The 214395-nt window shown below is 36.6% G+C and overlaps 3 protein-coding genes and 1 long non-coding RNA gene across 9 annotated transcripts; 2 read left to right on the top strand and 2 right to left on the bottom strand.

Moving 5' to 3' along the window:
• Positions 1-872: 872 nt before the first annotated feature.
• Positions 873-120727, bottom strand: ak5 (adenylate kinase 5). Of its 2 annotated transcripts, none has more exons than XM_058798909.1 (14): positions 120324-120727; positions 119019-119172; positions 118423-118590; positions 115401-115573; positions 107178-107291; positions 75496-75687; positions 44564-44654; positions 30885-30961; positions 13405-13447; positions 12566-12610; positions 7385-7548; positions 4972-5088; positions 2648-2842; positions 873-1567 (listed from the first exon to the last, which is right to left on the bottom strand). In XM_058798909.1, the coding sequence occupies exons 1-14, from the start codon at positions 120381-120383 to the stop codon at positions 1502-1504; spliced, it is 1659 nt and encodes a 552-aa protein (XP_058654892.1). In that variant the 5' UTR covers positions 120384-120727; the 3' UTR covers positions 873-1501. The 2 variants fall into 2 exon arrangements, with proteins under 2 accessions (XP_058654892.1, XP_058654889.1); XM_058798906.1 differs by having other exon boundaries at positions 118986-119172; positions 120324-120726.
• A 1446-nt stretch (positions 120728-122173) lies between these two features.
• pigk (phosphatidylinositol glycan anchor biosynthesis, class K) lies at positions 122174-162049 on the top strand. Of its 4 annotated transcripts, none has more exons than XR_009274296.1 (12): positions 122174-122313; positions 123808-123861; positions 127303-127394; positions 127726-127861; positions 128159-128270; positions 128348-128444; positions 130300-130417; positions 131669-131779; positions 134723-134895; positions 148273-148348; positions 159295-161400; positions 161725-161741. XR_009274296.1 is itself a non-coding variant. In XM_058798937.1 (12 exons), coding segments are annotated over exons 1-12 (1152 nt in total). In that variant the 5' UTR covers positions 122174-122229; the 3' UTR covers positions 161949-161963. The 4 variants fall into 4 exon arrangements, 3 of the variants coding, with proteins under 3 accessions (XP_058654920.1, XP_058654914.1, XP_058654905.1); XM_058798937.1 differs by lacking the exon at positions 159295-161400 and adding an exon at positions 161948-161963 and having other exon boundaries at positions 161725-161822; XM_058798931.1 differs by lacking the exon at positions 159295-161400 and having other exon boundaries at positions 161725-162049.
• Positions 162050-163127: 1078 nt separating this feature from the next.
• On the bottom strand, positions 163128-209611 carry st6galnac5a (ST6 (alpha-N-acetyl-neuraminyl-2,3-beta-galactosyl-1,3)-N-acetylgalactosaminide alpha-2,6-sialyltransferase 5a). 2 transcript variants are annotated; one of them, XM_058760968.1, is made up of 5 exons: positions 209463-209611; positions 208642-208833; positions 173507-173919; positions 166964-167071; positions 163129-164922 (listed from the first exon to the last, which is right to left on the bottom strand). In XM_058760968.1, exons 1-5 carry the CDS (start codon positions 209475-209477, stop codon positions 164670-164672), a joined length of 981 nt encoding a protein of 326 aa, XP_058616951.1. In that variant the 5' UTR covers positions 209478-209611; the 3' UTR covers positions 163129-164669. The 2 variants fall into 2 exon arrangements, with proteins under 2 accessions (XP_058616958.1, XP_058616951.1); XM_058760975.1 differs by lacking the exons at positions 208642-208833; positions 209463-209611 and adding an exon at positions 186296-187968 and having other exon boundaries at positions 163128-164922.
• Positions 185330-191589, top strand: LOC131530617 (uncharacterized). Its single transcript, XR_009268444.1, has 4 exons — positions 185330-185383; positions 185510-185601; positions 185695-185775; positions 190725-191589. It is a non-coding gene; the product is annotated as an uncharacterized LOC131530617 (long non-coding RNA).
• Positions 209612-214395: the final 4784 nt, after the last annotated feature.

Here is a 214395-nt window from a genome sequence, read left to right as displayed (position 1 = left end):
ATTTTGGTGCTGCTAGAGAAAACTGCTTGCAACACTTCCAGTTTCTTTCTTTTTCTTTTCACCTTCAATGATTTGCACATTGACCTTCATACACACTCATACTGTTCAAGGAGCAGTTCACCCAAAAATGAAATTTCCTGAGAATGTAGTCACCCCCAGGCCATCCAAGATATAGTTTATTTCTTCAGAACAGATTTGGAGAAGTGTAGCATTACATCTATTGTTTGTCAATGCATCCTCCGCAGAGAATGGGTGCAATCAGAATGAGAGTCCAAATAGATCATAAAAACATCACAATAATCCACAGCATGAAGCAAGAAAACATGAAAAGCTACATGTTTGTTTGTAATTAAAGTTAAAACACCTTGATGGATTTGTTTAAGCATTACTCCTGGTCAAAATATGAGTCCATAATGTTTCCTCCACTAAAAAAAAAGTTCCTGTTGTCCTCTCAAATCAAAATCCGCTGATAAGTTCATAATCGTTTTGGATTGTTTTTGCTTGTAAACGGTGCTTGATCTTTGCATATTTCCCCTCTGATTCAGACAATACAACTTTTTCACTAAAGAAAAGAATATCATGGATAGAGGACTCTTCACTTTTTCCCGCTTTTTCACTTCACTAATTTATGAACGAGTTGTGTGGATTATTGTGATGTTTTTATCAGCTTTTTGGACTCTCATTCTGACGGCACCCATTCACTGCAGAGGATTTATTGTTGAGCAAGTGATGTAATGTTAAATTTCTCTAAATCTGGCCTGAGGGTGAGTACATATTCAGCACTTTTTTTTTCGGGTGAACTATTCCTTTAACCGCAACAAAAACATTATTATTTCTCATAGTTACTGCTTTTAAAGAACAAAATAAAACCATTAAACATATGAAATGTCTTTATTTCACTCTGGTTGATAAGGAAGAATACAGTTATCAGACCTCATTGTGAAATTCATCCATTCATTGTACCAGTGAAAGCCAGACTGTGAAATTCAAAACATTTCCCTCTCCAGCTCATTAATTTCTGCTTCAACTTTACAGTAAATCACTATTCTGGCATGCTTAGCACTATATAAAGCATGAAGTTAAAATATAAAAGGCTCTCAAGCGGCTGGTCTGTCATGCTTATCAGTTTTGCTGATTTCAGTGCTCAAGGATACTGACTGAACGACAGTCCAAAAGCACCAAACGGCACCAGACTGTCGTAAATAACCCTCTGTCTGTGTTTTATGGAGCTGAAAGCGAGCTTAAGCATAAGCATACAGATTCAATACCAAGAGATAAACACTGTTGATTTATTGCGCTGGTATTTACAGTGAATGACGATGGTGCAAAATGAATGGGTGCCAGTTGGTAGTTTACCAAGTGAATGTGCCATACAGAAGCTGTAATCACAGGTGTGTGTGTGTGTGCGTGTGATGAACTGTGGTGTGTAATGTGAGTCAATCTGCGGTGGAGCTGTTGGTGATGGTTTTGTCCTCCAGGGGGCAGTGCGAGTCCAAGCTCTCTAGCAGGAGTCCAAGACGAGGCAGATCTGCTCAAAGACATCTTCTGGGGGCTGCTCGGCATCAATCTACATACACACGCACATAACACGGCAGTTAGAAATCATAAGCTGAAAAGTAGGGCATCAACCCCCAAGAGAACTGTCATACAGCGCTAATAAACCCTACAAACACACAACTGCTCTGAACGTATTTATCTCAACATATATAGAGACAGGTTAATCTGTATGCTTGTTGTCATTGGCATCACTCGATCATCAGATATGAATATAGAGAAATGATTCCATTCTGTTCTAATAAAGTGTTTTCCACCAGGATACAATCAATAAATAGGTTACAATCGCAAATGCTCTAAGATTAAATGCATGAATAAAAACAGAGCTTTCCAGCTTTTGAGCTATAAATATCTTTTTTTTGTAGATATTGTTGGGGTGGATTTGCATTTGTGTGTCTGTTATTCATCCGTTGAATAAATAGATTTAAATGATTATTATCTTTAAATGACTTAGTGGGTGAACTGCTGGGTGAACTGCTCGTAGAGCAATATCTACGAAATGAAACAAATTAGAGCATAAATAGAAAAATGTCTATTTAATAACAGAAATCTTGTATGGCTGTAATATTTCCACAAGTTTTCCAGGTTTGCAAATCACTATAAAAATTCACATACTAAATTGTACCGTTGTAACACCGTGTACCACAGCAGTACCAATGTATTCTTTGAAGCACCTTTGTTAACCATGGTAATGCTTTAGTGAAAATCCAAATTCTGTCATTTATCCACCATCATGTCATTACAAACCTGTAATACTGTCTTTTTTCTGCAGCACAAGATATTTTGGTGAATGTTGGTAACCAAATATTTTAGGTGAGCATTGACCGCTTGAATGGATGGACAAAAAAATTAAACCATGAAAACATCTTGACATGACAAACCCCAATCTGGTTAATATGGATGCCCTTTGTGTAGTCAAAATAACTAATATTTGACGGATTTATTTTAAGGATGGTTGTTACTCTGTGCTTATCTTACGATGTTCTTTTTAGCTTGAGGACAATGTAACCAGTTAAAATGTTCCACTCAGTGGCCAAATTACACAGAAACATCACTGCTATGACTAATTGTAGCTTGGCATTTCCATACCCACCTTGTGCAAAACTTCTCTGTGTTCGTAGTGATTGACCACGGGATTGACCAGGCTGCAGAATCCGTCCACTCTACGGCGAGTGTCTCTGTCTCGGGCCTCTTTAGTGTGCAGGCTGCAGGTGGCCCTCTGCTGCAGCCGTCGACTCATGATGTCTGCAGAACATTCCAGGAACAGAACTATGTCGGGCTGCCCCATCTGAAACACAGTATTATAAGTAAGAAAAGGAACAAGCACTGAGTGCCAGCCAATTTCTTTGAGATGCAGGAAGTGACATCTATCATGAGCACTGCAAAATATGTTGTGCTGGTGTTTCGAGTATATTTAGTGGTTTAATTACATCATTGCATGTTATTATTAGGATTTCAAACACTGTTTGAATGGTTTCATTGCGTTTTCTTGTGGTTTCATCTGTTTCATTGTCGTCTTGTTGGTTCAAAGGGTTAGTTCGCCGAAAAATGAAACTTATCCTCACCCTGTCGATCTAGACCCTTCATACAATTGAAAAAATAAAAATAAATCAAGATATTTTTACTGAAACCTGAGAGATTTCTGTCCCTCCATTAAAAGTACATTCCACCACAACTTTAAAGCTTCAAAAAGTTCATAAAGACATTGTAATAATATGAATCAAGCAGTTTAATCCAAGTCAATAGGCAGCTTTTCACAAACAGCAAGCATTCTTATTAATAATTCCAACATTGTTAGCGATATTTAGCACAGAGTCGCGAACAATAAACAAGTAAATGGATCCCCTGTTCTATTTCTGACATACTTTATGTGTGCTTCTTCCAACAACGGGACAAATGGATTTGAAAAATTTGCTTTGATGTGTACCATTAGAATGTTGCTAACCTTATTCTTTTACAAGTTGCACCCCAAATGAGAAAATATGGTTTAATATGATCAATTTAATTTAGTCTTTTATTCACATATACACTATCTTGCCATCTAGCCATAAGCAAATACATAAGATTTTAAGAATTATTATTATTATAAAAGTTATTTCTATGTTTCTTGCATGATGTAAGTTTGGCAACAATTGTTTCACCACTCATGAAGTGCATAGCTTTTTATTTCTCAAACAACCATGTCAGAAGACATGTCCATATTCCAGGATGACAATACCAAGATTCACCAGGCTCAATTTGTGAAAGACTGGCCACCACAGAGTCCTGACCTTAAACCCATTGAAAGTCTTTGGAATGTGCTGGAGTTGATTTTACACTGCCTGTCCAAAAAAAAGTTGCATAACCTAATATTTTGTTAGACTGAATTTTGCTTTGATTATAGTGTGAATTTGTTGTGGTATTGTTTCGATAAGGTCATGCAACATCAAAGCATATTTCCATTAAGAGCTGAATAAACTTTTGGCTGAGATTTTATATTGACTATGGGAGAGTTGAACCGCTCTGTAAAGTCGACTCCAGCACATCCTCAAGATATTCAATAGGATTAAAGGGATAGTTCACCCAAAAATGAAAATTCTGTCATTAATTACTCACCCTCATGTCGTTCCTAACCTGCAAGACCCTCGTTCATCTTTGGAACACAAATTGAAGATATTTTTGATGGAATCTGAGAGCTCTCTGACCCTCAAAATCCATCAAAAATACCTTAATTTGTGTTCTGAAGATGAACGAAGGTCTTGCGGGTTTGGAACGACATGAGGGTGAGTAATTAATGACAGAATTTACATTTTGAGGTGAACTAACCCTTTAAGCTCAGGACTCTGCAATAGATAATTCCTATAAAATAATATCTGAAAATGATTCTTAATGCTCACAGAACTATTATTTCACAAATTAAGCTTGGTGAATCTTATCATCATCATCCTGGAATTTATACATGGGTACAACTTCCAACATGGTTGTTTAAGAAATGAAAAGTTACACATTGCATCAGTTAAAAGAATATGGCAGTAACATGTTAATCACTGCAATAATTATCCAATCTAAAGCATTTGCTTATTAGAAATCTAGTGAAAAAGATTTGAATAAAAACATAAAAAATACTATAATTAAATATACCCACATGCAAATGACATTTGAGAGCTGCAGTGGAGGGAAGATTTTCAAAAAATACTACATATTTTCCATATTTTTTTTAATGTGTCCTTTTGTGTTTTTCACAAAACAGAAATTCATATGCCTTTGAAACAACACGAGGGTGAGTAAACAATGTCAGTTTTCCTTTTTGAGAGACCTTATTCCGTATACTTATGTCTATAACGTTCCAACATATTTCAGCAACTGTGTTACAGTGTTTGTCAGAGGGGACAGCAGTCTCACTCCCTATGATTTCATCTATTCCTGAAAATCACTGACCTTGGCTTCATACTCTTGTGCCTGCTTCACATTCTTTGGGAAGCCAGTGACCAGGAAGCCATTCCCCTGACGCACAGTGGACGCCATGGCCTCACACAACAGATCCAGCAGTGTGTCCTTAAACACACACACGAGAAAACCAGATGAACACTCACATACAGATTCTGGATGCATTAGAACACACATACAGACACACACATTAGATTAGAAGTGAGAAGTCTGATGTCTGGGACAACTAAAAGTAGCTCACAGCAAATGTTAATGACAGTCATGTTGCTAGGCAACACCACTGTAACATAAATCATCCGATTAAGTCTGAATCTCTCTGAGCCACATGCCAAATCTTAGCAAATAAAAACAACAACAACAGCCTAAGTTTGTGGCTGGAGGGCCTGTCTGCCTATTTGAGCTCCATTCCTAATCAAACACACCTGCTTGAAATTATTACAGTAAACCTATCTTTTTTAACGAGTTTGATTGTGTTTTATCCTTATTCCACCCCTTATAGTTCACTATATCACTTCTTGTCTGTTGTTAAATACTTTCATACATGCATAGTTTCAGTCATGAAACTCTTCTGAGTAGCTGATGTCGGTTTGATTCTTTTAAAGTGGCAGCATAGCCAATTGATCTCTCTTTCCTATTTATTTCGGTCCTGACCTGGTAGAGCTAAGTACAACACACCGTGAGAATTTTCATAAGCACCTCCACTTCCCCAGCACCACCTATCTAGTTCCTTACTTTACCTTGTGGCAGTAGCAGCACTGACACTGTCTACACTGGATGTTCACTTTCTGGCATACTTGACATTTGAGTCTGCTGACAACAGGACAAATGGAAGAGTGAAACTTTGTTCACTTTGATGCATCTGGATTAAACAGCTTGTTTGTGTTGCTGACTTCAGAAAGATCCCTGCATCAGGAACAAGTGGATTTATTTTTAATGGTGTTCCGGATCATGTTGGAGAATTGTATGTTTTTTTCAGAGCATTTTACAGCAGATTGTTTTGTAAACGAGGCACAGTGTAATGGAGACTTTGCAAATAATCTTTTGTTGAAAGATGATGCAGTCTGCTGAATTGCAAACCATAAGTAAACAATTTCACAAAGCTTTGTCTGTAAATTACGGTTTTATATGGATAATGTTGTCAACACACTTACTTTCTTTACTGATAAGCCTTAAAGGACCCACTCCTTAAAATTGTATAATTTCAGAAAGAGGGTCAGAATGAAGGTTGAAAATAATATATTTTTTTCCCGCATATTTAGTTTTTTTGTTGTTGTTGTTGTGGGAAAAGAAAAAGTACTTAACATTAGTGAATTTCAAGTTACACTTAATAAAATAATCCATGTATCTGTAATAATGGGAAAAAAAAAATGTAATTAATTTAAAAAAATAAAATATATATAAATAAAATATTGCAAATTAAGGAATGCTTATGGAAAATTCAAGCATCAGATTTGTTCATTGCTCACTGGTTCACAATCCTGCTTCCACAACTCAGCTATCTGACTGAATATTATTATTGTTATTATTATTGTTGTTATTAATATTTTCTCTTTTAATGTGGACAGACAGTCATCGTCCTTTGGGAAATTAACCAAAAATTTGAATCTTGTTTGCAGGGGCATATACAAATTTTGTTCAATGCTCTCTAGATTAAACTGTCTGCTTTCCCTAAATTATAATTTATCTGCTGATTGGCTTCATCACTCTGTCTCCTCTCCACCAATAAGCTGGTGTGTGGTGGGCGTTCTGGCGCACTATGGCTGGTGGATGCTACACACTGGTGGTGGATGAGAAGACCCCCCCCCCCCCACACACACACACACACACACACAATGTAAAGCGCTTTGAGTGCCTAGAAAAGCGCTATATAAATGTAAGGAATTCTTATTATTATTATAATTTCCACCTACCTCTAACTAGCACCAGGGAGTTGAAAATTGGGGTTTGTCTGTGTGTTTTCAGTTGTGCTCTACTTCTGCTGCCTTTGGTTGTGCTCATACTTTATTTATTTTGCAAAAGCCTATTGTTTGTGAAATACAAGTCTGGAATTTATTATTTTTGTGTCTTCATGGTAAAAACTGACATGTGGTTTTGCTAAATGACTTTTTTTTTTTTAAAAGGAAGATCTTAGATGTCCCAGCACAACTTCCTGTTTCAAAAGGAAATGTGTCAATCTGAAAACTGTAAGTGAAAATGAATTTACATAGCCTATCTAATAATTCACACAGCCTTTTTTGTACACATCCAGCCCTTTAAAGGTTAAACTATTACATAACACTTCTCATCAAAATGTTAATGTTAGAAATAGTGTGTCTTCCTGTGTTTGTTTCACAAGCGTTAAATCCAGTGAAGGTGAAGCTGATCATTGTAATTTTCTGTAATGGACTTTAACAAGATTGTGCACCTCGGGAAGCTGCTCTCCTCTTTCCAAAAGGTCTCGGAGAAATCGTCCTCTCTCACTGTGAGACTGCAACTCGCTGCACAGGATGTCCCCAGGACACAGGCGCTTCAAACTGTACCGCTCCTCTATCTTCTCCGATTGGAGAGCTTTCCCTGATCCCGGCCCACCTGGTCAGAAAGAGAAAGCTGAGTATAAATCTATAATGAAAAACTGTAAATAAAATGGATGGGAAAGATTGTTCTAAATAGTGGGGAACAAGGGCCAGACCCTCAGTAATTGACTGTCTTGGGAAATGTGGGATGGATTATCAGCAGATATCTTATGGTCTGTACCTCACACTATGCGCTGGCCCACCCCGACCTTGCCATCTGACTGAAGTCCCACAGGCTTTCATTAAGATTCTGCACACAGATCAGGGCAGCCCTTTTCTATCCAAACAGTCCACAGGCGGACTTCCCCAGGGTTAACGTCTCCTACACAGCCAACAGCTGTTATCTATAAAAACTGATGACGTGGATGTGGTAAGCATATTTCAAACTTGTACGAATGTTTCTGAAAAATCAAAGCATCAAAGCAAAAATCAAAGGGGGTTTTGTCCTAACCAAAACAGTGAGTGGAAGGACACTTTGTTGATTGCTTGGACTCTATTTACTAGATAGCCCCACCCACCGATAAATCTTATTGGTTCAAAATCAATGCTTTATAATTATATTGCTATCTGATTGAAAGTTACAGTTGTTGCTATTTTAACTTTTAGTGAGGGGTGACAAATGACTTCAAAAGCCAATATTGCTGTTTTTTTTTCTCTCCATCGTCTAGGGATAAAATAAATATATTTAGCCATTCATCGTTATATTTAAAAGCCATTTTTAAAATAATTTAATAGGCCTAAACTCTTTTAATTTATTTCATGTTTCATATTTCAATTTTTTTTTTAATGATTTTAAAAGAAGCCTCTTATGCTCACCAAGAGTGCATTTATTTGATCATACACACAGTAAAACACTAATATTGTGAAATATTATCCAAATATATATATATATTAGGGGTGTCAATGTTAATTTTAATTGGGGTGTCAATTTTAACGCGTTAATTTTTTTTTTTTTTACGCAAATTAATCGCTTGATAAGGTTTGACCCCAACTTCTTCCCGTCATCGCAGCGCGGAAGGTTATCTATCATTGTGTGACGAGCACAAGTGGGCTATTTTGAAAATACAGTCGCGAGAAAAATTACAGAGCCGTTTTGGGCTACTTTTTTAATGTACTGCGGCCGCCCAAAGTGTATATAGACAAATAAAAATTAAATAGATCCTTTTACTAATGTGTATTATACTTGAAATGTATCCCTGGCAACTTAAGAATGGAGAGGCGGTAACATCACAAACAACGTGAGTTTCAGCCAGAGCAGCAGAAATAAACGTGACAACAGCCACTATAGATTATATAAGATAATAAACACACGATTACGATAGATATGGTCTGTATGTGATTTTTTTTTTAGATTTATGTGTACATCTGAAATGCTAATTTGTGCAGCGATATAAAAGGCTATAAATAGCATATTTTAACAGCAGTAAACGACCAAATTCCACATGTGATCGTAAAAGGAAGTTATTACAAACACTCGATGGTGGTTTGAAGTGAGTTCTGAGTAAAAGTGCACTATTAATCTCATAAATTGTTATATGAAGCATGATGCTAATGTTAGCTCTAATGCAGCTGCAGAACAGGTCCAATTCTTCTTCATAATGCATTTTGTCATAATACTTCATGTAAGGTCGCAAGAAATGTTTTGTTGTATTTATTTAGAAACACTTTTGATAATAGTTGGGTAAATGTATACTGGGATTGAAGCGATGTGGCTTGGTAAACATTTTATTGCCAGTTTAAAGGCTGATAATGGCTGAATAAAAACAAAAGAATAATGATAAAAGAATAATAAGGATTATGTCTCATACCTGGCGGATGTGTGAAAGGTTCTGTTTCCTTAAACTAGTTTGTCATGCATTTCTTTATTTCAACACATTTACAGGTAAATCCTAGTATTTTAAATTTGTGATTAATCATGATTAATCACAGTCCATGACTGTGATTAACGTTAACGCGATAAAAAAAATTTAATCGATTTTAATCGATTGACAGCATTAATAATATATATATATATATATATATATATATATATATATATACACATACATACATACATACAGTGGGGCAAAAAGTATTTAGTCAGCCACCAATTGTGCAAGTTCTCCCACTTAAAAAGATGAGAGAGGCCTGTAATTTTCATCATAGGTATACCTCAACTATGAGAGACAAAATGAGAAAAAAAAATCCAGAAAATCACATTGTAGGATTTTTAAAGAATTTATTTGCAAATTATGGTGGAAAATAAGTATTTTATAGTAATTATATATTTTTAAAATGTAATTTATTACTGTTACAACAACAAGGCTGAATTTTTAGCATCATTACTCCAATCTTCAGTGTCACGTGATCTTTCAGAAACCATTCTCATGGTTCTTTCGATTTAGTGTTCAAGGAACATTTCTTATACTTAATCTTAATATACTTAATACTTAATATCTTTGTACAAAGTTTTTCACTGTCACTTTTGATCACTTTAGTGCATCCTTACTCAAGTAAAGTATTAATTACCCTTAAATTAATATTTAAGGGTATCTGAATTGTCCTCTGCACACAAATATAGCATAACCATACAGCACTAGGTAAAAATGATGGTGTACTAACTGTTAATTATTTTTAATTATCTTGTTAAACAGTCCATATTAAAGGGTTACTCCACCCCAAAATGAAAATTGTGTCATTAATCACTTACCCCCATGTTGTTCCAAACCGGTAAAAGCTTAGTTTGTCTTCAGAAGACAATTTAAGATATTTTGGATGAAAACCGGGAGGCTTGTGACTGTTCCATTGACTGCTAAGTAAATAACACTGTCAAGGCCCAGAAAAGTATGAAAGACATCGTCAGAATACTCCATCTGCCATCAGTGGTTCAATCTGAATTTTATAAAGCGACGAGAATACTTTTTGTACGCAACGAAAACAAAAATAACAACTTTAGGCCCCAATCACACTGAACACGTTTTTTGCAGTGAGAGGCGCCTTTTTTTAAATTGTTTTCTGTTGGCAGTGAGGGTTCTGCACACTGTTTATGCGCCCCAGGTGCCTCTCGTTTTCGCCGCCTGCTGTGCCTTGCGTTTTTGTAGAAAAAAAAGCAACTCTGAGCAGAAAAGCACCCCACGTCATCGCATTTTTTTCCCATTTTTCCAGTGGTTGCCTAGCAACATAAAAAAAGGCAGCACACTGCTCTTTTTTTTTTTTACAAGTCACCAAAAAAAGGCAGTGCGGTGCACCTTGCGTTTTCAGAACTAAAAAACGCGTTCGGTGTGATCGGGGCCTTATTCAACAATTTGTCTCAGCGTCACCGTAGCGCCATTTTGGAGAGTATGTTCTGGACGTAAACAGTGTATGCTGTTCTGTGTCAGCTACACCACACGGATACACTGTTTTCGTTTGAAACAAACCGTAAATAAACGTAGAAAACGTATCCGTGTGGTGCGGCTGACACAGAACAGCATACACTGTTTACGTCCAGAACATACTCTCCAAAATGGTGCTACGGTGACGCGGAGGAGATGAATTGTTGAATAAAGTCGTTATTTTTGTTTTCTTTGCATACAAAAAGTATTGTCGTCGCTTCATAAAATTCACATTGAAGCACTGATGGCAGATGGAGTATTCTGACGGTGTCTTTCATACTTTTCTGGGCCTTGACAATGTTATTTACTTGGCAGTCAATGGGACAGTCACAAGCCTCCCGGTTTTCATCCAAAATATCTTAAATTGCATTCCGAAGACGAACAAAGCTTTTACAGGTTTGGAACAACATGGGGGTAAGTGATTAATGACAAAATTTTCATTTTGGGGTGGAGTAACCCTTTAACTCAAAGAAATTAACAAAAAAAACTTCCATATTTTTTTTAACATATTGTTTCTTCTAAACAGCACTGAGATATAATGGAGAACAAATAGAGACATTTGTTCAGGTGTTCTGCCTCTCAGATTTCAAAATGAATGATCAAATTAATTTTGATCATTACAGATCACAATGCAATCCTTAAAACATTCATTCAGCAATCCTACCCAGTCGCTGTTTGTTTCTCAATCCTTCACATGTGAACACTCTTGGATTTATCTTATTCTTCATGTCCCTCCATTGTGGACACTTTGTTTTATATGCCAGTGAGCTCCAAAATCAGAAAATTGTGCTTTTGTCCTGTTAAGCTACTCTGAATCTCTCTATTCTATTCTAGACATCTGGGTAAAAAAGAAAAAGAAAAAAAAAACTAACAAACTTTCAAAGGCGTCCCGAGTCTGTCTATTAAGTCTAATCTAATTCTTTTTCTTGACAGGTACTACAGTGCAGATACAGCACTGATAAATCTTTCAGCAAGTCTTTAACGTGTCAGTTAGGGTGGTCAAGTGCACTCAAGTGTGTAATTCACTCAAGCTATCAATCTCAGATCTGAGATTATCTGACAGCCATATCCAAACCAAATATTACAAGCCTAACTGTTGTACCAAACTGCTGAAGCGACAAGAGGACAGGACCATATCCACCAGGTTCCTTTCCACACAGGTATCCACACAGACTGTATCCACCAGGTTCCTTTCAAAGGACTGCCAAATTTATTTCTTCACATCTTTTCACCACAAAGAGATGTAAAGCTTGGCTTTTAGTTCACTACATCCCTTACAGCTTTAGAACAAACATGAGGGGAGGAAAGCCCCTAGCACACAAAGACTCGTACCATCTTGACCGTCTGCTTTCCATTTATCCAGTCATTTTCAGATGAAGACTGACAACAGTTTCAATTAAAAACCTTATTAGGAGACTTCAGAAGCTTTCACCTGCCCCCAATTTCACAGTTCATTATTCTGCTTGTGCGTCTGTGTTGCAAATAGTGCGTGTGATTATATCTGATATAGTTTCAATGTTGTGATGTATGTACTTTACATCACAACACTGCTTCCTGACCTGTTCTTCTGGGGAAAATGTAAGCACAATAAAATATTGCTTGCATATTTGTCTATAATGAAAACAATGTGCTATGAAATTATAGTATAATGTGATAATGCCATTCTGTCAGCTAACATACCAATCACAAAGATGACCTTTGATTTCTTGGTCTCCACAGGAAAACCTGGTGGCATATTGAAAAAGAAATTACAATCAGATAATCAACTTTAGCATGTTAAAATATATCTTTGTAATGCCATGCGGTACAATTAATGGTGGAAAATAATGACAATAATGGAACAAATAAAATGCAGCATTACAAATAACAAATAAATAAAAATAAAATATGACCTTTGTTAGTTTTTATCAGTACCAAGAGAAATTTCCATGAGTGGTTATGCATCAGAATGGTTACACACAGCTTTGAGTTTATGGTTTTGGAGTTTATGGTTTTGAGTTTATGGTGTGTATTTAGTGTAATGTGGTGTCACTAAAAATCAAAAATCTCAAAAGTCTTAAAAATTGCTCAAATTTTGTGCAAACTATCCTATATTTTGAAATTTGGAACTTAAGTTTTTAGTGGCAAATTGAAACTCTTGTCATGTTTGTTTGTTCTTAAGCACATTTTTCAGCCTAAATTTTGCCACCTAAACACTAAGACCCAAATTTACTCGAATTTCACAAATGAATATTAAGATTGAGTTTCAAAGGTGATTTCACACAAAATACTTACTAATATGTACGTTTCATGGCTAAAATCTTCAGTAACATCTTTTTTCCCCCAAGACCAAGAATTTAAGTCTGGTGAGACACTATTTATATTTCCTTTTGTGTATTTCCCAATTTTTTTTTCAGAACTGCATCATTATTAAACTGCATCAACAAGCATATTTTTATTCTTCTATCAACAGTATAATAATAAATAAGCCCATACACAAATACAGTACACAAAGATCAGTTGAGTGATACTGCGCTCACTTTCTCCAGTCGCCTCTGCATATCCAGCCACCTCTTCATAAGTCTGCCATAGAGAAAGAGACACATAAGCAAAGAAATTAAATTACTTTTAAAAAGCTCACAGATCTGTACCGGAAGGGTGAACGTGATTTCACCAAGTGCAACATGTTCCTGGATCAACATCCATGTTGATCCTGGAACAACATTCCAATCAACCAATCAGAACTGTAAGAAATGTAGAAATGTAAATTTTAGCCTTACAACCGGTGCTTCTACATCCTTGTTATTAAACTATAATTTCTCTCTGATTTTAGGGATAAATTATGGGTAGGGTTAGCTTTAGGGGTAGAGACAGGGTTAGGTCTATATTTTTGGACAATAATGTTTATCCAGGAACATGTCTTACTTGGCAAAATCACGGTGACCGCTTCCTTCCAAGCAGGCAAGGGAGGCAGTGTCTCCTCAAAAAATTGAGAATATAATCAATATTACAAAAATAAAACAAACCAAATATTATTAAATATGGGATTAAAAGTATAAAAGTCACTTGTTTTTATAAAGTAACACTGTCCAACAGTGACACCCACAGGTAAAGTTACAGTGGAGGCTTGCCTACCCTCAGCCCATAGACTTTCAAAAGAGACCCCATAGCATGCCGTGGGTTTAGTGGGGGGTAATTGAGAATGAACAGGGGAAAGTCACGCAAGAAGAGGCAATGCCTCCATTGCGCTATAATTGGATATGATCGTTATGATTGGATGTCATTGGTTCCTGCGATAAATCCTGCCTCTTGTTTTCATGCAAACTCTCGGCCTGAATGAAGAAAATGATGGCGTTATTGACTAACTATGAAGCAAGTATAGAACCCACCCGCTTAAACATCACTGCTTTGTGTCACGTCAAAATTAAACTTGAAATGGTCTGAAAACGTGATGATTAGTTAAAGTTAGCATTTTCCAAGATCTCCTAATGCACCTTAAATGTTAACAAACACAACTTTTGATTTTAACACAGTATATATAAACTGTCTCTTCATTTTAACCACCACTTTAAATCTATACTGTGTGTGCCAAAAAGCCATTCTATTTAGTTTCATCTGACCAGAGGCCAGTCCATTTGAAGTTCCAGTAGTGCCTGGCAAATGAAAATGCTGCAGTTTGTTTTTGGATGAGAGCAAAATATTTTTTCTTGAAATCCTCCCGAACAACTTGTGATATACTGTAGGTGCTGTTTGATTTTTTCATTTATTTTTTTTGAGGTTTTCTTACCCTTAAAAGGTTAGTTCACCCCAAAATTAAAATTCTGTCATTAATTACTCACCCTCATGTCGTTCCAAACCCGTGAGACCCTCGGTCATATTCAGAACACAAATTAAGATGTTTTGATGAAATCGGAGAGCTCTCTGACTCCCCATAGACAGCAATTCAACTGAAATGTTCCCAGGTCCAGAAACATAGTAAATACATCGGTAAAACAGTCCATGTGACATCAGTGGCTCAACCTTAGTTTTGCGACACTACGAGAATACTTTTGTTTTACTTTAGCAAAACAAAAATAACAATTTACTCAACCATTCTTCTCCCCTGAGTTACGTCGTCTGCCATTTTAGAGAGTTTCAAAATGCATACGCAGTACACACGCTTTCCCCTAAGCGTAAACAATGCTTAATACGCAATTGCGTTCATGTGCGAGCTTTCCCCCCCGAACGTAAACAAAGCTGATATTCTCCAAAGGTACTCTCCAAAATTGTGGAAGACGTAACTCGGGGGAGAAGAATGGTTGAGTAAATTGTTATTTTTGTTTTCTTTGTGCAAAAAAAAAAAAAAGTATTCTCGTAGCGTCGCAAAACTGAAGTTGAGCTGATGTCACATGGACTGTTTTACCGATGTATTTACTACGTTTCTGGAGCTGGAAACATTTCAGTTGTGTTGCTGTCTATGGAGGGTCAGATAGCTCTCCGATTTCATCAAAAACATCTTAATTTGTGTTCCGAAGATGAACGAAGGTCTTACGGGTTTTGAACGACATGAGGGTGAGTAATTAATGACAGAATTTTCATTTTGGGGTGAACTAACCCTTTAAGACTTAGCTAATTTCTGCAATTCTCCAGCTGTGATCCCTGGAGAGTCTTTGGCCACTCTATCAGGCAGATTTCTAATATCTCCAGTTTATTGAAATGTCTCAATTATTGCCCTGATGGTGGAAATGGGAATTTTTAATACTTTAGCTGTTTTCTTACATCTACTTTCTATTTTGTGAACTCAAAAATCGTTTGCTGCACATCAGAACTGCATTCTTTAGTTTTACTCATTGTGATGGATGATTAAAGAAATTACATGTACTGTATACAGCTCTCTCATATATATGCACATGATATACATGTTACATGTACAGTCATGGCCAAAAATATCGACACTCTTGGTAAATATGATCAAAGGCGGCTGTGAAAATTAATCAGCATTGTTAATCCTTTTGATCTTTTATTTCAAAATTCACAAAAATCTAACCTTTCATTGGATAAGAATTTAAAATGGGGGGAAATATCATTATGAAATAAATGTTTTTCTCTAATACACATTGGCCACAATTAACGGCACCCTTTTATTCAATAATTTTTGAAACCTCCATTTGCCAGTTTAATAGCTCTAAATTTTCTCCTATAATGCCTGATGAGGTTAGAGAACACCTGACAAAATATCAGCAAAATATCATCCAGAATCACCCCAGAACCTTTAGATTCCCAGCTCCATGTTGGTGGTGCTTCTCTTCAGTTCACCCACTCATTTTCTATAGGGTTCAGGTCAGAGGACTGGAATGGCCAGCAGAAGCTTGGATTTGTGCTCAGTAACCCATTTTTGTGTTGTTTTTGAGGTTTGTGTTTGGATTATTGTATGGTTGGAAGATCCAAACATGGCCCATTATAAGATTTCTAACAGAGTCAGTCACTTATTGATTTTTTATCTGTTGGTATCTGATAGAATCTATGATGCCATGTGTCTAAACAAGATGTCCAGGACCTCCAGCAGAAATATAAGCCCACATCATCAAAAATACAGCAGTATATTTCATTGTACACAAGGGATACTTTTTATCCCTGTGTTCACCAAACCCATCTTGAGCGTTTGCTGCTAAAAAGCTCATTTTTTTAGTTTCATCTGACCATAGAAGCCAGTCCCATTTGAAGTTCCAGTCGTGTCTGATAACTGAATATGCTGGAGTTTGTTTTTGGATGAGCTAGGATAATTTTTCTTGAATCCCTCCCAAACAACATGCGGTGATGTGGGTGCTGTTTGACTTTTTTTTTTTAAGGTTTTCTGACTCTGTGGTCCTTGGAAAGTCTTTAGCCACTCAAACTCTCCTTCTCACCGTGCATTAGGACGATATAGACATGTCGTCTTCCAGGCAGTTTCGTAACATTTTATGTTGATTGGAAATTCTTAATTATTGCCCTGATGGTGGAAATGGGAATTTTCATTGCTCTAGCCCTTTTCTTAAAGCCACTTCACTAATTTGTGAAGCTCAATTATCTTTTGCTGCACATTGTTTTTCTCATTGTGATGGATGATTAAGGGAATTTGGGCTTTGTTTTCCCTCCTATTTATATTTCTGTGAATCAGGAAGCCATGGCTGGATAATTTCATGTTCATAATCACCCTGGAGTGCTCAAAATTGTGAATATGAATGGGAATATACTTCAGAGATATTTTACTCATAAGAATTTCTAGGGGTGCCAATAATTGTGTCCAACGTGTATTTCAGAAAAGCATTTATTTCCTAATGATATTTTCCCCCATTTTAAATTCTTATTATCCAATGAAAGGTTAGATTTTTGTGATTTTTTAAAATAAAAGATCAAAAGGATTAACAATGCAGATTATTTTTCACAGCCTTCTTTGATCATATTTACCAAGGGTGCCGATATTTTTGGCCATGACTGTATATCATGTGTACTGTATATACACACGAGAGAGCTGAGTCACCACTTTAGAAGAAAATTAACTCTATTTTTAGAGTTTTTGCATTGTGTCATTTTCAAAATAAAGCACCTCCTCAACCAACTTCTCATTACTGCAATGCCTTTTTATCGCTGAATTCAGCACAAAGTAAATAAATACAACGATGTTGTACATTTATGATTGTACATAACAAATATACTTAATTTAAATATGTTTTTTCTGATTTATTTTGAGTAAGTTGCTGATATATGAAGGGCCATTAAAAGCATTGTGCGAGTGATGTCACAATGCACAAACTTTTAATGGTCCTGAAAATAGACTCCATGTTTTTTTTTTTTACAAAATTTTTTTCTTTAGACTTTAGGGTGAAAATATGACACTTCTCCATAGTCATGTTATGAGCTAATTAAAACAAAATCTGTGAGGTTCCTCATGTTTGAACAAACACACCGCAGAAAACTGGGAACTTTTTTTTTTTGTCGTTTGTGTCGTGATTACTGTGATTAAAAGAGTTTTGGGCTGTTTAACAGAAAAACCTTAGGCGGTAACTTTCCACTTTTTGCAGCATTAGAGAAGATGAGATGAAAAAGAGAGTGTGTGGGAGGAGTGCAGGGTGCCGCTGATGAGCGTGTTTGTGATGTGGGCAGGCCAGCCGGTCCGATGACTCACTGGCAGAAAGAGAGAGAAGCGATACACAGATCCACAAGCCTGCATACAAGCTCTAACTTTGACCACTTAGGCCACAAAGCCTAGCCATAGACACTGAGTACACGACCACCCCAATATTACCAGTAGTGCTTGATCAATATGGGTGTTTTCAATGATTCTTACATTTTTTATAATTGGACTCCTCAGTCTTAAATATTTGAATACATCCATGGCCTACATGCAAATCACATCAAAAGAGAGCTTTTAATGTTGGTTTCTTTTCAGGATCTATTTTTATATTGCTTGAAGCATGACTATAACAATATTTCATAAAGATTGTGCTTAAAACAAGAAAGATAACTTTAACTTTATGGTTTACTCCATATACTATGGTAAAATGGTATTGCCATGGTAGGCTATATAAAAATATCCAAAAATGTATTGCCACAGAAATTTCCAAAAAAACAAACAAACAAACAAAAAAAAAAACCTACCACTGTACAGTATATCCAAATAAAAAAAACATGACACTATGATTGTGTCAAAAAAATTATGAGGATCAAAGAGTTGTACTCGTATATAATAGCCAGGTTTATCAAATTGATCTTAAACAATTTTAGATAGGTTTTATCTAAAAACGCATACTGATTATTTTGCAGTGAAAACCTTTGAGTGCAATCTCTTCCGTCACATGTTTTTGCTCTTACTCCTTTACTTGTTTTCTCTCTCTAACCGTGGAGGATGTTTTCTCATGAATATCAGTCTGCCTCTCATTCATTAGCTGTGCAGACTGTACAGCCGCGAAGGTCGGCCTGATGCGCTGTGGACATTTGCCTTGTTTTTGTGCGGAGGAGCCGTGGGCACAGGAAGTGCTGGATGCATGATTTCAGCAGACACCCCTGTCTCATAACACAGCACAAGCTGCTGGATGAGACACTTGTCCTCTTGTGCTGCATCTCATCTACATTGCCTTCTGTAACTGATGGTAAAATAATATCAGCAAAAATAAACCCATTAAAAAAAACTACTGTGAGGGAACTTTGGTAAAATGATTGTAACAGATCCCATATGCCTAAATATATAGTATGCTGCTGAATGAATACCGTATATGGAATATAATACCATATACCAGCGTTTCCCAACCTTTTTTAAGATTTTTAAATTGCTAAAATGTTCAAAAAGCATCTATTATATAAAATCCATTTCTGATGTCGCCAATAATTAGAGATGCATGAAATTCCGGCTGCTGAAAATTAGTTCACTGCTCAGGTTATTGTTATTTATTTGTGTTATCATTAGTAATTTGTTTATTTGTTCTCATTTTATTACTGACTGCTTACTTGTCATTTTTTATTCAATTCAAAGTTTAAAATCAAGCTATCTTGTGTTACTGCAACAAAATTACCCCACTGTAAAAATCAAAAATACACGGAGTGAGCAAAAATTTGTGAGATAGCTAGTTATAATGGTAATTAAACAGTGTTTACATGTGAATATAAGCCTACATTAAAATCTGTCATATAAATTGGTCTCTTCATTAGAAATTAGCCTACTGATTGCCACCATTGATGGACAAAAAAATGTAATAATATTAAAAATATATGTATAACAGTATATTCTGCAGTTCTTCCCTGCTGCACCGAATATCTATACTTTTCAAGGTATCATATGGAAGTTATAAATTCAAGTATTGTGACAAAATAAATTTTGTAGGGTGCCACAAATTTGTCAAAATTTCCAAAAGGTGCTGCGACTAAAAAAAGGTTGGGAAACACTACCATATAGGCTACTATAGCATTTTCATGGTACTCAAATGCAAAGAATTTGAAAGAATACCATGGTGCAGGCAAAACAAATAAAACAAAACAAAATTGCACTACTATTGTACATATTCAAAAACAAGATACTATCACTGTGAATGTCCAGAATGTCCAAAAAATGGCATTAACATGTATAAATAATCACAGTAATAATATTACCATGGATCATGACCAACTGTGGTACTACCTCTAAAAAACAAACTTGGTACATGTCCAAAAACATGGTTACAAGTCCACATACAAGGAATTAGTATGCTACGTGTCTAAAAATATGGAATTAGAATGCGGTATGGCCAGAAACATGGAACTAGCATGTTACACAGTTACTAATTGACAACAAATGTAAACAGTGCAAAACATCCATAACACAAACCTTTACAATTATTATGTAAATAAGTGTAACCACTGATATAACAGATGGGAGTAGATTAAAGGAAAATCCGGTGGCTCTTGAGGCTTTTTGCTGGCATAGTTTCCTTCTCATCCCTTTTTTGAGGGAAGAGTCACTGCAAATTAATACTAAGCTGTTCTGACTGATCGCTCTTATCCTATGATGAAACATTTCTATCCTGATGAAAGTGCCCATTTGAAAAAGAAGTGCTTGTATTTAATGTGCACTTGTAGTGTACTTCAAATGTTCAAAAAAGCTTTACTTTAGGATAATATATTAATGAAATAAAAGGCCACTTAAGTGAGTGCACTTAATGAGAGTACACGTTCATGATTTAAATACACTTAAGTACACTTTTAAAATGTGTCATTTGCAATGATGTCAAATTCAAAGTATGTGTAATTACAAATATTTTTAAAAACATGACGTATTTGTCAGAACATTCTGAACTTTGGCCTCATTTAAAAGGAAATAGGATTGTGAAATTACATACAAAAATTCATTTAAGTCCTACTTAAGTGGATCAACGTGTTAGCCTTTGGCAAAAAAAGCTTCCCCAGAAATAATTATCTACTTAATGCATTTTTTCCTTAGAAATTGTATTATCAGCGTAACAATGAGTAAATGTGTAAAAGGTAGGGGATGCTGCCATCAGTCTAGAACAACGTGCATTTATGTTAAAACTGTAACAAATTATCATGTTTATTCTCATTTCTTTATCACAAAACACTAAAACTGGCACCGTTTTGGAGAAAAATTTGAGAAAAACTGTAAAATTGGTGTTTATATACTTTGCATTGTTCTAAGCATTCATATTTTGTGCAACAACACGCTCTGTCTCAGTGGCCTTAAACTTGATTTTAAGTCCATTTTATTTATTTTTTTCAAACATAATGATTTAAATGGTGATGATTGTATTGAGAATAACTTTCAGCTTTTCATCACTTTAAGAGTTTTTCTGTGTTGTTTTGATGTATTTTAAAGAGTAAAAAGATAATGCGAATTACAGTATGTACAATGTTTTCTAAATGGCAGTGTACAGAGTTTATTATAAGGGGGTAGAAGTCACAGCTCAGTACTCACTACTCAATACTCACGAGTACTTTTAAAGAAGCTACTCTTTTAGTAGTTTTTTGGATAAGTAATTTTTACTCTATGCACACTACATTTTTTGGAAGGTAATGGTATTTTACTTGAGTATATTTTTTCCACCATTGCGCAAAAGTAACTGCATTATTTCTCATAAAGAGTAACTAAGTAACACAATTAGTTGCTTTTTATGGAGTAATGCAATAATGTAATGCATTATTTTTCAAAGTAGTTTTCCCCGACACCAGATATCGCTGTCCATCAAAATCATCCCTGTACAGTTCCAGAGACGTGTAGAATCAATGGGCACATGGTGACCCAAGAACTCACTTGCCAAGACGCTTTATTTTCCTTTAATTTATCCTCCGTCTGTATGTCAGTATAATGTCATGGGTTGCTAAAAACATGAAGGTATTGAACAAAAATGAGGGCATAAATATTTTGATTTGTACTGAAGCTTTTCTGCACTGTAGATATACGTCTTAATCCAAGTGGCTGGCAAACAGACACAGTACAGAACCAAGCCAGCGTGGCCAGAGCCAAGAACCTGCTGAACAAGTCGCACACTGAGCTGAAGACTGCTCTGAGATCTACAGAAGTGTTTTTCCCTGTGTGATGCCGACGGCATGGAGAGTTTGCTGTCAGCAGCGCCGCTGATGGACACAGATGAAAGGGTCACGGTGGGAATGTGGGTTGATCCACATCCATAAACGCTCTTCACACCATTCTCCACTTAGGAGCCTTAACGACTGCTTTTGTCTCACGCAGACACGATTTTAACCAAACATAACGGAGAAAGCATGACAGCCTCTCCATGGAAATCCACAGAGAAGCAACAGTTTCAGGAATTTAGTCTGACAGACATGTAGCAACAGGGAGGGTCTAATTGGTTGGCCGCTTTCATGTAGCCCTGCCATATCTGTTGGTAGATAGTGAGAACCCTCTGAATAGAAGATAACATGTCTCTATATTTTGTGTGTGTGTGTGTGTGTGTGTACTGGTATATATGGTTTACGAGGACACAAATATGTATAATGACATGGGTACTACAACATAAACATGGTTTATGAGGACATTTCCTGTGTCCCCGTAAAACAAAAGGCTTAAAAAAAAAAACATACAAAACAGTGTTTTATGAAATTCAAAAATTGCCAGTAGTTTCCTGTAAGGGGTAGGTTTAGGTGTAAGGTTGGTGTAGGGCAATAGCACATACAGTTTGTACAGTATAAAAACCATTACGCCTATGGAGAGTCCCCGTAAACCACGAATTCAAGTGTGTGTGTGCGTGTGCGTGTGCGTGTGCGTGGTATGTGCGTGTCTGTGTTTGGAGACGAGGTGAAAGGAAAAAGCAAGTGAAGAGAACAAGATGCTCCCAAAATGATAGCAAAAGCAATCCAAACAATCCATGGCAGGAGCACTGATGGTTCCTGATAGTTTTGAGTTTATTTTGAATTGTGCATCAATCTATGAAGCTGAATAGTGTTCTGATCTTCTATATATATTGAGAATGTAAAAAAAAAAGTAATGCTCAGCTTGTATAAAATAACATTGATGATAGATCCAAACTATAAAATTTAGTTCACCCAACATATGCATGCCTGAGATAAATGGAAAAAAAAAAAAAAAAAAATTACTCATAAAATTCTAGCTATGAAATTATCCATAACAAGAATTTTTTTTTTTTAATTTCAGACAAAAAGGCCATTGCTTGGAGGGTGACAGAATTCTCTTGTGAAACATCTATATGTGGACCACACACACACACACACAAAAAAAAAAATAAATAAAGACGTTTTGAAAAGAGCTGGTAACAAACATGTTTGGTTACCTTTTACTTTATTTTATGGACATTAAAAAACAATGAGGGTGAATTTTTGGGTGAATTATCCATTTAAGAGTTTATTTTCTATAATAAGAAAATATTATATTATAAGGTAAAAATGAAGCCAAATGTACATAGTTCCAGAAACTCCCATAAAGTATAATTTTATATGATGTGGCAAGGAGCAGTCTGGACCTTCATATGCAACTGTAAATTGCTTAAATTTGCTAATGAACTTGACATGTATGTATGTGTTTTATGTGCGATACTTGTAAGTGCAGTTGAGCTTCTCGCCCAGAATTTTGACTCCTTTTACATTTCCTGTCTAGAGTTTATCAGTGTTATTTCTGAGATTATTCATTTAATTATATATATATATATATATATATATATATATATATATATATATATATATATATACACACACACACACACACACACATACAGTGATGGGCAGTAGCGTCGCTACAAGTAGTGACACTACTAGTTTAACTACATTTCTCAGTAGCGTGGCGGTAGCGTCACTGCTTTCTGAATCAAATAGCTTTTCGGTAGTTAAGCTCTTTTTTTGATCAAGTAGCGCTGTAGCGTCAACAAAAGCTAACGTTACATTTTCCAAAGAAAGCATTCTGAAACTCAAGCTCAAATCAGAAATATAACAGCTACGGATCACTGATCCTGGATCAGTAAGTGACGCCACAGACACTAAACCTCGTAACGCCATTGGCTCCTCAAACTGTCAGTCAAACCTCATTATTCCTCCCGCCTCTCTCATCAATGAAGTGCGGCGCACATTTTGGAGCTTCTCAGCTTGTTTGCAGTCTGAAGGTAAATAAAGAACTGTTGATTGAATAAGTACAGCGGTTTCTTTACTCAAAAAACACTATTTATAAAGGCTAATGCTTTTTTTTTTTTTTTTTTGAGGAGCGGAGATGAGTTTCTCTAGCATTTGTTGTCAAGTCACAGCCAAATAGCTTGTGCGAAGCGCTGAATCTTTCATAATATGATACTTTGGCGAAATAACAGAAAAAAAACTGAACGCCCACATAATGACAGAAAACTGGGGAAAATGGGGCACGAGTCAGGAAATAAACAAAAAACAAAAAAAAAAACATTCGCTGGTCAAAAGCTTCGTATTTGAACTTGATTTTGGTGAAATGTTTATATTAATATCTAATGACACATGCAACGATGCAAATAAACAGCCTATCTGTAGGCCTAAACATCTACTGTATATGGTAACACTATACAATACGATTTCATTAAAATACATTTGTTACAGTATTTATTAATCTTTGTTAATGTTAGTTAATGAAAATACAGTCGTTCATTGGTAGTTCATGTTAGTTCACAGTGCATTAATGTTAACAAACAACTTTTGATTTTAATAATGCGTTAGTAAATGTTGAAATTAACATTAAGATAAATGCTGCAGAAGTATTGTTCATTCTTAGTTCATGTTAACACTAGTTAACTAATCTTAACAACTGAACCTTATTGTGAAGTGTTGCCATTTATATAAATGTATCTGTATACAATAAAGCCACAATACCAACTACCAATAGGAAGTTTCCGAAATTTATTTTGCCTATGTCACAATATGAGGTAAATCCGGCCCTGTATTTGATACTGATTATGTTGCCAAATTGGTTTGGAGCAGCTGTTGAATAAACAATTAAATGGAACATGTCTGTCTATCTGCTTGACTGACAGTTTTATTGATCACTGAGAGAACATTGACTTGGTATGATGTTGGTTCAATAGAAATGTTTAAATTTTTTAAAAATAGCTTGGATGTAGTAAACTATTTTTGCCATAGCTTAGCTTGCTACATTTCCCAGGGCTGTAGCTTTAGTGTAGTTAAGCTTCATTTACAGAAGAGTAACTGTTAGCTTAGCTCACTACATTTTCCAAGTAGCTTGCCCAACACTGTATATATACAGTGAGGAAAATAAGTATTTGAACACCCTGCTATTTTGCAAGTTCTCCCACTTAAAAATCACGGAGGGGTCTGAAATTGTCATCGTAGGTGCATGTCCACTGTGAGAGACAATCTAAAAAAAAAAAATCCAGAAATCACAATGTATGATTTTTTAACTATTTATTTGTATGATACAGCTGCAAATAAGTATTTGAACACCTGAGAAAATCAAATGTTAATATTTGGTACAGTAGCCTTTGTTTGCAATTACAGAGGTCAAACGTTTCCTGTAGTTTTTCACCAGGTTTGCACACACTGCAGGAGGGATTTTGGCCCACTCCTCCACACAGATCTTCTCTAGATCAGTCAGGTTTCTGGCCTGTCGCTGAGAAACACGGAGTTTGAGCTCCCTCCAAAGATTCTCTATTGGGTTTAGGTCTGGAGACTGGCTAGGCCACGCCAGAACCTTGATATGCTTCTTACAGAGCCACTCCTTGGTTATCCTGGCTGTGTGCTTCGGGTCATTGTCATGTTGGAAGACCCAGCCTCGACCCATCTTCAATGCTCTAACTGAGGGAAGGAGGTTGTTCCCCAAAATCTCGCAATACATGGCCCTACATCCTCTCCTTAATACAGTGCAGTTGCCCTGTCCCATGTGCAGAAAAACACCCCCATGCTTCACAGTAGGGATGGTGTTCTTGGGATGGTACTCATCATTCTTCTTCCTCCAAACACGTTTAGTGGAATTATGACCAAAAAGTTCTATTTTGGTCTCATCTGACCACATGACTTTCTCCCATGACTCCTCTGGATCATCCAAATGGTCATTGGCAAACTTAAGTCGGGCCTGGACATGTGCTGGTTTAAGCAGGGGAACCTTCCGTGCCATGCATGATTTCAAACCATGACGTCTTAGTGTATTACCAACAGTAACCTTGGAAACGGTGGTCCCAGCTCTTTTCAGGTCATTGACCAGCTCCTCCTGTGTAGATCTGGGCTGATTTCTCACCTTTCTTAGGATCATTGAGACCCCACGAGGTGAGATCTTGCATGGAGCCCCAGTCCGAGGGAGATTGACAGTCATGTTTAGCTTCTTCCATTTTCTAATGATTGCTCCAACAGTGGACCTTTTTTCACCAAGCTGCTTGGCAATTTCCCCGTAGCCCTTTCCAGCCTTGTGGAGGTGTACAATTTTGTCTCTAGTGTCTTTGGACAGCTCTTTGGTCTTGGCCATGTTAGTAGTTGGATTCTTACTGATTGTATGGGGTGGACAGGTGTCTTTATGCAGCTAACGACCTCAAACAGGTGCTTCTAATTTAGGATAATAAATGGAGTGGAGGTGGACATTTTAAAGGCAGACTAACAGGTCTTTGAGGGTCAGAATTCTAGCTGATAGACAGGTGTTCAAATACTTATTTGCAGCTGTATCATACAAATAAATAGTTGCCAAAATCCCTCCTGCAGTGTGTGCAAACCTGGTGAAAAACTACAGGAAACGTTTGACCTCTGTAATTGCAAACAAAGGCTACTGTACCAAATATTAACATTGATTTTCTCAGGTGTTCAAATACTTATTTGCAGCTGTATCATACAAATAAATAGTTAAAAAATCATACATTGTGATTTCTGGATTATTTTTTTTTTGATTATGTCTCTCACAGTGGACATGCACCTACGATGACAATTTCAGACCCCTCCATGATTTCTAAGTAGGAGAACTTGCAAAATAGCAGGGTGTTCAAATACTTATTTTCCTCACTGTATATATATATATATAAATTAAATTAAAATGAAGTTGATAACAAGCTTTATTATACTTGTATTTATTTCATTTATTTAATTAGATTTTCTTCAATGGTTTTAGTTAACTATAGTAACCCTGGAGTCTATTAGGTACTGCATGCGTTACATCACATAAGATCAAAGAGCATGCATGTATTAACCTCTATATGGGATAATGCAATACTAAAATAATCTCTCTTTACAAGCTTTTTCAGAGACAGTATCCAAGTGGGATTACATAAAATTACACTATAGCACATTCTGCCTGACCTTGAGAAAAGAGATGGTCTGAAACAATCCCTAAATATTCACATCCAGCTATACAGCCATCTCATTATCATACACACTCAATGACTCAGAAACATTGATTACATTTCCATATTGAAGGTCAGCGACTATGTACCAGTTATTAATGCGATAATTAGTTTGAGCTATTGAAATACCTAACAAATATACAGGCTATTCTACTGTGGCTTTTCTTTAAAAGAATATTCTGAAAATAGTTCAAATAGCATGCTAATAATGAAAGTCAAGGACTTTGGCTTAAGATTCATCCAGAAGCTAATGCAGGAGATAGAGTCATTCATAGTGGCTATCCGCTAATGCAGGACTGTCACTCAGCAAGCATTTCCATTAAATACAGCACTTTGCACTTGCTCAGTCTACCTATAATAGCCCTTCAGCAGTTTCATCTGAGCCTAATCTGAGATTCCAATAACTTCATAATGAAATAAAGAGACGAGACAGATGGGACATTTTCTGACATGCTAATGATGCTCTAAATGCTATTGTGATTTCACAATAACAGCCGAATTAGATAGCCGAGATCCTATCAATCCATTGTGTTTTACTGGATTAAGAATTTGTAGGACATTGTAAAAAATATTTCTGTTTTTCTATTTCAAGTTTAATTCAATGTGCTACTTGCCATTTCTTTGTATTTATGACATTTACAAGCAATTTCTGAGTGAAAATTGTAAATCCTGCAATGAAAAAAAAAACTAAAATTACTCCATTACTTACTCATTATTATTTAATTATTAATCCTCAAGCCATTTTAGGTGTATATGATTTTCATCTTTCTATACAATCGGAGTTATATTAAAAAATGTCCTGGCTCTTCCATGCATTATAGTACTCGCGTTCATGAGAAAGTGACATTCCAGCAGATGATGTAGGATGTAGGGACTTGCAACAGCGATTGAGAACTTGAGTACTCGGCCGTGACAGCGATGATCGAATCGATCATGAAAACGATGATCATTGATCGTGATTGGTTATAGCAGCACTTTGAGCAGCACCCTGAGCTCTGATTGTTTAGCTTGCCACAGCATGCAGTCCAAAATATAGACGTGAGAAGATAGAAGCATGGGGTCGAAGTCATGCAGCGATGTCTGGGTTAGCTACATACATATCTGATTAATCTAATATAGAATGCGTTGGAATATTAACATTTATTAACATGCTGAATGCACTGCATATTACCAGTGTTTAGTTTCATGCTCAAATGCAATGCCCGATATTTATTTTTTAAAAATACTGATGTTATAATAATGCAGCAGTGCTTTTTTTCGTCATATTTGTTCAACAGTTGGCATATTTCAATATCAATTGGTTTTGTACTTTGTATGGCTTAGATAATGTAGATTATCAGAAATCTGCCATAAACAGCATTATAATGAGAACTTTATAGAATATGAAATCTATAGTAAATTATGTTCATGTTTTCATTTCATATTTTTATTTTAAAAACATTTGTTTTCATAACAGTCTTCAGATATTTTCATTAACTCCATTCCGGCCATGTCCCGCCCCCCATGTACTCAAGCACTCGTTTTTGAAACCTATCGATGGTCGAAATGAGAAATTGCCAAAAATGTAGCGTAACCTTCGGTGAGAATAAGATACTCTCCAGAACCAAGTTTTGTTTACAGTAAAGGAAACCAGTCTCCTCTTGCCTAATAGTCTCAGCCTCAGACGTCACACCCACGGACCGTTTTCTGAACGTCTGATGCATATGGCACACAAAAGTGGAAACACTTCAGGAGTTTCGAAGTCATCATCGTATTGGTGGAATTATACAGGATTTCCGGGAGACATGTGTGTCGCGTTCTTTAACGTTGCGCCTGTAAACAAAGATGCCGTGACGCCAAACCCCCTCATGAAAGAAGAAAGCCGTCGTGTTTACAACTGTGATGAATCAACTAAACGCTGGATTTTCAAAGGTATGTGAAATATTTAAAGTTTGCGGCGCAGAATCTTTAAAATACATCCGAAAGTTTTGCACACCGGTCTGTTATTGTGGCGACATTTCCACACCGAAACGTGACGCCGAACGAAACGAACCGTGATTGGTTGTTTGACATGTCGGTCACACGGCCTCATGGGCAGGCCTTGGCCAATGAAAGCTGCCATGGATTCCAGACCTTCAGCTGTCAGTCTGAAGGTCTGGCTACGCGAGACTACTTGCCTAATATCGAAATCATCTGACATTTTCAAATCCTCATTTTGTACTTCTAATTTCTGACCAATGTTTTGTTTTGCTCTCTCCTCTGCGCTTACACATTCATCACTTCTCAGCAGAGCTTACGCTACACTTTCATCATCTGCCGAAATGCCACTCTCGTGAATGCACATACAACAGTTAACAGAAGCTACAGATTACCGTTTCTAAGTTTTGAATATGGATATTTTTCTTACACAAATGCATCGCTTTGCTTCAGAAGACCTTATTTAACCCCCCGGAGCCATGTGCAGTACTTTTTTGGGCTTCAAAATCTTGACCAAAATTCACTGCCATTATAAAGCTTGGAAGAGCCAGGACATTTTTAAATATAACTCCAATTAAATTCGTCTGAAAGGAGAAAGTCATATAGGCTACACCTAGGATGGCTTGAGGGTGAGTAAATCATGGGGTAATTTTCAGTTTTGGATGAACTATCCCTTTAACAAACATTAACTAACAATAACAAGACATTTGTTAAAATATTTATTAATGTTAGTTAAGAAAATACACCTGTTCATTGTAGCTCATATCCATTAAAGGCGTCATCGGATGCTAAATTCACTTTTACATGTTGTTTGAACATAAATTTGTGTTGGCAGTGTATGTACACATTTACCCTATAATGATAAAAAATCCACCCAGTGGTTTTTATTTAATCCCTAAAAATAATATCCCTTTCTCAAATCAGGCCATTCTCAGCTTCTTTTCTGTGTGACGTTACACGGACGAAGGGCGCTCCCACGATAGTTGATTGATACAGCCGTATTACCTTAGACCCGCCCTGAGTGAGCTGTAACTGTCCGACCGCCATTGTTTCGTCGCTGGAACAGGGATGTAGACAAGAATGTCTCTATAGCAATTGAGGTGTTTTGTTGATGGATATAATGAACATCGTCATTTACTCCCAACATCTGAGCCGCTGAAGACGCAGTGGATTACTTTTGTTTGTGAAGCAAATGCGCCTCCCGATCTGCCTAAATGCGTTTATGCTCGTGCAAATCATTCGTGATTCAGCTTCACTTACAGCAGAAGTGGGTATAAGTAGTTTTTTATGAATCTTTTCAATCGCTAGTCCTAATAACGTGCTAGTTAGTAAGTTTCGTGGCTAAATGCGACTAAAGTAAACAGTCTTTCAGAGCAGGGCTCGTCACCCCACAGAAGAGAGGGGCGGGGTGAGCAGAGCTCATTAGCATTTAAAGCAACATGCAAAAAAACGGGTTGATTTCTGCAGAGCTGATTTTGACAAGGTAAAAAGGTTGTTTTACACTACCATTGAGAAATTTTAACCAAACCTATTTTTAGTTCATTTTAACTACTGCAGTTAACTAATGTTAAAGTTATACCTCACTTTTCACTCAGAAATTGCTAGCAAGTTCATAATTAATAGTAACACATTAATTAAATGGTAAATTTTCAAGTAGAAAGACCCATTTTTTCTTGTATTTTCTTGTAAAATATACTCCAATAACTGCAATAAATGCAGCCAACAAAGAAAAGCAAAGAAAGAAGTGCTCAACCAAAGGCCAGTGTTTAGATTTAGAAAAGAAAATGGAAACATTTTCATACCTGTTCATCAAATTTGGTGGGAACATCTGCCAGGCTGCTGCTGTCTGCTAGCAGACTAAGGTCAAGCTCACTGGGTCCTACAGAGAAAAAAGTAGCAAAAGAAAGCAAAAGATACAATCAAGCTGTAAGAAAATACATAGAAAAAGATTCAAAGAGGAAAAATACAGCAATTACAGCAAAGCCTTGTGTGAAAATAAAGACACTCTTGCTCCTCCAAACTACTGTCCGTCATTGAAATGAAGTGCTGCTGTACACTGACGGTTCTTTATTGTTCTGTACCAGTAATTGCAAAAGGAACCCTGGAGTCCTTTCAGTAGCGTAGGCAACAATCACAAAGGTTTCTGTGTCACAAAGGTTTCCCATGTGTTCATTAGTCATTCATCTGTGGCATGAGTAGATATTTCACCAGAGCAAAGGAATAGATATTGAAACTGCTATGAACTGGCTGCTGAATGTCTACACAGTTTCTTAGATATTTTCAAAGTTGAGACCTCATTCTTGACATGATTTTTTTTAAATTTTGATTCATTGGCAACCTTTTTTGTTGCAGTACTTAGTAAAGAAAAGCCTAGCTTAGAAAATCACACCAAAACACATGTTTAGCTTTACATAGCAGTATTTGGACACAAAATGTACTGTAAAATTGTTTTTTGAAGTTGTAAATAAAATTTCTATTTCAGTTTCAGTTAAACTACTACTTCAAAATTTCACATTTAAATCAATGTTTTACTTTTTTTTTTCTTTTTTCTTCATAATTCTGAAATTAGGGTGGGTGGTGTCCCCTCTCTGAAGAAATTGCGTTCTGTGTGTCTAGATCAAGCATTAGTGAATCATGCTCATATTGTTATTAAGTAGCTACTCTGGTAGAAAACCTGTGTGAAAAGGAAGAAATCTGACTTTAAACACCCACCAAAAATCACCTTGAAATTAACTGGAAAAATGGCTCAGAAAAGTGACTATAATCACTATAACGCACAACCTTCAGTGACTTGCTGGTTTTACACAACAGAACTGAGAGCATTATGATCAAACACACCCAGGTTCAATAAAGTTTATATATATATATATATATATATATATATATATATATATATATATATATATTTATTGTGATGCGTGTCCCAAGCTCTCGTCAGCGTCGCCCTGGAAACGAAGGAGGAACACCTGCACGCCATCAGCACGGGCTGGCCGGTCACAGCGGAGCCTAATCAACGCCAGCTATATAAGCCGCCGAGTCACACACACTGGTGAGACATGTCTCCAATAGACAACCTGATAACGATCCTCTCGTCTTTCTCACAGAGAGCAGTGTGTGACCGGCCAGCCAGATTCACCCGCACAGCACTGGACCCATTGCACCCGAGCACTCAGACCGACGGAGGAAGCAGGTTTCAGAGCACAGTTCGGTACACCCAGGACACACGGATTCACCAATCTTGCACAATAAACGCAACCTTCGGGGCCTTTATCGAGCCAATCTTGTCGTGTGATTCTTCCCCCCGTTACAATATATATATATATATCAATCAAATAATCCTCCACGTGATATAGCTCATCAGCTGAAATGTAGGCTGTATGCAGTTGCTAAGCAATACAGTGATTCCTATAGATTTGGGATCAGTTAACATAACATCTGAATTGGAACGAACAACTGGGAGACTATAAAATGAAGGGGGAAAAAAACATCATTCAGCAGTCATTGATAATTTCAAATAAAACAGCATATTCCAAGATAAATGTTTTTCAGTATGTTGTTATTAGTCCTGTTACTTGGAAATATAGCCTGTAAGGTATTTTGCAAATATCTTAAAATACAAATACATTAAAATACATCATAATATCTTAAAATACATACAGGTGCTGGTCATATAATTAGAATATCATCAAAAAGTTGATTTTATTTCACTAATTCCATTCAAAAAGTGAAACTTGTATATTATATTCATTCATTACACACAGACTGATATTTCAAAATGTTTATTTCTTTTAATTTTGATGATTAGAGCTTACAGCTCATGAAAGTCAAAAATCAGTATCTCAAAATATTAGAATATTTACATTTGAGTTTGAATAAATTATCATCCCTACAGTATAAATTCTGGGTATCTCTTGTTCTTTGAAACCACAATAATGGGGAAGACTGCTGACTTGGCAATGATCCAGAAGACGAACATTGACACCCTCCACAAAGAGGGTAAGTCACAGAAGGTCATTACTGAAAGGGGTGGCTGTTCAAGGAGTGCTGTATCAAAGCATATTAAATGCAAAGTTGACTGGAAGGAAGAATTTGGGTAGGAAAAGGTGCACAAGCAACAGGGATGACCGCAAGCTTGAGAATACAGTCAAGCAAAGCCGATTCAAACACTTGGGAGAGCTTCACAAGGAGAGAACTGAAGCTGGAGTCAGTGCATCAAGACTCACCACGCTCAGACGTCTTCAGGAAAATGGCTACCAAGCCACTTCTGAACCAGAGACAATGTCAGAAGCGTCTTACCTGGGCTGTGGAGAAAAAGAACTGGACTGTTGCTCAGTGGTCCAAAGTCCTCTTTTCAGATGAAAGTAAATTTTACATTTCATTTGAAAATCAAGGTCCCAGAGTCTGAAGGAAGAGTGGAGAGGCACAGAATCCATGTTGCTTGAAGTCCAGTGTGAAGTTTCAGTGATGATTTGGGCTGCCATGTCATCTGCTGGTGTTGGTCCACTGTGTTTTCTGAAGTCCACAGTCAACGCAGCCATCTACCAGGAAATTTTAGAGCACTTCATGCTTCCTTCTGTTGACAAGCTTTATGGAGATGCTGATTTCATTTTCCAGCAGGACTTGGCACCTGCCCACACTGCCAAAGGTACCAAAAGCTGGTTCAATGACCATAGTGTTACTGTGCTTGATTGGCCAGCAAACTCGCCTGACCTGAACCCCATAGAGAATCTATGGGGTATTGTCAAGAGGAAGATGAGAGACACCAGACCCAACAATGCAGATGAGCTGAAGGTCACTATCAGAGCAACCTGGGCTCTCATAACACCTGAGCAGTGCCACAGACTGATCGACTCCATGCCACGCCACATTGCTGCAGTAATTCAGGCAAAAGGAGCCCCAACTAAGTATTGAGTGCTGTACATGCTCATACTTTTCATGTTCATACTTTTCAGTTGGCCAAGATTTCTAAAAATCCTTTCTTTGTATTGGTCTTAAGTAATATTCTAATATTTTGAGATACTGATTTTTGATTTTCATGAGCTGAAAGCTCTAATCATCAAAATTAAAAGAAATAAACATTTGAAATATATCAGTCTGTGTGTAATGAATGAATATAATATACAAGTTTCACTTTTTGAATGGAATTAGTGAAATAAATCAACTTTTTGATGCTATTCTAATTATATGACCAGCACCTGTATACTTGAAAAGACGCTTTTACTGATGGTGTGATGAATCACAAAATGATGATTATTTATTCAAGGGCATAAAATAGGTTTTTAGGAAGGTTAAAAATGGAAATAGAATTTGCTATCCCTGTTGGCTTCATTTATTTCTAAAACTGATTCTGCCTAAGTGTTTGTACATTTTTGAATAACGTAACATCTTGACAACAAAATTTCTGAAGTTTACTGAAATAGCAGCTGTCCAGAGGAAAATAGGTCTCAACTGCAAGAAATATTTCATAGAAATTCTGACAGATCAGTGATTTTCACAGGGGTCTGGCCTCAGTCATGTGGTACAAAATTTCCCATGAAAGCATCTGTTGTGAGTTGTGATTCAGCTCAGCGCTGCACTACCACAGGCTGGAAGAGGCTGATGCCTTTTGACACCGGTCGCCTCTGTAATAGACGCTGCACTGTAGCATCCCCTGACACCTCCATTCCCTGTCCTCCAGCACTAAACCAAAAGTGACAGCATCCTCTCTTACAGAAAGAACAGTCTGTTTCAGCCGATCCTTTTTCATACTGTTTTGCTCTCCGTGAAGTCATCTGAATGAGTCTTATGGGAAGAGCAGCTGTCTGACGAACTGTTCCTCGCACTATGAAAGAGATGTGACGGGATTATGTATTAAGGCAAAGACTTTGCACCTGAGACCACAGGAAGTAAATGGAACATTTCTTGCCCCAGTAGGATTTTGAGTCACAGAAATCTATTTGTTGATGCAGACATGGTGTTGTTAAGGGAGCCTTTGAGGGGTCGTGCGAGTGGGCGGTAGGGTCAGTCCTGTGATGCAGTACCTTTTGAACTCTGCCACTGCTAATAAATGAACATGCCTGAATTATTCCTATAAAAGGGCAACAGACTTACAGAAATATGCTCTAGCCTAGCTCAGCCACCATTATGGCAATAATAAAACTTGATGACAAGAAAGACATCTCAGTGAGGGACTGGGAGTTAGTTTACATGAGAGGGTGAACTATATGATTAAGGATAATCACTTATTTTGCAAGAAATGTTGCTGATGTCATTTCCTGCAGAATTATGGCTCAACAGAACTGTCTGTTTTTATTGGTTATAGGACTGTTAAAAAAGATTGACAGAATGGAAAGTTATATTGATGACATAGGAGAAAAAAAAATAATGATTATGATTAATATCGAAAACATTAGAAATATTTGGATTGTAAAAAGGTAAAGTCCTCAAATATTCAAATATTTCTAATATCTGTGTTAGTGTTACTTAAATGCTATCATTGTATTTATTAATACAACCCGAATTCTGGAAATGTTGGGACATTTCTTAAATTTGAATAAAATGAAAACTAAAAGACTTTCAAATCACATAAAAGCCAATATTGTATTCACAATAGAACATAGAGAAAATAACAAATGTTTAAAAGGATAAATTTTACACTTTTATTTACTAAATGAGCTCATTTCAAATTTGATGCCTGAAAAAGCAAGAAATTGGCTACAACATGGCTTCATAGTAGAAGAGTCCGGATGCTGAATTGGCCTGCCTGCAGTCCAGATCAGAGAACATTTGGCGCATCATTAAACGAAAAATACGTCAAAGACGACCACAAACTCAGAAGCTGGAAACCTATATCAGGCAAGAATGGGAGCAAATTCCAAAACCAAAACTACAGAAAGTCATAACCTCGATGCCCAGACGTATTCAAACTGTTTTGAAAAGAAGAGGAGATGCTACACCATGGTAAACATGCCCCCTTCCCAACTATTTTGAGACCTGCAGCAGGCATCAAATTTGAAATGAGCTCATTTTGTGCATAAAATTGTAAAATTTCTCAGTTTAAACATTTATGTTATGTTATCTATGTTCTATTGTGAGTAAAATATTGGCTCATCTGAAATTCTTTTAGTTTTCTTTTTATTCAAACAATAAAAAAAAAAACTTCCCAATATTACCAGAATTCAGGTTGTATTTTAAATTAGATTTTATTTTTATATTTTCAGTTTTTATTTTAATTATAGCTTACGATTTAGCAATTTTGTTAAGTAATTTTGTCATGCTATTATTTTATTTTTTATATTTCTAATTATTTCTGTTATAGTTTAAGTTTAGTTTTCTATTTCATTTCTATTTTTACTAAAACCTGAAGTTTTTATCTATCTATCTATCTATCTATCTATCTATCTATCTATCTATCTATCTATCTATCTATCCATAAATGATTTTCACTAGTTTTAATCTAAGATAATGATAGCAACGCTGGTAGGTTGTTGTTTTTTTTTTAACAGAAATTGATACTTTTATTCAGATTTTATTCAAAATGTCAGTAAAGACATTTGTAAATTTTTTTATTCAAATAAATGCTGTTCAGACCTTCTGTTCTCTTCACACTTCATTAAGTGGCACAACTATTTAATAAGCCTCGGTGAAACATGAAGACTCTTGTCTTTTTCAAAAACATAACATCTAAACTCAAACTTTCGAATGGAAGTGCATATATGTTTATATCCAATCCTCTATATTAAGTGAACAATTCTACACCAGAAAGCTTGAGTTATAGAGCAATAACGGACAAATGCACACTGTGACATATCTGAGAGACGGTTTGAATTGAAGCATTCAAATGGATTACCAGTGGACTTCTTTTATTAATATCACAGTTCGATGACAATCCATAGAACAGTGTGTTTTCAAATCACTGTCCAGTGACTTTTAAAAAGAAGGCCTCAGATCAGTCAGCATGAAATGGATAATGACACTAGAATCATTAGCAGCAGGGTTAACATGGCAGGGGGTGGAGGTGTAATTAACCTCTGCTCGATTTGATTGGCAAACACCACAGACCCGGTCCGTAAAACCAATGGCTAAAGCTTGACCGAGCCTCATCAGCCTCTGATGCAATAAAATTAGCAGTTGCCCTGGTTTCCTACTGAATCCCACAAGTGCGATGGCATGTAATTAACACTGCCACTGTAATTATGCACTGTCATTGTAATGTGTTAAATATATTGCAAATTGTTCCCTTCACCAAAATGGACAGTATTCATGAAAAATAGTCTTTTTGATGTGTATCAAAACATATTGGACATACAGTACTGTTCAAAATATTTTTTGAAGAAATTAATATTTTTATTCAGCAAGAACACATTAAATTGATTAAAAGTGAAAGTAAAGTCATACATTTATTTAGTAAAGTCAAATTTCAAATAAATGCTGTTTGTTTGTTTCTTTATTTAAGAAAGGGGGGAAAAAATCATTAACGCATCTATTTCTCTACATTTTGGGCTTTAAATTAAAAGAGTATAAATTTGAAAACACGTTTTGTGCTGTAGTGTGGACTGTGGAAACTAATGCCAAGTTCACACAACATGATTTTTACAGGATATTTTTGATCAAATAAATGTAGCCTTGGAGGCAATAAAGGTATTTAAATCACATTAAAATTACTTCAAAGTTAAAATTTTAATATAAATCGTATTCTTTGCATAAAGGGTTTAGCGTGTGCATCCTGCAAGTTACCAGGAAATGCTTCTGCTCAACATCTCACAGCTCATCTAACACAGACCTTCACTGTTGGCAAGCACATGCTGGTACACATACTGTAGTTGATAGAACAGTAAATCTCCCAGAAGGTGGTAGGACAGGTAAGATCATGACTGGTTCAGAGGTGTTCAGGCATTGTTATCTCTGGCTGTACTGTCAAATGCTTTGACTCAGGTTTGACAAGCTTTGCATGTGTTTGATCAGCTGGGTTGTGTAAGCAATGAACTTATAAGTAGAGAGTATACGAATCTGATCAAATTTGATTGGGACGATCACACATTGCAGGTTTTTGCATCCCATCTGTGCCATTATTTTTTGTTGTTCTACAATCCGAATTCCAGAAATGTTGGGACGTTTTTTTTCAATTTGAATAAAATGAAAACTAAAAGACTTTCAAATCACATGAGCCACTATTTTATTCACAATAGAACATAACAAATGTTTAAACGGATAAATTTTACGCTTTTATCCACTAAATGAGCTCATTTCAGCCTTTCTACAGGTCTCAAAAAAGTTGGCATGGGGCAACAAAGGGCTGAAAAAGCAGGAAATTGTGAAAAGATTCAGCTGGGAGAACATCTAGCCACTAAAGTTAATTGACATCAGGTCTGTAACATGATTAGCTATAAAATGGTTGTCTTAGAGAGGCAGAGTCTCACAGAAGTAAAGATGGGCAGAGGCTCTCCAATCTGTGAAAGAGTGTGTAAAAAGATTGTGGAATACTTTAAAAACAATGTTCCTCAACGTCAAATTGCAAAGGCTTTGCAAATCTCATCATCCACAGTGCATAACATCATCAAAAGATTCAGAAACTGGAGAAATCTCTGTGCGTAAGGGACAAGGCTGATGCCCTTTGTTGGATGCCTGTGGTCTTGGGGCTGCATCACTCATCGGCATGATTCTGTCATTGACATTACTAAATGGGCCCAGGTATACTTCCAGAAACCACTGTCGGTAAACATAATCTGCCGTGCCATCTGCAGATTCCAACTAAAGCTCTATCATGCAAAAAGGAAGCCATATGTGAACATGGTCCAGAAGCGCCGTCGTGTCCTGTGGGCCCAGGCTCATTTAACTCCTTAGCATTCCTAAGGTCTGTTTCTGAATGAGATTTGTACCTCAGGAGGGTTTGTACCCAAGAGGTTAAAATGGACTGTTTCAAAGTGGAAAAGTGTTCTATGGTCAGACGAGTCCAAATTTGACATTCTTGTTGAAAATCACAGACGCCGTGTCCTCCGGGCTACAGAGGAGGGAGACCTTCCAGCGTGTTATCACAGTTCAGTTCAAAAGCCAGCATCTCTGATGGTATGGGGGTGCATAAGAGCATACGGTATGGGCAGCTTGCATGTTCTGGATGACACTATGAATGCTGAAAGGTATATAAAGGTTTTAGAGCAACATATGCTCCCCTCCAGACGACATCTATTTCAGGGAATGCCTTATGTATTTCAGCAAGACAATGCAAAACCACATACTGCAGCTATTACAGCAGCATGACTTCGTAGTAGAAGAGTCCGGGTGCTGAATTGGCCTGCCTGCAGTCCAGATCTTTCACCTATAGAGAACATTTGGCACATCATTAAACGAAAAATACTGTACGACAAAGACGACCACAAACTCTTCAGCCACTGGAAACCTATATCAGGCAAGAATGGGACCAAATACCAATACCAATACCAAAACTCCAGAAACTCATAACCTTGATGTCCAGACATCTTCAAACTGTTTTGAAAAGAAGAGGAGATGCTACACCATGGTAAACATGCCCCCGTCCCAACTATTTTGAGACCTGTAGCAGGCATCAAATTTGAAATGAGCTCATTTTGTGCATAAAATTGTAAAAACATTTCCGGAATTCGGGTTGTATTTACACATGCAGTCTGTTGTTTTTCAGCATCTCACGTCATGAATGCGACATTTTTAAAATGCAAAGCTAAAAGTTGTTCAACTTTGAACAAAAAGTATCTTGAGTCCCCTGCATTCTATTCCATTCGGTTGTGCTCAACTATCAAAACAAGGCATTTTTCCATAACACTAGCAGAGATCATTACCCAACAAACACTTGAAACAATCACCTAAAAAACACTAACAACAGGTAGTGTCACAACAGGTTTTCTTTTGCAAAATGTATTTACAAAAAAAGCATAACAGCTTTCTACTGTTTGAATTCACTGCTGTATGTCACATGGTCCATGTTCATAGTACAGTCCAAAAATATTCCCAAGTTGTACCTTTTTTAAAGATAGTAATTAATTTGAAAGTGTAGGATCAGAACGAGTTAGACAAATTTAAGATTTGATCAGAACATCGAAACATGAGGAGCCGAAATTCCAGAGAGGCCCCAAGAAAACAGGACGTCATAAATCAAATTCCTAGCTACAACCTCTGAAGGAAGCCTAACCAACAAGCCTCTTCCAGAACAGCTTGCAACATTAAAACAAAAAGAACACTAATTGATAAGTCCAACACAGGAAGGAGATCGTCAAATTTGGGGCAAATAATCAAGATTAATGGTCAAAGAGATGGCCATCACATGTGTTCCACGAGAGAAATCAGGAGCTTCTTTAGATTGACTTTTCCCCCACACATAGAAGACAAAGAACCAGACTGAAATTCCTTTGTCCAAAGAACATGTCTTTTGGTCTCCACAGAACTACACAGAGACTTTCTTTTTCATATGCACATAAAATCATCCTAAAAGGACATTTCTATGCATAACCTCATATTATGTATGTAACCCACACATTAGACTATCATGTTTTAAGCACATATTATGCATGTCTTTTTAATAACTATTGAATGACTTTAAGGTTTATTCGTGTTTGGTATGAGTTTGACAATTCTAGCTTGAAACGTTTCTTCCAATTGATTCTGTCAAATGTATCATATTCTGGTTATAGAAATCACATCCAAAAATATACTTTGCAAAAGTGTGTAAAATTCGGACCATGTGACTGATAACATGCTGATTTATGATGGAAGGAACAACCTTAGCTAAGATAATAGCCTATCTAATTGGTCAAGACACCAGATGGGATGTGTCCAGAAGCAGAGTTTAAAAACTCAGGACACCATCAAATCTTCCCTTCTCTCTTCCCTCTTCTCTTCTTCTTTTGCCACCGCGTTTTGACGCTGCTTTTTAGTGCTACAGGCCAGTTGCTACTTAACACCAAAATGAAAAGAAAAACCACCTAGTCTCGTTATATCCCTTCTTTCTTTTATTTTAGTTTCTTTTCCATTGCGTGTTTCGTGTTCTCAGTTTAAGTCTTGCCGCCACGCCTTGTCTCTGAGTTCAACTCGAGCCTGTGACCGCCTCAAAACTTCAACCAGACCAACTCCGCATCTCCAGCCAATGCCCAAGACATCACTTCAACGACTACTGAACTTCCAGCCAATTGGCAACTTGGGAAAACCCTTTTCCTGCAACAACGACTACTAAAAAAGGGAATCCCTTAACACAGAGGCAACGCAACGCAAGTAACCTCCAGATTCTAACTGAGCTGGTGCATTTAATATAAATTTTAGCCTCATTGAGAAACTCAATGCAAGGGTTAAATAAGTGATTGATGGTTGTTCAGGTCCATGCAATAGCCCATATTGCTGTAAACTTGGGATATCACATTTTCATTCTCAAACTCATCCTGTCCTCACTTTCTCGCTTTCTGCAATTTGTGTGAATGTGTGAATGCGTGTGTTCATGTGTTAGACTAGTTTATGCCTTAGGTTTATATAAATAAAGTCTTATTTATATTGAAAAGAGAAGTATCTTGTGTTTTGTGCTTACAAGTTAATGTCTTAATCTGCCGATCTTGTTACTGTGCTTATTAATAGTGTTTTCACTATATTTTGGATTTGAATATCCAGTGCAGAATTAATGTTATACGACTCGTTCAGTGAATCGCTGCCGACTCAGTGATCAGCCGTGAAACAGTGATTCTGTGCAAATTCCCTATAAAATCATTAATGATTCCCTCTGAGCTAAATTTAATTATTTACATATTAACCCCTACAAAAGACTACATCTGAGTTTTGATAATATTAATTTTTGTTTTAGATTTCAAAATGGTATTACTGTAGAAATTTAGCAAATTGCGGTCTTATTCAGTTTTGTATTGTTTTTTTTTTCAGTTTTGTATTAGAGTTTGAACTTAACTTTTTTCAAAACTGTTAAACTGTTATGTAAACGTGCAAATTGGCCTACAGTTTTGGTGGTGGCTCTGTCTAAGTGAGAAAAGACTGTAGTCATTGAATGTATTTTGTGCCAAAGCAAAGAAAATTATCCACAGTTTCACCCACATAGACTGCTGTTGTGCTCACTGTGTGAAGAGTTTTGAAAATGTGGCCTTTGTATTGAGAAATCGTTCCTAACAACTGTTAAAAAATGTGACATAACATATGACAGTTTTTAAAACAACTGAAAGCTCCATAAAAATGCTCTCCAATTTGACATTTTTATTCATTAATAATGCAAAAAATATCAATAAATCAAGCAACTAACCAATTAAAAAAACAAACAAACAAGCATGCCATTTAGACCCAATTTAATAATCATTTACAATGTGTGTTTACAGTTTGTTAATAAATTATAATTTCTTTATTCTTTTCTATGTTGTTCAAAGTATAATGTTAAGAAAGAGATTTTACAAAAATGTTTCATTTAAATGTTTCATTATTGTTTTGGTTTTGTAATAAATGTGTTTTATGTGTTATTACTGTATGATTTCAAATGGACTGTGTTATCTAAGCTCCAGTAGATACATAATGTATAATATCAACTGCTGTTTCCAGTGTGCGACTGCAGGGCCCTGACACTCACATGAATAAATCAGTAGCAAGTGAAGGACAAAAGTTTAATAAAACACTCACAAACTGGCTTTCTCTGATACCCCAACTCCATTCGGTCCAGTTCATTCAAGCCCTCTGTGTCCTTTGGGCGATCTCAGCCACACCAGGCAGCACCAGGGAACACTTCACCTCGATGTGGCAGTCTGCCACTTCCTCAAGGTTACAGAGCCCAGAGAGACTGACACCAGCATTAATGCCTGCACTATCACGCAGACCTTTCTCATCCACCAACTTCCTTATTCATCCTCTAATCTCTCGCTCCGCAGCGCAACCAGCGCTTGTAAATAATCGACAGGGGTAACTGACGCATGGAAACCCACGGATGTCTACTTTCAGCTGATATGGGAAACTTTCTTGTAGTGACTTTGCAAAAACATTTGTATGAAGTTTAAATTCACGCTGGATGCTTTGGTGTTGCTCGATGGCACGAGATCAAGAGTTCTGTAATGTGTGCTTCCTGTCAGCCTGAAGAAATTCTGACAGGATGATTAATTAATTCCAGGGTCTGGGAAACTTTAATTTGTGGGAAGTCTAAATTATTTTCACTACTATTTTATTTTCACTTCATCAAAAAAAAAAAAAAAAAAAACTTGCTGTACAGACAATTCGTTGAGCTATGCTACTCTGAATATAAGAAGAAGAAAAAAAAAAGAAAAAAAAGGAAAAAAAACAGCTTTTAAAGTACATTTATAGATTTTGATGGCAGACTTCTTAAGTTTCCCTCTGAATCTTTATAAAAAGCAGGAGACTACTTTTTTATTCAATCAATTACACTTTTCTTCAGCCAATTTATTCTGACTACCTCAGCTGAAGCCATGGCCGTAGTGTGAAATGGTTTAATAAACACAAATTTCCTTTTGAAACAGAAAGTTGGGGCTGGACATTTTTGTTTAAATAGTTATTTCAAAGACGGATCCTCTCAAATACAATACTACAAGATAGGTCAGCTTTAGGATTTTACACACTATTTATACCCACCATCTCCCTAAATATCTTGACACTGATGATGTCTAGTTTCTAACTTTGACCACTTTAAATATTAATCATATTTTGTGAAAATTTATTTTAATTATATATTATGTCAACAAGGGTACTGGGTTTATTATTATTATTACTATTATTATTATTAGTAGTAGTAGAAGTAGTAGTAGTATATAAAATCTCATATATAGGCCTAATTTAAAAAAAAATTGCGAACACATTTTTTTTTTCTTATTTGCACTAGATTTTTAGAAACTTTTTTTTCAAATAAATTGGTAGCACTTATTTTACAGTCTTGTTTTTATCAGTCCTGAAATTACATACTATATATTTATTATAGTAATTACAATAACTGTATAATACCTAGGTACTAACCCTGAAAAACCTCTAAATCTAACCTTAACCTATGTTATTATATTATATATTACATTACTATACGTAACTGCACTGTAAGAGCAAATACTGTAAAATAAAATACAACCATGATATAATTGCTTGCATTTTAATAAGTAAATCCTAGCAAATGTTTTTCCTAGTATTATAAATTTCCATGCAAAGGCTGGGCGATATTTGATTCAATAACAGATATAAAATAAAAGCCATAACACTATTATTATTTTTTATTTCATTCAGATCTTCAAGTACGCAAGAGGCAAAATTAATTAGCCCTGTCTTATAATAAAGGTTTTTGCGCTTTGATTGCTATGTGAGTGCCTAGATGTGGATTTTTTGTTTTGCAGTGGAATCCACTTTTTGTTTTTGACATTTTGTTCCCGCTCTGGAGCACCCATAGTCTCGCTTGTGATCACCTGATGCGCCCCTGGTCTAGATTTTTTTCTTTGACTATTAGGCAAAATTAATGTTGATTCATAATGGCTCTTTTAAAAGTAATGAAGTAGTAATTCTATATCTTTACCTGCCACAGGTTCTTTGGTGGGGAACAGTTTGTTGTCGACTGTCATGCTGATGTCGTAGAAGACTTCTTCTTCATCTCGATCTGCATCAAGCTGTATAAACAAGAAAGCACTTTTGTCAGGCATTGAGTGTACATGGGAAAAAAAAGGTTTGGCCATAAATACATTTTACTATCAAATATTGTTCCGTTCTGATTCATTTTAAATGTGCTTTTGATTTCACTAAGTAATAATAAGGTTGTTTTGTAATGTTCAGCAAGGTCCTGTCAGTCATGCTCGCTTGAGTATTTAATCAAGGAATACGGCTTTATGAGGACTGTTGGTAATGAATTAGAGTTGCAATTGTATGTACATGTCTGTTTAGTGTTATCTGTTCTGTTATGTTCCTTCTAACTAAGCATTGCTCATACTCAATATTTCCCCCATACTGAACAACCGGGAAAGAAATTCAATAAAGGATCCCCATTCTAATGAAAATGTATATATATTAAACATGGAAAAATCTGGTTAAAGACTGCATTGGAAAACATTCATCTAATGAATCTAAAATGTATACAAATCAATTTTGTGAAACTACTCAAACAGATTTTATTTTTTATTTTTTGGTGCCTTTACAAAAATATATATAATGATATATCCACATATTTTGTTTCAGTATAATGTTTAGGTGGCCCAACACAGTCACGTAAACAAGATTACAGACAGCAGGAGCAAATCGATTTAAGGCTTGGGCAGAAGCTCATTCATTTGGAACCATGGTGTGATTCATCAATGAGAGCAGGCTTCATCACAGTCTCATTATTCCTATACCCCTCACTTCCTAAACATTGCAAAAGGATACAAATAGAACATATTCCTACACGCCTCAGGACCTCAGATCTCCTGAAATGCAGAGAACCAAAATACTTTTATAAGACACTTCACAGGAACCTTGCCTAAGTAATGTGCTGTGACAAAACAAAACCAAAAATTAAAAATCTTAAGAAATGGGGAGGCAAAGTGACAACCCCCTCCAACCTGTCTGAATGTTTCCATGACAACAGACAATAACGGGCCACGGCGTAGCAGGTAGTGCGTGGGAGTGTCCCTCGAGCTTCAGAAGACTCTGTACCTGTCATATTATTATTGGATACATAGAAAGGTGTTGATTATTGTAATTGTGTTTAGTGGGTGGGTGGGGGTGGGGGAGTTGGGGGCGTGGTATCTTTCCTGCTTCAAAGACTGCACGCCAAAATTTATCTATGTAGGCAAAGTACCAGTATATCTATTTTTATCTATCTCATTCTATATTTAGATGAATCGAGTTTTAGCATCATTTAGTTTTTTCTTTTTTTAAGTTATATTTATGGGCTTTTTGTGCCTTTTTATTTTGAGAGGACAGTGGAGAGACGATAGGAAAGTACTGGGCGGAGAGAGGGGAGCGGGATCAGCAAAGGACCTCGAGGCCGGAATCGAACTCGGGTCGCTGTGAGCGCAGTGGTCGACTAACCACGAGGCTATCGGCACCGACATCATTTAGTTTTTCTGCCATAAAAAAGTGCTGTGGCTGTTCTACCATGTTATTGATTACTACCATATTCATATACCATGGTATTTATCTGGTACTTCAAGTTAACAAATAGTATTTGGCCATGGTTCATGTTAAGAAAACATGGCATGGTACTTTTTCATACGTAAGCATTAGATCAAGCATAGCACTTTTTTCTTTATTCCTATGCATGAACTAGAAGTTAGAATAATGGATTGGAACAATTCAACTTGATTTGATTCAAATTACACATCATGAAATCTAAAATGGGGACACAGTTCTATTTAATCTGATATGATTTATAATTATCTATAAGGGGAGGGAGGTTATGCAATCAGTCCCATGTATAACCAGAGACAGCCTCTGTAGCACATTGGCCGTTACTATAGTCATTAGAATTTATTATTACATTCTATTATTAATGCATTGAATTTTCATTATCATTTGTGCATTTTATATATTGCAACAGTGTCAGAATAAACTTTCATTGAAGCTGTGCTTAGGTTTCTGCCACACTCTCCAGGTATTCACTATTCTTCTAGAATGGGTTTTGCATTCAGCCCTGCCAGTGTGCAGCTCACCAAAACAGTCTTTGATATAGGTCAGCCTTTTGGTAATTGTGGCCATTCTTTTGTTTGGTTTCTTAGTAAAAAAAAAAAAGTCATAAATAGCCAAATGCAACTGAAACACGTGTCAACACAGCTTAGTGAGCGAGAAATCCCATTTCAGAGTGCTAAAGCTATGCCCTGCATTCATTTTCTAAGATCTGCCTTAGAAAATATGCACGGGGTTCCTTGCAACAGTGTCAAATACATCTCTGAGGTCTGAGTTTAATACTTAAGATGAAGTGGTTGATCATGCAGTTTGACTACACTATTCCAGACTGGTAAAACTGATGTTCACTTTACTCTTTTGACCATCTAGTTGTAGACTTATAAAATATACACTGCACTCTTTGCAAGCATTACTGTTTCCCAAAGTAGATCTGCAATGTCAGTTGTATTTGTGTAACTTCTTCCTAGATTTTATGCTGGGGTTTGAAGCCATGTTATGCACTTATATTTTGACGTCACCAGTAAAAATACTATGCAAAAGCAACCTGGGCTCACTGGAAATATGTGACTCTGCCTACATTTATGTGAAACCTAAAAGTTGGTCTTTAAGGGTATATTTCGCTCCACTTTTCAGGTAACATGTTCACAAGACGTGCTATAAGTCAGTTTTTTTCTCCATTGCAGATGCAGGTTTATTTAACAGCACAGTGTCATGACAAAACACGTATGTGGATTAAAAAAAATTAAAATCCTTGCAAAATGATACGTTACTTGTAGAATGTTTCATGGCATTCCTGGTGTGCCTGGTGCGTTTAATTTTCTCTGGAACAGTTAAATGTGACTGTGGCAGCGTTTTATGTCATTTGTGTTGTCGAATCACAACAGTTGAAATGCCACTAAAAAGTTGATGCTCTTTTGTATTTGAAATTAACATACCACTTACACTAAACCTTACCTTAAACCTAACCGAAACAAAAGCAAACATGAACTAAAAATGAATTTGCTGAAGCAAGCATGCCTTGCCATGCAATAATCTGCCTCTGTAATCATAATGTGTGTGAAAAAGGTGTAACTGCCACTACTGTTAATTTCAACTAGAAACTGCAGTGAATTGTAAGTGTACAGATGTTTTTGCATAAATGTAGGCAGTCACGCATTTCCAAAAAGCCTGGATTGAGCAAAACGTCTAAATAAATTTCATTACTTATTGAAATGTACATGAACTGAACATGAGCATTTGTATATATATACGTAGTGTAAATATTGCATTGTGGTCCCAAATTCAGTTCAAGTTAATTCAATGCAATTTTGAATTAATGAATGAAAATTACATCAATGAGACTAAATTAATCTAAAATCAATGCAATTCAAAATAAGGTCATGTGATTCAATTCTAATCAATGCAATACAGTGCAAAACAATTTGATTCGGTTCCGTTTCAGTCCATTCACACAGCCAATCATTGATTACAAATGAACCTCATTTGAGAGTGAAGGGGTCTTCGTGTTTCATTCACTTAAATCCATACCACAAACACAGGAGAATGGGTACTCAAAATAAGCATAATAATGCTGGCCTTTTCACATCAGTTGTGTTTTATAAATAATTTTATAATTAAAAGAATACAAAATTACAAAGAAAAACTACATGGCTTGCAGAGTTTAAGGTAACTGGAGTACACAGTTATTATGATTTGTAATATATTTATAGTTTTATAATTTTATATAACTTATAATAATTCTAATTTATATAAAAAATAATGTGTAATAATTTACATACAATTTATTATATATTCAAAACAGAAGCCATGGAGCATGATATCCTGTTGCCCACATTCATTGCAGAAGTACTTCAAGATGTAACGTGCCCCTTTAGACAAATTAGTCTGAAAATAGCTGTTTAGATAACAAAAGTTACATTGCTTATAAATTCAGAAAAGAAAAACATCCCTCTGGAGACTTTCTAGGGCAAATGTTATGCTCCACCATTAATCTTGCAAACACTCAAGCATCAACATATGTAGGTATATCATATTATATTTGCCTTACAATTACAGCATGATGAGAACAAAATTCAGTGTATCAAAATCATTTGTAAATTAACTTCTGAGACCTGAACGTCAGCACACACAGCTTTCATTCAGTGGTCATTTCAGAGCAGGGTTAAAAGGCTCTGACTTTTAAGAAATGACATCCAAACCCCATGTGGCGACACCAAAGAGACTCGCCACCAAAGCATTATAGATGGCTAATTAAATGGGTCTATTTTTTACTATGAAGGGATGAACTTCAGTCAAAGCTCCACAATCAATTATCACTCTCTCGCTTTGCAGTTACACTTAAAAAGGTTAGAGCAGAGCCCATCATCAAAGCGTTCTGCTGGAATTGCTCATATATGAGATCCAAGGCAAAGGAAACAAACAATATTATGGCAGTTTGATTCTAAATTTGTGTGTTGTGTGTGTTTGATACTTATTTTTATCTCTAATGCGTGTACATCAGGGCTGTGTAATTATTGTCCTCAAATGACATCAATCAAAATCTGTTGCAGCACAAAGGCCAGATACTGAGCAAGATATTGAGGTTTGTTTGTCAGGTCCAGTTATTGATTTTTGGCAGAATTGAAAGGAAACTGGCTATAAATTATTTCAAAAATGTTTCATGACTCATTTGAGATGCTTCACGAGTTTCTCCGTTTTACATTGTGTAAACATCTAATATACATTTGATGTAACTGACACTTTGTCTTAGTCGACTCTAGATGGAACTACTATTCAACAGTTCAGTAAGAGATATTTAAATTGATCAAAAGTGTCAGTAAAGATGCTTATAAATGTCACATTTATTTATTATTTCAAATGCTTTCATTTCCATTCATATTAAAATAGAATATATTCATTTTAAATTATAAGAATATTGCACAATATTATGCATTTTTTGATCAGATAAATGATCAGTAATCGCTTTGGGGAGCATTGGGACTTTTTTCAAAAACATAAAATCAATAGATATAATGGTAACACTTTACAATAAGGTTCATTAATTAACTACATTAGTTTCCCTTCAGGAACTCGAGCTGTGCCGAACGCTTTGGGAACTCCCCCGGCGAGACACCATACTGAAGCGTGTGTGAAATCAGTCCAATAGCGAAGCGAGACGTCACGAGCAGGGTGACGTGAGCAACAAGGAAGCATAAAGGCACATCCGGCAAGCACACGTTAGCTTCTGCTCTTCAGCAAGCGTGTCTGTGGTGTGTGTGTGAATGTATGCAAAGCAGTCAGACAGTCAGTGAAACTCTATATACAATTTTGTGCCTCGTCTGTTTGGGAGCGGAGCATGCACAGGCAGCTCTCGAGGGGACTGCCTGTCATGACTGTGAGCTTCTCCCGCTCCGTGTGCTCCGCTCCTGCCTGGCTGTCTTCGATGAAAGCGGCCAGATTCGCGATCCTGCTGGGTCTGGCCCCGCTGTTATCGTGGGGATCGCAAGTGGATTTACTGGAGGGATGCTTCATCTATCTTCCTCTGAGGAGGTTGATGTGATGAGCGTCGACACTGAGGAGACTGCGGACTCGCCACCGCAGTCCCTAGCATATGAGGAACTCGTGGAGGTTGTGACTCGTGCTGTAGCCAAACTGAACATTAAATGGCCAGCCGAGAAACAGGACGCTCGTCCCAAGAGCAAATTGGATGAGCGCTTCCTTAAAGCCAGATCACAGCCTTTATAACGGGGCCTTCCATTTTGCTCTGATCTCCATAATGAGGTTACGAGATCGTGGGAGAAGCCATACTCGTCCCGACTCTTCAGCCCCACAGTATCTAATTACTCTAACATCACGGGGTTGAAAGAGAAGGGATATGGGGCGATGCCGGCTATCTCTCCTCGTCCTCAGCATCGTCCTTGAAGGCCCCGAAGCTTCCCACCAGACCAGTAAATCTGACATCCGGCTTGATTGGGAAAGCTTATACGGCGGCAGGTCAGCCCGGTGTGTGTCTGCACACTATGGCAGGCATACCAGGCCGACCTGCTAAAAGACCTGGATGATAGGACGGAAGAGGAACCCGACTTAGTCGCTGAACTGTGTCAAGCCACAGACCTGTTGCTTCGGGCCACCAAGGAAACAGCCAGAGCCATCGGCCGTTCCATGGCAGCTCTCGTGGCCACGGAGCGACACCTGTGGTTGAATCTGTCCGAGTTACAAGATAAGGACAGATTCTTTCTGCTGGATGCCCCGCTATCACCCTCTGGCGGCGCAGTAAATACTGTCGTCAAGAGGTTTCAGGAGGCCCTCAGGGTGCTGCACTGATACCCCTGCCACCCCCGGTGCTTCAGGGCTCAGTGAGCTCTGACATGTGAATTTCTCAGCTGCTGCCCGGCTATGGTACGGCACGAGAAAGCTCGTCCTCTCAGATGAGGGTGCTAGAGCAGTCAGGTTGGTCGTTCCCTGCCGGTCAATCGTTTCAGGGCATCGAAGTGGCTCCTCTAGTAACACCAGAGGCCAGTCTTGAGAGACTGTTGTGCTCGCCCATATGAGAGAGCTGGGGTTATGGCTGAACGCCAAGAAGAGTGTGCTTTCTCCACTACAGAGAACGTCTCGGTTACGTATGTAACCCTTGTTCCCTGAAGGAGGGAACTGAGACGTCACGTCGGGTGACCAACGAATTGGGATCTCGCTTAGAGAGACCAATCCACTTCGAGTGTAACTAAACGAGCCAATGCACATTGGCATGCGATTATTGCATCCAGCTGCCGCTGATCACAGCGTGAGTATAAGTAGGCAGCAGGTGCAGCGCATATTCAGCTTTTCGCTGAGGAGCCGAGACAGTGACCCGGCCGCTCAGCGGTGGTACAGCAGCCGTGGCGACGGGACGAGGGTTACATACGTAACCGAGACGTTCCCTTTCAGTCGGTCACTCCGAGTCACGTCGGGTGACCGACGAATTGGGATCCCTACCAAAGGGCCACGGATACTGCCCCTTCCAGTGTCTTGTGGAAGCCTCCTGCGCCCCTACTTTTTGGAGTAGGTTAGGGCTCACCACAAGAAGACCAGCTACTGTTGCTATGGCACTACCCACTCAGTAAGACTGGATAACACTGGGAAAACGTACCCGTTCCACTTGGAACAGGAACGCTGCGGAAGCCCAACCTTCCCGAAGGAGGTTCAGAAGCACTTACACATATAACATCCGTTTAGGTGAATATGGAAGATTAGAGGTGTACTGTAGCCTCTTGGGTAATGGCAGGAAGTCTGCCGGGGAAACACGGGCTCTGAGGCTATACCGTGGACTTACACATATGGGATCCAATTAGGTCTCTACATATGGAACCCAGCCCTCTACCGGTTCTCACGGATTCATCGAGTGAGGGCCTGGCGCCAGACGTTACAGAGGGGACGGAGGAGCTCGACAGGGTCTACCAACGGACTCTCTGGAGCAGTTTTAGCAAGCCGACCCGAAACCGGGGCCTCTCAGTGCTTCTACCCGTTTGAGGTGAGAACAGAGGAGGAAACCGGTTCCACACGGAGGCCATAGAATCTAGCGAACGTGTTAGGGGTCGCCCAGCCCGCAGCTCTACAAATGTCTTCCAGCGAGGCGCCACGAGCCAGCGCCCAGGAGAATGCAACACTTCCAGTAGAGTGAGCCTGATAAGCCAGGGTGAAGGCGTCCACTATCCAGTGGGCCATCCTCTGCTTAGAGACGGCATTCCCCTTCTGCCGGCTCTATGTGACAAACAAAGAGCTGGCAGGACGGGACAAAGCAAAGCTAGGGCTGGGTCTGCCTCCTCCGAGGGCAGCGCTTGCAGGCTCACCACCTGGTCCCTGAAGGGAGTAGTGGGAACCTTGGGCACATAGCCAGGCCGGGGCCTCAGGGTTACCTGGGCGTCCGCTGGCCCAAACTCTAGGCACGAATCGTCGACCGAAAATGCGTGCAGGTCCCCTACCCCTACCCTACCCTCTTGATGGAGGCCAATGCAAGCAGGAGCAGAGTCTTCATTGAAAGAAACTTCAGCTCGACTGTCTGCAAAGGCTCGAATGGGCCCTGCTGTAGTGCTCTGAGCACTAGAGACAGGTCCCAAGAGGGTATAGAGGCCGTGGGGGATTTAACCTTCTCGCCCCCCTAAGGAACCAGATGACCAAGTCATGCTTCCCCACCGACTTCCCTTCCACGGGGTCGTGGTTGGCAGCATTCGCAGCCACATAGACTTTAAGGGTGGAGGGAGACAGCCTTCGCTCCAACACTTGCTGCAAGAAGGACAGCACGACTCTGATCGGGCACTTCCGGGGGTCTTCTTGGTGAGAAGAATACCATTCGCCGAACAGGTTCCACTTCAAGGCGTAAGCATGTCTTGTAGACGGCGCTCTCGCCGAAGTGATGGTGTCAACTACCTCCTGAGGTAGGTCACCTAGAGCCTCCACGTCCCGTCCAGGGACCAGACATGAAGTTTCCAGAGGTCTGGACGCGGGTGCCATAAGGTGCCCCGTCTCTGAGTCAGTAGATCCTTCCTCAGAGGAATCTGCCAAGGAGGGGCTGTCACGAGGAGCATCAGTTCCGGGAACCAAGTCCGAGTGGGCCAGTATGGCGCCACGAGCAGGACCTGCTCCTCGTCCTCCCTGATCTTGCACAGTGTCTGTGCGAGAAGGCTCACTGGGGGAAACGCATACTTGCGAAGGCCCCGCGGCCAGCTGTGTGCCAGTGTGTCCGTGCCGAGTGTTCCCTCGGTCAGGGAGTAAAACAACTGGCAATGAGAGGCCTCTAGAGAAGCAAACAGGTCTACCCGAGCGAGTCCGAAACGTCTCCAAATCAGCTGGACTGTCTGGGGATGGAGTCTCCACTCTCCGGGGAGCGCAGCTCGTGACAGCTCGTCGGCTGCCCGGTTGAGCAAGCCCGGAATGTGAATGGCCCAAAGCGACCTCAGATGCTTCTGACTCCAGAGGAGGAGGTTGCGGGCGAGTTGTGACATGCGACGGGAGCGCAGACCACCTTGTCGGTTGATGTACACAATGGTCACAGTGTTGTCCATGCGGACGAGCACGTGCTTGCCTCATAAGCGCCTCTTGAGACGATTCAAGGCCAGGCGTACTGCCAGCAACTCTAGGCAATTGATGTGCCAGTGCAGTTGGGGGCCCGACCAAACCCTCGACACTGCATGCCCATCTAACGTGGCCCCCCAGCCGGTGGTGGAGGCATCCGTGTAAACCACAGCATGCCTGGAGACCTGTTCCAGGGGCACTCCTGCCCGGAGAAACGAGAGGTCTGACCAGAGGGTGAAGGTTTGGCGGCAGGCCGGTGTGACTCGGACCCGGTGAGTGCCGCGTTGCCACGCCCACCTCGGCACTCGGCCAAGGAGCCAGTGTTGAAGCGGTCTCATATGAAGCAGCCCCAGCGGTGTGACTGCCGCTGCAGCTGCCATATGCCCCAGGAGCCTCTGAAATTGTTTCAGTGGGACCGCCGTCCTGCTCTTGAACGTATTCAAGCAGTTCAACACCGACCAGAGGTGGACAGTAACGAAGTAAATTTACTTGAGTATTGTACTTAAGTACACTTTTTGAGTATCTGTACTTTACTCAAGTATTATTTTTTCTGGAAACTTGCGACTTTAACTTCACTACATTTGAAAGACAAATATCGTACTTTTTACTCAACTACATTTATATCAAGGTCCCCAAGTAGAAAGTCGTTATATGTAGCAGTTTTTACAATGAGTGCATTTTCAGATTCACTGAACCCTTTTTTTCTGCGAAAATCCGGACCTTCCTGTGTTGCCAAGTCTTACAGTATTTCTAAGCCTGCAGTTTTCCGCCTAGCTTTGAATGGATATTTGGCTGATTTTTTTACGCAAATCTGGCAACCTCGGGATCTTCCCCGCTAAACTAATGTAAACGTCCGTGCTACTGCACAGCTAAAAGCGCTCTAAAAAGGCATGTGTTAACTCACTAAAGCCCTTTGGAAAATTAACCATGTTTTTACTATAGTAACCATAACTATGGTATTTGCAGTAAAATCACAGTATCCACAAATTTACTATTATCTCACTATAGTAACCTATAGTTTGTTTTCTTTTCAATGTTTGCTTTGTTTGCCTAAAATGAACCATATCATAGACTATCATAGACATAGATATCTCTTTGAAAAAGAATTCAATGTAGCTGTAGGAGTGTTAGATAAAAATAAAGATGATTATCTTCATTCAGTTGTTCCCTTTTAATATGTTTTGTAACATAAAAGCTCTTAATTCCAAAGATAATACAAGCTAATCAGTGTATTCAGTAGGTTGCATTAGTAGCATATGGTATTCATGATGTTTGTGCTGCGGCGGGCTGGTCCTCTCCGCACACATTCATCCGGTTTTACAGTCTGGACCTGACATCTACCCCAGGGTCCCAAGTCCTCTCGTCTTGATGTGCTCGCTAGATACACACCAGACAGGGACTTGTCCGTATGGCGCAGTGGGTATTCTCGTTCCCAAAGCGTTCGACGCAGCTTAAGTTCTTGAAGGGGAACGTCTGAGGTTACGTATGTAACCATGGTTCCCCAAACCATATTGGACTGATTTCACACATGTTTCAGTATGGTGTCTCGCCGGGGACGTTCCCAAAGCATTCGACACAGCGTCTCGTTCCCTTCGGGGAACCATGGTTACATACGTAATTTAAACACCCCAATCGTATGTTACTGTAAATATAAAATAAACTTTAGCCTGTCTTTCCTTATGTTGAGATTCTTCAGAAGGACACGCACATTTTAGTCTAATATTTAGTCTCACAGCAAAAAATTTAGTCTCACAGCAAAATGTAGGAATAATAGAATCTATCATTCTTCCTGCTTATTGCCTCACTGCAACTGGATGTTGCTGATATGCAAACTGACATTTTTGATGTGCAAAAGTAAGTGGTTAATGCAGTCAAGTTCCTGAGATATGAAATCAAAGGGATTTTTGGGGGGGCGGGGGGGTAATTTTTGTAGTCTAAGTTTCATAATGTGGTATTGTTGTACTTGGGAGAAAATGTCATGCTTTGGAAAATCAGAGTAGATTTTTCATAAATCATAATTGTGACAAAGTCAAAATTATGAGATATTAAATCATAATTATGACATTAAAATGGGAAATTATGAGATACTAAGTCATAATTACAAAAACAATAAAACAAAACAAAATGTCATCAAAAAGATCAAAAAGTCATAATCATATAAAAAGTCCAAAACTTAGAAATAAGGGTAACACTTTACAATAAGGTGTCATTAATGTATTAACTAACATGCACAAACAATGAACAATGCATTTATTTCACTATTTATTAATCTTTGTTAATGTTAATGAAAATACAGTTGTTCATTGTTTATTCATGTTAGTTCACAGTGCATTAACTAATGTTAACAAACACAACTTGTGATTTTAATAATGCATTAGTAAATGCTGAAATTAACATTAACTAAGATTAATAAATGTTGTAGAAGTATTGTTCATTCTTAGTTCATGTTCACTAATGTTGCTAACTAATGCTAACTAATGAACCTTATTGTAAAGTGTTACCGAAGTAAGATATAAAAGTCACAATTATGACATTAAAAGTTATACATAAATTCAGAATTGTGAGAGTAAAAATTGGAATTGTGCCATAGTATGTCATAATTATCAGATAAAAAGCAACAATTATGACGTCAAACAATTGTTTATGTTTTGTCAAAACAGGAAATAGGCTTCCACAGATATGCATTTGAAAGTGGGCAGATATATTCTAATTAGTAAGGATGTAAGGCCAAAGGTATTTTGAAAGCACGAATGCCAGTTCCAAATGCTTAAATGTTGATGTGAAATCAAACCTCCCTTCACCTTCCCCTCGATCTGACCGAAGGCTACAGACACGATGTATCATGTTTTTTTAAAACTTATATCTTCCTGTCACAGGGTAATGAGCTAGTTAACAGCTCTAATAATAACATTCTGTGTTCATCAGAGATGCTACTTTCTTCTCTCTTCAAACAGCCTAATGAAGGTCGCTTCACCATAGCAACAAGTGGAAGAAATCACTGAAGATACAAGAGGATCCCAAATTGCATTTCCTGAGTCATTCTTCACACTGCTGTCATTTCTTGCACCTTTAAAATGAACTTCACTGAGGGTTACCCACAGTCAGAGCTTACTTTAAACTCCAACAACCAAGTAATTACAAGCTTCCAGCAGAAATTTCCCCTCGTTACATTTGTACCTGCAACTTCCTTCTTCTTCGCAGTGCTTTAGTGTTTAACACTTCTCTAAAAAATGAGGGATCTGAATTTCAAGCCAGCCTAACAGGTTGGACTCAGACTGACATTGAGTCATACTCTGCCACATACACATCCACTATCAGCGCATATGGCGCCCTGCTGTTCAGCACAAAACTCAACGTGCTAAACTGCTGTTCTCACTTGGGAGGCAAATTTACCTCCCTTGAAAGAAAGAAAGAAAGAAAGAAAGAAAGAAAGAAAGAAAGAAAGAAAGAAAGAAAGAAAGAAAGAAAGAAAGAAAGAAAGAAAGAAAGAAAGAAAGAAAGAAAGAAAGAAAGAAAGAAGACTGTAAAATATTTACAGAGACTTGGAAACACAATGTCATCCTGCAGTGCAGATTAAATGCTGACAGAGTGAGTCACATCAAAATCATTTTGGAATTTGGAATAAGTTTGGAATTTATCATTTCAATAAAAAACTATTCTGGTAAATTATGGTATACTTCAGTGTATCTATTATATTAACTATTAATTTAAGTAATAATATTGAAGTAAATTTTTAATAGCATTTACATTTCCCTTTTACTTTTTTTTAAATTTTTTTGTGAAATAAAAGTATTCATATTGTATTCATACTAAAACAATTATATGTTTATATTAAAGCAAACATATAATATAATAATATCTGATCTAAGATAATATGATATTTTAATCGCCGATATTAATACATCAGAATCCTGAAAACATATATATTTTGAATAGAATATATTTATGCGATTATAAACATTTAAACATTTTAAGTCAGTAAGAATAAGAATTATCAAAAGAAAGAAACAGTAAAGACATTGATATTGTTAGAAAATATGACATTCTTATTAATTTTTTTTTTTTTTTACGGTTTCCACAAATATTTGGCAGCAAAACTATTATCAATAGGAAATGTTAATAAGCAGCAAATCAGCATATTAGAATGATTTCTGAAGGATCATGTGACACTGAATACTGAAATAATGATGTTGAAAATTCAGCTTTGCCATCATAATTTACATTTAAAAATATATTACAATAACAAACAGTTATATTAAATTGTAATAATGTCACATTATTACTGTATTTTTAGATTAAATAAATGCAGCCTTGCTGAAAATAAGGTTTCAAAAACAATAAAAAGTAGGGGTGTCAACGTTAACGCATGCAAAATTTTAACGCGTTAATAATTTAACGCAAATTAATCGTTTGATAAGGTTTGACCCCAACTTCTTCCCGTCATCGTAGCACGGAAGGTTATCTATCATTGTGTGATGAGGGTACAGCAACAGTGTTGCCAGGGTAACGGCACAAGTGGGCTATTTTGAAAATACAGTCGCGGGAAAAATTACAGAGCCGTGGGTTGCATTTTTTTGGGCTACTTTTATAATGTACCACGGCCGCCCAAGGTGTATATAGACAAATAAAAATTAAAATAGATCATTTTACTAATGTGTATCCCTGGCAACTTAAGAATGGAGAGGCGGTTGTAACATCACAAACAACGTGAGTTTCAGCAGAGCACAAGTTAAGGCTATTACACAGCAGAAATAAACATGACAATAGCCGCTATAGATTATATAAGATAATAAACACACGATTACGATATAATATTTGTATGTGCTTTTCTTGAGAAGGATGTGTACATCTGAAATGCTAATTTGTGCAGCGATATAAAAGGCTATAAATAGCATATTTTAACAACAGTAAACGACCAAATTCCACATGTGATCGCAAAAGGAAGTTATTACAAACACTCGATGGTGGTTTGAAGTGAGTTCTGAGTAAAAGTGCACTATTAATCTCATAAATTGTCTTATGAAGCATGATGCTAATATTAGCTCTAACGCAGCTGCAGAACAGGTCCAATTCTTCTTCATAAAGCATTTTGTCATAATAATTCATGTAAGGTCGCAAGAAAATGTTTTGTTGTATTTATTTAGAAATACTTTTGATAATAGTTGGGTAAATGTATACTGAGATTGAAGCGATGTGGCTTGGTAAACATTTTATTGCCAGTGAAAAGGCTGATAATGGCTGAATAAAAACAAAAGAATAATGATAAAAGAATAATAAGGATTATGTCTCATACCTGTGGAAGTGTGAAAGGTTCTGTTTCCTTAAACGAGTTTGTCATGCATTTCTTTATTTCAACACATTTACAGGTAAATCCTAGTATTTTAAATTTGTGATTAATCATGATTAATCACAGTCCATGACTGAGATTAACGCTTTTAAATTTTTTAATCGATTGACAGCACTAATAAGTTTTACAGACCTAATAAAAAGTTTTAAATGATAGTGCATAACAATAAAATGTAATGAAATCATATAAGTTCAGTCATCTCTATTAGTAGTAAGTCCTGTACTGTGGACATAAATAGTATGCAAAAAGTGTAATTTTCTGAAAATGACCAATATAACACACAAAGCACTGTGCGTCTAAACCTTCAATGTACTGAATAAAAAGATGCAAACTGTCTGCCAGGAATGGGATTGGGCTTATCACTATGTTGCACATACCAGTCATCCTACATCCCAATGTAGAGATTGCCCTTAATTAAATGCAAAAACAAAAAAAGTGAAAAATATCAAGATGATATTTAAGTTTGAGGCAACTATCTGTGACATTAAAAGTTCCTCCCTATGTCTTTATTATAATCAAATATGATAATATAAACAAAAAGTATCATATTTGACTGACAGATACACGCTATTTCCATAAGTAGAGAAATAAACAGAGGCAACGTGTGAAATAATAATTATACAAAATAATAATAATAATTTGGTTCTTCCTGACAGCTCATGTGAAGACCATCAACACAATCTAACTGATGAAGAAGTAAAGTCATTTATGTTTAATTATCAGTTCATGAGTCCATCAAACGTAACTAACAAGTACCATTCATACCCTAGGAATCATTTGGAGCAAATGTAATTAAGAGACATTATTAGGAACATCATTTTAAAATCACTCAGAGGTGAAAGCAGCAGAAGGCAAATGTTTAATTCTTGTAGAGGAAATGCAAGGCATATCGAAACCATTCAGTTTAAGTACAGTATTTCATAATACTGTTGAACAATTTGTGTCATTGCTCAAACCCCCTATTGTGGCCAACATCGCTCTTATATATTATATGAACATGAGAGTCATAAGATCCATTTATAACTTAAAGGCGGGTGAGATTCTGAGAAACTGCATTAGTTCAGCGCTGGCTGTGAAGATCTATAATAACAACTCCTCGTCTTGCTTCCTGCTATCTTCTGCATGCAGAAAAAGTTTATTATTTAGAAAAACACACAAGCTGATTTTTTGAGAAAATCAAGCAATGCTCTCAGCAAAGAGTTGTGTATTTGTGAAGAGAAGTTTGGTTATGAACTGTGGGGCTGATTTACATATGGTGTGAGATGGAAATAGATAAGGAAAGCGTAGTTCTGCATTACTGAAGAAAAGTTGACTTAAAAATAACTGTCATTATTTACTCTCTCTCATGTTGCTCCAAACCTGTAAGCTGCTGATTATCAGTGGAGCGCACATTTTATTCACTGGTAATCTTCCCTGAAGTGATTCAGATTCAGAGTCATATTCAAAAATTACACAAAGGTTACATCATAAACAAATGGAGTGTGTCAGTGACTTAAATTTCAGTCCATCTGATTTCAGAACAATTAAAATATAGCACATAAGGCATATGCACTACTTTTCTGGTATTTTATGCTGCTGTTCTGTTATTTTTGGAATAGCCTCTGTAACCTTTTCTTAACAATAGTAATTTCCATCTAAATATTGTGCTTATATTTGACCTTTTTTATAGAGGGTCTCAAAACCTACAGGTTAATGAGCTGGTGCCATAATCACAATCAGACATTCTAATCAATTCAATTAATGTGAGTTTCCCTACAAGACAAACACAGACTTTTCCAGTATCAACTTATGCTTTTTATGAAAATATAGCCTGTCCTGAATCAACAGGGATTTCTGATGACTGAAAATAGCTGACTATGCTGACGAAGCAAGAAAACATCCCAGCTTTTAACATTTTGGACTTCTCAAATCCATGGCAGATATTGTGGAAATGGAAAAATGTGACTCCTGTTAACGGAAAACTGAAATTATTAATTTCAAAACAGACTTTTTTTAATTCTCCTAGTGTTTTCCACAGAAGACGCCAAACAGGTTTTGAACAACATGAAGGACAGTAAAACATGACATAATGTCCCCCTATGTTTTGGGGTGAACTATCCCTGTAAAAGAAGAAGGTCCAATATTTCAGTCAGTTTTAAATTTAAAAAAAAAGTGACAGTAAGAGACTTAGGGGCAAGGATGGTCAGTCTTGGGTTCAGAAAAGTGCTTTCATGTGCTGTATGTGGTGCTTGTTCAAATCAGTTTTATCAACATGACTCAGGCTCTCAGTTCAGAAGAAATAAACGTGGCTTTGTATAGTTCCATTCTAGGGTCATTTTAGGTATATAAAAAAAAGTTTTGCAGTTAGCAATTTCAGCCCTGAAGTTGCTTATACAATGCCTGCAGGCAGAATGAAATGTACAGCAGCAAACTAGCGAAGTTTAGAGCAGAACTGACAAACTGAAGATGACAATCTGACAGCCAGTGCACAAACTCTACTGCATGCGCTTGACATTGAGCAGTTAAATGGCACACTTCATTCATCTCAAGATAACCTGATATTTCCTATATATGACAATGATCTCTCCTGAATCTCTAAAAACGTTACATCACCAGTATTTGCAACATCCAGTGTCAAGAAGATGGCTGCTAAACCAATTCATTGCAAACTAATTCAGCAGATGGAGGTCTTCCATACTTGCTGTACCAGCAGAATGTGTCAGTTTCATGCATGCATTAAGATTTGGTTCAAATTTCCCATTTTTAATGAATAATGAGTCAGATGTATGTTTCTAAACCTGTTGCACATATAGGAATCACCAAAGAAACTAAAAGAGGCCACATTATTTATATCAGTTTCACCTGAAACCCACAGAGACCCCGTCACCATGGGAACTGTGGAGGTGATTGGGAAAAGATTTCACATCTTAGGCTTATCCAACCTGAAACGCAGGCAGTTGTGTTCCGTGGGATGCCAGCCTCAGCCCAGTATCACTGAAATGCAAACATATCTTCTCAGAAGAGAGCGTGGCATGAATTCCCTTTGCGCCACATCAGCAGCAGTCAACCCACAGTACAAGACAGTCCCACACCAAACAAGAGAAGAAACCTCACCCATCCGTTTCTTTCTTATTTAGGGTTTATGTTTAGGGTAACCACTAAATGATTATTTTTTAGGCTAATACAAAGAGATATATTTTAAATATTTTCCAATTGTTTTAAGGAAATAATAATAATTAAAAACATCAAAACAATTTGTTGCAGCAGATATCCAGTGGTCTTCACAATAATGGTGTTTTGTTTGTTGGTTATGTTTCAGATATGCTGACCTTTGATGTCAGCTAAATTAGATTTTTTAATTATTATTAGCTGTTATAAAGATGTTTACCTGCTATTTGCTGAAATCTAATTAAAATCAAAGGATGAAATAAATTCTGAAATAACCTGCTATTATTTATAAGATTTATATATGTATATATATACACACACATACATACATATATGAGAGAGAGAGAGAGCTCGGTAATTCATGGATGACATCATAGAGAATGTTTATGAGAATAATGTGAATGATCTACAGTGCAGGGCTCGCAAAATAACTAGCCCGACGTCCCGGGGCTATTGTGTTTTCCAGTCGGGCTACCAAAATGTATCACCGCCTGCCCGACGGGCTCCTTAAATACAGATCTCCCGCGGGTCCTTAAAAACTCTGAAAGTGAGTTGTATCAAACTTAAGGCCGTAAAAAGTTTTAAATCCGTTAAATGGTATAAGAAATGTCTTAATTATAATTTCAAGAGGTCTTACAGTTGGGGACGGAAAGACATGAGTCACGATAGGGCAGGATTAAACTTCAAAAGGCAATGATGTCATTGAATAAATATGAGCGCTGCACGTTTCAAGTCAAAACGCGGCACGGATGTCTTTATGTGAATGTATCTGAAGGGAACCGACTGTCCTCAGAAACGTGTCGCTGGCATTTTAACTATAATTCCTGATAAAGCAGCGTTTATGAGCGCGGAGCTGCTTTGTGTACAGCATTACTTCGTGGCAGAGAATGAATTTGCATTTCGAATAAGCCTTTCTTGTTGTTTATGGTCAGATCAATGCAAATATCAACTCATGTTTTTACGCAGCAAAAGTTAATGTGCCTTCTAAAAATCTAAACAATAAAGACAGTAATATTTATACGTTTTAAATTAACATCATTTATATGCTTGATTTATCCCTTTTCATAATAATGGTCTATAGCCTGAAAAGCTGTTGTATAAGATTTTTGTTTTTGTGAAAACCTGTATCTGAACTGTAAATCATGTAATTTTATGGCTCAATACTGTATGTTACCATAGACATTGTCCAACACCGCTCATTCTGTGTTCATTTTTCTTGTGCAGCTCTTAAAATGGGTCATATATTTCCTTAAATTATTATTTTTTTAATTCTGCAGAAATACCCTGTAAATAGTGAAATAAAATTCCTTCCCTCATATTTGTTGATATTTGTGTATTGAAAATATTTTTGATTGACATTTAAATTCCTATCTGATTTTCAGGTAATTTTTTAATTTGGGCTAGTTAAATTAATTTTCGGGCTACTAAAATCTGAAGATTACCTACCCGAAGGGCTTCCAGGGATTTTAAAATTTTGCAAGCCCTGCAGTGACATATGTGACCCTAGACCACAAAACCAGTCATAAGTGTCAATTTTTCAAAATTGACATTTATACATCATCTGAAAGCTGAATAAATAAGCTTTGTTAGGATAGAACAATATTTGGCCGAGATACAACTATTTGAAAACCTGGAATCTGAGGGTGCAAAAAAATCTAAATACTGAGAAAATCGCCTTTAAAGTTGTCCAAATTAAATTCTTAGCAACGCATATTACTAATAAAAAATTAAGTTTAAATATATTTACGGTAGGAAATTTACAAAATATCTTCTTGGAACATGATCTTTACTTAAAATTCTAATGATTTTTGGCATAAAAGAAAAATTTATAATTTTGACCCATACAATGTATTTTTGGCTATTACCCCAGCTACTTAAGACTGGTTTTGTGGTCCAGGGTCACATATTAACTCGTCAGAGTCTGAAGCCAAAGCAAGCTGAAAATGTGATTTAAATGACTCATCTGAATTTAAAGAAGAGTTTAACAAAAAATGAAAATTCTGTCATCATTTACTCATCCTCACATCATTCCAAACTAGTATGAAATACCAGTGAAATACAAAAGACAAACAAACACTGAGACATTATTAAAAAAATATCTTCTTGTTTTGCCCCCCAAAAGGGCAATACGGGTTTGGAACAACATGAGGGTGAATATTTTGTTTTTGGGTGAACCATGTCATTTCTCATCTCAGACTCTAGACAGATGTTTGAATTGCCTGCACTTGGAGTTGAGAATGACAGTCTGGCAGCTAACACACTCCATTAGCCTCAGGAGAACCCACATTTCCTTTATAGTTTTTATCTTCTTCTTCCCTGTGTTCCTGCCCTGGTGTGATTACTTCTTGTCCTCCACTGCTATGTAATTTGGCTCAGCTTTGAGGGTACAGTTCTCTGACAGCTGCGATTGACGTGAGGTTAATGGTCTGACACACCAATGACCTGGTAAGTCATTTTCTTACTTTTCACTTTCTTTAAATGTGATTTACTATCTCACAGTATGCGAAAACAGCTCCCTGTGGCACATTCACACAGAGGGAAGAATGTCACCATGAATATCAAGATTGTGCTTAACTTTTATATTCCAGTCTTTAGATGGCAGTATTTAAAAAGGCACAAAGCTTTTTCACTGAAAATGTCATTTTCAGCCATACAAATGTACTTGCTAAAAGGAAGAAAAATCACAAAGCACAAATCACATTTCACAAAATGAAAATTCTGTAATTAATTACTCACCCTCATGTCGTTCCAAACCAGTTTACTTTTGGAACACAATTATAAATTAAGATTGTTTTATGAAATCTGAGAGCTTTCTGACCCTCCATATAGAGCAATGCAACTACCATAAACAAGGTCCAGAAAGGTAGTAAGGACATCGTTAAAAAAAGTCCATGTGACATCAGTGATTCAACTGTAATTTTATAAAACTATGAGAATACTTTTTGTGCGTAAAGAAAACAGAAATAACGACTTTATTCAACAAGTCTTCTCCTCCGTGTCATTCTGCTGCGCGTTCACGGGAGTACCACAATGCAGTGGAGACTGACCCGTAATAGAAGAAATCTACATTTCAGTTGCATTTCTGTCTATGTAGGGTCAGAAAGCTCTTGGATTTCATTAAAAATATCTTAATTTGTGTTCCGAAGATGAACGAAGGTCTTACTGGTAAGGTCTTACTTAATGACAGAGCTTTCATTTTTGCGTAAACTATCCCTTTAAGAGTACAGAGTACAGAGAGTACATTTTCATGACTAATGCCTTGTCCTAATACCCACACTTGCGGTCTTGGCCACTTGAGAGCCTGTGTGCAAAGATGAGCAGTGGTGATATTTATTTTGTAAAATTTGCAACTGCTTTTATCACTTAATTAGAAGCACCACAAATTAAATTGTGTCATGTTATAGGGACTACTGAACAGACATTTAGAAGTTTATTTAAAAATGGTATTTAAAATAAAAATAATGTTACGTAAACACTATAAGTGTGTCCCATCAGGTAATGAAAAGTTTTACACACACTTATGGTCTGTGGACAGTAATGAAGCCAATCAGTATATGGGGATGAGGCTATGATGATGGGCAGAGGCCAATGGGTGAATTTTGCCAGGATAACGGGTTAACCACCCCTACTCTTTTTCAAATGACATCCAGGGATTTTTAATGACCACAATGAGTCAGGACCTCGGTTTAACGTCTCATGCGAAGGACAGTGCTTTTGTTTTTTGACAGTATAGTGCTCCCGTCAATATATTGGGACATTAGGACCCTTCTCTCTGCTCTCTGATTGGCTTTTGGCTGTAGGAGGAAATTAAACCCATTCAGCGCAGTGGAAATCAACACATCCTCATTTACACTCATGCATAAACTGAAGAGAAGACCATTCCTCATCTTATAAAAAATAAAAACGGCTATACATCACATCACAGAAACAAAGCCACTGCAAATGTACATCTTTCAGTTTGAAACATTAAAAAATGCAAATGGCAGGTGCAGTGAAGCTGTGACAGAGAGAATGAGTAAAGGAGGAAGCCATATTTGATATTTGCGGTTTATATGTTGCTTGTAGAAATATATTTTGTCAGAATAAAAGCTTATGAATGAACATCAGTGAAGCCTCATAATGGTGTAGTAATGGCAAAGCGTCAGTGCCCGTTCATATTCAAAACTTGGGTTTGAATATGAAAAAAAAAAAATCTAAAGCCTCATGGGGGTTTAATAAAAAAGCCAAACAAACCATACTGTTCGAATATTAATTGTTATGCTTTCCTTGGATGATGAGGAAATGAATTCACATTAATAAGAAATGGCGTGCAGCTTATTCCACCTGATTACTGCAGTATGCTTGTGGTGCCACAGATGGGAGAGATTAATTAAATCATCTCACCTGAGCCATGTCTGAATCACATCCAGCCATCTGAAATGCCAGCAGATTTAACACAAGCCTCTTCACTTTATACCAGATCAACACATTTTATTAAAAAAGTACCTCATGACAGCCTCCATCTACAGTATTATGAAATGTATACGCTAATTAAAAGTTTATTTTATTAAGTATACTTAAGTAAAGTTCAAGGACATTTTTAAGTATACTTTATGTAGTAAGTATACAAATATCAGTGTACTAGTAGTATACTCACAAGTGTACTATTTCAATACTCCTTAGGAGTAAATTGGCCCACTTTCTAGTATATAAAAGTATACTTTTAAGTAGAGCACTTGTAAACTTTGAGTACACAACTACTTTACATCAAAGTTTTTAGCTTGTACTGCAGCTATACTAAAAGTGAACATAGGTATACTGATAGTTTACTAATTAAATACTTGTAGTAGCATTTTTAGTATACTTTGAAGTATAGTCTCAGTAAACTACTAGTTTAGTAGTTTCATACTGCAAGTATACTCGTAAGTTTTCTTTAAGTGAACTACATCATACTTTAAGTATACTACTATGTCCCTCTTTTGGTATTAATTTGTATACATTTTGTTATATGACTTTCTGAACATACAAAACATCAAAAGAAAGAACAGAGTATCTGCTTGTAAACAAAAACATTTTATTCTAGCTCCATGCATTATTTTTTTAAACACCTGGGGACCGTTCTTCGTATGTCGCTAACTTAGTTAGCTGGATTTGATTGTTGACGATTTGGCATGATCTTGGCTTGTTTGGTTCTTTGAAACTCATCCCGGAGTTGCTGTCATAGTAACAGGTCCATCAGCTTAAACCTGCTCGGGAGCAGGCTTATTTCATGTAAAGAGGATTAGATTGCATCTTTTTAAGCAGAATTGATATTTAAAATCTTTCCCAGCCACCGATACTTTATTACAAGAGTATCCTACTGATTCAGGGACAATAATTTTAAATAATCATTTAAAAATGTATTTAAATATAATATAATAATGCTATATAATGCTAATAATACTATAGACACAGCCAAAAAGATGAAAAGAGACAATGAATTGGATTCAGAATGATCATCAAAACGTAGATGGAATTGATCAACACACCAAAGCTTGACAGTCATTATTACCTCTTCATTGATCGACATTTTATTCCATTACGTTACACAGTTTTGATGCTGTTTTGTGTCAGGTGATCGTGTTAGATGTGGAAGCATCTGTTGTTTCAATAACAATAAAAACACGGATTGTGGGAGCACAAGTATAGCTCAAATATATTAAGACTTTTTATTTAAGTATACTTAAATGTACTTAAAAGTATATTTCTGAGAAGTACATAAAGCCTATTTCTGAGAAGTACATAAAAAGTAGACAAAGTATACTTTCCAGTTTTTAGTTTAAAAAGTATACTAATAGCACACTTGAATAAACTTCTTTTTCGTAAGGGTTATCACATATTATGTTTTTAGGTAAGCCTTAACTTGTAACCTATAATTATTTAAAAAACATATTTAAAAAGGATATAAGGATTTTAATTTTCATGATGATCTTAGATAAACAAAATGTGCCATGAATGTTCTGAACTCCCCAATGAAATAAGACCAGTAATAGAAACTAAGCAGTAAAATATAGATATGAAATCATGAAACATTATTAACACATACCTGGTCATACAACAGCAATTTGCAACACCTGTTTTATATCAAAATTTGATTTGAAAAGAGGTTTTCATAAGAGGTTGTTATTGAAGGATAAGGCAGTTAAAAAGTAAACTGGACTCGACAGCAATCCCACAACTTGGTAGTAAAAATTTGGCACTGTTACTCCAAGGAGGAAGTCATTCTACAAGTGCCAAGCAGCAAAAAATAACCCATTTCATCCTCAGAGTCAGAGAAAGGTGCAGTGAAAACGGAATGACGACTGTTAGAAAAAAAAAAAAAAAATCTAAATAAGTGAATAAATAAATGCTGACATTCTAAGTGGAATAAAGAATAAAATATTTTTATTAAAATGTATGATATTTTATTATCTTAGAATAAGAAAATTAATTTAAAAGGATGGGAATAAAATAACTGACAAAATGCCTGTAATTAATAATGAAAAAAAAAATGTTTTTAAATAAATACTGACATTCCAAGTGGACCTTTTAAAATGTCAGGCGTGTTGTGTTTTGTCTTGTGTTTCCCTCCCTCTTGTGCCCATATTTGGAGTTTCCTGTTTCCTGTTCTCATTTAGTTTCATTATTGGTTCATTTGTGTCCAGATATGTTTGGTTATCATCTCATTTAGTTTGATTATTTAAGCCCTGTGTGTCCCTGAATCTAATGTCTGGTATTGTACGTCAATGAGTGCTACGTGTGTTCCTGCCTGTCTTTTATCCCTGTGTAAGAAGATTAAAGTCTGTTTATCGCAATTCTCCTGCGTGCTCCTTGCTCCAGCACAGTAGCATAACCGTGACAGAATACTGGACCCAAACTGAGAGTAAGCGGTGCACCTTCTGCCAGTTTTGTTTTCCCTTTTTTTTTAACCCAGTGTTTTCTTTTGATTTTGCTAATGGATCCCCTCGAGCGGTTATGTGATATTTATCAAGACGGCCATCCCCTGGAGGAGTACATCAACGAATTCCTCACCTGCGCGCGGCAGACTTCTCTTGACCAGTGGGCTCTTGTGGGCTGTTTCTGGAGTGCTCTGGATGAGGGGATCGCTCAACGAATGCCACTGGCCGGGTCCTGGTGGACCCTGCCCAATTACATCAACCTGGCTCTGTCCCTCAGTGGATCCCGTCTCCTTGCCGCCTGCCCAGAAGCATCACCCATTCGTTCCATCCAGCATAAATCATGTCCACCGGCCGTTCGTCAAGTTCGCTGGCCGCTCTTCAGTCATGTCCCCCGGCTGTTCATCGGTCAAGTTCAAAGGCCTCCACTCACTCAAGCCCACCAGCTGCAGCTTCCCTAAGCCCGCCAGCTGCTCCAAAGTCAAGTCTGTCAGCTGTTCGTCAGTCATGTCCTCCGTGCTCTGCTGTCAAGCCCGCCACCGGCTGCGGCTCCTCTAAGCCTGCCAGCTGATCCGAAACCAGTGGCCGCTCCTCGAAAGCACGCTCCAGTGTCTGCGCTAGCCCCTGACTAGAGTCGAGAGATGGCTCTAGCTCCTGACCAGAGTCGAAATGGCTCTAGCCCCAGACCGGAATCAAGTCATGTCCCCAGAAGTACTGTCCACAGAAACTATTCTTGTCGGTCTTGTCCTGTCTGTTGGGGTTCCTGAGAAGCGGACTGCTTCTCTTGTCGTGGCCACAGAGGCCATTCCCAAGCCGCCTGCTTCTCCGGTTGCCTCGATGGAAGCAGTTCCTGAGTGCACCCCTGAAAAGGTCCCTGTGAATAACCCTGAGAGGGCTCCTGTTCCTGATTTTAGCCCACGTAGGGCTCCTGATCCGAGTTAAGCCCAAGGAGGGCTCCAGTCCCTGAGTTCAGCCCTATATTCAGGCCTCCTGAGCTCCCTGCACCGCCATGGCCTCCTGAACTGCCTGCTCCACCATGACTTCCTGAACTGCCTGATCCGCCATGGGTCCTGGAATGGGCGCCCACCGCCCCATTGGATGTTGTATAGCGCGAGGACGCGCCTTCCAGAGGGGGGCGTCATGTCAGGTGTGTTGTTTCCCTCCTTCTTGTGCCCATATTTGGAGTTTCCGGTTTCCTGTTCTTGTTTAGTTTCATATTGGTTCATTTGTGTCCAGATGTGTTTGGTTATCTCGTTTAGTTTGATTATTTAAGCCCTGTGTGTCTGAGTCTAATGTCCGGTATTGTACGTCAATGAGTGCTATGTGTGTTCCTGCCTGTCTTGTATCCCTGTGTAAGAAGATTAAAGTCTGTTTATCGCAATTCTCCTGCATGTTCAGCTCCTTGTTCCAGCACAGTAGCATAACCATGACAAAATACAAATATTTTACAAAAATGTATGACATTTTGACATCTTAGTATTAGAAATTAATTTAAAGTGATGAGGAGGGAATAATGCAAATTAACTTTTGTTTTAAATACTATCATGTTTGAAAAATGTAATGCCTGCTTGCTTATAGGTGATAATAAATCCAATGGCTCCAGGCCATATTTGTTAAGCTCATGTATCTGAAATGTTTTTGATCTGATGGTATACAGTACACAAGTTTCTCTGCATCTGCACCAGTGACGGTAGTGCAGTTGGCAGCCACTCTGTCTCTTTATTTATCTTTGCCTTGCAAAGCGGGAGTCCACACAACACTAGAGCTGTCAATCAACCGTCAGTTAATTAAATCTACTCAACCCGTGGCTGTAGACAGGAAGTGAATGCACAATTGATGTGAAGGAAAAAATGATTTATCTTCCCAAGGCCAGTTTGATTTTGATGAGTAACGTTTGTGTGTCATCTCCCGCGTAAACGCTTCATTTGAGAGTGAAGTGGATCAATGCAGGCTGCACGCTGTGAATGAGAAACATGCTCCAGTCTGAGCGGTGAGAAGTGTGTGAGTGTGATCACTCACCTGCATCCCCAAACACCTGCTCATACTGGCATATCATCTCACATGAGTATGAAGAGCCTCAACTCTGTTTAAATGAGTATGGATGCTTTGCTCTCTTGGTTTTCACTATTTCAAGATTAAACATCCATTTTTCCCCAGTTGCTGCTGTGGCATGCCAGTCTCTGCTGGCACACGAGCGGCTGAAATGTGGGCTAGTAGAGGTGCTGAAGAACGCATTGGTAGAGAGATTCAGCTTATCACAAGCTCATACCATTAAAGAGATAGTTCACTCAAAAATTAAATCTCTGTCATTTACTCACCCTCATGTTGTGACAAACCTCTTTTATTTTTCTTTCTTAAATGACACCATTTTCTAATAAAAATAGAAAACTTTTCATGTGTTTTGGGGGCCTGAAAATGGAAACATTTGAAAACGGGTTTAAAAGTGCACATTATTATACCGTTATTATCTCCATGTAAACTATAAAAAAACAAATTTGTGAAAACATTTGTCATGCACTGCAGAACATTCCTGTGGGTCAGTGGTAGAGCACTGCGTTAGCAGCGCAAAAGGTCTTGAGTTCAATTCCCAGGGAACACACATACTGATTAAAAAAAATAAAAATAAAAAATGTATAGCCTGAATGCACTGTAAGTCACTTTGGATAAAAGCGTCTGCTAAATGCACAAATGTAAATGCACAAGTTTCTTTACAAAGTGATATCGCCAACTACTGGCCTGGCAAACATAATACAGCATTTTAAGACCTTTTTGTGGATCCGTATGAACTGGATCGTTTTGACCATGTTGCTATCTGCATACAAAGCTTTTTAAAAAATGCAAAGGAAAACTTTTCCATTTTGTAGCACATCGTTGTTGCATAAACAGGGATTTGATCTTGTGTTTAATTCAAACATGGAACCTTTAGATACCTCCCAACAGGTTTGATTTTGAGGTTTGGGGTCTGTTACAAAGTTCTCGTATGACTTTAAAAAGATTTGAAATAAAGTCATATATACCACATTTAAGGTACTTCTGTGCGCTTTTTGTAGGGTTGTGTTGACACCGATTTCACTAATCTATTTGATTTTGATTCACAACATTCGATTCCATTCTGATCTCGATTCAATATTGATTTGTTTTGATATACTGTCTGTATATCAGGTACAGTACATGTCAATTTTTCTTCAGGAAATCTCTCTCAATTAATACTGTAAACTATGCAGGGAGCCTTGTCTGTTGGTAAATTACTATTAAAGGTTAAAATGAACAATTAATGAGAATTATGTTTCTACTTAAATTGATTGTTGAAATAGAAATATTTAAATCTTTCAAAAAACCGTAGCTTTCATAAAAACATTTTTTTCATGACAGATTAATTCAATGAGCCATGTGACATGTAATCCAGTGCATATATTTACCAAAATGCTCTTCTTTAGAGCTATTGTTTTAGCCAATTATCAAGTTGTGGACATTAATGAGGTAAAAGCAACTTTACGTGACACATTTTTTACAGCTTGTTTTATTGACATCCTTCCACAGTTGTAGTTCTCATTGAACGATTACATAAGACAAGAAATATTTTAGTAAATTGTATGGTTCATTCACATTTATTTTGTGCTATAACTAGTAATAAAGAGGAAGAGATGATCAGTTCAATGTGCTTCATGTTGCCGCTTAAACTGAGGCAACTACAGCTGTTACGCCACATTAAAGTGCCCCTATTATGGGTAATGAAAGGTTCATATTTTTGTTTTGGGAGTCCACAACAACAGGTTGACATGAATGCAAGGTCAAAAAACACTTTCATTGTCTTATAATATTCATTTATTTTTACTTTATTTGCACATCGACTCCCAAACAATTAGTTTAACGATTAATTTTTCCAAACCCCTTCTTTGCGTGACGCTAATCTGCGGTGATTGGTCCGATTGGTCTCATTTCCATTTCATCTCTGCCTGCAATGCCTGATAAAGCAGCGTTTGCGAGCACAGTGCTGCTTTGTGTACAGCGTTACCCGGGAAAGCGCTATTTTACTACTCCAAAAGCGGCATCTAGTGGCAAAGAATGAATTTGCATTTTCATTTAGACCAACAAGTGGGTGGGCAATACGCTAATGTTTCATGTTGATGTTGACATGAAACGGCTTGGGATTCATTTTAAAAATGACTAATTTCAATGACTAAATTCAGAGTCGACTCTTGCTTTTGAGAAACAATAACTTTATAAACGGTACACTTTCAGCTTTAAAACTTTGCAGGATGTTTTCATTCACTTAGAGCTAAGTTATGCACTGCATGAAAGGTCATTTTCAAAAATCCGTAATAGGGGCACTTTAAAGAATGACTTTTATTGTTTGAATTTGATGATAAAATTGACTGAATCTGAAAACTGAGATTGCTACAAGTACATTGTGTTAGTGTATCTACAGAAAACATCATAGACTAAAAGTTTTATCTTGGAATTTAGGATCAATATTGGTTCATGATCATCAAAATGAAGATCGATTGAAATTGATGAATTGAAATTGTGAAGCCAGCCCTACTTTTTTGTCATTTTTGGACCTTGGCGGCCCACGTCCCTATCCACTTATATTTTTGAGAAAAATGCAGTGAAAAGTTTCTTCTTTTGTATTTTACAGAATAGGTTTGGAACTAAATGAGAACGAGGAAATGATGACAAGACTTCAAGTGAATTACCCCTTTAAACACAAGGAAAGTAATTCTGCATTCAATATTTCTTAAAAAGTTGCGTGCCTTTCAAAATGGCAAACTTCTAAATGTCTGTTAAAGATAAAACAATTCCATCTAGTGTAAAAGTAGTTTGGTTTCCATGTTTAGTTTTGGGGTTTTTTTTTTAGCAAGAACTTTACCCTGTAGCCATTGTAAGAAAGAAAAGAATGAAGTATGAAGTGCCATTCTTAGTATTTGCCAAAAGAACATTTGGATCAGAAACTTTGATTTGACATTTATTGCTTTTTACTTTCTGATTTCCCTTGCTCCTTGTATTTCTATAAATCTTATATGTTTCCTTTCATTTCCAGATTTAACTTCTTTCTAATAACACATCCCCTTTGCATGAAAAGAGTTCCCCAGCTTGTGGCTCCACTGGGATCCTGACACATGCTGGATCTAACTGCTTTTAATTTCCGGCCTGTCCCAGATCACCCTATATGTCTGTATTAATTACTCAGAGTGATAAAGAGCATGTCTTAGTGAAACTGACAGCGTTGGGATTATGTGGTGGATGTGCACCTGGTCAGTGCACAGCCCAACACTTGTATATGCAGCTGGGATTTACAGAAATGAATCTTGAAATGAGCGCAGGTGTATTATGCAGCCACTTTTAATCACAAATGTGTCAAAATGATACCAGTTTAATATGCAAGATAAAATCACCTGATCCACAAAATGCATGCCATTTTCTACACATATGCAAGATCAATGAATATGATCCACATGATGCATGCAATTACCTACACCATGATATAATGCACTTTTAATGAACATGTTTATTAGGTGACCATTTATGAGTGATAATGTATGGCTCTATTTACTACTGCTTTGTTCACCCTTCACTGACAAATTCGCTAAATGGTATGCTACAAGTTACAAATGGTTAAAAACGGGTTTAGATGTTGAGCTCCAATCTAAACCTAACCTATCTTATCCTATCATATTCTTTCATCAATTACTCAACCCTCCTGTCATTCCAAACCCATAAGACTGATCAGTGTTTATAAGTGAATTAAAGCTTAAATGAAATCTGTTCATCAGATGTGACCGTCTCTCTTCAGAAGACTTGGATTGAACCCCTCAATTCATGTGGATAATTTTTTACGAGTGAAGTTTTGTACTTTCAATGGAGGGACTAAAATCTCTCAGGTTTTATTAACAAATATCTTCATTTGTGTTTCAAAGATGACCTGATGTCTTATGGGTTTGGATGGAATGATGTGAGGACGAGAAAATGTTCAGTTTTGCAAAATTTTCAGTTTTGGGTAAACTGTCCCTTTGATTTCAGTCTTTTAGTGTTGACATTTTTACTAATGGTGAAAAGATTGAAATGATCTTTGGTTTTATTGGTGCAATAAAGAATTAAAATCTTAATTTTAAGAAACATCATCTTTTGAGCTTTGATTTTATTTTTAGATAAATGTATCTATTAAATATATATTTTAATTTGCCCCTTCCTGTATTTCATAATTTTGGTCATTTTCATTCTAAATACTCTGTAAAATCCTCTAGATTATCTTCCATAAGAGATTGTGTTGTACATTGCATTAAATGTAAAAATTTGTTTAATATTGTACATGGTCATCTTCCAAATAAATAAAAAATTCTATCAGTTGCTTCTATCAGAGTGTTATCCAGTTTTCCATTTGACATTTCCATTTGAAGTCTCTGACTTATGAGCAATATACTCAAAAATGTTCCTTACTGTGACGATGAGGCCTTTTTCTTGGAAGTACTTGACCAGGGGGATGGCGTTCTGTTTGAAATTAGTCAAGCGTCGATCGATAGCTTTAGGGTTGTCATCTGGGCGACCCTGCTGCTCCGCACGCTTCTCCAAACGCTCCTTCAGACGCTGGTTAGAGCAGGCCAGAAACACCACCAGGTCTGGAGTACAAATCTACAGAGAAAAAAAAGAAGGTGAGTGTCTCCTAACTAGTAATGTCTCAATTCAAGTCGATATTGTTGGGTATAGTCACCTTCTGGTAGTCAAGATCAAAGCAACTTGTGGCTCAGTGATCTGTGAAGATGTAGCTATTAAGAACCACTCTAAGGTCACACGTCTAACTCAAGATTGCCTGGCCCCTCATATTATACTGAATGAGATTTGATGTGGACCACAGGACCACACGTCAGGTGTCTTAGCTATAACATTCACATGTGAAACCACAGGAAATGCACAGCATTTTGTAATATTGAGGATCTAGAGAAATGTCACAGTCTTATTTGATCTATTATTTTAGTTTGTAGGCTTTATTGTGTGCAACAATATTGTTCAGCTGCAAAGAAATCTGCGAGAGAAAGCAAATAATAGAGTGGGTTTCTATGGTTACGGACACAGTTAAACAATTATCAAAGACTAACAAAAAAATCTAAGATGTGTAATAACACAGCTCGTTGCGTTGGTGTTCAATATACACATATTGGTTGTTTCAACAATGCTAATGATTTTTTTTTATATGTATAAAGCTTTTTCAATTTCATTTACAGCCTCCTTTAACATGTTTAACATGTCAAAGGTCTTAATTGTATCTGCTCAAATAGCATGTCAGCTGTGCTGTTACTTCTTTGCTTGTTGTTTAACTAACTGAAAACTATGAAAAGTAAATACAATACACCAAATGTGGACTTTATCTTTTGTCTATTTGCCAAACTGGCAGCAGACCTACACTGGCATACGTGCATTAAGTGTTAACAAAATGACGACCTCAAAGAACAGGTATTTGATCTGAAATGCTCTGTCATCCTCTTAACCAGTTGCCTGCTGGAAAGCCTTTTGGGAATGTGCACTTAATTAGTCACTGGAGAGGAAAAAAAGACTACAAATGTCAGTTCATAAAAGCCTGAAAGCCTGTCACAAAACAGAAAAGCGGGCTGATTATCTCAACAGAGGCATGGCAGGCAAAATGTCATTGAAAGCTAAAACACTGAAATGATTTTTTTGCCATTTAAACTAGACTCTGTTCCTGCCATTCAATCCAAACTTATCTGAAAAAAGGATCTGGATTTACCGAAGGTCACGTGATTAGTAAAAGTCAACCAATAACTAGGGTGGAAAAACTGGCCAATAGTTTTTGAAATCAATAACAGGAACGAAAACTTTCGACTTAATCTAATATATATGGTTTCCACTAAAATATAAAGCAGTACAACTGTTTTCATTATATATAATAATACAAAACATTTTTACTAAAGTAGCATATTACACATCTGATATTAAACATTGGAGTAATGGCTGTTGAAATTTCAGCTTTGATATCACAAGAATAAGTTACATTTCAAAATATATTCATTTAGAAAACAGTTAATTTGAATTGTAATAATATTTCACAATGTTATTGGTTTACTGTATTTTTATCAAATAAATTAAGCCTTGGTGAACTAATGGACTTCTTTAAAAAAAAATACCTGTCACGATCACCAACTGAGCTTCATGAGCTCCACCTGTGGGCACTCCATCCCTGTACTTTTACCATTCACCCAGGGCTCCATTTTCCATAATCCTTTGCCCGGACTCATCTGCACTCATCATCAATTGCTATCACCTGTCTCTCATTACATTATCTCACATTAGTCTCACTATAAGAATGGCACATACACACACACACACACACTTTCACATCACTGTTGATTGTTAGTCTGTAACGTTTCCTGGTCTTCCGTGTTTCCTTGCTGTGCCTTTGTGTTTTGATCTTGGACTGTTCCTTGTTTCATGACTGTTTGCTGCCTGCCCTGACCTTTGCCTGCTCTGTGGATAACTCTTTTGGAGTACCTTGGATTACACTGTTTGCTGATACTGACCCAGCCTGTCTGACTACGTTTTATTAAATAAAGCTGCATTTGGATCCACACCTCCGTTGTCATGCCCCTTACGTTACAATACCAGTTTTGTGAACAAATCAATTTCAGAGTCAAAGAGTTAATTATAATGTAATTATGTAATTATCAAATAGAATAAATTATAATAAATTAAAAAATACTATGCTATATCAAAGCTATGTGTTCATTTTTCAGGTAAACTCGGTTTACTTTCATGGAACTTGGTAGCAGAATATCTAAGGGTGCTTTCACACCTGCCTCATTTAGTTCAGTTGAATCACACTAGAGTGTGTTGTCCCTCTTGGTACGGTTCGTTTGGGCAGGTGTGAATGCAGCAATCACACTGGGGTGCGCACCAAAAGTGGACCAAACAAGCGTACCGAGACCTCCTAGAAGAGGAGGAGCGGTTCGCTCGTGGTGAGAAAGCAATCCGACCCAACGGACCAACGAACCAAGCAGTATCATAATTCATAACGGGAAATATATTATATAAAACACAGCAGTCAGTGTCTTTTGTGAATGCGAGGGAGAATTTGTGAGAAACTGTGATTTTGTTCGTGAGAATATTTGTTATTGCAGTTGAAAACCAAAGAGCATCTCTTCATATTAAAACGTTGTGTAATTAATTGCTCTTCTCCATGCATTACAAGAATGCTGTCCGGGCGAAGCCTTGATTCCCGCTGGCTGTAACTGCATTTTATATATACATATATATAGAGCAACTTACATATATAAAACATTTTGCGTTTGCCAGGACAGCTATAAAGCCACAATAAGCCCACGGAGCGAATTTGTAAATCCATCTTACGTAGACAGGTGAACTCTGACCAATAAGAGGACAGCTTTACTCACATGTGACTTGCATAAACACAGTTTGGTATAAACTAGAGGTCGACCGATTCATCGGTTTTGGTTGATTAATCGGCACCGATAGTTGAACTATTGGTCATCGGCAAAAAGCCATGCCGATAGTTTTCCAGTTTGCAACCGTTGCTGGAGTGGCTGAGAAGGGCCCGCTGACATTATACAGTACGAGAGCGGCCTCTAGGAGGCGGAAATCACTGACAGCACGTGTTGTTTATTTTGACACGTGACACTGCGCGCTGCACAGAGCGGGAAACTCCAGACTCGCATTTAAATACAGCCGACAGAAAATCCTGTCGCGGAACAGAGCGCCATTCACATAGTTTTCTATTAAATTACATTATATTTGTCCCAAATCGTTGTGAATGTACATAATGACTTCACCCTAGGCTATAAATTATGCATTGTGCATTTATCAGCAAAACGTTTGCAGGGTTGCTGCAGGATTTTTAAGCTCAAATTTAAGACTTTTTAAGACCTTTTTTAAGACCTGCACAAATAAAATTAATACCATATGAGCAGGGTAGGGCAATGTCTATGGTAAACTGTAAAATGAATGTAAAAAGCATGATTTACAGTTCAGATAGAAGTTTTCACGAAACAAAGTTTTATAAAATTATACACTTCACATTTCAGCCTTTAAACCATTTTTTAAGAAAATGGATGAGTCAAAAGTATTAATTATATTAATTTAAACAATTATCAATAAATTATTATATGTGACCCTAGACCACAAAACCAGTCTTAAGTCGATGGGGTATATTTGTAGCAATAGCCAACAATACATTGTATGGGTCAAAATGATTGATTTTTCTTTTATGCCAAAAATCATTAGAACATTAAGTAAAGATCATGTTCCATGAAGATATTTTGTAAATTTCCTACTGTAAATATATCAAAAGTAAATTTTTGATTAGTAATATGCATTGCTAAGAACTTCATTTGGACAACTTTAAAGGCGATTTTGTCAATATTAAGATTTTTTTGCACCCTCAGATTCCAGATTTTCAAATAGTTGTACCTCGCCCAAATGTTGTCCTATCCTAACAAACCATACATCAATGGAAAGCTAATTTAGATGATGTATAAATCTATAAAAATTGACACTTAAGACTGGTTTTGTGGTCCAGGGTCACATATTAATTAAATAACATACAAACACATTTTAGTGTTTAGATTTTTATAATGAATTATCTCCTTATCGATCCACCAGTTCACATTTACAGCTCTGTGTGTTTGCAGGGTAAAAACATGGGTCGATTTTTGCATTGGTCTGAACAAAAACAACCCAATGTTCTTGCAATACTGGAGGCTGCCGTTCTAGGACTGCATAGGACCCTATTTTTTGGGACAGCACCATCTATTCCAACAGAGGAGACCTGATTCAAACATCAAACAAACAGATGCAAACAAACAGCACATCAGATGTGAAGCGCTGCAGCTAATTAACTGAAGTCTCGCACAGACACAAGTCTTCTTTCCAAGAAAACTGAATTTTAAACCAAAATATATTGAATATTGAAATAAATTAGGTTAAATATTTCAAGAGGGTTACCAACGGGTATGTTTAGAGTTAGGAGTTGGTTAGGACAATAATTAAGTGTATAGAATTAAATAACTACATAATTCCTTAAAAATAATAATATACAGAATTGAATACCAAGTGCTATAAAATAGTATAAGTCACTAATATTTAGTCATTTAGCAGATGCTTTTATCCAAAGCGACTTATAAATGAGGACAATGGAAGCAATCAAAATCAACAAAAGAGCAATATGCAAGTGCTATAACAAGTCTCATTTAGCCTAACGCAGTACATGTAGCAAGAGATTTTTTTTTTATTATATAATAAACAAAAAGAAAGCATAGAATAGAAAAAGAATAGAGCAAGCTGGTGTTAGAGGCCTTTTTTGCTTTTGTTAATTGTATAATAAATAAAAAGAAAACCGAATACAAAAAGATTAGAAAAGCTAGTGTTAGTTTTTTTTTTTTTAAATAGAATTAGAATAGAGAGAGGCGTGACGTTCTTCATTCTCTCTTACATTCTTTTTGGCTCATTAAAAATTAATCTTGCTGCCACGTTCTGGATTAATTGTAAAGGTTTGATAGAACTGGCTGGAAGACCTGACACAATACATACATGCAAAAAATAAATAAATAAAATAAAATAATTAAAAAACAAAAAAAACAAACAGCCCTATTGAACATGCAGATTCATTCTCTGCCAGCAGGAGGCGCTTTCGAACGGTTTCCCCGGTAACGCCAGAACACAAAGCAGCGCAGCACCGGACTTTAAAACGTGCAGCACTCATATTTTATTTATAGCCTTTTGAAGTTTAATCGTCACATTAAGCTGTATCGCGATTCTGGTCTGTACCCAAATTTAAGACCTCTTGAAATCATAATTAAGACAATTTAAGACTTTTTATGACCTTAAATTTGATAAAGCAAATTTAAGACCTTTTAAGACTTTTTAAGGACCCGCGGGAACCCTGGTTTGTCTTTCTGTGGCTCTAATAAAGTCTGTATGCTTCATATAGAGAGCTGTAATAGATCGCGCGTTCACTTTCCGCTTGCTCTGTGTTTTTTAAACACCGAACTGCAAACTCATTTATGTCACATTGTTCATTCTTGGAGCAAACTTATGTCCGTTTGGTGATTAAATAAATTGTTTTAGACTGCCACTTGATTTGAACACAAAGCGTCTGGTGTGCGTGCGTGTGTGTGATACCTCTGAGTTCTCCTAGACGCAGCGCTGCACTTTTGCCCGGTGTGTGACTAACTTTTTTTTTTTTTTTTAATTAGACAATTAATCAAGTGTTAAAAAATAGAAGCAAATAAAGTGTGTGAGTACCAATACAATATCCATATGTATGTAATTTTAATGCTATGGCCTTGTGTAGATATTTAAAGATGACCATCTTTAAGCATGACTGTTGAAATTAAATGGTAATACTTAACAATAAGAGTCCATTCGTAGCATTAATGAAAACTGTAGAAGTATTGTTCCTTGTTAGTGTGTTCATTTCAACATTCACTATTAACTACTAATAGGCTACATTTTTTAATTTTAAAGTTTCTTCTTTTAACATTAGCAAACTATGAAATAACTTTAATGATCAATATAGTAAATAATATTAATATTCTTATTCATTTACAAAGTATGGTTTAGTACCGTTACTGCTTTTTTTTTTAAAATAGTAAAGCACTAGCTTTCTTTCAGTATCCATTTCGAAAACTATCGGTTGATTAATCGGTATCGGCCAGTGTGGTCCAACCTAGCTATCGGTATTGGTAAAATCCACTATCGGTCGACCTCTAGTATAAACACATGCTTTGCAATGTTGCTGTGTGAAAGCGAACCGAACCAAGAAGAAAATGCAACAAATGTAACAAATTAATCCCCGTTTCGGAACACAGCAAACGATCTACAGGTCTGAAAGCACCTTAAGTTACTCTTTTCCATACAACGAAAGCTAACAACGATTTTGATTAAATCTGGAAATTAACAAAAACTTAGAATGAGAATTTTGTACAAGTGTTAAAGCAAGACGCCAGACATTTTCTGACAACCCTCAGAGGCCCAGCAGCATCTTAAATTCATGCCGTCCCACAGGAACATATCCAGCACTTTTCTATTTAGGTTGTGCTTTAGCTTTATGAAATTCTTTAGGTTGAAACATGCATGCTTTTACAAAATCCAGAACATCTCACCTTTCGCATAAAGTTCGTAAAAATATGTTGTTGTTTTTTTATAAAGAATTCACATGGTCAATGCCACAAATTTGCTTTTTGAAAAATAACCTCGAAATTGTGCACAGTGTTAAATATTTCCCATTAATTTCAAAGAGCATTACACTTCAGAAAAACCTCAGAGCCCTGCCATTTATACCTCCCCATGTGTAATACACATGACAGACTGTCAATATACCTAACCGTGATCGTAACCCTCTGAGAAATGCTTCTGTCCCGCTCTTTTCACTTATCTCTCTGTGGAATTAGCCTTTTGCTAATCTTCAAATTCTATTAATAGTGTTCTGTTTTTATCTTCTAGTTTCCACTTGTTACCACATTCATTCCAGTCAGTCATTATCATGCTGCTGTAAATTCCCTTCCTTTTTTAAATTTTGTGTTAAATACTCAGATTGAAAAGAATTATTCCCTAAGAAATTTTAGGGTGAATTAGTCCTTTAAGTATGCAGGGCTGAAGTCTTCCTAACTCATGTCAGTGCAGTTGAGAGCGTAACTATTATGCCCTCAGTCAAAGCACTGTGCTACATGCCAACTGCATTTAGAAAACGGCTTGATGAAACAACCTCAGGCTTGAAACACCACATTAGCAAAGGCCCTTTAGTGCCGAATAGAAAATAGAAAAAAGAAAAAAAACAACGCTCATGACCACAGTATTTTATTAATTTGACAGTAAAGGCCACTAAAACAACAACAAAGACAACAGAAAGACTCTGTTGTCTAAAAGAATAAGTCACTGTGATACAGCTTGTGTCCCACCCTCTAGAGCTGCCGCCTAATTGTCAATTAAACGTCAAAGAGAAGAGGCTTAGTTGACCAAATTTAAATTAGTTGGTTGGTTGCAGGAAAAAAACAAACAAAAAAAAAACCACGAGGAAGCGAAGTCACACAGTCTGTGACTGACAGATCGTTAACATGGCTGCTATATATTTATTTATTAGTTTTTATGTAATGTAGACTACAGCAGGGTTGAGCTGGTCAACTTGATGACCACCCCTGGCGGAGTACCATATACGGTAGTATAACACATGCTGTTTCAGGTGAATATTACAACACAAATTTACTACAAAACATTGTTTGTAAAAGAAATAACAGGTTAGCAATTTGTGCTGAATGAGAGAGGTACGTCAGCCCAAACATTTGTGCCATACTATATGTCTGCTTTGTATTCTGTTTTGCGATCTGGCAACCCTATTTTCCACAAAATTTACGGTATTCCATAGGTTATTTTCCTGGACATACAATATTCTGTTTCTTTTCCCAAATCTTCACTCACGTTTCACCCATTTTCTCAGTACATTATAAATGTTTCTTCCTTTCTTTCTTTACAATGCAAGTCAGTGGAGCCAAAAACAATTACATTTTTCAAAAAACTTGTTGACTTCCATTCAGAGTGGCAGGGCTGCCGACTAAAGATTTCCTAGTTGGTAAAAAAAAAAAACAACAACAGTATGTGTAAAGAGTAGTATGTTAGAATTCACAGTATGAAGCAGATGAAAAGTACCCGGATGCCCTACTACTTCCACTGTGATTCCGAAGTGTGCATCCAACACTTTTCTATCCCCTGAGGCCACAGGAGAGGATTTGTGAATGACAGTGAAGTGCCACAACTGACGCTGATAGGTCATGTGACAATGACAACATGGCAAATATAGTCTCGATTAAATTCAAACTACACATTCATATTATACAAATCATACGTTTTTAACTGTCACAAAGTTATTACTTATTTAAAAGAAGTACCCACTAAACCCAGAGATTATGCAATTTAAGATGTATACTTAAGTATATTGAAGTTTGATGTTTTGATATGATAATAAAATGTCTGCTACAAATCCATATGTTTCTGTCCATTAACCTTATTGACTAATTTTGGTTGACAATCCATAATTCCTAATAATGTACAACTGAGCAAAACCTGTCACTGGGACCCTTTCAAACTAATAACATTTAAGTACCAATATGTATACTTTAGGTACTAATATGTACCTTTAAGATACCAAAATGCACCCCTTAGGGGTAAATGCAATACAAAAGCTGCTTTTCCACCGGAATTATCTGGAACAATTTGTCCCAGGAACTTTTTTCCCCCCTAGACCTGTTGCTGTCTGTGTTTCCATTGAGGCCTAAAGTACTGTGAAAATTAGGCAAATAGTCTGGTGATGTAGGACTGCGCGTGACTGCTCCTCCCAGCCCAGGGCCGTTTCTCAATACCAAGTACGCAAATTTCGGACTTGTGTCCCCGGTAGTTGGGATGTCGCAAGTTCGACTCAAGAGTGTGAACTCCAGGGGACGAGATGACGCAAGTCTGGTAATTCTGCAAATGGAACAGCAGCGTACTTGATAACGTCAGTCAGCTCGCCTTGGCTACTGCAATTTTCCTCACTGTATTTACAATAAAATAAAATATGATATCAAATACCACTGTCTCTTTTCGTTTTCATTTAAAGGTGCTGTATGTAGGATTGACACCTAGCGGTTGAACTAGTTATTGCAGTCCAAATTCAAAATATTGGAGATGTTTTTTTTTTTTCCACCCGGCCCCTACTCCTCAGACTTGACTCACATGCAGGTTGCCAGATTGAAACCAACAGAAACGAGCGCACATGATGATGAATGAAATTAAATACGCTGTGTTTTCTGCTAACTGGCAACCCAGGGTGCCGAAATACAATTTGGCAAACTTGCAGTGGGCGGGTTTCACAAACCATAACAAACACAGACATTCCGGGCCGGAATGCACATTTTCAAAGGAGAAAGGAGAAACTGACTCTAGCATTGTTTTTCATATAAACAAGTATGTTAACTTAGCATGTTTCTTAAATATCTGCAAACATATTATGGTATTTTTATGCTTTAGTAGAGTCAAAATCCTACATACAGCACCTTTAAGCATTTAGCCGCAGAAATGTAGTTCAGGGAACGTACATCCATTACAATGTAACAAAATATTATATCAAACAGCATTGCCTCTTTTTATTTTCATTTTAATACAGTTTTAAATATATAAATGTATATATAAAGTTATGAAACATTTTGTGCTCAGCCAAAACGATATGACCTGGAACAAATAATAGATTCATGAGACCAAAGACTGCCCATTAGATTTACCCTAAATTAATTATATCCATGTTTAACCACTACATCAGACATCAGAGCCAGCAGCAAATGTCAGAAGGACTAAGCCAAGTTGAGGCTGCTCTTGGTGGGATACATGAGCACCGAACGCCCAGTGATCGCCTGGAGCTCACGTCTCTGAAATCGGCGAAGCACATTTTCAAATACATGCTGTCTTTATAAATAAACCACAGACTTGACTTTTAAACAACTATATTCACGCCTGAAATACCCTTAAAACTACATTTCATGACACAAAAACAGTAATATTTAGAAAATTATGCGAATATGGTAGTTGAAATATAATGCTGGGTGAACTCAACCAACCAGCATGCTCAGCGCCCCTGAAAGTTCCGGACCTTTGAAAAAGTACTACCTCGCGAGCAAGGACTTTCTGAGGGTAAATTTTTACCCAGAACTTTATTTAGATCCTGGTTCTCATGGGGGAAACACGCTGAGTACCGGCCCAAAGTGCCTAGTTCCTGGGGAAAGTTCCTGCGGTGGAAACAGGCTTAAAGGTGTATTGCTCCAGTGACAGATTCTGTATACCTTTTTCTTAGCATATGACAGAGTAAATCAAATTTCAAAATAAATAAGCATGGTAAGTTGAACAGTACTTTTTACTTAAAAAAAAAAAATCAATAAATACATAAATGAAAAAATGAAAATGAGTACTTTTCCTGGAGTAATATGTTATTAGGATATCTGTACTTTTACTCAAGTACTTGAATCATGTACTTTGTCTCCCAACTGAGGGTGAGTAAATAATGATGACAGAATTGTCATTTTTGTATGAAGTATCCATATGATATATGACTGAACTCTACTGTACTGCTCTACACATAAGTGACCACAAAACCAGTCCTAAGGGGAAATTGAGATTTATACATCATCTGAAAGCTGAATAAATAAGCTTTCTATTGATGTATGGTTAGGATAGGACAATATTTGGCTGAGATACAACTATTTGAAAATCTGGAATCTGAGGGTGAGAAAATCGCCTTTAAAGTGGTCTAGTTCTTAGCAATGTATATTACTAATCAACAATTAAGTTTTGATACATTTATGGTAGGAAATTTACAAAATATCTTCATGGAACATGATCTTTACTTAATATCCTAATAATTTCTGGCATAGAAGAAAAATCTATCATTTTGACCTATACAAAGTATTGTTGGCTATTGCTACAAATATACAAATCTACATAAATGTTATTTATGACTGGTTTTGTGGTCCAGGGTCACATATATGGATTTTGCTGAGTCAGCTCAAGCTACCTCCTCCAAAGGACTGACATACTGGAATAATATTTAGCTGACATTTGAACAGGCTGGGGAGACTGTGTCTCTCGGCTTTGCTCGCAGAGGAGGTATTTGGTAATCCTGTAATGATCGCTGTTAAAGCTGTGGTCTGATCCCCTCTCGTTCTGCACTCGTCTCATAATTGGGTTTTAAATCCCTTCATTGCTGCTGCCCATCTCTATTCTGTGAGAGTCAAAGCTAATTCAGTTACTGAGGTTAGTTGTGGTGACACTGTTATTGGTTGCCTGGTCACCGAACACAGTCACACAACACACAGTCTAGGGTCTGTTCAAACCTTGTTCCATCCCCCAAACACACAGACAATAAACAAGACTCACTGTTATTCATATCATCTCCTGCATTGGTAAATGTGTTGTCGTCTTCATTGTAGTGTTTTCATTAAATCCAAGCTGATCCCATACCCTCCATGTTAGTTCTATGAGTATTCCTCAAAGATTTTTGCCATATTTTTTTTCTTTCACTTTTTGTACTTTTTAATGTCTTTAGAGGAGTGGTGCATGCAAATTACAATATTTGAATTAATGTGAAGTTATTTTGTGATGTATGCTTGGCAGGGGTAGTTTAGGAGAAAATCTTAAAAATAATGGCTGTCAGTCCTAAATTTAGGAGTATTAAAGAGTATTTCACAAAGTGTTTTAGTGCTAAAACTAGCTCCTAAATATGTGAAACGTTAGGAGTAGTGAAGAGGACTCCAAAGTCACTAAGACCAAGCCACAAATTATCCTAAAAAGCCTGTTGCTGGTGTCCTGATGATTTGTGCTACCCTGTCAAATTTTGCTACCTCCCATTAAAACAGATGGTAGCATAATTCGATCATGAAAAATGCTACCTATCAGATTTTGCTTCCAGCATGATATTAATAAGGTGAGAGGCTTTGTTAACATGTTAACACCTACCCCAACCTTAAACCTACCCTTACAGTATTAAAATACAGTGTTGGTAGCATAATCCGATAGGTAGCATTATTTGTTAGAACACCGGCAATCTGCCTCAGAACGTAAACATTTCAGAAACATTTGATGATAATGAGCTTTTAAAAAGATATCACCTTTGGTTTTGGAGGTTATCCCAACTCCAGATTTTCCTTTGATTATATCCTTGTTTTCATTAACCAATTGAGCCAGAGGTAACAGTGATTCGTTTGCATGTCTTACTATCTGCCGTGATAATTCCACTCTGTTAATTAAAAGGCTGTTTATATGCATATTCACTAACTGTATAGCAGCACACATTTAAGATTCTGAAACTTAGCTGATCATATACTTGTTTAATTAGTGACACTTAGCCTGCATTTTAAAATCTTTATTTGAATATGGCAACATAATATTGCGCTCTACAATATTTCTATGAATAAATCTCTGACAGAGACTATCAGCCAATCACTGTGTGCATAGTTAGTAAGCATGCTAACATCATCCATAGCAACAAGGTCAACCCTTACTCTTAGCTTAAGACTTCTCTCTTTTCCTTAGTAAAAGTTGGTCTCAGCAGCTTTGTGAATAAGTTTTAAGAGAAAACTCTTAGCTAAAATCTTTTACTGCTATTTAGAAGAACTCTTAAGTGGTGAGATAAAATGTTTTGTGAATACGGGCCCAAGTTTGTGGTTCCCTATCGAAAGGTAACTCCAATTGCGTCGTCATTGACTACCGCTTTTGGGGATACTCCTGTTTACTCTGTTACTGAAGCCAGATTGGCCCTGCACGAATCGGACGGGCACGACGAGTGCGTCGCATGTCTGGGTGTTGCCCGTGCAGAGGCTTCACAAATAGTGTGTAAGTCAAGGAAAATGACACTAACCATATATACCATAGAGGGTTACAGAACTTTTCTGCCTGATTTGACTATTAAAAAAAATTATATTGAATGGTGTAACACACAGTAATGTATGAAGTGGACTCTTTCATATTCAAGTGGCTTTGAATAAAAAGTAACTTATAATGTGAAGTACATGTTTAGCCTAATAAAACATGAGTGATGAGGAAAGCCGAAAGATTGTGCTGAATGCCGGCTGCTGTGCTGGCCGACTGTCTTCGCAGAAGGTCTGCGAGCTGCAGGCTGGGATTTTTTTTCCTGGCACGCCTTCACTCATAAATCCTCTCAGTGACTGTGCTGGCACCTCCGGAAAAGGCGGAGGTAGAGAGAATAAGGATGCACACAGGGGAATCAGTGCCTGAATCTGGGTTGCTATTAAACTGTGACAGCCAGTAAACTAATTAATGCAACAGTAAAACCAGCCATCATTGAACATTTACTTTTGTAATATACAGGAAAATCATTTTTTTCCATTAAGGGGTGATATTTGCCCATTTAAATTGATTTCCAGGAGTATTTTTATTCTAACCTTACAAAATGCATGCATTTATTGAATTGAGTCAATACATGAAATTACAATAATAAGACACTACAGCACATAATACCAGCACATAATTTAAATGAATGTTTACAAAATTATAATTATCTATAATAAATTTGACCACAAAGCATAATAGTTTGGACAGCACCTGAGTTAAATATATGAGTGTCACAGCAAAGGGTCTGAATACATTCAGTTTTTCTTTTTTAATAAATCTGCAAAAATGTCAACAATTCTGTGTTTTTCTGTCAATATGGGCTGCTGTGTGTACATTAATGAGGAAAAAAAAAGAACTTAAATGATTTTAGCAAATGGCTGCAATATAACAAAGAGTGAAAAATTTAAGGGGGTCTGAATACTTTCTGTACCCACTGTATTATTAGCGCTGTCAATAGATTAAAAAAGTTAATCGCGTTAATCACAGTCGTGGACTGTGATTAATCATGATTAAATCACAAATTTAAAATACTAGGATTTACCTGTAAATGTGTTGAAAAAGAAATGCATGACAAACTAGTTTAAGGAAACAGAACCTTTCACACTTCCACAGGTATGAGACATAATCCTTATTATTCTTTTATCATTATTCTTTTGTTTTTATTCAGCCATTATCAGCCTTTATACTGGCAATAAAACTTTTACCAAGCCACATCGCTTCAATCTCAGTATACATTTACCCAACTATTATCAAAAGTATTTCTAAATAAATACAACAAAACATTTCTTGCGACCTTACGTGAAGTATTATGACAAAATGCATTATGAAGAAGAATTGGACCTGTTCTGCAGCTGCATTAGAGCTAATATTAGCATCATGCTACATAAGACAATTTATGAGATTAATAGTGCACTTTTACTCAGAACTCACTTCAAACCACCATTGAGTGTTTATAATAACTTCCTTTTGCGATCACATGTGGAATTTGGTCGTTTACTGTTGTTAAAATATGCTATTCAAAGCCTTTTATATCGCTGCACAAATTAGCATTTCAGATGTACACATTCAGCTAAAAAAAAAAAAAATCACATACAGACCATATCTATCGTAATCGTGTGTTTATTATCTTATATAATTTCTTATATTTATTTCTGCTGTGTAAAAGCCTTAACATGTGCTCTGCTGAAACTCACGTTGTTTGTGATGTTACCGCCTCTCCGTTCTTAAGTTGCCAGAGATACATTCCAAATATAATACACATTAGTAAAAGGATCTATTTTAATTATTATTTGTCTATATACACATTGGGCGGCCGCAGTACATTATAAAAGTAGCCCAAAAAACTGCAAACAACGTCTCTGTGATTTTTCCCGCGACTGTATTTTCAAAATAGACCACTTGTGCTGTTACCCTGGCAACACTGGTTCGCTGTTCCCTCATCACACAATAATAGATAACCTTCCACACTGCGATGACGGGAAGAAGTTGAATATTTTGATACTTGAATAAAAACAATGAGAGCCATGAGAGCATCCGTTCTGTAGTTGGTACTGTGCTCCACCCTTTGGTGTGTAAAAAATGTAAAAGGGCATGGAAATCGAGCAATGGATGATGAAATGTACAGCCTATTACAATAAAAAGCCTATTACAATTATGAAATTTGACAATATTTTTGGTGAGTTTATAATGTAATAAATTTCTCAAAATGTAATAATTGTTATTACATTATGAGCTCAAGATTTTAATTAGTTTTGAGAAAATTTTTACATTATGAACAATAATAATGTCATACTTATTACATTACGTGCAGTTTTTACATTATGTGCAGTTATTACATTATGAGTTGCTACAGTACTGCCCTTCGGAAGCAACAGAAGATACTTGCATGTTTCCCGGAAGACAAATTAAGTACAATTTACCTTGATCTTCAAATTCAAAAAGTTCTCTTATATGCTCTTAATGCATTGTGTTCCCTTCTGGAGCATCAATAAATGTTTGAACCTTTTTTAATAGTTATGTTTGAGTCCCTCAATTGTCCTCAGTGTCAAAAGATGGATCTCAAAATCATACAGTCACTGCTGGAAAGGGTTCAAATATGCTAAAGATGCTGGAAAAGTGAAGAATCTGCAGGACAAGGAGGATTTTTCTGAAGAACAGAGCTCAGTTTAACTGTTCAGAACAAACAAGGGACTCAATAAACAACCATCACAAAACAAAAACAGTCGTAGATCATCCAGGTAACCCCACACACTGGCACACAGTATTAAGAACCAAGGGTTGCCAAACATTTGAATGGGGTTATTTTAATCATTTCAGCTATTTTTTTGTCTTGTGGACTAAATGTAAACATATTTTATGTAAAATATCTTACTCAGGACAGTACTAAATAAAAAATAAGATGCATTTTGTATGAACTCTCTTATTTTGTTAAAATTACTCACAGATTCTGCAAGGGGTTCACAAACTTTCTAGCTGCACTATATACAGTGGGGCAAAAAAGTATTTAGTCAGCCACCAATTGTGCAAGTTCTCCCACTTAAAAAGATGAGAGAGGCCTGTAATTTTCATCATAGGTATACCTCAACTATGAGAGACAAAATGAGAAAAAAAAAATCCAGAAAATCACATTGTAGGATTTTTAAAGAATTAATTGGTAAATTCCTCGGTAAAATAAGTATTTGGTCACCTACAAACAAGCAAGATTTCTGGCTCTCACAGACCTGTAACTTCTTCTTTAAGAGGCTCCTCTGTCCTCCACTCGTTACCTGTATTAATGGCATCTGTTTGAACTCGTTATCAGTATAAAAGACACCTGTCCACAACCTCAAACAGTCCAACTCCAAACTCCACCATGGCCAAGACCAAAGAGCTGTCAAAGGACACCAGAAACAAAATTGTAGACCTGCACCAGGCTGTGAAGACTGAATCTGCAATAGGTAAGCAGCTTGGTGTGAAGAAATCAACTGTGGGAGCAATTATTAGAAAATGGAAGACATACAAGACCACTGATAATCTCCCTCGATCTGGGGCTCCACGCAAGATCTCACCCGTGGGGTCAAAATGATCACAAGAACTGTGAGCAAAATCCCAGAACCACACGGGGACCTAGTGAATGACCTGCAGAGAGCTGGGACCAAAGTAACAAAGGCCTCAAATCCTGCAGTGCCAGGCGTGTCCCCTGCTTAAGCCAGTACATGTCCGGGCCCGTCTGAAGTTTGCTAGAGAGCATTTGGATGATCCAGAAGAGGATTGGGAGAATGTCATATGGTCAGATGAAACCAAAATAGAACTTTTTGGTAAAAACTCAACTTGTCGTGTTTGGAGGAGAAAGAATGCTGAGTTGCATCCAAAGAACACCATACCTACTGTGAAGCATGGGGTGGAAACATCATGCTTTGGGGCTGTTTTTCTGCAAAGGGACCAGGATGACTGATCCGTGTAAACGAAAGAATGAATGGGGCCATGTATCGTGAGATTTTGAGTGAAAACCTCCTTCCATCAGCAAGGGCATTGAAGATGAAACGTGGCTGGGTCTTTCAGCATGACAATGATCCCAAACACACCGCCCGGGCAATGAAGGAGTGGCTTCATAAGAAGCATTTCAAGGTCCTGGAGTGGCCTAGCCAGTCTCCAGATCTCAACCCCATCGAAAATCTTTGGAGGGAGTTGAAAGTCCGTGTTGCCCAGCGACAGCCCCAAAACATTACTGCTCTAGAGGAGATCTGCATGGAGGAATGGGCCAAAATACCAGCAACAGTGTGTGAAAACCTCGTGAAGACTTACAGAAAACGTTTGACCTCTGTCATTGCCAACAAAGGGTATATAACAAAGTATTGAGATGAAATTTTGTTATTGACCAAATACTTATTTTCCACCATAATTTGCAAATAAATTCTTTAAAAATCCTACAATGTGATTTTCTGGATTTTTTCTCATTTTGTCTCTCATAGTTGAGGTATACCTATGATGAAAATTACAGGCCTCTCTCATCTTTTTAAGTGGGAGAACTTGCACAATTGGTGGCTGACTAAATACTTTTTGCCCCACTGTGTATGTATATATATATATATATATATATATATATATATATATATATATATATGACCCTGGAGCACAAAACCAGTCTTAAGTCGCTGGGGTATATTTGTAGCAACAGCCAAAAATACATTGTATGTGTCAAAATTATATTTGTTTCTTTTATGCCAAAAATCATTAGGATATTAAGGATAGGATAATATAAGTCATGTTAAGTCATGTTCCATGAAGATATTTTGTAAATTTCTTACCGTAAATATATCAAAACTTCATTTTTGATTAGTCATATGCATTGCTAAGAACTTCATTTGGACAACTTTAAAGGTGATTTTCTCAATATTTAGATTTTTTTGCTCCCTCAGATTACAGATTTTCAAATAGTTGTATCTCGGCCAAATATTGTCCTATCCTAACAAACCATACATCAATGGAAAGCTTATTTATTCAGATGATGTATAAATCTCAATTTCAAAAAACTGACACTTAAGAACTCATACAGGGGCATTTTGTGCACCCACACCTTGCATTTTTGGGGGCATTTTTATTTAATTTTGCATTTTTGTCCCAAGCCCCCATTAATTTCTTCTCTGAAAAGGATGAGAAATTAGCTTTGTTCCTCAACAGCCATAGTGGCTGAAGACCCTGCAGTTTTATTATTTTATTCATCAAATTAGTGCAATTTTTAGCTGAAAGACCTATTTCTACCTCATCTGCCTGGACTGAAAAAAACCTATTAAAATGAAAATCAGTGGTATAACCTAGCATAATCAGTTTGATTCCGTAATAATAAATATTTCCGACTTAGCATGTCCACTTCTTAGCAACTGTACCATCCATTTGCGTAATTACCCTCTCGACCGTGAGAATCAAGGCCATTAGCTATGCCAATTCTGATATGTTACAGTATATTGCGTCTTCAGTGCTGCCTTGCTTTTGAACACAGGACAGATGAAAGTGACAAGCCCCTGAATGTGATCAGAGAAAAGCTAACTTGCTTTAGTCATGACAGAAATGCAGCTGACCTTATTGCATATGCATTTGTAGGAGTTTCCCTTTTAGATGCAAAATTTATGGGAGGGGAGAACATTTAAATGAATCACGCAACATGATTTACTAAGGTTTGCGGGAGTCAATTTACTGGTATTTGTGCCATTATTTACTGCCCCAAAAAAGCTTGTTTAACTCATTTTGCTCTTGACATGGCTGTGATTGTTGCTGCCAGAAGGAGGCATGGAATTGCACTCTGACAGTAATTTGCCTTGTTTAGTATATCTGGCCCTATATACAGTATACTTTCAGCAGATAATATAATAGTAAATAAATGGTCCATTAAAGAGAGTACACTTGTTTCTTAGCACACTTTTAAATGTAAAAATGTAACTGTCATAATGTCAAATTAAAAGTAAATGTACTTGTAAAGTACTTTATATGCAAGTAGTGTGTTATACAGTGGCCGAGAGACCTCAACGCACTGCAAATAGAAAGAACACCTGCAAATTAAGAACACAACGTGCGTTTCTTTATTTGTTTGCGTTGTGAGCATTTGCACCACCTGCTGTCAAACTGATGAAGATGTTTTCTTGATTTGCTGGTGCTTTTTTCTATTTGCATGTGTTTTCTGAAGTTGCAGTGCGTTGAGCTCTCTCGGCCACCATAGTATTATATTAATGTTTAATAATTATACTTTAAAAGAATATATTATCTATATTGTGTAATTACAAATATATTTAAGCCTAAAAGGGGTACTACCATAAAGAGACATTAGAAAATTCATTTATTGCTATTTTCCATATTGGGACTCAATACAAATTCATGATTTTTATTATTATTATTTTTTTTTTCAAAATTTGACTTTAATGATTGCATCCCCCAGGATACGTTGCCCCTTTGGGGGTATAAATTCACTGAAAACAGAACACTTGTTTATCAATGCTTGTTACAACATGGTTGTAATTCCTGAACGCTTTGGATTACAGAACTAAGGTTGGTCTCTTTTTAAAGAAGACACACAGCAGATTATTGAAAGCATTTAAAAAAACGAAAGTATAAAAAAAGTTATAGGATTTTAAGTTTGCAGTAAAGATAATGCAGTATACTAATTGCATACAGTATAAATCTCAGTGTTTCCCCTACATTATTTTAGGCGCCCCATACACCATACATACTGTATGTTCACTCATACAGAAGCGCGCAACGCTTGCGGCAATATCAACGTCTGTCGTCTCACTAAATGAGGACATAAATACATGAACAACATCTCCAGAACTGCTCTGAGAGTTACTTAGAGAAAAACTATCCTCATCATATACACAGAAATGTAAAGGTATTCACGGCAACCCGTCAAAATAAAAGTTCGGTTTCACTTGAAGACATTGGGCAGAACGTAATAGACTACTACTACTAAAACTATTAAAACCTTATCTTTAAAAGAATAATCATACAATGTCTTCAATGTTATTATCAATATTAAATCCCCTTTATTTTTATGTCGGGAAAAAACGGAACGGAATGTAATTTAAAATTATGTAATTTTAAATTACATAATTTAATTTAATTAATTAGCCTAGTAATTATCACGACACCACGAATTACCACCATATTATGTTTCCTTCTTGATGACTGCTATTTGTTTACTACTAGTAGTGAATTTATTCTGATGTATTTGGCAGAATTCAAATGAGCCATTTTAATCTAGATTAATCTAGATTAATTCCAAGATTACAGTGAGATTAATCTAGATTAAAAAATTAAATCTATGCCCACCACTAATCTATATATATATATATATATATATATATATATATATATATATATATATATATATATATATATCTATATATATATATATATCTATCTATCTATCTATCTATCTATATATATATATATATATATATATATATATATATATTAGTGGTGGGCCGTTATCGGCGTTAACGTGCTGCGTTAACGTGAGACTCTTATCGGGCGATAAAAAAAATATTGCCGTTAATCTATTCTCAAAGTTGGGTTGGGAGCTGGGTCTATACTACGCAAGCTATGATGACTTTCACCTTGATATTTTAGCGGATGTATACCTAGCCGAATTGCACTGTAGGGGCGAGAACGAGTCTTCGACCTGTGTGTATGCGTGCTAACATGGATGCAGCTATGAAGCCGCTGGGTTTGCTTCAGGGAAAATTTATTTTTAAGAAGCTTCCCAATGGAAATCTCAGTGTTTCCCCTACCATTATTTTAGGGGCGGCCCGCCCCCAACGGCACCCCCGGCCCCCCTTGAAGGTCAAGTTGATTTTATTAAATTTTATTTTCTCTATAGCGCCAGACCACAAAAGAAGTCATTCAATGTTACCTTCCCTATAGAACAGGTGTATACCTTGTTCTTTTATTAAACAAACTAAATAGCCTTATGTTATTTATCTTATTTACACGACGGCGTGTCATTTATGTCTCTACTTTACATGGTAGCGCTCTCTGTATTGCGCGCACAGCGGTGTTCCGCCCCGGTTCGCGTGCACACATATATACACACACAAACAAACGTAAGCGCACACACAAGTGAGCACACTCCCACTCCTATTTGTAAATATTAAGCCGCAAAACGTCTATTTAAATATGACTTCTGTGTGTCTCTGTGTTAATGTATGGCGCAGACGCAGCGGGTTTGTTTACTCATACAGAAGCGCCGCAACGCTATGCGGCAATATCAACGTCTGTCGTCTCACTAAATGAGGACATAAATACATGAACAACATCTCCAGAACTGCTCTGAGAGTTACTTAGAGAAAAACTATCCTCATCATATACACAGAAATGTAAAGGTATTCACGGCAACCCGTCAAAATAAAAGTTCGGTTTCACTTGAAGACATTGGGCAGAACGTAATAGACTACTACTACTAAAACTATTAAAACCTTATCTTTAAAGAATAATCATACAATGTCTTCAATGTTATTATCAATATTAAATCCCCTTTATTTTTATGTCGGGAAAAAACGGAACGGAATGTAATTTAAAATTATGTAATTTTAAATTACATAATTTAATTTAATTAATTAGCCTAGTAATTATCACGACACCACGAATTACCACCATATTATGTTTCCTTCTTGATGACTGCTATTTGTTTACTACTAGTAGTGAATTTATTCTGATGTATTTGGCAGAATTCAAATGAGCCATTTTAATCTAGATTAATCTAGATTAATTCCAAGATTACAGTGAGATTAATCTAGATTAAAAAATTAAATCTATGCCCACCACTAATCTATATATATATATATATATATATATATATATATATATATATATATATATATATATATATATATATATATATATATCTATATATATATATATATATATATATATATATATATATATATATTAGTGGTGGGCGTTATCGGCGTTAACGTGCTGCGTTAACGTGAGACTCTTATCGGGCGATAAAAAATATTGCCGTTAATCTATTCTCAAAGTTGGGTTGGGAGCTGGGTCTATACTACGCAAGCTATGATGACTTTCACCTTGATATTTTAGCGGATGTATACCTAGCCGAATTGCACTGTAGGGGCGAGAACGAGTCTTCGACCTGTGTGTATGCGTGCTAACATGGATGCAGCTATGAAGCCGCTGGGTTTGCTTCAGGAAAATTTATTTTAAGAAGCTTCCCAATGGAAATCTCAGTGTTTCCCCTACCATTATTTTAGGGGCGGCCCGCCCAACGGCACCCCCGCCCCTTGAAGGTCAAGTTGATTTTATTTAATTTTATTTTCTCTATAGCGCCAGACCACAAAAGAAGTCATTCAATGTTACCTTCCCTATAGAACAGGTGTATACCTTGTTCTTTTATTAAACAAACTAAATAGCCTTATGTTATTTATCTTATTTACACGACGGCGTGTCATTTATGTCTCTACTTTACATGGTAGCGCTCTCTGTATTGCGCACAGCGGTGTTCCGCCCGGTTCGGCGTGCACACATATATACACACACAAACAAGCGTGGCGCACACACAAGTGAGCACACTCCCACTCCTATTTGTAAATATTAAGCCGCAAAACGTCTATTTAAATATGACTTCTGTGTGTCTCTGTGTTAATGTATGGCGCAGACGCGCGGGTTTGTTTACTCATACAGAAGCGCGCAACGCTTGCGGTGATATTAACGTCTGTCGTCTCACTAAATGAGGACATAAATACATGAACAACATCTCCAGAACTGCTCTGAGAGTCACTTCATGAGCATTCGAGCGTTTCATTTGAGAAAAACTATCCTCATATCATATACACAGAAATGTAAAGGTATTCAAGGCAACCCGTCAAAATAAAAGTTCGGTTTCACTTGAAGACATTGGGCAGAACGTAATAGACTACTACTACTAAAACTATTAAAACCTTATCTTTAAGGAATAATCATACAATGTCCTCAATGTTATTATCAATATTAAATCCCCTTTATTTTTATGTCGGGAAAAAACGCAAAAGCCTTTAGGTAGGCTACCTTATGTAATTTTAAATTACATAATTTAATTTAATTAATTAGCCTATTAATTACCACGACACCACGAATTACCACCATATTATGTTTGCTTCTTGATGACTGCTAGTTGTTTACTACTAGTAGTGAATTTATTCTGATCTACTTGGCAGAATTCAAATGAGCCATTTTAATCTAGATTAATTCCAAGATTACAGTGAGATTAATCTAGATTAAAAAAATGTATCTATGCCCACCACTAAAATATATATATATATATATATTAGTTGTTTTTTTTTATATCTTGATTTATACCCCTAAAAGGGCGACATATCCCCTGAGATACAAACATTTAGAGACAGATTACAAAAAATGTAAGCATTTCACTCATAAAATTTCAATGTTAACCTAATAAACCAATGCTGAACAACAGCTTTTTAAACAGGTAAGTCCCCTCCAACATGTGTAAATATGTGAACTGATCAACTTTTATCAGAGGGTGAGTAGATTTCCCATTACAGGCGGCCATGCAGTTTTAAATGCTGCCCATGAGCTAAACAAAGAATGTATGAACAAAGTCAATATATCTAAATATTCACAACAAACACTCTTTCAACATGAAACCAAGAAATGAAACCTACACTTTCCCTGCCTCTCCCCACAGCCTCTCAAATGTTTGTATCCCAAGCATATGTTGCCCCTTTTAGGGTTAAATATGGCATACAATACTTTAATTCAAAAGAAATTAAAGCATATTAGAAAGTGTATTTGACAGTACACTTTAACCATATTTCAAAGCCAAAGAGAAGTAATTATAAACTTAAATATAAAAATGTACTCAAGTCCTTCTGTAGTTGCTCAAAAAAGCACTCTTAACTTCAAACAATTGCATTCAATATATAATATTTAAATATACAATGCCATTCATTTTAAATAACATGCAATTAAGTGTCCAAAAACACTGCATTCTGTTTACACTTAAATTTACTTTTTTGAAGGGGTCATTGGAGGCCGTGCGAACATAGATGCATTTAGGCAGATCGTGATCGGCGCATTCACTTCAAAGCGAAAGTAACGTTAATGCTCTGCGTCTTCAGTGGCTCAGATGTTGGGAGTTAATGACGAATGCTTTATTCCTTATTACATCCAACAACAAAACACTTCAATCGCTTAATCAGAGACGTTCTTGTTTTCCCCTGCACCGGAGTCGACACAATGGCGGTCGGACTGTTTACAGTTCACTCAGGGCGAGTCTAAGGTAAGACCTTGTCAATCAACTATCGTGGGAGATTGACAAGGTCTTTTAAGGGATTTTAAAATAAAAAAAAAAATAAAAAAAACACTGGGTGGATTTTTATCATTATAGGATGGATGTGTACACACACTTCCAACACACATTTATATTCAAACAACTTGAAGTGAATTTTGCATCCGATGAACCCTTTAAAGCAAATTATGTCCATAGTAAGTACAATTTTTAAAGTATGCTAAAGGTTACTTATTTTTTATAGCTGGTGAATAAAATCAGTTTAGATGTTATAACCACTTATTTTAGATGTTACCAAGACACTCATTTTTGTTGTGGTGATGTGATAAGTTATGTAAAATATTTTTATTTTTTGTCCTAACCATCTGTACTAACATAACATCAAATATCCCCATATTAGCTGGTGACTGTGACACGTCACACAGCATTTTCACACTAAAAATGCTGGAATTGAGTCTGGTTAGGACACAGTGTTACATTTAGTCTGCCAGTGTGACTGGTAGATAAGAAAAATTACCCACCACTGCACAAAACTGCATACCATTACATGCCATACCTGCAAAAGAAAGTCAAGCAGATAATGTGGCATCATGAGTTCATTTCTGAGATAAGCAGACAGTGTTGCAAATCTACTTTCTGGCAGCAACAAGTGCGTTCCTCACAGTTCTCTGCCTACGTTAAAGCACCTCTTAGATAATTGGTGTGAAATGAGGAAGGCTGCAAACAAGTGTGAGGGATGGAAAGAAACGGAGAGAAAGAGACAGAAGCATATCTGATTCTTGGTACTCATTAAATTTTACTGCTCAAGTAGACAGACTGAACTCGGTGATCACATCCTTCGCAGCTTGGAAACCACACCATGTGACATTTACAGGTGGTGACTTCCGCCATTTTCAAATCCAGACTAGCAATCTTGTGTTGATGTAAAACTCAAAGGTTAATTTGAGACCGACAGCAAGTGCGTTGAAGGGTAAGGGGCAGCCAAGCTTTGAGTTAGCCATAACAGCTAACATACTACCTCCTAAACCCACTGTCTTAGAAAACAGAAAAAGTGTGGGAACAAACTAATTAGCCATGATGATACTTGAAGGAAAAGGCTGTCATTTAGAAATGAAAGTGCATTGAGACCTGCAATTGAGAATTGTCACATGATTTCCTCTTAGCGAGGCTGACATTAGCTCCTTTTGACAGGTTTACAGACATTAATATACACCTGTCATAGCTCGAATCCCATCTGGGTCAAGTGGTTCCTGTCAAAAACACAGGGAATAGAGGATTTCAAGTACATGTTTGAGATCTGACTTGTGTTACGCAGACAAGTCACTCATGCAGATGTGAATCAACAGGGTGTGAAATATCGGTTCACAAGCCATTCTCCCATCGCAGCTTGCCAAAACTGTCTCAGTGTTTTGTCAGAGTTAGATATGTATGTGATAATTTCCCATTAAAGCAACCACTTGTGAAAAAGAAGTGTGCTGAATTGAATTGAATTTACATTTGTGGTGTACTTCAAATATTGAAAGTATATATATTTTTAAAGATAATATAATATTCTTCAAATAAAAAACACTTAAGTGTACAGAACACACTTTCATGGTAGTTTCTTAAAACACCACTTTGCAATAATGTAAAATAAAAAAGGACTTTAAAGTACAATTTAAATCATAAGCGTTTTTGTGCTTTAAATTATACTTATTTTGAAGTGTTGACTACCATACTAAATCACATAACATAATTTTAACTGTAGTGTTATAGCATTAGAAGTTGATATATATTAAAAGTTTTAAATTGCAACAAATACCAACAAATATCAACAAATACATTATGACATACAGTACAAGTTTAAAAAAATATGACATTAAAGTGCATTTTACTTTACTACTCCACAGTCCACTTTAACCATATCTCAAAGACAACATAAGTTAAGTTTAATTAATTGCATTTAACATCAATTATGGCTATAAACATTTTCATTTAATTATAAATAATATGAAGATGATGTTTTTACTTCCCCGAAAATTTACATTTAACCATGAAATGTGCCATTGGGTTTATAACAGTTTTACACTGTTAACCAATTAACAGGTTTCACAGTCTTTTACTTTTAAAATTATGATCTTTTTTAAATGTGTGTATGTTTGATTAAAATCAGCACGCACAAGTCATTCACAATTTAATGTACTTCAATAGTAGTTGATTGGTTGTTTTAATAGCAGAGATGGTTGCTCTTTTAACATGCAGCTTTCAAAATACAGGAAACTCATTTCTGTAGCAATTTAGTCCTCATAGATCAAGTACCTGCAGGGAAAATGTGCTTTGTAATTCTGGGTTATTTTAAACGGCTCAGTTTAAAATCAGTTCGGATGAAAGACGGTGGCATGACGTGATAAGTTGGGCTTCAAAGGCAATCATACCATAATTCACAAGAGTATTTTAGAACCTTCCCTGAATTTCTTTAAGCATCTGTCTGACAGAGATAAATTATATTTAAAATATATTCAGGTTTTTTTTTTCCTTCTAATTTTACAAGGAACACACAATGTTAATCACTGAGTCCCTTTTAAAAGCTAAATAAGGCTTCAGCAGTGTAAACACAGTAATGGCAGTCCTGTCTTCTCAAATTACCCACTTGACCGTGAGAATCTAGTCCATTAGCTATTGCAATTCTGACTTGTTGTATATTCAGTGCTGCTTTGCTTCAGAACACTCTGCAGTTGAGTGCGCTGTGACAAGCCCTGAATGCTATTGGAGAAAAGCGAACTTGTTCACTAATGCTTCGAAGTTATTCATGCTGCAGGCTAGTCATGACAGAATTGGCAGAAGCTTCTGAAGCTAATAAACCAGGGCAGGTTGGCTGACAGTGATCTTCTTCTCCCATGCAATTCATCTACAGGACATGTTCTTATTCAAACATACTGTATATATAGTACAGTATGTAATCAAACTTCAAAAGGTTAGCTCCCACAAAAAATGAAAATTCTGTCATTAATTACTCACCCTAATGTCTTTCCAAACCAGTAAGACCTTCATTCATCTTTGTAAAACAAATTAAGATTTTTTTTACGAAATCTGAGAGCTTTCTGAACCTCCATAGACAGCAACGCAACTGAAATGTTCCCTGGCCCAGAAACGTAGTAAGTACATCAGTAAAATAGTCCAGACATCAGTGGTTCAACCGTAATTTTAAGAAGCTATGAGAATACTTTTTGTGCGCAAAGAAAATAAAAATAAAGACTTTATTCAACAGTTCTACTCCTCCTCGTCCTGTTCTCTGCCATTATCGACATTTTAAAAATACTCAATACTCAAAAATACTAATCAGACTACAGTTATTTTGGTAACACTTTATTTTAAAGTGTACTTGTTACACGTAATACTATTATAAAAACAATAAATTATGCATAATTACATGCAAGTAACCCTAAAACAAACCCTAATCCCTAACCATCTACAGAGCTGGGTAGATTATTTACAAATTTTAATCTGTTACTGATTCCAAATTACATGACAAAAAATGTAGTTAGTAATGTAGTCCATTAGCCACATCACACATTTAGTGAGAATGCTTTTTTTTTTTTTTATTCTATGATTTTGTCTTTCAAACACATAACATGCAAAAAAAAATAAATAAATAAAAAATCAGATTATTTCTTATTTACTTGTAATGTAGGGATTCCCAATTTTTTTTCAGCCGATCCTTCTTTGCCTAATATATTTACTTGAAATACCCCCTGAGATTAATAAGGTAAATTAATAATTAAGTAACACATTTGCATGTTCACAGTTCACTGGCGTTTGGTTAATGGTCACATGACATGCAGTAAGCAAATAAAATATTTAATCTTTTTTCGTAAGTGTTTTATTTTGATTGTTATTTTAAAATAATTTATTTTGTTTTACATTTTCATGATTTAATTATCCGTTGTTCATTAAAACCCAGCTGAAAGTTCCTTTCATGAACCCCAGTGTGGTAAACATTGATGTTATGTAATTTTTTATGCACTTAATGTTGTTAATCACAAAAAATAGAATATATTTTCTTTCTCTTTATATTTTTATATCAACATGGTACAAGATTATCCTATTTAAATCCATTTGATATACAAGTTAGGTCAAAAGTAATCTAAAAGCAATCAAAAAGTAGTCTTCTTATATTACCTAAAATGTATAATGCATGGATTATGTTACAATTTGCAACTACAGTTTTTGTCCCGTATTTTGTAATCAGTAACAAACCGATTTATATTTTACATTTATAAGTAATCTACCTAGCACTGGAGATGAGAGGGTGTTTTCAGTTCATTCTCTATTGGAGCTCTCTATTCTCTATTCTCTAATGACAGTAAAGGAGTGGTGACAGTCAAAAATGTGAGAAATGTTCAACTTCATGCAAATGATAGGCAAAAAAACTCAGTCAAGGCAGTGAGGGTTGTCATTTCACAGGTTTGTCATAAGCAATCACATAATAAAACCGCATGCTACTATAAGTTTATAGTTTATAACTGTATACAGTGCCGTGAAAAGGTTTTTGCCCCCTTTCTGGTTTTTAAATTTTTTTGTATATTTGTCAAACTTAAAAGATTCAGATAATCAAACAAATTTTAATATTACGCAAAGATAATGCAAGTAAATACAAAATGCAGTTTTTAAATGATGATTTCATTTATTAAGGGAAAAAAGCTGTCCAAACCTACCTGGCCCTACGTGAATAATTAATTGCCCCCTCTTGTTAAATCATGAAAGAACTGTGATTAACCACATTATTTTAGAAAGCTGAGTTAAATTTCACTAGCCAAACCCAGACCTGATTACTGCCAGACCTGTTGTAATATCTGGCCAAGGTAAACTGCCGTGTAATTTCAGGTTTGCCAGATGTATGTGGAAATTACCTGAGCCATGTTACACAGAACAGTAAATTTCCAGAAATACCCATGTACTCCGGTGTACACGGACAAATACAGGAATCCGTGAAGTTTCATGGACATATACAGCTGAAACACTGCTGGTTGTGAGGACTGATGGCTGTCAGACCTTTCATATGTGTTTACTGTGTTCCCAGGTGGAGGGAGGGAGTGAGCCAGGGAAGTTTCACAAAACAGCCTCAAAATGTGTATGATGTGTATCTTTTCCTGGGCAACAGTGGAACTGTTCAATAGTTGTGTTTAGTCAAAACTATCAAAGAGAATATGTGACCCTGGACAACAAAACCAGTCATAAGTGTCAATTTTTCGAAATTGTGATTTCTGCATCATCAGAAAGATGAATAAATAAGCTTTGTTAGTATCTGACAATATTTGGCCGAGATACAACTATTTGAATCTGGAATCTGAGGGTGCAAAAAAAAAAAAAAAAAATCAAAATATTGAGAAAATCACCTGTAACGTTGTCCAAATTAAGTTCTTAGCTATGCATATTACTAATCAAAAAATAAAGTTTTTATATATTTACGGTAGGAAATTCACTAAATATCTTCATGGAACATGATCTTTACTTAATATCCTAATGATTTTTGGCAAAAAAGAAAAATGAATAATTTTGACCTATACAATGTATTTTTGGCTATTGCTACAAAATATACCCCAGCGACTTAAGACTGGTTTTGGGGTCCAGGGTCACATATATATATATATATATATATAATTATAATTATAAACTACATATAGACAAACAATACTTTCAAAAGATATCTCCCCTGATAAATATTTTATGTAAAATGTGTGTCAAATAGCATTGGTCTCCAAAATATCTAACTCTTCATAAACGATTCTCTCCCACAACCACAAACACACCCCCACCCCCACACACACACACCCCACCCCCGGCTAAGACTTTTTTGTTTGACCTGATCTCAAGTCACACTTCTTGAGGACACCAACAGCTACAGACTGAAACATTTGTAAGCTTGCACATTTCTGGGAAGAATCCACTTCAACAGCATGCACAAACCAAGTAAGATTATTATTTATATTGGAGTAAAACTAATATATTTAATGTCAAAACTATATTTATACTGTCATTTTTCTCAGATAATGTTTCCTCTTTTCTACAGTATCCTACACACAAGACTGGCTCAGCTCATCTTCAGAGATTATAAACGGTAACATAAGTTCAGAAGGTTGTTGCAATGTTTTATTATCCAGTTGTTGCATTGTTTCACCTATCCAATTACATATTTTCCTTTACTAAACACATTTTATGTCTTTATTTTATGTCTTATGATGAGGCTATGAGGAAGAAGTTTTCATAGTTTCACTCTGGAAAGGACCAGCTGAAACACTCAATCACGGTTGCAGCCAAAAAGCCAAAGAGAGACAACATTAAGTTTAGAAATTGACATGATGTAACTTCTTAAATAGGCTATTATCCTGTAGTGATTACAGTTTGTTTTGCAGTTGCTGGAGACAAGGTTAACCAAGACAATCACAGAAAGAGCATTGTGGAGGACAGAAATGGTTGAGCTCAATGTAAGATGAGGAAGATGTTGTTGATGTGGACGCTCACAGGATCTACAGCGAGTCTGCTGGGACACTTCATTTCATGTGTTATTTACTGAATTTGTTTGAAATCTTTCATTCAAAGTAGATGTATTTTTACATGTTGCTTTCTGTTGAAATATGTTTGTGGCTGTTTTTATGTTTTGGATACTATTTACTATTTTCAGTATATGTATGTCAGTAACCTACATCCGAATTGGTACGTATCTGGCAGTATACGGACCCATGGTATTTCCGTGTCGGGTCAGTAATACTCCCAATTTGTCCGAAATTCTGCTGTGTGTATAACGGTTTACCGGTCCGTATACAGCTCTTTTCATGCAGTGGAAATCACTTAAACAGAACCTGTCTGACAAAGTGAATCATGCTTAAAGAGCAACACATCATGCCGCAATCAAAAGAAATTCAAGAACAGATGAGAAGCCAAATAGTTTACATGTATCAGTCTGGAAAGGGTTATAAAGCCATTTCTAAGGCTTTGGGACTCCAGCAAACCATGGTCAGAGCCATTATCCACAAATGGAGAAAACTTGGAAGAGAGGTGAACCTTCCCAGGAGTAGCCAGCCTACCAAAATTACTCCAAGAGCGCAACGACGACTCAGAAGGTCATAAAAGAACCCAGAACAACATCTAAAGAACTGCAGGCCTCACTTGCCTCAATTAAGATCAGTGTTCATGATTCAACAATAAGAAAGAGACTGGGCAAAAACAGCATCCATGGGAGAGTTCCAAGGCAAAAGCCACTGCTGACCAAAAATAACACAAAGGCTCATCTCACATTTGCCAAAAAATATCTTGATTATCCCCAAGACTTTTGGGCAAATATTCTGTGGACTGATGAGACAAAAGTTGAACTTTTTGGAAGGTGTGTGTCCCGTTACATCTGGCGTAAACCAACACAGCATTTCACAAGGTATCAGTCTTGCTCTAGCAAGCACCACTAATAAAATGCACTCACCTGGTCCTCAAAAGAAAGCGCTTGCCCCACATCTCGAGGAAAGCCATCTATAACTATACCGCTGGCCTCTGGAATCTTCATGATCTTCTGCTTGATCTCAGTTATGGTTGTTTCCTATTGGGCATGAATAACAAATACAGGTCAAAATAAAATATATATAACATAAGATTTAACACAACAACCAAATGCACATAATTAGTAAGTACATACTAAGAAGAAACAGCTAATTCAATGAAAAAAACGAATCGAATGTGAGCTGTCACAGAGGATTCTGGGATTGTCAGTTTACTGTATGTTTTTTTTTCCACTGTAAATTGTAAGATGACTTGTTCTTTTTTACTTCCAAAAACCATACATTTAACATTGTTTTACTGCAAAACCCCATGAAATGTCCCCTTAGAGCTAGATCTATTATAACTGTTAACCAATTAATGGGTTTTTACCATAACATTTTTACAGTTTTTTGCCGTTACAATTATGTAATATAATCACAATTATGAAATCAGCACATACAAGTCACCTTCCAATTACTGTACTTCAATAGTAGTTGATTGGTTGTTTTAATAGCAGAGATGGTTGCTCTTTTAACAAGCAGCTTTCCAAATACAGGAAACTTGTTTTTGTAGCAATTTAGTCCTCATAGATCAAGTACCAGCAGGGAAAATGTGCTTTGTAATTCTGGGCTATTTTAAACAGCATACTAAATCAGTTCGGATGAAAGACGGTGGCATGACGTCTCAGATGAGTTGGGCTTCAAGAGCAATCATTACATAATTCACAAGAATATTTTAAAACATTCACTGAATTTCTTTAAGCATCTGTCTGACAAGGATACATTATTTTTTTTAAAATATATATATATTTTTTTCTAATGGAAGAAGTAATGCACTTTAAAATTAAACTATATAATTAAAAACCCACGCTCATAAACTTCGTGATATATTCCATTCTAGGTGATTTCTAGTGTAATTGAGGAGTGCAGCGGCATTTTCGGATAATTTTAATGTTCTCAAGCACTGGAGGGAGAATATATTCAAGCGTAGCAAATTTAATGATGTGGATGGCATCATTTACGATAGAGATCTAGCATCAGTACCAGATTGCTCTAAAAATAACTCTTACATCAGACATCATTTGTTGCCCAGTATGGAATGCAATTTGTATGACCAAATGCTCTTTTACGGTTATTACCGCTATCTGAAGCGATCCAGGCATGGTTCAAAGCAGAGAACATTTTAGAGCGCAAACAGACCGCCAACCACAAACCAAACGTCAATGTCCAAAACACTTGTCTTGCTTCACATCCAGATCCAACAGCCGGTCTCCCTAATATGCAAAGCTGTATTTGGTTTGATCAAGCTGATGATAAAATGAATGCGAGTTCTAAGAATAATGAACAAGAATTCATATGTCTTGAGGCAAATCAATGCAGCAGCAATTGTGAATCAGTTGGATCTTGCCACTGTTTAAAAGGCACATAGTTTGCAATGGAAATTTAGTAAACACCTTAAAACAGTCATGTCATTCAATCTTTTTACTGAATTTTTTAAACATAACTCACCCTATCTGGTCTTTAGAATTAAAAATGAATGTCATGTTTTACTCAAACAGTAGAGGTATCTTGAAAAATGTCTTTGAGTTATGTGTTAATATAATAAAGCTCAGCTGTGTTTACTGTTATTTTGGACCCCACTGACTTGCGTATGGGCAAAAAGAGTTGAAGCTCCAAAAAGTTTCATTTACATCACAGGAAAGCAGTCGGACTGACAAAGTCTTCTATTCAGCCTGTTGTGCACATGAATCAGCAATCAACATTCAAGTGCATGATGCGAGTCTGTGCGCCATCAAAGGCAGTGTTGGGCAAGCTACTTGGAAAATGTAGTGAGCTAAGCAAACAGTTACTCTTCTTTAAATTAAGCTTCACTACACTAAAGCTACAGCCCTGGGAAATGTAGCAAGCTAAGCTACAGCAACACGGCAAAAGTAGTTTACTACATCTAAGCTATTGAACCAACATCATACCAAGTCAATGCTCTCTCAGTGATCAATAAAACTGTCAGTCAAGCTGATAGACAGGCATAACAGTTCAGATTAATTGTTTATTCAACAACTGTTCCAAACCAATTTGTCAACAAAAATCAGTATCATGTACAGGGCCGGATTTACCTGTGACATAGGCAAAATAAATATTTGCTGTCGGCCGGAAACCTCCTATTGGTAGTTGGTATTGTGACTTTATTGTATACAGATACATTTATACAAAGGGTAACACTTAACAATTAAGGTTCATTAGATAACATTAGTTAACTAGTGTAATTAACGAACTAAGAACGAACAATACTTCTGGAGCATTTATTAATCTTAATGTTAATTTCAACATTTACTAATGCATTATTAAAATCAAAAGTTGTGTTTGTTAACATTAGTTAATGCACTGTGAACTACCAATGAACGACTGTATTTTCATTAACTAACATTAACAAATAAATACTGTAATAAATGTATTGTTCGTTGTTCCCTCATGTTAGTTAATACATTAATGAAATCTTATTGTATAGTGTTACCATATAAATGTATAGGCCTACAGATAGGCTACGTTTATTTGCATTGTTGCACGTGTCATTATATTATTAACATTTCACCAAAATCAAGTTCAAATACAAAGTTTTTGACCAGCAAATGTTTTTTTTTCCCCATTACCGCCACATCAGAGGCAGTACGTGCATCGCATTTACATTTTCATTCTGTCGCTATGTGGGTGCTCAGTTTTTTCTGTTATTTGGCCAAAATATCATATTATAAAAGATTCAGCTCTTCACACAAGCTATTTGGCTGTGACTCGACAACAAATGATAGACTAAGACACTCTTCTCTGCTCCTTAAAAACAAAAAACAAAAACATTAGCCTTTATAAATATAGTGTTTCTTGAGTAAAGAAAACACTACTTATTCAATCAACAGTTCTTTATTAACCTTCAGACTGCAAACAACTGAGAAGCTCCAAACTGCATACCACACTTCATTCACGAGAGAGGCGGGAGGAATAATGAGGTTTGACTGACAGTTTGAGAAGCCAATGGAGTTACGAAGTTTAGTGGAGGTCACTTACTGATCCAGGATCAGTGATCCTTAGCTGTTATATTTCTGATTTGTAACGTTACAAATGTAACATTAGCTTTTGTTGACGCTACTTGATCAAAAATAGAGCTTCGCTACTGAAAAGCTATTTGATTCAGAAAACATGACATGTAGTTAAACTACTAGCATCACTACTTGTAGCGACGCTACTGCCCAACACTGATCAAAGGTAAACACACATTATATTCACTAAAACACTATATCCAGGCTTTTGGACTAAAATTTCAAAACCATAACGGACACCCATTTTGCTAAACTATAAACACTATTCCCCAGCTTTAACACATGAGTCAGATTTGGTGAACTGTTACTGCAAAACTCTACACACAAATCCCTACATTTCTCAGTGCTTACACCATGTGGTCATATAGAAAGCACTAGCATTCAATATCGCTCACTCAAGTCTGCACAGTTTGAGCTCAATTAGCACACAATTACCCAAGAGGAAACACTAGGCGTCAAAAGTTGTGCACATCATAAAAAGTTTCTCATTCTTTTGAACAAGTTGCGATTGCTTTGGTACATTGATGCAACTGATTATGTACATTTGTCTGTGGTTTCCTACATTATCAGTTGCTATTGTCATGTTGCTCAAAATGTATTATATAGTTCTCTGAAATAGCTCAAAGGTACATCTCATGAACCTTCAATTGGAAAGCATATATAGAAAGAGGACAACACACGAGTTACAAATTCTGACAGTGGACTTTCTAATTTTTATTTTCGCCTTTGTGCACATATTTCTTTTTCTTTTCTATTTCACAATGACATTGTAATGCGTTTTGTTTTTTTCTTTGGTCAGACCACTAGTAAAAGTGTAACTGTGAATCAAATCCAGTCTTTTTCAATCAATATCCCACATACAGTAATGGGTACATTTGTACTTTTGAAATGGACATATGGCATACATAAGATGTGCAGCCTTCTGCATTTCAATACAGTAACTGTCATCCAAACTGTTGCCATAGTTTACATCAGGTAATACTAACAGAGTGCAGTGTTATATTGACACCATGACTAAGCATTTTGCCTATCTTGTTTGTGAACAATAACACAAGGACATCAGGCATGCAAGAGGATTTTACCCCTGCTGCCTGGCCAGGGCCAGTATAGCCTGTGATGTTGAAGAGGTTCTTTGGCCTGTTCCAGATTGAGTTGTTTTGAGTGAAGAGATTCATTTTGACCTGAATATAGGAAGTTTGGGGAATTGAGTTAGAAGTTATGGATTCGTGTTTAGAAAGAAAAAAAAAAAGAGGCATAATTTCAAGAAATGTTTTTAAGTAATCGAGAAAAACTGAAATACCTACTACTGATTTTGTATTTAATCATTTATAAATTATATATAATAGCCCATGAAAGCTGGAAGTGAAAAACTCCTTATATTCATGTGTGCAGAATTATTAGGCTTGTTTTCTTTTAAAGATAATTTTTTGGGATTTTTTACCCAAGCAAAGTCTCTGAGAGCCTGACACCTTGTAATTCTGGAGACTCCGGGTAGGTTGCAGTTCTGGAAAATGGTGGCACTGGAGACTAAATGGTTCCTGATGGTTTTACACCTAATTCTTCACATTCATTCTTAATACTTTTGCAGTTAAAATGTGTCTTTTCTTCTCCACCTGTTTTTTCTGACCCCGCTGTTCCAGTGAGCATTTTGCAGTCCAATGGTCATATCTTAACTTTGCAATTTCTGTATTGCATTAGTTTTGAATATTTCTCATGGGGATTTAATAATTATTGACATCTCAGTCTGAGTTAAACCTCTTTTTTGGCTCATTTTATCGGTAAAAAAACATGCCTAATAATTCTGCACACCTGAATATTCCAGTCTTCATGGACAATTATATATCACTTATAAATGATCAAATACAAAATCAATAGTAGTTATTAAGATTGATGTGGTTTGGAATTGGTAAAATTCCATATTGGGAAAAAACATATAATCAGAATATCAACGTGCCTATATGTGTGTGTGTGTGTGTGTGTGTGTGTACAGGATTATATATCTTGGTGGAGACCTGAATACACACAGACTCATGGGGACTCGTGTCACGGTGGGGACCTAAATTGAGGTCTCCATGGGTAGAAAAGCTTATAAATCATACAGCATGGGATTTTTGGAGAAAGTAAAAATGCACAAAGTTTCCTGTAAGGGGTAGGTTTGGGTGTAGGGTTGGTGTAGGGCAATAGAAAATACAGTTTGTACAGTATAAAAACCATTAAGCCTATGGAGATTCCCTACAAGGATAGCTGACCAGACGTGTGTGTGGGGGGTCAATGTTAGTTAATGCATTAACTAATGCATCAACTAATGTAATCTTACTGTAAAGTGTTACTGAGATGTGAATAGAAATGAAGAAAAGGGTAGAAAATAAATGCCCCAGAGAGACACATCTTGTTATTGTTGTCTTTTTCACACTGTGAGAGCAGAATAAAAAGAAAAATTCAGGAACCAGCGACACAGCGCTTGTCAAAACTGAAAGTTAGCGATTAAAAATATGACGTCACAGAAAATTCACATCCCAGTCCATCAAAATGATGGATGATAATTATTCATAGCGCAACGTCGGATAGCATCTATCATTACTTCCTGCCTATTGCTTTACTGAGAGTAGATGGGCAAAGTTGCTGAACACTAAATAGGCAGGTGTTTGGTCAGATGTTCAGAACAAACTGATTTGGCAGCTTAGTTTCAATAGATTTTTGCACTAGTGGACATTTTGAGTTTTGAAATAAAGCTTTCTCATGATACAATCCATATGTCTGATTTGTACAGGTGTATCTTACGACACAGAGACGTTTACTTCTATACATTCCCGTTTACAGTCTGGGAAAAGTCTCCTTTGCATCTCTAATCCAGGCAGTCATTGGTAGAAGGTGACTTTATTTCTCTGACAGTGTCAGGAAGCGCGGCTCGAGCTGTGTCTCAGTACAATGCTGCATTTAATGCAGCTAAGGATTAAATGACAAGGGTTGGTCATTTCATTTTATCCTCTAGTCAATAATCTTTGCAGATAGACTGCCTCTTCTAAAAATGTACAAAGCATTTCTGGAGTTCTTCAGGGAATCAACACCCAATAGGGGCTCTTATCTTCCGTTTCTTTTTCAAAAGCCTCCTCGCTAAAATGCAGTGCCCTCATTTCCAGCACCACACTTCTGTGCTCAGTTCTCAAATGGAAAGTTAATACGCAGGAAGGGGAGTGTGGTTACATTGTTATAGGGACGGAATTTAGGAAGTGGTCTTATTGTTAGGTCTGGTAATATATACAGACCAAAGAAACGCAGTAAGTACTTGAGTTACTTTCACCAAATTGAATGAGACAGCCACTTCAATAACAGAGACTTTATTTATAAAAAGTAAGAAATTAACTAAGGAAATCGCTAATTTGGAGCCATGTCAAAAGATATGCAAGCCATTTTATCTCATCAGAGTGTCATGCTACATCCAAACCAATGAATGATAACCTTTAGCCCTTACTTTTGATTAAAATATATTCAACACTCCTCTTGAAATGTGTTTTATCTGCGATAAATTCAGCATGGCTAAAACTCTATTATTCAAAACAATAAAATCTTAGAAAAACTTTCATAATATACATATTTGTTGTAGTTTAATTTCCATACAATACACCATGCATCTATTAATGGATACATTGGGTTACTGGCGAATTCAAGCAGTTCCAGCAGCACCCTGTGGTGTGACACGCTGTAATTTATCTAAAACTATTTTCAACAACATTTTTCAAATTTTTCTATAATTATTCTACAGGCAACTCATGATGTCATATTAAATATTACACAGAATATTTGTGCTTTGTAAATTTATTTGCAACATCACAGGTGTCACATGTATATTCAGTTTTGCTCTGTTTCGGTTTTCTGTTCCTGTTTGCCTTCCTAAGTTTCCTAGTTTGTTCCTATAGTTACTAATAGCCACACGCCTCTTTCAGTTCTTCTTTGATTACATTCCCTTTGCATTTAAGCCCTCAGTTTCCCTCTGTTCCTTGCCAGTTATTGTTTATGCTGTGCCGAGTTTACACTGAACAATTTTAGCCCTGATTTTCCCTCGATGACAGGTTTTGCAAAATCACCAAACAAATGCTTGAAATTAAAGGAAAATTGGTGCTTGTTCACGTGAATGACAATCACGCATTGTGAATGATGAAAGTCGCAATCTGAAAGAATCGATGACACGTGGGCTACCATTTAAACACCATTTCCTACTATACACGCTTTACCTTATGCAGATATGTATTTTAACCTAAAATGGTGATGTTCATGAATCATGACATGTTCATGTCAACTACCTTTAATTTGTTAATTGTTCATTTCAGTAGGAATTTCCAATCAGCGCTACTTCTGATTATTTCTAAGACTATTTCAAATAAAATAATGATGCCACTTTACACTGGACATTTAATTAAGCAGAATTATAATACTGAGCACTGTATATGGTTATACGAATGCAGCCTATAGTACAGTACATACAGCAATCCATCAAATCCCACAGATATTGGTACAATCTGTGATATTTACAATTAGGCAGATCCTAATTTAATATAATAATTTTTGTAGGTTAATGATTTAAAAAAGACATGAAGAGTTAATTTGCAAAAACAGATAATCTCAATCAAACTGCAGCTGGGTTATTTTGATTAGGTTAAAAAATAACATACAGCCAAACAAAACAAAAAAAAAAACATGATAACATAATAAAAAAAATATGATTTTTGAACATCAAAAAAAAAACACAAAAAAAAAAAACGTTATCTGTTTTTGCTAATTAACTTCACATATTCTTTGGTTACTTACAAAATTGCTATTAGCATACATTACATTACATAACATGCCTTAAATGTATAGTGTCTACTACAGTAAAAATACATGTAACTCTCCATGAGTATGTAAATTATGTTAATTGCAATCTAATATGTTAATAAATATATTTGCGTATATGTGTTGAAGTAAAGCAAATTCTGCGTGTGTGTATGTGTCCGTGCACATTGTCCTATTTATTGACATATGTAATTAATGGAATGTATTTTTTGACCTTTATATTCTCTGACATCCTTTTCTTCATGTACATACCTGTGGTGCCAGTTCCCCATTGGTGATGATCCTAGCAATCAGACTCCATTTCCTGTTGCTGGTGGCGTTATGGATCATCTTCTTCCTGAGTAGCTCACCCACCGAGACATATTCAAAGCCATAACGCTCTGCAATCTTCAGACATTGTGTACCTTTACCGCTGCCCGGGCCACCTGTTTGGGCAGATAGTGGCAAGACTTATGAACCCATACTGACTCACTCGCAGACACCCACATATATGCAGCCACTCCAGAAAAGCACCTGCCAAGAGTAAATGTAGCCATATCCAATACGCTGTCATATTCAGACCAATAGCACAATTTAATTGATTTTGTGGAACATTTCAGTAAAGACGTTAATGTTGAGTAATAAAAAAATTGTAGACAGCTCATCTATTTGTGCCCTGTAAAAGAAAATAGTTTCAAAAATAGACAAAGCAGAATTAATCATCTCCGGTTGTTACGTTCCAGAATGAATCAGCGGTTTGAACAAATTGGTTGAGTTAATAATTCAATGACTCACTCATACAGACAGTCAATTGTTTTGTTCCTGAACAAAATTTGAACGAATCTGTTGAATGAATGACTCAATGACACATTCATAGACAGTTACTTATCGCCACCTATAGGCACAACAATGTAACCTGCAGAAAGAGTCACTGAAAAATCCCCACCACTAATACACAGCCTGAGTGTTGTTGGACTATTAATCATCAAATTCTAGGACTAGAACTAATTGCTGTATAATAATAAATATTAATAAACATCCCATATTAAAATATTGTACCTACACTGTAAAAAATGACCGTGATTTTAACGGTAAAAAACTGTGAAAAAGCTACGGTAAAAACCTGTTAAATGGTTAACGGTAAGTTCCCCTAATATATACAGTGAAAAACTGTAATAGACATTTCAGACAATTTTACGGTGAAATACTGCTTTTGGAAGAGAAAAATAATGTAGAATTTACAGGGGAAAACCGTAAATTGACGTTCCCAGAATTCCCTGCGTTGAATTTCAAATTTTGTTTGAATTTGATGTTATTTCTTTGAAATAACTAGGTTTCTTCTTAGTTTTTTCTTATCAGTTATGTTTATTAGGGTTATATGCTACATTTAATGTTGTTAAATTAATGTTTATTGCATATTTCAGTTTAATGAGTCTCACCATGATGGTGTTTAGTGCTTGTGTGAATGACACTGAGCACCTTCTATATATGTTACTATAATTTAAAAGCTGCTTGTGATGGGCTTTGGTTCATCATGTGACTTTCTCATCACCTTCTGCATTTGGTGGTTATCAGTGTATTTCAAACGCACAAAACAGATTTCAGTACTTCAATAGGTTGGTATATTAACATTATATCAGTTAATGAAATTGCGGTATTTCACTGTAAATTTAAGTTAAAATGTTGCTACCGTATATTTTACGGTAGAATTCCGGCAACCACAGCTGCCGTTTTTTTACCGTAAATTACAGGCAAATTACAGGCATTGGCATTGGCATTATCAGTATCAGTTTCTGCCACTGAAATACAGTTACATTTCAAGAAACAGAACTAAAAACCCTGAAAATTTCCATAAACAAAATAGAAAGCCGTGATGCAGTGATGGAAAACAATTACTGAGGTACAGCTAATATCTCAACAAGATAACACCATAAGTGGGTGGTCACTTGACTGATGGCATACACACATTATTTGCTTGTGGGTCACATTCAGCACAGATAAGGTTTCCCTCGCAAATTACATCAGTCAACTTAAAGAGACGTGGATGCTGTTCAGGGAAGTCTGATAAGACAGGAGGGAAATGTACAGCTATCAGATAGCTCTGTCTGAACTATTAGCATCCCTAGTACTCAGCGTCCCTGTTTACAGCAGGTATCCATCTCAAATGCATCCCAAGTGAACACATGTAATTGGATTTTGATGAGAGGGTGGTCTCTGATCATTTATTATGTCAGTATGTTACTGCCTACTGATCAGGAAAGTCAATACTGTTGCTCTTAAATATAGCTTGTTTGAATTTTAAACCACAAACACAATAGTTTGAACCGAATGCTCAGTTATTTTAAGATTAATATTAATATAAAAATTCTGTCTAATAGAAATAAGCCTATAATTATCTTCATGTTATGGCCAAAATTATTATTTTTATTATTTACTTTAAATTAATAAATGTAAAAAAAAAAAAAAAAAAAATTTTGACATAACATTAACGTCTAAATAAATAAAGTTGGATTTTTATTTCGAATTTTCAAATATTTATTGTCTTTATCTAACTTTATTTAATGTAAATATAAGCGAGTGTTAGATAATGACAATGGTAATCTAAATGCAAAAATATGGTAGGTGAGCATGCATAATTAAATATTCTATATTAGCCAATATTGTAAATTTAAAAGACTATTTATTTATTCATTTCTATATCACTTTATTTGTAATCTGTATAACTGCATGTTTTTTTTTTTTCAAATTTGTCTGATCAGATTATAATTTTCTTTAAAGTCACACGTAATTTGTTTAAAAAAAAACTTCTGAATAATAATAACAGACAAGTGAGTGGGAGTGACTTCTGTTATTGTGTCATCTATTATTTTATTAAATGCACGAATCAAAAGTGTTCTATCGTTAAGATTTATTTTTTTTAAATCTCACCAAGGCTGCATTTATTTGATCAAAAATACAGTAAAACAGTAATAGTCTCAAATATTATTGCAATTCAAAGTAATAGAACTCATCCTAATATGCCTATTTTAGCATATTTTTTCTTATTATTTTCATTAGCAAAATTATCAATTTTAGTGGAAACTGTGATACATTTTTTCAGGATTCTTTGATGAAAAGAAAAGAATATATTTAGAATATTAAAATATTTAGAATATAAAAGTAATAATTTCTTAAAGTAAAAAGAACTGCATGGTAGTGTATTTTCATACAAATTCAAGCATAAAACAGATTCAAGGCTGGTGTTTCTCTCGATTAGTCAGGTAAATGTGATGATGTACCCAGTTTTTGGGCTTACCTATAATCAGGATGACTTTGGGTCTGGGTCTAGATGGGTCAAACACTTCATATTCCTCTATGAGCTCCGCTGTCTCAGACAAGTCTGAGTCACTCTCTATGGAAAACTGGTTGATGGGTGGGAGGCGGTCATATCTCCGATAGGGGAAATTGGGACTGTCCGGGAGAACTGCATGGAAGAATGCAAATAGTTAAGTCATGATAGCTTCTGATATCCTCACCCATAATTGGCAAATAGATTACAGGAAATTCCATGAAGGTATATCATTGGAAAAATAGGTCTCGTTTAGAGGACAAACTCACTATGTTTTACTGTACAGGTGCTTTGCATTCATTTGCCTTTTTGTATTGCCTCAAGGTGGGTAGAACAATGTTGCCCAGCACAAAGAAAGGAAAACCCCTACCGATGGTTGTCATGCTCTAACAACACCCAAATAATGAATACTGAGCCTGCTGTGCAATAGACATCAACACAGCAGTTTGTGGCCAGCTCTAGTTTGCATGAATTTCAGCATCGCCTACAATTTGGAGTTGCGTTGGCTGATGACAACACCTCCTACTCACCATTGCGGAAAAAAGATCGGCGTGACTGCCCACCATTGAGAGGCGGTAATGACTTCTTCTCCTGTCCGACGAACGTGTCCCACCGAACTCTGTCAGTGCCGCCGAGCTCCCTCACCTTCTTAAGGCAGGTCTCTAGGTAGTCTATAGGGTCATCCGGTCGGTAGTACATCAGACCAGTCAGCAGACTCTGGGAAACCAGTGACAGATCAGAGAGGTGCACTGTGTTTATCTCTTCACTCTAAGTACAGGGTAACATTCATTGAAAGGCATGTTTATGTTATTATTGATGTTATACAATTGATATATTAAAATAAAATAACTACGATAGTAGCAATAAATGATTTCATCTATTAAATACTGAAGTGGCGTTTACAGCTTTAGCGGCATTTTGTTCACTCTTTTATAATTATGCATGATCATTTTATAACCCCCTTTAGCTACTACATGGAACACACTTATAAAAATTAATTTGTTACACCACAGGACAGTTTAAAATGAACTAGTGAAGGCAAAAGATGATTAAAATGGTGAAAAACAAACAATGAAAAATGACAGCTCCTAAAATATACACATATTTCATATAAGTTCCCTAATCTAAATCATCCTCATCATATGCCTAGGACATTCCTATCCAAGTTAGACCAAACTCTCCAAGCAGTAGGACATTTTTGCCATGGGTTTCAAAAGTGCCCACCTGGGACAGCACTAACAGTTTAAAGAGAGGTATTGACTCTAGAATTATACTGTTCACAATACAACAGTAAAATAATAATAATAATAGGTCACTGTAAAACTGACTTGAAAACAATCATTAAATGCATGTTATTTCTTATCACACTCGACTCTGATAAGCATGTGTAGGCTTCTGACAGCACGCCTACCATAATAAACAACGATGGACAATCAGCGATGTTGACTCGCCTTTCAGACACGATCGACATTTTTAGCTTTGTGCGTAAAAACGCACACACACACTAGCAACTATAACCACATAAATAACCCTCCATGATTTCCATACAATCTAATGCAATGCAACACTCAACAACTCACTTTGCATTATTTACAACGTGCAGTATCCTACATCCACGTATCTTTAAATGAATCATTAGCCTACCTTTTTATTATGAATCATCAACTTTAATCTTGACATTTTTTTCATAACTATATATCGAACCAACAATGCTTTTCAATACTGATTCCATATGCAATAATTCCACATAACAATTTTCCATGCAAGTAGCCTAACTTCTTCATGTCGTCCTTCATTTGTAACAGCTGATGTGGAAACATCTTCTTTAGGATTTACCAGAACAAAAGTTCACACACGTAAATGCTCACCTCAAACAGTTGAGGTATCTCTCTTCTGGAGAGATATTCCTTCGCATCGTTGGTGTTCATGTCGGTTTCGGAAAACTATCGATCCTGTTGCGTTGAGTGTAGGATGTATTCTGTTGCAGGTTCACGAATCCGTGATGTTGATGCGATCTTAAAGCATTCTCCAAGTGACTACTAAACTAGGTGGATAAAGACAGCTACACTCTCAGTTAACCGTTGCGCTTGTTACATGCTGCTTTCCAAGCTCTCCTCTAGTCTTGCTCTTGGTATCTCTCTTCAGTGTTTGAAACCGCCAACACAGCACGAAACACCTGCACGCTGCCCGCGCGCTGATCGACTGACTCAAGCGTGTGCGTTTGGCCAGCTGATGCGCGCGCGTCCTGACGACTGTTGAGCGTCTCTGGAGTTCAGAGCAGGAAATTAGAAGCACTGTCTCTGAAAATCACTTTTAGATTTAGCCATTTAGATAAACATTCATATAACTGGAATCCATATTAAATCTTGAATACATCTCTGTGCGCACATCTTAATATTTAAATGGAATTTTTGAAAGTTTAACCTAATATAGGCTACGTTTCATTGAATGAGTCATTTATATTTTGATAATTAATATGTTACAGTATGTAATGTATAATATAATACACAATAATTCATATATTGAAAATATAGCCTAATAAATGTATTTTATAATGATGTAAATTGTATTTATATGCAATATTTTATGTACTGTGTTGTGAACCGGCCGAGTCAAGGTATCCAAGACAAATTTTAGTAAAGTATATTCTATTCTATATAAAACTGTTAGAATATGATCAAATATGTTTATATAATAATAATAATAATAGCCTAATAAGGCTGTTATTTATATGGTTTTTGGTATTTTTGGTTATATGGTTTATGATATTATTGCCACATGACAACAAAACGGTTTCCTGCAGGTTAGTTACACCACCCTTTGTATTGATTTGGCAGACAAAATGTTGCCAGACAGCCTATCAATGTTTTAAAATAAACTATTATGAATTAATGCTAATAATTTTGAGAAAAAAAAAAACTATGAATGCCAAAATTATTTTTAATAATTTCAGCCTTTTAATTAGTCTTTTTTTTCCCTACAATCTTTGACAGTTATCCCAACTAGACATTTTTAAAGCCCCAAAAGAAAAGACAGACAGACAGATAAATCCTACATTAGCCTATATATTATATATACTAGCCTATATATTACTGTAACCTCTGACATAATTTTCACAGTAAGTGTCACACAGGCACCAAATGTTCCATGCTGTATTTTGACATTTTTAGCCTTCATCTGTTCTCTCACTTAATCCACTGTCGGTGTTCCTGTTCCTGCTGATAATCAGGTCCTAGAAATATATCAGGCTATTGTTTAAATCAGACAAGGTTTGTAAGGTGGAGGTGAGATGAGATGCTGCTGTCTGAAGTGACTGAGAAAATGAAGTTTTAGGTATAAAGAGCATGTCTCATATTAATCTGTTGCAAAATCCTTGTTGAAGTGGGCTACTCGTGAAATTGAGTTGGCTAATTTGTGGGTAGGGGAAATGGTACAAATACAGAACAATTTTGAAAATGAACAAGTATGAGAAACATTTGTCAATGCTTTTTTTTTTTTTTGCTTGATGCTTGTTATACAATTTGATACCACAGTTGTTGCTTAAGTTTATGGAATCAGAGACAATAGTTATTGATAAAATGTAATGCAAAATCATATATTAATTTCCTCCGTCTTCTTTGCCACATCTACAGTAAATAGGCTATGTCTTGGCAAAATTACAGCAGAGGTATGACTTTTATTTCGGAAAATGGGACTTTTAAGCAAACCGGAAGTGTACCGCTTCCTGGTTGCAGTTGCAAATCTAGCTTGTCACTAAACTGGTGACGAACCGAAATGGATTATTACAATTTAATGACAATATGTGCATTTATTCATTTGCTTGTTTCCATACCACACGCATACAGTAATTATGTTGAGGTAAGTGTCTTTATTCATAGCTGTTGTAAAGAGTGTCTTTGATTCATTGAATGGACAGTGAAGCTTTCAGCAGTAATATTCTCAGCTCAGTATAAAGGTTTCTTTTTAAAAATGTTTATTTTATTATTTTATTTATGTGTTAATTTCGATTTGTTATATATAAGCACACACATACATGCATACAGTAGATACATACGCTAACGACTGTGATGCCTCCCAAAAAATGCAGTATTGTCTAGGTAGGCAGCTTACTAGGTTTTGAAACAGAGCCTGTGTTACATTATGATGGCCAGTTTGTTCCAAACATCACATTTCTCTAGGCATTTGGCTTTATCAGCTATTCATTATCTCGACTTACAGCTTTCTGTTCAGATGACAACAAAGCACTAACTTAACTTATCTTAATGGCACATTTGTGAAGCTATTTAAATAAATGAGCAAGTGTAAAATATCTTGTAAGCTGTTCAGAATTAATTGTGAAACATACTGCTTAGTTTTATTGTTGTTATTGACATAGTTATTATTCACTTTGTGCAAGACAAAATGCCTTTTCATCGTCTTGTCATCTTTCATTTCTTTCTTACATTATATGTGATATGTTTTAACATCCATAAGTACATCAGGTACACAATATAGTCCTAAATGTCAACAACATGGCAATATATTCACAATATAAATGTTAAATAATATAAAATATGTAAAATGTAATGTTTCTTCAGAGAATGGAGATTTAAATCTAACATCTTTTTGTGGCACACTTTTTTAATAAAAGTGTATAAGAATATACAAGAAGCTTAACTGTACTGAATGTACATTTGTAGTGTACTTCAAATGATAATAATATATATTTAAAAACTATTTGCTGATTATATAATATTAATTAAGATAAAAGCACATGATAAGATTATAGTTTTAACTTTAGTGTGTTATTTGATATTATGTTATGAAGTTAATATATTTTAAATGTTCATTACAAATGTGTAATTATATTATATAATATTATATAGATACATATATACACACACACATACATATACATACATACAGTATATATATATAGAGAGAGAGAGAGAGAGAGAGATCTGACACACTCAATGTGCAGAGTGGGGGTCTCCGGGACCAGGATTAAGAACCACTGTCTTATATCATATATGGGGTAAATCAAATATTTTTCACAACACAAAATATATATGCATTTTTAATATTAGTATGTTGACAAATTATATTTGGTATTTGCATGTTTTAATTTATGAATATTTGGCTTTTCTGTCTAACTAGTTTCACTAGTTCAAAACCTGTGCATGATGTTTTATGTCACATGACCTAAAGTGTCTTTCATAAACTTTCATACAGTGGCTAAAAAGGGGAAAGACTCTATGTAGTCTCAGTTTACATTTCTTTTACCCTTGGATTTACCCAAAAAAGAGAATTTTCACATTTTGTACTATTGAGTGTTTCACTAAATTAATAATGCATTATTTATTTATTTTTTAGAATAAAGCTGGACAGTTTTTCAACAGTGGCCATACCAACAACTGGGCAGTCCTGGTAAGTTTGAGAATTTATAAATTATAATTTAAAATGCATAATTTTCTAAAAATACTTTTTGTTACAAGACAACATATGATAAATTAATCATTTTCAAATGCTCAACATGGCAAACTAGATTTATCCTGTGACAACGTAGAAAGAAATTTTAGAGCTGTGTTTCTCAACCTTTTGACTCCAAGACCCCCACAACAACATTCAAAGACCTCATCCAAGTTGTTTGTGATTTAAGATAAGGACCTTTTATTTTAAGGGTATTTTTATTCACAATTGCTACTTGCTAAAAGATTTTAGAGCTTGGCATAACTAGTAAAATGTATATTTATAAAATGTATAAATATTGCCCATGGAGTTACATGAATGTATTAATTTGCATGATGACTTTTCCAAGTTTAGAAACCACACTTTTAAAATCATAATATATATATATATATATATATATATATATATATATATACAGTCATGGCCAAAAATATCAGCACCCTTGGTAAATATGATCAAAGAAGGCTATGAAAATTAATCTGCATTGTTAATCCTTTTGATCTTTTATTTTTTTTTAAATCACAAAAATCTAACCTTTCGTTGGATAATAAGAATTTAAAATGGGGGTAAACATCATTATGAAACAGCTCTACATTTTGATGATGTCTGATGAGGTTAGAGAACACCTGACAAGAGATCAGAGACCATTCCTTCATCCTGAATCACTCCAGACCCTTTAGATTCCCAGCTCCGTGTTGGTGCTTCTTCTCTTCAGTTCACCCCACTCATTTTCTACAGGGTTCAGGTCAGAGGACTGGAATGGCCAGCAGAAGCTTGGTTTTGTGCTCAGTGACCCATTTTTGTGTTGTTTTTGCGGTTTGTGTTTGGATTATTGTACGGTTGGAAGATCCAAACATGGCCCATTATAAGATTTCTAACAGAGTCAGTCACTTATTGATTTTTTTATCTGTTGGTATTTGATAGAATCCATGATGCCATGTTTCTAAACAAGATGTCCAGGACCTCCAGCAGAAATATAGGCCAACAACATCAAAAATACAGCAGTATATTTCATTGTACACATGGTGTACTTTTTATCCCTGTGTTCAAACCCATCTTGAGTGTTTGCTGCCAAAAAGCTCATTTTTTTGTTTCATCTGACCATAGAAGCCAGTCCCATTTGAAGTTCCAGTCGTGTCTGATAACTGGATATGCTGGAATATGCCACTTTACTAATTTGTGAAGCTCAAGTATCTTTTTCTACAAACCAGAAATATATTCTTTGGTTTTTCTCATTGTGATGGATGATTAAGGGAATTTGGGCTTTGTTTTCCCTCCTATTTATATTTCTGTGAAACAGGAAGCCATGGCTGGATAATTTCATGTTCATAATCACCCTGGAGTGCTCAAAATTGTGAATATGAATGGGAATATACTTCAGAGATATTGTACTTCATAAGAATTTCTAGAGGTGCCAATAATTGTGTCCAACGTGTATTTGAGAAAAACATTTATTTCATAATGATATTTCCACCCCATTTTAAATTCTTATTATCCAATGAAAGGTTAGATTTTTGTGAATTGATAACAATGCACAATTTGATAACAATTTTATGAAGGATTAACAATGCAGATGAATTTTCACAGCCTTCTTTGATCATTTACCAAGGGTGCCAATATTTCTGGCCATGACTGTATGTATGTATGTATGTATATATGTATATGTGTATGTGTGTGTATATTTATTTATTTTTTTAAACAGCGGTACAGGAAAGGAAAATGGGGTGAATTAAAATAAGAAACCTGTTTTAACCTGTTTTAATGCATGTTTTGTCTTATTTAAAATAAATTTAAAGGGGTCCTATTATGCTCTTTTACAAAGTATTGATTTTGTTTTGGGGGTGTACTAGAACATGCTAATTATTCTCGCATTATTCTTCACATAATTTGCATTATTTTTCACATAATTTACATTATTAAAATACCTTTCTCCCCAGCCTGGCACAAACGGCTCGATTAGCTCCGGTTTTGATGAAGGCCCGCCTTCCGAAAAATGAAATGTGTTGTGATTGGTTAGCTGTCCCAGTGCGTTGTGATTGGCGAACAGCTTATATGGCGTTTCAGTACTGCCCCGCCCCTTGCCAAAACAGCAAGTTCGTCAATATTGCCATTATATCAATTCATTATCATTTCATCTAGCATGTTATATGCCTGATAAAGCAGCGTTTGTAAGCTCAGCGCTGCTTTGTGTAAGGTACAGCCCAACAGCCGTTACCGGGGAAACCTCTAGTTCTCCCGCTTTAAAGCGCCTCCTGCTGGCAGAGAATGAATTTGCATTTTTGATAAGTCCATCCAAGTAGTTATCGCTGCATATCAGTCCGTCTGATTTACGCAGCAAACATATTTTGCTTGTTATCAAAACATAATCTACTCTAGAGGGACTTAGCTGTTGTTACTGTATTTGGATGTCTACCGGAAGTTAAGTTAGGGCCACAAAAGCGCGCATGCGCAGTAATGTTTGTTTATGTTGTTGCCGTTGAAACCGTCTATACCATAGTCCCACAGATTTACACTATTTGTGGCGGCATATATATATGCAAATTAATTATCTGCCAGCAGGAGGCGCTGTTGGAGCGGTAGAGACCGAGGTTTCCCCGGTAACGCTGTACACAAAGCAGCGCACTGCACGCAAACGCTGCTTTATCAGATATTACATGCAAGATGAAATGAAAATTACATCCAAAATTTTCTGAAGACAGTCGGTTTCCTTCAGAAATTCAGTGATATAAAAACACCTGCACCGGGTTTGATTTTGAAATGTGCAGTGCTCAACCAAGCATTCTCCCGCCAACCATTCGAATTTCCGTAGGCGGGATTTATTTTAATGATATTCTAATGGCCCGCTTTGTGATATCATAAATACAGGAAAACAACTTTGTACTCCAAACGAGCCGTTCGTTGTAGTTCTTCAAAAGGGATAAAAAGACATAAAAAAAAATTAAATATCTCCCTTTGGCGTGGACTTTGAGATTTGTAACTTTGTAGATCTTTTTATGCCAAAACATACACACTACACACTGACTAAAATTAAAAAAGTGAAAAATCATAATAGGACCCCTTTAAGCCATCTTGAGGCCCCCTAGTGGGCCCCAACCCCCTATTTAAGAACTACTGTATTATTATAGTCAGTATTATTATTGTTAATTAAACTATTAAAATAGTTTTTGGCAATTAAAATAAAGCTGAATAAAATATACATATTAGATTAAATGTAAAATAAAAATACATTAAATCTAAATAGGAGAAGCAGCAAGTATAATAGCAATAATAGAAAAAAAAAGTTAAATTAGAGGTATAACATGATTTTACAATGTATTTAGAATTACAACTTGCTAACATGCTTTCTTAATTGCTGCTTTTTCATGATTTTTGGAGTCTTATAATCATGTTTATGTCTAGGTCTGCACGTCTAGATTCTGGTTTAATTATCGGCATGTGGCGAACACGCTGTCAGTATACAGAAGTGTAAAGAGACTAGGCATTCCAGACAGGTAAACTTTCTCATTTACTTCAATTATGCTCTACAGCATTTTCTCTAGACACATTTAAAAAAAAAAAAAAAAACAGTGGCTTGTTGAACCACAATATAATTGGACCAATCTATTGTATATCTACTTTCTTCCTTCCTGGCATCCTCATTACACAGTGACACATTATTTAAATAGTCTTTACCCACTGTTTTTCCATTACTTTACTTGTGTTCTCCAGAGATAGCGGCATGTGTGCTCTTTTGTCACGGCGAGGCAGTGATATTTGTGTCTCTAGCCACAGTAAAAGTCTTCCTGTCTGCTCTGATTAGATGTGTTTGCTCTGCTTTCCCAGTCACATTGTGCTGATGCTAGCCGATGATATGGCCTGTAACTATAGAAACCCCAAACCAGCCACTGTGTTCAGTCATAAGAACATGGAGCTTAATGTTTATGGAGATGACGTGGAGGTGGATTACCGCGGATATGAGGTGAAGCTGCTCTAGTATGGCTTGTCATCAGTTCTGCTAATTGTTTCATAACAAGAATTTTTTTTAAACTATTTCTAAACGAAGTCAAAGAAGATTTAACTGTTGCTTGTCTCTGAGTAGCATACAGTAGTGATGTATGATTTTTTTTTTTTAAACGAACCTGTTAAGTGAACAATTAAATTATTTTACCGACAGTCACTTTGAGTTTTGAGACCCAAACCCAGACTCTGTCTCTGCATTCTTCACTTGCTTTTTGTGGCAGGTCCTCTTTTAAAAGCATTTATTTTTGTTTTGCAGGTCACAGTGGAGAATTTCCTGCGAGTCCTGACAGGGCGTCTCCCCCCCAGCACCCCTAGATCCAAACGTCTGCTTTCGGATGACCGCAGCAACATTCTCATCTACCTGACAGGTCAGACCGGTAACAGCCTCATTACTGGCTTTTTTATTTCCTCTCTTTTCTGAATCTGTGGGTCTACATTTTCACAGGTCACGGTGGAAACGGCTTCCTGAAGTTCCAGGACTCTGAGGAGATCAGCAACATGGAGCTGGCAGATGCCTTTGAGCAGATGTGGCAAAAGAGGAGGTGATTATAGAAAGAGTTGCAGTGAACACGCAGTAACTCTGCCATATTTGACATGATTTAATCAATATTATGTATAGGCTACTCAATAATATTTACCACCACACACAATCTCATTCTTGTTGTGAAAGATCTGTTCTGTTAAATGAGTGGTTATAGGTTTAAATCCCACTCTGTGCCCATGGATATCACTGTTATGCGCTTGACCGAGCCACTTAACCTTGGGCTGTTCCAGGGAGACTTCCACCGTAACGAGTATACTGTAAGATGATTTGCATAAAAATGTGCATAGAAACTAGTACCATTTGTCGTACTAGTATAGGACAGCTGAACAAATTATAATCAACAGCCATCCACAAGCAAGCACTACTCAACTTTTATTAAGAAAATTCTAAAATCTTCTTTATATGACTATTAGTTCTGGTTCTGAAATTTGATTGGCCAAGCAGCAATTCAAGAGTGCTGATATAACAGTCCAAGAGCACTGAGACTTTACATTATCACTTCACATGTTTGCACTTGTGCAGACCGACAAGCTGTTAGTCTCTGCCTTAGTGATGGGGATTTTCCATTGAATCTCTGCAGTTTATATCGTTACGATAGTAACATGTTGATGAGTCTTTAAAAGTGTGTCAATGAATCATTGTTTTAACTCATTTGTTCACAAACCCGGGATGCAAACTTGTCTTTTTTCTAGAAATATCTGCATTTTCAATCCAAAACACCTAGAAGCTCATTATCTGGTGTTTTTACTGTCTCAGAATGGTGCTGTCACACTTTAAACTATTATAGCCATTTAACTAATAATGATAATAATATATGTAGGATCTAGGCTGACTTTGTCCATCTCAGGAATAAAACAATTGACTTTATGAGTGATCTTTATGAGTGAGTCATTGAAGCATTCACTTAACTGTTTTATTTATAATGACAGATTCATTAAGCAATGGCTTAGTTTCTTACTATTTTCATTGGTGGAGGAAAAATAAAGAAATAACTTAACAATATTGCGTCTAAAAATGTAAGTTTCTCAATATAAATGGTCACTGAATGCTTACTCAGCTGCTGAATAAAAGCAACATCACACTTCCAGTCGTGTCAGCAAATGTATTCATTCAGCTTAATAATTGTGTAATTGCAGCTTTTGAGAGAAAATTGCAGAAATTGACCAAAACAAATTCCAAAACGCACATTAAACGACATCGAATGTAAACCATGCAGTCAGGCCTTCATTGTCTGGCTCCTGGACACAGTATTGATGTACATAGCTGAAGCCATGCTGCAGCTGCCTAACGTATTAATTGTGTGTTATAAATGCTCTAATAGGCTGTTTAGGTTCCAGCGCAGTGTAAATATTGTGGAAGGCTAGTGAGAGGTGCAATGAGAGCTCCCTCTTTTCTTGTAGAGCACTACAGCACAGGATGTTTTGTGCCTGTCAATGTGGTAATTGCAGGCTTGATCCAATAAATTACTAAAGCCCCTTTTGTGCTTCATTGCTCCCCCATTACATCTCAGGTTCATGTGATTCCAAGCCTTCTCATTCTCTCTCTCTCTCGCTCGTCAGAGATGGCCAGAAGTGGTTTCTAATTTTTATTATATATTTTATTTTGTGAATGGAGCATTAATGGATGCCAGGTTCTTGGTTACTATGGCAACGACTTGCAGAGAGCGCTGTGTTGGTTGTATTGTGCGCGTGGCTCAGACAGCCTTGAGCCCTGTACTGCAGGTCAGATCTAGCTCTTATTACTTCATGACCAGCTTTAATTACAAACCATAGTAGATTGCGACATTATCCAAGCGAAGTGATTTGTATCGGACAAGAATCAACCGGTTCTAAAATGGCGTTCTTTCTTTGCAGGTACAACGAGTTGTTGTTCATCATAGACACGTGCCAGGGGGCCTCCATGTATGAGAGGTTTTACTCGCCCAACCTTATGGCCCTGGCCAGCAGCCAAGTGGGAGAGGACTCGCTCTCAGTGAGTCAAAACTTCTGATCTTGATCTTCTGCACACCTGACAGTTAACATTAGTTGTAGCTGTTGGATATTACTGCAATTCTGCAGAACCTTTGAAAATCATTGACATGAAAATCATAGACAACAAGATTTTTGGAGCTTAAATGAAAAATAAAAAAATCAAAGCAGTTTAATATATGACTTATGGATCATTACAGTAAGATATTCCTTTTTTAAAGAAATTAATTTTGTTTAGCAAGGATGCATTAAATTAATAAAAAGTGACAGTTTAAGACATTTATAATTCTTTGTAACAAAAGATTTCTATTACAAATAAATGCTGTTCTTCAGAACTTTTTGTTGATCAAAGATAAAAAAAAAAAATCTGTTCCCACAGAAATATTAAGAAGCTCAACTGTTTTCAACATTGACAGTAATAACTGTTTCTTGATCACCAAATCAGTGTATTAGAATTAGGATTAGAATGATTTGGGATGGATCATGTGACATTGAAGACCGGAAGATATTACAGTACATTTTAAAGTAAATTAGTGTAGTTTTATTTAAACTGTAGTGATAATCACACAATATTTGCAGTATATGCAGTCTTTCAAAAAGATAAAAAAAAAAAAAAAGAAATCTTACCAACCTCAAAATTTTGAACAGAATTGTATTGTATCTGAAATGTTTTATCAGACCAGCTATATGAGCATTGTTAATCTTGTCAATGAAATTATGAAAAATTATTCTGAAGAGTTTGTTACTAATTTTGTCTACTATAATAAAGACAAGGCAGATAAATATGTACAGTATCATGGCAATAATTTTAATTAAAACAAACTTTAAAAAAAATTTTTTTTACAAGGATATATTTATGGTTTAATAAATGTTTAGACATTTTTTTTTTATGTTTTTGAAATTTGGTGAAAGAAGCAAAAAATAATGAAATTTGACGATAAAATTAATAAATATAACAATGTGATTTATAAAATATGATACATTTAAAGGATGTTTTTGTCAAAAGACAGAAACTGTACCTACACAACTGTTAATTGTTTTTATTGCAAAAAATTGATTGCAATTTTTTAAATAATTTAATTTAGTCACATTGGACTTGGTGTAAACAGGCTATAATACACTGAACTAGACTAGACAGTCTGTAAACCATGATTCCCTAGAAAGCCCTGAACATGTATAGTTAATACAGATTTGAAATTATTAGGGAAGTATATAAAAGTGGAATTGGTTCACCTGTATTGTTTTGTCCATACAGCATCAGCCAGACTTGGCAATAGGGGTCCATTTGATGGACAAGTACACCTTCTACTTACTGGAGTTCCTGGAGGAAGTCCACCCCGCTAGCCAGGCCAACATGAATGATCTGGTAAGTGTGTGTGTGTGTGTGTGTGATTGTTTGGTGCTTGTTTATAATTCCAGCCAAACGATATGGAGAATGCATCGTCCTTCAGGAGCATTTCCCTTATCCACTAGTACGAATTGAACTTAAAAAGCATCCGTCATAAAGATGTCCTGTCGCCTCAGATGAAAAGAACGGCCTTGCGGACCACAGGTCTCTTAGCACGCCACTTTAAACAGAGTGGCTAATACAGGTGTAGGTCAGACAGCTTTGAAACAGTCAGGAGGGAGACCTTTTCTCTGAAGGCCTGGGTGAGCCTGAGTTTCTCTTCCATTCATCTGAGTGGTTGGAGTCCCACCAACTCCCACAATCCATTTTGATCTCTCCTGCCCTCTACATCCTCTCTGCTTGGCACAGTGCTTCCTAGATCAAACAGGTCCAACAAAAGCCTCTTTTCTGGCGCTTTTTTGTTCCCCGTGCTCTTCTCTCGCTCTCTCTCCATTCTACTGGATTAGCAACGACATTATTGATTTCCCGTGGGAGAAAGAGAGAGGTTTTAATGTTGATAGAAAAGGGCCACTTGAACTCTCATGAATGATCTCTCGCATGAATGATCTCTCTTTCACTGTCATCAGAAAGATTGTGGAATGTCTTTCTGGCTTTCACTGTGCACTGGGAGAAAATAATGCTCTTCTAGCGCCAAATGTTCATTTAGCTTAATTCTGAAATTGCATCAAGTATGCTTTTAAAACTTAGAAGTCATGTCAAGGTTGGTTTGTAGTCATTCCAGCCATAAACGCATACATTATTATTTAAAAGTCTGAGGTCAGTAAGATTTTTTATTTTATTATTATTACTTTTTAAATGAACAGCAAAGACTTTTACGTTGTTGCAAAAATGTCTGTTTCAAGTAGAGGTTCTTTTGAACTTCCTCTATCCTGAAAAAAATTTCATGATTTTCAAAAATAGTCAGCAGCACAACTGTTTTCAACATTGATAATGATAAGAAATGCTTTTTTTAATTGAATGATTAGTAAAATTATTTCTGAAGGATCATGTGACATTGAAGACTAAAGTAACGGCTGCTTCAACTTTGCCATCACAGAAATAAATTGTATTTTATATCATCAAGTAGTGCTTTCAAAAGATTAATCGCATCCAAAATAAAAGTTTTTGTTTACATAATATTTGTGTGTGTACTGTGTATATTTATTATGTATAAATAAATACAAACACATGTATATATAAATACAGACACACAAAAATATTGAATGAAATTTATTTATAATATAAAATATAAGAATATAAATGTGTATACATGTAAATATTTTCAATATTTATACTGTATGTGTGTGTATTTATATATACATGATAAATATACACAGAACATACTGTACATATATTATGTAAACAGAAACTTTTATTTTGGATGTGATTAATCGTTTGACTGTACTAATTAAAAGTCATAAAAACTATTTTTTATTTTAAATAATATTACTGATTTTACTGTTTTTTTAGATCAAATAAATGCCTTGACGAGCAGAGACCTCTTTCGCAACATGTAAAAATCTTGCCAACCCCAAACTTTTGAACAGTTGTGTAAAGGGTGAAATGTCACATCACTGTTCTTTCAATGTTTTTTTTTTTTTTTTTAATTATTATTTTGCTGTTGATGTTAATTAGGCAGTGTTAATAATGGAATTGCTGGACAGTGATGTTTTCATTTATAGCTGCTTTTTCTTTTCATTATCATCCAAATGGTCAATAATTTACGAAACTATTTGGTCTTTAATCCTGTTTTTTTTTTGTCTTTTTTGCTGATTTAGCAGTTGCAGCTTATGAATTAAATAAGCTTATTTATTGCATTAATTCTCAAATGCTTTCATTTAACAAACATTGTCAAAGGACCTCTTTGTTTTTGTTAAATTGTTTTAAATGATTCTGATTAGGTAGGCTTGAATCATTTTAAAACGGTTTTATATTGACATGTTTACAGTGATAGTTGTTATTGTAAGGTGATATGCCTCTGCACATAGTCCCCTATTCCTGGTAAATCAAAAATTTTAGTCCACATAACTGGTCTTATTGTGCATTATTCATGTGCATGCCATTCCAGAGAGAGAGTCATGATCTCAGTTCCCAGCAGGTCAAAATTTCCATTCTTTCCACAATCAACTGTAAACCTGCATTCAAGTCATTCAAGCTCCATTCTGATACAGAAAGTCCACTTTTCACAATCCAATCATTTCCCAGTGGATAAAATCAGACGTTATTGAATCTCATTGAATATTCAGTTTCAGAATATTAAGTGAAATATGTCACATTACGGAAGAAAAAATGAATTGTGAATGGTGAATGCAATTTAATGTCAACCCCCCACACACCTCATTCCAGCTGGACAGGATTGGGTCTTAAAATATTTCATCCTGAGGTCATAGTAAAAAGGATGATTTAGTGCTTAGGGTGGATTAAGAGTAAAAAGCCCCAAATTTAGATGTATTAAATGTTTAGATAATGGCCTAAACCTGAGAAACAAATGTTTAATCCTTTGGAATGGAATTTATGCAGGGTAACATTTTAATTACATTTGTTCCATATTTTTAAAATGAAAATGATGTTGAAATCCTTTGTGAGGTTTTGACAGCTGTTACTGGTTGCATTTCTCATGTCTATGTTCCATCTGCAAGCTGATTTTCATTAATTTTTTTCATTAAAGAGTCTGTTTTTATAAGAATTCACAGGATCACATTAACGACACTTTCCTGCACACCATGGCTGAATGTGTAGGAACAGATGTTATTTAAATGGTAATTTTTGTTCTTTTTCTTTGTATTCATTTCTGACAGCTTGCAGTTGTATTAAACTGCAAATCCATTTGGGAATGAAGGCGCTCTTAGAAGTTGGCAACCCGTAATTAATCTCTTTGTTTGTGTGTCTCAGTCTCATTTGACTGATAGTTGTGTGTTTCAGTTTAAGGTGTGCCCGCAGAGTCAGTGTGTGTCCACTCCGGGTCACCGTACTGACCTCTTCCAGAGGGATCCCGGGAGCGTCCTCATCACTGACTTTTTTGGAAGTGTCCGCAAAGTGGAGATCACCAAGGACACCATCAATCTGATGTCCTCTGTACAGCCGCCAATACAGAGGTGAGAATACAGTCGTTAGACTCTAAATGATATTGAGCATTACAGTTCCCTGGAAAAATACTGTGCATCTTCTGTAGTGAATTGAGTTAATTAGCCCATTCAGTATTGTCTTTGTTGGACAAAAAGCATGATTGTATATACTATAATGCAGTTGGCTTATACTGCCTTTATAGTCATTGAAAGCTTAAATACTAATAGACATATATTTGTGGTATAATGCGTGGTATAATCATGCTACATCCTGTTCATTGCGACCATGCATTTACTGTAAGTGACAAGATGTTTAGAGGATGCAAGATGTTTACAGGCTTTTTTGTTTTTTTGCATTTTCTATGCTAACTGTGGAGGAAAAATTATTTGACTCTGAAAGGCATAGTCCACCCAAAAATTCTGAAAATTCTGTCTCATTTACTCACCCTCATGATGTTCATAACCTCTATGACTTTATTTCTTCTGTGGAGCATTTTTGTCCATACAGTGAAAGCCAATGGAAACCAAAACTGTGTAGTTACATTTTTGGGTGGACTGTCCCTTTAATATGGAAGCTTGTTTCTGCCATGGGTTGGATGGATAGATAGATAGATAGATAGATAGATAGATAGATAGATACTGTTACTTAATAAGGTACTAACTGTTTATCTCAGAAATTGTGAGGAAAAGGGTCCTTTTTATTTTTATTATACCATGGCAGAAACAGGCTTTCATACTTTAATGTCCAGTTTAATGTGAAAAAATAATAATAATAACTATTATATAATAATACAATACAATAATAATAATACAATTCTGTCAGATAATTGTTTATTTTCTTCTGGCATAATTAACATTTTTTAAATGAGTGTTTAGTGGTTAGAGCAGCAGCCTTAATTAACCCAGTTTGAATGTTCCAGAGCAAACGGTCTAATTTAATGAAGCATTAGAAGCATTGTGGCTGTTCACTATTAAAAACCTTATTAGTGATATTGACTCCGCTAATGACCCGCTAATGATTTTGCATACTGCTTCACCATGGTTACTGTGAAACCTGCCAAATCGGGTCACACAGGTTTCCAGCAAGATAAATATGACTACCGTTGTTGATCAATGTTGATCCATGTTACTTTTAATGATAGTAAGACTCCATTAGTAGTTTAATATACATTTTGAACAATGTTTATAAATGGTGACATTTTCTGAATTATTTGACTGTTAAAATCCATTTTACTAACTAAATATGCTAAATTGTAAAGCCATGTTCTTATAGAAGAGCTATTTCCTTTTAAAATAGGCAAGTTTCAAATCTGTCAGACCTTCTCTTCAAAACAATGGTAATGTCCTCACAGTCTGAACAAGGTTTTAGCATACAGTTCTCACTATGTGAACTTAAGCAGAATTATTTAAACACCATTCAGAATCTCACTGTGAATAAAGTAGCTACAAAAGGGTCCGTCGACTTCAGGTCCAAACAAAGGGCTCAAATAAAACAAGAGGAAAATGTACAAGAGTGTGGAGGACAAAAAGAAGGAAAGCCTTGACTCAGATGAGATCTGTGCTACTGCAGTTGACCTTTTCTGTGGTGGGCTGAAAGGAATATGTGAGATCATACAGGGTCTTCTGACCACAGCTAGAGTACAGTAACTATTACCTGTGATGTAGACTCTAGACAATTCTGGATATTCTGATTCAGAATACATGTGATTTTCCATTCTTTATACAAAAGATATTTCTGAATATTTAGTTGATTTGTTGTTGTTTTGTTTTTGAAGTTTTCATCTAACATCAGGATTTTTCTTCTTTTTTTTTTATCTAATGATTTCATTCACATCCAAACCCATAGGGATTGTCTTTTCCCAGTGATTATTTTTCCAAAATATGCAGAAATATAACAATGACAATAATATTAATAATAATGTAGCACAACATTAATACTGTTTTACTTGCTTTAATGTTTACTCTGGAAAATTATACATGGATTTGCAGTTAAATTGAGGGAAATATATATATATATATATATATATATATATATATATATATATATATAAAATATTAGTAAAGTGGTGGTGTTTAATTGTGTCTTAAAGGTACTGTATGAGGTTTGATCATAGTTTCAAGATTTTGTATTATTATTATTAATTAATTAATTTTTTATTTTTTTCTAATAACAGTCACCAGGACCCATTTCTCAATGCTTAGGGCACTGTTTTAAAACTCTTCACACATTTCTACTAAGGAACCTTCAGCTTAGCACAGCTGTTAAATTCACATTCAAAATGCAATAATGCCACCAAAACCCTTCATACATATCTCAAATTAACTCATTGTTCTTATAACAATAGCAAAGGTTGTCAACCAAGGTTGTTTCTGCTGTTAGAATTCACTGCTGTATATGTTACATGGTCTATATACAAAATTATTCCTATGTTTACCCTTTTGTATATAGGTGGTAATGGAATTGAAAGACTAAAACTGTGTATGAGTTCATGTAATTGTTTTGGTAGTGTTTCAGTCTTTAGTTTGGAAAAATATTTCAATATGGTATTACTGTAGAAATGTAGCAGATTACTGTCTTATTCAGTTTTGTATTATGTTATGTTTTGAACATAAGTTTAGGTACATTTTGTAGGAATTTTGGTGGTGGTTGTCTATGTGAGAAAATAATTCAATTTGATGGAGTCATTGAATGCATTTTGTGCCAAAGTGATGATAAATGATCCACAGTTTATCCCGTGAAGACTGCTGTTGTGCTCGCTGTGAGAAGAGTTTTGAAAAAGTGACCCAAGTGCTGATAAATGGGTGCTAGAGTTCGTAAAAAAAAAAAAAAAAACTGTAATAGCATTTGCAGGCATTGTGTTGTGAAACATGTAGGCCACAAGATGGCAGTAGTATTTCTTGGTTTGCTAATCTGAAAAGAAAAAATATATATTTCAGGTTTTCTCTGCTGTCAAACTAATCTGTAATGCAGTCAGTGTGTGGATAAGACTAGATAAACACATATTAGATTCCTCAGCATCATAGTGAAGTGAATTAACTTTATCTACTTTAGCTGTATTGGAATAGCATGATTAAAATCAAATTACGTTTAGATCTAAATCTGAATCCTAATTCATCTGAAACTACAGTGCTTTTGTCCAGAATGCCTGTTTTTCCAAATTATTGCATTATTATTTCATTACTTACTGTTGTCTGGGTTACAAGTCGGATTATGTAAACAGAATTATGCCTTTTTCTAATCTTCAAAGATAATTTATGACTAATTAGTGTGTAAAGGTAATTTAGCTAAATCGTTTAAGTCTTCCATGTCTTATGGCTTTTTAATTAATATTGTTGGCTACCGGGAAAAACAACAGTATTTCTGTCTGAAAACTGAGTCGGACTGAACCATGAACTAAGGAAACATTTTGAATGGGTCAGACTGAGAATAATGACGAGAAATAATAATAAGAAGAAGAATCATGTGACACTGAAGACTGGAGTAATGTCTGCTGAAAATTCAGCTTTGCCATCACAGGAATAAATTACATTTTAAAATGTATTAAAATAGAAAACAGTTGATTTAAATTGTAATAATATTTCACAAGGTCTGTGGTGTTCACAGTAATTAATGAATTATCTTGCTTATTTATTTTACTGGTTGTTCAGTGAGCAAAAATAAAGTCTGCTGCAGGCATACGCAATTAGATGAGTGATTACAGGCATCCCTTATCATTGTGAAGCTGAATTGCTTGGATCCACTGGAGTGTTCTTTTAGCTTTTTTGTTGTTGTTGTTTTTGTTTTTTTGGTTGGAAGGGGGAGAAACGTCTGGTTTATTTAATATGCCAAAAAATAATTATAATAAAAATAAGCAACTTTTTTTTTTTTGTCTAAAACAATACATACAGTGGTGTGAAAAGTGTTGGCCCCCTTCCTGATTTTTAATTTTTTTGCATGTTTGTCACACGTGACATTTTTTGCATGTTTAATGTTTCAGATCATCAAACAAATTTAAATATTAATCAAAGATAACACAAGTAAAGACAACATGCAGTTTTTATTATGAAGGGAAAACAAAATCCAAACCCACATGGTCCTGTGTGAAAAAGTGTTTGCCCCCTAAACCTAATAACTGGTTGTGCCACCCTTTGCAGCAACAACTGCAATCAAGCGTTTGCGATAACTAACTGGCAATGAGTCTTTCACATCGCTGTGGAGGAATTTTGGCCCACTCATCTTTGCAGAATTGTTTTAATTCAGCCACATCGGAGGGTTTTCGAGCATGAATGGACTGTTTAAGGTCATGCCACAGCATTTCAATTGGATTTAAGTCCAGACTTTGATTTGGCCACTCCAAAACCTTAATTTAGTTTTTCTTGAGACATTCAGAGGTGGACTTGCTGCTGTGTTTTGAATCATTGTCCTGCTGCAGAACCCAAGTGCACTTGAACTTGAGGTCACAAACTGATGGCTGGACATTCTCCTTCAGGATTTTCTGATAGAGTGCAGAATTCATGGTTCCATCAATTATGGCAAGTCGTCCAGGTCCTGAAGCTGCAAAGCAGCCTCAGATCATCACACTACCACCTCCATGTTTCACTGTTGGTATGATGTTCTTTTTATCAAATGCTGTGTTGGTTTTACGCCAGATGTAACGGGACACACACCTTTTGTCGCATCAGTCCACAGAATATTTGCCCAAAAGTCTTGGGGATAATCAAGATATTTTTTGGCAAATGTGAAACGAGCCTTTGTGTTCTTTTTGGTCAGCAATGGCTTTTGCCTTGGAACTCTCCCATGGATGCTGTTTTTGCCCAGCCTCTTTCTTATTGTTGAATCATGAACACTGACCTTAATTGAGGCAAGTGAGGCCTGCAGTTCTTTAGATGTTGTTCTGGGTTCTTTTATGACCTCCTGGATGAGTTGTCTTTGTGCTCTTGGAGTAATTTTGGTAGGCCGGCCACTCCTGGGAAGGTTCACCACTGTTCCAAGTTTTCGCCATTTGTGGATAATGGCTCTGACCATGGTTTGCTGGAGTCCCAAAGCCTTAGAAATGGCTTTATAACCCTTTCCAGACTGATACATGTCAACTATTTTGTTTCTCATCTGTTTATGAATTTCTTAAGATCGCAGAATGATGTGTTGCTCTTTAAACATGCTTCACTTTGTCAGACAGGTTCTATTTAAGTGATTTCTTGATTCAACAGGTCTGGCAGTAATCAGGCCTGGGTTTGGCTCGTGAAATTTAACTCCGCTTTCTAAAATAATGTGGTTAATCGCAGTTCTTTCATGATTTAATAGGAGGGGGCAATTAATTTTTCATGTAGGGCCAGGTAGGTTTGGACAGCTTTTTTTCCCTTAATAAATGAAATCATCATTTAAAACTGTATTTTGTACTTATTTGCATTATCTTTGTGTAATATTAAAATTTATTTGATGATCTGAATCTTTTAAGTGTGACAAATATGCAAAAAATGTAAAAATCAGGAAGGGGGCCAACACTTTTTCACACCACTGTAAATCTAATTAAAAAAAAATATTTTCCCAATAGAATTTTTTCTCAGTCTAAACCAGTCAAATTAGGCTGTATCTATTATTTATATCTTGACTTAAAGGGAATAGTTCGGCAACACTTTAGATTAGGGAACACATTCACTATTAATTAAAAGTTTTCCCTCAATAAAAGTAGTTGGTAAATTTAGGTATGGGGTAGGTTTAAGGGATCTAAAATATGGTCATGCAGAATAAGGCAGAATATGTGCTTAGTAAGTACTAATAAACAGCCAATATGCCAGTAATATGCATGCTAAGGAACTAATAATGAGAATTGGTCTCTCAGAAATGAAGATTCTGTCATCATTCATTCACCCTCATGTTGTTCCAAACCTGTGTGAATAAATACATCTTTTGCCCCAATAAACTCCTAATTTACTGGTTATTAATAGTTAGTAAGGTAGTTGTTAAGTTTAGGTATGGGGTAGAATTAAGGAATATAGAATATGGCCATGCAGAATAAGGCATTACTATGGGCTTTATAAGTTCTAATAGACAGCCAATATGCTGGTAAAATGCATGTTAATAAGCAACTAGTTAATAATGAGAATTGGTCCCTAAGCTAAAATTTTACAGAGTTTCTGTCTTCTGTTGAGTACAAAGGAAGATATTCTGAAAAGATGGTAGCCACTGACTTCCATATTATAGGAAAAATACTATGGAAATCAGTGGCTACTGTCAACTGTTTGGTTACCCACATTCTTCAAAATATCTTCTTTTCTGTTCAACAGAAGCAAAGAAACTCACACATGTTTGAAATAATTGGAAGGTGAGTACATTTTCATTTTTAGGTGAACTATATAGGAATATATTCAGGATTTCCTGAAAATATACTTATCCTCAAGCCAAGATGTAAATGAATTTGTTTCTTCTTCATTCACAGATTTGGAGAAATGTAGCATTACATCACTTGCTCACTTGATCCTCTGCAGTGAATGGGTGCCGTCAGAATGAGAGTCCAAACTGCTGATAAAAACATCACAATAATCTACACAACTCCAGTCCATCAATTAATGTCTTGTGAAGTGAAAAGCTGCATTTTATGAGAAACAAATCCATCATTAAAGAGTTTTAACAATTAAAACATTGCTTCTGGTCAAAATACCAATTTTCTATCCTTAATTACGCTTCCTCCATTGAAAAAGTCCATTGGTCTCATGTTATAAACACACAGTTTGTGAATTACTTACATTACTTGTGGATTATTGTGATGTTTTAGCAGCTGTTTGGACTCACATTCTGACGGCACCCATTCACTGCAGTGGATGCATTGGCGAGCAAATGGTGAAATGCTAAGTTTCTCCAAATCTGTGAATGATAAATAAATAAACTCATCTATGTCTTGGATGTCCTGAGTGACGTATGCCAGACTTCTTCAATCATTTAGTTCGACCTAAACCCCAAAAACCAAGGGATAGAACCAAGTTCCTGGTCTACTTTTTTTTTTTCTTCTTGTTTCTTAATTGGTTTTACTCAGATGTATGTCACAGTTTGGCAGAAAAGACCTGTTACCACTGTTTCACTGTGTTTGCAGAAAACACATCAGGGGGGAAAAAAAAACTCAAATAATACTAAATAATGGTGATAGTTTTAGTTTTGTTCTTAATAACTGACATTTCATGCATACCAAAGTAGGTTAGGTCACTGGTTCATCAGCCTATGCACTGAACAAGCTGTCAAACCGGTGCTAGTGTCTAACAGTGGCTGTTGCTTTGGGAAATGGAAGCATCCTCTCTTTCCCCACCATCACAGGCTGTCATGATTCACTATACTGGCACATCTGTGGGTGAAGCAGCAGCATATGCACCTGAGGGGAGGTCTCTGTCCCCTGTCTCTCACTGTCTTACAGCTGTCATGCATGGCTGGTGTCCCTGCTCTCTTCTACCATCAGACTGCCTTGACAAGGACATGTGTCCGTTCTCTAATGCCTGGTCACCTTGCTTACTCTGCCTGAGCCTGTGACAGTATGGACTAGTTGTGTCACATCTGGAGCAATGCATGTCTGTCATGTGGAAACAACGTGCCCGGGTGCCATTAGGGATGGACCGCTTTCACTTAACCTTCTTTGACTACCAACTTTGACTTTCTTTCGTCTATGGAACAAAGAGAGGGAACTGGAGTTTTCAGGTTTCCAAAGAGTATGATACCTTGAGAGTGTTCTATAAAGGTATATTCACTGCTGGTCAAAAGTTTGGAATAATTAAGATATTATAAAAAATAATAATTTTTTTTTTTTTTTTTTTATGTTTTGAAAGAAGTCTCTAATGCTCACCAAGGCTGCAATTATTTGAAAATAACTGTTTTGTATTTTAATATTTTAAAATGTATTTTAATTCTGTGATGGCAAAGACAACTTTTTGGCAGTTTTTACTCTAGTCTTCAGTGTCACATGATCATTCAAACCATTCAAATTGTAATTTGCTTCTCAAGAAACATTTCTTATAATTATCAACGTTGAAAATGTTTTTCCAGCTGGAAACCATTATGCACTACCATTAAACATATTAGATTAAGATTAAAAAAAATAATAAATAGAAAAAATACAATAGAAAACAACACATTTAATTGATCAACAGGAAAGACATTTTTAATGTAACAAAAGCTTTCTATTTTAAATAAATGCTGTTCATTGAACTTTTACTCATTAAAGAATCCTGAAAAAGTACCACAGTTTCCACAAAAAATATTAAGCAGCAAAAACTGTTTTCAGCATTGATTATAATAAAAACCATTATTAATAACTGAGCACCAAAAGTTATTTTGTAAATTGTAATAATATTTCACAGTATTACTGTCTTTTACTGTATATTTGACACAATAATTGAAGTCTTGTTGAGCATAAGAGACTTCTTTCAAACACATTTTAAAAATCTTAACAGTTTTGTGAATCATTCTCAAAAGAATGACTCAGTCATTCCTGTAAATTGCGTATTGAAAACATTTTAATAGATAATTCCAGTCTTTTCTTCTCACGAAGCTATTGTATGGCTTCAGCAAAGCTTCAAATATAGTTTGATGGCCCCAGGTTCACTTTTTATAGTCAAGTCACATTTATTTATATAGCGCTTTATACAATACAGATTGTTTCAAAGCAGCTTTGCAGTAAAATAAACAGGAAATTATGAAACAAAAAAGCATCTCTACAGAAGACAATAGTGTCATTCAGCTCGATTTAGTCTAATGTTGATTCAATTTAGTTCAGTAACAGGGTCATTGTTGCAGAGTTCATCAGTTATGAAACAAGTTCAGTTCAACTATAGTTCAAAGACTATAGTGTCATTATTCAGCTCAAGTCAGTTCAGATGAACCCCAGCATCAAATTATAGTAAAAAAGTAGCAAGTGTAGTCTTCCAAAAATGTTTGGTCCTCCAAAAAAAAAGGTCATACTGGATTGGAACGAGTAACTGATGATAGTAAATGATGACAGAATATGCCTTTTTGGGTGAATTATCCCTTCAGGTTCCAGCATAGCAGAACATCATGTTCTCCAGTGTGCTTAAAAGCAACACAACTCTTATTTTTCCCCTCCATGAGACATCTCTCTGAGCATGACAGTAGAGGCGTTAAGACACTAAATCTTTCTGCAGCCATCCTGTTTTCCGCCTCTTTTCCTCCGCAGTCTTTGCTGCTGTATCAGAGGGCTTCCATTAGGTAAATTAAGTTTTACAGAGGAGGACGGTTTAATAGACTCCCCACTCGTCTTTACGATACGTGCCCACTCTTTACGAGATTGTATTGTAATTCAGGTTTGCCCAGGGTGATGATGTTGACTGCCTAGTGCAGGTCTCAAGTCTCAAAGTAATTAAATGTCAGGTGATGTTACGAAATGAAAAATAAATCAGGAGGTGCGGCGTGGGCATAAAGGAAATGAAAGTGTACTCTCAGTACACAGTCACCCTCTCTAGACACCTTCTGATGGTTTTTCTTATAAATTTACCAAAACTCTTTGATTAAAAGTTCATCCTGTAAAATAGTTGCAAAATTGCAGTGACGGATGTTGAATAATTTTGAGTCTCTTTAAATGATTCATTAGCTTGCATTGGCACATATTTTCTGAAATGATTCGGCGGTTATTAGTGTTGTTTGCTAAGGCAAGTATCATTACTAATGCTGATGCTTACAGTTTTCAACAAGAATCGGAAGGTGCTTTTGCACTAACAGCAATTTACAGTGGTAAATCAACAGAAAGGCATCAGTTTTCAGTGAGAGTTGCCAATTACCAGCGGCTTATGCAAGAACGACTGTTGGTGATGCAACAAAGCAGAGCTTCAGTTTAAAGTCTGCATGAACCATATGTTGCGACTGACTTTACTTCGGTATTGTGATGTATTTCAGAGTAAAACAGAATATTGAATGAATAAATCAGAGGGCAGAGCTTGATTTTAGCGCAACTCCTCACCATCTCTAACTTGAGGTAGACTGACAGTTGGAGGGGTGCGGTTTAGGTTGTTCAACCCAAGCTCAACAGAGGAATGCCATTCCAAAGGGGAAGTAAATTTTCATATTTAGATTAAAGATTATGAAGACAAACATTTGTGGATTAACTTGCGCTGATTAATTGTTCACTGCATGAATAGCAATGTGCACTAAATAAAATAGGGTCAGTTTTGATTTCATGAGGACTTTTATGGCTGTGACACATCAATCTGACGTTTGTCCATCGGCCAATGTAGGGCCATTGATAAGCCTCTGTTGGCCTATGTTTTGGCACTGTTGTCATTAGGTGAACTTCTGTCTGCGTGTTTTTTTTTTTTAAATTGAGAATGTTGAATTGGAGCTGTAGTCCGTAAGTGAAAGATCGCTCTGATTGGCTGTTCAGCTTGGTGAAAAGAGAAGAAACGGACAGAAGTAATGGAAGCATTTAAAAGACAAATTAAAGAGGGCTTCTCATAATATATCCGCTGCTCTAGTGGTGCGTTCAAAATCACATACTGTCTGAGTACTACATTTGAATTGGAAGATATGGACAAACAAATTAAAATTTTTCATATCAGTTGATATTGATAATTATCATGATAAATTTCAAATCTTTATTATCTCATTTCCATATGGTGAAATGTAATTATTCTGACTGTTTAAGTTTTATTAAAATTAACCACTGGTCTTCCATAGTAGCATACAGATCATAAGTTAAAACCACACATATAGCACCTCAATACCATGGTAAATATATACTATTTATATTTATATATAAATATTTATATATTATTTTATATATATATATATATATATATATATATATATATATATATATATATATATATATATATATATATATATATATATATATATATATATATCGTTGCCCAGCACTATATATATAGTTTCTAGGTATTTATATGAAAAACAGTAGTATACATTTAGTATAAATGCTCAAACGCTATAGTTTAATCACAAAGAAATACTGAAATTATATTCCCTTACTCCTTTAATACATTTAGCTCATGTCTACATTAATAATATCATAAAAGGGCCTTACACTGGATCTCACAGCGCTGTTTAGTGGTCGTGTGACCGAGACTCATCAGCGAGAAAACGCATCTGCTCTTGTAATCTCACGCTGCGCAGCTGTTTAAACTTTGAGCCGAGCGGATAAATGGTCAGTGTGGCATGGTTCAAATGAGTAGCACAGTTTCATTCTGCTTTTGGTGCATAAACATTATATTGAACATTTATCACATTTATCAGCAATAATGATTGTTAGCTTTTTTCGCCCAGCCCTAATTTGAACGTACTTAGTGACCGATAAAAAAGTATGTTCTGTATAATATGAATATGGGTAGTATGAATGAAATTCAGACATACTACAGCCTTCATGTTGTTACTATCATATGACCTATCAGTGTCAGTTTAATCACTTCACTGCCATTCATAAATCCTCTCCCGTGGCCTCATGGGACAGTAAAGTGTCGATCATATGCACACTTCAGAATCCGGGCGGAAGTAGTAGGTCATGCGGGTACTTTTCGCCTTCTGTTTTTCGAATGCTATGAATTCGGACATACTGTATAGTAGGGAAGTATTAGATTTCGGATACAGCGCAAGTCATTTGGTGTCTCTTTTTGAATAAAGAATACAGACTACTGCCCCCTGCTGGCATGGAGAGTTATATCTGCTCACACAGGCACAGAACACATGCTATTTGGCTGATGGATGTAGTCTTTACAGTCTGATGAAACACAACTTTTTCATGCTAAAAGGCAGGCGATGTGAGGTGGTGTTCATTTCCATCGCTTTGATTTGTCTGGGCCTTTATGTAAATGCAGTGTGATGTAGCAACAACAATAATGGAGTCGAGTAGAAACCCTACAGATTCTCTGCAACCTCCAGTGACAATAATTGTTGTCTGTGTAATTAGGCCTAAGTATTGCATCTTGTTGCGTAACTTGTCCTGCATTGTTTTTTACATGAATTACATCTTGAACTGTATGGCTTGTTGAGGAGATTCTCAATAAGGATTTGAAGGATGAATCTGAGATACTGGTATTCATCTAGATCTTGGGATCAGAATTTCATAAAGAAGGTGGGCTCTCTTGACTCAGCTAAGTAAGAAACCACCAAGCAACCACAAAAAAAATGGCCTATCTGCCACACAGCATCTAAAACCAATTCGGAACATAAGCAACCTTATTGCTGGCATTGTGGAGTTTTGCATGGGTAAACACCACTTGTAATTTCTTCTGAAAACTGTAAATTAAAAAATGTAGTTTATATTATTACTTGTCAGTATGAAACAGTGAAAAACCATTTGTTACATTGCTACTGCAATGTTTTTATTGCTGTTCCATTGCTCGAGTGCAGATGTTGTAGCTGATAGGCTCACAGTAAATAATCTAGCTGTGTTCTTGTTGCTTTTCCGTTTTGCAGTAATTCAAGTCTAGCCATTTGAACTGAGACCAAAAGTGGTTCAATGTGCCTACACTATACACATGGCTAGAACGACAGGCCATTTTGTCAACTAACAGAAAAAGCCTCATCCCAGTGGGCCGTGAATTGGCTACCCAGGCTGCTCATTGAAATACAAGAATGATTTGTCGTCTGAAATGCTGTGCCCAGCTATAGATTACCAATTGCCTCCACTCTCCAACACATAGCTGCGCTACAGTCGTTTTGTTAACCTCCGGTCCTCATTCTTCATGCAAACACTTTTCAGTTTGTTTGCTGCTTGTTCAGTGAATAGCAAAGACATTACCTGTCAGTCATCACCCCCACGTCAACCAACACATATTTAAAATGCTCGATTCGTTTTATTTGTCAGCTAACCGTATAGCGTTGCTCCAGCTAACTCCGAATGCATGTTTTTCTTTAGCGAAATATAGATACATATTATTCAGAGAGAAATTACAGGTACCACAAAAATGTAGTCCAATGGGATTTCATGGGGGTTTTCTACCACGTTCTCTTTTCTTCCCTCCATTCATTATCTGAGACAATTTGCTTTTGTTTTGGTACCTTCCACTCCAGATCACACTCGGTCTCAGTCAGTTGTTGTGTGGAATTGAGAGCTGCATACTGAATTTAATTTCAGCAGCCACTCATGTATGAAGCCGCAGACAGCCGGGCTGAAGCAGACTCTTTCGTCTGGTCCTGAGCTTTGCTGGCCTACATGAAGGCCAAAACATCATCCCACCACTCAAACTAACAGACTGTGGGCAATTGCGGAGGGGATGGCTGACGGTGGTGAGGCTTTGGCTTCTTCAGCCCACTGCATATTAATGTAGTTAGATTAAAGGGTGCTTCAATTTTTACGGAACACAAAACAAGTCGTTTGTTTAGTTTTTACCGCAGGCAAAGTTTGAAAACATTATATTTAAAAAAGGCCTTGTTTTGACTGCTGTTAATACTGTTATCTATTATGTTTTTTTTCCCCTCAGGTCTGGAAGTGGCGATATGCAAATCGAATCTTTGACGTATGTGGACCAACTTCCAGTGGCTGAAATTATTCATCAGGTAAGACTATAGTTGTTGTTGGAAAGTGTAGATGAGGAAATGGTTGGAAAACAGCATGCTGAGGGTTTAACAGTATGCTTACTGAAACCCATTATCAACTGAAATATGTATTTCATTCAAAGGAGGTGAATCCAGATCACTCACCTAAGCAACAGCTTTTGCATTTACCTCATTTCTCTTTTCATTTAATTGCTTTTTTATTAAAATAATAGCGATAACGTGATTTACTGAAGTTAATGCATACAGGTCATTTTAAGATAAAATTGTAGTAAAATGTACTCATAGTAAATATGTATGCTTCTGAAATATAGACCCCAGTGCTTATTACTCATCCCACTCGCACAGAAAAAAAAAAAAGATGAACGAAATGAACGAAAACACAGAATTTTATGTAAACCAGCAGTACTTAAATAATTTGTCAAATAATCCAGTCATACTTTATGGATTTAATCTCAGTTTATTAAATGATCTTTTTATTAATGTATTTTATTATTGAAATGAGAGTGTTGAACTTGCTTCTCTTTAAATATTGTAATCCCAGGCATAAATTTACATTTCCTGACAGAAGCCTGACTCATATTCATTTCACTCTTGGTGTGAAAGAAACATTCATATGTGTTTTGTTTCTCTTTTTTGCATCTCCTTTGGTGTGAAATGACCATTTATCATTCATTAACATTAACATTATTTTTTAACTTTGTAAATCTAGCATTTTTAAAATGTATGAATGCACATTTATATCACTATAATAGAGTTATTTTACTATAGAGATTTATTTATTTTTTACTCTGGCATTAAATTAAAGGAAACTAGTTGACAAAGCTGCAATGTGGTTTTTAATAGAGCTGCATAGGGAGTGACTATAATTTTGACATCTGCTGCCATAATCCATCTCTCTATATAATTTTCCCCTTATTTGGAAAGAAATGGAAATGCAATAATTATTGTTTTGTTTTGCAGTTGTAGAAAATATGAATGCAAAAATTATATTTGCTATATTCTCCTGTTTTTACAGCAGTTTACTTCCGAGTGTTATTTGCATTTAATTTACATCTGATTATTTATTTAATCACCATATTCTCATCCTGGCATCCGTCTACTTTCGGCGAAGTTTCTGGCCTTAGAGAGGTCTGAATTCATTTCCGGCCAAAATCCTTGCAAACCACCTTGGAATGAACCAAATGTTATAGGTGGAATATAATTGATTGTTAATTTAAACGACGATCGATCATGGAAATGATCGAAAATTGACATCCCTAGTGGAAACTGACTATTGTAGTACTTCTTCTAAATTTCTGCTTAAATCTAGGACATATTTCAGTATTGCTTTTTCTTTGATAGGCTACTTCTGAATATTTTCCAGAGTGTGATACAGGGATTGTCATATTCAGTTGTGATTGAAGGAACACCTGTCAATTTTTGATACAGTGGTTTTGCCGGCCAAACCCCAGTGGGTTTAAGAAATCATCAGGAGGGCTACAGGATATTGCTAAGGATTCAGGGCTGTCATGATTGATGATATCTAACTTGTCATAACGGAGCTTTACAGATGGCATTCATAAATATGTGAATGTTCTATTCAGTGGGGTAATGCTGGCGATATGTAGCTGGATGAGTCGACTCTAGCATTCGTTCAGTCTGCAATCTGATGATTGGACGCTCCCTCCCACTGCGTGCTGGACTCGGTTGCTGGCCTCATGCAGACTACATCAGAACCTTTGATCTCTCTATATCCATCTCTTTCTTTCCTTTCATTAATTTTTATTAGTGAGAATGTTGAGCTGAGAGTCTCTTTACTGATTCCTTTATTAAAATATTACTTCTGGACAAAATGTCCAAGCATTTGAAATGATTCCGTCTGAAGACCAAACGCTGTGATCTCATATGAACTTACTGGTGAGATATTTTTTAAACCAGTTCTTTATTTGCTGTTCTCTGTATGTCCAAACACTTCCAATTTCTCAGTTTCAGTTTCAATTTCAATTTATTAGTGATACTGGCTAAGGTAAACCCCTAACACGGTGTCCTAACCAGGTATGATGAAATGTAAGCTACTTTTTGTCCTATCCAGCTGCAACCATGAGAAACGGCAAGTAACAGGACATTTTGTTACTCGCTTAGTTTCTGTGGCGTTGTGCATGGTAGACCTGTACAGAAAATCGACATGAATTTGATGGATTTCTAACATGAAAACTGCACATGTGCAGAATCATTTTGAATATGTGACATTTACATGTTAAAATCACATGTGAACTATAGGGAAAACATGGAAAATAAATGTTGTTTTTTCTATAAGGGGATCCACCCACAGTGAAATCTTATGGGTCAAAATCATGATCCTCAGTTGAATATTAAACATCAAATATGTTTTGATTGGCTGTCATTTTGTCACTTCAAAAAATGTAGTTTGGATGGATAAAGTACTTCTGGACAAAACTTTTACATTGTCACTGTTAGTTAGGACATGATGTAAGCCTAACTGTGGTGTCGTGTAACTTTCTGCACTTTTTCTAAGCAATTTTAAGACCTGTTATAATAAAAAAAAAAAAAAAACATTACAAGGGATCAGAATGTCATAGAGATAGCAGAATTTAATGCAAATGTGCAGTGGTGTGATGCAGGAACGGTTTTGTGAAAATTGGAAAAACTGAATAAATGTAATGCTCAAAAAATAAGTGTGTGGTTTTCAGGTCAGATTCTCCTGTGGCCACTCGTCACAGATAATGAAGGTGTTTTCTTGCTCTGTTTTAGTGTTATAAGAGTGCTGAATGGACTTTTTTTATCAAACTAAAGACTCGTCACTTTGCGTCATGTGGTATAAAGACTTTCAAGAGCCCTTTAAAGTTTATTCACCCACTAATGTTTAGTGTTACGTTTAAACATTATTGCTCTTGTATTCTTAAATTAGCTATTTTAATAATTCTAAATTTAGAAATACTTAGTTAATACATAATTTCAATATTATTTCTAATTATGCCTTCTGCTGACCTAAGGGATATTCTTTTGTACTTCCCTCGATCAAGATATTCTTAAAACTTTGTGAAGACTGAAAAATACCATCATTTTTCCAACCTCTGTTCAGAACTGATTTACATGTTTAATTTGCAGTGTAGCCATAGGCCAGTTAAAATTTAATGATGACTGATACTTTAAGGTAATTCTCTGCAAGCCAACATCAGTTTAAAGTTTTCAGATATTCAGTAGTTTAAGATGTCTCTTAGATTAAAAAAGTTTAATGATCAAAGTTCAGTGAAATAACTCTTAAGATGGACATATTAAAAGAGCATTTGAGAAGAGCATATATTTAAGATAGCCAAAGCAATATACACCAAGGACATATAATTATGTTTTCAGTTTCTTTGAGACTATTGGCCGAAATTACTGAATAGTTGCATCACCTTTGCATGCAGTAACATCTGCATTATATAAACTAATCACATGCAGTCCAGTTTAACCAAGCACTATTTGTGCACCAGACATAGTTCAATTCATTTTCATTGTTTTTACCATAAATATCCCTCCTTTCTAAGTGGTGGTAATCTGACCTTTGTGAGGAATTATATTAATGTCAATTTTACAGAAATAAGTCAAATGAATAAATAAAATAAGTAAATAAATAAAATTAAGTAATTCATCAAATGATGATAAATTGAAGGAGAAGAGCATTATAACTCCATTTATATGGATACGCGGTGTGTAGTCGAGCTCACTTTCTGCCTTTTAAAGACCCATTCTTATCCCTGGAGCACAGTGGTGGAGTAATTCTGTACAGGCTCAGTAAAGTATGCCAGATACAATAATCCTCTACAACTGAGCACTCAGAAGTGACCTGCGAGATGGAGAATTGTGGCAAATTTTTAAAATTTTTTACACTGATTTATGGGTTGTGTAACTGATTTAGACTGATTTGCTCCACCGTGTGAAAAGCTTGGAATAAATTATCATTATTATTTATTATTATTATTGTTTTTTTTAAATAAGTCTCTTATCCTCATCAAAGGTATCTTTATTTGATGAAAGATAAAGTAATGTTATAAAATGTTATTTCAATTTAAAAGAACTGCTTTCTATTTTAATGTTTTAAAATATAATTTATCCTTGTGATGGCAAATCTGGATTAATCTCAACAGCCATTACTCTAGTTTTCACATGATCCACATGATCACATATTTGCTACTTTGTTATTCATTATTATTGATGCTTAGTTATTGATAATTGTTCTCATTGTTATCAATGTTGAAAACAGTTATCGTTTTTTTGGAAACCGTGATACATTTTTTGCATACAGGGGTACAGGGTGCTTTGATTAATAGAAAGTTCAAAAGAATTATATTTATTTGAAAAAAGCAGTCTTTATAGCAAATCAGAATATTATAATCATTTCTGAAAAATCATGTGATTCTGAAGACTGGAGTAATGATGCTGAAAATTCAGCTTTGAAATCACAGGAATAAATGACATTTAAAAATCTACTAAAATCAGCCGACTTGTCTTGGTGAGCACAAGAGACTTCTTTGAAAAAGATTTAAAAAAATATATATAATTATTCCAAAATTTGACCTGTCGTGTACATAATTATTTTAATGAATTGGCTGCTTAAACAGTGCAGACTGCAAATGCTAATAAACAGTTCTGTCTGCGGCCACAATTCATTATAGTCAAATCCCACAAAAAAAAATGAATTTAAAAAATATAGTCAGTGTATGAGGTCATAGCAGTGGGAACACTGGACCGTAACCTCATCTTTTCTTCCAAGAGCACTTGTTAGTCGTGCTGTCTCTTGCGTCAACCCGTCTATCTCTGGCTGAGGATGAGGTTATCCCCTTTGTGCAGTGATCGTTCTCGCTTCTAAATCAGGCTTTAAATGTCAGAGACTAATCACAGTGTACTCAGCTGAAGGTGCTTTTCTCCAAACTCAATTACTCTGCTTGTTGTGATGATTTTGCTCTGAGAATGCTTGTCTTCAGCTTTGAATGGTTATTTGTTGGCTTGACAGTTTGATGCTTCAGCGCTATGGCTTTAGGGAATCAAAGCCGAAGGAGGAGGATGCATGGCTGTACTCCTTTTGTCCTTTTTGGCTGGGTTGTGAACCAGTCAAACTGAAAATAATTTCCTCACTGAATAGCATGAGGTTTGATGGCAGAGTTTCCATTCCAGCAGAATGCAGTACAATTTCAATGCACAACGTGTGATTTATCAGAGAACTTAAAGGGACAGATAGTTCACCCAAAAATGAAAATTGGGTCATTTACTTACCCTCATGTCATTCTTTACTTGACTTATTTTCTTATGCCGAATTGTTAAAGAAGAATTTTTTTCAATGTTCACCAGTTTGTTCATGACCCAAACCTTCAAGCTTCTTGGTGTGTTCTACCAAAGTCCCTTTCAGGGAAAGTCTGTTCAATCAGCGGCCATATTTGCAACGCCTCCAGGCAGCTATTTCGACATCCAAATCCAAGTCCTATTTAAATGAATAGAGGAATCCTGAAATCTCAAAAACTGCTTGCTGAACTCACAGTTAAATTACACATTTCAAATCACCAACAAAAATCTGAAATGAACTGCCCCATAAATCTTGTTCCTTATGCTCAAATAGCGTTAGAAAAGCTTATTTTTCAGTCTAGACCAGCCAATGCGCATGTGCTGCCATAAGCGAGTCTCTGAGATATAGGCCCCTATTTTAACAATATAAGTACATGGTCTGAAGCACATGGCGCAGGTGCACTTAGGTCGTGTCCGAATCCACTTTTGCAAATTTTAATGACGGAAAAATGGTCTGCACACCAGGTGCATGGTCCAAAAGGGTTGTACCTATTCTCTTAATGAGTAATGGGTGTGTTTTGGGCGTAATGTGCAAGAAAGTAATCAAAGTCTCATCTCCCATTCCCTTTAAAATCCAGTTGCGCTTGCACCATGGCAGATTCACTAGTTACATGGCAGAATTTGCAAGATCTGCTCGTACACAAGGTTTAAGCGTACGCAATAATAATCTTTTACATTGTAATTCTTTCATTTTTAATATTTGGCATGTTTGTATGCTGCTGGGTGTCCCTGTGCGTGTAATAAGCAGAGTGTACGCGCATTGTGCATCCACTTATAGGTGCATGTTTTCTAACACGCCCTTAAAATAAATAAAAATACTGCGCCATTGACTTTAGACCAGGTTTTAGTTGGTCAACGGCGTAATCATTTTCAGGTGCCTCAGAATAGCAACGTGCCAGCAGTGTGCCTGAACACGTCTCGTTTTCAGATCAGCACACCCATGGGCGAACAGTGCATTTGCTATTTAAACATTTGCTAGCAACAGTTATTATAAACCCTTTTTTTAAGTGTCTGAAAGGTATAGTTCATCCAAAAATCTACTTATTTGAGCATGATTGTTTGGCTTGTTAGTCACGTTAGGATAAAAATACCGTAAATAAATAAATAATACTATTATTTTTAAAACATTGAGGAAAGTCATGATGGCATATGTTCTATGTACTTTGGAGTCCACATGAAACTGTAACAGAGTAAAAGGCATTCGGTTTTAACAGAACTCAAGAAAAATACAGATTCCATATGGAGCAGCTTTACAGAGGTCTTAATCTCCATGGAAACTAGTATGTATTTTACGCTGTAGTCACAATAATCATGATAGATTTGAAGCAGTTTAGCACATACAGTGGTGAAAATAGTTTTTCTCACCCTCAAAACATCATAGTGATTGGCATAATTAGTAATAATTTGTTATTGAACATTTAAATACTGCTACAGAAACATACAACTGTATTTCATTGTTTTCAACGAAATAAAATTATTTTACCATTTCTTATGCAGTTAACTTCATTCCTTAGGCCTCCGATTCTCACAAGTCTTAATTCTAATTGGTAAAACGCTGTACTCTGTGATCAAATCATTGAATTATTGATAAAACAATATGAGCACATGATTACAGTAAGTAGAAGGGTGTTATATACTGACAACAAGGTTCTGTATTGTATGTGAGTTTGCTTTGGCACAATATCATTGTTTTTCTTGCATCTTTTTCTGTGGTAGACTACACAACTCTTTGAAATAACAGATATTATTTGGCAAAGTGAAATGTAACTGCAGTGCGGCTCGGATCTGGAAGTACTTCAGAGCCTTGCAGTTATCAAAACCTGTGTCAGAGAATTGGAATCAAGAGTGCTCTGTTATTATTTTGTGTGATCTCCTACATTCTTCTAGTTCCATGTCTTTCATAGCACTCCCATTGTTCTCACATAATGAAATAAGTAAATGGACATGAAATATTGATTTGGGTGAAATTATTTATTTATATAATAAGTAAGCATGTAATAAGCAGGATCATAATAAATCTGGGTTTTCCAAACGGGGGTGGGGGGGGGGGGGGTTGTAAGGAAACTCTGCAGGAGGTTTGTGAGCTGATGAAAAGCTAATAATTAATTATATCCAGTGTAAATGATAATTCATGGAGTTGCACGATAATCACTATATAGCTTAGTGCAATTATCAAATCAAAGACTCTGATTGAATTAAACAATTGTATAGTCTGCTCTGCGTGCTTCAAAGCAAATTGCGGTACTTTGTTTATGCAAGCAGCTGGTGATCTGGTGTATTCAGCTTCTCAGTTGACAGTAAATGAAGCAAACTCCATCATGTGCTGCGAGTTTCACATGCATTTGGGAACACAACGTGTGCTAGGTTCACTTTATTTACAGATTTGCATAATTTTCAATATTTTTGTGGCATTTTCCACAGTATTCTGCCAAAATAAAAGCTTGTAATTTTGAGATATTCCAAGCTCAAGGGTTTGAATGTTTGAAAGTGAAGATATTAAGACATAAATATTAGTATTTTACTTGTAGTGTAAAATAAAAAAGTATATTATATAATATTTGATTTTATTTGTCTAACAAAAAAAGTTTGGGAGCCCCTTCTATAGAGTCAGCTGGTGCTTGTCAAATGAAACCCCCTCAGGATGATGAAAGACCCCTCCTGATCAAGCTTTCCAGGTTTGTTTTGCAATAATGACTAGCCCATCTGGCCGATGCTATGCAGTTCAGGTGATTTTAGCATGTTGTTATGAGGTGGCTGGAGTGTTCTGGGTGGTTACTTCCTGGTACAAATCAAAAGAGTCCATCCCCAAGACTCTTTGATATTCTGGTCTCTTGCGTTCCTCCTGCGGTGTCTGAAATTTTTCACCCATTTCATCAGTCGCCAGGTGAAAATGTCTGATCCCATAACTGACTATCAAAGGACTCATGATCTAAACAATTTTTAACCTGACTTTTCAAGTGGTAATAATCTCTGAATAATCTCACTCCGTCCTCCTCTTCCTCATTAGTGTGGTTCTAGTTAACTCCAGCTCAGTTCCTCGACTGCTCCCGGAGGTGGACTGAGCAGTCTGTCAGAGTCAATCCATCAGTCCGTGTTCAGCCATGTGAGAAGCCCCTTATGTGGAGTCCTCACCCTCCCGTGCCCCTCTTAGCTGTGGAGGTTAACTACCTCAGCACTCAGGACGCTCCTCCGCTGCCTTCCACCCTCAGCTGCAATGTATTATGCAAATGAAGGCCACTCATTATTGATATCTTACTGTCAGTTCGAGCAAGAGACATCATCTTGCACCATGTAAATGTGCTGAGGATATGTATGTGTATGTGTGTGTATATATTCTCTCTCTCTCTCTCTCTCTCTCTCTCTCTCTCTCTATATATATATATATATATATATATATATATATATATATACACACACATATATATATATATATATATATATATATACACACACACATATATATATATATATATATACACACACACATATATATATATATATATATATATATATATATATATACACACACACACACACACATATATATATATATATATATATATATATATATATATATATATATATATATATATATATATATATATATATATATATATATATATATATATATACACACACACACAAATTTATTTATTTACGTATTTATTTATTTATATATATGGTTTTGTTTTTGTTTTTTTTCAAATCAAAGTGTGACCAAGTCATGTGGTGCAAGCAGGATACAGAAACAGCCATTGGAAGAAAAAAAAAGACTGAAATGTTATAGAGACCAAAACTGGAACTATTGTAAACATTGTTGTTCGTTGAAATTGGGCTGAAATAAATATAAATACTAGATAAAAGAAAAAAAATAAATAAATAATAAAAATAAATAAATAAACTGAACTAAAACTGAAATCAAAATCTATGAAACCTAAATATAAAGAAAGAGAAAGAAAGAAAAGCACACAGAATTACTAATAACACAGTGAAACAAATAAAAGTTTTGTTTCACTTTTATTTTTTATGTTTCTTTTTGAAGTTTGACATCCTGTATATGAAAATCACAAAACTCAATGTTTTGTATATCAATAACACACTCATGAAAACATTTGACATTTTGGAGCTTTTCCCCATTCACTTTTATTGTATGGAAATGAGTGCCAAGTACATTCTTCAAAATATTTCCTTTTCTGTTCCACAAAACACTTTTTTTCCCCCCCTTTTTTTGTTTGGAACAACACGAGGGTGAGAAAAATAATTACAGATTTTTCCTTTTCGGCTGAATTGTTCCTTCAAATGCATATATTGCATATTTACCAAAGCGATGATGATGGGAAGGACCTTGAATGCGAGTGTGCTCAAAGGCATAAACAACATGCACTAATGTTCTGTAGTATCTTTCCTCAAAGCAAAATGTCTCATACAAAGCTCTTTCCCGGTGTTCCAGTGGCGTCTGCGAGTCAGGTTATGTGCGCTCTGGTGGTCAGCGTGTATACGTACATGCGCCTGGTTTCTAGGTCAGCGTTGAGTCTGGCCTCAGGCTGTAGCTGTATTTAGGTTGATAATGAAGGGCTGCAGTTAAACGCACTCATGTTCACCTACAGTGCAGCAAAGGCCCTCACAAGTCCCTCTATTAGAATTGGAAAAGTTAGGAGCACTTTCTTTTTAGAGGTTAAATCTTTCTTCTCAGTAAAATATTCAGTCTGCATTAGCATATAAATGCATGTCTGGTGATGCATGTTTAATGGTGGGTGATTTAAATGTATAATATTCATACACAAAGTGATGATGTAGCTATAAATGTGCAAACACTGAGTGAGGCGGATGAGTCCTGATGTTAAAGTGCATGTTTGCATACGCGAGTCTGCATATCTTTCTCTTTCTTTCTTTTCCTCTAATTTGTCTGATTAGATTTACTTTCCTTTCCTCATTTGTTCTTTCTTTCATTTTTTGCTTGCTCTTTCTTTCTCTCATGCATTGTCTTTCTTTCCTTTTTTCTTTCTTTCATTCTGTTTCCATTGAGTTTTTTTGTACATTTTTCCATTTGTTCATTTTTGCTCATTCATTACCATTTATTTGATCTTTCTTTTCTTCTTGTGTTCTCTTTTGTTCATTCTTACATTTTTCACATGATCTTTTTCATTCTTTCATTTGAGCATTAATTCTTTCATTTTTTTAATTCTATTGTCTGCTTGCTCTTTCTCTCATTTGTTGTTTATTTTGTAGTTGATTCACTTTCTTTCAACTTTGTTTGTTTGTTCTCATATATGCCTTTGTTCATTTTGCTCTTTCTTTCTTTTTTTATTTCATTACTTCTTGCTTTCTTTTTTCTGTTAAATGGGAAACAATGTTTTCCCGTAAGCGCTTTCTAAAGTGTTGAAAAGGTTTATGGTTGGTAATAATATTTACTGTTGGCAGTTTTGTGCTTCCCTGTCCTTCAATAACAGCCTCTCTGTAAAGCCTGTATTACATTGTGATGTGTTCAGAAAACAGTTTTGGACCGGAGAGGACATTGTTTGACACTTACCGTATGCTTGCATCGTACATCAAGAGCAAATGAAATTCAGTCCTTCATGATATGAAACAGACTCATCTGAGTTGTTGCTGACGTGTCTTCACAGAAACCCAAGCAGAAAGACTGGCACCCTCCTGATGGCTTCATTCTGGGGCTCTGGACTCTGATCTTGCTGGTGTTCTTCAAGACCTATGGCATCAAACATCTCAAACACATCTTCTGATTCATCCCTCCCAGCACCGCAGAGGTCAAAGAACCCACCGCTTTCATACGAGTCCACCCTAACTTTGTTCATGATTGATTTGGTCAGGAATAGGTTTTTATTTATTTCTTGATGCAAGTTTGTTTTCTTTGGGTTTTGCTGTGTATCATTTTTTGAAAGTGACATGCACTGACTTCTTACATTCAAACAGTCTTTGTTGTTGGAGCTCAGTAGTGAAATCCATTTGAATTTCACACAGGGACTTTCGTTTGAACTAAACACACACAGACAGCTTGCAGGGAGAAGCATACTTCTTGTTTGTTTGATAGTTTTTTGTTTGTTTGTTTGTTCTTCAATTTCCAGTTATAGTTTCATCTCTTCAGCCCAGAGCAAAGTGAAATTATTTTCTAACATTGTTAATGGCACATGTGGAATTGTAACTTGTAATGAGGGCATGCACTTTTCCCAGATTTCTTCATTTGTTCTTAGTGGGCTGAGATGTGTTTTTTTTTTTTTTTTTTAAACAGATAATCTAAATTTATATATGCAATTGATGATCTGTTGTTTCAGTTGCACTTTATAATTTGCGTTCTCATTATTTAATGGTTATTTAAAGTGGTAAGGGACACTACTTTTCAGGGTACACAAATAATGCATGGGTCGTATTTTACCACAGAAAATGAGTAATTATTTAGCATAAAGAAAATCAAGCCTATTTTAGGATCGTTGCTTTTTTTCTTCATTATCTTAATGAAAAGAAACATCTCATTGTAATTCAGAGATGCTTTTTTAATCAGCATGCATCCAATTAAGTACAACAAACGATTACATGATGTGCAATCACTACTGTCCTTAATTTAAATAATATAACATTTATTTTCCAATTATAGCAATGAGAATGAAATAGTTTTTCACACATATCATTAAGCTGCTGGCAACTGACTGACAAGAAGTGGGTCGAAAATGTCATGAAATTAGTAAAAATATTTCATTTCTCCTAAAATAGGCTTTGTTTTTTAAGCAAAATTTCTTTCTTTCTTTTCTTTTTTATGACTTGGACATTTTCATGAGATCATACTGGAATAATTGTGAGGAATTAATGGACAACAAACAATATTTCCATGTACAGCAACCAAACAGCTCCATTTGCCTGTGGCTATGTCCTGTATCTGTCCATTAGCATCTCCGCTGCACTTGAACTGTTACGAATGTGCTCTAAAAGGGGTCGACCGAATTCACCCCCAGCTACACAGCAAGTGTGAATGAGAGATTGACAAATTGGACTGTCTAATTCAGTTTTTTGTTCTGTCTGTCTAATGCATTATTAACTGTTGGTAACTGAGGATTGTTTAGTAGAGCAGAGCTCACATTAAAATATTCACTGGCACTCAGGTTGTGTGAGGAACTGCATTACGAGAATTTCTACAGTGCCATTTTGTCTTTTTCCCATTTATGTTCTCTAGCATTTTGCTGTATGTTTTTTTTATTATAAAACTGGCTAAAGGTGACGTTTTGAATAAAGTCTACTGTGAAAAGTCTCTGAAAGCTTTTCATGTTCTTTTCCTTTTAAATTCGAAGAAAAGTAAAGCAGAAAAGCAGTGGAAAAATAGCTGGAGCTCTTTTTTCTGCGTGAAATGAAAGAGAACAAAGAACTCACATTTTTACAATGGAGAAGCATTATGAAATAAACTCTTGTAACACAATAATGTTGAGTTGTAAGAGAGCTGTGAATGGATAAACACCTGCTGCTGTTACTAGTTGTGTTGTATGCAAATACCTTCCATTAAGACATTTATTAGGCCATGAAATACAGCTTTCTTAAAATGTAAATTATAAGATGCCAGATCTCTTAACTCACAAGTTATTTTAACTATGCTAATTTCATATTTTAATCATGCACCGGTTGATGCCATTTCATTAGTACCCATTTAAAAGGCTTGCTTTTTTTCCACAGAATTCAATAAGTTGAAACATGTTTAACGGTTGATCCAATACAGTCAATAAATAGAGGTCAGCATGGATTCCCTCTGCTTTCAAAGATATATTACTCATTTAAAATCAATACTTTATGGTGAACATGATCTATCCATCTATCTATCTATCTATCTTTATTTTTTATTAATAATATAAATATCGGTTTGATGCAAGACCTTTTGGCTTTTTGTGCAATTATAAGCTGGCACAGAGGGAATATACAGAGTTCTTTTTGATTCTGCAATGATTTTGTGATGTGAAATCATTTAGCATGTAATTCCAGGGTTGGTTTAACTGCTCATATATTTGAGGTTTAATTATAGCTCAGCACCCAGTGATTTCATCTCTCTGTTTTCTCAGAGCCGGAGACGTTTGTCTCTCAGTCAGCGACTCACTGTTTGGAAAATAGCTGGGCCACCATGGATCAATACACCACCAAGAGAAAGACTCCTAGTGTGGTAATCTAGGTCTAGCTGCAGTGGCCCATATTGCTTTATTTCTCACCAATTCTCTCTTTCAATATCATATCACAGTGCCACACTTGAGCTATTCTGTTCATTATGTTTTCTCTCTGCTTTCAAAGATTGTCTACAGTGTTGCACAAACTGGAGATGAGAAAGTGGTATTGTGGTACACTAACAAGAACACATGCATACTGTATTGTGGGTTTAATGTGTGGATTTTAGTGTTAATAATAATAATAATAAACTAAATAAATGAAACTGAAATAAAATAAGTTTGTATTTATTTTTAGCTTATTTCAGCTATTTTATTTTATTTTTTTAATATTTATTTTATTTTTATATTATATTTTTTATTATAAGAATGGGTTAATTATAATAATCCTGAACAACATACCTAAAAATCTCAAATCTAACATGACTGTAAAATGGTAAAAACAACTGTACAACTCTATAATATATAATAGTAAATAACTCTATAGTGTATATAACACACAAGTTTTAACAAGAAAATTAGTGCATGTTCTTTTATAAAATTATAAGCTTCACATGCTTTTAAATCCATCATAAATTTGCCCTATTAACTTCTATTGTAAGAGCCTCATTACAGCCTTGTTTTTGTTTTTTTTGCTTTTTTTAAAGAACGAGTTGAAATGATTCTGCATTGTAATCAACAGTATGCCACAAATGCTGTTGAAAGAACAACTTTTGAACCTGGAATATTCCTTTAATTAACCTTTTAGCTATTTACCAATGTCATTTAAAACTGCATCAATTCTCTCTTTTAATATAAAATAAACTCAATTATTGTGGCCAGATCAATTAAGATAACCCTATTATTATTATTATAGGAATGACTTTGTCTTGAAAACATTTTTCCTGTTTTTCAAAGTGACACATGATTTCCTCCACAGCTGTAAGCATACAGAAATAACAGTCGCTGAATTCTTGCGTTGACAGGCATTTTCAGCATTTATACAACCAACAGTAGCTTTTGCAATAAATCAAGCTATAATAGGGCGACTCATCACTCATAGCTGCGCGGCATATCTGCAAACATTTGTGCATTCAACAGCAATGCCAACTTGTCAGTCATCTGGGGCGCATTAATGCGACGGCTGCTTTAACAGTCCCGACGCGTGTGTACATTTGCATGACTGACAGGTGCAGCGCGGTCGTGGTCAACGATGCATGGCCTCCTGCTGTGACTGCCGTAATTACACCTGTGTGCGTCCTGTACACCTCTGACACGCTCCTCTCTAGACTGACCACAAAAATAATGGATGTTGGGTTTTGATTTCATTTTTATATGCTCTGTGTTGCCCTTATGCTGCTGCATTTCTTGTGGATCCTTACGCATTCCAGCAGGATTCATCTTAGATATTTCAGCTTTGATAAATGTGAGAAAGCTCGATCAAAACTGCAGAATCACACTGCATATTAATTATTATTATTATTATTTTTTTAACAAAAGAACTGTTTATTGTTCATGTTAAAACATTTAAAATCAGTCTCACAATCAAGTACAATCGTTCGTGCCTTTTATCTGTTTAACACTTTCAGCAGTGCAATGGGTTTGGAAAATTGAAATTATCTTGAGAAAGAAAAATACGAGCAAAACATTAAATAAATAAATAAAAGTATCAGTTGGGATAGGAAAATAAAAAACATAAAAGGATTAAAAGCAGTACTTTGAAATTAACCTGTTATACATTTCAAGATAATGTCTTTAAAATTTATGAAATATTATACACTCCTAAAAATAAAGGTTTCAAATGGGAGTCTTCACAGCAATGCCATAGAAAAACCATTTTTTGGTTCCAAAAATACACTAAAAAAAACAAAAAAAGCCACCCACTTCAACTTAAAAAAATTAGTTCAGTTCATGTCTTAAATATTTTACTTTCTAAGTCTACTCAACTTGGTTGTACAAGTCATTTCGACTTGAATTACATTAACATTAAGTTGAGAAAAAATTCAGTTAGGTTTAATGTAAAAACATAAGTTGCTAATCATATAATATTTTACTGTGAGCCTTTCTATGGACAGACTTTTTCTTTATATTTTAATAATCTAAAGATTCTTTTCCACTGTAAAATAGACTTGTTGCAGTTAAACGGTTCCATGGATGTTGAGCTTTTTTCATGGAACCATCAATGCCAATAAAGAAACCTTTATTTTTAAGAGTGTAAATGTTGTTAATACACTGGACGTCGTTGGGTTGATTATTTAAGTCAACATTAATAAAAAAAATTGCCATTGTTTTTACTTTCTTAGTGCACATTTCAGGCCTCACTGCGAACAGTGTACATCTTCATAATCTTTCATAAAAATGAATCCAAAAAAAGACATTTCCTTGCATTTCTGTTCTGCTGATGTCTTCTAACAGAGACCATTTTTCACAATCAAAGTTGGATAAAATCAAGTGCCGTCATTCTGTTCTCTCATTGACTATCCTGTTTCATTCAATAATATTTTACAAAAGTAAAATAACCTACAAATGCTGTTTTACATGGTCTTTAGCACACATTTTGTTGCAGGCAGATCCTCGACACTCCAGAGCTCTTTGATCCGCCACCCTTTCTAATTTTTCCTATACACCACATAAGAACTCCCAGTGATACTCAATGAGCTGCTGAAATATGGATTCGTACAGACTACTGGAATGCCTTTTGTACCTAAAGAAACAATGAATGTGCAAAAGAAAAGGTTTAAGCATCAGTTCTCCTTGAATCCGAGTCTCTCTCAGTCAATCCAACACGTAAAGCTCCATCCACACGGCAACAGGAATTAGCCAGTGATCCGTCTGAGGCAGTTGGAGATCTTTGAAGGCTCTGGTGAGAGTCACGTCTTCTGCGATCGGGGAAAGGCTGTGGTTGCCGTGCTGTTATTGCTAATCGGTAACGGCGGCGGACTCCAGTCCGGCTGGTAGAAATGGATGTTGAACGTCCGAGCCCAGCTGGCAAAGACCCGCTTCTCTGTGATGAAGCGATGGTGGCTGCCTCGCCGGCCTCGCTCGTGGGAGATGTACATGGCACATTCGTCCGGACCCGTCGGTTCGTAGTAGTGATATGGGACAGAGGGGTGCTGAGACTCCCTGTACACAACCAGAGCAGAGATTAAAATGGGGACCGTGTTAAGGTACCATTTCATTCCCCGATTCCCAAATTAATCCTGAGCTAGATATTCATTTTCAAGGCAATTAACCTGATTTGGTTCAGAGAATAACTGGCTTTAAGGGGAATAAATTGATTTTATGTAATACATTATGGTTGCAAAATGGCTGGGGGGAGAGGTCATGCCTCAGCGGGGAATCACAATGAATCATTTAATTTTCGGCTCTCGGTTATTTTTCTCATAGCACTGGTACACAGCAGGGGCTACCGTGGCAATATAACCCACTATGCAGGGAGAAAACCCTGAACAAACACGCAGAAAGACCAGGGCCCGTATTCATGAAAAATCTTAGTGCTAAGAGTTGCTCCTAGTAACAATATTCTAAGAAAATTCGTAGAAATGTGGGTGTTTAGAAAAGATCCTAGTAAAGAAAAAAGTAATTCAGAAAGCATCTTAACCCTTAAAAGAGGTCTTAAGGTCCAAAATTGTTAGGAGTACGAACGAGGACTTTTAAGAGGCTTAAGAGGTTTTTTTAGCAGCGGAGAAAATGGACAAAACATGAAGAGGGAGAAGAAATGTGTTGCACACAATGCATGACAGTGAGTTAATAAGACACTACACATTAGATCATGTTTGTGACCGATCGTATTTGAGACACGATAACATCTCTGACACAGCGCAGAAATGCCATAGCGCCAGAAATGGACGTAATCGCTACATTAACTACATTAACATATTTTGCAAAATGCAACTATGCAGCAGCGATGATTTGGGTCTGTACCTGACAGCACTTTCAGAACCTTATTGTGTCACTGTTCATTTCCTATAAAATACGTTAAGTATGACAGCATGGTAAATAAAAAATAAAGAATATATGTACATATATAATGTGTGTGTGTGTGTGAGAGAGAGAGAGAGAGAGAGCCTAAAATTAATCAAAATTACGCCTGTAATTTCAAAGTGAAGGTTTATAATAAACCCTACTCTTAAAAGCGCTATTTTATTTCCTTCTTGGACAACCAACCAATCACAGTCTTCAAAAGACTGTGTCATAGCTAGCAACGGGGTCAGCCCCGCCTCCTCACTAAGATAAAAGTTTTTGCCTTTTCCTCGCTCAGAGTTGCTCTCAGATTGGTCCTGAATCACTTTTAAGATAAGACTCCTAGTTAGAAATTTTAGAAACTAAATTAGGATTCTAATTTAGGGTTTAATTTAAGGATTCTTAGAATCTTTAAGAATATGGGCCCAGATCTTTGACCACATTGGAAATATGTGATTCACAATACAATTTTAACATGGAAACGAACAGAAAGGTTTAGGATTTGAAACATTGTAAACAACATCCCTATTTCTAATAGGGATACCAGTTATCAGCTAACTAAACATTTAATTTTTATTTAGACAAAATAGTATAGAATCTTATATAAAAAGGGCTATAACATGAAATTCATTCATTTGAATATCAGTGCATAATTATTTCTAGGTCAGCAATCTTATCAATCCAACTGTATAAATGCAAATGTCAAAAGTTCTTTATACTACACTGATCAAAAGTTTGGGGTAGGCAAGACTTTATTTTATTTTTTGAAAGAAATTGATCAATAAATCAAACTGATTGCAATTTATCAAAAAAAAAACTATTGTTATTGTTGTTACACCTTCTATTCATCAAAGGATTCTGAAAAAAAGTATTACAGTTTCCACAAAAATATTAAGCAGCAGAACCATTTGAAACCAACTGAAACGTTTCATGAGCAGCATTTAAAATTATTATTTTAAAATACGTTCCAATAGAAAAGTTTTAAATTGTTAAATTCCACAGTATTATGTTTTACTGTATTTTTGAATAAATGCAACATAAAAGACTTTCAAAAACATCTTAAATCTTAACAAAAAAATCTTACCAACCTCATATTTTTGAATAGTGTATGTAAAATCAAGTAATCTTTTTACTAATGGTCTCAGGTTTGGACCTCACTGCGTGCTGAAACCTAAAAGCAAAGCAGTGAAATCTGACTTACCTACAGAAATCCGGAGGCACCATGCCGTACACATTGATTCTGTCACAGAGCTCTAAGGCAATAGTCATTGTGAACCATCCTGTGCTTAACCATGAGTTAGAGATTCTCCTGAAAGAGAAACAGAGAGAGAGAGAGACTGTGACTGTCTGCTGAAAACAATACAATGAATACCAAACTGCAAGGCGTGCTGTAGTTAACATTCCATAAGATATTTCCGTTAGAAATTCCACACACGCAAGCCCAAGATTCTGTTGCGTTTAGAGTGCTGTCCAGCTGTCAGGATCATTTCTACAACCGAACGTTATCATCAACTGCTCATCAGTTCTGCCAACCTGCCGTCTGACATGAAAGCCCTGGTGAATCTTTGACAAATAACACATTAATAAAGGAAAACAAACAGCATTAGTGAACAACAACCCGGATGTGATTGATTAGAAGCCTCTGATTACTGTTAAATTACCTCAGACAACAGAGCATCACTGTCTGGCAGATGCAACGTAAATAATCTCTCGTGCATGGGCTAGAATATCCAATGGAATTAATCAACCAATCTAAACTATAACCTCTGCACAGTTCACACAGAACATGTTTTTGCATACCACTGCACTGCTTTTCCATTGTTTTTTTTTATTTTTTCAAAAGCAGTATCTAACGCATGACATGGCATCCAAAAAATGCAGCGGTAAACTAAATTTGTTGTGTTTTTGTCATTTTAATTAGTTTTTGCTTATGTAGATTTCTTTCATTTTTAGTTTTTGTTATTTTAGTGCATCAGGATAAACTAAATGAAAAATATTAACTTGGTAACTAGCTGAAATAAAATAAGTTAAATTAAAGTTTTTTTTATTTCAAGTAACAAAAATTGCGCTCTTGGAATGCCACTCAGCCAATAAAATTCCAAAGACCAGAACAAACTGTTTCAGGCCCGTAATTCATATCAGTAACACATGACTTGAGGTTTTGCATAATGCATTATATAAAGGTAATCATAATGTTTGATGTAATTCATTATATCTTTTCATAAATGCATTAAGTTTTTTGGGGGCGTTAAATCTGCAAATAACAGTGAATTGACAAGTGCTAATCTTAGTAAATCACGTTGCGTGATTCATTTAAATACTCTCCTCCCATAAATTTACCGATCGAAAGGGAAACTCCTAAAAATGCAAGGCGAGTCGCAAAAATATGTCCACGCCTTTTCAGTGCTAATTTCTTACTGCGTTTCTTTAGTAAATCCTGACAGTAGTTTTTTTTAACGCCAAATGAGGGTTTGCGTTGGCGCAAGCTGATAGTAAATCTGGCCCTTGGTGTCGCAAATCGCATAGCGCTGTCACTACTTTTTGTGTTTAATAGTTTCGTAATGTTTTCATTTCTCAGCATACTGCCTATTTTACTAGAGGACATATCAACTGAAAAGACTGTTCAAAAGCAAAAATATACAAGGCTTACTCATGTATTATCAAGGTGGAAGAACTAATACGATTTTCTGAGCTGTATTTGAAGTGCAAATACAGAATGTTTGACTCAATATAAATCTATGTATGACTGCCAGAGGAAGGTTGGTTCATTTAGCATATAGCCTCAGAAACCATTCAAGGATAAAGAAGGCCCCAAAGGCATAAACTTGCTGTGTCATTTGAGGGTTAAATAAAATCATAAATACTGTGAACTTTTTGTGGTAGTATCTATTAGTGCATCTTCAGAAGAAATATACAATGTCTGTAATGCACATAGCGATACACAGTCTTTTCTTAGAGGACAATGATATTTAGTGCATGAAGAGATCTTACAGAAGTGTGTGTGGTACAGTATAACATGAGACTGCTCATAAAGGCAAAATGAGGATGACCACCGCCTCTGCATTTCAACTATCCAAAGAATTCAAGTCTGAGGTTCTACTTTAGCCCTAAATGTCACAACATTGAACATATGTGCTTGACCAAACATAATATTTAATGTTCAATATACAGCAAATACTATCCAGATATCATGGAAACATATTGCTTAGATCAATGCTCAGAATCCCTATGAACACATTCTGACAGACCATATTCTCCAAAGCAGGATTGTTTAGAAGCCAATGTGACCAGATGCAGGAGAAAACAACAGAAGAGGAGAAAACTGAACTGCTAAGTCGTGGAAAAACAAAATGCCAGAACATTGGGCTGTGTTTGTGCCGCAGGGCTGTCTGTCACTGCCAGGCCAGAGAGCAAAGACACTGCGTCCCCATTGCCAAGTGCTCCTGCATGACTATTTACATGACCTATAATGCACAAATTATAGCACCATCCGCCTGAATTACTTTGGGGTTTAACTGTAAGTACAGTTTCAGAAGGTCCTTGAGGGCTGAGGTTCTCATGGCCCAATGACTCTTTAAGAAAGCAATAAGCCATGAGACACCATGTGTTACAGTGATTTTACCACAGGTAATGGGTGTTCACAACATGACTAGAATGGTTTATTGCTTTTATAAAAAGGCAACAATGTGACAAGACACCACTGTTCAATAAACAGTTTCATCTGTTCATTCAGTTTCATACATTCATTTTATGACTGATAATTTACATAAGGGATAATCAACGGCTAGCTGTGCATTAAACGATTTGAATGCACGACGCGGAGGCGAAGAACCTTGGTTGCCTCCGCGAAGTGCATTCAAATCGTTTAATGCACAGCTAGCCGTTGATTATCCCATTTATGCCATGGTCATTTGCCAGCATTCACATATTAAAGATGTTAATAATATTTGCGCTGCAATATTTGACCGGAACGATAAAAATGACGGTTATTTTCGTCTGTATTACTATTCAACCGTAACTGTATGTTACTATGGTTACCAATGTTTATAGGAAGCGCATTAATATAGAACGTGATTAAACTGACCTGGAACTACCTGTGCAGTTAAACGAATTTAATCAACACCTGCCAGTCAATCAGAATCGAGTATTCAGACAGACCATGGCATAAAGAGGAAATATTATATTGCATATAAATGTATATGTTTTATATACACATTCATATACATACATTTATATTTAATTTATTTATATATTTATTTATTAATATTTCAGGTTTCAACAAAAGAACTAACAAATCATCAATCATTTGTATTGAACTATAATTGGGGAAAAAACCCCGCAATACGGTCCCCCTAAAAGATCTGGAAAGTTCTGGAAATGGAAATGTTATTTCAATTAACGGTTATTGCATACTATTAAACGCATAACTTTTGCTACGGTTACGCCTGCTGTTTACACTACTCCGGCATTTTCAAGGTCGAAAACGGAGACTTTTGAAAACGCTGCAGACCCCGTTTTAGTTTGAAAACTCTGGGGTTGCGTTTCAGTGTAAACGGAGCAAAACGGAGACTTTTGAAAATGATGGCATGGCTGCCCACATTCGCTCTGCGTCAGTTTTTGTAAATGAATGACTTGATCCACAGATGGCCTTCATCAACAGACGCTTGCGCCACCTGCTGGTGAGCGGCTGACAGCAGCTGGAGATCATGCATCGGTGCTCTACTGCTATTCCTGCGGTTCCCGGATATGCAACGCTGAATATTCTGCCGAATTTTAACCACTGAATTTGTGGCAGCGAATTTGGGAAGTGAAATAAAATGACCGAAATTTGCCTGTTGAATATTATACATTGTATTTTTTAATAGATTGAATATTTTGGAAGTGAATTCTGGAAAGTTAAATTATTGAATTTTTAATTATGAAAATGTGTGTGAAATATTTTGAGTTGAAATATTCACAGCTTAAATAAAAAACTATGTTAAATTTCAGGACCTAAAAATGCAAGCCCTGGAAATACAAGGCATTAAAATGCAAGCACTGTTAATTGCAATGCATCTTTTTTTTTCGATTTGTGGAATTCAGCATGCTTTATTTTTATTGTCATTATTCTGCTTCCATACTCGTTCACCAGTAGTGGTATGTAACATATTTTATGTTCACCTGCGAATTTACCTGCTGTTAAGAGAATGCCATTTAACTAAACACCTAGGCCTATCTGAATGATCGGGCTAGTGCTGCTTTATCATTCTCACGTGCTTTAAGCCTTGTCAGTTTAAACATTAAAGCGTTTTAAGCCATTCAAAAGCACGTCAGCATAAAAGAGATTTCAATGCGGTACTCGCGCACAGTGACAGATTGTTTTTCTGCGTGCACACACACACATACGCAAAAAGCGCTCAGCACAGACTGCACGCGAGTACCATATTGAGTCCTCTTTCTTGTCTGCTTGAGCAAATACACAGAATATTATGTTAATGGCTGTTTTGACGAGTATCCACGTAAACACGATTTGTATCCGACCCGCTCTTCACCCCAAACCAGAGCAGGTTCACGACTCCACCTGTAACCGCAGTAATGCTTGTTCCCCTCGCCATATCGGCTCAAATGCATGAGCATTTGCACTTATTATGGGCTCAACAGTCCTTTCAAGTTTGTCTTCCACAGTTTAAACAAGCGTGTGTTCAAAAAGTAAAGAAATGCTTATATATTACTTTACTGGCCAACGGAGCGAACCAACCCCATGATGTCACACGCGGTGGTACTACAAGATGGTGGCACCCTTGCTCCAAAAGCTATAACAATATATTTTTTTTCTTTAAAACGGTTACATTAATCGTGTTTGTTATATATTTTTTAATTAAAGTGGAAGTCACTTTACTAAATAATGTAAACTTGACTGACTGCTTCACTTCCACTTTAAAATGAAAACGCACAAGTGTAAACAGGGCCTAAAGTCCACTTTCCTGCGGAGTTTAGCTCCAACCCTAATCAAACACACCTGCACAAGTGAATCAAGGCCTACAAGATTACTAGAAAGTTATAGGCAAGTGAGTTGGTCAAGACTGGAGTTAAACTCTGTAGGAAAGCAGACCTTGAGATCCAGAGTTGAGAATCCCTGTTACACGCTGTCACTATGGTTATTCTAAATTTCTCATTTTGTGTTCCACAAAATCAAAAAGTAAGCTATTCTTTTAATAAGCACAGCTTTGCATGACCTAAATTATACTGAGCTCAGCCTCAGCCATAGTAGTAGGATTTATTAATTTGCAACCTAGATTTTCAACCCAAAACATCACTGAAGTAAAATTGAAAAATAGTAATTATTGGTATATGATTGTTTGTGATTAATGCATTTATAGGCAGGAGTGTTTCTTAGTTTCTGTAGTTTCTTAAAGTAACTTTTGGTTGACCAGCTGTTTGAAATTCTGTATGCAAACAAACATGGGAAAACACTGATCAAACCAATAATAAAGCAACAGCAGCCATCCTTCTCCAGTCCCAATTATGACATCTAACAGAGACAGATTTTTGTTGCGCGTCGTTGGTATGATTTTCACAGCTATCTTTTGTCTTTTCTGCTTTTCATTTGCCACTTTTGGGAATAACACCAATGAAAATGATACAAGATGAAAGACACACTTTGACAGCTGCAATAAGACTGCTGTGGTAATAAGGGACGGCAGCTACAAAACACTCCTGTATCATTCTAAGCCAGTTCATCAGTGGTGATATTTGCATTTCTTACTAATGAGCTTCCAAAGAGTTTTAAGGAGCACTCTGTAAAAATAGCGTTTTTGCGATAAAACCCACATGAAAAGACATCCACTAATAAGATCTTCAGGATGAATACATCACCATAACTATAGATTAGTGTTTGTTTGAACTATCAGAATATAACCAGTACCCGTAAATTTACAGTATTCGCTTTAGAAAATAAAGGTTCCAACAAGGGGGTTTCACAATGATGCCATAGAAATAGCATCCCCAAAGAACCTTTCAGTGATCAGTTCTCAAAAGAACCATTTTTTTCTTTGTGTGAAGAACATTGAATTGGTCTGAAAAACACTTTTCCACTATAAAGAACCTTTTGTGCAATGGAAAGGTTCCATGTATGTTAAAGATTCTTCATGGAACCATCCATGTCAATAAAGAACCTTTGTTTCTAAGAGTGAATGACAAATTCATGTTCTGTGGGCCAAAAATGAATATATTAAACCCCCATTCACTGCAAACACACTACACACACACACACAAGCACACACACTTGCTTTGATTAAGTGGAGATCTTGGCTTAATGTTCAAATCTAGAATCCCACACAAACTGATTTCCCATGTGATCTAGAGTTGAAAGGGAAAAAGAGGCTGGTCTTCTCAGAGAGCAGTAAATGTGGAAAAAGAATGGCCTCTGCAGACTCTATTCTAGGACACGCATCATCTTTCCTTTATAACACCTTTTATACGAAAAATTAGGGCATGTCACATAATATTGGCACGTTGCTGAAAACGTCTGCTATCTCAATCATGTAAATGCACGCCTTCGGTTAATCGAGTTCTGCAGACCCATTTTAATTCAGAAATGGGTTTGAAAATATTTTGCCTTTATACAATGAAACATCAAAGTAGTGTATCATCGCATATTTAAGCTTATTTCCTGAACCATATCATTACAGATACTAAAATTGGCCTCTTATCAAATAATACAATTTTAAATTGGCTCTGTAAAACATAATAAAGTGCCCGTTACCTGTCTTTGCCGGTCTCTCTCTTGAATAGTTCATCAAACTGGAGCATTTTCTGCCAGGAGATGATATAGACCTTGAGTTTGGGCAGCACTTGGTTCATAAGCCGCAGGTTGTTATAAACCAGCCCTTTCCCGTCACGTCGCATATAACTGCTGGGTCCCCAGAAGATGAAGACCGTGTCCTGACTGGAGTTGAGGAGTTCATGGCGGCTGCGCAGCACTCTCTGCATGCTGGAATGAGCGATGACCCTCAGGCTCGTGCGGTGGCCCACGTCCACCCCGTAGCCACGGGCCGTGGGCGCGTCATTCATTCGGATGACGCACTCCGCCTGATCGATCTCTTTTCCGCGACCCCCACCGGTTAGATGACCCGAGCTGGTGACCAGCGCGCAGCTCCTGCAGTGCATCTTCAGAGGCTGAGGGGAAGAGAGTGGAAAGATTAGCTCTATGCAAGTGTAAAACCATAGTCAATTTTTCATACAGAGTCTATATTAGATGCAGCAGTCATTTAAATAATGTATACGTGGCTAAGCAAATGTAAACACTGGTGTACCAGTTCAAGGCAAACAAGATAAATCTCAATGCCTTATTGGTATTTCTTTACCTTCACTTTTATGGCTCAGGGGGTGGAGATTTCAATTTTTTATTTTTGTTACATAAAGTTCAAATTAAAACTGTTTTAGAAAACCTTTATACCAGGCCATCACCAATTATATTTTCCAAATGCCTTTTATTTATTACGTTTTATCCAGACCTTTAATCTTAATATATCGGTCAAACAAATATGAACATATTCAACCTAAATGTTAATATATTAATTAACTCATGTGTGATTAAATTAATAACATTCATCATTTTTACACAAAATATAACTATTCCACAGTCGCAGTATTATCATAGTATAAGTATACTATTATGCCATTTATTTAGTTACTTTAATTCTAGTTTAAGATATTTGTTAATAATATTAGTATTTGTAAAATATTTCTATGTAGCTTTATTTTTTTTAGATTTTAGTCATTTTTAGTACTTCAACCAATATTTTTTGTTAATTTTTGAATAAGTTTTAAGTTTTCATAGAATATTTAACTTCTGTTTTATTTTAGCTTTGTTACGTTTACCGAAAACAATTTTTAATAGTTGTAGTTAACAGCAGCAACACTTTACAGTTGTGGCATCATTTCCAGCATTACTAACATGCTGGAAATTTAGAGCTTGAGATCAAATATATAATGCAAATATTTTGAGCAGAAAATAATAATAAGCAGAATATTTGTAGTGTGTGTCATTTATAATCATACTGTAATTCTGTTAAATTATGCAAAAAAAAAAAAAAAAATATATATATATATATATATATATTATCAGTATATACAGGTGCTGGTCATATAATTAGAATATCATCAAAAAGTTGATTTATTTCACTAATTCCATTCAAAAAGTGAAACTTGTATATTATATTCATTCATTACACACAGACTGATATATTTCAAATGTTTATTTCTTTTAATTTTGATGATTGGAGCTTACAGCTCATGAAAGTCAAAAATCAGTATCTCAAAATATTAGAATATTTACATTTGAGTTTGAATTAAATAGATTACTGGGAGTGTAAAAACTGTTTTAAGAGAACTTATTTTAAAGAGTAGTTTATTAGTTTATTTTCCACAAAGGCCAAGTGTCCACGGGTGAAGAAACATCCGTACATGACTAAACGACAGATTAATTTGGCCTTCAGATCCTCTTTTGGTACTCTGGGTTACAGGTCTGGCAGAATGCACCTGAGAATCAATGGAGGCTCTTCAAATTAAAAGAGGAAAATTTATTTAGAGGAAAATGTCCTAGTTTCAAAGATACTGTTGACATATGCACTGCAATTTTGCCTGAGGATTTCTTTATTCACAACATCTTGTTGGCCAGACATAATTGAAGCGGTTAGTAATTCAGGCCTCCTGACCTTGAATAGTTTTAAAATCCGTTCAGCTTCTCTTACACATCTCCACATTCAAACCACATACTATTCCACTGCGTGCCTTACCATTCTCTACAGCTTTCCATGAATTATTCCAAGCCAACATAAAAGCACCATTGGTATTCTTACAGTGATAAGGGCACAGTCCCTTCAGACCCATCCTTGGGGGATAAAGTGTTTCAGGAATAAAGGCCCATCTTCGCTTCTTGAGGAAGTGTTGCATTTACGGTGAAATTTCTCTTCCCCATCCTCTGTCACGCTCTTTAAATCAATAATATGCAAAGAGCGCTGCCAGCGTTGCGTAATTTGTCCTGGATGAAGGCATCTGCTGTGAGGGAAATAATAATAACAAATGGCGCCATGTATTCTGCAGGCAGTGCTGTGGCATTTGCATGCGTCTCCTCTTGGCGTCCGAGGTAATGAAACTCAGCCGCAGGTCAAAGAAGACACAGGTGCTGCTCCACTGACATAATGTTTAATGAGGCCGGGAGCAGCTGAAATCCTTGTGGGCCACATGAGCTTCCTGTGTCGCCCAAAATCCTTCTTTTAACTGCTGAAAAACGTCCTGATATAGTCGATAGCTGCATGGGAGACTCTTGAGATCCGTTTTATCCAGATGTTGCATTAGTGAGGGTTAAATGAACACAATAGCAATTCCTTAGAGTCATTGTCCAACAAATCTTAACATGTGGGCATTTAAATCTGCCCTGGGACAGCAACAATCTGATATTTTTTGGCATATTCAACTCTAATCCATGCAATATTGAAATCTAAACAGCACAAAAACACATGAAATAAGATAAACTTGATCCGAACCACATTAACACATGGTTTGTGTCCAGAGGCACTCACTGCCAGGGTATGGACCGCCAACCACTTTCTCCAGAGTCCTCTGTTCTTGGCCATTCTTTCCAACTGGTTCCAGGTGTAACCCATCTTGAGGATGTCAGCCTCAAGGTCATGTTGCCAGGTGTTTCTTGGGTGGCCACTTCAATGCCTGCCCCCTTATGTTGGTTGGCAGTTTACAAGGGGTGTCCTCTATCCAGCCCCATCTTCTCTTCCTTATTTCTTATTCAGCAGGAAGTTAATGTGTTTTGATTGTCCTTCAGGTTTCAGCTCCATACAGCAACAATGGCTTGACGTTGGAGTTGAAAAGGCAGGTCTTTGTTGCCGAGAACAAATCTCTGGAGCTCCAGATATTCATGAGCTTTATGAAGGCTGCATTGGCAATCTTTGCCTTGACATCTGTGACTGTACCCCGCTGTTGGTCACTGATGCTGGCCAGGTAGATGAAGGCCTGGACTTCTTCCAGGGGATTTCCATTCAGTATGATCTAAATTTTGATCTGATTTTATCTAAAGGAGCTTGGTCTTAAAAAGTAAAGGTGTAGAGCACCAAAATGTTTACAGATATAGCTGATTTATCCCTAAAAATTCTCAAGGTTCAACACGATATTTTTTTGCATAACTTTAGCGCATAAATTCTATGATGATACTTAAAATTTAGCAAAAACTAGTTTGGAAACAACTGGATGAGAACAGGCTAGAGGCTTTTTCATTTTGGCATTTTCACTTTGTCAATAACAGAACAGCGCAAAAAGTGGATGTAAGCTTGTGTCACAATCACTATGTAGTATATAGTAAACGAGTGAACGAGTCAGCAGTTTTGGACAGAGTATACACATGAATGCGTGATACATCTCTGTCATCTGTTGTCTCATGCGGCTCATGATTTTCCATCCTCTCTTTCCACAATGACAGCTACTCAGAGTTTTATGAGAAATGCTCTTGGCATGGTGCTGACGCTTTTATCATTACTGAAGTAACCACTGTAAATAGACCGGATATTGATTACAATGACTGAACAAATGGATCAGTTTTCATCACTTGCAAAATGACAAAGTGCAGACAGTTAATCCTAAAGATTGATTTGAAAACCAAATCAGATTTGATTTGAAAACTAAATCAGATTTGTGTGCAGTGTGAACAAAACGCATCAGTGTCCTGAATGTTTTCTACAGTGCTTGAGCTTTTACTTCCCACTGTGAATTACATATTGCAGAGAGAGCCAGACTCTGTCCATCAAGCTTGAGGAAATGTCACTGGGAAACGGCACAATCAGATTGACGGCCATCTGAGAAGCAGATGACAAGAGTAATCTTACAAAATGACACATGAATGCTACCCTGGCATGATGACTTGAGAATTGAAGCATTTTGTGTAATTCTATAAAGGGTCAGCTAAGATTATTTTACTGAGTGCTATACTTGAAAGTTCAAAATAAAATATTAAATGAACTGAAAATTACGCAAATTTAGCATTACATATTTGCTTGACAACATTGTACACCTTGAAGTGTCAAATACAGCTGCAATCTTTTTTCTGTGCTTATTTTTGTTTTGTTTTTTGCAGTGCCACTGCATCTCCAGAAGTGCTGGGGGCAAAATATGCTTTAACTAAAACATTAATTGCTGTCTGATATCATGAGAGAAATGTTTATTATATATTTCACTATTATTAGAGCATTTTAACAGGACAGTCAGACATGTGTTTTGTGAATGATGAATTATGTAATAATTCAATTATGCAAGAGTTCTGCACATGGGGTCTGGTGGAGTACTCTTCTAAAAATCATATGGTTTATGGTACCAAATGTCCATGTTAAAACAGTCTGAAGCAGAAGGCAGAATGAATTAAATTTGATTAATTAGGGATGCTTCTATATGAAAATTCTGTCAAGTTGACAATTTTTTATTTTTTTTTATGTCATGGCCAATAATCAATAAATGGCCATTATTAATTATAAATGGCCATTAATACAGTGTTAAGTTCTTATTGGAAAAAAATGCCTGCGGCGACATTTCTACTAAATTATATTTTGTTGCTTCTTGCACATTTTGCAACAATTTAAAAGTAAGTAAGTGGCGCTGAAAGCATTTTTGGTTTTCTCCAAAACAAATGAATGTGAATCTCTCAACGTGTAATGTTAGTGGTTGTACATATTGCGGCAGTTCAGAAATGAAATGTCTTGTGAGAGTGGTGGTAAAAGATTCATGCAACCTACCCTAAAAAGAGGGTTAAAGGGGTCATTGGATGCAAAATTCACTTTTATATAAATGTGTGTTGGCAGTGTGTGTACACATCCACCCTATACTGATAAAAATCCACCCAGTGTTTTTTTATTTTGTTTTGTTTGTTTTTTAATAATTCACATAAAGGTAAAGGTAAAAAGGGTGTTGTTTTACGCATTAACACTATTTTATTACTACACATTTAGAAATTTTAACCAAAGTATGTTATAGACTTTTCATTAAGACCCTAAAGAATCATATCAACCTGTGGAAAATGGGCATCCGATGACCCCATTAATAAAAGCACACATGAGACAAAAACACATTGCAATTTTAGCTTGCTTACACAAACACTTGATCTTTTTTTTTTTTATCATGGCTCATGTTTTACACTTCGCATTACAAGTGCAACACTGTACCAGGTGAGCTACAGAGCAAGTTTACTACATCAGAAAAGTTATACATATGGAGCTGATTATTTGATGTAAACATAAAAATGTATTAGTTTACAAAGCAAGCACTATGTTAAAAGTGTTTTGAGGTCATAATATAATATTGTGCAAGGAACTGCACAAAAATATGTATTTATTAATCAATAATCTGCCTTGTAATCATCATTTGTGTGAAACTGAATAAAAGTTGGTGGTGTTTTGCTCTTACTAGTGTTCATTTCAGCTGGAAACTGTAGTGAACTGTATGTATAGAAGGCAGAGGCACATTTTTCCAGAGAGCCCATGTTGAATTTATTTGCACTTTTAAAGATTAACTGTAAATGAGTTCAGTGACCGCAAAAGTAAGCCAGGCGATATGGAATTGAAATACTGTGAATCCTTAAATGTAATCACTTCACAATTCAGTTTCAATATTTTTTGGTTTTATTTGATAGGACAGTGCACTGGTAGGCAGGAAACACTGAGAAAGGAAAGAGTGGAACAGGGTCAGGAAAGGACCTCGAGTCAGAACTCGAACTTGGGTCGCCTGAAGCACGGCTGCACCATATGTCAGAGCTCTGCCTGAAAGACAACAATGGAGGCCTGATTATCCATTGGGAATGGATGTACCAGAATGTGATCGAGTTTGATGAATTGTGCATTGTTAGACCAGAAAAATACCAATTAAGTAAGTAGGGTCAATTTTGATTTCATGTTTATTTTAACACCCCAACAATAGAAGATCTAATATGGTCTGCCCCAGGCTTTTTTTTTGGCAAGTTTCCTTTGTTTAGACGCCGTTCTGAAATGAGAATCCATGATGTTTAGTCTGCTCTCTAAGGAACACACGGAACAGAATTAAGAATGAAGGCAAAAAGACAAAGTGAGGGAGGGAGTAATTAGTCTCAGTGTACATGCTGCAGGCAAATCTCGAATTAAAAAAAATAGATATCTCTTTCAAATCAGTGAAGAGAGAGGAAATAAAAGTGCATTTGCATTGTGGGAGGAAGTAGCTCTGGGGCATCATCGATTAAAGGCCCTGCCGAGATCGCTGACTCTCTGTAAATCGCTCTGCTGACCTGAACGGCCCGCGGTGTGCATGATATACGACGCTAACAAAGGAGACGCGATGGGGCGCACCAGCCATAACGAAGCAGGCGGCAATTAGCCAAATCCCATTGGCGTCCCATCATCACCCTGCTGATGGTCCAAGCTGCATGTTCCTGCATGCTCTTAATTAGACAAAAGCTTTTTTTTTTTTTTTGCCCCATATTCTACTAAAAAAATTAATTTATCCCAATTATTAGGAGCTTCCAATAACAGCAAAGAGGCCAGATGAGGGAAAAGAGAGGAGGTTTTATTATGTTTCAAACAAAACTAAACAGCTGTAGATGAAGGTACACGTCTCTCTCATGAAAATGAAATGTACCGAAGCATCTAGTGATGTTCTTGTATGTGATGTTTTGAAGGAAGTTCGAAGTCAAGTCATCATTACACAGACTCATAATGGAACAGCACAGAACATTAATCTCTAAATGACTGTTCTGGCTGTGAGACTTTCTGATAAAGTTGTTTTTGTTTCTGAAGAACTGGATATTATTATTGTCTACCGAATGCTGCTATTGTCAGAGGGCATTATGCCTCAATCTGCACTGTGTTTTTGCCAACCCAGGCTCATTGGAAAAACATGCCTGTGGCGACATTTCTGCAAAATGATAATACATTGCTTGTTGTAGGTTTCGTGACACTTCCGAAGTGAAATGTCCAGAGAGTGGTGCTAAAAGCGTGTTTTATCTGAAACAGATGAACGTTAATCTATCAAAGTTTTATTGTGTTGGTTGATGTATTGATTGTGGCAATTTGGAAATGAAATGTCCAGTGGGTGGAGCTCTGTAGCATTTAGCACAGACACTAAACCCTTATCCTAACCGATAGTGTTAAAAGCAAATGTGTGATAAAAGTACATTTGCTAAAGCTCTTTCATCATGACTCATGTTTCACGGGATTCGTACCTGAGCCCTTTATATTGCAAGAACATTGATGTACGGGGTGCGCTAGCAAGCAAGTTTACCACATCAGAAAATCAGTAAATATGGATTATGTGATGCAAACATGAAAATGTATTACTTTACAAATTATGCAGTATGGTAAATGTGTTTTGAGGTCATAACATAGTATTATGCAAGATATTACATCGTATTGTGCATGGTATTGCACAAAAACAAGTCCTTAATATCAATAATATGCCCAGGTAATCATAATTATTTAAAAAGGAATAAAAGTTTTTTTTATGTTTTACAGCCACTAGTGTTCATTTTAGCTGGAAACTGCAGTGAGTTGTGAATATAGGTACGTTTGTGCGAGTTTTGCGAGTATGAGTTTTTCAGGAATGTAGGCAGGCAGGCAGAGGCATGTTTTTCCAATGAGTCTCAGTTGGTTCTTGCAGGTTATGAGAAGACCCAAACAGTATCTGTACTCAGGCACAACATTGTGCAAATATTGCAGAACTGGAAAATGAAGAACTGTCTGAACTTCATAAAATATTATCCCCTACATTTCATTTCACTTACTAAATATTTAGGCTAATCTTGAGACTATATGAGACTAGTACTCTCAGCTCTTTTTTTAACCACATTTAAATCCATTCCTAAATCCATTCTGTAAATTTTTCCCAAAATGCAGATTTTTCCCCAAATATTGATAGACTGGTATAACAGTGATTAACTGCAGTGTGTACGTCTTAAAATTTACCACTGTGTCAATGAATAATGCACATTTTTAGCAATAATTCTCAATAATATATATATATATTTTTTCATAAAGTTATTTGCTTCTCATTTACTAGCATTATTTCATATTTGTGTATTTCATATTGGAGTTATTCTACAGCGCCACAGCAACAAAAAAAAAAAAAAGAAAAAAAAAAATCTTTTATTTTATTTAAGTGGTAATCGAGTCTATATTGCAAAATAGTAGCAAAAAAAAAACACATCTTTCTATTGAGGTTCCCTCATAGAGTGTGACCAGTGCATTCTGACAAATGACTCAAGTGTGTGTGTGTGTGTGTATAATGAATTGAAAAGGCTCATGAACTCATTTGCATTTGCAAACTCATTTACTGCAAGTTATCACTACTTTCAATCATGTCTGTCTGTATTTTTTATAAACGAGTCAAAATGCATTTGAAGTATCACTCTATAACTTATGACAGGTTAGTCCCTGACAACACATCATTGAATTATTAGTATGGCATACTGTAAAAGTACACAAAAGCATTGCAAGAGAGACACATTTGTTAGGGCTGTTTGGCTGTAACCCGTCCAGCATCATCTGTGTGTTTGTGAAAGGTAAAGCCTACAGATTCATCTTCATCCTCCAACTTAATTTGTGAGCTGCAGAGGCTACTCTGACTTCATACTGAGGGCTCATCGCCTCCTCAGTGGGAGAAAGACACTCAGAGAATGTGTCTCTTAAACTTCTTTTCATCTTAGGTGATACGACTGAATAGAAAAAGGAAAGACAGAGGGTGCAAGAGAAATAGAAAGAGCAGTAAAACAAGTAAAAAAAAAAAGAAGAACCAGGAGACACTGTCAGAATTGAGATGAGACGAAGACGCTCCCCGTTGGGATGATTGCTTTGCCCTGAATACAAAAGGTGCTTCCCTGCAAACATTTCGTGTTGTTTGCAAGCACAGATTAGGTCCAGCCGCAGACATCCACGATTCTTTAAAACAAGCCCCCAGGGAGGAATTAGCATCCATCCCCTGGCTTATAAAACAGAGATGGGCCGCAATGATAAAAAGCTCCTCTCAAGGAGAGCGATGGAGGGGGTATAGAGAGGAGAGACGTACTCTAGAAGAGGCAATCATAGTAAAAGTGTGAGGAGGGGTTAGGATTGCAAGAACAAGCGCACTGAAGGGGGAGGTGTTCTGGAGGGAAAAAATAAAAGATTCAAGCATGAATCATGGGACTATTTGAAAGAGGTAGACAATGACATTTTATAATAACATTCAGGTTCTGACTGACCCAGAAACACCCAGAATAGTATATTTTAACGTCAAAAACATTAAAAACATGTCATGTTGTAAATATAGTATAATAATATAATACCTATTAAAGTAGGATTACTCACATTTTTTCAATGTTAAAATTGTAAGTTTGTAAAGGATGGCATATTTTTGAAGGCTAAAACGTGAAAGAAATGAGTTGGTACTTCTGATTCGATCGTCCCAAAGTCCATGGGTTTTTTTAATCAAATTTTTGGTTAAATTGCCTGAAATAAGGTAAATGGGACTACAGAACATTACATGTCATCATGGCTTAGTGATGATGATGCTGAAGGTGTGTAGTTTGTTTATAGCCTACTTTAGCATTTTACTTCTGCTGATTGCCAAATGTCCTGTAAATTTAGTTAATTTGTGAAGATTATCACGATGAGTAAAATATGTGAGAATCCTAAGCTTTTGTTGATAACAGATCTTATTTCTGCAATAATCCAAAAGCCAATTGAAAAATGAGGGTAGTCAGGTCAAGGGAACCAGGGTAATGTTTTTGAATATATTTCTTGTAAAATCAGTGGGGTCCAAACCAACATAAAAATTGTTGAAAAATTCTTTAAAATGTCTTCTATTGTGTTCTGCAGAATAAGGAATACTGTATACACAACAGAGAAATACCACAAATAATTTACTTCTGCTAAACATCCCTTTTCAGGTAGCTTTTAAAATGGGCTTCCTCCATAATTTGCTGATAAACAATAATCTGGCTATGAGATTCCAGTGATTGTGCAACACGGAACAGAATGTAGGTACACAGTAAAATCAGTTTGCAGTGTTAAAAGTTATTAATTCCCAAAGAGTTGAATTAACAATCTACAGTGTTAAACAGTACTGGTGTTAAGTGCTGTCACACGGTGTAATATTTATGTAATTTCACTTTTACACTGAAAGTGTAAAAAAACCCCGCCGAATTGATCTGACTCCGCCCCTCAAGCGCCGCTGCCTCGCAAAGCGACGACACCACAGTTGCCAAGTCCGCGTATTATACGCGACTTTGGGCTTCTTTTTTTGTAAAGTTGCGGGAAAAAAATCCCTGGTCGCGGGTTGCGGTTTTTTGGGCTTATTTTAAAAAATATGGTCGCTTGTTATGGAAATCTGACAAGCAACTTCGTTTTTTTATTTATGTTCGCCTGTATTCTCCAATGCATTGATTGACACTCTGTCTGCTCGCAGTTAATAGCCAACTAGTGCAATAATATAAGTGCTGTAGCGTAATTTGCCATATGTTCCGCCCCCTCATTGGAGAAAAATCACATTCAAAAAGACGACACGTGACGCTGTAATCCAAGCGATGACAGAAGTAGAAATAGAGGAGTGGGATGACTTTCTTTTAGCCTATTCTTTTAGTTTTGTAATGTATTAATTATCACGGGCTGTAATAAAAAAACAAGTAGTCATATCCTAATACTGATCAATACATTTGGTTCGAATAGCCTGGTATGGCAAGATGTCTTAAAATGTATTTCTTTTTTTTAACATTTAAACCACATTATTAGATTACCTTCACGAATACACACATGACAGATTAATGATTTTTTTTCTTTTTTTATAATATTTTTTAATATTATTATATAATATTTTCTTTTTAATATAATATATATTATAATTGAATATATAATTTAATATAATATTTTATATTTTTTCTATAATATTTATGTGGCATTTTGTTTTTTATGTCATTTATTTGATAGTTATGTATACATTATTTTATTTTAAATGGAAGAAAAACCTGTTTTTGACCTCAAAATAAAGCACTTTGCCGCTGTACATGGCTGTGGGGATGAGCAGTTTTGTGGTGCTTGGAATTCTTTATAATTAATTAAAAAAAAATATTGCCACATTGATGCCTCAAGAAGGTGTAATTGTTCAAATAACACATTGTTTCATTTTAAAATATATATATTTTTAAATGTAACCAAGTGTTTTCAAGTGTAATATTTCTGTAAAGGCTAGGGACAGAAAAATTGACATTTCCATAGAATGACCCCTATATATTTTATATACAGCTCCCCTTTGAAGCTCTTGTGCTTTTCTCCTTTTCCATCTCTACAATCCTATTCTGCTCACAGGTGATTGGAGACGAGTTTTGTTCCCACTTTTGTTGCAGTTTGCTAATTTTTGTAAAAGCTTCTGTTTTTGCTTTTCAGATAAGAGAGTGGTTTCAGTTTAATATGTTGCAGGCTCCTATATTGGTAATAAATAATTGATAATAAATAATATTGATGATAATAAATCATCAAAAAAATATTGGGCTTGTTTTGGGCTTGTTTTTGAAGCTGCGGTTGCTTATTTGTCTCGCGAGAGTTGGCAACTGTGGACGACACCATTTTATATTCAGGCGACCGAGACGGTAAGTTGGATTGCTTTTCTCTTTATAAAATTACACGGGATAAATACTTTTTGTTGATAATTTTACTCAAAATATGATTGGTGGTGAACACATTTAGAAATTACTAACTGCAAGTTTTTTTGTCAGGTTTACAGTGTTAAGTTCGTGAGGTGTACAGATGCAATGTAACATAAGCCTGAGTGAAAGCTTCTAATGCGGGTTCGATTTCCTGAAATAAGGTGATTTTACGTGTAAAATAATTTTTGGAATGTGTTTACAATTTATGTTATATATATATACTTTTAGCTTCTTTCATTTTGGTTCGTTGACAGATCCTCTCGCCTTCATTCCCGCCGAGGCCTAGCAGCCACATTTGGGCGGTTTTCTACTCAGAGGAGAGAATAAATCAAATGGTAAATTTATATTTGTTTTTGAAAGCATTGAGTGCTTTGAAACGGTAATAGTGGGACTGTTAAACATTTCATTTTTGTGACGCATAACACCGTGTTCAAGTCATTTACCAGTCATTTAATTGACGTTATCTAATGCAAAACTGTGAAATTAGAGCGCGTTTAAAAACTTAGTTCGCAAAGTACGTTAAACTGTAAATCCATTGAACTGTAAATGTCTTTCCTTCAGTGCCCATGCAGAGCATGCTTGAAACCAGTCTTTATCAATTCATATGGCATGCTATTTTGGGTAAATAATGTCCTAAATATTTCCAGATGTACAAAGTTAAGTTTTAATTTAGAAAGATGTCTGAATCTATCTGTATTTTCTTTTCACATTATAAATAATAAATTAATAGTAAGAAATTCTAAACGTGTTAATTTATTCTAATGTAGTACACCATGTTCATTTTAAGATGCCTTATTACTCATGTTACGCATTAAAATGATATAAATGTGTTTAATAATCAGATTAAATAAATACTTAAATTGTTCCAGGAATGCCTGTTACATCCTCTGTCGTGTCTGTCATGTGTTCCCGCCTCTTGTTTCCATATTTGGTCTTGTTCCTGTCCTTGTTACGTGTGTGATTATTAGTTAAGTCTTGTCCAGCCGTGTTTCAGTAATTATCAGTGATTGTCATGTGTATTTAGTTCCTGCCTGTTTAGTTAGTGTTTGTCTGGTCTACTCGTTATTCCCCGGTGTTCCTGTCTGTCTCAGCCTTGCCTTGTCCTGATGTCATTATTAAAGACTATTATTTTGAAGTTACTCCTCGTCTGCGTGTTCCTCGTCCCTCCCTGCTGTGTGCACCGTGACAGAAGACCAGACCAAAACAGTAAGCGGCGCCCCTTCACCACGTTTTGTTTTTCGGTTTTTTTAAGTCTTTTTATTTTGGTTCCTGTTTGTCTGTCTGTCCCGCGGCATGGAAGTCGCCGCTCGTCCGTTGGCCGCAAGCCCTCCTGTCTGCCGCCGTCCGCGGCTTTCTTCACCCCGCCGTTCGCGGGAGAATCGTCTGCCGACTTCACGGGCTGCCGCTCGTGCGCGCCGCCGACCGCGGGGAAAGCCAACCCGAACGTCGGCGGCTCCCTCCCTGCACGCCGCCGTCCATGGCTCACCCAGGCCCGCCGTTCGCGGGAGATCACGCCGCCGTCCGCGGGGAAAGCCAACCCGCCGACCGCGGCTCACCCCGGCCCGCCGGCCCCTGCCGATGATGGAGCCCGCCGTTCACGGATCCCTTCACGCCGCCGTCCGCGGCTCACCCAGTCCCGCCGTTCGCGGGAGATCACGCCGCCGCCTGCGGCTCACCCTAGCCCGCCTGGAAGCGCATATGGCTAGCCCGCCTGGGGTGTGGCAAGCCCACCTGGAGCGGATATGGCAAGCCCGCCGGATGCCGCTGATAATATAATATATTCATTTATTATCTATATTCTGTGTTCATGCATTTTTTTGCTGAAGTTGTCATATCTGTTATTTAGAATGGGACAGCGATATTGCATCAATTTGTCTCCTACTTCATTTGGTTCCACCATCGCCACAAGGCTGCAAGGGACCTGGAGAAATGTTCTCCTATCAAGCCCCTGGGGTGGTGCCGCTCTTCTCTCTAGAAATATGGCGCATAGTCTTAGAGTTCGTACTTGACTAACTGGAGCCCAGGTCAGGAAGCAGACAGACTGGCTAAACCGATCGTCTGCTAGCCGCCTCACGTCACAGAAGTCAGTTAACTCTCAGCACATAGAAACTTTTTCACCTAGATATCACTCTATAGAGACTGTGTCTGTTCCCCGAACTAGAAAATACAGAAAACATCCAAACCAAAGTAATAGTAACAATTTAATTGATGTTCAACAAATAAAAAAACAATATAATACAGATAAACACATGATAAAGCTTGGCTTATTGAATATTAGATCCCTTTCTTCAAAAGCACTTTTTGTAAGTGATATGTTCACTGACCATAAACTAGATGTGCTTTGTCTGACAGAAACCTGGCTAAAACAAGATGATTACATTACTTTAAACGAGTCTATACCCCAAGATTACTGTTACAAACATGAACCGCGTCCAAAAGGTAAAGGGGGAGCTGTTGCTACAATTTATAGCAATATTTTCAGTATCTCTCTCAGAGGTCGGGTTTCAAGTATAATTCGTGCTTCATAATGGTGCTTCATATAACGTTATCCAAAGAAACAAGTGTTAATGATAAATCCCCTGTGATGTTTGTACTGGCTACTGTATACAGGCCACCAGGACACCATACAGACTTTAAAGAATTTTCTGATCTTCTATCGGAGTTAGTGCTGACTGCAGATAAAGTCCTAATCGTTGGTGATTTTAATATCCATGTTGATAATGAAAGAGATTCGTTGGGATCAGCATTTATAGACATTCTAAACTCTATTGGTGTTAAACAACACGTGTCAGGACCTACTCATTGTCGAAATCATACTCTAGATTTAATACTGTCACATGGAATTGATGTCAGTGGCATTGAAATTTGGCAGCAGGCGATGATATCTCAGATCATTATCTAGTCTCCTGTATATTCCATATAGCTAAAGCTGTAAAGCCAACTCCTTGTTACAAATATGGTAGAACCATTACCTCTACCACAAAAGACTGCTTTATAAATAATCTTCCTGACTTATCTCAGTTCCTCAGCATATCCAATAGCTCAGAACAACTTGATGATGTAACTGAAACTATGGACTCGCTCTTTTCTAGCACTTTAGATGCGGTTGCTCCTTTACGCTTAAGGAAGATTAAGGATAAGAGTCCAACACCGTGGTATAATGAGCACACTCGTGCCCTAAAGAGAGCAGCCCGGAAAATGGAGCGCAGCTGGAGGAAAACTAAATTAGAGGCATTTTGTTTAGCTTGGCAGGAAAGTACCCTATCCTACAGAAAAGCATTAAAAACTGCTAGATCTGATTACTTTTCGTCTCTTCTAGAAGAAAACAAACATAACCCTCGGTATTTATTCAATACAGTAACTAAATTAACGAAAAATCAAGCATCAACAGGTGTTGGCATTTCCCAAGAGCATAGCAGTAATGACTTTATGAACTTCACTTCCAAGATCGATACTATCAGAGATAAAATTGTATCCTTGCAGCCGTCAGCTACAGTATCGCATCAGATGGCGCACTATAGATCCCCTGAGGAACAATTCCATTCATTCTCTACTGTGGGAGAGGAAGAATTGTATAAACTTGTTAAATCATCTAAACCAACAACATGTATGTTAGACCCGATCCCATCTAAACTACTAAAAGAGCTGCTTCCAGAAGTCATAGATCCTCTTTTGGCTATTGTTAATTCATCATTGTCATTAGGATATGTCCCCAAAACCTTCAAATTGGCTGTTATTAAGCCTCTCATTAAAAAACCACAACTTGACCCCAAAGATCTAGTTAATTACAGACCGATGTCAAATCTCCCTTTTCTGTCAAAGATACTAGAAAAGGTAGTATCCTCACAATTATATTCCTTCCTAGAGAAAAATGATATCTGTGCGGAATTCCAGTCAGGATTTAGATCGTATCATAGTACTGAGACTGCTTTCATTAGAGTTACAAATGACCTGCTTCTATCATCTGATCGTGGTTGTATCTTTTTATTAGTTCTACTGGATCTTAGCGCTGCGTTCGACACTATCGACCACAACATTCTTTTGAATAGACTAGAAAACTTTGTTGGCATTAGTGGAAGTGCCTTAGCATGGTTCAAATCGTACTTATCTGACCGCCATCAGTTCGTAGCAGTGAATGAAGAGGTATCATATCGATCACAAGTGCAGTATGGAGTACCTCAAGGCTCAGTACTAGGCCCGTTACTTTTCACGCTTTACATGTTACCCTTGGGAGATATTATCAGGAGACATGGTGTTAGCTTTCACTGTTATGCTGATGATACTCAGCTCTATATTTCTTTGCGGCCTGGTGAAACACACCAAATTGAGAAACTAACGGAATGCATAGTCGATATAAAAAAACTGGATGACGAGTAATTTTTTGCTGCTAAATTCTGAAAAAACAGAGGTGTTAATTATCGGACCTAAAAACACCACATGTAATAACTTAGAACATTATCTAACACTTGATGGCTGCTCTGTCAATTCTTCTTCATCAGTCAGGAACCTAGGTGTGCTGTTTGATAGCAATCTTTCATTTGAAAGCCATGTTTCTAGCATCTGTAAAACTGCATTTTTTCATCTCAAAAGCATATCTAAATTGCGACCAATGCTCTCAACGTCAAATGCAGAAATGTTAATTCATGCATTTATGACCTCAAGGTTAGACTATTGTAATGCTTTATTAGGTGGTTGTTCTGCACGCTTGATCAACAAACTACAGTTAGTCCAAAATGCAGCAGCTAGAGTCCTTACTAGAACCAGGAAATATGACCATATTAGCCCGGTTCTGTCAACACTGCACTGGCTCCCTATCAAACATCGGATAGATTTTAAAATCTTGTTAATTACTTATAAAGCCCTGAATGGTTTAGCTCCTCAGTACTTGAGCGAGCTCTTATCACATTATAGTCCTCCACGTCCAATGTGTTCTCAAAACTCTGGCCGTTTGATAATACCTAGAATATCAAAATCGACTGCGGGCGGCAGATCCTATTCCTATTTAGCACCCAAACTCTGGAACAGTCTACCTAACACTGTTCGGGAGGCAGACACACTCTGTCAGTTTAAATCTAGATTAAAGACCCATCTCTTTAGCCTGGCTGACACATAACACATTAATTCGCTTCTATTATTCAAATCCGTTAAAGGATTGTTAGGCTGCATTAATTAGATCAACCGGAACCGGGAACACTCCCCATAACACACAATGTACTCGTTACATCGTAAGTAGAATGGCATCTACGCTAATATTTGGCTGTTTCTTTCCTATTCTGTTTCTCAGTCTGTATCTGGTCAGATGGTGGATCAGCACCAAGAGATGATGTCTACAGCCCTGATCGTTAGCGGAGACCAGGACACCTAGATGAGCCCCAGAGACATATCCCCAATGAAAACCTCGATTGAATACAATAAAACTAAAAGAAATATAACAAAATAACTAAAATATAATAAAATACCTAACTACATAATACTACTATTGTTAGAAATTGCAACAAAATTAAAATAGAAATATAAACTTTTGAACTGTGGGTTTCGTCTGTCCAGAGGAGAGCTGGCCCCCCGACTGAGCCTGGTTTCTCCCAAGGTTTTTTTTTCTCCATTCTGTCACAGAGGGAGTTTTGGTTCCTTGCCGCTGTCGCCTCTGGCTTGCTCAGTTGGGGACACTTAATTTCTAGCGATTATTGCCGATTTGATTGCACAGAAAATATTTAAACTTGACTTGACTTGAAAAACATCTTCAAAAAGGTACATTTCTGTCACTACCTATTGTCTGCCTCAAAATATTGCCAGATGTGTTTTATATGAAATACTAATAAAAATAAAATCAATTGGAGAGCTGACCTTAATTGTTATTTTTGTCTTTGATCTGCAGGCACTAATAAGAAGAATACCTTGTAGAGACCACACAGCCATACCTGCTCACTGATGGGACAACGAGCATTCATGGATGCTACACAACTGTCGACAAGTATCTTGCTGCAGTCTTGTTCAAATCTACCTGTCATACTTGTAAATTTGATGATTTTATGTGTTTTATTAACTAATTTATGTTTCCGTGCAACACTTAATGAATGTGACTGACTAATTAACCTCTACACATCTGGTATATGCTTTAAAGTTTCCACTTTGCCCATTTGTTAAATAAACGTTGGAATTTGTACATCTGTCTGAAGACTCTTGATTTTATGTCTAATCTTGTACATTAACACCATACAATAGCATTTTTATTTTTGCACTGAAAAGAATACTTTATTAATAACACTTAAAACAACACCAGGGGTGTTAAATACCCCACAGTGTAAAATTTGAACAACAATTGCAAGTGTAACAATTTATACTCGGAGTGTAATTTTTCTACACTGTAAGGTGCTATATTAACACTAAAAATTCAACACTATGAATGGTGTACTTTTAACACTAGACAGATTGGGACCATAGTGTTAAAATTGACACTTTAAGTGTTAAACTGACACTGCGTTTTTTACTGTGTATGGAATGTAGGCTCTAATGTAGGTAAATGCATTAACTGTGTATTAAAAGCATTAAGAAACTGAATAGCATTATTTAGACAAGACTTGTTTTCCTTGAGGAGGTCGGGTAAATTCGTGTCACACAAACTCAGTAAAAATTATGGAGAAAATTACCCACCTAGCCATTCATCTAACTCCAAGGTCCTCTGAGAAATCTAATGGCGTCTAGATTGTTTGAGGAATGTCTGAAATTTCAGTATATAATTTTCTTTTTAAGTGCTTCTCTGTATGTATTTTGACCTTAATAACTGTGGCTAAATTTATCACTCTGCTGCCTGGTGCACCTTGGAATTATGGAATTAAACCTTTCTGCCAACATTCTACGTAAAATAACAGTTGGTCCTGCTTCTGCTGGCATCCCACCTAATATAAAAAGGGAATTAAATCAATAAAGAGCATTAGACCATGCACTGCACAGAACGACCAGCTTCAGGTTTGATATATTTCTTAATTAATTACATTACTAAATTATATGCATAACGCTATAGTTATACCACATACACAGTACAAGTTTTTCAGTAGCTTCAATACATGAATACATGAAATCACAGACATTTTCTGTTAATAATTGTAACTCAAAGGGTATTTGGAAAATTAATCTTGTCCAAAAAAAAAAAAAAAGTGTAATTTAATTATTTGTATAAATTAACACTTTAACTTTGGCAGCCCAAAATTTTAGGAATTTATTTTGTTGTTCTTTAAAATCTTGCAAACAGCAATAAGTTCTATAAAAGTGTGATCAAGCCGATCAAAAACTTTGCAGAGTGAAAGAAAGATTGGAAAAGTTCACCAACATAAAAAAAACATGAAAGTAAACAACTCCAGATGAGATGCTTCACAGGATAAGAACCCAAATGCTGCTGGAGCCGTTTTAGGGTGTTTTGTGTTTGGCATTCCATATACATGCTGTGTGTGTCTGTGTTTTTTCTGGATGAAATCAGTAAAATTGTGTAACAATAATAACAGCACTGAACTGAAAGCACATGGCGATACCCATAATGTATCATTAGAGATATCCTATCATCTCCATATAAAACACAAGAATACACACACGCTCTGCCAGTCATTAACTTCTCTGCTCTTTATCAGATAATGATAATGATCCTGGGCTTCTGCTGAGCTACTGAGACTCTAACCTTGTGTTGATAATGCCTCATTTCTCCATGGGCTGTTGAGCAGATAGCATTTGTTTCACTGGTTGCACACTTGTGTCGCACAAGTCGATCCCCAAATGCTTTTATCACACTCCACATGCAAACATAACCACAGACAATAAAGCCATTTATCGATGATCACAACTTATGTGCATCTCCGCTATCACAACCTAGACACCATCGCAGAACTGTATAATAAATTATGCATTGTAAAATTAAATTTAATTTTAACAGAAAAATTAAAAAATGCTACAGTAAATCTTAACTAGCTAACTGCATGTATTATTACCATAATTTGTTTTCTAAATAATTTTTCATTTTTTGTTTTGTTTTTTAAAAAGTGCTTTATAAGTAGTTTCCTGTTAAATTATAATATATCAGTACATTATATCAGTGCATGATAATTAATTATTTTTACTTAAAAACAATTTTATAGTATTCTACAGAAAAAAAAATATTTCCCAAGACAACACACATTAACGTACTCTGTTACTGTTGTAACCTCGGTTATCTGAGATACGGAACGAGTACTGCGTCTTGATAAAGACGCATAAGGGAAAAAGCCTTTTTTCTCCTGAACTGAAGCCTTATTCAATCATGCAGTGAAACTGCACAACCATTGGTTCATGCAATGTGTAAAAAAAATTAACCGATAGGTCGGCAGCGGAGCCAGAGCCTGCCAGAATGGGTGGAGCCATTTGGCTATATAAGCGGCCGTTTCGCCATAGGATCCTCAGGTTATTTCGACTGAAGCGACGACTGAGTCGTGCAGCTACCTAGCACGGCAAAGTATGCAGTACTCGTTCCGTATCTCAGGGAACCGAGGTTACGACAGGGCAGAGCAAGGATAACTCCCGGTCCTCTTCAGAAGGAGGAAGCGTGGAGAGCATGATGACCTGGGCCAGTTGCACCAGCTAGACGTAAAAAAGCTGGGTGTAAGCCCTACGCTGGGCTTTGCAACGTCCAGCTTTACGATAAATATTTACACCTGTTGCACCAACTAAAACTACGATCAGGCGCAGCTAAGCCCGGCGTAGATGATGCGCGTCCACGCTGACACATTCTCCCGCAGTTATAGATATAGCTGAGACGACGTTCACGCTGCAATGGCAACAACTACTAATATAGAACTGAATTGCTCAAGACATCGTAACAAGTGAAGCCACCGCGCCATGATTTCATTGAGTAAACATTTTCTAACAAGTCCGCATTTTTATATAGTCTCCCTGCATGTTCCCATGACAGATTTCTTTAAACAAACATTAAAAATGAAGGCGGCAAGTTAAGTAAAATATAATGAATGCAATACAAGGCTTCTTTCTTGTTATTTTTTTCTAGCTGACAATCGAGGTTATATGTACAATGCATGTCTTTCCTGAGGTAGCCAAATGTGACTTTACGTGACGTCTTTCTGTGGCTGGAAAACCACATTTATAGTTTGTATTTTGTGATAAAACTGACAGAGTTTGAAAGCTGATACTTTTATCTCTGATTAAAAACAACAAAGCACAAACTTACTGTCATTATTGAATGGCAGGCACGCTACAATGGAATTAAAGACGTGAAATATTTCCAAGCATACTGTCCTTCCAAGCAAGATGTGGAATGGTAGGCTACATTTCTTTTAATAATCCCAGATCATATGTAATATTTTACTGTATAATTACAAGATGTGCATTTTTTTTATTATTATTAGTTCAATTACTGTCGACAGTGTTATAGTCAACACCGAGCTCCGCGACTGATATCGCTTATCCTGCCTGAAAAGACCATAAACATTGCAGTTCACGTCTGCAGTAATAATTAACTAACATACATGAATCCTAAAAACTAATAATGTCCGAGCAAATCATGAGTTTTCACTTTACACCTACCTCTGACTAGGTGTAAGATTTAGTGTCAGACGTAGCACTACGCCGAGATGGTGCAACGGGTATAAATTCTACGCATGACTTAATGCGCATTTTACGTCCAGCCTAGCCTTACGACCGGGTGTACGTCCAGCTGGTGCAACCGGCCCCTGAGCTCTGAATGGAGTGGAAAGCACTTTGGGTACGTAACCATGCCTTGGTTTCAGGCCAACCTTGAAGTCGTTGGGCCCGAATTCCAGGCAGGCAGGGCTAATGAAGAGCGCCTGTAGGTCTCCTACTCGCTTAACCGATGCTAGTGCTAGAAGCAGAGCAGTCTTTAGTGACAGTGACCGAAGGTTCGTAGACTGTAGCGGCTCAAAGGGAGGGCCTTCAGGGCCCTCAACACAGTGGGAAAATCCCATGTAGGGACAGTGAGGGGCCGAGGCGGATTCAGCCTCTTGGCTCCCCTCAGAAAGCAGACAACTGAGTTGTTCCTGCCCACTGATTGGCCTGCTATAGGGGCATGGAAGGCCGCTATAGCTGCTATGAACACCTTGAGTGTGGATGGGGAATGTCCTTTATCCAGCAGCTCCTGCAGGAAGGACAGAACCACCGATAACTCAGAGGTAGACGGATTTTCACCGCGGTCTAGGCACCAGGTGGAGAAAACAGACAAACATAGAGGCGTCTTGTAGATGGGGCTCTGGCCTCAGAAATGGTGTTTAACCCTCGCACTAGGAGGCTAGTAAACTCCCATTAAGTGGCCAAAGGTGAAGAGCCCACAGCTTGGGCCGAGGGTGCCCTATTGTCCTGTTCGCATGAGAGAGGAGATCCCGTCTCAGGGGCACGGGCCAGGGGGCTGCTATAAGCAGCTGAGTCAGCTCTGACAACCAAGGTTGGTTTTCCCAAAGGGGGGCCACCAAGAGAACCTTGTGTCCTTGTTCCCTGATTCGCCTGACGACCTGTGGAATCAGGGTGATCGGGGGGAATGCATAAAGGAGGAGGTTGGGCCAGTCGTGGGCCAACGCGTCCCTGACCTTCGAATAATATGTTGGGCAGTGAGAGCTGTCTTTGGAGGCAAAGAGATCTACTTCGGCCTTGCCAAAGATCTTCCAAATCATCTGAACCGTCTGTGGATGGAGCATCCACTCCTCTGAGGGGACATTGCTCCGAGATAACATATCCGCTCCTTGGTTCAATTTGCCTGGTAAATGTGCTGCTCTCAGCGAGTGCAAGTTGAGCTGAGTCCACTCCAGAAGGCGCTTTACTAGAATGAAGAGGCGCTTTGAGAAGAGACCTCCTTGGTGATTATATAGGACACCACGGACATGTTGTCCGAGCGGATCACCACATGGCGTCCTATTAGGTCTGGCAGGAAGAACTGAAAGGCTCAACATACTGCTAGCATTTCCAAGCAGTTGATGTGGAAGCCTTTCTCCACTGAAACGCGGGGTCTTCAAGGGAATTGGATTGACTAACCTCATTTTATTATATCTCTGACACTCTGGGGATGGCCTGCCAGGCCTCGGCCCGCGTGGCAAGGGGTTGGATAAACTCAAGTGACCGGCTGCACGGGGGCAGGGCACTCGTGAAGAACAGAAGAGGAAATTTGCTCTCTTTTTGAGAATGTTTGTGTCTTATTTTTCCCACTATCAAAGCGGGCAGTTGCTTGGCCGCTTGTACGGGCCCTGTATTTGCAACAAACACATTTCCCTCTGCACCCGGAGATGAACGGGGTGAAAAGAGGTTTAAGAGAGGCTGTTTGGTAGGCGGTCTGGCCGTGGCGGGACTTGGCCCTCTGCTCTTCCTGTCCTGCAGATCAAGAAGACGCCGGAGGCGCCGGGTCCAACGCTATCTTAGGTCGGGGGCCCTGGCGCTTTGGAAAGGGGTGGCGTCTGGCTGAGCGGGAACACCCTCGCGTCTGCAGGCTGAGCAGGCTGCTGATTCGGCATAGGCTTAGGCTGACTAGAAGCAGCTGCGGAGCTGGAGCGCTTTGGCAGGAAGTGTCGCATGGCCTGTGACGACTTTTGTGCCTCTGTGAAGCGCTCAGCAAATCCTTCGACTGCAGGTCCAAAGAGGCCGTTGGGGGAAATCGGGGCATCAAGGGAGGGGACCTTGTCTGCATCCTTGATTTCCGTCAACGTGCCTGGGCAGTGGTCTTGGTGGCGCACAGGACCAGGTCTGTTGCACTTCTCAGCTCCCTGAGAGTCGCAGGATCAGGCTCAGACTCGTCCATGGCCTGTTTGGCCTGATAGACCTGGAGGACCGCCATTGAGTCCAGTGAGCGCTGAAGTGGTCCTGCATGGCTTGGACGGGTGGGCCGCCTTTGCCTTCCAGCCGATCGCAGTGGGTGGGCAGAGGTGCGCAGCCACTGGCTCATCCAGAGGAGGCATCTTCTCGTAATCTTCTCGTACCCCTTTTCTTCAGCGCCGTCAACCATAGTGAGGGCGGATGAAGAGGAAGTACGGAGGCGAGCGGAGTAGGGGGAGTGCCATGATCTCATGAGCTCGTCATGAACTTCGGGGAAGAACAGCGAGGATCGCTGGCGAGGGGCCTGACGGCGCCACGGGAGGAACCACTCCTCTGGTGGAGACCACTCCAATCCCAGCTCTTCAACCGCTTTTGAGAGGACACGGAGAAGCTTTGGCGGCGCTGGGTGTGGACGAAGGCAGGAGGGCGGGGTCAGTTAATGAGCCCAACAGCTCCTCTGCGTCCGAAGCTGCCAATGACATGCTGTCATCGGCCAGCTCTTCTTCACTCCCACCGAACGAGACCAGATCGCTCACGCTGGCAGAGGGTCAGGTTGGGAAAAGAGGACGGGAGAAACCTCCCTATGTGGCAAGAGCGAGGCACGTGGGATCTGAACCGACGTGAGCTCGCTCTCAGCCGGGCACTGAGATCCTCTGCCCCGCTGTTTTTTCCTCACAGGTCCCTGGGAGGAAGAAAACGGGAGGGTGCGAGGGGCGGAGTCACTTTCTGAAAAGAAGGCTATCCGCGAGCGCACAGATGCGAGACTGATGTTCTTGCAGTGAGAACAATCGGATCCAACGAGCGAGGCGTCTGCATGGGATTTCCCCAGGCAGGAAACGCACTCGCTGTGGCCGTCATTGGCGTGCAGGGGAGACCTGCACGAACCGCAATAACGGTGCGGCATTTGCAACAACGCCGCCTCTTTTAAAGTGTAGATCGCCTGATGGCGGCAGTAAACGAGATCGGAACTGCTGCGATGCCAGGGCGCGAGGAAAAGGCGAATCAGCCGAGCAGATCAAGGTCGCTGGGTCCAGCTGCGAGGCGTGTCAACGGCGAGCAAGGCTTCTGGGATCAGCGGAGGCAAAGTTGTCGTCGCTGAAGGAGAATAGATCTGAGGATCCTATGGCGAAACGGCCGCTTGTATAGCCAGATGGCTCTGCCCATTCTGGCGGGCTTTGTCGCCATAGGCTCGTGCAGCTCCGCTGCCAACCCATTGGTTCGTTTTTTTTACACACTGCACGAACCAATGGTTGTGCAGTTTCACTGCGTGATTGAATAAGGCTTCAGTTCAGGAGAAAAAAGGCTTTTTCCCATATGTGTCTTTATCAAGACATAGTGCGAGTGGAGTGTCGACAGGGAACTGAAATTATACAGTTTTTTTTTGTTTTTTTTTATAAATAAAAGACATCTCAAATTCTGTATTACATCCATAATATTGCATGTGTAGGATGTGTATGAATATTGCAAAGCAGGATTATTATAATTAATTACAACTAAAATCCTAAAATGTGAACATTTATTTACTTTAAATAAATGTTAACTGAAATAAAATAAAATATGAACCTTAATGTACTAAAACAACTAGAACTGAAAAAATAAATAAATAAATAAAACTATATATCTAAAAACAACTAAAACTAATAAAAACATAAAATTACAAAACAATTAATTAAATTTAAAATAAAAGCAGAAAATATAAAAATAAAATCTTATTCAAAATATTAACAAACATTATAACTGATATGATACTAAAATAACTTGTCACATTTAATTATATTTTATTTCAATAGTACATTTTTATTAGCAGTTATACACATTTTGTCTTTTGTTACATTTTATGTTTCTAAAAATGCATTTTTAATGTCGTGTGTTTATTACTGTGCATGTTCATTAGACATTTTTTATAAAAGGCCAGTTTTAAAGATCTTTAAGATGTCCTGTAATAATTCCACCTGTATTAGTTGTTATCAATGTTATCAGCAACAACTTCACCAGGAGAATAAGGCACATTTAGCGCAATTAACCCTGAAGACTCTGTTCAATTTAAAAGTGATTAATGCAATATGATTAGACTTGGTAACAAAGCCCATTGTCCCTCAATAGGGTTCATTATTGTATGCGATTCACCACTCAGACCTCTCTTTAAACCCCTGACCTCCATAATAGCTCTAAAGAAAGTGTGTTCATATCTATAATAGCTGGCAGATATCAGAAGAAGTCATTAAAGTGCCCAGATCTAGGGGATGCTGTCACAAACGTTCTCCATTCATCTCCCACATTCTTGCTTATCCCTCAGCAACAAGACTGATCCTGAATTACTATGGGCTCCCAGCGGGGATCTGCATATGCATAAAAATGAATGATAATACTCTATCTGTACTATAGAGCTTAGGAAGTCTCACACAATGGGCTGTCAAGTGTATTTGGGACCAAACTATTGTGCAATATTTCAATCTGTCATGTCAGGAGCTGATGAGAGCTGTCAACGGCATCCATCATACTCGTGAAGCCGTGCCATTAGTCAGTGTTGAAATGTGGGTAAAACTGTCAAATTCTTCCGGGAATACCACTTTAGTACGAGCTGGCGGAGAGTGTCGGCTGGTTCTCGGATCACTGTGAATTGAGTCCAGTGGGGAAACTAAAGGATATATTGGTGATTTGATTAAACCTGCACTGCTTTGAGTCCTCAAGATTATATTAATATTACCGGTTTATCTACACTCTTAAAAATAAAGGTTCTTCTTTGGCATTTATTAACTTCATTAACATCCACTGAAACTTTTAATTGCACAAAAGGTTCTTTATAGTGGAAAATTGCTCTTTAGATTATTAAAATGCTATTTTGAAATATGTTATTAAAAATGGTTCGTTTTGGAACTGTTTATTAAAATGTTCTTTGGGGTTCTTTTATGGCATCACTGCAAACCCCCTTTTTTGAAATCTTAATTTTTGAGTTAGGAACATATTTTTAAAGTCAAATGAGGGTGTTTTAAAACTATTCCTCATTTGCTTTTTTCTTTCAACTAAGAAAAGCTCATTTGGAGCAACTTCATAGGAATGATTTGACTTGGTGGAGCAATAATAAATTGCTCCATGTGGTTCACGCAATATGTTGTGACTCTCCCGGGAAATGTTATCGGCATACAAACTTATCAAAGCCAGATTACATCGAAAACACAAATAACAGCTTGATCGCTCTTTTCTGAGGCTGAACGACAAACTCATCAATCACCGCTAAATAGCTGCATAATGCCCTGGGCTTCTAGAGCACTACGGGGCAAAAAAATCATTAATATCCAATTCATCTGCTGCTTTCCCTTCTACATTTCTCACCAGGAGAATAGCCAGAGGAAGATCAATCCATCTGTTATGTATGTACACCTTACTGCATAGTGTAGCAGTTTATGGTTTGCAAAATGCTTTTTGAGACTAAAACGGCAAACATCATCCCCTCGAGCTGACGGATCAGAGAAAATAAGAGGTTAAACATGAAAACCATAAAATTATCATTCTGTACCGACAAGTGCTTCCAACATCCCCGTTTCCTGTTTTGTACTGAAACATCCAGAAGCAGTTTCCTGACCTAGAATACCCAAATGGCCCATCCATGATATTACATTCATGAAGGAATTCTAGTCTAAACATATACTGTTTGTAGTGCTTCCCACCAGGTGTTACCAAGAGTGCTTCTGTTTGACATAAAAGGACCTGCTGTGTCTCTATGGCGGAGATGAGCATTCAGCCAGGACCAATCCAGCATAATCATGAAGGACTACTTGGTATGGCCTCAGCTGAAATGACTAAATAATTCAAAAGATACTCACAGGAAAACCTGAGGGGTGCTTGCCTGTCCAAAAATGTTGGAATCGGAATATCACAAAAATAGTTTGCAGATAAAGCAGCAGTTCAATCCCATGTGTTCAATAGAACAAAATCCGAGAAAAAACGGTCCACAATAAACATGGTTTAGAGTGCATAGACAAAACAATCTAAGAAATTTCATGTTAGGTAGGGATTGCTGGAAGATGCCCTATTTGGATGGGAGACCTCCTGGGAAAACTAGGTTGCTGTTGGAAGAGGTGTTAGTGAGGCCAGCAGGGGGTGCTCACCCTGCAGTCTGTGTGGGTCCTAATGCCCCAGTATAGTGATGGGGACACTATACTGTAAAAAAAGCACCGTCTTTCGGATGAGACGTTAAACCGAGGTCCTGACTCTCTGTGGTCATTAAAAATCCCATGACACTCATCGTAAAGAGTAGGGGTGTAACCCCGGTGTCCTGGCCAAATTCCCTCCACTGGCCCTTGTCTATCATGGCTTCCCAATAATCCCCATCCACTTGATTGGCTCTATGACACTCTCTCCTCTCCACCTGTAGCTGGTGTGTGGTGAGCGCACTGGCGCCGTTGTCCTGTGGCTGCCGTCGCATCATCCAAGTGGATGCTGCACACTGGTGGTGGTTGAGGAGAGACCCCCCCCACATGATTGTAAAGCGCTTTGGGTGTATTGCAATACACATTAAAGCGCTATATAAATGCCTCATTCATTCATTCATTCATATTTCTAGAAGAGAAAGTTTGTCTGGCAGTCCTGTGAGGTAATTGTAGCCAATGACACTTCAACATTTTGAGATGTTAAGCAATGATATTACTTGTTAAAGCAAAGTCACAGGAGCTTTTTTTTTTTGAGGCATCTGGGAATTTATTTAGTAAACATGTTTCTATCATTCTTTATACATATTTTCATGTGTGAATACATTTTTTTTTAGGTATGCACCAATATTAAAATTCTAGCTGATGCTGCTATGTCATGTTATGGATGATGACCTTTAAACGGGTGTTATTAAAATGATACATCATTTGTGTAAAAAAATAAATAAGAGAGTGAAATGATATATGACGCATATAATCTACAATACTGGCAATATCGGCCAATATCTGATATGTATTTAAAATATTAACCGATACTGATTAAAAAAACTGTAATGCCAAAAGAAACAGAAATATTGTAAATATCAGCCACTGTCTGATACATATGAAAATATTAACCAGTACCGATAAATGAGAAAAAAAAAAAAAAACTCTAAACCCAACAGAAACTGATATGGTACCTATAAACTATGTATACCTAAAAATGTATCCTTTTCAAAGGGAATGCATTTACCATTTTTATGAAACATCCAAAAATTCTCTTGAAAATATGTTCTTATCTCAACTTTCCTTCATTTTAAAGAAGGGCTGGTTCTTTAAGGCACAGATGCAAAAAAAAGACCTGTTTAATTGTTCAGGTCAGAGAGGGTCGAAACTTTACAAACATTGTAAGTGTAGTTCAGGGAGAAGTTAAAATGAAAAAAAAAAAATATGTCACCCGTTTAACTCAGAGTTAGAGGGTCATCCAAATCGATAAACATATGTAATAGCAAGCAGCACTAACAACTTAAAAAGTGTTGATATGCAAATACTTTTAACATTAATTCATGTACTAAGCAGCCACTAGGCTATCATAAAAGTCAAATCAGCTCCAAAAAACAAGCTTTTGGGAAAAACAGAATTTTAACACCTAATGGAAATGAGGTATCAGGCACATAGTAACATCTGAACTGGCAGATAGTGACTGTAGGGGAATGACTTTCATAACCCTGCCTTCTCAATACCCTCTAAAATAGTGTTCCTGAGGTGTACATATCAGTGCGCATTCAGAGCTCCCCTACTGGTTATGTCCACAGGTTGTGTGTTTTCAGAGTGAGAGGAGAGGATGTTTTCAGCCCAGAGCTGAGAGCGTGCAAATCCGCCATCACTGGAGACATCAGCCCGGCTTGCTGAGCTGAGGGAAGACCACTGGGATCTCTCAGTCTCTCTCTCTCTCTCATTCAGCTTCTCTTCCCTCTCCACAGTCGAGAGAAGAACTGACACTCATCTCGTCCCACACTGGGAGGATTCAAAGGAGCAGTCATCCAGCAAATGAAATGCAGAGAGAGCTCAGCGGAGAGCAGGGGGACCAATCCTATCACCATCCACCTTTCGGAAACTGTTAATTGCAGAGGCCGGGATAAAAACCTTTTTCAAACTGTGACCGACAAAATTAAATGATCCTTGTACATCTAATATTTGACTGTACTGTCAACATTACTTGACTACAGCTAGAGGAAACACTGGTGCTGAGTTAAATAAGAATTAATTGTGACCATTAGAGTTGTTGTAACGCACAATTCACAAAAGAAATTAGTGCAATGGCATGAATTACGCCTATCACAATATCAGGTTTTCACGCCACAATTATTGTGACCGAAAGAATTCACAATAACAATGTAATAGCAATACCTATTGACATTTAAGTAAGTAAATTAATTAACTGTGCTATAAGTCAAATTCATCTTTGACTTGTTTTAAATTTTCACGATAAAATAATCACACTCAAAAGACGAGGGGAGTGAAGAGAGAGTTTGTCTCTCACGCTAATGAGATTTTTCGGATCGAATTTTAGTTCAAATTTAGATTTTGGCTTCCAGTGATTATGAAAATCAACAACTGAGATAAAAATGATTATTATGCAGCATTCAGTTCCTTTCCTTTACAGTGGTTTGCTTTTGCCCCTCCTAATAAAAATTCCAAAATTAACATCCAAATCAGTCAAAACATGTAACCTGACTGTCAAAAAATGCAGTCTACTGTTGGGACAAAATCGGATGTGTATCAGTATACTGTATCCATGCATTAGGTCTTAAGCCTTCTACACACTGCAAGATTTTAGCAATCCTATAAGATCATTGCAGATCACACTGTGCGACATGGACCTAATACATAGACTGTACAGTGATGACACCTATTGACTCGTACGCTACGATGCATGAATAAAACGTCATCAGAATGCGCTAGTGGTAAACAAAAAGAGCATGATGAATCAGAATTTGGCAGTTTTTATGTGTGCTGAACAAAAGTGGAAGCAGTGAAAGAGGAAGGGATAAGAGCTTGAGGTAAGCAGTTTTATGTTTTAGCACTATTGTCGCGTTGATTTCATGTCGCATTTTTATTGGCTGGTCAGTAAACATGGGTAGCAGCAGATGATCATGCTGAATTTCTGACACTGTCAGAAAATTATCGCAGGCTATCTTTGGTCGCAAGACAATGACAATCTTTGAACCTCTCTCACTGTATGACACAGGGCCACAGATTAGGAGCCACGATCACAGAAATCGTCACGATTGTTTCACGACGTCTGGGACAGCTGACAAATTGTGCAGTGTGTCTCGGGCTTTAAAGTGACAGCAGCCTAATGTACATGCTGCAATCTATGTAATTTATCAAACAACAAAAGAAAAAGAGAAAATAACTCACTGCTCTTGACTGAATGAGTTATACAGAAGGTTTAATACAAATCAAATTGAGTTTAATGCACACAGAGAAGACTATTCTGTATTTTATTCTACATTTGATTGTGTTCCTGATAAAGAAAACTGTAAAGTGCTATACCAGCACAGATAGCATGTGGTTAAACTGGATTGCAGATGAATGAATGCATGAAGAAATGAATCAATCAATAAATCAATGGAGATGGACTTTTGTTGGGGCTGTGTGGAAGTGTGAAAAAGTGGTACAAGTGAATAGTACATTTTCTTCATACACAATCACATACTGAAGATAAAAAGAAATCCTTGGATGTCCACATGAATGCTACAGTACTGATATATCTTTACATCGCCTGTCTCGAATCATAAAATCTAGTCAGTCCTCTCAATTACTGAATCCTCAAAGTGCATATGGCTCCAAACCTGTGTGCAACTAATGTGCTGTGTAATGAGGAATTGTAAGAGCTATGGACTATAAAATCGTTTTCTATCATTCTTAAAGGAATAGTTCACTGAAAAAAAATGAACATTCTGTCATTATTAACTCACCCTTCTGTCATTCCAGCCCCTTTTTTCTGTAGATGACAAAATTAAATATTTTTCATTGTATGACGGTTTTTACTAACCAAGGGCTGTCATGCTTCAAAATGACAAAAAAAAAGTTCATACAAATATTTAGTTCAATTTGTGTATTATATTTCAAGGTTTAACATGTTTTACTGTACTTCATGTTTTGAAGCTCAAATACACACATATTGTACATGAATGAGGAAAAGATAATGTGAACGATTATTATTTTTATTTTTTTGTCAGAAGAAATTTTTGTTATTTGAGAAGACTCCAAATGTAGCGCACTACATGAATAGACAACTTTTTTGTCCTTTTCTGGGTTTTACAGCCCCGGTCATCATTTACTTTCATTGTATGGAATAGAGCAACGTGAACATCTCCTTTGGTGTTCCACTGAAGAAAGTCATATGAGACTGAAATGAAATGAAGGTGAGAAGATGACAGCAGAGTTCTTATCTCTTTAAGTTCTGTGAAACAGTAGAATGCACTGGCACACATCTCTTAGCATTTCAAAGAATCCAGCTGGGTTTAAAAGCATTTTAAATAGTATTTCATAATTCTATTTGCGTCCGTGTGCGGTTCTTCCAAACTGAGCCCTTCTTCAAACCACATTAGCAGGCTGTACGTTCTCTAACATGCTCTTGAGAATTGTTTCCTTTGAACTGGCAAGTCTGAATTTGGGGCAGTATAATATGCATTCTTTCTATACTGTCAGCCAGACATCACGGATGTAATGATGGACTTTTTAATCCACCCACATAATCCGATGGCAAACAAAACAATAAGCAGCACTTGGCATCTACTTTAAAGATTAAACCCCTGCCCATTTTAAAGTCTTAAAGCAGCATGAATGCATGTGCACTCCACCATCAGTTATACCACCAACTGCTTTTAAGCAGATTCATGTGCTTTGCTCTCATCTTTGACCTTACTGTCCCGAAAAAAATTGCAAATGTTGAAATTATACGTTGCTTTCACACTGCCATCCAACGATCTGATGCAAAAACCCAAATTCAGAGCTGAAAGAAACAGACCTCCCAGACATCTATCGAGGCTCAGACACTTAAATAGTACTTGAAAAGACATGCACTGAATTCTGATCCTCTTCACTTGAGTCATACAGTCAGAAACAAAAGCTGAAACGATATTCATTAAACCGCTATCTATGATATTGGAATGTTAGTCGAATGTATTTATCAAAAAAATAAAAAAGAGAGAGCGAGAGACATACTGCATTTCATAAAGGCGTTAAGACTCAAAGATCGTTAAAGATTACAAAACATCTGATGTCTGCATTGGGTCTTGCTATTGAGAATTATTCCATAAAGACAGCAACAATTCTCATCCCAACATTCCAAAATAGCTTAACATGCCTAACATGCTTAATGCATTATCAAGGTCAAAGTTTAGAGTGTTTGCTAGTGACTAAATAAAATAAAATAATGCAGAAATGATCAGTGCATATTTAGGTTCTTGCCTACATTGTTTACATATCAGTTTAAATGAATGAGTTTTAATTAATAGATTAAAACAATTGCATTATGAAATGAAATCATTAAATAAATGCCAACTCCAGCCATCAGTTACCTCCCAAAAAACCTTGAGCGTCAGAAGACCAATCCATAGAGAGTCGTCAAAGCAACTCAGCAATCGATCACAGAGTCATTTGGCTTTGTCAACAGCTCTTCTGTGACTTAAAGTGCACAGCGCCTAACATAACAGTACATTTTCTATCAGCCCTCATGTGAACAACAATGGCAGTCACTAGTGGTGGCATCAGACAAGTGGTGTCAAATCTCATTGCCGAAAAATTGCTTTGGGTTTATCAATAACAGATAGAAGAGGGCAATGAGGGATTTCGCTCCAGTTGAAGCTGATATTGCTAAAGGCAGGTAAGTATCGAACGGTCCGTCTGCCTGAGCCAGGGGTAAATAGTGATTAATGGGCAATGGAGGAAGGTTTCGCAAGGAGCTGTGTGAGTGCCTGCAATCTGACTCTTCTCTTCAACCTTGCTCTGCTCAAGCTCATGCAACTCCGTCGATTTCAACAAGAGAAGTGAATTCTGAAATGGAACTATCTTTTTTTTGACTAAAACTGTTCCAGCTAACCAAAAATGAGATTAGAGAACACTGCCGATGATTTTATCATTTTCCAAACTAATCTGGTTTATTGATTAGCCGTGTCAGCAACTGAATAAGCTTTAAATCTGTCAGAATGGCTCAGGCAGTATTGACTGAACTGGATCCAAGTTTGAAAATAAGCTAGTAGAAATACGTCTGCCTGTAGTCAGTGGTTACACATTTTAAATGCCACAGTTCAATTTTTAACCACAAGACCTCCATTGTTCAAAAATACATTGAAGTACTTTCTATTGTGCTACTCGCCTAGACAAAACTAGTTTCCATGAAAACTAAAACAAGTCTGATAAGCACACTGCTATACAAAATTCAAGCTCAAATAATGATGTTGAATTATGAACATTTAAAAAATAAGACAGAGGGGCAGGGTGTGGAGAATTTCTCTAAAATCTATTGAACATTTTATAGCAGATGGAAACATTCTGTGACAACATGTCCAAATACTTATAGTATATTTCTTGCTACTATTTGCCATATAGCCATTTTACAGTTCACATTTTACAGTTTCGTGGCAACTGTGAACAAGATCAGGAAATGACTGTGACGTCGCAAAGTGATTAGCTGTGTCTTCACCGCAGTAATCTCTTGAACATAAACAGATTAATATTATATAATTTTGTAAATCTGAAATTATGTCACCATTCTTGACTTTTGTATGCTGAGTGTTAATATCTGTTCAAACCATTCCCCCTATTATATTAGGACTGTTAGGCACAAAATTGCTACAGTACATAAAGTGCAGATTGCAAGTTATGATTAAGCATAAAGGTCGATCATAACGCTTATACTGTTTCTCCATGTAATAATGGAACTGATTGTAAAACTATTATGGGCTAGAAGAAATCCTGCAGTTTGGTGTAAAATGCCTAGCCTGCACTGATTTAACAGTAAAATTGAGAATCTAATATTTTATTGTACTGAAATTACTGTTAAATCTTATATAATTGATATAACAATGATACATATTTTTAATTTCATAATATATAACATTGAAATTATATATATATATATATATATATATATATATAGATATATATAGATATAGATAAAAATTAATAAATATTATTGATTATAATTTTAACAATATTGATATTATTATTTTATTTTTTCTTTATATTTTTTATTTTATTTATTATTTTAATATTGTTATTATTTTGGATAACACTGTCACAGCTGGTATTTCTTTTAAAAGTGGTTTTAGCTCATTCAGATTAAACCAGCTAATAACCACCTTGGGGTTGTGAGAAACTTGCTATTTTATTTCAAAACACAGCTGGATTTTCCAGAAGGACATAGAAACGTGCATCACTCCATTGGTTACGGACAATTAACTTCACTTGAATACACAAAGTAGACGCGTTTACCTTGTGCTCAATGATGCTGCTGTATCCCTGCAGTGCTGGAGGCGCGCGGGGCGCACTGGTGGGCTCCACTTTCTCACCTGACGCGCCCTTAGACGCGCTGGATGCTGTAGTGTTATTATTGTAGCTGACGCTGTACACGAACAACAAACTGGTGCACATAGTGATCGCGAGAAACACAGCTACTCCATGGCGCTGGAAAACACGAGGGCAAAAGTTCAATCCAGCACAGAGCGCAAGGTCATAAATCATCACCAACTCATGCCCTGAGCGCAGTCAATTATAGGATACAAATCACATGCCCATGCTCAAATATTAATTAGTTTGGGATTGAGATGATAAGAACTTGCAGGTTGTTACTAAATGCTGATGCCTAAAACTAAGGCATCAGATCATGCAATAACGGTTTCGCATCAGCAACATTAAACTAAGTACGATAATTAGGCTATATGGTGATTTTACCATAACAAAAATGAAAAAGCTCTAAAAAGCTTAAAACAATGTTACGTATTTAATAGTGCCATACTAAAATAAAAAAATTGCAGCGCATGAGAATAGCCTACACCATATTCTTATTAAATGTTTAAAAAATATTTTAAAAAGAAAATCACAAAAGCCATGTTCTTTTTCTCAAACAAAATTCCCTGTCCCCCAAAATTAATTTCCGACAAGTCATTATTCAGGAAAAAGGGATTAGGATTTTTTTTTATTGTCTTTAATCTTCTTTCATTCAGCATGTGAAAGCAACAGAGAGCCGCAGTACTTTAACAACAATGCTGCACAGGAGAGATGCGAGACATTCAAACAGTTTTTACTACAATTACCATCGGTGTCTTCATCCTGAAGCCAGCTGGAATATTCCCGGGAATGTGCGCATGAAGATCCACTTTTTTCCCCAGATTGTTGCTACTTCATCAGATTATGTCGTGATTAAATTGCCGCGCTCCGCTCGCGCTGGGAGATGGCAGTGTGTGTGCCGTGCGCGCGGACTGAACCCATTCTTGAGAGCGGCGAGCACAAGAGCGAATGTGAAAACGCGCGGTCCTAAAGAGCATTGGATTTGAGTGTGAACTCTAATTCAGAGTTTAGGACAAATTTCACACATATAGGCTAGTCATTGGTGACATGGAAATATGACAAGCATTTCTTATAAGAGGCTAATATAATTATTATTGTTATTATTATTATTGTTGTTATTATTATTCTTTTGCGTAGCTAATGTGCTTACAACTGCAGGAATATTTCAGGTTCAATATGAGTGAAAGCTCAATTTATAGCTTATGCATATTGTACACAAAAATGGTAAGAGCTGAAACAGCCAGTATACTACTGTAAATAAATTATCCAATATAATATGCTGCTTTCATATTTAAATTCCCAATACTTGTCTTTCATTTTCATATGCTGTACAATTAAATATACTTAGGCTATAATTTACCTTGGAAGGTTTTCTTAAATATTTGCCCTCATATTTAATTATAATTTAACAGAAATAAAATTAAATACTAAACCTATCTATTTAATTATACTTTTGATTTAACTTCTCAGAACAGTTGATAGGGTTGACCCACTTGATGGGTTTGACCATTGCAGAATGTCAAACTTGCAGTGTACGTGACAACTTATAATGATACTGTTAATGGTTTATTCCTGCTTCCCTGTCCCCTAAACCTTAGCAAAAATAAATAAATAAATTTTTGTAGGGCTGTCAAGCAATTAATAAAAAAAAAAAAAAAAAAAAATCTAATTAATTACATGATTAACTGATCGCAAATTAATCGCACATCAATTCTGGCTAAGAAATTACCCCCAAAAGATCAATGTCCACTGTGTGAGATGAGAAAAGCATTGAATAGACATTACAAAAAGTAGATTTAGAAAGAAACCTTTTGATTCAACAAAATAATGATAATAAATGGGTATTAATTGTTTTTAGGTGGTGGCAAGTCACTGTCTTATGAGTGAGTCTTTCAGTCATTCATTCAACCAGTTCATTCAAATGGCTGATTCATTCAGATACAAAGCACCCTGTCCTAATGGCACACTTCATGTGACCATGTTCTGTACTGTAGTCTACCCAGCTAAATTTGGTATTGCACCACTGCTAATATTGTTTGAAAACTGCCATTTCCATTCATTTCAACCACACACAATGTTCAGAGGTGCACTGTAAAATTATTGGCAGGATTTATAACTTCTTTCAGTACTGTTTTATAATGATTGTTCTCTTCAACAGGGAACTTTTCATTCTTTTTCTTCCAGTCAGTATGTTGCACTGTATGCACTATAAAACTAGATAAACTTTATTTTAGACAACAGAAATATATACCAATATAACAAAAGCTACTTCAATATTTTTTATTTGTGTATACTTTTATAATGAATGATTATTAGTTTATATTATTACATATTTTATTACAATATTTTATTTAATATTATTAGTATTTTCTATTTTGTTGTTGTCTGTTATTAGATTTTAAAAAAAATATTTATATTTTATTATTGTTCTTAATGTAGTTGATTTGTTGTTTTATGATTATACATTCTATTCTATTTTAGTTATTTTGATATTCTATATTCTATTATTATTAATAACAATAATATTAATATTATTCGTTACTTTATATTATATTATTATTGAATTAAACTAATATTACTACATTTATTAGTATTACTTTATATTTTATTATATAATTTTATTCTAATAAAGTATCTCTTATATTTTAGTATTATCATTTACATACTGTTGCTCTATATTATATTATATTATATTATATTATATTATATTATATTATATTATATTATATTATATTATATTATATTATATTATATTATATTATATATTATATTATATTATATTATATTATATTATATTTATTATATTACTTTTTTTTTTTACCCATTTCCAACTCACCACAGCACAGGATGTTGTCGGCTTCCTTCCAGCTCCAACAAATCGCCTGGGAAGCCCCTGATGCTGACCCTCTGTGAGGTTGACCCCAAAGAGGGCCAGCACCAGACGCTATCCAGACTAAGTTCACACTGGCTCTCAGCACAACATCTACTGAATGCGAGTCAGCAGTCCCACAAGAAGCTGAACTGAACCCCATCCTTCACCCACCGAGCGAAGCCTTCGCTATTGAGCTTCCCTGTGAGTGAGAGAAATAAAGCAGCATCTCGCTACAATAAGAGTGTTTCACTTGGGTTGAGTGAGTGAGAATGTCACACCACCTAACACCATGGATCATTACCAAATAGTATGTTGTGTGGTGGAACACCACCCAACACCCTCCAAGACAGCAATCCCATGAGAAACTGAACACAGAGACCCATCCGTCACCCGCTGAGGTGCTTCATCGAGCTCTATGATGAGTCAAGCTGCATTGACACGATTAAAATGTCAGAAACCCCGGAATCTCTGTTACTGGTTTCTAACAGGCATTACTGCTATTATATTATTATATTATTTTAGTTGTTTTCATCATTATTATGATATATTCTATTATGTATGAATCTATATTACTACTATTACTTCTACTACTACTGTTATTTTTGTTTCCCGTTTTCCATTCTGATTCAAAATATTAACAAAAACTACAATAGTATATCAATGATACTAAAATAACACTATATTGTGTGAAAAACATATTTCATATACAGTATTTGTGCAATTGACCTTTCTTCGCATAGACCGGCTCCCCTTAGTTACTATTGCTAAGTCTGACAAGCCATGACACTTTTACGCCACACATCATGTTCTCACGCAGTTATAAATACGTAATGGAGCAAAGAGGACACTGCAACATGCTGACAGACAAGACTGAGCAGGTTCCTTTTTTGTAATTTTTTAAGAAATTCAAACAATAAATACAGTTTTGTGGCTCTTTAATATATTGTTACGCTTCAGTTCAAGCAGCATGTGAACTGATCATCTCTTTCTCTTTACTAGTTATAGCACAAAATAAACATGAATGAACATCAGAAGGTATCTTGTTTCAACTGCAGTAAGACGTCAATACACATAACTCAACTTTGTCAAGTTCAAGTCCACCGACGTAAATCTACTCTCCTGTCTGGTTTGTTTGTCGGACAAAATGGCAGATTCAGCGTTATGACTGATCAGATCGCCTGCCAATCAAACTCCCGGCAAAGGGTCAAATTGTGAAAACGTCTATACTGTTCAACCCCAAAATGACAATAAAGAGCATGTCTGATCTAGATTTGTACTAGTCTAGATCTGTACATAAACATATACATGTGAACTGACAGAATTGGTTTGCAACAGGCTACAACAGTCATTTCCAGCTGATTTGCCCTTAAAAATTTTCATCCCAATATCATGAGAAAACAACTATTTTATAAGGTGGCAACTTCCAGTGAAATTATATAATGTGATTTGTACAGAAACATGCAATTTTGAATAAATATTTATTAATTGTTAACAATTATTAATTTTTAATAAATAATACTGATTACCACAGAGCATAAAGCATAAAGTGCTTAAAGTTGTGAGACTAAAATCACAATTGCAACTAGTTGAAGACAGAGGGCCATAAATGAATGCAGTCATCCAAACACATCCATATTCCATATTTATTGATGCCATGTAATTGTTATAATCAATGTAGAATAGCACCAGTCTTTCTAATGGTAATTTGTTATAGGCTATTATTAAAAACCACACACTAAGCTTGCAGTAAAACATCTATAACCAATCAATCAATCCATCCATCCATCCATCCATCTTGGTTATTTAGGTAAACCACACTCTAAGCTTGCAGTAACTAAGATAATGATTATAATAATTTATAATTTAAATTTATCCTTACCATACATTTTTCATCTATTACACTAAGAAAGAAAGATAGATGTTACATATGATAAGACAATATGATAAGAAAGAAAGAAAAAAAACATCAAATGTGAAATGTAATGCAGGGAATTCTGCATTATAGGTCTTATTTCTGATGAGTTCAACCCAAAGTTTTATGACAGTCAGTAACTTTTGGTGAAAACTATAGACATGAGTGGGTAGTTCCATAAATAAAACCAGTCAGTTCCATAAATAAAATCAGTCACACAACTCCCATGAGGTTTTTAGCACAATCCACATAAAGCTCTTTACAAAATGAATATGTCATAGCAGACAGGTCAAAGATTAGCATCCAGGTATTCAAGTTATTGTACAATGAACTGTTACCACACAAAACTCACTTGACATTAACTTCCCAGACTGAGTTCCCTCGCACCCCCACTTTTTCTACCACCATCTTATTGAACAGTTCATGAGTTCTTGACCATAAATTGCAAAGTAGATCTGACTTTATGCCGCTAGCCAAAAGTCTGGCTTTGAGAGACTACCTGTAATCCAGGGTCCAACTGATAGAACACCGTTTTCCCTTAAGCAGTTAACTGCTCCAGCTGAACTGCAACCTCAATCAATGTTCTTTAACAATTTAGGTAAAAATCCTAATGTACTAATGTACTGTGTTTTCAAAGCTTATTTAAAAGAAGAAGGTCAGATTGGTTGTTTAACGCTGTCTGATGCTAGAATGAAGAGGTGTATGCAAGACAGTTCGCTTTAGATCCTCACTGATACTATTTTCTGTGAGGACTATGCCGAATGAGTTTGCCAAAGCACACCATGCACACAGTGTGTGTGCTCACCTCATTACATTTGCTGCCAAAAGGCACATGTGTGGATGTTGCTATGACAGCCACATTAGGAGAGAGGGAGAGAGAGCGTGAGGAAGAGGC

Source organism: Onychostoma macrolepis, chromosome 02, assembly GCF_012432095.1.
Source record: "Onychostoma macrolepis isolate SWU-2019 chromosome 02, ASM1243209v1, whole genome shotgun sequence".
NCBI classification, from domain to species: Eukaryota; Metazoa; Chordata; class Actinopteri; order Cypriniformes; family Cyprinidae; genus Onychostoma; species Onychostoma macrolepis.
The sequence above is the reverse complement of the archived record's forward strand: the minus strand, read 5'-3'. Positions and strand labels throughout refer to the sequence as shown.

What these genes read in the sequence shown, in the direction of transcription:
- ak5 (XM_058798906.1), bottom strand. Translation starts at nt 120,383, where the DNA reads ATGAACACCAACGATGCGAAGGAATATCTCTCCAGAAGAGAGATACCT. An exon ending in AAAAAGGCCTCATCGTCACA is followed by an intron (nt 44,655 to 75,495) that starts GTAAGGAACATT and finishes TTGTTTATACAG; the next exon opens with CTTGATGCAGATCGAGATGA. An exon ending in TGCAGAGGCGACTGGAGAAA is followed by an intron (nt 12,611 to 13,404) that starts GTGAGCGCAGTA and finishes ATATGCCACCAG; the next exon opens with GTTTTCCTGTGGAGACCAAG.
- pigk (XM_058798922.1), top strand. Translation starts at nt 122,230, where the DNA reads ATGGATTATTACAATTTAATGACAATATGTGCATTTATTCATTTGCTT. An exon ending in AGACTAGGCATTCCAGACAG is followed by an intron (nt 127,395 to 127,725) that starts GTAAACTTTCTC and finishes CTGCTTTCCCAG; the next exon opens with TCACATTGTGCTGATGCTAG. An exon ending in CAGATGTGGCAAAAGAGGAG is followed by an intron (nt 128,445 to 130,299) that starts GTGATTATAGAA and finishes CTTTCTTTGCAG; the next exon opens with GTACAACGAGTTGTTGTTCA.
- st6galnac5a (XM_058760968.1), bottom strand. An exon ending in GCAGCATCATTGAGCACAAG is followed by an intron (nt 173,920 to 208,641) that starts GTAAACGCGTCT and finishes TCTTCCCCTCAG; the next exon opens with CCTCTGAAGATGCACTGCAG. An exon ending in GTGCCTCCGGATTTCTGTAG is followed by an intron (nt 164,923 to 166,963) that starts GTAAGTCAGATT and finishes GGTTGTGTACAG; the next exon opens with GGAGTCTCAGCACCCCTCTG.